Below are 258,047 nucleotides of genomic sequence, written 5' to 3'. Positions count from 1 at the left end.
TTAGTGCTCATTTTTCTCTTCTAGCCCACCTTTCAATAGTAGCTGGGATCATGCCCCTTCTACTTTTCATCTTGCATGATTTACTACTTATAAGTTTGATATTCTGGATTCTGTAAATCCTCTCACGTACAGAAGTATCTTCCTAACTGTCAGTGCCAGCTGAGCACTTTACTCTCAAGCTCTGCAGTAGTTCAAGAATTTGCATACACTGTTACCATTAATACCCTGGCAGTGCTGTCTGGTCATCTTTGCAGCTTTCTCACCAGCTATGAGCTCAGAGGAAGCTACATGTTTATGGAAGTACATTAAGGTGAACTCCGTATCAGATATTTCAGTGTAGGGAAAATCAACCAGGTACTTCAATCCCTGTTTGGTGAGAGAACTTTCCCCTTTCTGGCATGGAAAGTGAAATTCCAATGATCTGATCATGTTGCTCCAGGAAATGACTGCAGCCATTCAGGGAATGCTGTAGTTGCCTTCCATTTGTTCAAGTTTAAAGTTTCTGTTGAAGCCAATATTCCATCAGAGTAATCTCTGCAGTTTTGATTTTGAAATGTATGCTGGATGTGAGCTGTATGATTTTTTGAGTTGCTGCTTATTCAAGTTCCATTTGTACTGAGATGTGCAGGTGAAACCTTTTCCATCTTTATCAGGAATGCTGGAACATCAAAGACAAGAGCTTTCATAGCTCAACTGCAGACTGATGTCCCAAAGTATTTTCTGTATGGCAGATGCAGAGTGAGATGGCTAAGATCTGCTGATGTGAGCTCAGAGTAGTGCAACTCAGATTGGAACATAATCATCCATTAGACCCATTCTTCCATCAGGCATTGGAAGGCTTATGCTGTTTTAATTTTCCTTACTGTCCCCATCTCTGTTGTCTGTTTTTTTGGGTAAAGAGGGGGACTTTGAGCAGGAGAAGGCCAGGCTGAATTTACTTAAAGGAGCAAAATTGTTCATAAGTGTAATGACACCAAATGCTTTAAGCCCACCTACAAGTTGGCGTTTAGAAAAGGCTGATGATGTTTAATAAACTATTTTTAGACATTATCAAAGGTGTTGGAGCTGAATATTCATTCTTCAATGTGGCCAAAGGTTGTGGCTAATTGAGATGTACTTTAAAGCTTCAAATAAAAGACAAAATTAGGCAAACATCAACTCCTCGTGTCTCAGATGAGCTAACAGTTTCGCATGCAAAAGGATGTGTTAATTTTTGTGAAAAGGCAGACCAAGGGCTCTGTTGCAAGTAGATGTGTCTGTGTGTTTTGTTGCTGTGTCTGAGTAAAGACAGTTTAGAGCCATCAGGCAACATTTGCTCAGGGAAAGCAACAACAGCAACAAAAATAAGTTCTTATTCCATATTACCTGAGTTACTAAAGAAGGAAATGAACATGTTACCAGGAGTCTGAATTCTGTGGGACAACATCCTACCCAGTGTTGGGAGCTGTTATGCTGCCCAAGGAAGTAAATCACTGGCAAGCTCTGCTACCAGTGCCATAATTTGTGAAGGTTTCAAGGTTTCCCCCAACCCTTCTCTCCAAGCTGAAGAACCCAATCTCTCTCAGTTTCTTCATAGGAGAGGTGCTCCAGCATCTGATCACCTTTGTGGCCTTTTTCTGGAGTCACTCTAGGAGTTAATTCCATGCCCTTTTGCTGTGCTCAAGTCACTGATCTGGGGTTTGCATGCCCAGGAGCTCATTAACCCTCTCCTTGTGCTGTTGTGTTTGTGTTAACATTAGGGACATGCTGCTCTGGAGGAGGATGTAGGGTTAAGCTTTAGCTATGTCTGTGGCTTCATGGCGTGACTGCTTTGAAAAATAAATACTCTTCAATAATAACCCCTCTCAGTGGTTCTGTAATACTACGTGAATAAACACTGTCAAGCTTACAATATAAGTTGAAGGTAAGAAGACAGCAGGAAGAGGAAATCAAAACACTCATGTATCACTTGACAACATAATTGCAGCCATTGATGATAAACAAGGAAAGTTTATTTCTCTTGAAATACCATACTTTCAAATACCGTTGCTCTGTCATTATGTGAGACCGATAAACATTTTTGTTTGCTATTTTCACTTCATGTGGAAAAATGTGGTTTGCTCTGTTATTATTTAACAAATATTATTCTAGTAAACTGAAGAGGTGGCAAGAGCTTATGTGTAAAATTCCACCCTCCTTACTGTTTCCTTGCTGAATTCTAGACGTCCTGGAGGACTTCGATGATCCCAGAGGCCTTTGCCAACCTTGAAGACTCTGTGATTGAAAGAAAAACTGATGAGGATACAAACTGTGAGGGGGCTGATGTGCATAACCCAAACCCCAATCAGGGGCTTCCCACTGGCAGCCTGGTGCCAGCCCCATGCTTGTGAGCTCCAGCACACGGCCTCTCCTGGAATGCCAAGGTGAATACTATGCAAAGGAAGTTGCTGATCCCTCCTTGAGTGCTTCATGAAATCTGGCTAATAGAGGGGCCCAGTAACCACAGTGAGGACTGAAATGAATAAAATGTAAGAGATTCCCATTTTCTTACACAGTCTGCCATTTGTTAAAAAGTTGTACTGTTTCAAATATTATGCCAGTTGTAAACCGGTCTGTTAAGCTGTTTGTACCAAAGTTTGTACCCTCAAAAATCTCATTCCAAGTTGTATACCCCCTCTAAAACCCCGGGGCCCCCCCCTTCCGTCGGGCTAGGCTGTCGCCGTTCCCTGCCGGCTCCTCGAGCTGCCGGCCCCGCCTAATAGGAAAATCCAAGGACTTCCATGGTGCACCGCTCCAAAACCGAAGTACAGCTGCCGGCAAGCGGACCCAAAAGCCGCGACCCAGCACCAAATCCAGGTAAAAAGGGAGGCACTACAACACCGAGAAGACCCTCAGCTACCTAAAGACTGAATTCTGCTTCTGCCGCCTCGCCACGACCACAAAGGGACTGGGAAGAAGTGACACCCCTAGACCACACGAGCCCAGTTGGGTTGCCGGGAATTCCCGCGAGATCGGAGCCTCCCGACTTCTGCTGCGGCGAGAGCAAAAGGTCCGACTGACACCTGATCCTCAGCGGCGACAGGAGCGAGGGCGGCGACAGGAGCAGCGGCGGCGCAGGCGACCCCTCGAGTTCCCCCTTTAAAGAGCTGACTAATAAAGGCTTTTCAAAGGAGCAAGTCTCCTGGCCCGTTTTTAACAAGGACGGTGGTGGGGTTCATTAATTTTAGGATTGCTGTGTCTGTAGCTACGGCTGGGCTTGGGTCTTTCTTGTGATTTATGTCATTCTCCCCCTCCCTTGAGATTTTGCATGGGAATGCCTTGGTTTCATAACTGCAAACATTATTTGTATATGGTGTCTTCCAGTAATTAGCTCCTCTGCCCTTCAGTGCACAGCTAGTGCTTATTAATTGCATTAAATGAGCATCTCTCACCTGCAGTAAATTGCCCTGCTCTGTTGCACACCTTAGCATGTAGCATAGCTTAGTATGATTGATTTATTTATTTAACGTGCCTGAAGGCACTTAACAGCTGTAAGAACATGCAGGAATGCTGACCTTGAACTTGGGTCTTTATTGGTTTTGGAGACAGCATGCAGTTTCTGGGGGAGGAATTTAAGTTGATTACACGTAGCCTTAATGTTATGACGCCAGAAAAAGAATTCATTTCAATGGGTGCAGCTCTGCTGTGTCTGAAGTGTGGCAGAAAGACAGATGGCAGTTCTTCCTGAGTAATGTGCACAGCCAAGTCGTGGTGTCAGGTAGGAAGGGGGTACCTCAGGACTGGTAGTCTCCAAATTAATGCAACATGCTGACTTCCACCTCATGAAGTGCTTCAAAAACACGTGGGATGTGAACTGTAGAAGACTATCACACTGCTCCAGTCCCCTGCCCTTCTGTCAGTGCGTCTTCCTTGCATCTCTCCCCTTGTTTCACAGAAGTGTGTGTGTGCTAAGTGGGAATGTGGCACTGGGGTGGGCATCAAGAAAGATTTCCAGCAGTGCCAATGTCCATAATAATATCCTAGTTCACCCTCATTCCATTGAGGTATTCCATGTGGGGTCCCACCTTTGTGTATGGTTGATACAGAATCATTTCTTTTGGAATACAAAAGACTTGGGCTGTGGACTTGCTTTTTCATCCAAGTGGCACCCACTGCCCATGAATTGAAAATCTCTGCTTGGGAATAATTCCATTTGGGAGTTAAAGTAGTCTTCACTGTCATGGCAGTAACTTTGAACACTACAACAGAACCCAGAAGAGAAAGTCAGCTGAGAAAATTTGTGCAGTTTTTAGTGTGAACACAAAAAATGGCTTGAACTATTTGCTGTAATGTAACGAGTATATGCTGGAGATGGGACCCTCTGTCCTATGGTGCTTCCTGCTGCTTCTCAAATTTCTGTGTGTCAAATCTGGCATAAGATGTATTTATTGAAGTCAAATTAAGCACAAACCCAGATTTGGAGTTTAGGAAGAGGCAGGTTTGCAAAGGGGGGTTGTTAACAAAAAATTGACTTAAACCAACTTCATATCAATTAAGTTGAGCTGTATAATTTGCTTCACGTTCCCCTGAGTGACATAGTCTTCCAGTCAGCTAAGTCAAGATTTCATTTATCTGTTTTCATCTCCTTCCTCACTTCCTTTCTAAGTAGTAGAAAACCTTTAAAAATGTGGGTTTTTTCAGGCACTCAAAACCTTGAAGAAGGTCCCTTGGCAACCCGATGCTCTATTGAAAAGAAGAATGACTCATCGTTCCTAGGCAAGAGTAATTTTATAAAAGTTTCTTCTTTTTTTTTTTTTTTTTTTTTTCCTAAAAGATCAAGAGGAAAGATCAAGATTTCTGAATCAGAGTCTTTTCTGCACATAGCCTCTCTTGAAGTGATGTTCAGCCAATTCCAAACGTATCTTGCCTGAAATCTTTTGTTGCTCCATGCAATAGTGAACTTCCAGCACAAATTACAGTTTTGGTGCCTCAGTCCTGCTTAATATACACCTGCCCAGCACCAAGCAAAGTATGCATGAAAATTTGGCAGTGAGCAAGGAAAGATTTACTACATGGTACATATTTCAAAATCACGGTTCCTTTTTCTACAGCGAGCAAGAAAGGCATTTTTGTCCACTGATTCGTTCTCAAATTGCACCACCTCTTTCCAAAGGGAGATTTTTCTCTGGAGTTACCTATGTTCTTCCTTAGGCTAGCTTGAAATTTACCTTTATTGGAATATTTCCTTTATTTTAGAGCTGCATATGAGAACTAGCTTGATAGAAAAGAAACATTTTATTTCGTTTCCCTGATCTTTCATTTCCCTTGATCGCAAGTTGAGAGAGGAATGCTTTCCCTGTATGGCACTTAAAGAGAAAATCAATTGTTTTCTGTGAAATTGCCAGTTGGTTTCTAACCTGCTACTTCACCCCCTCAGAACAAGGGGCCATGAAATGTCCTTCGGCTCTTTGTCACACAATCTTGGACGAATGCAGCCGTGGCTGTGTGCCCAAAGGCTATCATCCTGCAGGCACAGCAAGCACCAGAGACAGAATGTTTCAAGCCTTGTTATTTGAAGCTATTGCACCCTTTAATGGTGTGGCTGGGGGAGGAATGAATCCTGCATTTATGGGTTGTGCTGAGGGCACTCACCCACTCCCATCGTACACACACCGAGAAGGCAGTTTCAGGGAGTCTTTGTCTTCTCATGCTACTGAAAAGCCAAGGAGTACTTTTGGGAGCACAGTTTGCTGAGTGCCCTGCACAATGGCTGTTAAACCCATGAAATGTTACCAGCTCTGAGTTAGCAGCTGAATAACCCAAGCGCCACAGTGTACAAACTGTGTGTGTACGTGCCTGTCCTCCAGCGCTGGCTGTATGTTATTTCTGATCAGGAGTCTCAGTGACAGCCTTTCAAGCTTCACCTGTTTACAGTTCAGTGCAACTGCTCCAGTTGGTGACACAGTCTGCACTCTTTGAAAAAACTCAAACGGAGTCCTGGAACTTCAGTGTAGACACATAACAAAAGTGTTGGTCTGCTCCCCTATTGTGCATCCCCCCAGTCAGATCTACCACGTTTACTGATGTCCAAAATATGTGCTTTGATGTGAACACAAAGCTTGCTCTTGACTGAAATGCAGACTGTATTGGAAATACCAGGTGCTGTCATCTGAAGCCAGTGCTTTAAATGGTCATCTTCAATTAATCACTTAATGAACTTTATTGCGGATGATTAAAAGTAATTACATGTTTTCAAACACAGAGAGATTTTGACAAAACAATTTCATAGTTATTAATCATCAGGTGAAAGTAATTGCTGTTTCAAAAATGTGAAAGTATCCATCTGTTAATTCACTTGTAAGATACCTAATACATTACCAGTGCCCAGTTCTTTACTTACAAAGTATTTTTCAAACCAGACTCCTACCTTTCCAAATGCTGTTTATGTGTGTTTAAATTTAGTAAGCAGTGGCTTCAAGAGAGCACAAGTCTAAGATGTCAGTATATCACAAGATTCATCCCACAGACTGTGGACTTTAAATGAAACTTGACTCAGGACAAGCGTGTGTGAGGTCCTGGAGAAGCAGGGACTGCTCTGAAAGGGCTTTGAAGGAGAAGAGAGGAAACACCTGACAGCTGAGGACTGTCACATTGTTAGAGCTGTGCTGCACCAGGGGCAGCACTTAAAAACTGATGGAGAGACGGGAATGATGAGGGAGCGAAGAGGAAGATGTGTGTAAGGAGTGTGAGCAGCCCAGCACTGCAGGCACTGAGGACTTGGTGTGGAGATGAGCAACTGAGGAAGGAGGCACTGAGGAATTTGCAGAGAAGCAGTTCTGACAGTTCTGACAGGAGAGACGTGGCTTCGTGCTGCAGGTTGGTGGGAACAAGGGAACAGGCTGCAAAACCAGGATGGATGTGGGTAGCAAACCTAGGAAGTGTTTGTAGCTAAGGACTGCATTGAAAGGATTCAACTTGGGCATCATCTGGGAGAGCAACCTGACAAAATTAGATAGATGAACTCTAAGGAGAACAAGGTTTGAGGGAGATGGGGATGATAAAATTGCTCCACACTTGGTGAGGCTGCTTTAACCCAGCTGAAAAGATAAGGGACCCTCTTGAAACGAGAAATTCAGGCACATAATCTTCAGAAGAGGAATCCAGGCACTGAATTATTTCCTGAGGAAAGTGCCTGCCGGTTGCCTGCAGCTAGGCTTTCATTCCCTGATTAAGGGCAGGATTTAAATTTAAGCCCCATCCTTAGCTGGCTTAAGTAATCCCCTGCTTGCTGTGCTTGCTGCTGTGTATGCTTGGTATCAAGAATATTTTGTAAGGGGCCAGCAGGATGTACAGACCTCACATTTTGAAATTCAAGGGCGATCTACGCTGAGGAATCTGTCAGCCTCTTCTGTCTCCTTTTATCTGTCTCTGTTTGCCTCTCTGTGGCAGTGGCTGCCAGTCTTTCAATAACAAACTTAATTACCACCAGTGACTTTGTTGGGTGTGTCGTGGCAGGTGAACTTAGTGCAACAGTCGGCAAGAAGCAGAGAAATCAGGTGCAACACTTTAGGTTGGTGGAGGAACAGAAAGTTTTGTGGAAGGAGCTGAGCAGAGAAAAGGCTTCATCCTGCATCTGGTATGTACCCAAAAGTAGCTACAGTGCAATATTGGAGGTTCACTTGGAATTTAACACGTGCTTGACAGGCTCTGTGACTGATCACATCTGTGCCTTCCTGGCAGTTCTTATCCAGCCCAGGTTGTGTTAACATCTCCAAAAAGCTGTTGACAGACAAAATTCTAAAAGGTGATAATATCTTGAAAACAGCTCAGCTTTCTTCTCTCTTCTTTTTTTTCCCCCACTCCCTTGTTTTAATATTTTTCCATTCCTTTTCCTTTTTTTTTTTTTTTTTTTTTCCTTCAGTACCTCAGTGTCTAACTGCCAGCCAGGTCAGTAATCCCTGATCAACTGTTGTCAGGCACTGCAGGTTTGGTGACAGCAGCGGTGCTTAGGCTCTGTTCTGCACATGGAATTCTAGCTTTTTTCTCCTGTGAGAAGCAGAAGATGCTTGGCTACTTCATTGCAGAACTGGATGATAGATTTTATTTCACATTAATGTAACCTGCTTGTCCTCAGCTGCCTTTTTGCCACTCCATTTTGTCCAGTTTTACTTTGTGTTTAAGATAGGAAACAGCAGGACAGGATCTGACCATTTTTGTACCTTGAGGGTTCAAGTATTTGAAAGGCAAACTTAAACTGATCAGCCTTGGAGGGTTTTTCAGACTAGAGACTGGATCTTGTAAAATCTAGCTCCAGGTTCACAAATTAAGTAACTAAACACAGACTAAAATTTACCTTTTAGGTACAATTTCTAATTTCTTACAGCATCAGTGCAAAGACACACTGTTTTAAAAAATTACTGGATATAGAAATACACATTTTTGCATGTTTTTCTGCATAGTCAGACCAAGCAAACCTGCATGAAAGGATTGAATGTGGATGTACCATCTCCACAGCAACAGTAGAGCAAAGGAAGGTGGAAGGCAGGCTTTTCTAAGGGTGCTCTTCACCTGAGAGTCTGGGATAAGTGGGGGTGACTGGGAAAGCAGTGACTGTTAGACACAGTTTGTACTGGAGGACTGCAGGACCACATGTGCTTCCAGCTCCAGAGAATGTGCTCTCCTCTCCAGCCAAACACTTTCCTGTCACCAGGAGGTGACAGCAGGGTTGTGCTTTCAACCTCAAAACTGATCCCTGGACAGCCTGGGGTGAGCCCTCCAGACACAGATGTCTCACATCCTGGAAGGGCCTCCCTGCTGTGGCACAGGAAAGCCTTTGGAGCTAAATAACATCAGACTGGCACTTGGCACTGGTGGGGTTCCACAGGGTTCCATCTTAGGCCCTGTGCTTTTCAACATCCTCATAAATCACTTGGATGCAAGGCTGGAAGGGATAATAAGTTTAGAGATGATACAAACTTGGGATGAGGTGTCAGTTTCCTTGAGGCCCTGCAGAGAGATCTTGATAAATTAGAGTTGGGCAATCACCAACTGTGTGAAGTTTACCAGGGGCCAAATTCTGCACCTGGCTCAGGGCAACCCTGGATGTACAGACAGACTGGGGGATGAGAGGCTGGAGAGAAGCACTGTGGAAAGAGACCTGGGGGTTCTGGTTGATGGCAAGTTGAATATGAGCCAGCAGTGCCCTGGCAGCCAGGAGGTCCAGGCATGTCCTGGGTACATCAGGGACAGCATGGCCAGCTGGGCAAGGGAGGGGATTGTCCCACTCTCCTCTGAGCTGGGGTGGCCTCAACTTCAAGTGCTGGGGGCAGGTTTGAGAGTCACAGTATAAAGAAGACATTAAACTATTAGAGAGTGTCCAGAGGAGGGCAACAAGGATGGTGAAGGGTCTGGAAGGGAAGCCTGGTGAGGAGTGGCTGAGGTCACTTGGTCTGTTCAACCTGGAAGAAGAGGAGACTGAGGGGTGACCTTTCCTGTGAAGGGAAGAGGAGGGGCAGACACTGATATCTTTGGTGACAGGAGCCAAGGGAATGGCCTGAAGTTGTGTCAAGGGAGGTTTAGGTTGAATATTTCAAAAAGGTTCCTCACCCAGAGGGTGTTTGGGCACTGGAACAGGCTCCCCAGGGAGGTGGTCACAGCACCAAGCCTGACAGAGTTCAAGGTCCATTTGAACAATGCTCTCAGGCATATAGTGTGACTCTTGGGGATGGCCCTGTGCAGAGCCAGAAGATAGACTAAAGATCCTTGTGGGTCCCTTCCAACTTGGCTTATTCTGTGATTCTGTAAAACAGCCAGACCTTAATGAGAGAAGAGAAGAGAAGAGAAGAGAAGAGAAGAGAAGAGAAGAGAAGAGAAGAGAAGAGAAGAGAAGAGAAGAGAAGAGAAGAGAAGAGAAGAGAAGAGAAGAGAAGAGAAGAGAAGAGAAGAGAAGAGAAGAGAAGAGAAGAGAAGAGAAGAGAGAAGAGAAGAGAAGAGAAGAGAAGAGAAGAGAAGAGAAGAGAAGAGAAAGAGAAGAGAAGAGAAGAGAAGAGAAGAGAAGAGAAGAGAAGAGAAGAGAAGAGAAGAGAAGAGAAGAGAAGAGAAGAGAAGAGAAGAGAAGAGAAGAGAAGAGAAGAGAAGAGAAGAGAAGAGAAGAGAAGAGAAGAGAAGAGAAGAGAAGAAGTTTTGCTGACAATATATTACTAACAAAAGCATGAGATGTCATGTATGGACTTTGCAGGGACAGATGCAGTTCAGCTCTCCTTTGTACGCTAAGGTAATGTTTTTTTCAAATGAGTTGCAGCGGCACAGACTGCAAAGCAACAAAGCCAAGCCAGTCCTAAGGGACTTAAAATTATTATTCAGAAAGTCAGAGCAGGCTATTCTTCAGTGCCAAAAAATTTCAGGTCATCTAATTATGGGGTGTGCACCACTGAAGTGACAGTAGGAAAACAAGTTCTTGTTGGAAAATTTTCCTCACCTCCATTTTAACCTTCAAGATGAGTTGTATATCTTACCCAGCGCTTCAGCATGTGATGATTCAGGTGGGATGTGCAGGAGCTGGTATCGGCTCTGCTGCCCCAGCAGTGATGCTGCTGCCTGTAAGACTGACTTTATGGGGAGTGCTGACAGCTCTTTCCTGAGCTCAGAGCTGTTTCCCATCCTCACAGCCCACAGATGGCCCCCCACTGCCCCATGAGTTGTCTCAAGGTTTGCTGGCACCATCTTGTTCACTGGCTCTATCAAACGAACACGTATGTGGCAATCAAGCCGCTTAGGCTGTTCCAAGACATTTCTGTGCTGCAGGTCCAGGCCAGGCTGGAGACTGGTGCTCCCTGTGAACAGAACAGCTCATCCTGCACTGCCTGTGTTTAGGAGGGCTTGTGCTGTCTGTATTCATGCCCTGGATCCAAATTCATTCAGCAGAGCAGGGAATTATGAAGTCGCTGGATTTTTGCTGAGGCCATAACAGAACCACATCACTGGAGCTACAATAGACTTAGATGCAGAGATACACTTGAGTTTTTGAAAGACCTAGAAAGCAAAACCTTTTTTTGTTTAAGTAAGCTGTTAGCAGCTTCTCACTATTTTTCCCTTTAGTTAATCTCATGTTTGCACAAACACTGAAATCCAAACAGCATATGAAGTACCTTGTTAAATGCAACTGGTATCCAATCCTAGTCCCACAGTCCCATAAGTGTCCCAGGCAAGAAAATGAGAGAGTGGGAGACAAGCTGTATTTGCAAGCATCATTACCACAACAAATCTAAACAACCAATCCATTCCTTTTCATTGCAGTTTGACCACACTTTTTTCTTTCTTATTATCTCTGTCTAATTGAGGTGCAAAACAACGTGCAGAGGGTGGCCCTCGACTTACAAGTATTCACTTTTCATACATCAGCTGTTGTTTAGGTTGTATGGGCTTCCCTTACCCTGGGATACCTCTGCCTTTCAAGCTTTTAAGCTGATTTGACCGATCTGCTCATTGTTTGTTGAGGGTCTTCTCTGGAAATCCTTATTCTGAGCCTAATATTACTGTTTGCTCTCATCAATAATTGCTGCTGCAGCGTCAATAATGACTGCAAAGTGGCCCTTTCCTTCACTGTACTTCTGGGGTGGTCTTTGCCTGGAATTTATTGTACTTCTGGGATGATATTTGCCTGGAAATGCTACAGAAGTCTGCAAGAGAGGAGCCACAGGAGCTGTGCCTCTTTGCTGGTCAGCCCCTCTCTATGGAGCTGAGTTGAACTACTGGTCAAAGAAGGACGATCCCAAAAGCTGGTGGCTCCCGTGGAAGAGCTGTGTTCTCCAGGTCCTTTGTGTTAAACCTATATGAATTCTGGAGTCGATGAAGCGAACCAACTACTGAACAACGTGAAACAGATGAAAGTAAGACCATGACTGCAATTCACATTCTGCTTGTAGTGAATTTGCAGAAAGCACCTAAATTTAGTCTCCTATATTCAGTTCTGCCTATTTTCCAACTATGGACATCTCACTAGGTGTTTAAATAACTTCGCTACTTACTTAGGTACATAAAATTTAGATGTAAGATATTTAAGGCACTCTTGAAAATGTTCCACTCTTGTTCTGGCCCTCTGTGTTGGACTTAGATCTTTGCATTCTGCTCCTCCAACTCTTGTCTGAGCTGAAATAATGTCTACAAATTGTGGCATGAGAGGTTCGGGATGGACATTAGGAAGAAATTTCTCCACACTGGAAGAGGTTACTGAGAAGCTATAGATTAAGAGTCTGGTTTAGACCAGTGTCTGATAAAGAGTCAGAGATGTGGAACTGCTGTACGTTGGCACCAGTGGTGCTCAGCCAACATTTCTGGGACTCTGAAAACTACCCTAGACTGTCTGTGTTTCAGGCAGAAAGTTGATCTTTATGGGTACAAAATGGCCAGAAACAACACAAATACTTATTCTACTATGTATTCAGAAAAGAATGAGAATTATTTTGGTTTTTAATGAAACGTACAATCAAAATCCTTGCTGTGCATTGTCCATCCCCAACAAGCCAATTTGGCTGCTCCTGGCTATAGCTGCAGCCTGACCACTCACTATGTTTCTTACTGGAGCAAGCCATGTTTTCATGTGTATAATCATGTTTTCAAGCATGAACTCAGTCTGAAAGTCAGCTTTGTTTTTGCAAATAATCTTCAGCAACACTTGATGGACCTGCCTGTTTTACTGGGTTCTGTATCCAGTTTTTCATTGGTCCTCCTGCAGCCAGGCTTTCATTGCATGAGTGAAGGGGAGCAGTGGTGCTGCTGTGAGTTCCTGCTCTGGGCAGGAGGGACATGTGTACATGTTGGGACAGCTCCTAAGGGGTTTTACACCTCTAGAATTCCCAAAGTGTATGATTGTTTGCTAGATGCCATGAGATATGTCCCTGGAAAAGTTACTGGTAATTTATAATTTCCTGTGACAGTCCCTGATAAGTTGTCACCTCTGAGCTGCCAGGTCTTGAGTTGTGTTCAGACTCCAAAAATTTTTGTTCCAAGACACTGCACCAACTTCTTCCCCCAGGGACAGCAGCTGTTTCTTCCCCTTGTGAATAGGGCCTGACAGCCTTCACAAAGAGCCCTGCTGCACTGCACAGAGTGAGGCAGGATAACAAAGCCTGGGCCACTGGGAATTGTCGGGATACACCCTTAGCTGACCAGCATTCTCCTAACTCCAGCAACATCTCCAAGTGTGTGTCCTGTGATAGAGCTTCCATTCTCAGACATTCACCTCTGGCTCTTCAGTGTAGTGTCAGAACACTGGTCCGTCATTTCTACTTTCCCTCCTCGTTCCATGTGTTTACTTCTTCCTCTCCTGATAAACCACTTCAGTTTAACATACAGAAGTTGGAGATTCCTTCTCTCTGATTTTCACCCGTAACTGGCTGTGAACTATTTATAGCATCAGTTGAAGTCCATATTTCCCCCCCTTTTATACTCACAATGAAAGCAGAGTTCAAATGCATGTCTGCATAAGAGGTGTGGGAGGCTTTGGAGAGATGAAAATAACAGGAAGGCAGCTGCTGCTTGTTGGCTCCGTTGGTGCAGCTCAGCACTCCCCTGTCTGTTGGCGGACGGATCAACTCACATTGATCAAAATACAGTTAATATTAAAAAAAGCAGATAAACCCTTCTGCCCGGGTGCTAAATTTCCATTCATTCTGCAGTTGAGCTTCCTCCACAGGCTCATCAGAAAACAGAAATCACCATTGTGCTGCTGATTGCTGGGATTCTTCTTAGAGAAGCAGAAGAGAGAGAACGCAATGTAATTTAGGCTTTACAATGTGGAGGTGCGAGGGCAGAAGTGTCAGTTGTTGCTGTGCCTGTTATTACCAAAGCCACTTTCAAAGTCTGTGTAAAAATCTGCCTTGCCAGGTGGGGGCTGGGGAGTCCTCAGTGGGGACTCTGTAAAAACCTGCCTTGAGATGCCCATCCCCACAGATTGTCTGCAGAGTCCAAAGACACAGTTGGGGTGTGAGGCTGGTTTTTGGGCTTGTGGAGCAGACTCGGGCAGCCCTGAGGGATGCTGTGGGAAAGATCCTGCAGGCTGAGTGCCCACAGTGCAACCATTGCCCTGAAACACAGCAAAATGTCATGAGCTTGTGAGGGGGCACAGGTTGCCCCATAGAAAATCTCAGCCAGCTTCAGCAGACAGTTTGTGTACTCCCACTACAGCCATAAACACTTTGGGTGGGTGTGTTTTCATCCTTGGTTGTTTGTAAAAGCCCTCTGCAATTTGGCTTCTCTGTAAATAGCAATTACTTTTAGTTCCTGATGAGAAACGTACATGATACACAGCCCTACAGGAAAATGTACTTCCTGCCAAGTCCAGATGGAGGCTTTGGAAGGGAGTTGCAGCTCCCCAGGTGTTACACAGGGCCTAAACGAAGCCCTGAGGGAACACAAAGGATTTGTGCCAGGTGGGATGGACACCTTAGGTGAAGGTGTCAGGCAGACACCTGGTGTGCCTCTGGGGAATGAAGCCTCTCCCTGGCTCTGCGCTGCTGACCCCTCCATCCATCGGCACTCCCCAGCAGTCTGACTGGACTGGGAGGTCAGCTTGGTCACTGGAGGCAGCCACACACCCCAGAGCTTCTTGATGGTTGTGTTTGCCCCAGGGAAGAGGGGCCAAAGCCTGGGGAATGTTCTACTCTTGTAGGCTTGTCCCTGAACCTCAAGCATGGAGTACAACCTCACAATGCTCAGCCATGCAGAATTATCAGCTGGGATCAAGGTAGAGTGGAGAGGAAAGGCTGGCTGTGCCTAAGGAGACATCCTGAGAGGCCACCCAGAGCTGGTGCTCTGATGTGTCCCTGTGTCATCGCTGGTGTGTGTCCTGGGTGCCATTTCACTCCGGACACTGTGTGGGCGAGATCATGGAGCTGATGGTCCCTGCTCCTCCTCTGCTCCCACACATGTATTTTTGCTGTGTCTATACTGCTGCCAGGCCTTTTATTAGCACTAGATGAGAGAGGGACATATGACTAAATGGTCTAATTTTGCATGGCATAGAAATATTGATGAGCAAGAGGCTTATCAACACATAATAAAACACCGATGATTTATGCCTCTTCATTGACCTGGAATGGTAAAATAGTGACTTCTCTATTTATTGTGCAACCTTAGATGCAACAATAGGTAATGGATTGGTAGTGAACTATGGCTGTATTTAAAGCTTGATCCTAAAAACATTTTTGCTGCATGGATTAGTTGGAAATTGCACTGCAAAGAACTTTCTGAAGAGACATCTTCAATTTTCTCTGTTGCTCTAGTCACTGCTAGTAAGTGCCCTACTTAATTATGAATGCTTCATGTTCTCACAAGGATTTCATCCTTTCCTCTTCTCCCATCAGGAGGCACCTTTTTCTGTGGATGTCTCAAGGTGCCTTAAAGGACGGAAAGCTCTGTGGGATCTTTGCAAGGTTTTGGCCAGGTTCCTTTAGGTGAGAGTGGGGTTTCAGCCATCTATCCCAAACCAGGCAAATGCCATCCTTGTGCACTGCAAATGCCTAAGAACTGTCCATTGTCAGCGGAGGGCTCCAGATGCAGATGTATCTGGACAAGTTGGCTGTGGGGTGTATGCTGCAATGAATGATGTTCCCTTCCCATATTTAACTGAGAGTTGCTTGGTATGGGGATCGATTTTACCACATCCTTCAATGGCAATTCAGTATTCAATTCAATACCTGGTGGTCAGAGCTGGAATTGGAGTCTTATTGTGACATTTGAAAAGGCTTTTGTGAAAGTGAAAACTCTTTAAATGGTGCTGGGTCACTGAGAAAGGACAGAGTTGGTGTCGGTGCAGACACAGCACTTTAAGGAGCTCAGGTGTTTCTGTATAGGCTTCTGCCCTCTTTTTTCCCCTTTTACAAATGGCATTTGATCCTGCTAATGTGGAGACAGCTGGGAAAACACAGTTGAAGGAGAGCTATAAAGATGTCTTTCCCAGATCCCTGTTGCAGGAACACATCTGTTCAGGACAGAAGTTCAGAGAAACTCACTCTGCTGAAGAGGCTCATTTAGATGAAGACAGGCCAATGCCCACTGGGCTAATGGGTTGTCTCCAAGAGAATTCTATTGTATAAGGCTGTGGTTCAAGGACCTTGTCAATCCACACAACAGCTTTGATGAAGGTAGAGTTAGTGTTTCCATCTTGTTCTCATGCATTTCATAGATTTTCTTTTTATTGGGAGGATGTAGATTTGAGGCTGTTGTGTGTCCAAGGTCCCCCATCCACCCCTACCCTCTGCAAAAAACAGAGATTATACCATTTTTCATTAAGAGTAGCAACTCTTTTTTTTTTTTTCCACAGGATTTGAGATAATTGTTTATTTCTGCTATTTCTCAACTCTCTCTGGCTAGTTTTTTCATGCATCAGTTGTTATGGTTGTATACAAAAAACATTGAGTTATGTCTGCCTCATGCTCTTGTTTTTTATTCATGTCACTAATAATGACACAGGTTCAGATCACAGCAGCTCAGCACTTAGAGTCAGCCATGTCAGATAATGTGGGCATTTTCTTCCTTTAAAAAATTACTCTTCTTTGTCCAAATTGATTGGACTAAACAAAAAAAATATTCTCTTACATCCATCAGTACCTCTGCCTTCGCTCATTAGAGTCAGTAAACACTTCCCCCTTATTCCTGGAGTCTTTGCATTAGGCCATTATAGAGAACAGGGCTTCTTGAAACTAAAGGCATTTTTCCCTTCTCATAACTTACAGCCACAAACTTCTTGGATTTGATCATCAGTTGTTTTGAAGCCAGTTCCAAGAAGAGCAGTTCCCAGATTCACACAGTTGGGTTTGGTTTGGTTTTTTGTTTGGTTGGTGGTTTTGGGGGTTTTTTTGTTTGTTTGTTTGGTTGGGTTTTTTTTAATTTCATGATGATGTATTTATCAAGACAAGGTTTGTTTTCACTCTGGAGTATGGTCACACTCCCAGCTTAAAGGCTGCCAGGATCAGCAGTGGTCCTTGTACAAGTGACCTAACTGCATGGACAGCCCACAGACCAGGTTAGAGGAAGAGAGGCTTCAGGGATAAAAATGTGTCAGAGGAGGATGTAATCATCATCCGACTGGGGTCACCAGCTGCATTGGCCCACAATATGTGAAAGGGTGATTTGCACCAGCTGATGTCAACCATGGTGGAACAAAGCCCTCCTATTTGCCTTGTTCTCCCTGGCATCCTTAACTCCCCAGACCTTCATTTGACCTAGGATATTCACAAAGTGAGATGAGTCTGAGATTCATTGTCCTCAAGGATCTGTCATGTTCTGGCTTGATAAAGAAGCACAATTATTAAGAAGGTACAAGGATGTTTTCCAGCAGTGTGTGTCTCAAAGGCCAGAAACATGGGACAAATGAAGGCAGAGCAGAGCAGAAATCCACTGAGATGCTCTGCCAGAGCTATAGGCCAGAGCAGCTCCTGTGGCAGCTCTAAGCCACAGCCAGGCTTGGCTCACACAGGACCAGAGAGGCTCGTTCAGTTCCCTCTCCACTGCCCTTGGCCACCCCTTGTGCTCGGCAGGCCCACATGAGCACATGCAGGAAATGACAGAGGACTGGCGCCGCTCACCAGCCCAGGACAGGTGTTAACAAATCCAGGCACGTTAAAGGAAGGGCTCAACATACTCCTGGGGAGCACTGCAATTTAAACGATTGCTTTTAGTTCGTCCTTTTCAGAGAGCTCAGATGGGAAGACCACCTGCCTTCCCTGGGCCATTGTGGTAAGATGGCAAACTATCTTGGAGCTCCTCCCCGCTGCAGGTGGCTGCTCAGCTGGGTCCTCCACAAGGCTTTTGATGTGTTGGGGAATCAAAGGGAGAGACACAAAGAACAGGCAGAAGTCATACATATGAATGTGCACATACATAGACAGTAACCTTTCCTCCTCTGATTACCCTGGCAATAAAAGCTTGTGACATCAATACTTTATGATTACGAACCCGTGCTGTTACCAAGAGCTGCTTTGGAATTGCAGGTGGGGAGGGAGGAATTAATCACCTTACTGTAAGATAGCTTAAATGACAGCTTAACTTCTCTAAAGTTACAGAAGTTGGAGTGAACAAACACCATACAGATAAGCCATTAGTTCTGCAGGAAGTTTCACATAAAACATAGACTTTTTATGTGGCTGCTCTTGGCTGGACATTCTGCTTCATGCAAAATAGCAGCAAAAAACACTTATATATGTTGATGTGTTCGTGTGTGTGTGTGTATGCATATGTGTGTACACACATTTGTATGTTGTATACATGTTTCATATGCATTTTACCTGCGTGTATATAAATATATATAAAATATACACCATTTTATATATATATATTTAAATATGCACACGTACAGAATGCAAAAGTGCTAGGTTGAAGTGCTGGGGTGGTTTAACACTCACAGCTATTTTTAGTTGAGTAAATAAGAGCAGGAAGCATTTCTAGTGTCTGAGTTCTTGTCAGCTGTTAAGATCTAGCCAAGAGCAAGAGGTGTGTGTAAGTTTTGAAAATAGATTAATTAATGTCATACTTTTACTCCTGAATTATGACTGATGTGGTTAATTTTTCCACTCTTCTACATTTTATGCCTTACAGCAAGATTTGTCTTCCAAAGCCTGGTGTATTTTCTGCAGCTCTGATTGTGGTGTGGAAGATCCAGTTCAGTGGATGCAGGTGCAGATGGGGCCACAAGGATCAACAGAGGGATAGAGACATCGCTGTTGATGAGAAGAAGGGACTTTTAAGGTAGAGATGCTTGTTCTCTAGCTTTTACTGCCAGAAGAAAGGAAAGAAACCTTTACCAGGAAAGAAACGTGTGCTTAAGATGGCCAGGAATAAATTTTAGCCTGAAAAAAGTGTAAAGGAGTAGACTAAAGTATTTGTCAGTTTTAACACACAGCTTTTTTAGGTTCTGAAGCCCACCTGGCCATGTGCAACACCTACCAGGGCTATGCAGTCACTTCCCAAACTGCATTCACAGCTCACCAATGCAGTATAAATGACAGAGATTTAGCATATCAAAAGGTTAAAAAGCTGAGAGGGAGATGGCTTCGTATAGAAAACATGATGAAATGATAACACAGAGCAAGCTTGTGTTTTTGGACTCTCCTAGGAAGGGAAAATATCATCAGCTCCCGAGGACATTTTGCCTTTCACTGGTTGCCCAGATGTAGAATCATACAATGTTTTGGCTCGAAAAAGACCTTAAAGATCATCTAGTTCCAATCCCTCCATCATGGACAGGAATATGTCCCACTAGACGAGGTTGCTCAAGGCCCCATCCAGCCTAGCCTTGAACACTTTTGAGGATGGAACATCCACATCTTCTCTGGGAAGAGTGTACTTTCTTTACACTGCCAAAAGAAGATGTCTTTTAAAATGCTGTGGGACATCATTTCTCTGAAGCTGGAAAATCTCTGCAAGTGATACTGTTTTACACTACAATGACACAGACTCTGAAATTCAGAAGGTTGAAAATTACTCTTTTATTTTTGGGATGTGTCTTTTTTTATATACTTTTTTACACACACCAATTTGATTGGTGAAACAAAGGCAAACTTCATCAATCACATTTGTCAGACCAGAGGGACATCAAGAAGAAGTCCTTCCTAGGAAAAGGATTGAATAACATAGTTACAGTTACAAAAACATTTCTCCTGTTTAGAGAAAATTCTCCAGGAAAAGAATTTCAGAAAACTAAAACACTTCAGGCATGGAACCAGGGCTACATGCAAGGGAAGATCTTATGTTTTAATATAGGGCATTTGATCAATTTGAAAAGGATCAAAACTGAATATCAGATGACCATTATAAAATCTCCTAAAAGTCCTTAGGAGGGTGAAACGACTGAAGGCTTTCTCACTGTGCATAAAACATCCCTGGCCTTTGTTTCAGCAGGTTCCAGGACAATTATCCTCTGCTATTAATTAGTTTGCACTAGAGGGGCTCTAAAAATCTTCCCCTGCATCAGCTGCTGAGAGAGCACAGGGTCCTTCCCTCACAGCCATGGTGCTGCTTAAACAGGCTCCTCACTTTGGGGCAGCAGTCTCTAAAGCTGGTCCCAGTCCCAGTTTGTGGTCAGCAGAGAAGTCCCTGAGCCGTGGGAAGCCAGTGGCTCACACAGGCAGGATATGCCAGTGGCGCCATCACAGGCAGCAGCCACAGAGCAAAGGGCTGCCCCAAGCACCAGGCATGCTGAGGAGGGATTCACTATAGGTCCAGATTATCTACAGGAGAAAACCTTTTCCCCTCAGTGGAAAAGAGGCCCTCTGGCACCTGGGCTGTCTGCTAACCAGTGCAATGCTCCACCGAGTGATGCTGAGAGTCCGGCCAAAGGGTTTGGAGGAGCGGGGAGCTCAGGGATTGTTGTTAGATATTGCGTGAAACTATAAATTCTACATTTCAATTAAACATCCTCATCATCATCTGCAAGAAGGAACCAATGGGGAGAGTTGCTGAGTTATGTTTAGGAAAAAAACCCCAACCTTTAAAAATACTCATTAATAACATGTTTTGTTCTAATATTTATATAAAGAATTTAACAGAATAGCTCTTGAGTAACGTGCTGTAAAGAAGCAGATAAAGAGAAAGATTTGGAGCAGCAAAGACACAAGACACATCATATTGTGCAGTATTACATTTGAATTATCTTAACCCTGGGAGAGGAAAGAGAGAAAGAACTCAAAGCAGTAGCGATAAAATATTAAAGATTTGAGAGACAGTGTTGTAGCTGCTAGTCATTGCTATCAAAAGATAGACAGTGAGCTCTGGAATAAAAAACCTGTTTGGCTGTGATGAAATTCCAGGTAATTGTCTGTCAATTTTAGCTGAGGAAATTAGCAAATGACTCAAGGGCTGCAAGCGGTGCAGAGCAGAGGGAGCCTCATCCATCATCACCAGAGCAGCCTTCACTTTCATACACTCTCTGCTGTTGTTTAACTGAAGGACCATGTGAAGTGAAATGCAAAAGGTCACACATAAAATGTTTCAGGAAGGTAAAGGTTTAACTCAAGCAGTTGCAGCCGAGTGTAATGCTAATGGTTTGAGGAAATTTTTTTGTGGCTGATGTTCAGAAAGGATTTCCTGAAAGCCTGGTCCCTGCTACAGGGCTGGAGAGGTTTGGCAGGGTGGGAGTTGCAGCCAGCCAAGCAAAAGGAGCCAGTGCAGACAAGCATCAAACAAGACTGAACTCCAGGGGGCTCAGAGGGTTGTATCCACTTCCAGAGCAAGGAGAATTAGGTACATAATTAATGGAGATGGCACCATAATCTCAGCTGTGGATTTTCTTGTATTTTAGGTGAAAAACTAAGGCCTGAACAGCCCAGCCAAATGCTTCTTACTAAGAAATATGTGGCAGGGTGGGCTGGACATGTCAGCTGGATTTTGGAAGAGAGGTGACCTGTTGTTTCGTTAAGATGCAAACCTCCACCCAGGCTAGTATGGGGAATATCCTGGACTGGAGGAGGGCAGAAAGGGATTAATAGTACCCCAAATAAAAGAATTTTATTACCTAGAGGGAGTGGAAAAAAATGTTACTACTAGACTATAGCAAGCCTTGTTGTCCCTTTATAAAACCAGTGCTGTTCTGTTGCAGTCCATTGACAAAACAGAGTGTAGGTGGACTGGTGAATCAAACCTTGTGTTTATTTGTAAAAGCAAACAAACAATAAAATATTTTCCGTGGCAAAGTAACTAATACAGATTCAATCTCTGAAACTGTGACCATCTCTGTTTGTAGGAAATATATCAGGTAGATGAAGCAAGGACCCTTTTGAACACTCACACCCTGTAAATGCAGAATAGAAAGCACCAAAATAACCGTTATTCACTTCCTCATAAAATAACAAAGTTGATATGAAATTAATGGTATTATTTGCTGCCAAAGAATTTTCCAAGTATAAATAGATAGGTAGTGAGGTAAATGCAGTCTCAGACAACATGGCAGCAACTCCTATATTGAATGGTATAGTAGTTTGACAATGTTGAAAACCTCAGTTGAAAAGAACAGTTTTTCAACTAAACCGCCTCAAGAAAAACAGCCCAAAATATGCCTCAAATTATCACCTTTTCTTACAAACTAGCAGCAATTATTCTGTTTCACACCAAGGCTGATACAGCTGTAGAGGGGATAAAAAACCTCACCAAACCTCAATCAAAAAATGTGCCAGAGACAACTCCTTTGATAACAGGCTGTTTTGCTTTTTTCCTGCTGCAAAGGATGTAAATGTTATGTTGTCTTCAGAAGTGACTGCTAAATTAACAGGAAAATGTCTGGATGCCTGTGCTTCAGCTTTCCAAATAACCTACATCCATCTTTTTTATATTTTGTCTCTTGTGTTTCTTATTTGTGCTCTTGAACTGGTAAATTTAAGAGTAATACCATCGGACCTCTGAGTAAGAAGTTTATAGATCTCTGGTAGGGAAAGAAATGTGATTATGGGAAAACCACTACTTCTCATTTCTCACAGATGATACCCTTCTTGCTCTTTTCACAGAAAACAGTTTTTGCAGTAGATCACCTTAAAGTTCCCCCAATCAGAGGTAAAGATGAAAGCACATTAGTATGAGAGCTAACAGTAGAAGCTCAAGTGTTGCATGAATCCTATTGATCCAGAATATCTAGAATGTGCTTTCTCAGTTCTCTGCCCAGAGCACAATCCACAGTTAATTCACAAAACCTCATTGATTTTCCTCTGTTCTCAGCACTCTTCAAAGACAGCGGAGAAGGTCAAGCACAGAGTAGAAGTGGGAGGCCAGGGTCAGCCTGCTGCAGAGGGAGTTGCTGAGAGTGCATTGCGTTCTCCCACCTCAGAGACGTCCTCCCTTGCTGGAAGAAGGAGACTTTCAGAGAGGCAGTGTTTAATCCCCAGGTGAGAGGCTTGGGATCCATTTGACATGGAGAACAGTAGGAGGTCAGTTCATGGTACAGGGCTGGAGGCCAGGCCCACTACCTTTGCTGGAACTGCACAGCAGCTGGCAAGGCTGGGCTGGGCTTCCCCGTCTTCTGGGACTAACACTTTGGCCAGCTGCTGTCTCCTCTCAGATATGGTTGTGGTGGCTGAATCAGGTGAAAACAGGACAAATAGTAAGTGGCAGCAAGATATGGAAGTGGTCAGTCGTGCCAGTGTGGACACCACTCAGCATCATTCAGAGTCCTCCTGTGTTCTGTATCCTCAGCCTGCAACCAACCAGTGCCACATCACTGAATTGTAGAATCATTTAATTTGGAGAAGACTTCTGAGACCATCAAGTCCAACCATTAACCCAACAGAACCAAGTCAACCACCAAACTGTGTCCCTAAGCACCACATCCACAGTCTGTTAAACAGTCCCAGGGTTGGTGAGTCAGCACTGATATGACCTCCCTTCCTGTACCCAGGGTTGCATCATTCCTTTCCAGCCCAAGTCCCAGTCTGACTTTCCAACAGCTCTCACAGTTGTCATTCCCTTTGGCCACTTGAAATAACCTCATCTCCTGCCCCTTGCAGTGGTTCCTCAGATGTTGCTCAGAGGTAAACAGTGAGAGGAAAAGCCACGGAACAAGTGTAGGTCTGAAAGATCAGGCATGGTAGAAGGTGGGAGAACAGCTCCCTTCAGAGAGACTGGAAACACCTTCTTTGATGGACGTGATCCTGCCAACCTGATTTAAGGAACCTGAGCAACACCTTTTCCCAGACCAGGGTGGCTCTTAGATAGATGTAAGTCCCAAGATATACATTACTTAGCCAAACTCAACTCTCATTCCTGGGCACACAACGCTTCCTTGGAGCTACCAACAACTCACTGCACTAGGACAGAGTGCATATGGATGCATCCAGTGGGTTGCACTCTCTTGGGATGGGCATAATTTCTTGCCACCTGCAGGTGGTGACCCGGTGATTTTTCAAAGGCAGAACATGTTATTTGGTAAATAGAGGCACAGCACTGCCGGCTGGAAGGAGCTGCTTGGAAATTACTGTAAACACAAAGTGATGAACAAGTATGAAAATGCTCAGGGAGACTCTGGGAGGAGTAAGAAATTCACACCTGACCTCATGGTGGGGGTGAGTAATTCCAGAACAGTGGGGCATGAGTCAGGTGGCAGAAGATGTACTGGACTCTTTCCAGACTCTTCTGACTCAGAATCAGCCTGCTGCTGCCCTGGGGCCATCCTTTAAAGGCCTTGTCTTTGGGCATCACTCTCCTCTGAGTGAAACAAGTCACAGTGTTTCTCTAACACTGCCAGAAATTCAAAGCAGGTACTGTAAGTCAACAAAATGCTAATTCCCCAAAGGTTAATTAAACCGAGCGGGACTTGTAGATGAAATGCCGCAGCTGACTGCTGCAATTAACTCTGGCATCATGGTTAGCATTAAGTGGCATTCCTAATGTGAAGGGGAGCTCCTCAGATGAATTATTTTGGCACTTACTCCCTTGAGGGGGGGCTCCTCAGTCATTTTGTTCTTGCCTGCCTTCAGGAGATGGAAATCAGTGACACCCAATTCCGTCAAGTGAGGGAAGAAAATGTGTTGCTTCTCTTCAACCTCTCAGAACAGGCATTGATAAACACTGAGCTATAAAGTATGAGGCTTCATTTAAAGTCAGCTTTCTAAACTAAATGCAACAGGTAAATCCTTTGTCTTATGGCCTGACTTTATGGCCCACCTTCCAGGTGAAGCTGGAGGGAGCAGACTGTGTTGGGGACTTGGAGAGGCTGAAGACAAAAGAGGCTTTGCCCAGAGCACCAGGGAACATAGAGGAGGGTGGAGGTTTTACCCTTAAGATACTGATGTTTGGTTCCAACACGGGCATTCCACGTTGTCTTCCACAGCAAAGAGCTGGAGCATGTAACTTCCTGAGCTTTGAGCTGCCCTTTGGGGGCCTGGTAAGACCAGATGAATAGCTATTGCCCCCAGGAAGTACCAATAACATTCAAAAACATCTTCCACTTACTGCCTTTTTAATATACATTTGAAATATAGAAATAAAATATTGTATAGAAATATTATATAACAGTTGCATGCAATTGCATAACAGCTGCATGCACTTACTACACTGGATGATGTGACATTTCAAAACAAAGATATAATATGGTCTTACAGGTATAACAGAAAAAAAAATTTCTCTTAAAATACAAAATTTAAACCCATGAATTCAAAACATTCCCCTCTTCTCCCTTTTTTGTTTGTTTGGTTGGTTGGGTTTTTGGGTTTTTTGTAGGATTTCCTTTTAAAATACCGGCTATGGTTGGTCTTTCAACTCAGATCACACCACTTTTTTGCCATCTGAAGATAATGGGGCTTTGGGGTTTTAAAAAAATCCACAAATTTAATAAGTAAAAAGTATGGAGCCTGTACTAAGACCTGTGCTTCAAAGAAAGACCTCTTTTCTCTAGGATGAGCAGAGAGTTTATCTGGCAGCAAGGAACATCCAGGGGCAAAAGTTTTCCCTTCCTATTTCATCACCAAACAAGCTTTTTTATAGTCTGGAGGTTTCCTTCTTCATCAGGGCTTGTCCCCTTGAAAAAGAATTCTCCATGATTCCAGTGTATGTTTTTGTGCTCTTTTTCTGGCCCTCATTCCCTTCCTTCCCAGGTGTACACTCAGATTATCCTGAGGTGCTCTTACCATGAGGGAAAGGGATGATTAGCATGGGGAAAGGGAGATGCCTGGCTGGAGGAGTGAAAATTAGGTCTTTATAACCACAAAGACAATAACACAACTCTGATTCCTCTGACTTTTAACTGGACAAAAGAAGAGCCATTTCTGTGCCTTTCACAGCCCATCAGCTCATGAAAAGCACCACAAGCTCCAAAGTCCTCAACTTTGATGCTTTTTATATAACCTCTGTGCTATGGTTTCCATGAGCAGCTATCATGGAGGTGATTAAATGGTAAAGTGAGCAGTCTTCATAAAAGTCTGATTTCCACAAATGTCATTACAATGTTCAAGACCCCTGCCTTCCCTCTGCACCAGGCCTGCTGTAGGGATCAGTGTGGAGACAGACCAGACCTCTCCAGGAACCTGTGCACCTCTTTCCTTGGATCTGAGAGACATCAGGTCACAGACTCAATAACCAGCCTCTTCTGCTAATCTCTCTCCTTCAGCACAGCTAGGCAAGGATGCAAATAAAGATGCAGCCTTCATGAGAAGGTGGCCTGAGAAAGCTGGTCCAAGCTTTCCAGTTTGTAATTAACTCTGCTCTGGTGCATGCAGCAGTTTGTTTTGCTCAGCCAAAGGCCTGGAAGGTCATGAGATATCAACAAACATCCTTCAGGGGTTTGTTTTCTGCATTAAACTTGCTCTCTGGTATCATATTTCCCTTGAATCGTATTTTCCTTTGGGCAGATCTTGTTCTGAAAAAATATGGAATTACTCCTATTTACCATGGGGAAACAGGGCAAGGGCAGGTATAGAATGTCAAAGAGATGCCATCAAACTTATTCTATGTATTTTCCCTAGAAAAAGGTAATTCAGTGTCTGCATTCCTGAATGACCTCCCAAAGACCCATAGATTTCCATTTCAGCCACCTTATGGTCACATGTCTTCCTATGGATGTGGTCTGATGTCTTTATTAGCCAAACATTCAGCTCTTGATTATGAAAGCTTAGTAAGTTTATAAATAATGTACTCTTTATTTTTAGATCTATCTATTAACACTCTACATAGCTCAAATGGCATATGGATGCCCAAGAGTACAAAACATTCACAAGCCTTATTCCTCTGCTTTTTAATAATCCCATTTCCTCCTGCTGAGACCATTTTCATCCTTGTGATTGCTTTTATGTGGCCTCATTCTCTTGCATGAAAGCAGATACCACAAACAATATTTGAGGAGGCTGAAGGACCAGTGATGTGAAAATTGCTTCAGTGTTAATTCTGTTTTCTAAATAAAGGCACATTTTTTTCCTGAACACAAGGACAAGACAGCAGAAGGTGAATGGTACTGATGCTTTTATTCTTTTGCAACAGCTTCTTCAGTATACACCTGGAGCTGCTGTGAGGAGACTGATTTTTATGTCATGAAGCTTCATGTATAGGCATTTTACCTATAGACTATTTCACCTTTCTTGATGGTGAGGAAAGAAATAATGAGTGTTTACATATATAGGGATATGAAGAGAGAGGGAGAGAGAGAAAGAGACACATGTATACATGCACTGCAAAATTAGGTCTTTTTAAAAAGCACATGGCTTTAGCCATGCTCTTGAATATATACCTTCTGTCTTTTCAGAAGAAAGGCTTGTTTTGAGCAAGAGGCATGATGTTTATCATCATCCTTCTGCCATGTGCTAATCCTATTCATATCCCCAGGTGGTGTTCCTCAGGTTATTCTTACAGTCAAGTGGCACTGACTTGCTGGTGATGCATTTCAGTGTATAGCAATGATGTCAGTGCTGTCACTCATTTTTTTTTATTATTTATTTGATATAGTATCTGTTAACATGGAAATTCTGTGTTTCTGTCCACTTGTTAAACATCTCTACTGACACCAAGTTTTCCGTGCCAGGATGCAAGATACATTTTGATAACATCTCTTTTGCATGTCATAGTCCTGATGGATGGAACAATCTCTGCATTTTGATGTGGGCAAGAAATAAATCTGCCTGGGGGGAAAGGAAACAGAAATGGGAGCTCATAACATAATGTAACACTACTGCCAAAATTCTAATGCTACTTCCCAGTGCACATGGAGATGAATTACAGGTATAATCAAAGAGTTGTGTTGTTACTTCCATAGAGTTTCAGCAATAATTTTTGAAACTTGAACAGCATTTTAAAGGATACTTGAATAAAGGTTCACAAAACTCTAACAACGTTTTGCCATTTTCCTTTAAGAGTCTCTGCAAGAACCAGTCTTGTCCATAACACACCCACAGAAGTCTACAGCTTACTAAAATCTGGGAAGGAGGAGTGTGGTGGTCCTTTTAGGTACCAGGTAAGCATCGTAACCCTCTCTTTTAGGTTACTCTGCCTCCCCTTGCCTTCTAGTTTTCTCTGTTCTTTGTTTATATTGTGACTTGGAGACACCACAGTCCTTCAGGAACAAGATTTCCATGGATACAAAGTCCCACCACCCTAGTGTGAGGTCATCAAAGAGCTTGGAATTCAGACACACAGACTGAAACTCTTGAGTTGGGTAGTACAAAGTCCTATTAGGAAAGGCAAGAATTCTTGTGGGCCCCAGAAACGGGGAAATCTCCTGGCTCCATGAAGAAGGCTTCACTCACAGTATGTTAAATCAAATGGGTTAAAATCTAGGATGAGTTAAGTCTTTGAGCTTTCTCCTTCAAGTTGTAATGTTCCTGAAATGTTGGTTTAAGAGGAAGATAGGAGTTGGAGTTCATGAGATGGGAAAAAATAGTCCCTGGGTCTTGGGGAAAGGAAATTGTGAGGAGAGGGTGAGAGGAAAAGTGAACCATACTGGAAAAGTTGCTGTGTGACATTTAAAAGCATTTCTTTGACCACTGCATCCTGATTTCTTATGGCATATTACTGTTTTCCTACAACTTCCTTGTAACTTTATTCTCTAGAGAGTCTCTAATGTTTAAAATAGTGACAGTAGGCTTGGACCTGAATGAAATTTTGCCGGCCAAGTGGTTGTGTGTTTTTTCCAACTATATTATCTGATTTACTGACAAAAAGACCTTACTTCACCTATTTGCATTACTGTTTTTTGTCTGTTTTCATGCAACCTGTAGAAAGGTAATGTTAAATTTTCTGAAGAGCTATAAAATTTGTTGGACACTCCATCAAAAGTTACCAAAAGGGGTAGAATGAGCACAACTGTGCAAGACTTCATTTTTAACCAAATAAAACCTAATTTAAATCTGGGACAGAAGCTCGCAGTTTTCTGACCCAACATATTTAATATTACAGAAGAAGAGGTGATTCCAGCTGAAACACTCCCAAAATGCTTATGTAATCTGCCAGTCCTTAGTGCATGTCACCTTGGCTCCCTCAAGTGGCTGGTCCCTGAGCGTGGACGCTTTCCTCCTGTTCCACAGCACAGCTGTGTTTGTCACAGCCCAGGGGTCTGAGCATCAGGGATCAGGCCCAGCTGAAGGGTAGGGCGTGCTTGTGTGCAGCCATGGTGTGTAAGAAGTTGGTGCTCACCATAGTCTTCTGGTCTAATCATCCAAGAAATGACTGAAGGAAGCAGGACAGTTTATGGTTTTTTTTCACGTCCCTTTTTCTCTTTCTTGACATCCTCTAGAGGACTGCTTTGGTGTTAGTACTTTTCTCTAAATTCCAAGACAGGTCCTAATGGTTTTGCTGCTGATTGTGACAAGCCTTCATTATTTATACTAGCTGAGGTCTGCTGTAAAAAAGGCTGGCTGGGGACCCTTGAGACCACATCCTGGCAGTAACCTCCTGAAGTTCAGCAAAAACAGATACAAAATCCTCTCCTTGGGACTGTCCTGAGCCTGGGACTGACTGTGAGGAGCAGCTCTGTGGTAGAGGAGCAGCAGATGAATGTGAGACATTGCAAGAAAAAAAAAAAAAAGAAAATCAAGGCACAGGCTGCAGCGAGGTGTACTTTGGATAGAGGAAGAAAAAATTCTCCATGAGAGAATGAGAGAGGTCAGGTGCTGGAGTGGTGGAGCATAGATTTTGCAGTGACTGTCTGGACAAGGCCCTGAGTGATCAGCTCTTTGACTGACTTTGGTTACCCCTGCTATGGATTAAAACAGGACCAGATGATTCCAACCAAACTTTCTGACCTCCGTTATTCTGTAATCCATGAAGCATGTACAGGGCCTGAATTTTTCTATTGTTTACTGCAGGATTGCTTCAAAAGTAGTTACAAACCTTGGTGCCGACCCTGACACCCAGCCAGCCAACAGCCAGGCTCAGCCCTGCTCTTGACCTCCCTTCCTTCTCTCTGTCATGCTGTGCAGGGAGTCAAATTTTATCATAAGTTCTTCAGGCAGGTTTTCACCAAAAATACGCCCATCGTCCAGTGGCTGAGGCCACAGAGTTTTACCTTATCATCTCATTTTAAGATTCAACTGCTTTTAGTCCCGTGGATCTTAGACTGCACTGGCCCATCAGCACTGCCCCCACTGCTCAGGCTGGCTGTGCTGTCCCCATTGCATGAGAGGCTGCCAGGGCATCGGGCACAGAGTTTCCAGGAGATGCTGCCACAGCACAAACCCCACTGGACAAACAGACAGTCCTCCAGGGATGTTTTGTCACATGAAGGGTGAGGACACAAGGTAAATCCACAAAGGCATGAGTCTAGTTTTTTGCAGGAAGTTCCAGTGAAAGAAGGTAGAGGTGAGTCACCTCTGCCCCGGTAAGCAGGAAGGCTCCTTGTGTTCCCTGGTATGCACACTTCTGGTGAGACAGACCTCTGAATTTATCTCCTTTTTAAAAGAAAACTTTCATATGTCATCTTTAATTTATTAGGTCTTTCCTCAAAGAGAGGCCTCATCCTACAGCTCCTTTTCAGCCACAATTTATCTTCTCTGTTTTAAGTTTTCCATGTCCTTACAGGTAGAGGTTTTCTGGATTTCTTCAAGGACATAGGAAGATTTCTCATCAATGCAATATGTGTTTCTTTAGTTCCATTAAATAGGAATACGGCTTCATCTGTTCGAAGATCATATGGATGGTAAGAGGAATGGGTATATAAAGCAAGGAGAAAACTGTAATACAGATGCTGAACCTGAATTTAATTTTCCCTTTTCATATCATACAATAAGACTCCCTGAGCATTTACTAATTAGCCATATTTTAAGCTAAAAACCCCCCAGCAGAGCTTATCCCTGCTCATGCAATGTCACAACAAGCTCCAGGACTTTAGCATGTGATTTTACATGTGCACAATTCCCCAAAATCTTTGTAAGAAGTGGCTTCCCACTTCATTTAGAAAACAGAGGAGATGCTTCAAGAGGTGCTGAACAACTTGTGAGTTTTATCTTCTGTCACCTTTTTTTGCTGGATGAGAACTATGTATAGACTGAAAATATGTGATGTGTTTCTTTAATCAGTGTGGGAGTTGTCCTGCTTTGCTTCAAATTCTAGTTCAAATTGGCAGTGAAATTTGAAAGCAAATATCCTGATCCTCTTCACTTCCTATGCATTGCTTTCCATCATGGCATGATTACAGAGTGCACAAATCAGAACTTTTTCAGATGAAAGTAAACTGGAAGATGTGGGGATGTCCCTAATGAATTCCAACATCTATTGATGTGACCAAACTAGAACTCTTCCAAAGTAAAGTAATCTGGCGGATGGTGCCAGCTTTGGTCCTTGGTATTTGTTCCGTCACTCTGCAGATCTACTCCTATTGCACTGAAATATGTGCTAATGTAGACATCTCTTTGTCCACTAAATTTCTCCTTTTGGTTCCTTGTGCACAGCAGGATAGCTGTGACAAGCTGGATAACATCTTCGTCAAACAGCAAAGGTGAAAGGTTTTATATAATCTTTTACCTCTCCAAGGATACACGTGTGTCATGGGTGTGAGTTTGAGAAGCCCTGCCATTGAGTCACAAGGTGCAGAAAGGACCTCTCTTGTTTTCTGAACTTCTCATAGAGGAGTCTGGGTGCAGCTGGATCCCACCTCAGCCCCAGACTTTGTCAGTGATTTAAATTACTTAATCCAGAGAGATTAAGCATGGCAAATCAGATATATTTGTATAAAGCGATTCATTTATTGTGACTAACGATTAGACAAAAATGTCTTAATTAGAATTATTTACTGCACAGCTAGAACTACTAAGTGGTCTATAGTATAGAATAGGATAGTGCACTATACCGAAGACATTATATTGAAGTAATTATATTAAAGCAAGCAAGAAACAATTTTTAAAACAGAGATCAATGTAACACACCCATACCAACGACCACGGGCTTAATCTCTTTTACCCAGCCTTGAAGGTTGTCCTTGGGGGGCATCCCTTACCCAAGGGAGGCATCTCCACACACTCCAAGAAGGAATATGTTGGAAGAGCCAAACCATATGAGAGTGGAGTGGACTTTTATAGTATAAAGTGACTGACTGCCAGACTCATATCTTTGGTTGCCTCACTATCAGGATGTTGATTTGGGGTTGGTGAGTGAGACAGGTTTCAGCATAATTCAACACCAAAAGCAGCATGATGCCATGTCTCAGCCCATCACTGCTAGCTTCCAAACCAGGAAGTTTTAGTTCTTTTGCCCCAATGCAAGGACAAAGAGTCCTGCAACAGTATGCTGATAGAGCAGTAGGATTAGAAATGCAATGAAGAAAATCAGGTCCTGCACTTTTTAAGAAATTAAGTGATAAGATGAGGATATTTTCAGACATAAATGTAGGCTCTTGTACATTTTGAGATCTCTCAAAATGGTATTATTTTGATCCATTAACTTTGGGGAGTTGCAGCATGTTTGCTGAGGACTTACACTACCAGTGACATATGTGGTATTTATAATGCTCAGCCATTTGGAATATATAAAGAAATAAAATAATTTTGCCCCAAACACTTGGCTTTGGGTTTTGGTCTCTGTCTTTAGACTTCTAAGAGGAAAAACACTGGTCAGAACCCCCTTAGTAGTCTTCCCTTGGTCTCTGTGTGCAATGCATCAAAACAGAATAATGCGTGTAAGTGCTGGGACTAGGCTTGACCACTGTAAGAAAGGTGAGGGACATTTTATTCCCAAGCCTTGGACAAGTCTGCTTGGGACAGTTCCATGCTGCAGCCTGGACTCAGGTGTCCAGCAGATTTCTGTGTACCTGCAGTGGAATGTGTGGCCCCCATCAACCAGAGTGTCCCATGAGCCTGCAAGTGCTGCAGGGAATTTTCTCCAGGCTTTGCTGTTGCAGAGGTTAATCAGACACCTGCCCAATCCCCTTCACCCTTGCTAATTAATCAGTTGAAAACCACTTTTCTATTCTCTAAGGTGTGATCAAATTTCTGTGGACACACACACTACTGACTCCCTGGAAAGACCAAAGACACTCTAATGCTGTCAGCATGATTTGACTTGCCTGGATAGGGGTTTAAGATCTTTCTTGAGAAGTTAGGAGATCATCGTGGTTATCCTGTGACAACACTTGCCCAGCCAAAGTCATTCTAAAAGGCAGCCCATGAGGAAGAGCCTGAGCACATAGCACTGAGCACTGTCATGCAGGAAAACAAATAAAATCGGATTACACATATAAAGCAGCTCAATATTACTCTTGTATTTGTCATGAGATTAAATTCCTACCATTTCTCACCCCATTTGTGTCTTTGTGGTGAGATCAAAGCAAAGATCAGCTCCCCACTCTGCCCAGAAAGTTTTACAGGGTTTTGTGTGGGAATAGGTGAATATGTATACCTTAGTTTTGTTTGAAATGCCATCTCAGTTATTTATTTCTGAATGTCTTCTTTTTTATTACATGCTCCCTATTCCAACATGAAAAGAACTAATTTACCTCTTCAGCTCATCCCCTATTCCCATCACTGTGCTGAAAGGACAACTGGTTATTCAATCATCTTGTAATGCCACCAGGCAGACCACGCTCTGCTCTGTTTTGGTGGGTCAAAAGGAATTTATTATTTTCAAAAGTGGTCGACACAAGGACGAGCAGAAGGTCACTCCAGACATTATTCCAATGCATAAAAACATGAATGCTAGAGATCCCACCAAGTCCATGAAGACCTACTGTGCAGCAGTAGCTTTTGACAGTGAAAAGAGCACAAACCAAGCAAGACCATATCTGAGAGAAATGCCTCATTTTTGACCTCCTGAAAGCTCAGTTGTGGCTTATTCCTGAAACCATTTAACTTGAGTGGGCTCCTCCATACACATCTGCAACACCTGGAATAGTTGCTGATATCAGGAGAAAAAAGGAGAGCAACAAACGTGCGAATGTGCACCCAGGATCCCAGGGGAGAGAAAGGCTGGCAGCAGAGGAGACAGTGATGAGGCGGAGGAGAGGCAAGGTCTGTTTTGGGGTGTAAGCATCCAAACCCTGTAATGCACAGCTTGGGTGGCAGCGAGGGGTGCATGGCTCTGCTGGGGGTGCCTGTCTTGTATAACATACTGAGGGTGGGATATTGGAAATGAGAGCAGAGAACTGGTCACTGTGATGACCTGAGAGGAAAAATCAAGGAGCAAAAAAAAAATAGACTTAGTAGAGCAGCCCAATGAAAGTGGAAAGCCACAGCACTGCCACTAGAGTCACACGGTACAGTTCCATGAAGCCCTGTGAGAATCAGGGTGCCCTGAGGGCTTGGGATTTGGCCAGTATTCCCTGTTAGGCTGACAGAGGTGGAATCTAGCTCCTCACAGGATGGCAGATAGCTTTGGTTTTTTTCCCCTCCATGCATGGGGTCTCCCTTGTCCCCATCCTCAAGAGACTGAAAGACAGGGACTGAGCAAAGAAGTTAAAATTGCAACAAGTGCTCCTGAGAGCAGGGCTGGAGAGAAGAGGTTGCAGGGCCAGTCAATAACAAAAAATGACTGAGAAATACTCCCTGGAAGCTGAGTAAGTCTGAATTACAAATCCTTGTTCCCCATTATAAACAAGAATATCTATGTTTCTGCTGCAAATGCAAATTCCTGAATTCAAAGAAGAAAGGAAACAGTAGATCTTTGCAACGTACCAAAACACATTTTTCTTACATCATAAATGTATGACTTTCTTCAGTGGAGTGTCAGATGGAAGCAGAGCCTGGCCTAGGCCTGGCACATATAAAAGGGCCAAGTCTCATTAAAATGCACACTGGGTACAATTGAACAACATTGATGTTAATGAATATAGCTGGGATTTTAGGTAGACTCTCTCTCCATCTGAGGAACTTGTCCTAAATTCACTGTGCACATACATCGAGTGGCTGAGGGAACCTGGGAGAAAGGCACATTGCCTTCCTGTAAAACAGTCCTGGGACTGTGCCTCATGCCTTACATGCTAAAACGTGGAGGCAGTGGGATCACAAATACCCTCCTACAACCATTTCCAGCCTCCATTAAAAGCTGAACTGTGAAAATGGAACAGTTGAGTGCAACAGCTTGAGTACAGCTCAGGGATGTTAGCATCGAGGAATGAAAAAGGAGGAGGAAATTCCCTTCATCAAAGGCTGATAAGTGTATTTTTATGAAAAGCAGATCAAGGTTGAGATGTACATAAAAGTTACATAAATGCAGAACTAGCAAACTTCCACGTGGATAAGAGGGGATAAATGCACTTTATTAGTTTCTAAAATTGGAGTAGATGAGATAAGCCTTGAAGGAAACACTCATTTAAGATTGATGTGGAGTAAGTGCAGAGAGATAGCTGTTGAAAGGACTGCCATAAACCAGTTCTCCAAGTTGTCACTCACTGACACTTCCCAGTGTTTTCTAATAAAAATAATCTGTTAAAATCTGACTCTGGAGACAGCTTGTCTTTGGCTGCCAGTGTAATTTCTCACAATTGTTTCACATAGTAAATGCTTTTGGAATAAGTCAGGGAATGTTTGAAGAAGAGACAACTTTGAGGAAGATTTTTAAGTTACTGTTATTTATATTGGCAAGGCACTTTATATTGCTTTAAAACAGAAAAAAGAGAAAAGGCTACAAGGAAATTACAACCAGCTTAGCACCAATAAAGTTGCTGATAGATAGTCCATCCACAGAGATATTCTCAGTACCTCACAGCTGTGGAGAGACATAGCCTAGTGTTTGCATGGGATTGCATTAGTCTTGGAGACAATGAAAGGGTTATAAGCCCACAGGATAAACCAACAACCAGGAACTGCAGAGTCCTGAGCAGTCCTGATGGCAACATGCTACCGAAATCCTTACTGACACAATTACTGTGGAGTTTATTACTCAGGGCAGTGAAGGCTACATCAAGCAGGAGAGGGCAGAGACCATGAGCAGCCTGGCTGACATGGAAGTAATCTCTAATTCTTCCACATTGGTCATGATTTTGACTTTTTCTAAGCCCTCTTCCTGCCTTTCTTAACCTCGAAATGATTGCCAGCAGGGTTTAACTGCTGGAGTACTTTCAGCTGTAGAACTGTGCAACAATCATCTTTACTAAAAATAAAAAAGAAATACAAATATTTTGATAAGGTTAATATAAACCACACTTCAGCTATCTGGAAACAATTCTGCTGTTTTTCACTAAGGAAAAATGCTCATCATCTATGAGAATACTATGGTCAATTCCAAATGAGGTTTTTAGGTGCTTCCACAAATGTACCATGTTGTTTGTTGCTGTAGCAGAGGACATTTAAAGAAGCTTTTAGGTGCATTTTGCTGAGGGACTTGTTCATTATGAGCCAACCTCAGCAACAGCAGGATGTGCTGATTAATGCAGCAACAGCTGCTGCTGCAGGACCAGGGAGATGTGAGGCTACTTCAGACCAATGTACACCATAAAAGCTAAAAGAAGTTAAAGGACAGCCTGGATACCCTTTGCTTGGGGATTCCCCTTGGAGAGAAGGAGGAGCTGTGTGAGTTTGCCAACAGGAATTCACTTCTATAAATTTCCAAGTGGTCTGCAGGCTTATGTTCCAATTATTATGTGGCTCTCTATGGACAGACTATGGGTACCCAGGTGGGGATCATGCACTCCTTTAAGAGGAGACATCCATGACTCCAACCCACAGCCTCTCCAGGACCTGCTTTCCCAATAATTTCTTTGTCTCAATTTGTCATGGACGTATCTTTTGCATGGACTACGTGATGTCTGCAGTGTGCTCTGTGTGGACAAAAAAGAAGCTATATAAATGCAAATTTAATGTATTCATTTATTCTATGCTGAAGGCCAGGTAAATTACACCCACAGCATTCGCCAGTCAGCTCTTAATGTCATCCACTTCAGGAACAATAACTTCCCATGGAATTTGTTAAACATGATTTTCTTTTGTTAGCCCTTGCAGACTATTTTTAATCAAATTACACTTCTCCAGGTGTTTTCCATCTGGCTGGACTCACCAGCTGCTGAATTCAAGGACCCTGACTCATTACTCCCTGCGTCATTTGCCTGACCTTGCCACGAGACCGCAGTGGCAGCGTAACAAGGTCTGTCCATCAGCGCATCCCCCACTCCTTGGGATCTCATTGCTGAGATCCCCCAGGAGCTGAATCCTTGCCCTGAGACTTTAACAATCTGCAACAAGAGCAAGTCCTTCATCACTCACTCTGGTTTTACCCAGAGTCCCCTCATTATTTCTTTTATTCCCCCTGAAAATGTAAGGCTGTCCCCAGCATTGCTCTCATTATCCCTCTGTGAACACTGGAAAAAGAACGTATTTACATTTCCTGGTGTGCTTAGTATTCCTGTCATCGCTGTCTCCCTGAGCCTGCCCTGACCTTTGCAATGACATTTTCAACAGCTCTATTCCCAACACTTTTTCTTTGCTGCTATTTCCTGTGCAATTTGGGCTTCATTCTTCCTGCTCTATTTTTGTTATTATTTTCTTCTTTGTTCTTTTATGCTGTCCTGTATAGATCCCTGGCCACAGAGATGGCCTGGTGGCCCTTTCAGACACCTGCTTGCTCTCTGCCATAAGCCTCACTGTGGTCTGTAGTGCTGCTGGGTACCGGGGACACAGAAGTTAGGGTCTGCTATGAGTGACGCTCAGCACATGGAAGGAGGTTTGATTCGTGTCACTTGGGAGAGCTTGGCTATCCCACTGCTGGGATGTATGTGCCACTGGCCTCACGCAGGGATGAGATGTCAAGAGAAAGACTAAGCTCTCAACTGCTGGCATCACTAACGCTGTTGTTTTGGCCTCAGGCTAAATCCAGCTTTGAGATCTGAGCTGTGTGCACCTGTGTCGCCTCAGCTTGTCACACCTCTGTGCTTCTGTGTTCCCAGGGCCTGCAGTGCTGCATACACTTTGGACCCCCGGGGAGCCTAAGAGATGCAGGAATACAGTTTCCTTTAGGCTATTTGGGAAAAATCATTTGCACTGGCAGTGAACCTCTGGTTTTGTTTTGAGGCTCAAACTCTCAAACCTTGTCAAGTCCTTGTACGGATTTGTCTGTTGAGTCAGTATGTGGTGGAGTCAGGCCTTCAGTTGCCATAAAGAAGTAAAGTTTCAGTGTGGGCAATGGATTTCCAGTGATTGACATTGACATAGCTGATGGTGCACAAGAAGAAAGTTTATTGTAATCCTGAGAATGAAAGATACTTCCTCTGGAAAGCAGGTAGAAAATCTACCAGTTACTTACTAGGACATCCTCATCACCACAGTTTTTCAGTCATCCCTCCTCCTTTATCTGCATAACAGAACTGATGTGGTTCAGGATGGCACCTATTCTTTTATTTTTTTCCTTTATTTATTTTTCCCTTCCTGCCTTCCTTCCTTCCTTCCTTCCTTCCTTCCTTCCTTCCTTCCTTCCTTCCTTCTTGTCTTCCTTTCTCCCTAGCAGGCATTGTTTAACCAGCAATGCTGCTGGAGAAAAATGATAACTTCAGATTCATACCCTCAGCGAGTGAGTTCCTCATGACACAGAAAGAACAAAGGTAACTCTTGCAAAAGTCTCTCCAAATCCCTGAAAGAGATGCCCTTCATCTTTGGGAGCACCTTGGGGAAGCAGCCCAAGAAAGACATACAGAACAATGTAGTTAACAGCCTCACTACAGCAAGGGGGGGACCCAGCTAAGGTTACCTTGGATAAAGCAGCACAAGGAAGAGTGAGGAGACCAGGAACAATATAATTTCGCCTAGGCAAGCAAAGGCTGTTCCATTGCTGGAAGCTGATATTATGGTAACACAGCTAAAGGGACAAGCCATTTCTCCCTAGAAACCGAACAAATTGCTTTTGGCTCCTGATGATTTTTGCAGCCTCACAGCTTATTCTCTGTTTTCAGGAATAGATGGAGTGCAACAATGCTAGTTCATACATCTGACTGCTGCTCTGGAGGTAAAGGGTTGACAGGCACAGGGATTTTGCTAAACAGTTCCTTGGAAAAGAGATGTGACAAATAGATCAAATAAATCCAACAGAGATAATGCACCCACCTAAGAGTATGGCGCCATCCTGCCCAAGCACTTTGTCTTTAATTATGTGACTGCTTCTATCTTCAGTGGGGATGCAAATCCCCCTCTGGATTAGTGAGGGAGGTTTGTGCTGGCCATGTACCTGTGTCCCCACATGGGTGCCACACACAGATCAGATACTACACACCAGCATGGTTTGGTGAGATCCCTTCAGCTTTCCATGGCACCTCCAAAAGCATGGAAATGGCATCACCATTCCCTCCAAAGCCTCCCTTATCCAGAGCTCCCTGGGGAGAAAACATTGAAGAAGTGCCTGTTGACATCTGCTCAAGCAGAGAGGGATGCTTGACAAGGCCAGCAAACAGCCTTGGGACAGGCCAGGGAGGTCTGGCCAAACAGAGGGGTGCTGGCAAAGCAAGGAGCAGCTGACAGAGTCAGGTTGCACAGGTCAGTACAGGTCTCCTGACTCAACAGAGTGAATCTTAGTTTCTTCATCTAGATTAGTGCAAGAAAGCAGAGGAAATCCTAGAAGCTGCCTCACCAAAAGAAAATACAGTAGAAATTGTTGAAGCTCTCGCTCTACTTTGAAAATAGTTGCAATAGTTACTGTTTACCTATCTTGCTAGAGATTTGTTGTCCCCTTTAAAAAAATATTCAGATATCTGTTTTTTCTTTGCAAGTGGAGAATAAACTCACAAAGTAGTAATTCTTTTCCTTGATTCTGGCTCATTCTGTTGAGTGCAGTCCTTGTTGTTGCCAGTTGAATTCTGGCAGATGCATTACACTTGGAAAGTGAGGTTTCCAGGACTGAGCAGCAGCTGAAGTTAGGAGTGTGAATACCGAGATCAGGAAGTAAATCTTTTGTAAGCTGTCACCCTTAAAGATTGTTAGTTTTTTTATGGAGCAGTGCAAGAAGCTGCAAATGTGCTGTTGTTTCCTGGAGACAACACACAGAGCACGTCCTCTGCACAACTGGCCAAATCCAAGCAGAAGGTGCTATAGGCTTGTTAAAGCTTGGGTAGATGAATTACCAGGCTTTATGGAGGTGCTTTTTCAGCTGCCCTTTCCAGTTGCCTGTTACTCAGCAACAAGAGAGCCCAGCAGCACAGCTATGGAAAGCAGACCTGCTTGCTGGGTGTGCTCAGCAATGCATTGATCTACTGTAATACGAACATGAGAACCAGGGAATACGCTGCCATCCCAAGAAAGACTGCTGAAAGAGCACTAAGTGTCTTAAAATAGAGTTTTGCTAGTTCTGGGTCATCTAGACAATGTGTGAGTGCCACACCTCTGTGGAGAAGTGAAAGTATCAGCAGTGAAGTGTAGCAATTTGCAGAGTTGCTGCAATATACCTGTGGCAAAAAGCTGCTGCATCTACAGTGTATTCATGTCAATATCTCAACAGATCCTTCCCTGGGTCTGTGACCAGTGTGGCAGTCAAGCAGTGCCAGTGCTGCTGTGCTCTCAGACTCTCCTCTCCTCTCCTCTCCTCTCCTCTCCTCTCCTCTCCTCTCCTCTCCTCTCCTCTCCTCTCCTCTCCTCTCCTCTCCTCTCCTCTCCTCTCCTCTCCTCTCCTCTCCTCTCCTCTCCTCTCCTCTCCTCTCCTCTCCTCTCCTCTCCTCTCCTCTCCTCTCCTCTCCTCTCCTCTCCTCTCCTCCTCCTCTCCTCTCCTCTCCTCTCCCCTACCCTTCCCTACCCTCCCCTACCTTATTCTATCCTACCCTAATAAAGCTGTAACCATGTTTCTTTCCAACCCTGGTTTATACTTCTCATGAAAATGAAGCAAAAGGACAATCAGCAGGAATTAGCCCGTCTCATTTCTGCAGTCTGAAACAAGAGGGGACAGTAGATAGTTTGGTGCGCTGGGCACTTGCTTTCTTGAGTCATTTTGCTTTTCTCAGAGGAAGTTATAAATCTGCTACCTCAAATCCAGGTATCCATGTGGGGAGGGATGTTTGTAGTATTTACTCTACAAAGAACCTCTTTGCTTGGGCTACCAGGAAAGAATGCCTATTGCCTTTCCCAGGACAAGAATGCTGGAGCTGAGAAGGGGCTGAAATGCCCATGGTTCAAGAAAGGGCAGATAACAGGCAAGGAGTCTGGTCCGGGCTGCCTCCAGTAGCCTGATGTACATATAGAATACAGACAACAAATGTTTGCAATGCTTAAGGTATAATTTCCAGGCAATGTTCACTCCCCACATATCCCTCTTTGATCTGGTCATCTTTATCTCTGGATTTAGGAGAGCCTCAACCTGCACTGGGAGTTAGCAACAACTTTAACTCCCAGAATCTGGTCAAGACCTTGTCTCAAGGAATAGCCATGAATTGTGGATGGACCCAGAGTTTTCAGCTTGCCTGTGGGCAGCGGGTGTATTCTGGCAAGCTAGTGTAATGTATTGTATTCTGGCCTCCACAGTGGATGCTCCATCTATTGCTTCTGTAAGGAGCCTGGGACAGTTGTAGATAGCAGCTGGTCTGAATTACTGGAACTAAGACATCAGAAGAAACACTGTCTTAATCTGAATAAGATCAGTCTAATTAGTCAATATAAATGAATTTAAGCAGAAAATTAAATGAAGTAATCAGAAAGTAATAGAACAGTATATCTAAATCTGTGGCTCTGAAATGCTTTTCAAAGTCTGAGTCGTGCCCACTGTGGAGATACTAGAGATATTGTAGTTAGCAAGGGAACTCTATCTGACAGCTTGTCAGGGGGCAGCTACTGAGAAGTCTTTCTGCTTTCACCCAGCTGAGACCCACCTGCCTCTCTCTTCAGTTCTGCTCAAGCTCACACACATCTCACTGCCCCAGCTGGGAATTGCTCTTCTCCAGAGTATCTGCATCTCTGTGGAATGACACTGTCGTGTGTTGTCACCTCTGTGTGCCCTCCCTTCCTGACACGGCTTGAGGCTTGAATGCTCCTCAGCATGTGGGCCTCTCAAGGGAGGGGACCTGCAAGCAGGGACGCTGAAGTGAAGGAGAAGGAGGAAACACTTCCTTGCACTACTGTCATTTCAGCTTCGAAAACTTCCTCTGAGTCTTAGTCTCTGGGGAATGGAGCCAATTAAACAGCAATCTGGAAAGCCAAGCAAGCATCTCCTTTCAGTGGAAGTCCTTCTCTGAGTGACAAGAGCTGAGTGGGGGAAGACTAAACAGACAGGAACAGCAGCAAGTTATTTCTAACTGAATAACTTCAGTGCTTCATATTTTAGTGCTCTGTCATTGAAATGCAATCAATTTTTCAGAAGTAAATACACTGAAACTAGACAAGACTTTGATTTCTACTTTTGCAATCAAATTTGGCAACACCTCTGAACATATTTTTCGCTGATTACCTAAAGGACACTGTAGCAGAATTCAGAAATATAGTCAGTCTGTGTCTTTTTGCTTGGAAAAGTTGGGCAGTCACTTGGTTGACACTCTCAGTGGGATATTCCTTAGGAGTACACCTCTTCAATCAACTAACATTCACCCAAGCACTTTTAGACACAGAAAAGACCCTGCTGATGAAAATAACTGCTTCTTGCTTGTGTTGCTGCATACAAAACATACCTGCAGAGCTGCCTGGGAAGTCAGAAAGGATACTACAGACTGCTACTGTGATATACAGGTTACCCTGTACAGATCCTTTTATTTCACCTACTGAGCTCTGCACCAAGTCAAGTGACTGGAACTTTGTGGCTGACACTGTTAATACTCATACCAGTGGAGGGCTAGAGCCTGTTTGCCAGGTTTTGATTTTCAGACCAGCAGAGGCCTAGAATCAATGTCTTCTCTGGTCCTGTGGTTTAACACATCAACCTGAACATGTCCGGAGAGACCTTGTCAGCTGTAGGTTTGGTTATGTGCTTTATCTCAAATTCCTTCATTACCCAGTCATGTTCTTGCCTTCTCTCCCTCCTGATGAGAGCAGTCACATTTGTCTGATTGTCCAGCCAGCACCTTTGACTTTCTCAGTTGCCAACATGCCTTTTCTGACTCCCCCGCCTCTTCAAACTTGTGCACTAATTGCTGTCATGCAATAGCAGTTCAGCGCTTCTCTAGGAGATGAGTGATGCACGTGGGCTTGCCTGTGCTGATGTATCCTGCTGGTTTGCCCTCTTGCCACATCACTTCTTGTTCATTATGGGCATTGTACCACCTGTCATTAGTTGTTTTTTCAACTCTATAACTTTGGAAATAGTTTGCTGCCAAAAAGGTACACTGTTGGTGATCCAGCCTCTGGGTAAACCAAAGCTTATTTAATGAGAATAACATCTCAGAGCACACTGTTTATCCATGGTGCCCTTTTCCTAATTTCCCTTAATTAAGGAGCTGATATTTCATCGACAAGCATTTGCTGAAGAACTTACACTGAAGCTTCACCCTCACACTGGTAAACCTAAAAACAAAGAAGTCATTCAAATAGCCTTACAGTCAGCCTGCTGCCAGATCAAGGGCTTTATTCTGAATCCAGTTCAAATTCCTCATGGTGCCAATACAATGAAAGGCACTTGGCTTATTAACATGAAAAGAATCATCCCCACTTTAGTATATCTTATTATCCTGGGAAGGGAATTCAGACAGTCTGCTCCATTATGTTTGATGGCTGATATTAAACTCATCAGACCCAGTGTAAACTCAGACACATTTAGCAATACTCAGATATTAAAGAAGGGCTGTCACTCTGAAATCTCTTATTCATATTTGATTTGCTGAGTAGGATGAGGAAAATCACTTTCTCTCCAGTGTTTTCCTGTGCCCTGCTCTGGCTGAAATCAGATGGCCCTAGTGCCAACAGCTATCAGAAACATGAGGTCAGTCAGGCACATCAGCCCCCTCTGAATTTAGAGAGGCTGGCAGGTTTATGGTATTATTGGTACCCAAAAGACTTGATTGCTGTTTTATTTGAAAGAGACCTTAAAACACTGACATACACCCACAGGGATAGCAGCACTCTCTTCTCTTTTCAGAAGTGTGTCTCTTTTTCAGGAGTCCCTACCTGGTGAAGGGTGGTATCCTCATTTACCAGGCTGGGCTTGAGGTCTACAATTCTCTTCAATGCATTTTGTCTCTTCACCTCTTTATCTTCTGCACATCTGGAGTTTCTGCCTCTCTCTTCATGTGTTCCATTCCAAGAGACAGTTTCCTAATACATCTTCACCCACAACATTCTTGGAAACATAACCATCTACTGAGCCCAGGGGTGTGCTGTGTGGTCCAGGTGGATGGAATGAAGCATTCCTTCCCATCCAGCTAACACAGACTGAGCTGTGGCACGGCCAGCAGCACTGACTGAGAAGTCACTGCTCTATCTGGACAGCCAGTACAAAGTCACAAATCCAAGGGTGAAAGCTCTTTCTGAGGATAAAACTCCCCTCACCACTAAATGAGTTTTTGCCTTGTTTTCACAATGAATGTTGAGGATGGCTGGTTTAAATGGGTGTTTAAAGGTCACATTGGGTGCATGTGGTGTGCTGCTTTCAGGCCTCTGTACCTGCAGGCTGATCAGTGCAAGGCCAGTTCCCACTGGGAGCACACACATCTACCCTGCAGGATTGCTGTTCTGGTCCTGAACCAGTCAGGAGAGAAGCAAGTCTGCCGACATACAGAACATAATTGGGACCCTCAGCCTAGCTGCTTGCTCATTAATCAAGAGTCACAACATACCTGGCTCCTTCTGCCTGCTCCCAGTCTATAATTAGCAACTCTTGCTTAGGCAGCAGCCCCAGCAAATAGCTTCCCATCTTTGGTGACAGTAACTCATACCTGAGAGAAGGATGTGACAAAGGGAAAAGGGATAAATGCCTACAATAAGGCAGAAACCATTAGCACTAAGCAACAATACTTCACATATTAGTACTAGCTCTGTCTTCGTTTGTATGAGTCTCTGGTGCCTTGTTGGAATTATGGACAGATGTTAGCAGTGGGAATGTAGGTTCCTTTTACACAATAGCACCAACTTTGAGGTTTTACCCTTTGGAAAAAAACCTGAAAACTGCTGGCCCTGGACAAGGGTGGTGGGCAGCTGTCACTGCCTGACAGCTCAGGGCTGTGATCCACCCCATCCTCACCATCTAAAACTGCATGCTTGACTGTTCTTGCTCTGTGATCCAACAAAACCACACCACCGGCATCCTTGGGGGCATATTTGTCTTGATCATCCCCTTTCACTGACTGCAATAAGACATCCTGGCAGAAACAGGATCATGTTCTGCCTTAGAGGCACTGCCAGTGTAGCATTGCCCAATGTGAGGTCCAACCATAGCACCTGAGGTTCTTACAGGTGGAGGTGGGACTGAGGCTCTGCTTCTGGCCTAAGATCCTGTTGTTACTCATCCTGACCAGGTCTCATCATCTTGAACCTAAGATGTGGTCCACGCAAGGAGATTTTTTGCTCTTCCAGTTAGTGACGGCCCAAGGAGTAATATCTTCCTGCTCCTGGGCAATTTTAAATGGGTTGGTGCTATACTGTGGGGAAATGGAAATATTCACAGGTGTGAGAATGCCACTCATTATAATTCATGGGAATTGTCATCAAATCAACACATCCTCAGGTTCTGCAAATCCCTGAATCTGTTGCTGAAAAAGTCAAATCTGTCTAGGCTTTTTGATTGCAGATGAGTATATTGAAAGTGTGCTTCTTTCTCTGAGAAATCAAAGCCTGTTTGATTGAAGCTCATTTTCACAAGATCAGCTGATGCAGCTCACACTTTAGACATTTCAAATTCTTTTTACTTTCCTAGAAAAATACATAAATCTTGAAGAAAAGTGTTTTTCTTCAAAGTCATCTGTCCAGGCTTTTAGTCTCTTAAATTTTTTCTGCCAAACTTAGATTAGATAGATGAAAAGATTGTATATTTTCTCAGATGGCCATAATGGGATGACCTTTCTCATGTTTCTTCTGAATATTAATGCAATAATAAAAAAGTAACTTGATAACAAAGAATTAGATTCATGTCCTGATAATACTAAAAATACTGTAGATTTTTTGTAAGAATAATGCCTAAATGATGCTTCCCATTTTTCTTATTGCCTTCCAGATACTTCATTTCATAGCAAGAATTCTGAAAACTTGTCCCTTCTTTTGGCAGCTGAAAAAACTTGGTTTTTATGACTTGTCTCTGTTGTTTTGCTCTGCAGAGTCTCTTCAGCCAGAAGGGTGGTTTTGTCTTGCCGTGAAGTATTGCATGATGCTCATCTTTCATTCCTAGGCAGAATCTTGTTTGTAATTATTTCAAAAACTCAAAACTAATTTAAAATGTAGGGAGCACTGTAAAGCATAAGGGAAAAGTTGAGCCCTTACAAAAGGAAAAAAAAAAAAAAAAAAAAAAAAAAAGGGATATGACAGAAATACCATTCTGGTGTCTTTTAAGAGAAGGCTGCTACTAAATACATAGAAAGTGTAATAATTGATCCAAAATGTCAGAATTATTTTAAGCTTTATATCTGTCAGAAATTTGAAGGGATAATTTTCTAAGATGTTACAGGGATGTAGACACACAGTATGCACTTAGAAGAAAGCTTCTTAGAGTCAAATGCAGAGAGGAAGAAAGAGAGGAAGAAAGAGAGAAAGAGAGGAAGAAAGAGTAAAAAAGAAAGAAAGAGAGAGAAAGAGAAAGTGAGAGAGAGAAAGAAAGAAATTAAGAAAAACAAAAAAGAAAGAAAGAAAAAGAAGGAAAGAAAGTGAAAGAAAGAGAGAAAGGAAGAAAGGAAGAAAGGAAGAAAGGAAGAGAGAAAGAGAGAAAGAGAGAAAGAGAGAAAGAGAGAAAGAAAGAAAGAAAGAAAGAATGAATGAAAGAAAGAAAGAAAGAAAGAAAGAAAGAAAGAAAGAAAGAGAGAGAAAGAAAGAATAGGAAAGAAAGAAAGGAAGAAAGAAAGGAAGAAAGAAAGGAAGAAAGAAAGACAGAAAAAGAAACAAAGAGAGAGAAAGAAAGAGAGAAAGAGAGGAAAGAAAGAAAGAAAGAGAGAAAGAGAGGAAAGAAAGAAAGAAAGAAAGAAAGAAAGGAAGAAAGAAAAGAAGAAAGGAAGGAAGAAAGAAAGAATGAAAGAAAGAAAGAAAGAAAGAAAGAAAGAAAGAGAATGATAGGGAGAAAAAGAAAGAAAGAAAAAGAAAGAAAGAAAGAATAGGTTTTCATTATGAAAGCATTTGAGTACAAAATGTTTCACTAAGAGTTACCATAAACTCCAGCAAAACAGAGGTCCAAAGAGAAGCTGCACAAGAGATACCTGTCAGATTTGTGCCTGGTGACAAAATGTCTGGCATGAAAAGAGAAAGAGAGAAACAAAAGAGCAGTATTAGAGACATTAACATGAGGCCAGAGTTTTCTTTTGGTTCAGGTTAAAATACCCCACAAATGCACACCCTTTCGAGCTGAAAAGAGTGAAATTATGGAAGTTTTTCCCCAAAACCACATTTTCTGCCATTTAACTCTTTTTATAAGAACCTAATTAATTTATATACATTTTAATTAAATTTAGCTTTTAATTCTATAAATCTATATTAATTTATTTCAGCTGATTGGACCACCAGGCTGAGACACTGTCTCAGTGGCTGGAGGTCTTTTCAGACTTCTGAAAGCATGCAGCTTCAAAGGTGGGCTTCCAGCTCTGAAGATCAGCCTCTTTTATAAGCAAAGAGTCCCTGTGCTGTGTTTTGCACTGTACAACAACCCAGTGTTCCCTGTTTCCCTGGCAATTGTGCAGCAGTGAGACTGGCATTCATACTAAGCACATGTTTAAATGCCTGATGGATTTAGGGCTCATTTGGTCTACTCTCAGTTGGGCCTTTCTGCTGTCTACTGCTCAAAGCAAGGCACATTCACTTAATGGAGTGAAAAATAATCTGAGCAGGCATCAGAAAGGGCACAGGGCTAAAGAGCAACCTCTGAAAAGCCCATCTGCACTGACCTGGTCATGTGGACTGGATTTTTCCATACAGTGGTAATTAATCAATATTTATTGATCTAATAAAGTCAATAAGTTTAATTACATCGGTGATACCAAATAATCTATTTTTATGCTACATCAGGTTGAAAACAGCTTCAATTTTTAACAGCTGTGAAAATCCAAAGTGGTGGCAGGCACACAGCAGTGCTGGTTTCTCTCATCACATTATGCTTCTGGTCTTTTCCACAAATGCCTGGGTGTCTCTTAGGTATTATATTTTAGTCATCTACCCTCATTACATGTAGTCTTTGCTCCTTTTTCATTTTCTAGCACAAAGCCAGAAAGAAGGCAATTAAAGTCCAATAATGGTGCAGTGCTTAGACACTCATTAAGTAGTCATTAGGTAGTCTGGAGACTCACTGTCTTTACAAGGGTTTGCTCTCCATGAATGTCCTCTCTGCAGTATTAGTTCAGAACAGCAGGCATGACGACATGAACGTGAATCCAGAGGGTCCTCAAGTCTCCTGGCCCACCTGGGATGCAGCAAACCCTGGGGGCTCCTCCAGCAGCACCAGGGAGATGCTCAGGCCTGGGGCTGCTCTGGCTGCCTCCAGTCCCACTGTGCCACCTGGAAGTGATTCCTGTTGTCCTCAGGCAATAGAAGGAGCATTTCAACACCCTTGCTTACTCTTGTTAGAATACCACCCCCTCCCAGAAACACAGTCCCCAGCTGCCAAGACAGTTTGTAGAAGGCCATGCATGAGTAACTGCAAAATAAGGCCTCTAGGGAGTAAGGAACATTCACTGTCAGCTTCAGGAGCCAAGCCCCTGCCAAAAGAGCATTCAAAACAAGCAGGCTTCGTTTTGAGGTGGGGAAAAAAACCACAACTCACTGGCAGAGACAGGATGGCAAAAGTATGCCACTGATTGTCAGATGCCTAAAGGCATCGATAAAATAATGCTCACACTCCGAAAGTCTCTTACAAAACAAGAGAAGCAGCCTCTCTTGATTTAAAGGATTGCCTCTGGACATTAAATAAGAGCATCTGTTCTACACATTCTGAGCACCTAGAGTTTGCTTTGCTGTCTGTCCTTGAGGATTTGGGAAGGAAAGAGGCCAAGACAAGACAACTGAGACAGTTTAAACTAGGAAGATTCCATGGCAGTCCTATGGAGAATTTCTCCAGGGCTCACTGAGAGCAAAGGGAGAAAACTCCAATGCATTATTTAAGACCACTCTCACACTGCTGACCCTTTATAGTTGCAGATCAATAGAGCAGCCTCTGCCAGAAAGAGACTTCCAAATGAAAATATCTGAAATAGAACTCATATTAGAGATGCTGAGAGGAAATAACATAGCCCAAGAGAATATCTGCATGTCATGGTACAATAAGGCAGTCCCTGAGGCATTAGCAGATGGCAATGGAGAGAGGACAGAAATTCACAGATTCTCAGCTTCTTCATAGCACTCGGTCACCCTCTAGGGCATAATGCTCTGGCACACAATCACCTCATCGACAGTCCATCACAACACACACTTCCACGACAGTCACAGAGTCATATTTCATTCAATACTGGTTTTGTGTATTAAAATCCATCTCACAACACTCCATCTTCCTTTATGCCTTGCCCTACCCCGGTACCCACAAGCCACGGCTGACTGCCTGGCACAGCATCAGGTGAGGATCAGGAGTGCTCACCTTGCTTGGCTTCCTGCTGCACTTTGCTACACAAGCTCAAGTTACTTCTCTGAACTGTCTTTCACTCATATTCCTGCTGGACAATTCAGCTGGGAGGCCTGGGATGTTGGGATTGCCTTGGAGCTCTTTTGTACAGTGCCTGGTGTGGTACCAGATCAAAACATTCAGGTTTTTTTTCTACTCATCTGTGTTTACCTGCACGTAAGAACTTTTTGGAGCAGCTGGCAGATATTTCATTTATCAAGAGAGAAAACATTTTCTTGAAGGTTTGGTGACATGCTTTGCATCAGCATATATTCATGCCCACATGTATATAAAAATGTATAGATGTAAAAATGTGTATATAAAAATACATAAATGTAGAGGGAAATGACTGATGGATAGACAGTTAATGAGAGAGTCATTCACTTCTCTATGTAGATCCATGTACATAGATAGAACATTCTCAGGCTCCCTAAGACAAACAGCAGTTTCTAAATGTTAAAATATATCAGTACATAGGACAATTAACTACTGCAAAGCAGTAATCTTCTCTTTCATTTGCCATTTTTCTTCAGAGTGATTTTTTTTAATTGCTTGCACACCACTGCTTTTGTACTTTGATTACAGCTATGCATGCAATAATAAAAATGACAACAAAGCCAAGCCCATTTCATATAAAGGATGATAATCACAGGGTGTGTATGTGAGACACATTGCAAAACATTGGAAATCCCTGGCCAGGTGTCATCAAGTGGAATGGAAAACATTTACCCAAGAGGTATACTTTTAAACCAGCTGACTAAATGTCAGTTTTTCTCAACTGCTCTTTCTGTTGGAAGTTTTCCTAAGACCTGTTTTCTGCTTTCTGACCTGACGGAGAAGTGACCAACTGCAGTGTGAGGATACTGAAAGTCAGGAGGCTGTAGTTAACCATCCATGAAAAACTGAGGACTGAAACATGTCTGCAGAGCTAACAGGGCAAATTATCTGTAAATACAAACTAACTTCCCAGCCATGATGGCCATATTCCAACACAGACAAAAGAAAACTGGACTCATAGTTCTATGGAACCAGAAGCATTTGCATGGTCTTCTCTTGCTGACATCAAGGTTTCCTGTTAGGTTTTCATTCTTAGTCTCATTTTAGATAATTCAATGGCCTTCAGAAAAGGCTAGTCTCTGTCCTTTTATTCCTCCAACCATAAAAATAGCAACAAAAGTAAGTAGGACTGGGTGTGGCAAGTATATGAGGAGAAGGTGTAAGAGGAAGGAACCTACAACCGTCTTCATCCTATTCTATCCCTTCCCCACCCTCTGTACCTGACCAGTCTGCACATAAATACATCTGCCTCTGCTGTCAACCAGCTCTTCTTATGTGCACATATCCAGCACTTCTGGATAGTTATTACCAAGGCAGTCATATTCCTGAACAAGAATAATCATCAGCCAAAGCAGCATCTGGAGACCATATTTTAATTAGACTTCTACCTACTACCAATAATCACATGCAGAAATTTTCTTCTGGACTTCTCCTTCCTGAAGAACAAGAGTATTCAGTGGAGACAGGCTAAGGAGTTTTCAGGTTAGGCTGCGTTGTGCACACATATTACAAACAAAATATGAAAGATGAATGTGCCTCTGTGCATATTGATCCTGTTTCCAAACAAATCTCCTGTTTGAGCCTTTCTTCTCTTCCCACTAAATTCCCTCAGATAACAGTGGTTGCACCTACAGGTCAGTCTGAGCTGACTTATATCAAAGATGAAAGGTCAGCCTTTGCATTATCCATATGGCCACTTTGCTGCCTCCTACCCTTTTTTTCACCTATGTATCTGTTTGATGCCCCACTGCTCTGGTTATGTGTGGACCTGGAGATCCAGCAGCAGCCGGGGTGAGCTCCTGCTGTGCTGGGTGCAATTTTGTGGTTTGCCTATGAGAGCACCTTGGAGCTGCTCATCACAGGGCAACAGTCACAAAGCCAGGTCTGTGAGTAAGGAAGGTCCTTTCCTGCAGGCAGGATTTTTCAAGCACTGGAAACCTCTATTTCATCTTGCAGAGAGGAGATTCTGATGCTTTCTAGAAACTATTTAGCAGAACAATCACCTCTAAGAAAGGATTTTCTTTTTGCTTGCTGTGAAAAATAGAATTGGTCTGCCTCCCAATCCAGCTGTCGACAAGAAACTGACAGTTGTACTTCTTATCAGAAAACTCAGATGTTATTTTTCCCTTTATAGTTCAAGCACCTTTATACCAGATTTAAGGCCTCAAAGCATTTAAAAACCACTCACCCCACTTCCTTTGTTTTCAATATCTCTTCATCAAGCAATTCATCTTGTAGCATTTTTAAGAGAGTCAATAAAAAAGGCAGCAAGGTTGCCTCATGCTTGCAAAGCTTTTGGTACAAATGCGTAGGTTAAATGGGATTTTTTATGAAGATTTATACACAGCAATCTAATGTCTTTACATTTATTTCCTCACATTTATGTCCAGCAGTTCTGTTGCTTTTTATTACTGTAGATCCATGATATCAACAATCCTCCTTCCTACCTTTTAGATTTTTGCTAATGACCACCAGCAATGGGATTTTGCAAGCTAAACAGTAATGCAAAAATTTCTGCCAAACCCATGGGATGTACTTCTGTGCTTTTACTTCAGCTCAAAGGCAAAAATTTCCTGCTGTGTTTAATATGTGTACTACATTGGCTACTTGAAAAAAACACTGAAAAACCCCACAATATAAAACAAAGTATGGTTTAAAGCATATAAGCAGTAAACCAGTAACCTCCAGATCCTCATGTGACTTGAAGGTCTTTTCCTGCAGAGAGGAGAAAGCAACTAAGTAAATGTAAAAGGCACTGTGAGTTCTTTTTCCTGTGCAACAAATGAAAGAAAATACTGCTCATCAGAGAGCAACCATTTCCCTGAAGTCGATCTGAGTGACTAAACCATGTTTTTCAGGTTTTAAAGGTTTCCCTTTAATGATCTCCCGAGTCTTTGACTGCCTTAAGGAGCCTGACCCATTCTTACCCAGGTATTTTTTCTTGCAAGCTGCATGGCAAAGCGCTTCAAGAAGACTTTGTCACTAATAAAAAAGGAATTGACTGCTTACAGAGGCCCTTTTTGAAGTTTTTGTGGTAAATCCCCTTGAACTGCAGCTGAGGTAAATGAAGGAGCGAAGATTATCTTCTTCTGACATTATTCTCCCTGTGTCAGTTACTCATTGTTTACTTTTGGACTTCATAGTCTCTGCAACATCCAAGCACTCCTCCTGTATCTCAGACTTCAGCACTTCTGTTTTAAAATTGTCTTAAGTTCTGTGCAGAAAATATGGAATCAGGCACAAATACCCAACATTGAGAAGGATGGGGAGTGTAAATCAAGAAGAAATAATTGGAAAGAGACTGAAACCTGACAAACAAATACGTTTCCCTACCTCAGTGAACATCATAGTGGACTTTAGTCTCTGGCTTGTAACACTGTGTATTCTAAATAAAAGCTGAAGCTAGAAAAAGCTGAAACATATCAGAATCTCTTACTACTTTGAGCTGGAAGTATAGCGTCACATCATCTGTAGCAGGACATGTCTTTTGCTTCCTCAGCTTATGCTGCTGCTAAAACAGATTTAGATGACTCTACTTGCCTTTTGCTTTGTTCTTAACACAAGTCATGAAGATGTATCAGTAGCACTGCTTAATTGGCCATCAGTACTGGTATACTTCACTGTAAATAACTCAGGTCAAATAGAAATGGTTTTCTGATATTCATAATATGATTTTCTTATAATTTATTTAATACAGTCCCAAAATTCTTTAAGAGTTGTGGTGAAAAAGCAAGAAGCATAAGGATTGTGATAATAGCTCAATGGCTAAAATTCATTTGGTCTACATTTCATTTTAGATTCCTTTACTAATCATGTGACTTTGTTAACCTTTAGTCTTTTATACAAATGGAGGAAGAAGCTCAAAATGCAGAATAAGGAAGGAAGAGGTAGAAGAAAAACATCAGACATGTAATCAGAGCCTACAATTGAAATCAGCAGGAGTGGGATGCATATGAAGAAGGGAGCATAAATACTAAGAAAGAACATTAACAGTAACAATGTGCAAGGCAGAAAAAAAAATCAGTTTATTGTTCCATTTTTGAAGAATGAATTCAATCCAAAGCTCTTTATACAAGTACAGTGTCTGACCAGACATACTTCTGCCATTATGAATATACACATCTATCTCTGTGTATGTAAGCACGCACATATGTATATAAATATGCATATATGCATGTATTTCCACAGTTCCTTTGAAGTTCAGATTAAAAGCAGCCCTTTTGAACAATCAATAATAACAAGACAATTAGGCTGAGTGGCCATACACATACATACATGTTTAAGAGTAAATCTGCCAAATTACAAAAATCATGGGCTTAAATATCACAAGGACCAGTTTAGCACAGAAATCAACAGCAGCTGGAGTCTAATCCTTCATCATTCCATCAGAGGCAGCTTTGCCAGTGATGCTCTGAGTGCAGGACTTGTGTCCAGCCACAGCCCAGGTCACCCTTCCTTATGCTTTAAGTGGCAGAAAAAGGGGACATGGGTACCTGTGAATCCTCCCCTCAACTGCCAGAAACATTTGCTCTTCTTCCTGCCCCTGAAACTCATGCCATATTTACCCACTTCTCACTGCAGTCTGGACTCTCAAATGGAGCTTACCTACATGTTAATGTACTACATTACCTTCAGCAGTGTCCTACAAATACCCCCTGTACTTACTTGCCAGCTTCCCCCTCGGTGCCACTTCCAGCTGTTGCTGACACACTGTTACGGCTGAAGATGTGGCTCTGAAGACTGTAGCTGTTCCTCGAAGTACAGCAGCTGATCCACTTCGAAGCAATCACTTGCTCTAGAAACCAGTTTCTCCAAAGAGCTCCTGATCTCCTCCTCACTGGCATTCTGCTGTCTGGCTTGCTTGAGGCAGCTGTACACTGCCTCGAATGCCTCCACTCCCAGCTTCCCAATGGCAGATCTGAGGATAAATATTACAGAAGAGGGCCAGTAAAAGTTATTTCATGTTATATGAACACAAGAATTAACTAGTGCAGATTTCTTCTAAATGCTGTAGGTTTGATTAAAATGATATCATGATGCACCTTGTTTATCTGACAGTAAAAGGAACTAAATTTTCCTGGCAAATTTCTCCATGGTTAGTTGCTATACAAAAAGCCCAAGAGTAAAAACGCAGCCATAGCAACATCTTAGGAAACATGGTCATCTTCATAGTTACAATCCAAAAATTCTCTTCATGCTGAGCCTGACAGACTCTTTTATTTACAAGTCTGGTAAACACACATGTATTACTGCCTCTGGATTTCATCAAAACCAAAAGAAGCAACTCCAGTCAGCAGAACACCAGTGGCATTTTATGTGAGCACACTTTATTATTCACTGCTTTATTTTAGCTTCTATCAAATACAAGAAAACCATTGTACAAGCTCAGCACGAGATAACTTGACACTTTTTTCTTTTCTACAGTGCTCTCCTTTTATCAGAACAGAGATCTGTGACTCTGTGACAAAACACACACTCACAGCATCTTAATATTGATTCATAAAAAAGACCCATTTGAAAACTGCAAGACAATGAACAGCATTTCTTCCTCCTAAAGGAAAAACATCTTTAAATTCATGTATCACAGGTAACATAATTTTTTTCACTCAGTGATGGCTTCATATTTTGATGAAAATATCAGGGTAATTTTCCTTTGGGCTATCAGAGACTGTCTGCCTGCTCTTCATGCTCCTGACACAGGATTTGGCTTCTTTTTCACTAAACCTTTACATGTTAGAGCAGTTGAGAGTCGGTTGTCTTTTAGACAAAAAGGAGGTAATTGGAAGAGAACCATGTCATGTAGTGCCTGCAGTAGGCTCTCCAGCCAGTGCCTGAGGCAGCAGGAGCTGGCACACCCGTGGCTTGTGGCTGTACCAAGGATGAACTATACAGGGGCAGAGAAGGGGATAAGAGATGTCTCCGGGTTCCAGCATTAAAGCTTACAACTTCAGTAAATGTAGGTCCAGAGGAAGCAGGCACACTTCCAGTGGCAGTTTAAATAGTTAAACCTACCTCCCAACAACAACTTCACTAACTGCAGTTGTAGTTTTTCCTGGTTTTGTATTGATTTTGCTACATGTCTAACACAGGACAAGGTCAACTCTTCTCACCCAATAGCATAATCAACCTAATGGTGTAGATCCTTTTTATCAGTGGTCATCCTGTTGTTGCTGAGGAAAGACATCATCATAGTGAAATGTCAGCCAGTAAGAGTTCCATATTATGTAAATTCCTCAATTCTTAGGAAAACATTGCAAAGAATTCTACTTTATTGCTTCTCAAACTTCCCTCATCCCATTTGCTCTTTGCTTTTCTAGTACCTTGATCATGCCCAGGTGTGATCCCCCTTCAGCTTCAGGTCACCTCTCTGCTGGCTCCTGACACAGAGGCAGATCAGGAACTTGGGGCAGAGAAATCCCAGATTCAGGATCAGAAGTCACAAGGCCAAGCTGGAATCTCTGCAGGTCCAGATCTGACTCAATACTGCTTCTAAATCTAGAATTTACCTTTCTATTTTCTACCAAGAATGTTGTTTAGGAGAAAATAAAAACTGTTGGAAATAACTAGTTCTCAGACACTGGAAGCCTAGGGATTGGATTACCACTGAAAGCTAAATAGAAATTTGTTTGACAAACAACACACATTTCTTCACAAAACATTATCAAAAATAGCACTATTTCTCTCCAACAGTTAAAAATCAATACATGAAAAGCTATCCTGAAATCATTCCTACTTCATGAGCACCTTTAATGACTCCTCTCTCCTTCTTAGACAAGTGTGTTTAATTTTTTGGCAGTCCTGTCTATTTCCAGATGAAAAATTAAGTAAACATATACCTTGGGAGAATTGTTTCTGCTAATAAATGTGACCTGCAGACTTGAATCTTCTTTGTTCAGCTTGGCGGAGCATGCAAATCAGCCGATCTGTATAACAGCTGATACAATAGAATTAAGGGGAAAATGTTCATAGGTTGAAAATTACAGAGTAGGTTACAAAAATTATAACCTGCTTTTACAAAAGAAGACATCAGGCTCTGTTTGGACTTGAGAGCTGCATTAATTTGGCTCTACTACCACATCATGCATCACAGAGGCAGAAGTGTGGGATCTCAGAGAGTAAATGTCAAAGAGGTGTCACCCAGTCAATCTATAATCCTGATGGAGGGAGAGGGGAAGGCTCTTCCAGAAAAGTGAGGTTTGTCCACTATGGCCCTGATGCTGCGCTAGGGGATATTTGTCCATCCTTGTAAAATCCTGGAGAGGCACAATTACAGATTGCTCTTTCACATGAAATATGGGACACCTGCACTAATGTTTTGAAAATAATTAAAGACTTACCACCAAATGTGCTGTGAGAACAAGTGCAGAACTCCCATTTACTGTCACATTTGGCCATCCATTTTTTCTGATTTACTGGCATTTACTTTCTTCATGCTATCCTATAGCTCACTCACCTACAAACCCACTGTGAGTCATCATCTCTTTTTCAGCCAAGACAACACGAGCAAAGGGGATACCTGACATCCAGGATTTCATTACTGTGAAAAATTGTGGGCCAGACCTCCATCCCACACTGGCCTAAATTGTTTTTCAGTGTGCTAAAATCCAAGAAATTACATCTGGCTCTACGTATCAAGGGTCCGGCTTCAGATGATATTCAGTAATATTAAATGTTGTATCTCAGCTTGTTCTTTTCTTTCTTTGTCAGAGAGTCTTAGATGGAGGGATTCACTGAGCTCAACTTCCCTCACTCCTGGCTGCAGAGAGCAGTCCTAATGCTCCAGGCAGAGGAGGCACAGGGCCAAGGGCATGCTGTGACCATCAACCCACTGGCTGCACAGCAGATATTGCTAATCTGGGGATGCTGTCACCCATGGTAGCCATGGCATGAAAAAAATGCCTGTTGTTGCCAGTTCTCATGCAGCACACAACATATGCCTGAGAAAATTAACTGCAGCAAGACCCAAAGGTATACTGATATTTGATTTGTGGATCATGATGGAGCATGGACATAAAATAGAGACTTGGTTCCATCAAGGATAAGGCACTTCTAAGTAAGCAAGACACAGTAAAGAATATCAGCAAAATCATAGGCACTGCTGGAGTTAGAGGAGAGCTAAATAGGAGCCTTGAGAACTGCAATTTTTAGACACAGGGCGTCTAAAATCATTCCAAGTCATTAAGTGGATCTGAATTTATCAGGCTATCTGGTGATTCGCAGCTGATTTTCTAGGCATCAGTGCAAAATTATTAAAATTTGACAATATAATAATGTTGTGTTCTCAACTGGCTGAGGAAGTTGTAAATCTTTCCCTAGGTGAACAAAGAATTCTCTGTTATCCCACAGGTATCCATTTTGACTGTTCTGGTACTAGTTACATATTAACCTCTCCTTTCTGGCTTGGAGATCAATTACAATACACGTGCCTTTATGCCACACTGACAAAAGCCACAAAACAAGATTAATGCTGAAGTTTGTGCTCCTCCATGGGCGTTAGCAGCCGGGTTAATATCTCTCAACAACTTGTCACGACCTGCCTTGAAGGGTAACTATGACACAAATCGGCAGCTAAGAGTTTTTTCAGCTTCTCATTTTCCAGTGTCATTTAGCACGATGGCAACTATCATTTCAAGCCATCTTGGTCTCACTGGTGCCTTCAGGGAGCTGCATGTGGTGTGTGCAAAGAGAGGCTCTGCAGAAGCCATTACTGAACACACCAGAATAGTAACACCATGGAAGTCCCTCCAGATCAGGCATCAGCAATAACATCACACCTCTGCCATAACAGGCAACAAACACACTGCTCCAAAAAACACAAAAAATTCAGTTATTTCAAAATACCAGTTACCCGTGCCCACATCGATGCAAACCTTAATAAAGAAATTTTCTGGACACTGAATACTCATTCCTCTGGGCATTTATTTATCATTTCAAATGCAGCCAGCCCACCTGCATCCACCACCAAAGAGCACATTGTAAAGTAGAGAACAAATCTGTGCTGATTTTGGCTCACGAGGCATAAAAGCAAGTGCAAGGACCTTTGAAGGAATAATTTCAGTAGATGCCTCTAAATTCTGTTCTTCCTAACTAAAGGAGCTAACCCAGTGGAGTCCAGCAGTATTACTCAGGATTCTCATCAACACATCCAACAAGGATTTGTCCCTGAATTAATGTTATTTCCAAGCATCAATTCATTAACCCCATATTTTTCTTTAAAACAGTACAATCATGCCACTTTCCAGCTAACCAGTAGTGATATGAATCTCAGTGAAAAAGATTCTTACATTTATCTCCCAAGATGACTTTGCAAAAGAACCAGGAAATTACATACCCCTTAGTCTCATACAAAATATTGTTTTCTAACTGTACCAGAAAATCTTAAGATATCTGCTACAGCATCTATGGTTCAGTAAACAAACAGGTTTCTCTCAGTCAGAACACAAAAGATCTCTGTCCTCTCGAGTTATCTTTCTGTCATTTGGTTTGCTGGCATTACTGACTATGAATGATTAAAACTTTGACACTTGAAAGAAATGGCTTAGGGTTCAAATCCTCATTTGCAGCACAACTTCTCTGTTGCTGTTTAAAGACCCCTTGAGATCTGCTAGGAGAACGGCATAAGTTCCATGATTCAGGTTTTAGGAACTCATTTTTAAAGGTAGGGCAACACTTTTCTAGTTCTGACTGCTGCTCAGTCTTGGGAATATGAAAAAATGGCCAAGTGTAAGCAAAGAGCTTATTAAAAATATATACATATATATATATATAATGGAAAGTATTATTATATAAAAGCTAGTAAGAAAAGCAATACTAATTACTAATATTAGACCCCACCTTCACCTTCAAACTGCAGTGGACTTTGACTATCCTCACGTCACTGCTCAATGAAAATTTATTCACTTGAAAACACAATGATAATTTTCCTAATTCATCCTTAATTACTTCATATATCCTGAATTAAAGCACCTTAATTTGATTGCAAACAAAACTCTCTGATGCCCTTCTTAAAAGACCTGCAAAATCTAAAGCAGGTTTAGGACATGTTTTCCCATGAGTTAAGAAGAATCTTATTATTAAAATATGTAGACACACAGGTGAAAAAATATCAACAATAATATTCTCCATGCACCTCATATTCAGAGATAAATGAATTTATAAAATAGGAATTGAAGCTGACATCTGCTCTTGGAAGAAGTGTTAATTAGAATTTAGAGCTGCTAGTTGAATTCTAGCTACTATGAATTTAGAAGATGCTTTATCATAAGAAAAGATGTGTTTCTTTTCATTTTTCCCACAGAAGGAAACAAATTACAACAAAACACAGTAATTTATATCAAACCTGAATACTGCAATTTTCAAGTCTTCCTGTTTTAAGAAACTTACTACCAATACTAAAAATAAGAGAGGAAATATATTTGCTTCTATAGAGCTATTCATCATGAGGTAGGGTGGGTGAAAATTACACTCTTTCACTGTGGCCATGAAGAATTACCTGAAACACACTTTCCTGGACTGCAGTAACTTTAGACACAGTCTGAGATTTCCTAGTCTTTCTATAATTATTTTAAACAACACTCTAATTTTTCACAGTGCCATGGCATTCAAAGAATCTTTGAAAAGTCATCAGTTTAATTTCTTCAGCATCACTGATCAAGATCAAGCAAGAATTCATGGCACACTTAACACATACCTGATGCTATTTGCTTTGTTTATCGATGCATTTTAGACAGATGTGTCTGAAGAGCAGCAGAATATACAGCTACTCCTTGAATGTGGGCATGGGAGGATACAGCAGTTACCTCTGAAAAGTCAATAATTATATGCAGATCTTGTAAGAATTTAAGAATATAACTGTATACTCCTTTGTTCAGCTGTGTGGTAATACAGAGTTAATGCTGATTTCCTTACATGGCTTAATATTGGGAGGGGGCGTCTCCTGACTTAGGATTTCATACCAAAATTACAGTTTTAAAACCAACAGCTTGCCCATCAGAGAAAGGAAAAGGTACTTATGCGTTTCAATGAAACAACCAGAGTAGTAACTATTAGTATTTTTTTTCTCAATACAAGCACTATTTTTAGCCATATTCTAATTAAGTGTTACTACTGGATGTAAACCAACGTATTTCTGAGTTAGCAATAAGTCAGTCTCATTAAAAGGCAGCCAACAAGTCAGACGCTTCAATGGAGAGATTAATATAATCAGTTGGTATGGAGATGAGCAATTCTTAATAGAAATGTCAAACACCACAGTAATTTACTCCCAAAATTTCCAGCTGGGCTTGAGCACTGCACAGGCACAGAGGGAGGTGAAGCAGTATTCTAGTTCCTGGCTATGCTGAACATCCATACAAGCTTACAGTAAAAGTAAAAATACTCTTAAACAATCTAATCAAAAAGACATTTTAAAAGCCAAAAAAGCCCCAACCACTGTGGAATGTGAGCTGTCCAATTACGGCAAATGTTTAAGTGTGTGTATATACATATACATAAAAATAGACACAACCATATACCAAAAAAGACTCTCAAACTCATTTGCATAAGATTTTATGCAAGCAGTTTTTCAAACATCAACCATTTGGGCTTAGTTCACATCTTTATCCACCCAACGGGGCCCGAAGCTTGGTGCAGTAAGTCCACAACTTCTTTCAGGTCTCTTGTCACGTCTGTAGCCCTTTAAGAAGTTCTTAGCACAAAACGACTGAGGCAAATTCAAGGAATTTTTGAAAGAATCCCCTCCCTCTTTATTTATGGCAGAGCCATACAATTCCATGATGACATTATTCTATAGAGAAAGAAAGAAAAGCAATTACCAACTATGGACAGTAGATCTATGATTTTCAGAAAGGCCTAGGAAGATTTGTGCATTCAGTTTCTTCTGGTTCTGCATCAAAATCAGGCAAGCTTCACAGAGCTGTTTAGGCATTTAAAGACATAGATAGAAATCTAGTACTTTCTTTCTCTCCTAAAAAGGAAACATTTAATATCTTTCAAAAGAGAGCTCTGGTCATTCCTGTGTCAAACCTCTTGGAAAATTTCCAACCTATATTTCTCTCAAGTAAACTTTCCAAGGTTGCAATGCTACTTCTAGTAAACACTGTCACAATTCTTCAAGTGGTTCTATATTGAAAACAGACTATATAATTAATGCTGTGTGAAAGCGTTTTCACATTTGCAAACTATTGACAAAGTCAAGGTGCTGGAAATCTGAACAGATCAATCTATGCATTATGTATGCACAGCACGAGAAACTAGGCAAGCTATGTTTTGTGTGCAAAACAAAAAGAAATATAAGTCTAATTCTCTGAATTTTTGAGTGTTTGGGGCCACTTGACATTTTGAAATGAATGAATCTATACTTAAAATTTTAGGTGTTTTGCCACTGAAATGCTATGTTCAAAGTGAATAAAAACTCTCTGTGGTGCTAAAGCAATCATAACCTTACTGTCTCCTAAAAAAAGTCCTTAAAAATTCAGAATAACAGAATGACTCATGGATCTATGACATATAGCTCACCAGAGAAGCTGAAAAAAAAATCTGTTTTCTTTACATTTCTAAGTAAATTCACAAAATATTACACATTGTTTTAAGGGTACAACCTGAGGTTCAAGTAATGACAATGCAAAATGGGCAAAAGATGAGCATCCCAAGAAAATGAATCAAAATTAAATTGTGCCCCAATACTCATTCACTCTAACTACCAAGTTTGTTCTCATTATTTATTTCAAAGTGCAAAGTAAAGCTGCTAAGAACTGCTGAAATTATGGTGTTGGCCGGTGACGTGCTCTTCCCATCCTCAGATGCAGGATGGAGAGGAGCAGCACAAAAGACAAATTGCCAACAAGGGAAGCAGCCCATTTTTGTCATGGAAACGGGAGGAGTATGGACCGTGGGGAGAAGCTGAATGAAGACCTATGGAAAATGCCTGAGGAATTAGACCACCAGCTCCAGCTTTGGCCTTGAGGGGTTACTGCTGCTTCTGCTGTAGAGGACTCCTATGCTTCTGAGCAGCAGACACTGTCTCACTCATCTTCATTTCTTCTGGGGCAGGAGAAGCCCAGGATTTATCAGCTACAACTCTCTCTTTCAGTTGCTGTCCTGGGATAGCAATGACTCCTGAGCTCACTTCTCCCTCACAGAAGCCAAGAACCAATATTCCAGCTTGGTCGCACACAGGCAGGGGTTCAATCTTTCAGCATTCCTGCTAAGTTTACTGTACTCTCACTTGCTTGTAAAGCAAACAGCAAACCCAAAATCCTTTTTTCAGATTTGGATCTGGAAGGTAATGGTGCAATTATCTTAAAATAGATTTTCAGTAAAAGAAAGAGAAACTTATGGACTAAGATGTTTGATTTGCTTCCATTATGAACTCACTTAGGCTCACTTAGCCTTTAAAAATGAGGTGTGAGAAACTGTGACAAGGAAGCTGGATATATAAATAAAATTTTGACTTAGCCCATGAGATGCAGAAAACTACAGTCATGTTATAAGATATCTTGGGATCACCAGACAGAAATTATTACCTGGAAATGGAGTGTTGGACAGAACACTGTGATGTGTCTAAGAGGAAATTCAATGCTCAAAAACATTTCAGGATCAATACCTTTAAGAGTACTCTCTATTCACCTGCAAAAAATGTGGTAGCTCAGACAGTGTCAATAAACTTCCTTACCAAGTATGTCTCTTGACTGTGAGAAGACATCTTATTCCTCAAGTATGTTTGCATCATGACACCTTCAACATGGCAGTCAATGGCAATCAGAAGGTCACTGTTAAGTTTTTAAATCAAAATCTTAAAAACAATTAACTTTTCTGTATTTGTGTCTGTTGTCTTCACTTAAGCTGCCCTCAATGACCTCAATAACAAAAACAGTTTCAGTTGGCTTAAAAGGGTCCATTCTGCATTAATTGAAATACTACATCAAGTAAACACTATCTTTACTCAAATAATTTTTTTTTAAATTGCACAAATAAACGTACAAAGTCTTTTATACTTCTGGCATTTTAGGACTACTTACCTCAAAGAACATCCAGTGCCTATTGCATGACCTCAAAATGACCTTTATTTCTGAATTTTTAAGATAAATTATGGATTTGATGGCAGCATCACAAGCACAAGAAGCATACCTACATACTCCTCATGAGTCTAAACCAATAGTATTATGAGCATTCAGAGGAGCAGAATAAAAATATCACCCAATGCCTTTTCTTCATGACTTCTGAAAGACTGCTTTACTTACACTCAGCAGGGGATGATGAAGTCTTTTGCCTGATCGTGGTATGCTGCTGTGCATAAGACTTTGGGGACTGACTAAGAGGTGCTTACTGCTGGGCTAAAGGATTTTAATTTCCTTAAAACTTGGGGCATAAAAGCCTTTTCCTTTTACTGCCATACATTTTATTGAATTCTAAAGTGTATATTAAAGTTCATGGCTATTAAAATGACTCATTGTAGATATTCATGGATATCTCCACAAAGGAGCACAGAACGATCTGTACTCAGTTTTTTTGTATGGACCTTAGGGGAAAAAATTAATAGGTGCTACTACAATTTAATCTGACAGAGGAAAATTGCTTTGGCTTGAGGAGTTGCTTCTGAAGAACAGCATGGTTCTCTTCTGAGATGCAAAGTTGGAAAGTCTCTATAGGGGAACATGAGTGGAACAGTCATTTGTCTTCATGGATCTGTCCATGAAGATGACTTGGCTCTGGACAGCACGTGGCAGTAATGCTTCTCAGCATCAGCATGCACCCAGTTACCTCGTACCATCAAGGATGAGAACCACCACGAGAATCAGATGGTGTCCAGGACAGAAAATACCAGGAAATGGCTCCTCCCATTTCCAGCATCTAACGTGATTCCTCAGTGTCAAAGCCCAATATAAGGAGTAAGAGTCTCACAGCTCCAATTTCTATATTTGGTTGATTTCTCGCTGGCAGGCAGGGCTGGGAAGGAGCAAAATGATAACCTTGGAGGGAGCTAGTTCAAAAAATGGAGATTTCTTATCAGTACTGCAGAACCCAATATCAAAATGCTTACCACTGAAATGGAAATTCTTGTGGAGACAATGAACTCTGCTTGAAAGGTAAAGTTAAAGCTCTGCTCTTATAAACTTTATAACGAATTCTGATATCAAATATAACAAACTAGAAATTGTCACTGGAGTTGATAATTTTATCATGATATTTACTGAGAGGACAGCAATTCACATTGATGCTGGATGTGATCAACTGGAACAGAGAGTGCAATGGTAACTGGAAAGAAAAAGTCGGAAATATTTAGGGGTTGTAGTGAAAAAAACTCCATTTCTTTTCACTTAAAATAGGAGACCAAGCACTCCTACCTACCACATTCAAGAATATCAGTGATTTCCTTCTTTATTCCCATAAAGATTTTTAGCACAGTTTCCCTCTCACATGAGTATCCTTGTCAAGTCCTGCATAAGAATAGAACAGAAACCTCCTAAACTGGTGCTCTGATATACAGCAAGTCAAAGTAGGCATTTAGTAATTATAATTATGCTGCAGTAATTCAAGCAATGAGCACACAACATCCTGTCAAGTGACTGCCTTGTTACAGTTGTAACAAGTTGTTTGCAAGCCAACATTATTTATGTGTCAATTGGAAATGGCAAAAAGGCACTTTTGCTGTTAGACCCAGTATTAGTTTAGATGAATCTACCATTTTATCAGAGCTACTGACACTTTCTTCCAGTAATGCCATCAGTAATGCATGGGCACAAAGTTTTTTTTATGAGCAGTTCATGACATAGGAGTCTCCCTCATCAGAATCTATTGCTCCTAACATCTGAAAATGGTGCAAATCCCAAACCTTCATAGTCCTCTTTCTAGAGTGACTTGACACCCAAACGGATTTCACTGTACCTCCACATTATCTCCTCTGCTCTGCTCTTCTCTTTTCTTTTAGGAACTCCAGCTACTCATTTTCTGTAAGACAAATCCCCCTCATTGTCTCTTTCATTAGAAGCTGTCATGTGGAAGACCACTTCCTCCCCCCCTCCAAAAGTCTGTATCTACCTGAGTGAAACTGAATAGCACAAGTCTAAATTATATTAGCCTTGCTTATGTGGCACTGTTGTGTGGATGACATTCAACAAACACATCATAGGAAGTTTGCAGAGGGATGAACAGAGAAGCTGTGGCTTTATCTGCTGATTCATATCCAGATGTGCTTCCTTCTTACCACTGAAAACCCCATTGTGCCCTGTGTACAGATTGGCCATGGGTCAGAGTTTGCAAGGATCTCCTTGACTACACACACGCTGGGTACTCTGCTCATTGACTTCTTTCTTAACACGTTACTTTTGAAGAAATTAAGTCCTTTGTCACTTTTACATATTCAGAAAATGAAAAAGTCGTGTTATGCTTTGGAAAAAGGACAATAATGTGAGTCACAACAAACCATGAAAAAATCCCATGCTTTTTCCATGAAAAAGCACTGGAAAAACAGAATTTGAAAGAAGTGATCTAATCATACTTCAGCCCTAAAAGCAATGACCATGAAGTTCAAATATTTTAAGTTTTATCCAGGAACCATGAGAACACCAGGTGAAATCTGTAAGTTTAGTGGGCATTTTAACTAAAAATCTCACCTTTTAAGTAGCTGGGACAACACAATGCATTAATTTATTTTTATAAGTAGTTTCCATGAAAAGAGGATGGAAAGCAGTACAAGTGGAAGGCTGTGAGACCTGGGACTGGTTGCACAATAAAGGCTAAGCCATGAAATGGAACTCTAGGAGCTGCTGCATTTATAAAACCAAACAACTTCTATCAGGAGTAAATGTGATTGACATTTTCCTGAAGTACATGGTGATTTGTTTTAAACAATGATTGCTATCAATGCTGTTGGAATTGTACTCATTTTCTTCAGACAGTTCACTTAAATAACTATTAGCATCTACTGTTTGAACTTATTAATATTCCAATAACATCCAGCACATTACTGGCGCTGTCCACCTACACAAGAGAAAAAAATTGCCCTTTTTAATAGAGTTTACATTCTGAGAGCAGTTGAATCTTGCAACATTGCAAAGAATATTTGAGCTCAGAAATAATCATTGCTATGATTATCAGATCAGTACCTAAATTAGGACGCAATAAATCTTGGAAGGCCAGAAATTACTGAATCAAGACAAAGGCTCAAGATACATTAACCAGTACATTCTATAAAGGCAGCACAGATCCTTGTTTTATTAAGGCACTGAAATCTTTACAAATAAAGCTGGGATTTCAGCAATGCTGAAAACAAATAGGCAGAGTTTCAAAGGGAACTGCCAATGTACATTCCTCTGTCTCATTTGAAAATCCCAGCCAACAGCAGCAAATTTGGTTGGTTTAAAACATCATATCACCATGGGAAACAAACCCACTTACTTTTCATTTCAGGTAAGAATGGAAGTGTGGGTGAGGGAGCAAACATGCTGGTAATGTGCACATCTGCAGGTGATTTATGGGCATGGGCTGTACTAATAAAGAAAGTGAAATCCAGAATGACACCGACAGCAGGGAAGAAAAAATGGATCCTGGAAGAATGTCAGTGATTGTGCAGCTTACAAGAAAACAATCAGAAGTGAGGGTCAACTTTCATCCTCTCTGGAGGCAAGTAGGCAAGTCTCTAAACACCTTACCATCCACTTCATTTTGTTGATGGGATTTTGGGGTTTTATTTGCTGTGCTTTGCAGTTTTTCAAATCCATATTCTTTGCCTGCACATTGGTAACACATAAATATGCTACTTACTCCCTCATGTGTTTCAGCTTGGTCTCAGCCATTGCACTGTTGAGAGCTCTGAATCCCCGGGGTGCCCCTGGAGACACTCTGGTGACAGTCCTCGAGCCTACAAATCAATGAACAGACACACAGCCTTATTCACCTTCGTCCCCCGAGCTCTAGTGCAGAATCAAGGGCAGTCAGAAGGAGGAAGACTATTCCTGTTTCTCACAAGGCAGTGCAACATTAATTAAAAATTAATTAGATTATTAAACGTACATTAAGGGCAATTCCTTTCTGAGGGACAAGTAGGTTTATAGCTTAAGGGCACCAGAATTGTAATAATAAGGAATACACAAGGAATTACAACAGAAAGGATAATCACTTGAGGATGTGCTGGGATGGATAAATATACAACAAAATTAAATTTGCTAAGACAATATGCATTTTCTTCCATAGTTTTTTTACTTATCTTTAAGAGCAAGAACATTCCTCCTAACAGGCAAGTCTCTCCTTGAGCTTGATCATTGCTGTAAACTGGAAGTATTTATCTCTACAGCATCAGTTTCTCCTTCAGATAAAGGTACTCTTTTTATATATGAATATAGATATATATAAACATACCTGTATATGTAAATACATATGTATGCGTAAGAAATATACATATGCACAAACACACACCCCCATTCTTTCTGTTTGCAAGGCTTGTGAGCTGTTGCAATATTTCAGGGCCTAGGGCTCACATACCAGTGAGGCACTCATCCACAGGAACCCAGAAGTGCTGAATCACAGAGCACAGCCAGGGTTATCAGCTCAAATATGCTGCAATTTCATATAGTCATCCCATCATACAAGTCTGTGGTTTTCCTAAGAAATTTATGTATTTTTGCCCTGACTGCTCCCATTGAAAGACAATTTCAAAGCCTCACTGGGAGCTAGTGGCTAAAATCTCCCCTCTTATTTCCTGATAAAATTACTTTATCGAGCAGTTCATGCTCATTTTCCTCCTGTGCTAGTCCTGTCTTTTGGCTTATGCAGTTCTTTTCTTCCCTTTTGCATACTGCTTTCATTTCTTTATAATTGGGAAAAAAGATTCTATTTCAGCTTTCAATTTGTTAAGCTGAACAAAGCAGCTCTTTTAGCTTCTTCTTGCCAATTGTTTGGCATTAGGATTTCACTTCCCAAAAGAAGAGATGTATCAGGGTGTAAATGTGTGGGCTGTGCCACACAGGACCCAAGTTCTGAACAGGCATGGGAGGGCTTTGCATAGGATTGGAACAAGCCAAAAGTCAAACACATTAACACAACATCTTGTCTAAATGAACACACACTCCCCTCCTACCAGGAGTTTTCAGTTTGGAGTCAGCTGGGGTTTGGCTTATTTGGATTGCATTAAAAGGGACCACATGCAGCCAGAGGGAGCTTGCAGCTCCCCTCCCTCTGAGGATATGAGCTGGTATAGACACTCCTAGAGAGCACCAAATGCTTCCCTGGGATGTGTAATCATGGCTCTTCCAACAGTTAAGCTCCTATGCTTTACATGATTCGAGACCCTGATCACATCCATTTGAATACTGAGATTAAAACTTTCCATTGTGAGTGACCCTAGTGAATCACTCACACTGAGTGTCTGCTGGATTCAGAAGCTTGGAAGCACAGAAGAAATGGATTCCTGATTCATTTAGCAGGATGGACAAACAATTATAAATTTTAAAACATTTTCCTAGCTTATTTTACACTAATGTCTGTGAGTTTTCTGGTTCCTAAGTACTACAACTCAGGCATAGTTAATGTAGTTTAAAAGATGAAAAATGACAAGCCCAGTTCTTACTGGCAATTATTTTACCCATTAAGGCAAAAAAGCATTTCCTGATAATTTACTATAACAGTGCACATACATATCCACATGTTTTTGCATGGTCTCTGGAAGCACTCAACTCCTTTACAGCATTGGAAAATTCATCTATCCTCAGGATAGCTCTGAGGAAACCCCAGGAGCTGTGCAAAGCAGTGCTCATGGCTTACTGGGCTGCCTGCTCCTCTCTCAGTTGGCACAGTACTAAGGTCCAGATGTAGGGCTTTGCTGCTTTGAAACCAATTAAAAATTGATGCCCCGAGCACCAGTGTGTGGAATGCTTTCAGCCACTCGATGTAATCACCATACACAGTGGTTTGGTCGCTTCTGCCCCCTCTCAATAACCTTGGCCTGTGGTTCCTTCCCCCTCGGTGTGTCCCCATGGCTTCGGGTCAATGCCCTCACCTGCCCCTGACCCTCCACTCAAGGGGAGATGGAGCGGGGTTTCCCTCTCTTGCCCTCTTCCCTCTCTCCCTCTCTCTCGTCGCCTTCTCCTCCCCCCTGGCTCGGGGTGTGGGGAGGAAATAAAATGGACTCTGGTGCTTGACCAAAGAGACTTGTGTCCTCTGTTCCCTGCCGGCGCCTGCGCCTCCCTGGACACGATGGAATACTGCTGCCACACGAAGCAACACACCAGTGGCCTAAGGAAAATATAAACCTTGCAGTCTCTTAAGAAAGAGTGCATTTAACCACAGGCACCAGATAAATTCTGTCATTACTATTATTACAGGATACATCACTGCAGTAAGAGTTCAGCATATTCTTTCTGTTTAGTGAATTCAGTATATTTATTACTACAATATTTCCTTCTCCTCTGACATTTCACTATTAAAGACATCCTTCTTGTTTGGTGTCCGGTGGGGTTTTTTAGGTTTTTGTTTGTTTGTTTGTTTCCCCTGGGATTTCTGGCTAAATAATTAATATTTTGTCTACTTTACACATTGGCAACTGGCCAATAAAAACTTTGTCTCTATGTGCAAACTCTCTATCTTCCTCTCCATTTAATATGATTTTTCTGCTACTGCAAGGCAGCACAAACTGAATATAGGATCCTGTAAAGGTGTGGTTAGTCAAAAAAGAAGTTTTCTCAGTGAAGACTGTGAAGAGCTTGATACATTGGTGCTACACCACACCTCAACAAATTTTGCTGGGGTGATTCATAACCATACCAACTTCTATATCAAAGGTATTTTCTTAGAAGCAGTTACTTGATTAATAATATATTTTGCACCCTGCTTCAGGCAGTTTATGTACCCACATATCAACACACAACAAGGAACTATGCTTCTTCAAAAAGCTAATTATTTGCATATTGTTTAATATTTAACAAAGAATTTATATGTTTATTTAACATTTAACATATATTTAACATATAACATTATTTAAAAAGATAATTATTTTCTCTTTTTTTTATCCAATATATCTTTCTTGATCCATTAAACAAAATCAAATGGAACAACAAGAACACTGACTTTTCAAAACCAGGTATTGTGGTTTCTAAATGAATTTCACTGTCTCCCAGTGTCTAACCCAGTATTGCAGAGAAAACATGGGCCAAAGGGCAAAAGATCTTTGTCCTCTCAGGTGACAGAGCTCCAGTTTGATGTTTTCATTGAGGATCTGTAGAGAAAGGAATCTATTCACAGGTGCATTATCTGGTAAGAGTTTTTATAAATTATGGTCCAAAGGCATTCCTACAAACATTTCTGCTAATGACCAAAGAATTGGTGATACGCATCTACTACATCTCTTCATAAGCCATGGTGTGTTGTGAAGCTGTTATCTCCACTGAATCACAAACTTCTGTTTGTATTTCAGATTTCCTTTCTTTAGCTTTCACTGCTACATATGAGATCCTATAATGCCTTTTTCTACAAGATATGAAAGATTAGAATCAAATGTGTTTTCCAGATTCATAAACAATACAAAGTGACTCAACTGCCCCTAACCCAATCTTCCTTAGTGCCAAACAAATTTCTTAAATTTTAAAATGAGTTTTTCAAACTCCATTATATTTTGCAGGTTTTTTTCTGGGATCTTCCCAATATTTCAGGTTTTAGAATGGCTTATCTTATTTCACTCCTCATGGACCTGTATAGCCAACACAAAAGCAATTGTGTACTACAAAAACTCTGGTACTTGGATTGATTCTGGGACCTCTTGAGGAGAAAACTCAGCTGGCTTCCAAGTCCTTTTATAAACACTGAGGTTTATACTAAACAAATTCCACCTATTGAAAAAAAAATAGTATATTATTGCATCCTTTTAATCACAGCCTTTGCTGACATATAAAAAGTTCTAGTTTTTTTTTTTATTCTTGGTTGTTCTCTAACAACCACTTGAAATGGCTCAATGTTTTTGTAATACTTTAGCAATGAAAGATGCTACAAGGAATTCTGTCCTGGCCAGATTTCTGCTTCTATTGCCCTATTATTGCCATGAAATCCATACTGTTTTAGGAGTAGCCATTATAATTCTGTTGTAGCCCTGTAACCCAGTAATATGTTATTGCCACTGCTTGCACACACCTGGAACCGAGTGTGATCTTGCCTTGTCCTGACAGAAATTTTGATTTATTTTCTTAAGCTATAGCAGCAGTACTTCTAATTACTACATAGGGGGCTGTTTTGTTTTATTTCCAATTATTCTTGTAATATATAACCTGCACTTTCAGATGCATAGTAGTATTCTGTGTAGAAAGACATATTTATAACTAACTTAATTCAATTAACGTGGAGAAGTACAGGCCTGGTTCAATAGCTGATGCCTTGAAAAGTGGGAACAAAGGATGAGGTGTAAAGGACTACAGGTCAGGGATGACGAGGAGGGAAGCTCTGGCTAGTACTGGCAATGCCATGGCTAAAACCAATGTGCTAGTGGTCAGGTAAAGAAATGCACACCTGGAAAGAGACACAACTAGCTTTAGGGTAAAAAAGACAGCAAGTATCTAACTTAAGTAAAATGCACCATATACAGAAAATGTTGATGTAATGGGAATTTGGAGCCCAGTGAAGAATATGCAAGGTATAAATTAACATTAGTAAACACATTAAAACTACCCAGCTGCAGGGGTATAGTTTGATTTTGGAAGAACTTAAAATAATGGAGGTTTTAATTTTCTCAGTGACACTGGGCATACAAAGATAAAAAGAGTCTCTTATTATCTTTGTCTCTTATTATCATCACATATATTTCTTTGGAGACAATCATACGTAATTACTGCCTTAGCTCGGAGAAAGGCTATAAGTTTCAGCACAAACTGGTTGGAGATTTTTTAGGGATAAAAGCACAATTTAATTCTTTAATATTACAATTTTTAAAAAGGCCTCTTCTTGTCCCTAATACTGAATGAAAAAGATTAAGATAAGGGAGTTTCTAATACTAAGATTGGTTTTAAAACACCACTGTTTGTCTTCAGCTAATATTCTTGTTTGTTCTCAGCAGCCTTCAAGGCAATTCCTCTCTTTAATTAAATGACAGAATATTGAAGCACAGAGCAAAATTTTGTTCTTATTTCAACTTCTGCAAACCCATTGCACACGGTGATGCTGCAAATGCATATAGTGCAGAATTTGGAGACAAGGGGTTCTCTGTAAGTGTGAATAGAAACTGGATGTAAATATTCCTTCCTTCAATCCTGAGGGTCTCCCTGACATGGGGCCCAGTAGGTGACCAGTGGCTACAAGACTGTGATGGCAACAACTTTGATTACTCCCTTTTATCCTTCTTCTTTGGTTCTTCCCATCTGTCCAGGCTCACAAGCAGGGGTGAAACAGAGCTCAGCACTGGAAGGATCTCTGGAAGGAGGACTTCCTAGGAGTCTCCTGTGTTGTGGTCTTAGATAATACCAAGTCATGTTTATCTCAAATGAACGAGTGCAAATGGAGGAGCTAAATGAGGCTGCAGTTCCCACGGGAGCCTTTGGGAACTCAGCTCACACTCAGGCTGCTGCTGGCACAGTCCCACCTGGTGGCCTCTGAGGACAGGGCCTATGGCAGACACAGTAAACTGCCTTCTTTCATATAAGTTTTCTTTTTAGCTTTTAAGTAAACCACAAGGACCTAGGTTTTCAAACTGTAAATCTATAGACAGTATTTTGCCAGAGATTTTAGGATTAAATTACAAACTTAAATTCTCACTGATTTCTTTGTACTTCTAATGAGATACTGCTACATAAATTATTATCCGAACCTTGATCATAACTTTTAAAAATTTAAATATTTCAATTATTTTTTTCTTATTGTTACCAGGATTAAAAGCTACAAAATAACTTACGCATCCTCAAATATTTTCCTCTAGAGAAAAAATGACAGTAGCCAAGTTTTTAAAAGTTTTTTTATAACATTTTATACTTCTGAGTAGCATGCTTTATGGCTTTATTATTTTCAACAAAAGCACTTAACTGCTTATGCCTTTTCTTTTGGCATTGTTATACTTCTCTGTAGTGGATTAAAGAAGTAATTTTCAAGGAGATCACATTTTTTGAGTTATTTTGTTACAAAATGTAAATAGTTGGACAGTGAGGCATACAGACTGCTAATAACTGCTGCTATCTAAAGAAGATGTATCATCTTACCCAGTGAGCTGCTATTCAGGACATTCTCCAAATACTCAACCATTGCCTCCATATCACTGTCCTGTGAATAAATTAAATAGGCATAGCATTAGTGTGAGCACAAACCTAAACACAAACACTTTGTCCCAGAGGTACGATTCCATAAACATATAGGATATCATACCAGTAAGTGTCAAGACTTGACTATAAAGAAGTTACATTTCCCAAGACATTTTCTACGTTTTCTTCTCCTAAAATATCAGGCTTTGGAATGATGTTATAACCAAACACCTATTTCAGTCAGATTCCTTGTAGAACACAAGTGTTTAGAATGACTGTGCATGGAATTTAGAGATGTATTTATGGTGGAGGGTGGTGCACAATCTCTGAAAAAATATCAGGATTTTATCATCAGTTAGTCCTGGAATATCTAAATCAATATGACATTGAAAAAGGCAAGTATATAATTTTTAACTATGCCAAAATTTTTTAATGCTTATAATAGCTGCCCACAGAAAATTAATACTTATCTTTCATGTAATTGCATCTACTTACATGTCTAGTAACAACAATTAATCGAAAAATTTTTAATTAAGAAGAGATTTTAACATTTTTATATTTCAAGTGTTCTGCTGCCAAACAGATGGCTAACAATTTTGCCATGTTATCTTTCATATGAAATGCTGTTTGTTTACACAGACTAAATTTAAAGTTCTGGCCATTAAGCAATATTTGTTGTCCAAGAAGTACATCACAAATTTATGAAAGTCCAAGAAAAACTTGGAGTCCGAATGTGTAGAAGCTGCTGCCTTATCACATGTAACAACAAGATTTTGACTATTTGAACTTGACAGTCAAAATCTTCACCTTGCCAAAAAACATGTCAAAAATACATATTGAAAAAAATAGTACTCTATGCCTATAAGACTTAATAGAATAAAAAGAAACACTATGGACTTCCACTTCTACAATGGACAATCTGTTTTATATCCTTCCGTGATCTTACTAAAATGCCCATCCTAAATTTCTCAACTTAGGAACTCCCAGTATACCTAAACAGGACAGCAATAATTGTTGGCAGTGACTTCCAGCTGGTTAGGGACCCTCTGGTGCAAGTGGGAGCTGTTATAGATTACCATAAACTAACTGTTCTTCACCCCAAGTTGTTTCATGGGCTTATATTTGAAACAGGCTTTGCTACTTTAGCTGAGGTTTGCAGGGTGGGAATCCACTTCTTGGTTGGCCATTACAGCAGGTAACCCACAAGCTCATAGGTTTGAAGGAGCCTCTTTGCCCTTTTGGAGCAGCCTGTGGGGTCCTGATTGGATCAAATCAGCACAAGAGTTTCCAGTTCTGCAGCCAGGAAATGCTAAGGAATGCATTCATTATGTTAATAGTACACAGTACATATTAAATATTGAATTAAGACTGACTTAGTATTATAGATATAATTTCTCTGTACTTCTAAAAAAAGAATCATTAGGACTTCATTAAACACGTTATTAAATCTTTTTCATTCAAAACTAAAAAGTTATATTGATTTTCTGCTAATATTACCATGTAACCATTTTTATTTTCATTATCACTGACAGTTAACCACAAATCTACAGACACATAGACAAAACATCGTAAATAACCATATACAACCCTATTGCTTTAATAAAACCTTCTAAAAAATTTAATGGGATAAAGCCAGCAATTCCCAAACCTTTGACTTTTCACAATAGGACATCATATTTACTCCAACTATAACAGCAAAGCCGATTTGCTGTAAGGCAAAATATATTTTTTCACCTCTTTCATCACTCATGTGATGAAAGGGGTGAAACTCATGTGTTTTCCCCACTTGGGTTTAGCACTGGAAGAGGATTTAGCTGTTTCATTTAATATATTTCTTTAATCTTTCTCTCTCTTTTTTTTTTTTTTCTTTTTTTTTTTTTTTCTTTTTTTTTTTTTTTTTTTGGCAGAGAAAGCAAAGCCCTACGTAATGGACAAGGGACTGTGACAGATGCCCAGAAAAGAGGTATTCCCATGCAGAACATCCAGTGTGGGTGAATGTCTGCACATTTCAGATTCAGAACAAACAACCCCATTTCTAACAGCCACAAACCATGCCAAAACATGTGTTAGAAAACCAGTGGAGCATCTTTGGGGTCACAGCACACAGAGCACTCAGAGCTGCTAGAGCTGTAATAATTTATGTCAGCCAATTGTCTGGGTTGACAATCTCAGAAGCAACTTGGACTTGGAAAATAGGAACCTACTGCATCGCAGCAATAGACTTTGTCATAATGAAGAGGGTGAATTTGTTATTATGGTCACTGAGAAAAACCACTAAGAGCATGGTGGCAAACTGCAGTAAAGAGCATTCACCAGCATCTCAGCTAAATCAAAGCCGATGCAAGCTTCATTACACACTAAGTTTTCAAGGTGAAACCTCTGTTAAGCATCACATATTAAAATGGGTTTTTAAAACAGTTTGTCATTCTCTTTCATGATTCCCCTCTAATTAGAGACTGTTTTTTCTAGAAAAAAAAACGTAGAAAAGAGCCACTGGCTTGAAGGTGTGAAGGTCTGGAAAAGCAATTGGCAAATTGCTGCTTGAAATCTGTCAATGTGCATTTCTGCCCCAAAAGAAAGGAACAAAGGACACTAAACTTCAGTGCTGGCCAATGTATCTGAAATCAGATAGGGTGTACTGAAAAGTATCAACAGGAGAAAAGAAGCCTTCTCAGCTCCTATCCTAAACCTCTAAAATTACAGTGTTTCAGTGCCTAATTCCACCTTCCTAATCAGTCTTACATCCCACACAAGGCTGCTACTTCTCAGTCTGTCTTGACATCTGTGAGAGCCTAATATAGCTTGAATAAACAGCTCATATCCCTTTCTACATCTTGCACCTTAATATGTTGTTCATAAAGATGACTTTTCTGACCCCATGCTACTGCATGAACATTGGAATTTTTTTTTTAATCCTTGTTTGAAATAATGGGGTCACCAAAGAGCACCACCAGATGCAGCATTTCTGCACTCTCTGCACAGAAGTAACTAGTAAAGCAATTTTGGGATTGGAAATTTAAGAGATTTGCAGAAATTACCTTGCAACTTACAAGCCCTTACTGTGTTGCAGTGGAATGATTTCTTTTTCAGCACACACCTCTGAAAGCTTGGTTTAAGGTATCTTTGAAGAAAGGATTTAAGAGTATGAATGTCATCATCAAAATAGGGGTTTTGGTATTAAGTAAATGACAGCAGAAGCAAACCTTTGCTATTCTGGTAGGATTTGAAGCTTATTATTAATACTGAGCATGATCCCACCTACCTCTGAGTGGGATTCATCTCACATAAACATTGATATCCAAAGGAAGGTGTTGTGTGCATGTTAATAATTGTAAATCCCTTTATAATCACCAAAGAGGGACCTCTCTGCATATTCCATCCAACATGCATTAGATGTTTACTCCCTAATAATGCTGGCTTACTTCCCCTCACAGTACTGCCTTTCTGTTTGTTGGGCTCAGACATAGATGTTCAGATTTGCACAACTATGTTCAGTGTGCTTTCACCCCAGACTCACTGCAGAATTTTTCACTTGGGAAAGCAAAACTTGCCTATTTTCACTTCCCAAGAAATAGAAAAGGTAATTGTACCAATATCCAAAACCACTCTTACTGAATATCTTAATGTGCTGGGGTCAACATAAGAAAAGCACAGGTAATTATCTTCTTTTACAGAGGAAGTCCCAAAAGGCAAATGGTCATGGGGGTGCATTCCAGTCAGTCTGTGCAGGCCAGTTCAGAGGGTCAGTGGTCTGTGTGCTGGTAAAGAAAAGCCTCAGGGCCACAGGGGCTGCACAGAGACAATGGGGTGCCAGTGGGATGGCTCTTCCAGCCCACCATGCTGGCTCTTATGGAATTTTTAGTGAGCCCAACATGAGGGACTGCTGCAGATCACATCTGAATGCCAACACCTAATTTATTCTGCATTACTGAGAAATCTATTATTGTCTTCTGCCCTTCATTAATTCTAAGCAGCAGTCTGCCTGTTCAAAAACACTATTGATTGACACTTAATGATACCATCAATGAAAGCTGAATGAAAATTTCAAAAGGCATTCTAAAAAAAGAAAAATTGTCTCTGAGTCTGATGAAAATGAGCAGTAATTTTGTTTCCAAGAGTATCTTGTGGTAGACTTTCTGGGCAATGGTTTCTTTGCATGTCTATGTTTTGTGGGTAAGCGTAAACCCAGCAAACTGAAAAAAAGTATTGTCTAAGATTATCTACTATTTTACAATTGAACAACAATTTATTTAGAACACTACTGCACAAACTGCTCCTGAATTTTAAGGCATCCTGTGCGTTTAATTTGAAAGTTAGGAGGGCATGTCTGTTTGAATGGAGCTATTTCTGAGTAAACTTCAAGTTTTACTTGTGGGACAATTTCAGGATCCCCTGATACCATGGTAGAAGTAGCATTCTGATTTCTCACACTTTATTTTTTGCCTTAAAAACTCCATCTCAAAGAAGCTATTAGTTCGATTTTTTCAAACCCCACAAGTTATTTATAATTTAGTGAAAAGTATTAGTCCACTTGGCCAGTTACCTGAAATGCAGAAGACATCACATCCTGTTCTGCAAACTTTGCACATGATCACAGAATAAAGTAACTGTTCCTAGGCAGAACCAGAATTCAGAGACACTGTAGGCCATGCTTGAAACTGGTGGCCTATGGGAGAAATTAATAGTTCCTGAATGCCTTAGGAAGATCCATTTTCAGAACTGCCTCAGGCACTTAAGTTTATTGATTTAACTGAGACTTGATCACTGGAGACGAGATTCATCTCAGCTCATTCTGATTCGATCTAAATTAGGTGCCTTTTCCAATAATCTTCAGCCTTCACACTGCAATCCCTGACTTTCCTGTGGCAGCTTCAACTGATAAAGCTACTTTAAGCCTTTCACCAATAAGTTTTCTCTTCACTGACACTTTCTGTGAGGTGGGAAAGTCTGCAGATTTGCTGATCAAGTCTTGCAGCTGTTTAGGCTCATCATTCATCACACTGTCCGAGAAAATATTCCTAATATAGAAAGGAACTAGAAGTGACTATCCTTGCCTGGGAACTAGAGCTGGAACTTTGATCTTATGCTTGAAGTATACCTTCAGCTTTAATTTAATTTAAATCGTAGCTAGCATCTGAGAGGATCCCACTCTGAGAGTTTTAGAGTCACAAGGATGTTTTCTGACAATGATCTACCTTAAGGCATCCATGGGAGTGTTATCTTTAATCTTGAAGGAATGCAAAAATCTTTCTCATCAATATCTTATAATACACATATAATTAATTCATGCTATTGATATATACACACACTCGTAACAAAAACAACAACAACAACAAAAATCAGCAATGTCAGTAGGACGAATTCTGGGAAGGAACTCAGTTTTCTCATGGAAAATGAGCATCAAGTGTATACAGTGTTCTCAAAGGTCACATATACCTGGTGATTTGTCTTAGAGAGTGTCAATGGCAATTCTGCATCTCCCTCCTCTTCACTGTCTTCTGAACAGGATTCAAACTCATCTTTATAATATTCTTCTGCAATCTCTGGATCTTCAGGGATCTCTAAAGGCAATTATGAGTTTATAGCATATATAGAGAAAAAAAAAGTATGATCTGAAAAATATATAAATAAACTTTATAGCACCAATGTTATGTCAATTGCAATGCATTCTGTAATTGAAAGCAAAGGATAGGTTCTCAGATTAAAATGTTTGTCTTTAATGAAATGATAAGCAGTGTTAAAGCTGTCTCTGGCAAAGGGCAAATACTCATCATGTGTGAATTAATGAACTTAAGGGATCTATATGGATATTGCACTGAAATCTCTAAACAATACAATAAATCAGGCTGGAAGTAACCTTATGGGATCATTTATTCAAGGCAGGGCCAGTATTGAATTGAATCCAGCTTTTGTGAGCTGAAATTATAACTCAGTTTTGTTTTCTTTAACACACATAACTTGTGGTGAATACAACTGCTAAGCTAAAATGGAAAATAATATATATCAGGTACATGTTTTAAAGATACAAGAAATTAAATCTATATATTTTTCCAAACTTTCTTGAAGCAAAACTATAATAAAATAAACTAGTATAAAGTCAAGCTACGCATACTTTGGTGTCATGCTCTCTCAATTTTTTATTACTATCACAAGTTTTAATAACAGCAGTGAGTACAATACTAATATAGCAAATGAGCCCATGAAGTACCATAATTGGTATTAAAACTCAACACATTCATCACAGCTTGAAAGATACTCCAGCCACTCTGCACTGGGTGAAATCCTTCAGCATCCCAGACTCTGTACAAAAGAATTAGTGACACAGCTTGAAGTCTGATTGCATCTCCTTCAGGGAGATATTACTACAAGAAATGTTACTTGAAGACAAAAAAATATTTAATGTTCAGCTGTCATAAATCATCATTGTCATAATTTTAACTAATGCTAGTTTCAACCACTCTCCTCAGTCTGCCCCTTTAAAGAAATAAGAACTATCTTAAATTTTACTGCATTGAAATAAATTAAATGCAAGCAATATGACATAAAAATTATTAATCAATTTTTAATTGTTTCACATGGCTACAAACCCAGAATGATTCAAACAGGGGAATGCAATTCAAATTCATTAAAACACATTTGAGTTTGGGCAGGAGCAATAATTCTAATCTTTAAGGTGAAAGAGAACTCAGGAAAAATAGTATAACTATCTGCAGCATTAGATGGTTAAGGTCTCCTGTTGAGATATAAGGTCTACTATCTATTGTCACCAAGTAATTTCAAAAGTACTTCCTTTCTTTATACACCTGATTTAGCTCCAAAATGTTGACACATTTTGATTTAGGTTTCTGGTTTAAGATATTAGTGAAAGCTGCATAAAAGCCCCATGCTCCACTGTCACAATTTTTAATCCTCATCTTTCCTGTTTCTATTTCTCACATTTCTTAGTTTGAAAAAACAAACAAACAAGCAAACCAGCAAACAACTAATCAGTACCTGAGTTTCCAGCAGAATGCCCCCAACCCCAAAACATTTTCTCACAAAGAAAGCCATTATTCAATTGCTTGAGTTCTACAAAGTGCCATTTGACAGAGAAATCCAGCACTTCATTAAAAAGGGAATCTTAAATATCATCCTTTCTATGTGGCAAGAACACTACAAAATCAAGATACATCTCCTTTTCCATGTGAGGTGATCAATTTTTCTTTCCTGCAGAGAGACTGTCATCCCAGTGATTAGCATAATTTTATTAGGTTCATCTGCATTCTGTCTATGTGCATGCAAATACATACAAAACAGCCCATTTATTATGTTGCAATACAAACATCAGGCTATGCTGGTGTTTTCTGAGTCATCTTCTCCTCCCACATTCTGCATTTGTTTCTTGCTGGACTAAAAAATGCAAGCCTCCCCTTTCCAACCAAACAAGGTACCAAAACCAGTCTTTTTACTCATAATTGTAAGTTCAAAATGTCTGCTCTGGCTACTGTAAGCTCTATACTTTGTGAGCAGCCCATGACCATACAAAACTGGAGATGACCCTGAACTATGCAGAGAGGCTGGAAGTGGCTGTATTCCACACTTCCATGCCAGATTTTGCATCCTTGTTGGAATTATTCACCTCACCATTTGTGAAATTGGTTTGACCGCTGTTTATAGATAGCCAGTTAATCTGAGCATAGTAATACAATAGTAATACAATTTGAAATGTTAGTTCAGATGCTAGAGATGCTCCAGGGTATACAAGTTTACTGGCCCCAATTCAGAAACCAATTCCAGTGGCATTTCTAAAAGAAGACAGCAAGTCCAGTGCAGGGGAATTTGGCATGTACCTAATAAAAGTTCTTAAAACTTTTTGGTTTTATGACTAGCATCTTTAAAGAAGGAGCCTTCAAAGCATTTAAACATTTATTTAAACTGTTTCCATACAACAATTCCTTGAGTCTTAGCAAAGCAGAGCCAGCTCCCAGTCCTCCAGGTATTACAGATGCACAAGACATGTCTGGTTCTCTGCAGAATTATCTGAGTACAGAAGAGCTAATTGAGCTGAGACCCAGGATCAGACAAATCTCAAGAACAGATAAAGTGGATCTGGCACAGCAGGCACCATAAGTCAACATGGCAAGATGTACCTGTGCTGGCATAGTAAAGCCCAAGCGCAGATAGCTTGAGTTGGTGTTCTCACGGTCAGGGGAGTTCACGCACCATAAGCTTCCATTTCCATGTCTGCAGTCCATCCTCAGGAAGAATATTTGTTACCTGAGTTTTCCCATAACTCCCTGTGATTTCGTATACCACTTCAATTTCCACAAACCAGGCGACAAAAGGCTGGTTACTGCCCCCATTCCTGAACATTACCAGTGAAGTTGCACACTAAGTAATGTAGCACAGAAGAAAATTATTTGGTTTGTGCTTTCAGGGAAGTATTTTTAATAAAAATCCTGGTCTTTTGGCTTGACTGTTTGACCATTGCAAAGCTTAATGGACTCCAGTGACAGGACCTTGACCCTGTCCTTTTATTTTTCCCTGAAAAATAAAATAGATATTATGCCTATTTGTGCCTGGGAGGTACTTGGGTAAAGAAGTGGTGCTAGTGAGGGCAATGCCAAGTCTACCATGTTGAAGGAAGAAACAAAAGTGCTGCTGCAGAACCCAGGTGACACTGCCTCTGTTTTGACAGCTGGACTGGCATCCAGCTGAACATCTCTGATACAGCATACTTATATTTTCCATAGGAAGCACGAGGAAGGGTCTGTAGAGCTGCTTCTGCCCCCTCAAACCTCCATATCTCTCAGCTGGTCTCTGAAAGCACCTTGTGCTTTATCCCGCTGTGCACATTGCACCAAGGCCAGTCACAATAGCATTTATTTGCTTAAAAACACTGAATTCAGAACAAACTCAGCTGTTGCTTTGGTATTGCTAGATGGTTTAGGCACAGGATTAAGACACTTGATACTTGCTATTAGGTATTCAACAGAAAACAAGCTTTAAATAAAAATTGTTCCTCTTTAGATCTCTTTCTATACAGTAACATGATGCTAATAATGGAATGAAGGGTAAAACCTCATTATCTAAAAAAAAAATAAAATCATAAAAGCATGGTTATTTCCCAAGAAGACAAGCTAAACAGAAAACAGAGGAATGTAATACTTGTAATATTTTGCTTAAATCCACCAAAAGCTTGTTTCAGGTAGCATGGTAACTCAGCAACAATTTTCTCCAAAGAGACGAAAATACTTTGATAAATATGTTTAATTTTCTTGTGCCTCAAAGTCATACTTGTCATTGCTACATTAATGTAGTATTCCCACATTCCAGAGCATGCAGAATACAATAAGTAAAGCCTTTTTTATTAAAAGAAAGGAAAAAATGTAAAAGAAAAAAAACCCAGAATGGTGTAACATATGTAAATTTTCACCATTTGTATTCACAGTAACAGAGTCACACTTGACTCTTAAGAACTATTGTACTTTTTTGATCCAAAGGCTTCATTGCCTCTCTGGAAAAAGGCAGATTTTCTCTGCTGTTGCATTCCTACTTTACAGGAAAAAATAGTTACAATTTCATGTTGTTACACTCCTCAGTCGGCACAGTATCACACAGAGGAAAGTGAGGAGCAAATCACTTAACTGCTCTGACACATACTGTCATGAGACATAATGGACTCCTAAGGTGGTGACATGAACCAGGACACCAGAAAGTGGTGTCACCACATCTCTGCTACCACAGACTGACACAGGGAACTCAGCAAACTGAGAGAGAGGGCCAGGACAAAGAGACCCATGCACTGTTCCCCTTGCAAGGCTTTGTACATGGGCCATGCTGGGCATTGAGGCAAGAGCAGGGAAAATCATTCTTCTGCCTTCTGCTTCTGTGCTGCACAGGGCTGCAAGACAGCCACAGGCAGGACCCTGGCAATAACACAAAGCTGGCCCTGATCCTTTCCTTTCTGTGGAAATGCATCAACAAAGACCAGTTAGATCCCAAATGAGCAGGTGTTACTTACTGGAGCAGATGGCACAGTGACACCCAGGCTGGGCACAGAGCTGGAGCACCTGAAGGTGCCAGAAGGGGCTGAGAGAGCAAGATCCTTCAGCCCTGAGAAGGGAAGGTGAAGGGGAAACCTTGCTGCTGTTTATGACTGTCTGATCACAGGATAAAAGGAAGATGGAGTCAGTCTCTTCAGAGAGGTGAATGGTGATAGGAAAAGAAACAACAAACATCTGGAACTCCTAAATCCCAACTTGACATTATGGAAGAAAAAAAAAAAAAAAAAAAAAAGTGATCAAACAAGAAGCTGCAAGAGCTCAATCAACCCTTGGATATGTTCAAAACTTGATCACACATCCCTTAAAAACTTGATCTGAAAAGAATGGCTTTGAGCAGGGGATTGTACTAGGCTGCCAGAGGTTCCTTCCAGCCTAAACTATTTTATAATGCTGTGGCTATTTCATTGCTCACAAACAGTTAAAAATCACCCCAAATCTATTTGTGTATGCACATATTTAACATACACACTAAACAAGCTAAGTAGAAATTTAAGAGCTGGCAAGAGGAGCTGGTGCACAGGGCTGGGCAGCACTCTTCAGAACTGTGCATCAGTTATCATAGAGGGAGAAACAGAAAGGGATTTCTGCCCTCAAGGAAGAAAACAAAGAGTTGAAGCACTGTCAGCAGGAGAGAAGTTTGAAACACAAAGATATGTTTCCCTGAGCTACATCATCTTGAACAAGGAATTCTACCACAAAGGAGATCAAGGGCTCTGTGCCCCTCTGCAGCTCAGGACAATACCCATATGAATAGAAAAAAATAAAATAAATTATTTTTAAATTTATAATCTAAGCTTACTCAGATTGGTTTGGGGGGTTGAGGTGGGGTTTTTTTTCCCTGTATAAGACAAAACCCTTCAAGTTTAAAACTTTCAGTCAAAGTGAATCACCATCCTATGGCCAGGTATAGACGATATATGCATTTTCAACTCTGAAGCTTCATTGTTCAGAAAGACAGTGGAATATTTCATCCATCTCTTCTAACTAGGCTGAAACAGACTCTCAGAACATACATTTAAGAAATGAACTAGGGGATGTACAGGACTTTTGTGCTCATGAAAGTTCTGTACAATCCTTCTGGAGAAGCACAGAAGGACTAGGAAGTTGTTAAATTAATCATCTTCTGACATGGCCATGTGCAGCTTAGACATAGAGTGAGTTCTTCTAATTGAGAACCAGAAAAATAACCAAATTTAAACATTAATATTTTGTAATTCTCCTCTTTGCATTTCAAAAAATGTAAAGAGCTTCAATTATTTTATGGGTGTCACTGAGTGAAGAACTACTTATAGTGAAATGGTTAGAAAAATAGATACAGAGGGTGTAAATCAGAGTGGCCTTATGGGAATCATCTACTACTTGATGTTAGAAGGAAAGTAGCAAGTTTCAAAGTGCTTTTATCCAAGGAAAAATGACCTCTTTTTAACCAAAATTAAACTTCTAAGAGAAATATTTAATTTGAAGGACACAGATTTTTTCCCCAAATATTCCACCTCTTAGTATTTTATCAGTAAGTACAGTGACAAAGCATGAGAGGGAAAAATAAGTTCTTAAAAGGAATGGTTAACAAAAATGAACAGCAAGAAGGAAGATTTTAATCATATTTTTCCCCAGTTTTCTGAATAGTTTGGGGTTTTTTCTTCTGATTTCCTAGTTGTCACAAATACAGAAATGGGAGCTCTGGTAGGCAGTGACGATTAAGATGAAGCCATGCTGCCTTTCAAACATGGCTTGAAGTCCAGCAAATCTAAAAATCTTCCAAAATCTTCTTAGTAATGATGGGTGAATAAAGAGAAAGAACAACATAGTGATTTAGTCAATAACAGGGAGCATTTAGTGAGTTTTGGAAGCCATTTCAGTTATGCATTAGAGTCTTCATTATTGTAAAAGTTGCCCTACTATTTACACTGCTTCAGGAACAGACCATGAGAACTAAATTGAAAGAAAAGTGACCTAATGACATCAGCTTAAAACTATCTCACTACCTGAGTTATTTTAAACTTATTTTATCGAAGTATACTTTCCAATACAAACTCAGATTTCCCCCTGAATCTGGCAGATACCAACCTTCTGACTCTTTCCCTTTCAGTCTCACAACAGTGTTGGGAAGGAAAAAGTCCACATGTTAACACAAAATCTGCCCCTTAAGAGACTTGCTTCCTTCTTCTTGAGATTTGGTTCAAGAATACCATTTTTAAGACTTAAATGGGGGATATTTTCACAACAAGAATCCACAAAAAGAGAAGAAAATTAATGGGAATGGCTCATATCCAAACATGGTGTAAGCAGTTGTGCACACAAGAGTCTGGATGTAGCAAAGATGCAAAATGCATTTAATTTGGATATAAGCAATAATATAAGTCATATGTTGAACAAGTAAGAAAAACTAGCAAATTATTGCAACCAAGCAAAAAGGTATTGAGCCCTTAAACACCTGGATGAAATTCACTTGCAAAAGCACATATTTACAAGATCACAGGGGCACACTTTGGTCTGTGAAGCAGAAAATATAGCAGGAAAATTCAAACAGGACCTTCCCTGCTGTCATCTTCTCATTCCCTCCACCCAGTTGTCTGACAGTCACATGCAGTGAATGCTAAACTGGTAGAATATAGGAATTAATTCAGCATTTACAGCTTCTTTCAGAGTAAATTCTTCCTCACTTGTTATTGCTTCCAGCTTCTTGCATCACCATATAATTTGTCTCAGTTCCCCAGAAATGCCCTCTAGTTTGATAAGAAAACCATAAAACTCCAACTGGGGCTGGACTGGGAGTCCTTTCAAAATTTTTTCAACACCATCCTGTTCATTGATGCTTTGTTTGCAAATAAAACCTGGTGCATCTTTATTTACACCAGTTTAACCTTGCATCTAAGGTGCAGTGTAAAGCTACTTTGCTCTGTAGGTAGGATAACTTGGAATAAAAGCTAGTATCTTTCTAAGGAGGATTTAAAACACTGAAATTATCTGAAAGTATCTGTTATAGGATCCAGTATGCAGTATTTTTTTGACTTATACAATCTCAGTGCATTTGCTTCTAACTGCTTCCTAAATTCACAGAATTCATTCACAGAGCTTTGTAAGTGTTTTTTAACAGAATGCTTTGGAAAGGGTGAAGGGAATTCTTATGCCATTTTTTAAAAGACTAGCCCAGAATAATTTTAACTGTAGTCATTGGCCAAGGTGAATTTTGAAGTAGACTCTCTTTATCAATGCCAAACTAAACCAGTATGAAAAATAGATTAGGAGAAGGTAGGAGCTATACAGTAGCATAATCTGCTCTCCCCACGCTTTGGAAGTGTTTGGGTTTTTTAATATAACTGCTGTGTAAAGACTTCATTCTGCAAGCTTTCCTCTGTGAACCTGCAAGAGCAAGACTTCTTGTAAGAAGTAAGCTATGAATCTTGGTGAAGCTATGAAAAGATTTTAGTAGCTAGGCATGTTGAAGAATAGATAGATTTGGAAAAGGTTTCCTGAGGAGCTTATGGCTAGGGTTCAACTCCTGCTCTCCAGAGGCAATACTTCAAGGGAAGAACTCCTTAATCAAGAACAATAATACTTTAGTCAATGATTAAAAAAAAAAATTAAAAAAAAGCATTGATTAATTTTCCAATTTCTGGATAAAACTTGCAAACTTCATTAAATCTTGATTTTGCTAAAATAAATCAGATTTAGTGTTCCTTTAATTGAATCTGGGACAAGTTGAGCTCAGTGTGAAACCAAGCAATGAAAACAAGAGACAGATGAGAAGGTCAGAGGAGCATGCTACACCCTCAGATCCTGCAAGAGTCTCAGGAGTTTGTCACCTCATGTTCCAAGGACAAGTGTAGGACTGGTAGCTGCAAATGCCAGAACTAAACCAGTGAGTTTCTCTCCACAAGCATCCCACGCGATCACTGCAGCAAGTGAGGGAATATGCCATATGATCCTGGAAGTAGGGTAACCACAAGAAAGAGGAGACCAATGGTTAACCACAGCAGAACTCACAGCAATGCTTTCCTCTTAATTGAGACAAGATTTCCTGGTTACAAAGGATAATGTAGCAAGAATAATGCAGAAAGGTTCTTAATATCACTTATTCTAAGTACTATTCTGCTTTATTTTGACTTGCCAGACTGAAAAACAAGACAAGACTTGTTTTTCCTTAGAGCCTTGGAGCACTGTGATAACTTGTATGGTCATCTTTTAGAGTGTTATTCAGTTATTTGGTGCATTTTACAGGCATCAAAATAAAGGTGTGTGTACATAGATGTGGGAAGAACTGCTCAGAAATATTACAGGTTTTTAACTTTCCTAAATTAACAAAATACTTTGAAAATCCTTCAACACAGCTTGTAAAAATAACAGGCTAGAAAAAAGCACAGTATTTTATATTGAGTGAACATTTCTTATTTGAGGGCCAACTGAACTTTGCCCACTTGAAATTCAAAGCAATATATCCATAACTTAAAATTAGCCATGGAGACATAGGAATAATGTACACAATTACTGTAACACACTTAGCTATTTTGAAACTGTAATAAAATCAGAGGTTTGCCAGGTGTAATGTATTGCAAGATATTAAGCTAAGGAATTTAGCAAGTTATCATCTTTTCAGTATACAGAAATAAAAAGCAATATAATACAGATCAGAGAGATCATATAATATGTCCCTTTATTCATATAGCTTTAATTGGTTGCATTATTTTTCTGTACAAAGAATTTAAATACTACAAGTATTTAACTGAAGCTATTCTCCTCTTTTAACTTGACCCCCTTCCCACACAAAAATATGTCTATTAACTGCAGTAGCAGTTTATGCAGAGCTGAGTGTCTTACAAAAATGGATGTGAACACTCTGGAAGCCTCAGCTGGCAATCCAAAAATGCAGAATGTAATATTTTATTAGTGCCCCTTATGTCTAATGCTGATTTGCTTTGGCTTTCTTTCATTCCAGGCAATGAAGTGATACAATGAGGACAAGCCCTTAATAATATAGATAAATATATAAATTTTAATACCTTTTAAAAAAATCCTCTGCACCCTTGTTTACTATGTCTCACCAACCGTGAAATTGATACGAATATAAAGTGGCAATTTTAGCCATGAATGCCAGTGCATGGCTTTATGTTTTCATGCCTGTTAGAGTGTGGCTTGTTGAATTCAACATTCCTTATGGTTTCTGTAAATGGTCTGGTAGTGAAGATAGCTTTGTATCCGGTTTATCTTTCAACTGTGTACACTGATCCAAACCAGAATCAACAATGACACTAAGGAAATGGTAGAATTGTAGCATCTATAATTGCACTGAACTACCTAGAAGCACTTTTAGATACAGCTTATGATTTTGTGGCCAATTTCAAGGCAAGCTTTGCTATAGAAATTGTATCAGAAACCCTGAACCTTTAGCCATTACTGTTATATAACAAGATTATGCCTTGCTCCTCATGCTATTTTCACCTGCAAAGACTGAGCTCCTCTACCTAGAGGATTTTCTATCTAGTAAACTAAGAAATTTCTGATATTTCACACTACTTTCCCACACATGTGGGTACACTGCATGGTCTGATACAGACTTCTCTGGATTTTTTACAGTAAGTCCCCATAAGCAGTGTTTCCTAATTCACTCAATATCCTGCAAATACAGGCAAGTCGAAAGGAATCAAGAGGTACAAAGAATTGAGCGGAACTATGCTGTAAAATCTGGCTTTATTAGAAGACATTGCAACCAAGGTGAAACTACCTGCATTCAGAATTAATGTGATGCAGTGAGAAATCTGCCATTACTTAGCTCAGTGTGTAGTAGCACCCACAAAAAAGCTGAAGTGGTCTATCAGTGGAAAATCTAGGGCAAAGATGACTTTCTGCACCCTAAAATGTCAATATCCAGTTCTCTGGTAAAGCGAATATCTGCTTCTCTGGTTATTGTTTTTTTATCAGAAAAGTGGATGACAAGCTCTGTCAGGTAAATTAGAAGATGAAGAAGAATTATAATGCTGTATTAGGAAGCAATGCACTACTTTTGTCATGGTTCCAGTAGCTTTTCAGAGGAAGGCCACATCATTACCATTAAACATGTAATGAACCTGCCCAGCTGGATTTGCATTGTTCTAACTGGCAAAGGAGGACACTGACCATATTTGTCCATAACAACAAGGCTGGGCTGTAGGTCATGGATGGTCCTATTATCTTGTTGATAATTTTTGCTTATGTTTTGTAAAATGAATGATTTTATTCCAGCTGCAGTCATTATTATTAGTGAAAATGAGCAGTTTATTATGCAGAGTTCTTTTTCACAGCTTTGTTGGTTTTTTTCTATTAGATGAACTGACCTCTGGTTGCCAGCACTACAATATAATTTGCCTCACCAGTATTTTAACAAACACACTGTTGAAAGGTAAGTACATGCACTGAAAATGCAGTAATCTCCAGAAAAATTTACTTTGGCCTATCTGTCTTAGACCAAATGGAGATAGCTTCTATAAAAAATTGGTCAAGAGACGGGGTGGGGGTGGAGGTGGAGGGTGTGTGTGGATGTGGGTGGGTGTGTGATGTTAAGCCATTTATTACTAGGTGGCTTTTCTTTTTGATGATAACAAGAGAAGATGAATAATTTACTTAGTAGGTAACCCTCAGCAAGAACAGGAAATATAGGTACATGTTTATCCTGACACATTTTGCATTGCTCATTCCTGCGTCATTGCCATGACTTGCAAAATATGCTTTTTAACATTCAGAAATAATTAAACAATAAAATGAACTGGAGCAATGAAGCAGAAAACAAAACATCCAAATCAAAATATAAAGGGAATTCAGTTATTAATCATTAACTATGGATGCTAATCTTTAGCTATTTTATTTTACACTGCTCATTGAAAACAAATGACGTGCACAGATCTACACATATATATATGTTCAACACAAAAATATTTTAATTTAATACTGACAGTGGCTCAGTGTTTCTGTGTACTATCTCTATACAAATCTTATTTCAGCTCTTTTTGTCTCTTGCTTGTACTTGGAGAAACTGAAGATGGAAGACATACAAAGATATCTACAGTAACCCAAAATTGTTCCTAGTAGTACAATATATTAACTCCTCCATCCACCATAGAGTTAAATTATTTGTATGATGACAATTCCACAAATTCATGGATGCATACGACAGAGATATCAACATTTTTCAACTAATATTAAACACAACTATAAAATATCTTTCCATAAATATCTCATTAGCAAAATACAAGTTTTGTTTCCTATTAACGAATCTAAAAAACCTAATGCAGACTAAAGCTATTACATAAAAGACTTGCAAATGAGCAAAAATACTTTTTTCTTCTATTTTCAAAGTCTTAGTATTCTAAGGAACATGTTAGTGGCCTAACTAGCTGAAACAATATAGTAAGAACATTTACTGTTCCAATGATACAATCAACATACTTCAGTTACTTAATATGGCTAACAGCAATCATAGAAGTAATTTTTTTCTAGCTCTTTCTTAGCCCCTCAATTGCCTGTCTTTTTACAAATGAGAATATTTGTTTACTTTAGACAGTATGGTTAAAGATGCAAAACTGTTCAAAAACTTATTACAGCAACTTCAGAGAAATAGAAATTTAAAGTGCATTTTTAAAACTTCACTACTGCAAGTAATGTTACCCTGCCCACCTCTCTGATAATCTTCAGTGTGGAGAAAAGTAATAGCCAAAGCAAAAGAATCCTTTGTTCTAATAAGCATGCCAGCTGGAGAGACCAAGTCCCAGAACCAGGATAATACAAGAACAAATACTAGATGACCCTGAGAAGTAGAATAATGGAAAATGAGGAAACTCAAAGAAACAGAGTTGTGAGTTCAAAAATTAGGGCATTGAAACAAAAATTATCTATTATAAATTCTGAGGGAATAGCTAGGAAGCATCTTAAGGAAAGAATAAGGACAGAATGTCCCGGTATGTTAAAAGTGAACAGCGCTAAATATATGAATGATATAGAAGTGCTTTAGGGAGGTTTATACACAGGAGGAGGGAAGTACTTAAACTGCTAGGCAATAAAGCAATGCATCTTAAAAATGCTAAAAAAACAGTATTTACATTGCCTGAAGCATTTCTCTTTAGGAATAAGAATCAGATCATTTCTTTAAGTTCTCAAGAACTTGTACCTGTTGTAAGCAGTCTTGAGAAAGTTTCTCTGTACTTCAATGAGCTCATCTCCACATCAAAACCACAGGGTCCACTCACATCTTTCATTTTCCAGGAAACAAATGTGAGTGAAGACTAACAAATTGGTCAGCTATAGGTGATTTCAAAGAACTCTTTCAGATGTCTCTCAAGTGCACAAGACTACTAGTTAGAATAAAAAGTGTTCAGAATGTCATTGCTGATTACATAAAACAAACATGGAGAGAAGCTTAAACTTCCCAGGGAAGTCTATAGCAGTTGAATGCTTTTGTCATTGCTAAAACTTGTCCACTGTAAAGTCCAAAACCACAAACTGCCTTAGTGGGGGTTTTTTATCTACACTGCCTTATTTTTTCCAAATTTCAGTTAATTGTAACTACCACTACTACATCTGACTCATGGTGCCACAGAAGTCAAAACTACTTACTAAAGCTAAACTTTAAGCTTTGTATTTGACAGCTTCCACAATGACATACAACTGTGATTCATAATGGTTTAGACAATTTTCACTGAAAGAGGACTGCAAGTTGTTTTATCTTCTATTCCTTTCCTTAATCCTTTAATACCTTGGTCTTTCGATACTCCAAACCCTTCTCTTGAGCTCATGTTGCAAATTTTATAAGAACTGCAGGTTATGAGCCACAGATACTCTGACCTTTCCTCCATACCTGCTGGGTCTGGGGTACTATCCCTCGCTGTTCCTCACCAGTTTTTCTTGAAATTATTTTTTTAGGTCTGCCCTAATAATTTAAAAAGTTGCTCCTGCCTTTTCTCTCCTTCCTAAACTCTTTTTAGTTATTAGTTGTGACAAGGGAACTTGTTAGTCTGGTTTTCACATGCTAACTTCTTCTGTTAACATAGTAAAGGTCAGCAAGATTAATTAACATGAAAGACAACTTGCTAAAACCATTTTATAGCCTTGCTTCTAGCTTTTTTCTTTCATTATTGTATAGCCATGGATCAAGAATGAAGTTCTGTTGGAAAATCAATAGCTGGAACTGTTTCTACATTTTCAAATACAAAGGTGCAATTAATAACTTAATAATTAGACATGTAGGATATGCATCGTTGCACTGAAATGCTTAAAGAAAAGAGGAGGCTGAATACTGAATAGAGTAAGAACAAGCTTTGACATCAGCTTCAGGAATAACAAGGTATTCACAAAGCAAAGAAGAGAAACCATATAATTTCTCTTGCCTATCCATAACTCCTTCTTGTCATGAACCCACCACTCCTCCATCAGAGATTCTGGCACAAGCAATTAAACATGCATTCAGTTTTGTACAATGGACTGACCCAGCTTTTGCATCACAGATATAAATGCATCTCATTTCCATCATTATAGTTACACAGCTTAATGACCTCTAAAGGCAGAAAAATCTGTTTCTTTCCTTCCAAGCATGTTGTTCTGTTTCTGTTTAGCAGTCTTTGTATGCTTCTCCCAGTCCATCTCTCACCCACGTTTACTGCTTTCTCTCAGTCCTCCCTTTGCACGTTTCCCCACCCTCCCCGCAGGATGTATTTCTAGCAGCTGGGTTCTCTCCTACACAGGTCATCTCTCCTCATGCTGTGGAACAGCAAGCCAACCACGCAGGCACAGATGAGGGTACATTGAAAGAAAAAAAGTGCCATTTGCTATTAAAACCCCCCCAAAACACCTCCACCACAAGTGAACTGATTCTGATGCCTTTAATTTAATGACCTATACTTTCACAGATGTACGTAAACCAACACTATTAGAGAAAAGTAGTGCTCTTACTTTAAAGTATATTGATGCATATTTGTAAGAGTCTAATCTAATTAAAAATTTTTCACCATAATAGTGCTCACACAATGATTTTTAAATATTTAAGAGTAAGACATCACTCCAGAACATTGTAGACAAAACCATACAAATGTTAATTTAAAAATATTCTCCTCATTAAACTCAAGATTTCCACAGTTTGACCCTTTTCAAAAAGCTTGACTATTTTTTTGTCTATAACAGAAAAATACATGTTATATAGTACTTCATATTCTTTAGACAATAGCTAAGTATTTGTGGACAATATAGATAAGCAGAGTTTAAAGAGATTCCATCTGCTTCTCTCATTGTTAAAGATAAAGAAAATGGCATCGAAGTGTACCAAAGGTGTAAACACTTTGAATTCTTGTACTCCCTTTTTCACTGGAGACATAAGTTAGGGAATGCTTATCTAATGCCAGTCATTTCATATGTGGAAAGTTTAAGCTATTTCCTTCTAATTCAGCATCTCCTTTGAAGGAAGTACATTCACCTCTATCTCTGCTGACAGGTCACTCAAACTTTGGGAACACAGATCTCCTGCCACATAATCTTCCTATACATTGCTGTACACACATTCACCCAGATTAATTTCCTTCTCTCTTCTCTATTTTTTGACAACTTTACAAATCTGACCACTTTTTAAACTGCAGTTTCCCTACCGCATATGAACTACAAGGGAAGAATCTTTTCTCATGATAGGAATTTTCATTTTAACATCAGACTTTGAATTCTTACCGTGGTCTGGAAGTTCAGACATGCTAAGCTCACTTGATCCCTTCCCTCTGGGTTCATCATTTCCTGTGCACACACAGTTGCCTGTAGTGCCCGGCTGAGAATGAATGAGGTGGTTTGAAGTCTGCCCATCAGATTCCTTAGTCAAACAATGAAGCAGCATGGAGAAACAGGAACAGAGCTTTCAGTAGGATCACAACACAATGGTTGCCCTGATCCACACAATTCCTGGGACTTGTATTAGGCAAATACTAAAATAAAATCCTAACATTTTTGTAAATGATCAGTAGCGACTCAGCCATAAGAAGCCGGTTTAATATATTGTTTTTTCTCTAGACACAATGGAAAATGGAAACCAGAGGACATGCAAAAGAAAAGATAGAGTACAAAGCAGACAAAAAATTATTTCTGTGATGTGTTCACCACCTATTTCCAAACTGACCCTTTTCTTTCTAAAATAGGATGTGGTGCTAGAATTGAACTGGCTCGTCTTCTGTTGCAAATAGCTTAAAAGCAAAGGACAACTTATTCTGGGAGTCATTCCAAGAATTCATTCTTACTAGAAAGTCAGTTGAAGTGTTAATATTCTTAACCTAATGAAAAGAACCCACAGCCATGCCAAATTAAAATGCTTAAAGGATTATAATTCTAAACACCTTGAAAAGAAATGTATTTTTAACTCTGATGCCATATAGTCAGTAAAAACATTTCAGAGAGCAGATTTAGGTTTAAGGGCAAATTTAAAAAGGGTAACCTGAAAAAATAAAACTGCAATGAATATAGAGCTTGTTGAACCATATCTGAATAACTGAATATACTTTGCCTCATCACAGATCAACAGGTTCTGCTAAGCAGTCCAGATTTTGATACATTTTCCAGTTACTAGTCTCAGAACAAGCCAGTGCCTCTAGTGGTAAAGAAACCATGCAGGAAACAGAAAAGTGTTATACACTGGGTGCACATAAATGAGATCTCAAAAAAACAGCCCATACTTACATGTAGGACATTGACATTCAGCTGCTGAAAATTACGGGACCTGAATTCTTGCATTCTTTTGATGTTTTCTTGATATTTTTCTTCTGCCAGTTGCCTGTAAATACAGAACACATCAGAGCATGCACAAAGGGATCTTCTAAAAGCAGACATGGAAAAAACAAATTCCATACTGAGATTTTCATGTTACCAACAATGCATGGCATCTACTCAGGCTTTAATGAATGCAAAAAGAGATTACAGACCTTATTTCCAAACCCCATAATATTTTGCTTTCACAACTTGCATAACATAATTAAGAAATAGCAAATTATTACTCCCAGTCTTTTCTAGTTCTTCCAAAGGTATTAAATACTTTGAGTTTTATTCCACCACATAGTGCAGGGACCTTTCAGCTGTAGACAGGCACGCAACATCTCTGTGCTATGAACTCTTCCTCTGGAGGACAGGTGGTAACTGTGGGTTTTTTGTGTGGAACCACTTAAGAGAGGTGCTGCATTAAGCAGTTTTTCCAGCTTCCATTAAGATATTCCCTTCCCGCCCATCTCTAGATTTGCACTGCTAGAAGCCAATTGCCAGTCTGAGAAGGTATCATTTTTGCATTGTTTCCAACATCTTCAGCCAGAGTCAGCTGACAATGATCTAGAGCTCAATGTTGATTTGTTTTAAAGATTCATGACTGAGAATGAGGTCTGAATATCAATGTTGCCTTCATATTACAAAACAAATATATTTCATTTTGGCTTTGGGGGAAAGAAAAAATGAGAAAATGTCATCAGAAAACATCAAAATGAAAGAAAGCACTGAAAATGAAAACCAAACTAGAAAAATCCTGCAATTAGTATAATTTACTAATCTCCATTCATTTTTAAAAAGTGAAAGAGACAGACTTCCTGTTTACAAATTTCATATTAGGATAAGAATTGGCCTACCATATTACTGAAAGCACCATGCAGAAGAGGTTCTAAATTTAATACTTTTTACATCAGTTCAAGGAGATGGTGTTTTTAAATTTTTTCAATTTATGCAGCAAATGCCAGTCAGGCACAAGTACTCTTCAGACATGTTTTCCAAAAGGACATGAAGGTCTTAGCTCTTTGCTTCAAATGTGTCATCAAAACAGAATATTCTGTTATTTATTAAAAAAAAAACAACCAAACAAGCAAAACCTTCCAGTTGTTTCTCATATTCCATCAGAAACCGTACCTAATCTCTTCCAAAACATTTTATTATGTCTCACTTAATAAAAAAACCTATAAATCACAAAGCCTTTACAACACAACCATCTTTGATCCTTTGACAAGACTATATATCCTCTGAGCTATTAACTTCTATTGGAAAACCTCTGAGACCAAAACAATTGACAAAACCTGGATTGTAACTAAATGTCCAGCTACTCAGACCAGGCAATTCTTAACATAACCAGTCATTTTAAAAAGTCTCCTATTGTAACACATCTGAAAATCTCTCATATACTTATTTAATCATAACCACAGTACTCAAAGCACCAGTTTGGGGTGAACGTTCTAATTTTTTTTCCTACATAAATAATTACTGTGATTTATTGTCATCCAAAGTCCTCACTGACTTTGAGTAGCTGAAGACTCATACTGTTTTTATTTCTCCAGTGACAATTCCATTCTCCAATTAGACTGCTGGGTGGCAAAAATTGAATGGTTAGGGGACAACTCACTTCAACTTCTTTGCTTTCTCATCTGCAGCATTTAACTTCCTCAGCCGCATTCGTTCCCGTGGTGTCATTTTCTGTACTTCAGAAAGTTCCTGAAGAGTTTGCAAATGAACCTTCTTCTGCCTGAAATTGAATGCAAGCAAACCCATCTTCATAAAAAAATTTAAATTTTCAGTATTTTGGCTGGATATTGAAACACAGTGACATTTCAAATGGCATAATTAGAAAGTCTCTGGAAGTATAGCAGACTAACTAGACTTTAATTTGGAAAGCAAATGCCTGTTTAAATTGAAATATTTATACTTGGATTTGTGAAGAAGGTGAATTATTTCAGGTGAGGATGGAAAAAGGTAGATTTGTCTCCTTAAAAGAATAAATATTGAAGCACAGCAAAATATTTACCCTGTGGGGCTTCATTATTGGGCATATTCCAAGTACAAAGGCAGTCTGTAAATGAGAGCCATAATACCACTTGTACATTTTACATTGATTGTTACAAGCTGTCCAGAATAACAGAGAATACTTATGTGTCTTTAATGACAGGTACAATTATCATGTTGTCGTCTTGGATTTCTGGTCCTAATCAAATAATAAGAGTTCACAGGTAAAATGGTCTCCACAGACCATCTCTGAAAGCTGAGCATGAATTATTGAGTTATGCATTTCAGCTGTATTTATCAACAGAGGAGATTCCTAAAGAGAGCAATATTAGTCCTTTATCAGAAAAAGGATACCAATCTCCGATTTTTATCTCACATCCTACACTAATTAAAATTAAACCCCAGTTTGAAATGCCTTAGCAGTCTCCTTTCACTTACACAAAATATATATCTATTATGTCATGCATTTATAATACCAAGTATTCATTTCAAATTACTGGTTTTGCTCTTATGAGATAAATTCACTTCTGATAATCTAAGAGGCCGGGTCTGTAACCATACAAATTGTAACACTCCTTCTGGACTATCATTCTGAAATCAGAATTTTAATAAATGAGCAGAGAAGATTCATTATGTTTTTCAAATAGTGCAAAGATATGAATATTAGTGTGAAATATGAAAGATTAAGGACAAAGACAAGAAGAGTTCAATTATTCATAAGAATGGAACTAACTCTTCAAGTATGAATAATGTAGACATATTTCTTGTCTCCTGTAAAAAACCTCTAATTTAAATTAAAAGAATCTCATGGGGGAAAAAAAAGGCAATTTTTCATTCAAGTTGAAACTGAACTTGTACAGCCTTATACTTTCTTAAATATTTAAAATTTATTACTTGAATGGGAATAGATTAAAATAAGCCATCAGAGGCCTTTACTAGAAGAAACTAGAGTCAACTTCTTTTCTTTGTATGGCAAAAAGAATTCCTGGTGAGAAAAAAGTAAAGATAAATATAAAGTAGCAATGGTTGAGGAGAACACCACGGCAAGCAACTGCTTGTACATTCACTGGGACTAGAGTATTGCTGCAAAACAGCAGATATGAGGAATTCACTATGTTTAGCTTCCTCCTCCCCTTTTCTGCTCTCTGTCTTTTTTCAGGTATTTTCAGTTTATTTTGCCTATCTCTTTAGATCTGAGATTGTACAAATTCTTTGGCATTTTGGTTACCAGTGACAATACAGGCAGCTAATGTTCTCATAAGTAGAAGGAGAGTCACTGTAAGATTATGACTTCTTGCATATTCCAAACACTTGGGCAAAAATAATCACACTATAGCACAAGTAAGGATAAGTTACAGTAAAGCTTCTCATAGGATTCTTTTCTTTAATTGATGCCCTGAATTCTAAAACCTCAAGGTAAATTGCCATTCATTGCTTCACGATTTATAGGAACCCTGGACCTCTGCACAGAAGCAGACCTTCTATTTCCTTCTAACAATAGTATAAGCGCATGATGTTTGTAGTTAGAACTACTTGCTCTTCCTCCTTAACACTATAAACTTGATTTTGAAAAAGTATACTTAAAGATTCTAGGATATACATAAATGTGCTTCCCACATGCTACCTCTGCAAGAAAATGAAGTCCATTTGGAAGGTGATGGGACTCAATACATTATAGCTAATGATAATGGATCAGGTATAAAATACAGAATATATTAAAAAAGAAAAAAAAAGGTTTTATCAGTCTCTTCTAGAAGCATGAGGATATTTGAAGTCTGGATATATATTCTGCAAGTAACAATACTGCTTCTCCAAAGTGGATACAACGGCTTTGGTGCATATAGATAACCTGAAATCTTGTGCCCACAAGATAAAGGCAAGAATTAAAAGTTTCTTGAAGATTTTCATACTCTATGTTTCAACAAGCATTAAATACTGAATATAATTCAGATAGAGTTGGCACAATATCTAGGAAACATTTCAGTGCCCCAACCCTATTTACAGTAAGGAACACCACAGTAGTTACCTATATTTAATTTTAAAAGAAAGGAATCCTCTCAAAGTTAATTGAAGTAACTTGAATATATATATTCATTGTTTCATTTTACATCAAGGCTTGCAAAGTTCAATGAAGTATTTATACCAAACATACGTATTCATATCAAAATGGAAAACTTTGTTCTCACAAAAGGACAGAGACTCATCTGTCAACAAGAGACACTAAGGACAGAAGTGTTGAGTAGAAACCCAACCACAATCTGTAGAGACGAGAGCCTACAGATACACTGACAGCAGTTAAGCTGGGTTAAATGATGTATAAAAGGTTTTACCATGCTGAATTCAATGTCTGTCTTCCTACTACTGACAGCAAACTACACTTTGTTTGGAAAGGTGGTCACCTCTTCTGAAGAGAGGCTTGCAAGCTGCAGAATTGGCAGCATCTGCAAAGTGATCACAGCTGCAAAACTGTGGGTCCTGTACAACAGCAAAGGTCACAAAAAACAAAGGTGAAAGTCCTATAGACTCAAAGGCACTACCGGTTCTGCATTGTTTTAATCTTCATTGTTGTTACCTAATAATTCAAAACAAATATCAGAGCGCTGTTAAAATCTTGACAGTTATTTAGAGGAAACAAGAAACAGGGATGTTCATTGCTTCCTCACAGGATCACAAACTTCAGTTTTTGCTCTTGTTAGCTCTCAACAGAACAAAACCTGTACAGAAAACTCAGGGATGGGGAGCAAAGGGGAAGGCAAGTTGCCCATGAAACTTCAGAGCTAATTTACAAAGGCAAAATTAAAATGCCCATGCTGGAATTTGCTTAAAACATTGCAGCATTGTAATGTAATGCAATTAATTAAATCAATATATTATTCAGTGCCTAAGAGAGAGATCATGTGTGAAGACGCTGCTGATGTAAGAGCCAAGAAACATTGCTACTCTTGATTTCTCACTGTAGCTGCAAGATAAAAATGACAGTATCCCACAGAGGTATTAGATGAATATTAGTCTAAGTGTATATGCCTTAAGTTTTGTGTCATTTAAAAAACATAGCTTTCACATTCAATTTTTAGTAGGTACAGAAACAGCAGCACTATAAATGATGATGACCTAACTAAAGTGACAGCTTAAACTTCCAAAATTTAAAGACAAAGGTCATGATTTATATACCATTTGGCACTAAATTAACATAAACATATACTGCACATTCATGCCCAATTTACAAAGTCACGTAATAAAAATATTTCATCTGAAAATCTTTTTTTTAGTCCCTAAATGAATTGTGCATCTCCCTAATGTGGTTGCACTCTTGTATTTCAGGGGAATAGGTTTGTCTACACATAAAGCACTATGAGATTGACACAAGTGTCAATGATGTTATTTGGCAACACTGTAATTTCATGTACTACTGCCCATAAAACTGTTAAAAAATACTTACACAGCACCAAAAATGGGAGCAGTTTCTTTCTGCCAGTTAAGTGCCTTGTCTTTCACAGTCACGTTTGTGAACTTGTACTGTGTTTTCTGCAAGGGAATAAAACACAAGGAATATCAAAACTTGATGATAAAGTTGTCCAGTGTATTCAGCTATTACCCAATACTATCCTGATATAAAAACTGACCAAGCAGTTTCCTTCCCCACCTTCTCAGAAAGCCAAGTAATGCAGGCACTGAAGCCTGGGCAAAAGGAGAAAAAGGCATTAGTTTTCATTAAAACTATGACTAACCAGAACAGTTTAGAGATATATGTACCGAGGCCCAAGTGATCTACAATTGTTATGCAAAAATGTATTTTTCTTATTGCTCATAACATTTAAGAGGGGATACATTCAGCCTGTCAAGTGATGAGGACTTCATTCCTCAGTCATATTTGTACTATAGCTCTGAAAGTCCCCCAGATTAATGCTCCCATCAACAGCCATCAAATTATTTTTTCTCAGCATGTTCTCCCTGCCTCCATTTTGCTTTTGCAAAATATGTACTCAAATGGCAAGTGTATAGCTACTGCTTTTTCTTACATACCTTTAGTTGCTCATCAATATAAGAGGATTTTAGGATCTCTGCTGCAGCTGGTCTCAATGAGGGATTCTTACTTAACATGCTGAAACATTAGAAACCAAAACTAATAATTAAGCAATTGTCTAAACTTACTGAAAAACCTGCTAAACAAGAAAATAACATACCTGCATAGCACAGCATTCAGTCTGCTTGGATATCTATCAGGAAGAGAAGGTGTTTCACCTTCCACAATTTTTAACACAACAGACAAAAAATTCTGTCCAGTAAAAGCATGGTTCATACAGCACATCTCATACAAAATGCATCCCAGAGACCTGGAAAAATAAACAAATAGGAATAGTATGTATTATTCACCAGTCCTAATGGCCATCATAAAAGATCACCAAGTTGAACATTTTAAAATAAACACTCTCGTAATAATTTTATATAATGACTATTCTTAAGAGTTTGCACTTCAGCTGAGTTCTGTCTGATGAAAATTTTTAAAAAAATATGGGAGTCGAGTTTTGCAGGCCTTGGAGGATGTTCAGCTTTTTCTCCAGTCAGGGGTGGTGACTTGATCAATGATTGACTTGATCAAGATCATAGAAAATGCAGGTGAGAGCCAGACACAGGCTGAGGCTCATCTAAGAAACCAGCTTAAATATCTTTGCATTTTACTGTGGTATTTATAATTTAATCTGTGATTCCAGCAGAAGTAAGAAAATAAAGCATAATTCTAAGAAATATGTATGGGTGAATGGCTTTCAGGAAAGATGCATAAAAATCTTTGAAAGCAAATAATGAATAAAGTTTCAATTACCATTTTGCTTAAAGAGCAATTTTTTTGGTCCATTTGGCAATAAAAGAACAAGAGCAAATAATTTTAAAGCTAAAACCCTGGCTCTACCAGCAGTACAAATACAGAAGAGTGAGAATGGGGAGAACTCCACTCACTGGTACTTTTCAATCAAGTATGTGAAAACCATAAGCAGAGCATTTTTGCTAAGAACTAGCTAAAGAACAACCACTGAGGTAAATAAATAGCTGCCTAGGTTTTTTAAAGATTTAACTGTCAAACAGCTTTCAACCTTTCAAAATCAGTAAACAGTAAGACACAGATGATAATCTGTATTTATGATGCATGTTCAGACTCTGAAACAAGAAAATTACTTCATGAGAAAATACTTAAAGCAAAAAGAACAACAACAAAAAAAAAAATAAAAAAAAACCTACACACACTGCATCTGAAAGCATCAAATAAAAATGGAAATCAGCCAGAGAGAAGAAAAAAAAGAAGGAAAATCCCAACCTGACAGACTGTACTATTACTTATTTTTGCAGAATCAATCTGTTTTGGAAGCTGCTTGATTCTGGCAGCTTGAAATTGTTTAATGAGCCATTAGGAACATGGGATTTGACACATCAGGGAAGCTGATTTATTCATCTAGTTTAGTACTCTGACTACACCTGAGGTGGAGGAAGATGAAAAGAATGCCCAGGGCATTCTGCTGCAGCCAGGACTGTGAACAGGCTACCCAGGGAAAATCCCATCTGTCCCATGAAAGAAAAACACAGGGCAAAAAAGTAAAGAAAAATTAAGGGAAAAGAATAAAGTTTCTTTATGCAGGATCAAAATCTTTGAAATTAAATAAATATCTCCTAAGCTGAGAAATGCTGCCCTGGGTTCCTAAACAAGGCTATTTCTTCCCAAGAGAGCTGCTGAGCTGCACACACCCAAAGAAGTAACAGACAAGCTTTTGGCTCAAAACTGCATTTCTCAGTTGTGTTTCTACATTTCTGGCCTAAGCACCTTGTGAGGAGCAGGAGAAAATTTCTTCCCAATTCCTGTAAGCAATCCACACATGATCCAAACATATAATTTAGTTACTTTTATAATCTTAGCCTGCATAAGTGCCAGTATATAAAATCCTAAAGTGGTCATTAAACCAGCCAGCCAGCACATTTGATTTGACAACTCCTACATTCACAAATAGGTTTGACAAAGTTCCTGAACAGCATATAATGTCAGCAAAATTGTGGCATGACCAGTTCATGTTGAAGCTACTTATGCTCCATTACACCATAAAATGGAGCATCTGGACAGGCTTCAGTGTGTTCTCCCCAGTCTCATCTGACAGACCTCTAACTTCTCCCTCTTAGGAGAAACTACCCTGAGATTTTTGGTGTTGCTTACATATATACTGTCATCCTTCTAACATCTTCTGATCATTTGTAAAAAATATTACAGTTCTTCAAAGGTCATAAGATCCAAGTTAGCTTTAAATTCAACTTCAGAAGTCAGATAATGTAAATGCATATAACTTTATGACTTATATCTCTCAGTCTGATCATATCAGAAGGTCTTAAGACTTTGTTGGCTTCAGAGATTGTAAGGAATAGGTCTCTGAATTTAATTTCCACAATACTCACTCATCAACCCATAAATGAGAACTCTCTGCTGCTGTCTTCCCCACCCCCATCCCCTCAGCTTTCACACTGCTTCATTTTTTGACTGTTAATATTAAAGAAAAAGACAAAGTGGGGGAAAACCACTGACAAGCAAGCATGATAAATGAAAGCCCCGAGATCTGTGGTTTGGGCAGCCCAGTTTACCCAAACACAACAGATACACCATCTGTCGGATCCATAGGGGGAAACACCTATGGGCAGAGGCGGCAGTGAACTGCCAAACTGAAATCAACTCTCTGAAGAAGCTCCTTGTCTCAAAGGAGGAAACCCCAGACTGTGTCACCTGCTAAGGTTTTCTTTCATGACCTGGCCAGTCCAGGCTCAGGGTTGCTGAGGAAAACATGTGAGCCAACTTTAATTTGCCTCCTGTGAATTTGGATTTGACATAAAGCATGGAATGGCAGAGAACTCCAGTCCTGACATTTCAATGAAGAAAAACAAATTCTGCCACTTCTCTGAGCTCAACAGCAGAACTTCCATAGGGAAAAACTGTAAAGCATGAAGTTTTTCCCCATCTATTGACCTTGGGCTATAAAGGGCAATACTTGCACCAGTTTCTGCACTGTGAACATTCAAGCCAGTTTTGAAAAGCCAGTTGCAAAATGTTTCAGTGAAAAGTACAGTGTCTCTTTAGAGCACATCAGCAATGCAGCATAAATAAGGTCCTTCCAATGAACTGAACTGAGCAGTGAGCAGATCATGATAACAAGGTGAGATAGCACTAATTGTCTTTACCAGAAATTATTTTAGGTTATCTTATGTTTTACGTGGGAACACTTGTAAGTCTGAATTTTTGTGTGTGAATTTTTGAGTCTTGCAAGAGATCAGAAAGACAAGTCTGAAGAGAGAATGTCACTTCAGCTACACATCAAAGACTTGGGCAACTCCTTGAAATTCCTCAGGGATCAACAAACAGTGCTGTTTAACATCTCTATCAGCAACATGGACAGAGGGACTGAGCATATCCTCAGCAAGTTTGCTGACAAGCTGTGTGGCATGGTTGACACGCTGGAAGGAAGGGCTGTCATCTAGAGGGACCTTGGCAGACTTGAGAGGTGGGCTTGTGCCAGCCTTATGGAGTACAAGGCAAATTGCAAGGTCCTGCACTTAGGTCACAAATACAGACTGGGAAGAGAATGGCTTGAAAGCAGGCCTGAGGAGAAGGAGTTGGGGGATGTTGCTTGATGAAAAGCTCAACATGACTTGGCAACGTGTGCTGACAGCCCAGAAAGCCAACCACATGCTGGGCTGCATCAGAAGCAGTGTGACCAGCTGAGGCTGAGGAAGGAAACTCTTCCCTCTACTCCACTATTCTGAGACCTCACTTGGAGTACTGCATCCAGCTCTGGGCCCTCAAGATGAGAAGGATGCAGACCTGTTGAGGCAAGTTCAGAGGACGTACACAAAGATGATCTGAGGGCTGGAACACCCTTGTGGAGACAGGCTGAGAGAGTTGGGGTTGTTCAGCCTGGAGAAGAGAAGGCTCCAGGGAGAGTTTTGAGCATTTTCCAGCACATAAAGTGAGAGAGAGCCAGAGAGAGACTTTTTACAAAGATGTGTAATGATAAGACACAAGGGGTAACAACTTCAAACTGAGAAAGAGTTCAAGGCCAGACTGGATGGGGCTTTGAGCAACCTCATCTCCTGGAAGGTGTCCTTGCCCACAGCAGGGGGGTTGGAACGAGATGATCTTTAAGGGTCTTTCCAACCCAAACCATTCTGAGTCTGATTCTTCCTGAGGAACCATACTTCTTGCACAGTGGCCCAAGGACTTAACCTCATCTAGAGCCTCCAGGGTGGGCTCCCCTGTATGCTCAGTGTCCTCTTGTCTTTTGGCCTCTGTTAAAGGGGGAGAGTGAAAAAAAATCAAATAGAATCATTATTAAAAGATCAAAAGATGACAGTATCAATCAAACACATGAGTCCTGATCAGAAGAGTTTCCTGGCTCAAAAAAAGATGTTTGTGGGCTGGGGAAGTACTGAATCAGGGCACACCTCCTCCTTAGTGCTGCTGCAGTGAGGGACAAGAAGCTCCTGTGAAAGGCAGTTTCAACCTCAGGTCAGTGCCCTTGGTAATCCTTTGGAAAGATCACAAAAGGCAGAAAGTATAGCAGAAAGCTGGTAGCTACTGAGTTTGGGATGGGGGGCTTTTTTTCCTGTGTTTTTGTAAATTTTGAAAGGGTGATCCACACATGATTTATAAAAGTATTGGACCAAACTCTGCTTCTGCTTACTCTATACAGCTTCAATGACCTATATGGATTGACACTAGAAACCACAAATAGAACTTAAACATGTATTTTACTTTCTATTTGCACTGCAGTAAAAGAGATTATTCCTTACAGTAGAAGAGCACAAAATGCTGGCTTCCCTGTCTGTTCATTTGTTTTGACATCTTTTGAAATCTTCTCCCAATACATTTTTATTGATCACATGTACTAACTGATCTATGCTACAAATGAACAAGAGAGAATCTGACATCAAATCCATAGCAGTCAGCTACACAGGCCATGAGATGAGATTCCTGACATATCCATTGACTGGGCTGAATATGTCAACTGTGAAAAAAGGTTCCTGCCATTTGAAAATACAGATCTCCACTTTTAGAATTATATCCTGCAGCCACAAGTATATTTTGAAAAGGCAGAACTGAGATAAAGCTAGAGTAAATTATCAAGCAATCAAACTATATTCCAGGGGCCAAATGTTTTACAAAGGAACTTTCCTGCTTTGAAATATTTATAAAAAATTCGTCTTCTGAAATACATATCTACAGAAAAAAAAAAAAAAAAACCAACAAAAAACAACTAAGCACCTCATAAAAGAAACAAAGCTACTTAAATAAAATAGTATGACAAAATTTTAAAATTCAACACTTTTAACTATAATCTTGAAACATGAGATGCTTTAGGACACCCATATAAACAAGCCAGATATTTTTGCCATTCCAAAAAAAACCTTTCTTCATTTTAGCTTGGAAGAGTACCTGCACACATAGAAGTTTCCTAAAGTCTTTAAACAGACCTCAGCTCCTAAACTTGATCCTTTAATCATCACCTCAGAAGTCGTAATCTCAAGAATTTGTTCCATGGAAATGCAGAACTGACACTTTTCTACCTTTGAGCCTCTTCTAAAACAGAGGGCCTTTTTGTTTCTGTTCTAACTCCACAGCTATTCTCATTTCCAGCTCCACTTCCAAATACTTTCTTGCTTTTAACATTTGCCAATGTTTTTAAATTTAGTTCCTGCGAAGGTCCTTCTATCCTCTCAGCCAGAATCACTCTTTCCTCATCCACCTAAAGTTTCACAGAAAGTTGCTTCTTTCAATTCAGCTATCTCAATACAAGAAAAAAAGAGGTTACCCCCTTCCTAGAAAAACCTGAACTGTGTCTGCAGTCATTGTGTTAAGAAGCATGTAGTTGGCTTTTATTCTGGGTTATCTGAGACTTTAAAGGAGAATAAGATTCAGGTCCAGTCTCTGATGTGATACACGAAGTGCAAGGCTCAGATTGCAACATTTGATTCTAATGTCCTGAAATAGTTTTAGTGGAGATTAATGCCTAATCCAACCAAAACAGCATTATGACTACTCACCAAATGTCAGATTTTGTATTGTATCCCTGGTGCTTTAGTACTTCTGGACTCATGTAGTATGGTGTCCCAGTAAAAGTAGTTGCAAGATCACATGAACCCATCAAAAGACAAGAAACTCCAAAGTCTCCTAAAAATATCAGTAGGAACAATAATCTATTAATGTAAACATATATATATTCATATAAACTTTTTTCTTTATTGTCAGACATGATAAAGTGACTGTACATCCAGAAAATTCTGCTAGTATTTTAAAAAAATGTGGAAAACTATTTTCTGTAATTCTTCAAAATAAAGACACCACAAAAGCATAATATCAGAGAGTGAGGTGGATTTGAAGAGGCTTCACAAGGTCATCTAATTCAAACTCCTGACTCAAAGTTAAATGGGGCTGCTCAGATCCAGGTCCAGCCAAGCTTGAAGCATCCTCAAAGCTAGAGATTTCACTGCCTCTCCTCCATCTGTCAAATAAATGTCTACAAATCAAAATGCTATTTCAGACATGATTTTCTTTAAATCTCCTTATTGACAAAATGTCTGCCGGACTGTTCTCTCACATGAAAATATATTTTTAAGAAGTATGGAAATCTCACCAATTTTAAGAAGACTATCTTTCAAAAATATATTCTTGGCTTTCAAATCCCTGTGAAGTATCCGTCTGGAATAGAAAAGGAAATACAGTCTCATCCAACTGGAAGCATTCAGAGTCATGCATTAAGTATTTCAGGTATTTAACTTCAGCCCTTTTCAGAAAGGCCAGCCAACCACTGCTACAATCTAATTCTGCCAGTGACAATCCACGGACAATGGCATTAAGGAGCTTCACAGAGATGCATTCATAGGCACCCACATGCAGGGTGAGAGCCTAAGCAGGATAATAAAAATATACCTGGGGATCCCAGCTTAAGAATACAGGTACAGACAGCATGAGCTGCAGAAGACAGGAGAAAGGCAAGTCTTCCTATCTGACTTGCCTTAAAAGCATTACATCTTATTTTCTGCCAGGAGAATGAGATACCTCACAAGAGAATAACAGATGAGAGAAACAGCAATAAGAGCTTCTTTCTCAAAGCTAAGGGAAGACTCCTACAGAGCAAAAGTATTACTTCAAAGACAAATATGTATATAGCCTAAGCTAGTAGTTCAATTTTTTACAGTAACAGTGTTGAAGATGAAAGAACTTTACAAAGACAAAGATGAAAAGGAAAAAGAACTGAACAATTAGCTTTTAGAGACTTATTTTTCCATCAGTGTTTGACAAAAAACCCATTATAAGCTACACACCATGTAAGGATACACAGAACCTTCTTAATTTCTGTAAATCTTACATGTGTGACAGTAATTCTGCAGCCCCTTAGGAAAACAAAGTATCTCTGCGGTACACAAAACGTATTCTCAATTAATTCTTGTCAATAACCTTGTTTTTGCCCGTAACCTCACCTAAACTAGAATTCATCCACTTTTGAAATGATTACTAACACACAGGATTAGTCATCAGCTCTGTTCAGGAGGAGGTTAGAATAGCATTTGTTACATACTGGCTACAGAAACTGTATTCGCTAATGCAAATACAGTAGTCATTCAGCCATTTAGATGATGTAAAGAAAGAAACTGATGCTTTTAGATTTTTGAGGGCAGAAAAAACAAGTATAATACTCAATTCAATTTTTTGAGCAATCCCCAAGTATTATCTCAATATTGTCTTATGAAAGTCCTAGGCATTGACACAATGAAATTATTTCCAAAAGAGTTTTTAGATTAGGATTAGAAAATACGCATTCTATAGCACAATTTAAATACCCAGTTTTTTCCACAACTCATTTGAAAAAACATTTTGCAAGAAGAAAAAAAGTATGCAATTCAGTATACTCACTTCACAAATGGAAAAAAACCACAAAAAATAATACTAGAATTCATTGTCGTCTGTAGATAGACTGGGCATGAAAAAGAAACATTTCTATTTCTATGGGTCAAGGAAAAGAGTTCTTCATATTTCTTAAAGCAATCTTTTTTCACTTCTTTTTCTTCCAATTTTTTTGTCCTGAAAGTAGTGCTTTACTTTCATTAGAAAAGGTTTGCACATGGGAAAAATGAAACTTTCATTCAATATGCCTCCACCCATGTTTATAAAATATTGCTTATAAATAATTTGTTCTCTATTTGACAACTTCTGTGAGCAATACACATACACTCATACAATACATTAGTAAGGAAATTAAACTAAGGTGATATTTGTTATTCTTTCATAAGTATATATATATATGTCTGTATATACACACACACTTTTACAGAAATCTTGCTGTGTTAATTGAGACTCATAAGGACTTTTCTCACCATTCATCACACAGATCCTTTGAAAGAACTTGCTTTCACTGATTTAAATTATTCTTGCACATTGTTGCTGAGAATTGGTGGATTTCAACCTTCTTTTAATAGTACTCCTTTGTAGAAATAGAACCACAGAATTTCTGAACCTGAAACTTTTCTGAATATCTCTTATTTTAACAACAGGTATATTGAAGTAGAAAAACGATCCAGAAAGCTTTCAGTGGCATATTATTTGAAAAGGAGATTAAAAAAAGATGTTTGGGTCACATTGGTTTGAGCTACAATGTAATGCTACTGTAATCTTGCAACATATTGATGACAATTTTATGTATTTTATTTGTATTGCCAATAATTATAAAATGCTTTCATATTTAAATATGACAAAGAAATATTTGGGGTGATTATTTTCAGCTTTCCATGATGATATCTCTCACTGTTATGCACCTTACTCTGCTATGTCTGAAGACAAACAAGGCACCAGTTGAAATCTTACCTGAAAAGAATTTTCTAATACTAGTAAGATAATAATATCAAGCCTGCACTGTGAATCCAGGTAGACAGCAATTTTTTTATTGTAGGAAAGCACCTATAAAGGCAGCATTAATTAACTGAGCTCCAGCAAAACTTTACTTGATGGACAGTGAAGCAGTTATTGAGTAGTTATTTTGGGTAGAAATTAACACTTGAGGACAATTTCAAATTTAGGCTGTAAATATACCCATATCTGTGTTCTGTAGAGTATCTGCCTGCTGGCTCCTAGTCACAAAAGAACAGGACAAGCCCTGAGCAGAGGGCAGCCTCCTTGAATGAAGCTTCGCCTGCAACAGATTGAGCTGCAAGTAAAGCTGAGGGAAGTTGAAGTTAATCACTGCCGTGAAATCATGTACAATTAATTTCTCTTTCCTCTATCTGAAGAACTCTGCAGAAGAGTGAGAGGTTCTGTGTAAGTCTGAACCCTGTATTCTCTGCTGTTTGCATACAGAGTAACCTTATAAAAATCTGTGTTCATAAATTCTTCATAAAGATTAGCAAAATGATGGGTAACATAACAGTCACCCTTACTCAAATTGAGGTTAAATTAATCAATGGCCTCATTGCCTGGTTGCTGTGGGATTAATTCTGTGCACTGACATGCAATGGCCTATGTGTACTATGACAGACTACAGGATGGTTTCATGCTAAAGGCCTCCATAAAGATAACACCACTGAATTGTTTGATATAAAGAAAGGGAGAAATAAAATAAAGAGGGAAAGACAGATAGGAATTGAATCAGTTTAATTCTTGACATTTTTGTTTTCAAGTTTCAAATTTTTAAAAAAATTAGATCAAGTTTCCAGCATAAGAGGTTTCAAAAAGTGTAGAAGTTCAACTGAAGTTGTGCAAGAAAGACAAGTGAATAGTCTATGTTTAAAACCATAAATAACAATTTTTGCTGCCCTGGAAAAGAAAAAAAACAACTTCCATCCACAGCAGCTGAGTTTTCTTAGGAATGGCATGGGGAAGGACCAACACACAGGCTGTAAACAGTTCAGGCTTCTAATTCTAGGGAAAAGCTTTCTTTGCATTAGAACATAATTCAAACATATTACAACTTTTTTCAATGGCAGTAGAGAAGAAATCATGCATGACTCCTCTGTATAGGAAAAGAGGGATGTTATTATGTTTTAGTATTTCAAATTTCTGTTGGTAGTTTTAAATTCTTTTAAGCCTAACCTTTTCCATTTAAGCTATTGTTTGATTCTATACCAATGAGAAAAAGGTTGTATTTCATAATGTACATACAGCCAAATAACACAAAATACAAATAAATATATACATATTAAAACTGTCAAGTTATTTGTAAGTGTCTGGAGAGGTACTATTGGCTATGATTGAAAAGGAGAAAATAAAATCCTGTTTGGGAAATCCAATTGCTTTAATTGGAGAATTAAATGACTTCTCAGGAAATCAAATTTCATATACATATTTACCAAATAAAGTTTATTTTTAGGATCTTATTTGACTTTAAAGATTTGTTTTAGAACAAGTAGAAGATAAGAAAAATAGAAGAGATGAAAGAAGCATAAGAAAATATAGAAAATGAAAGACAAAAAGAGTAACTCACAAAATAAAGTAGTTCAGTTGAAAGGGGCTTACAGTGACCATCAGCCCAAATGCAACATTTATATTATTATGCTGCATTATTCTGCATAATGCATCTTCTAAGCACATACATTAATGAAAGGATTTCACCAAAGGGGGACATTCCAGGGCACCAAAATTTTTAATGGTAAGTTGTTTAATTGAAGTTCAAGAGAGTAAAAAACCCAAATCACACTGATAGTTTAGTTAAACTGTTAGGATTTTTATTTCCATTTCCCTCTGTCCTTTTGGCCTGAGGTGAATCCTGAGGAGCACAGCACCCCAAGAGAGTCCTCTTTGTGTCCTCCCATCACTGGCAGGGCAGCATTTCATGTACAAGCCCTAGAAAAATTGGCACTTAGGAACAAAAATGCGCTTGCATCTCGAGCAGCAATTCACTCTGCCCTTTTCCCTCTACAGTCTGACACTGGCAAAAACTCATTAGGCATCCATCAGTTTAGGTCAAACACATCCCACACGCTTAGTTTCAGTTCAACTCGGGAACGGTTGCTCTTGACGACAGGTGACCTCTCTACCCACTGCTTGGTTGTGCCTAAAATTCAGGCAATTGAAGCCTGAATTTGCCCAAGCCCTGCAAAGGATGATGCAGAAATGTACCAGGCAGGAATTGTACATGTCCAGCACATTGGCAATAAGGGAAATCTTTCCATCACTGCACTCAGCCTGCCTAAATCACACTGCAGGCAAGAGCTATGCTCATGGAGATGACCAGGTTGGTATTCATCCATATACACTACCCCTGCCCCAACCAGGATTGATCTCCTCATATCTGGATGACCTGCAGCATTTTTTTAAGTTGATCTTTGATGTGCTGTTAAAAATGACATTTCTTTTCAAAGAATGCATGTATGCAACTCTACTGATTTTACTGGGAGTCCATCAAGCATATATATTGGATGCTTCACATTAAATATGTGCAGGACATGCTTCTTGACTCCCCTTTAAAAAGATGACTTTGTTTTAACCTTTCAATCCATTTTCTTTTAACAATATTGAACTATTTCTACTGGGCTCCATTTTCCATTTGGCACTGAAAAAAGATGTGCCTAATGCTGGAAGACAATTATTGCTCTGCTAAAAGATGTAATGCACAATGTTCCTGTGGGGTAGATAATAAATTATACTTGAGGATATCTGACATAAATTAACTACAATGGTTTGGTGAACAGAACTTTCATTTCTGTTTGAATACCTCCAACTAGTCAGTAAGTCCATTCACTCCCCTCCCATGCTGAATGCTCTCATATCAAATGACTGTACCTTTCATGCATATAGTTGACTCCGAGTAACAACTGTATAAACCAGTCTATTACTTGACTTTGAGTGAACATCTTCCCAGAATCTTTGTACTCTTGAATTTTAAAATCTAGATCTCCACCCTGAAAAATATCACAACATATTTGTACATTTAAAGTAAGTTTTCAAAATGCTATCTCCTTCATCATAGTACAGGACCCAATTTCCTTAGGCCTTCAGGCATCCCATCATGTAGGTCTGTAAAATCAACATATGCACGCGATTTCTGAACTCCCAGCACCAAACAAATACACAAGTGAGGATCAAAATGGTATCAACCAGTCTGGCTTTGTAGTTTTCTCTTTGTATTACACAAGATCATCAAAATTTCCAACTGTTCTTCCTTCATGTCACCCAACTTCAGCATCTGAGCTGGTCACCCCAAACCTTTTTGTCAACACAAAGGAACACGCGCCTGTTTTGTGCAACTATCCCTGTCATCTAGTTGTCTACATTTCGAAGGGATGGATCATGCTGTAGAAATAGTTCCTCTGCCAAAATTTATGATGAGGGCCTACACTGACTGGCTATGATATAGACACTTAGGTAAGTAAAATTAATCTGCCTCAGTCCGAATAAGTTAATAAATTTGAGAAAAGCATTTTCACTCCAGTCAAACATTGCACATTCAAGTGACTCTCATTTATTTTGTTATAATAACCATGACAGCATCAAAGAAAGCATGTTGTTCTCTTAAGAATTAAAATGCTATTTCATAATTATGATACTTTGCCCTCTTTCAAAATTTTGCCAGAACATTTAAAGCCTGAAGAATACATGGCATCTGTTATAGAAAGCCTCAAGAATACGTAGCATGTGTTATTGTGATACTTCATTAAAACAACAATTGATCTTGAAGTAGCACTAGGAATGTAACAATAGGACAACACAGCATGGAGTGCCAATAAATCAGAAAATATATCCAGAAAAAGAGTACTTGAAAACTGCAAGCCAGATATTTGAAAATGCCAGTTGTACAATAAGACAATGAAAGAAGATTTTGAGACTTCCAGGAAACCCATTCTTTTTGCTCAGAAATATACAGATGGTTGTCAGCTGATTGTTTAGCCAGTTTATAAATAAAAATTAATTTTGTCTACAAGAATGCACACACATTAATGTTAAGCAATGTGTTGAGGTAGTTAACCCCAGAGCAAAGGGTCTATGAGTTTGATTACATTCTAGTGACTAATTACCTTACACCAGGACAGTTTATTAGCTATAAATCATTACTTTTACATTATACATTCTACATAAAATCAGAAGTTTTCTGTGCCATATACAATAAACTGTTTTTCCTGCACAACTGTACCGGTACCATCATTTCCCTCTATCATCCCTTTATTCCTTTGCACTGTTGACTCTCACCATTTTATGGTGTCTTCAGCATTTCTTGTTTTTCTGTTCCAAACACCACCGTGCTTCATAGTGCTGCTACAAAATAAGCAGATTCTGTCCTTTGCAGATCTATATATTTATGTGCTTCTGATATGGGTTTACAGTAATTTCTATGGCCTTTCTGGTTCTAAGTTACAAAATTCCAAAGCGTGTGTTAAAACAAAGCCAATCTGTTTTGTCATCTATCAAAAGTGTGTTCTCTGATAATGTCCTGCCATTTTTTAATTGAAATGTCTGAATCATCTCATACACTAGGGAAGGGAATATGGGTTCAGCTCTCCATCTGCTGCCCTACTGTAGCCCAGAGAGAAGCTCTTCTGGGAACTTGGAACTCTCAGCAGCTGCTTCCCCTTTGCAATTCCAAATGTTCAGCAGCTTCCCCCTGGTTGCTTGCAGTAGAGAAGAGGAAGGAAAGAAAAATTGTTGCTGGGTACTCCATTGCATGGCAGCCAGATGGGCTGTGACCAAGTCTACTCATGCACCTTGAAAACAATGAGTCATTATTACAAAATAAACTGTTTCAGTCAGATGCCCCAGACCATCCAGAGCCCAGGACTGAGGGAGTGCTCAAACATGTGTCAGCTTGCTGCTGGCCTCAAGGGACTGTGTACTACCCAGGTGAGGCCAGCTGTACAAAAGGCTCCAGTCCCTGTTTCTCCCTGTCCCAACGTGTCCCCTCTCACAATAACACATTGCCATATAAAACACAAAGAAAAGTAAGTGCAGCAGCAACAGAGTTATGGCAGCGAATACTGCGAAGCTTAGGGACAATTCCTGGAAAAGGTCTAAGAAGAACAAAAGTAGTTGAATAATGCACTACACGTGCCCTCATATAACTGCATAAGTTTTTACCTTCAACCAGGGAAGAGTGGTCTCAATGTCCTACAATTAATTTACCCTTGATTTTGTGTTGAAAAAAATGAAAACAAAAACACATCATAAAAGATTCGCTGAAATACTGCTGCTGTGAAACTCTAAAAAACCCAATTTCACATTTTGGAAGATCAATCTAATGAAGTTCATAAGGAATTCAACAATTTAACAAATTAAGTGCATATGGAGTTTCCAAGCTGCAGTTTCTATTTAAATATCAGAATAACAAACACATCAGTAAATTATTTAAAACAGTTTAGCATCTAGAGCTGATAACGTGAACAGGCATTGACTGCTTTAGTTATTCCTTTTGCTCAGATTTCCTTAGCATATGTGTACTCACATCACAGCTGAGACCACAGTCAAGAGACATAAATAATTGTCTGAGGGAAAGTACAACAAGTTCTGCCTTATAATACATTAAAACAATGCAATTTTTAAAGTAACTCCTTTGTAAAAACTGTATTTTATTGAAGTCAAATTTGTACGACAAAATGAAATCTAAGGTTCATTAAGGCTTTTTGTTTTGAAATCAGTCTTAGCTGACAATGTTTGTGCTACCCATAAGATTCTGATTTGGGGGAAGTGTCTAAGAAGCTCAACAAGTAAGATCAAAACAGAACAAATACACTTTTCTGTAATTTTGATATAATTCAGTTGTAGTAGAAGATGTCAAGCTGAGCCATGGAGACCAACGTTCTCTGTTTTTCTTTCACAGGACAAGGTATGGCATGGGGCAGCTGTGCTGGAGGCTCACTCTGTGCTACTCACGCCAGAATGAACAAAGCACTGTGGCTAATGAATAAGTCACAGTACTTTGGAGAAAACAGAATAGAGCTCAGGGGGGTAGTTCCGTTTCCATGCCAACTTAATGTGTGCTCTTTGTTTTGAGTCTGCCCAAGAGTAGCAATTACTGCCAATCTGGTAATTATTCTATGCATGAGAAACTGAACATACTAGACTTCCAAGCAAGGATCAGGTAGCACTATATTTTTCTCATTCTCAATTCATCCATGGTTTAAACAGGCATCTTTTAGGTCAAAATACCCAAATCCCACCACATACAAAAATATAATATCCAACCAAAATAGAAAAGAAACTTTATAGCGCTGTGTGCAATTTTGCTTTGTACTTTTCCTTGTCTGAACATTCAATGAAATATATTGTAAAGGCTTAAATGCAACAGTACCAGAGAACACATATTTTTGGAAAAAGTCAGAAGGACATCCTGGATCAAGTATCACCCTGACCTCCCTTAGCAGACTCAGAACTGAAAAGATTCAGTGCATAGCCAATGAATCCATTTCCTCTTCCTTCACCTGCCTTGCTGTAATACATTCTCACCTGTTTGAGGATGTGACTCCCAGATCTTAGGGTAACTCTAGGGTAACTACCAAAACATATTTATGCAGAGTAGCTTATATTGCCTGCATAAAAAACCCCAAAGCTCCAAGGAGTGATGCTTGTGATTACTCTGCTATCATGCTCTTTCCTATGCATATACAACTTTATGCCAATGAACAAAAAAAGAAAAAAAATAGTAAAAAGCAGTGGATCTTTTATCTAAAAAGACATTATAGTGCTGCTGAAATAGGCTCCTTTATTCCTACATGTTTAACTGATCTGCTATTGGGCCACTTTGTAGTGCTAGTAGAGAGAAAATTATGAGTGCATGAGAATAGCTGGAGAATTAGAATAATCATTCAGTCCTGAGCTCTGGATTTCCTCTAAGAGTTGACAATGTTCTCAAACCCCAGCTGTCAGACATTCAGGGAATGGAACAAAAAGCTTCTGCATGGGTGTTAAATAGTATGTGAACAAATACTCAGATTGTATCATAGAACTGAACATTTCAGATTTAATTTTTAAATATCCCAGCAATAAATATACATTTAACTGTCATCAAAGAAAGCTTCCAAGGAAGAAATAAATTACAGGAATAGTATTTGTTTAATTATTCCCATGAAAGGTAAATTCTTGAAGATGTGTGATTAGTTAAGTCAAATCTGATTTGTATACAGGTAATCCAGTAGTCTAAGTTGATTATCTTCCAAAGAATTTCACCATGTCTAGCAGAGCACAACTGAGGAGTTTGATTCACAGTTTGATAAAAAGATCACTTTATGTATGACAGATTTTTTTTGAAAGTGCACATCTATATTTAATACAAAATAGGCACTTGTTTTATATAAACTACTAAACAACTGGCTTAAAATCTTATTTGGAAGCTTTAAAACAGATTCCAGTAATATGTTCTTAAACCAAATGCTAGAGTCAAAAAATTCATGGTAACTATACTGTAAAACATCCTGCTTTAATATTTGTTGTATCCACTTTACTCTGGTCTTAGACTCACACAGATTTTCATTTTATAAAGCAAATGTTGCTGCCAACTCATCATCCATGTCACCAGGCTTAAGCTTCTTGTAATCATCTCCAAATCACAAGTGAGTTTTCCCTTCCCCATTTATATCGTGCCTCCATGCCCACAATCTCACCCTCTCTCACCTATCAGTAGCACATCAGACAAATGGTACAATATTCCTGAGTTCTTCCACAGACCTGGCAGTTGTCTGCATTAAAGTCTTTCCTGTAGCACTTGTAACACCAAATGAACTTGCACTTAAAATTATCTATTTCTGCTTCTGTGGTTTATTTGTCTATGAGTCTCACATGAGCAGGTAACATCCCTTGTCTGAAAGGAACACACCTAACAAGTAGCAGGTGATGCCACAAGCAGCAAATAAAGGCTAAAATTCAAACTAAAACATTTTGTAAAATGGCTTCTAAGAAGACCTTATTTTAATACACACATTTTTTCAAATTTCTTCAGTCTCACCTCACAATACTCAGTGATAATGCAGAAACTATCTCGCTCCACAAAGCTTGCATAAAATTTGACAATGGATGGATGGTCTAATTTGGAAAGTAGTTGTGCTTCCAGATTTGCTTCAACTGTTTCATTAGGCTTTAGGTTTCCAACAGAGATTTCCTTTAGGACCTTTCTAGAGGGAAAAAAAAAAAGAAATCCTTCTATTAATAAAACTAGAAAAATATAAAGATATATAACATTCAAAATACCTTCAAAATTTCCTTAAATGCGAAATAGTTACATTGACCAACGATTGGCAACATGAAATGATGAGGCAAATACGGGTAAACAATGAGAATACATTAAAAAATCAAACAAATATGCTAGTTACCATATAAATTAAGTAACATACTAAAAATACTGTTTTGAAATATTTCTCCCACTAATTACCTACTGTACTGTTTTCTTTAGAACGTGTTTTCAGTGCTATGTATTACTGCATAATAACAAACATAAACAAAAAATCAAATCTAAGTGATTTCAAACCCACTCAGAGCATATGGTCAAGATTCATATATGAAATAAGGAGAAGCAAGAAACTGCATTTGCAGCTTCTGCCCAAGTCTCTCCATGGTGGATTTCCTCAAACTTTTGAATACATGGAGGGCAAGTTTCAGACTGAAGGGAAGCTTCCACAGTGCTTTTAGTAATTTCCCCATTCAATAGAGCATGGTTGTAAAGTTACAGTAGTTAAATATGATAGTGATAAAACTACAATAATTCACCCTATCTAAGGGGCGGGGGGGAAGCTGTTTTTCTTTATGAGAAATATTTTTCCTAAGTCTGAGCAATCCGTTTCTGACTAGCAATGTTTGAATTTTCATATAAACTTGCCTAATCCCCATCAGGAACCGTGATGAAAAACACATGCCCTTTGATCTGTTCCCATCTCTGCAGACAAGCTTCATGGAACACAGACATGCAATACCCACTGTCATCTCTTCATCTTCAGTTGACGTGGGTCATTACCCCTTCCTTCATAAAAATCATGTCACAGAACTGACAAACAGGATGAGTCCTTGTTAAAGACCACTTAACACAAGTTTCTTGCATACCCAAGACAGCAATAAAAGCCTGATGTGTTGATGTGTACAGATAGCTTATCATCTTAGTCACTCAGTGATCTTAATGCTGTCATCAGCTGTCAGACAAGATGACAGGTGTTTTTCTTATTTAAATCAATTCCCAGAAGAAGAAATCACGAAAATACACTTTGTGTAAATAAGATATTGGCTTTCTGCAACATAATTCTAATTCATACCCACAGCTGGAAGGCATTTGCTTCTAGAAAGAAAACGTTTGGATGCAACTGAGATTAGGCATAACTGCATGCCTCTGGTATATGTGTGTATTGTGTCTATATGTAGATGAGGTTTGATTTTACTGCATTAAATATAAAGAACCTAACTAGACTTCATACTTTCTGCAAAGCTTTTGATAATATTTCAGTAATTACACTTAAAAATTTAAGATATGTACAAAAAACCCCTCTGCCTTAATTAAGTATTGACAGAGAAATTATGTCAGACACTCAAAAGCCCCACAGAGAAAACAGAGGTCTCCAGACCTGAAGTAGCTCTTTTCTGTTAACTTTAGAAGAAAAAAAAAAAAAAAAAAAAAAAAAGAAAATAAAAGTCTGCAGCCAGAAATTCATCCGTATAAATTAACTATACTTTTTAATACATGAAACACCTAAAGCGTGCTTAAAGTCACCCTACCCCATTTCAGCATTTACACAAGTAAATTCTACCTGAACAGACAACTAAAATGGGCACATTCTGTGCTTTATACAGCTCCTAAAATAACTCAAATTTGGCACCCCTGGTGATGTCAAATAGGATGATAGATCCACAAATAAAAGCTTAGTAACCATAAGAAAACAATAAACCTTTCTTAGCTAAGCCATCCTGACTGCATCTCCTCTCTACCAATGAAATCTAGCTCTGTATTTTGAAGGACACAATACATTTCTGTTTCTATGAGCCAACCTGCATTTTATGGTTGGGTAATAATAAAGACTGAGACATCACTGCTCACAAGTCAGACATGGTACCTGTAGATCGTCTGCTGAAAAACTGCCTGCATCGTGTTACTTAACTATTTTTGTAAACTGTTTGAAGTATTTTGAACAAACAGTTTGAAGAGTGTTACATTCTGGATTTTGGGAATAATACACTCTCTTGTTCAGATTTTACCAAGACTCCATCTGGAGTATACAGAGCCACCTGAAAGTCAGGTTTTTTCAAAAAATCGGCCCCTATATTTTCTGCCACTTAGGTTCAAGTATTAAGCAGGATTTATAGGGTCTAAAGCTGTTTGCATGAATTAAGAACTCTCAGATTTATCACATGAACAAAGAAAATAGAGATTTTGGTGGCATATATAGAAAACCAAGAAAAACCACAAAAATGTGGATATCCTCCAAATACAATACTTAACTACCATTTCTGATAGAATGCTAAATGACATATACTAATTTAAATTTCAATATTATTACAGATTTGGCTTAGTGTAGAATATAACACATAAGCAGATCATAGAATTGTTTAGGTTGGAAATGACCTTTAAGATCAAGTCCAACCTCAAACCTCACACTGCCAATTCCACCACTAGACCACGTATCTAAAGATAAGACAAAGTGTCAATGAACACACAATCAGAAAACTTTATTACAGAAGCACTAGCAGATATCTTAAATACAGAACAACGGCTTCTGTATTTTAACTATTGTGGAAAAAGCCTTACAATTCAATCAATAATGGAAACACACTTTAAACTTTTTTTCTTGAACTGACCACAATTGAAAGAGTCTTGTAAAAGCATTCATATCTGAATAGTAAAAAAATTCAACTGTCATCATGTACATCTATCCAGAGGAAGCTGGGTCTGGGACAGGTAACAACATCCATCTCTTCAGGGTGGGAAAATAACATGAGAGATGAGCCCACTCCCACTTTCCAAAATACAGAAATCAACGTCCCATCCTCCGCAGTGCCCACGGCTCAACACACCCACAACCCTTCCCTGGGAACACCTGATTTTCATTAGCAAAACCTTGCTGGCTTGTGTTGTCACACTTTGAAAAACAGCCAAGCATTGGGCCTGAAAGTGCAATAATGGGGAGCAAGTGGGGCTAAACAGAGCAAGAGAAAAACAAACACGAAGGTGGAACCTGCCAGAATTCAGTCACACAGTGGGAATCCCTTTTTGAGCTTTACTAGTAACTGACAATACACCACAGCAGTGTTTATTTCAGGCTATTTGTACAGATCTAAAATTGAATGTTTTACAACCCATCTGGTATTTGTTTACGTAGGTGACATACTTTATTGTTATATAATTTGGTTGATTGGACCAGATGCAATTCTTAAAAGGCAGTGTTTCTCAAAATGCACCCATTTATTGAGCAAACTGCAATAGGAATTATTGCCTAGGTAAATTTGCTTGCTGACAAGGAAGTAAAAGAAATATCACTCTTTTAATGTCGGGAATAAATAGCTCTGATAAAATAACAGGAAAATTATGATCTAGGAATATATGATCAAGAGTTGAAGCTTTTAATTTAACAGAAACTTCATTTTACACAGGTAATTTTTCAGTTAACTGCAGTTAATTAAAATTTCATTTAGGTTTTGAGTTGACACTATGGAGAATTGCAGCATAACCCGTAACTGCGTGGTGTATTTCTATCCATGCTGACCTTTGCACGACTACCACTTCACCCTGCTAACTCTCCAGTACAAGGACCAGGTGCAATTCTGTAAAAATACATCACATCTTACTGGGTCTGTAACTGGATCTGAAATTGGTCACAAACAACAAAATTAAAGGAGTGCCTCTCTAATTAATGATGCCTTCTATTCTACTTATCAAATGGCCAACAGAGAAGTCACAGAAGGCAAATGGAGACCAAAATGAAGAAGAGGTGACAAACTTCATGCAGAAGTTTGCATAAAGTTTCCACACTATTAAAACTGCCAGGGAAATTTGGTAATAAAGGCAACATGTGCCTACAGACAGGGTGAACTCACTCACCATCACTACTTCTTTTCTATAGTTGACAGCTTAGCAACAAAAATTCAAATAGGCATTCTTTACATTTTATCCATCGTATTTGGAACACAAATGTCTGCATGGTCAGGTAACTTAAAGACATGCATCCATCTGTTAGAGAAAGAGGAAGCTGGTGAAACCATGAAGTATAATAAAGCAGAATACACAAATCAGTCCTACCTAGAAGAATTCTTGGTTTTAGCTAAGGAAAGAAATACAGTAAATTAAGAGCACTTGATTTCTATGGAAAAATCAAGAGGATTACCACACTTCCAGTGAAAACCAAACAAGTGCTGTGTGATATGCCTCCTTACATATGCATACTTACTCATTATCCAAAGCATTTCAGACCCAAGTAGTACTACATAACTTCTAAAATTGAATCTTGGCTTCCCATGCCCACTGTGGATTTATTAGCAAGCCATAACCCCTTTTCAATACCAAGTACCACTGCATAGCTTCTTAAATCTAATGCTGCACTTCTTTTGTCATTCCCCTGGACATAATTGACTTCCTTGTAATGCCAGAACAGCCATCAGCAACAAGTTTTTTATGTTCTCCAAAACATCCTATTCACACAGTTCATGAACATTCACAGACACTGAGAACTAATCCTTGACTTAACCACTATGAATTCAATCTCTATATGAGCACTGTAATATCTGCAAATGGATTAAATATAATTTCATTTTTTGAATAAGCACTTTAACTAATTTATAACCTTGCTTTAGTATCTTTGAATGGCAATGAGATTTCTTAAATTTGCAAGTGAAATGGATGATTCACTTTCCATTTCCATCAGCAAGTCACAATTATACCACTTACAAATATTTTTCAAGATGCCAAATTTTCAAATGCTCTAACATATGCACTAACACTGAACAGGCCAACTCATGATGAAAACAATTTATGCTTATTTGAAAATTAACAGTCCCTTACTAATACCCCCAAAATATAGAATATATTTTCTGGAAAGAGAAGACTGCTGAAAGAACTTAGTCTGAAGGAATACAGCTTATATAATTTTCTTCTGCACTGAGCAAACTGTCATTTATACAAAGGGGCATAACTCAAATTATTTTTGGTCAACCATATGTGCCAATTTTGGAAAAAATCAGTAATAATAAAGCAAAGCAGGGCAATTGTGTTATCTTCCACAGAACTGAATAAGTAACTAAATGAAATTATTTATTTAGATATACAAATGCATTCACTGGGATAATTCTTTGGCATACTTTGGGTAGTCATCTACATTGATTAAAAGTGGCAGAATAAAAGTAGGCATTGATTAATAAAGGATGTATTTTTCTCTAAAGCTATATTTTTGAAACTAGAACTTTTTTCCTAGAGAAAGGTGGAAAAATAAAATGTAAATACATTTATAGTGCATTCATATGTTTCAGCTCTAAATCAAATACTAATAGACTGTGTCTGAACAGAAGAAATTTGTGTATTAACAGAAAAATTACTAAAAATGGTGATGAGATACTGACTAATACCTGTGAATGTACTTATATTTAGCAATACTTTATGGTTACATGTTGCATTATCCCCCTCTACTGTTCATTTAATCCTTTTCCTACAGCCCAGTCTTTCTTAAGAATGCAATTAAGCACCATGCTGTTCCTAACGTAAATGGGATTTTTTGAGAAATACAACAGGGACTAAATAATTGTTTTGTTCTCTGCATCTTTGAAGACTTTCATCACACAACAAATCTTCTAAACCAGCACTGCGATTTCATTACACAGACAATATACTTTACAATAATTGCTCTCTGCTAATTAACATCCACTTTCAAACAAGAGGAAACACCATTACAGAACTCAAGACTGAATGCAGCATTTTGTCTTCAAGCTTTTTAATATGATTAAACATCTCACAATTGCCATACTATAACACTTCAACTAGTAGCCTTGGGCTAGAGCATCTGTCAAAAAAAAATTTTCCTTCTGTAGGAATTAGTTTGAATTTTTTAATTAGTTGCAATTAGAAATTTTGAAGAAAGACCTTCATATCATGATCTATATTCATCAGTTCACAGAAAAACAGACTATTTTGAATACTGTTATTCAAACAGTTTGAGTTGTGAAGGGAAATTACATACTAAAAATTGCTGTAAGAATGCATTCCATAAAAACTCAACTAAAACACTTAATGCAAAATTTAATTGGTTCTCTTCTGAATTTAAATATATTTGTAAGCAGAATTATGTTCCTTTCACTGTTGCAAGGATATTTATGTCAACAGTATTGTCCCTCCAGTGGAACTAATTCCCAAAAGTAATTTAAACTGTAATTGCTGCACCTCTAATGAGAAAATTCACTCTCTCTACACATCTCTTTCCATCAGGCATCTCCTTCAATGTTTATTTCTGATATGCATTCAAGTATCTATACTGCCAAAAAACTAAAGTTAAAAAAAAAAAAAAAGAGAAAAAAATAAAAGAGAGAGGAGTGTAGAAAAAGATAAAAGCTTGGTTTATAGCTTTATAAAAGCACGTTATGAGATAGTCCACAATCAAAGGCAAAGGGAATCAAGAAATGCTGGGAAAATTAATTGCATATAACATCCATTGTTGAATAAAAATCTTTTCATACTTTTAAGCCCTCTTGAGTATGATTCTCTGATCTTAACAATTAGTGAAACACGTGAAGTTCAAAACTTAAGCAACTACCCAGCAACATTAAAATGTTTCAGAAGGGCGCACAGTGGATGTAAGGGATACAATGAACTAGGAATTAGTTACTTGTAAGTCATATAAGCACCAAAACAAAACAGAAAAAAAAAAAAAAAAAAGGGGGGAGGAAAGTGCAGTGACTGTCCAGCAAATCCAGAATTTCTTCCACTCACTGCAGCAGTTTTATCAATACAATGTACTCAATGCAACAAAACACTGGAGGCTCATTCTGCATGGAAGAAGGTCAAACCATCCCGATGCAGACTTAAGAGGGTCATGCCAACAAGGGTAGTCCATAAGAGGATACAGTAGACAGGCATATTCATTCCCCATTTCCTTACTAAAGCTTACAAATGCATGAGAACTAGTTTCAGGAAAGTGAATGAGACAGAAGCGATCTCAAGGTGTTTGCTCAGTTACAAAATCATTAAATTCTGTTGCTGCCATGCACCTCAAGGAAAGGTAATTCACCAGTAATGCCTTAAGCACAACTCTCCACCCAATGCTGAAAATGTTACTTGTAAACAAGTCTCAAAACCATGAACTCAACCACCAGCACTGCTCACTGCCTGCATGTCAGACCAGAATGTGATGAGTGCTGCAGCACCGAGCTCCTGGGAGCTTGGCTCTGTGGGGGACAAGATTTATTGTGAACCCAAGTAGTGTTTTCTTTAATGCATGCTGCCTCCCACTTACATTGTTAAAGATCTAGTTAGAATCCTCCCCAGTCAAATGGACAAGTCCCACCAATAACGAAAAAGTAGGCTACTTAGCTTAAAAAAGGTGTATTAAAAGGAGAGCAGTTAAAAAAAAAAAAAAAGAACAAGAACCAAAACAACAAAAAAGAAAAACCAATAATGATACCACCAAAGCTCATAAAGGTGACTGAGCAGATGTAAAAGTTGTATCAGACAGAACTGTGGAGGATTTCAGACATTTGTGTTACACAAGCTGAACAAAAGGTCTTGACATGTCCTAGTATGGATCTTTTGCTTCCAAAGAAGCCACAGAATGTTGGAGTTAATGCTTTCGATTGTGAGGAAACTAGGAAATTTAACACAGTAATTGCCTGTGCAAAGGACTGCAGTGTGGCTGTGACTTTAAATTGCCAAATCCATTACATCAGCATGGGGAGGGTGAAATCTTACATCTTGTGCCTCAATGCCAAGCTACCCTGCAGCACTCCTAGAGCCTAAATTTTCTTACATTGAGCTGGAGGGGCCTTAGTGCTCCATGCTGTGCTGAAAGAAAAGCTGGGCACTGACAGGGATGCAGGAAGTAGGGACTAAAGCACCTTCCCATGTGGTTTCCAGTGAAATCTGCTTTGGGTGAGTCCGAGGTTATCAAACTTGTCTTTGAATCAGGATCGTACTGGCCTGCACTAGAAATGATCTGAAAGCATTGGGGTCATAACTGGGACTGCCTGCTAAACTTGAAGCAAAACATTTACAGTTTCACTCCCTGGCAACCTCCATTGCAGGTGTACTCTGAACAAAAGCCTGAGAGCATCAGCCACCCTTACAGAGGCTCTGCAAGGAAATTGCTTGGACACAGCTCCAGGCCTTGACTCCTGTAACATTGCTCACAGAAGGTGAAAGTCATGCTTGGCCACTCAAGTGGAAAGCTCATGAAACCTCACTTCTCAAACTGCTCGAGCTAAATCCACAAGGTCAATGCTTTTATTTGAGCCAAGCATGACCATACCCAGTCAGCAGTAGCTGAGCCTTACATGAAAAAGCATAGGTACATGTGACTGAACCAAGCAAAAGATGGTTCACTAAGAAAAGCTTATTTAAAAATAAGACACAATCAGGAAGGTCCAACAGCAAATGCACCTTTGATCAGTTTTCAAGGCGATTGTGAATATTCTTTCACAAATCTAAAATGCCCTAATAATTTCCAGTTTTAATTCCTAGTTTTTATTATTAAATGAAGAAGAAGAAAGGAAAGGAGTGTAATTAGATGAATATTCACACAACAACTGGCAGGGAGTAATTTTTTTCAGTTTTAATCAATTCAGCATCAAATGACCATTCCCTTGGAATATCTTCAGAGAAACAAACAGGCAGCAAACACAAGGATTTGACAACACAGCAATCTGCTGACTGTCACTTGGATATTCATAAGGAACAAATCTCTTCCACCTTTAGATTTTATACCATTTGTTATAAGAAGTCATAAATAATTGAAAGTCACATGATAAATTATTCAGCTAAGCGCACAGTTTCCAAGGAATCCTAGCATGAGTCTGGATTAAAGCTATAATGCAAGTCAGATGCAGAAGCTGAGCTGACACCCCACAGTTACCCCACAGTGGAGCAGTCCAGGGAGTTTGGCACTTGTCAGCGTGTCCTTTCCACCACAGGGACACGTAAATACCTTGTGAATATTTATGAACTAGAAGTCCCTATTGCCTACTGCGTACTTCAGCTGTGCGCCCATACATGGTTATGAATCAGTGATACTTAACCCAGAGCTTCCCTTGGCACAATTGATTAGGACATTCATTTTCTCTAAGTGATGGCACTGTCCTTCAAGACTACTGCTGAACTTATCTCTGCTGTAAAAGACTTTGTCTTTAACCATAATTACCTGTTATCATCAACTGAGAAGATATTCAGCAGGACTAGCATAGAAGTGACTGCAGGAATATTACTCAGTTGTAAAAATGCTGGTACAATCCTGCTACCTTCTTTATAACAAACCAAATTATCTGCTTTGGGTAGGTCTAGGTCCATAATGTCCAGGAACAAATAAATATCAAATAATCCACAAACTAAGACATCCTGTGTAAAATTAGAACTAAGAAGCTTGCTTTTTGTCTCTTGTGCTCAACTGACTTTAGGGTCTAAGATATGAATTCTGATTCTAGTTTACTCCAAAAGAAGGGGGAAATTGATAATCTCTCTCCTGTATAGATTGTTTAGTCCATGAGAAACTTTATTCATAGTGAAGAATATCCCAGGTTCTGACCTTTCTATGAGGGCATTCTTTTTGTTCTCTTTGCTGCTTTCAAATAAATTGCAGGGACTTCTATCTGAGATATTTAACCCTCTGTCCTACTCAATGAGAACCATACAACAGGATCAAAAGTTCCTGCACCAGAAATTTAAAAAAAAACCTCCAACCCCCAAAGAAACAAAAAAACACAAACAATCCCCCCCACCCAGTTAGGAAGTTAAAGGAACAGGCAAGGAATGTGTTGTACAATGCAATACTTAAGAGGGACTTATAGTAAGGGACCTCCATATGCTACTGTACTTGTGGTACTTCATAACCTTACAGTTTACAGAGTAGGTAAGTCAACCACATCATACTGATCTAGTATGATCTGAGAAAGTCAATAATCCTGATTCCATCCATACAAAGAACTGGAGAGAAGCATGAAGCTGGCATGTACTTCTTAGAAAGGCAGGCACTGCTGGCCTGAGCAGCCCTGAAGGTTTTATGTGAAATAAACCTGTTAGTTTGAGGTATGCCCCAAATTTTCAACAATCTCTCCTTCCTGGCTGGAGCAACTCTGTGCATAACACTTCACTCACTACATGTATGATCCTTGAGAGGTAACAAAATACAAGGCACAATCTAAAATTGTTTCTAGAATCATGCAGCAGTTTTGCTGGGCATACTTGAAATAACACAATAACCACTGCTAGTCTCTGCATTAACTCATTCTATAGACATCACACTGATGGAAAATTGAGAAAGATATCACTAAACAGCTTCTGTATCAATATGTAACTTTTCTTGGGAATTTGTATTCCTATAGTTACTTTTTTTTAATAGTGCTTTAGACTATAGCAGTGCTCACGAAATTATCTTTGGCTGAGTTTACATTGTACATAACATTTGTCTCAGCATGTTCTAGATCAGACAGAATGACACAGAATCACAAGGTTGGAAGAGACCTTCAAGATCATTGAGCCCAACAAATGCCCTAACACCTCAACTAAACCATGGCCCCAAATGCTACATCCAGTCTTTTTTTAAACATGTCCAGGTATGGTGACTCCACCACCTCCCTGGGCAGACCATTCCAGTACTTTATCACTCTTTCAATAAAAAGTTTTTCCTAATATCCAACCTATATTTCCCTTGGTGCAGCTTAAGACTGTGTCCTCTCGTTCTGTCAGATCATCTCTGAAAAAATAAAAAAAGAATTCTAATTCTACTGAGGTCACAGCTGTGTTGTTTGCAGGTTTTTTTCTGTCAAAGTGCCTTCAGAGTGGTATTAAGATCTTTCTTTTCAACCACATACGTTTTCATTCAAATATATATATAACATAAGCAGCAACCAGTACGGTTCCATATGAGATTATCTGAAAGCAGTATTGAGAATGTGACTTCTAGCATATTTTACCACCTTAAGAAACCAGTATTTCTAAATCCTACACACCATATCATTATGCTACCTGTGTTTTCATGCTCAGCTGGGACAGTACTTTTGTCCTCTACTAGCATGTAAGTGTAGAAATTTGTGGGGGAATCGCCTCGTCGATTCACGGTTGAGGCGTGGAAGGAATGAACTGTGATAGACGAGCACCCCCTCGTGATGGAAGCCTTAAACACAGCATTGCACATCTTCGAGCACTTGGGCTGGTTAAATACCGGTGTATTTCTATTGTACTGCGGTCACAAAAACTGACCGATAAAAAAATGTAAAATAAACCCAAAAATATGTCATTTGATATTCAGTCTCTGTCCTGAAGATAGCAGAGAACACACTCAGGCTCATCCCTAACAAAACGCAGGCATGAAATGCTGCAGGCAGTAAATGCTGTAAAGGCAGTAAAGGCAGCCACTCAGAATCCTAAGAAAAAGAAAGTAACCACTTAAAAGCTTAAGGCATGTTCCTTGCTTATGAGGTTCGGCAGGTTGTGCTATAGCAGCAAATGTCTGATTTCACTATACTGTTAATATTCTAAGAATGAGTTTAGTAACAGCTGAATTCTGTAGCATCTTAGAAGCTCAGGTAGTTCCTGTCACCCCGTGTGCATGATAGACTATCTTAACATAAAAGTAAAATGAAATATATTCTTTATTGGCATTAATGAAATATTTCATTAAAGAACTTTTTTTTTATTTGAGAAACATGTAGCTAAGGGTATGGACAGTCAAAACTGCTTAAACCATGTGAAAAAAGCTAAGAGCTTAGTGGACCTTAATCCTAATGCAAGGGCTTCAGAAGCTGTAAACTGGTGTAGAAAGAAAACAATTGACAGAATTATGTCTTGGTTGCATGCTTATTAAAGCCAATATTGCCAATAATGTGTGGCCATAAGTAGCAAAAATGAGGCAAAAATGAATCAAAAAAAGATCTTTAATCATGTAAGTGCTCATTAATGTGTCCATCAATAAGAACAAATAGATCCCTTATTTAAAGGAATTACGTATTTTTGGCTGAGGAGTAACTTGATTAGATGTTTCTGACTTTAGACAAAGAGCCTTACAAATATTTTTGGATAAAACAAAAATATTTAAATTGCACTTGGTGAAGTATCAAGGTAGATAAACACGGTTCTACACAACAGGAAGTCCAGCCACAAACCCAACATCAAACCCACAGGAATGTCAACACTGAAAATGTTTTTTTGTCATTGTGGCTTCAGAATCCCAAAGGGTCTGTCAGTAAAACTTACGAGACTTGTCTGAAATTCAGGCAAGCTAAAACACAATCAAGATTTTCTGGCAATTAAAAAAAACCCCAAACCTTCTACAGCAAATAAAAAGGTGTTTACTGGAATTCCTGTAACTCTTCCTTCTCAGGTTTCATTTAGACAACTTGGTTATAAAAATTAGGTCATCAGTACTGTACAGGTTTTTTTGAGACCCTTCCGACAATCTGAGTCTTTACAGTAATATAGAATCAATTCCTGAAGGCATCCAATTTAGTGTTATCAAAAAAAGTCTGCTTCTACCTTACATCCTCACTAAAGTTACACAGTTAAGGTTGCAGCATAACACCAAACTGAGAGATGAAAAACAAATACCAAGAAAATATCTACAGTGCAAGAAATACGTTCCTAACGTTTTTGTTTAAAGCATGTGAAGGGTTTACTTACAATTCTTCTCCTCGTTTTGCTTTTCTGTCATTAACCAAATACACACTTCCAAAGCTTCCATTGCCAAGCTTCCTCTGTATAGTGTATCTTCTTGCAATCACAGCGTCTGAGCAAGCAGAATTAAATCTGGGAACAGTGACATGCTTAGCAGTTTCTTGAAATCTCAGCATTTCTCTTTGTAGCAAAAACTACACTAATTTCTCTCAAGGATGTAGCTTTCAAATCCTTTTATTCTTCCATGGATGTTCACAGAGATCACTTGAAACAGAAAAATATTGATTTGTCAATGTATTATTCTTATTAAACCTCTCATTTAATTCTGTGGCAGTGTTTACAATACCCAGCTTGCAGCAAACACAAATTAAGTGGACTCATTAGCTGCTAAACTGTGGGCAGCAGACTTGATAAACAAACTCCAGATAACATAGATATGACATAGTCAGTCTTCCTCTAAACCAACTTTAAATTTATTCACTGAACTGATAGCACAGTTGCCCTAGATATGGCACTCTTCCTCACCACTTGTCTTTATCCCACCACATTACCTGACACCAAAAATATCTGCATTTCAGGATATTTATTTCAAGATTTTTGTACATATTGAAGCATAACCTCCACCCAAAATGTGAGTTCTCTCCCATCTCTGTTTTCTCTGCTCTTTCATTTACCCTTCAAATTTTACCATCTGTTCCAGTGCTGACCTCACAGCTTCACTGTGACTCATGACTACTGTTTTCTGCAAAATAGTTTCACAGAAAATCTGCAAGACTTTCAATAAAACCCGACTCTCAACCTAAAGTTCATTTCTTCTTCCCTGTGTCCTTTCATGACTCACCTTTCCAACCTTTCCAACAAGTTAGCTTTGGTCTAACTGAGGTCCTAATTCTGCAAACTTAAGGACAGCAAAGGCCAAGCTCTAACATTTCTATGGTTTTCAATAGCTCAACATGAGTTTAGAGTAACATTGTTTACTCAACCTTCCTCATTCCAAATGAAAAAGGAGAGGTGTTTCACTGCACATAATAAAACAATATTGCTGTCATTATTTTGTCTTTATGTAATGCTACATGCATCCTTTTGCTGGAAGATCCTTTGGAGCAAGTAAAGGTCTTGCAGGATCAGTGCTACTGTTGTCACCATCCACCAGCACTGCAGAGCAGCAGGCCCACACTGGCCTTGTTCACCACATCATTTCAAGGCCAAGGCAAGCACATAAACAGGATTTTCACTGTTGAGGTGGTGGTTTTGGAAGAGCAAAGACAAATGGCCTAATTTTAAAAGCTGTACAACTTTAGGTTCCAAATCACTGGTCTCTCTTCCAAATGAATGCAGAGCCTAAATTAAGATTACAGATTTGTATCTTGCAACAACAAACTCTGTGTGTGTGTGTGTGTGTGTGTGTGTGTGTGTGTGTGTGTGTGTGTGTGTAGGCACAAGGACCTATTTTCATACCCATCTGCTGAACTGCTGCCACACCATACCAAAAAGACTGACATTGCACTGTCGCCACGTTATGAAACACAGATAAACTTCAGTTACTAAAAGACATCTTAATAATACAAATCCTGCATGTTTTTTTTTTAATTACACCACTCTTAATACTGTTTCTTTATTCTCTTTCAGTAACATTGACAAAAATTTTGAAACACCAATGCTAAGGAAAGAATGTCAGCTAGAAGATTATTTCTCTGCAACTCCAAATCTTTCTGAAGGAGCCCAAATGGATCATGTTGAGGCGTAGAGGAGGGGACAGCAGGAAGATGAACTCCATAAAATATTATATTGCCAATTGTAGAAAGTTTATGTGATTTTCATTTACTGTTCTATTCCCCTAATTGCTGTTTTATGCATGCCTTCATAAATTCCTTAAGAAACTTAGAAAAACTGCTGAGCTATCTATACCTATTGTTTTTCTTTCTGAAGTCACTTTACACAGCTCACCTTCAAATTTTCGTACTTAGTTGGGCCTAGGAATGTATGACCACAAAACCATGCTCAAGTAGCTCACCGAGTTGAATTTCTGTGCTTTATTTCTAATAATGCCTCCCACCTTTTACCCTCTATGCTTCAAGTTCCCTCCCTATATAATAATAGTAATAATTATCATGTAACTCTGTGAAATGCTTTAGGTGTCTACTGCTGAAGAGTGTTAGAAGGCAGGGACCAGCAATTGCCATTGTGGCATTAATGGCACAAAAGATGTGGATTGCTGAGCACTGCATCTGGAAGAAATGCCTCTTAAGAGCCAATAGACCTTAAAGATTGACTCAGCCATGAGACTGATGGATTCTTCAAGAAGTATATGAACCACATCCCCTCCTACCTCACTCAAACCTTTAGCCCAACCTTCCTTGTGTTCCTTTCCTACCAGTGTCCATCTCCCAATGAGCAGGTGTTTCCCAAGCAGCATCAACTACTCCATAAGAGTTCAGAACAACTAGATATCAATCAAGATATCAAGATATCTAATAGATAGCAATCAAGTCTCTATCTCTCTTTTCCTAAAAAATCTCAATATACCCTATCCAGGATCTTTGGTAAGGAGTTTCCTTTGTCCCATCCACCATTCCCAAGTCCCATCCCAGAGCCAGGCAGCCTGCTGATGCCAATGAAACTAATAGAATTACATTGTCTGGATCACTATTTTTTAATATTTTCTTCCTTGCCTAGAGTTAGATCTTCCTTTCTATATTGAAAACTAAAGGAAAGTTGCTGGTTAGGGTTTCATAGTTTCACCTACACATGCTAAGTGCAAACCACCTTTTGTAGTTTCTGTGAGAAAGACTAACCTTCAGGTTTCTTTAGCAACAGCTAAGACACTGACATTTTCTGCTTCCAAGATAATCTCTTCTTTGCCAAAAGAGGCCATTTTCCAATTGTATCAGCTTTTCTTTTTATTCCTTAAGAACCATTGTGTTACATTAACATTTGCCACCCTGCAGCACAAATTCTAAAGTCTTTACATTTAGCTTTAAATATCTTCAAGATTTACTACTTGATTTTTTTCCTGTCGATGACTTCAGTGGCCCTCTCCTTTAAATGTTTAGAGATGCTGTCCTTGTTCTTTCCTTCATGGAAAAAATAAATAAAAAAAAATAAATAAAATTAACTTTTTAACACTGGCTCCATTATTATTTTCTGTAACATATTTATAAACTTACCCAAGGCTAAAGTGACATCATCTCACTTAGCTCAGTTTTTCACCGTTCCTAGAGAAATGATAACTAAATTTTATTATTAGTGCTGGAAGAAAAGGAGCTTGAGGGTGATGGTAAAGCAGGGTTAAATGTACTCGACTATTAAATTTAGTATCTCCCTGACGCGCATTCGGGAAGCCGAGATCCCCTAGGATAACCTCAGCGATGTTACCTTGTTACAAGACTGTGTCAGGCTCAAAACACAAGGTAGCACCCACACTCCGGCACAGCAAGGGGCGAGGGCGGCGTCCCGTTCCTCACTCCTCCGGGACAGCGGGACTCCCCGGGAGCCGGGGGTGCCTCACGACCCGCCGCCTCCTGCCGCTCCAGCGCCCGTCCCGACGGCGGGGCTGCGGTGCCCCGTGTGTCCCGTGTGCCCCGTGTGCCCCGTGTGCCCCGTGTGCCCCGTGTGCCCCGGGGCTGGCGGCGCTCCCGCGCTGCTGGCGGCCCCGTCGCCAGGAGACGGCGGGCGGGCGGAGCGAGAGGAAGCGGAGCCGGGATGGGAGGGCTCGGCGTGTCACTGCCGGCGCTGCTTCCGGAGCCATGGGCGTGCAGGGCCTCACGGGCTTCGTGGAGGAGCGCGGGGTGTTCTTCACCGAGCTGCGGGTGCGGGACACCAAGCTGGTCATCGACGGCAGCAGCCTCTACCACCGGCTCTGCCTCGCCCCCGACGCCGACTTCCGACGCGGCGGCGACTACGGCGCCTTCGCCGCGGCCGTGCGCGGCTTCTTCGGCGCCCTGCGGGCCTGCGGCGTCGCGCCCTTCGTGGTGCTGGACGGCGGGCGCGGCGCCGAGGACAGGAAGCTGCCCACGCTGCGGGGCCGCGCCGCCGAGCAGCTGCGGGCGGCCCACGGGCTGTCCCGCGGCGCCGGCGGCTGCCTGGTGCCGCTGCTGACCCGCGAGGCCTTCGTGCAGGCGCTGGGCCGGCTCGGCGTGCCCTTCGTGCAGTGCTTCGCCGAGGCCGACCGGGAGATCGCCGGGCTGGCCAACCTCTGGGGCTGCCCCGTCCTCTCCCTCGACAGCGACTTCTTCGTGTTTGACCTGGCGGGCGGGTACTGCCCGCTGTCCCACTTCCAGTGGCAGGGCGTGCGCGCCGCCGCCGGCCCGCAGGGATGCTACGTGCCCGCCCGCTGCTTCTCCGCCGAGAGGTTCTGCGGGCACTTCGGGCGCCTGAGCAAGGCGCTGCTCCCGCTCTTCGCCGTCATGAACGGGAACGACTACGTCGGCCTGGAAGCGCTGGAGGCGTTCTTCAGCAAGGTGCGCCTGCCGAGGGGCTGCGCGGCCGGGAGGGGCGGGAGGCACCTCCGCCTGCAGGGGCTGCTCAAGTGGCTGGCGCAGTTTGCGGAGCCCGCCGAGGCCCTGGACAACGTGCTGAAATACCTCAAGAAACACCAGAGGGAAGAAATACGGGAACTCCTGTGCACTTCAATGGAGGATTATGCTCCGTCTGAGGTGAATCTTGAGGACTTCTTTCAGAATGGGAGCTATGAGTGCGAGGCTGCCAGGAAAGCAGACGTACCACAGTGGGTACTCGATGCTTTGGCGAAAGGTAAGCTGGCCCCGTTCGTCATCAATGCCCTGATACTTAGAAGTACCTTCCTCCGCGTTCAGGTGGAGAACATGCAGAGACCCAGTGCTCATAGCACAGCTTTGCCCATCCGACAAGTTATCTATGGACTGCTTCTGAGAGTATCTCACAGTACTGAAGATGCTTCCCCAAGTAAGCAGACCAACGAGCTGCCCACTGTATGTGAATTTGACAGATGCCAAAAGACACTTCAAAAAACGTTTGTTCAAGCAGCAAGCCTGCCTCCAGATTTTTGTGATGATCGTTTTCCTTTGGACAAGTTAATGGAGGTAAATGGTTGTCACTGTTAACAGATCAGGGTTAACAGTGTTTCAGAGTGACACAAAAATAGCTGGGACTCACGTTTGCCATGTGGCCACTGAATGTGATGTCTGAACTAAGGCACCTCAGTAAGTAACTACTTAACACAGAAGTATCTATGATATTTTAAGAAGCTACATCAGGTTGTCTTCATCCTTCCTGCCCCCTCCAAGTGTACCAAGACAAATTATATGAGAAGTTCTAGTGTGTGTACATGTAACACTCCCTGAATTTTCCATTGGAAGCCCTTATTTCATCCTGTGTATTTGGTTACACTAATACTTGCTTTTTATGGGAAGGAAATCAGTTTCATGTAGTTTAGGGAAGTCAGATTTTAACACTACAAGACCTAATTTGTATTTGATCAAGCTGTGGAATGTTTCAGAGCAGTGCTCTGAAACAAAATCTGACCCATGCCTTTTTACTAGAAGTCATTATTTCACGTGTGAATGTTGCAGCTGCCCAGCAGTTTTATCTGCCCCAGGTGTACTCCTGCTAACGTGGAACCTCTGATGCTTGCCAGACAGAGCAGAACAACACCTGAACATCACAGGAAAGTTGTGCTAGGTTCCTTCCAGTCACCATTACACAGAAGTAGCACTTCTGTGTAAATTCTAGTGATTAAGACTGTAACTCTTGCCATAATGGGAAGTGATCTGCCATTCTCGATGTTGTGTAGCTGAGGTTTCGTATGCAGAAATTTCTGCAACGTCCAGAAATACAAACCGTGTGTTTTAATTCCGCGTTAAGGCACATGCTCTATCCATTCTGGCGTTCAGATTGACTGTTAACACATCTCTGTGTGTGGGCAGTGCTGAGTGTTTTTATCACTGGCTGGTGGCTCCTTTGTAAAGGAACCAAGTCTATCACTACTACACCCATTAAATGCTACAGATAGCTGTGGGTCCAAAGTACAGGTTATTTTACATAGGTTATTGGCACGCACTTTTTAAACAATACACAACACTTAAGAGTTTGAAAATACAAGTTTCATGTTAAGAGACATTAATGACACCTTACTTCAACCTTGGTGTGTGTGCTGTTTGAGGAATTTAAGCTTTGCTACTACAAGAGTATTCCTTAGTGAATACATGGGAATTAGCAGTTGAACAGAAGGTTAGATGAAGAAATGTTGTTCGGCATTTCAAATGATCCAGCAAAACTGACTTCAGTTTCTCTTCTGCTGTGGGAGTGTCTGCCTAAGAGTAGGCAAAACAATCCTAATCAAGGTTTACAAAGCACTTGGATTGCAGCTGAACAGCCTGTTGCAATTCTGCATGCATGAAGTTATGGACAAAATTTGTAACACCACTTTCTGGAAGTTACATGGCTCAGCAAAAAGGGAACATGTGCTAGGAATTAATTACTTATTTGCTACTTTTATCTTTCTATCTGACGTTCGACTGTGTCATTTTTTAAGTTTTAAGCAACATTTAAAACAATATTTCCTGTTCAGAATATGAAACTTAAATAATTTTTTTTTATCAAAAACCTAAAGTGGTAACTAATTTGCCCAGGAACTTACTGGCCTTTTAGAAATTGCTCACAAAAGATCAAGTCTCTTACCTCCAATTTTTAAATCTATTTTCAGGTGCCCACATCATGCCGTCAGATGCTTTTGCTGGAGACTCTGGGAGTGAAAATGAGTTTCCTAGAACCTTTCCCAAGCCATTTACAACTCCCTGTTGCTGTAACGTGTTACTGGACACGTCATTCAGAACCAAAAGTTAAGCTGAACCAATTAAAGGCTCTGCTTCTAATGATAGTTTCTGGAGAACTGCAGAGGATAACCAATGATCCAGGTATGTCTCCAAAGAACACAGCTCTAGGTGCTCAGCTACTACAAAAATCCAGACCATAATTCATTTTTCCACACTTACAGTGAGTTGTCCAAATTTAGAGGGGTTAGCCTTGATTTACACTATATCCTGAGGTGTCACACTCCCTGCATTGATGTGCACAAAGAAAAAGTGCTAACCATCAATTTAACATTTTATATAGGTAAAACAGTGCTCTACTACATTGTAAAGCATTAATTTGCATGTATAAGTACTTTCTTTAGGATCAAGATATTAATTCAGATATAAAAGCTACAAAAAATAAGCTTAACATACTCAGGCATCAAGAAAACTACTGTTGAAGCATTGTGATATATTTTTTAGGGTTTTTCTAAAATCATTTGTACTTAAAAATGCAAGTTCCCCAGGCACACTTTTTCTGCTTATTCATTGCATATTTGAAAGTATTAAATAATCACATAAATTGCTTCAGTAATATTTATACCTGTTAGGGTTATGGGCATTTCCTCCAGGAGTCCTTCATTTGATGGCAAGGACAATGCATGCTGGGGTTATACAGTTTCTTTAGATTCTGGTTTATAGAAACCAGACTGACAAGGTTTCCAAGTGGGGTGTACTGAGGTGGAAAGCTTGTTTGGATATGATCACACAGAATCAGTTAGGTTGGAAAGGACCTCTGAGATCAGAGAGTCCAATCCATGACTGAACAAAATGCATCCTTGTCAACCAGACCACAGCACTGAGTGCCACATCCAGTCTGTCCTTAAATACCTCCAGGAACAGTGACTCCACCACCTCCTTGGGCAGCCCATTGCAGTGTCTAATTACCCTTTCTCTGAGGAAATTCCTCCTCATGTCCAAGCTAAACTTCCCCTGGTACAACTTAAGGCCATTTCTCCTTGCCCTATCAATTATGATCTGGGAAAAGAGACCACCCCACCTGGCTACTTCCTCCTTTCACCCTCCTTTTGTACTGTTCACAGCAGAAATTTATTTCCAAGTTTTGGGTTCTTTTTATAACCTAGATCCCACAGTTCTACCTGCTGAAGATGACAACATTGCATATAACGAATTTCTAAAATGGAAGGAAAAGAAATTGGAAAATAACGACTTTGATTTAGATGCTGCGCACAGTTTTTGCCAGTGGCAGTGCTGTCTTCAAATGGGATTGTATCTGAACCAGCTACTTGGTACTCCTCTCTCTGAGCCAGACCTAAGTAGGTAAGATTTTTCCAGAGATCTGCTTTCCACACAAGCCCCTGATGGAAAGTGTTAACATTTCATTTTCTCTGTCAAACTCCTTTGTCCAGTACTTTCAGTAGAACTTCCTTCTTTAAAGAAATTATAAAGACAAATACTCTTAGCATAGGAGTTTACTGTTGGATACTGTATGTTTTTTGTCATCAAGGAACATGGTTCTGTACCTGTCCTGTTGAGGTGCAATTCTAAATGCAGATTCTCTCCTTCTTTTGAGCAGGCTTTACACTGGGACCCTTGTGCACAGACTGTATCAAGAGCTTAAATCAGCACCTTCAGTGGAAAATCTGTTTATCTCATCTCCAAAAATGGCTCAGCTATATCTGGTTTTGTTAAATACAGTGGAGTCAATGGTATCTCCAGACTTCTTTCAGAAGATGACCAAGACCAGATCAGAGTCCTGCAAAAAGAGGAAAGCATCTAATAAGAAGAAAACAGCCATCCGATGTGCTGTGCCAGAAACTCAGCATTTATGCAATGTTAATAGGTTTGCATCACTGGAAGTGGATGACTGAAAGCATTATTCTTGGAATAACTTCTAATGCCATGCTGATGAAAGAAGTAACATTTAAAAATGTGACTGTATTGGAACTGTTTTCACACAAGTTCCTGATTCAGTCTTTACCAAAAACTTTGCTTCAGGGGATTTCTTTTTTCTTTACCTTTTTGTAACTTATATTTGTATAAAAGAAATGCTGTCTAAAAGTTGTGGTGTTTTGGGTTTTTTTTAGGGTATCAGTCTAATTGAAAATGAGAGCAAAGTTGTTCAGCATTTCAAAGGAGGACTATTTTAGAGGAACTATTTTCATGAACATTTATAGTTTGCTCTGCCTCATCTCCCTGAACACTTAATTTACAAAAAAATACAACTTTAAAGTTGTATTTGAGGAACACAGTGGTCACGGTCTAACAGTTAAGATTAAAAAAGAAATTGACAGGTTTAAAAATACTGTAAAATCAGTCATTACTGGTGGATTACTTTTACTCACAGAGAGACGTAGCTTTGCTCAGTGACAACTGAGTAAGTTGTGCTTGCAGCCTTACAGGTTTTGTCAATGCTCAGGGAGAAACCAGATTTTATTTCTCCCTTTCCCCCTGTGATGTATTTAAAGAAAGTTGCATGCACACACAAAGCCATCACATGGGAGCAAGTTTCTACAGGTTTGCTAATTCTCTGTAGTTCTCACAGAAATTGTGTGCAAGCCTCTGCTATTAAGCTGTTGTCTCTTACTCTTTCTACAATGGCTATATTAAAAACCAGAACTGTTTTGACTTCCTCTAGGTTGCCCTAATTACTTGACAAACCCTTGCTATCAACATGGTAATACTGAAAACCAATTTTTTTTTTTTTAATCCTACATCATCTGTTTCTCAGTGCTTTGCATTAGCAAACTTTCCAGCATAATTAGTCAATTTATATAAATGCTTTTCTTATGAAACTTCTGTTTTTCCCCCATGTAAAATATAGCTACATTTGGGATTTTTCTTCTCAAGAATCCCCATACCTTTTCTTGCATTTAGGAAAATCATGACTTTTAGCTCTAATAATCAAAGTTTCTCCCATAACTTAACTGAATTCAAGCTTGATTCCTGCATTGTGCGCTCAAGTTTTCAGTCCTGCTTATGCTCCCTTATTAGCTCTGTTCCCATGGAAGTAACTCACCATATCTTAGGGTTTAGAGGAAAGATCTCCTATACTGTACAGCTGAGTGTTGATACTGCCCAAATATAGTCAATGAGAAAAGAATAGATCTGTAAGATGTTACATTAAAGAGAAAACTAGTTTCAAGATACAGCCTGTCCTAGCAGATTGTTACTTTTTTCCCCCAGTACAAAAGCTGCTACTTACTGAACTACCAGCAGATGGCACGGGCACCCAAACACACCACAAGCCAGAACCTCACAACCCATTTCTCCATAGGTTTCTATGTACAGCAGCCTACAGCATCACATTTCCATCAGATGACTTTTAAATAAAAGTTGAAAGGGTTTACCGATTTTACTAACTAAAAAGGAAATTCTTAATTGTCCAAATTATCCTCTTCTCCATTATGATCCCATATGTTTTATTTTACCAAGCTTGTAATTCCATGGAGTTTTTAATCATCAGAAATAGTCACATGCAAAATAAGTCTTAAGTATAAAAATAAAGGGCTGTTTGATTCCACTTGGTTAGTGCTGGTGAGAAGAGAGATCTTCATTTACTCTGAATCCCTTATCAGAAAACTGCTGGAGATTGCAAAAATTCTTGAGGCTCAATAAGAAGTCGTACTTTCAATTAGATCATTCAGAAGACTGGATAAGGTCAAATATTCCACATCGGGATAAAAACACTGCTGTGACCACATGGCATTTTGAGAATACCTTTGTGAAAGCAGATTAAATTATTAAGAATTACTGTAGTGAAAGTATATTCTCAATGCAGAATTCAGCTGTTCTTTATTGCTGATGAAATGATACACACTCATTGCAAAACCCAGTCCTGTAGGCTGAGAAAAATAATTACTCATTCTAGAGTTACCATGTAGAATTTAAAGTGTTAAGAGTTTCCTTTTTGACTCATTATAGGTTTTCTGTCTTCTTTGTAGGAATTTTTTTTAGAGAGGGTCTTTACTTATTAAAACCAAAATTCTTTATTCCATGCTTCAGTAGAAGCAAGTAAATTCCTTGGTTGTTACTTATGTCCACCCCATAAGAAATGCCTCTTAGTTTTTATGGAAAGTTCCCACTATTGATTCAACTGCTCTTCTCAAGCCTGTTGTAAAGTGGTAATGAATCATAAGATGAGCCAAAGTAATGAAAATGGAATTCAGTCCAGGCATTTTTTATATATATAATGACATTGAACTAGATTTATTACTTGTTAGTATTTTGCCTTTCATTAGAAAACACAGCATTAAAACTTTGGGCAAATTCAAGTGAACTACATTGAACTAAGACCACCCTGCAATAAGGCAAAGTTGTCCTTAAGAGACTGAAATTTTATTTGTCTAGAACGACATACCTTACTCAGAAAGTGAGACTTGTGCTGGGAAAGGGGCACTTAGTAACATTTGTTCAAAGACTTGGCAATGACTTCCAAGCTAAGACAAGAATCTAGCATTCATCTGTACTTACCTAGATTTCTGGGACTCCAAGACCAAGAGCAGAGCACAAAGCAGTCAAATCCCAGTGGAAGAATATCAACCACAAGTTAAGACTAATGTGAAAGGTATAGTGGCTGTCCCTTCCCAAAATCAAGGTTTGTTCAAGATTCTTCATCAGCATGCACTGTCAGCTTTTAGTATCTGTCTTTATTAAAGAACACTGAGGATTTTATAATGTTCTGAAATTGTATTGAAATACTGAACACACTACAATACTGAACAGCTAGAGCCCCACTTGTCAAACACAGTATTTGTTCAACAACTGTCAAATTTGTCCAACTTCTAAAAGGCAGAACTGCTCCACGTAAGAAACTTTTGCTTGGAAGACATGGGAGTATTTCTGTAAGAAGTCATGTTGTTAAGGCACTCCCAGCTCAGTGGTAGCAACCCCAGCAAGAGATGAGGGCCAGGTACTGGAGGATCTTTGTCTTTACACAACCACATTTCCAGCACATTGGTAGTCCAGATATTATGGGCATATTGAGGGTCAGGGAGAGCCATGGATGAATTGCATGTATAAAGCAGACTTAACGTGCACTCATGCCATGTCTGCAGCCCATTTCCTGGCAAAGTCTAGGAATCCTACAGGCAAAAAGAAGAAAACAATTCCAGTAACACTAGCAGAGAAATTCATACTGCACTTTCAAGTATGGCATGTGGGGCAAGTCACAATGGCAAGTGTAGAAATATCTCAGTGTCTGTTCATGACAGTTCCTCCTCAAATGACAGGATGACAACTGTGTCAGCATGGGCCTCTGCCACATTTTCAGGCTACAGTGAGGAGAGATGCACATGCACAAGTTTACAAGGGAAAGAGGTACCACCATGCCTTTGACTCCCCACAGAGATCTTTAGACATCCTCTTTTCAAGATTCTTTAGGTGATAGTTCCTTGCATTTCCTGAAAGGATGATGAGAAGACACTGATGACACTCTCTTCTCTGATGAGATGACACTGATGACAACAGGACAAGACTATTTTGAGGAAAAACATTACTTCCAATTAATGAATATTAGAGTATTCAGACATTGCAATATATTAAAAATACTTTTACAATGTCAAAACAAATTTATTATAATGCCTTTCTAGCTCAAAATGTAAATCTGTGGGTTAAAATTCAAAGTTACCCTACCAGGAAAAAGAGGTTGTTTTTATGAACAGGAAGGAAGGAAGTAAAATGAAGCTTCTTTGAGAGAGGGATGGGGTTATTTTTCCCAGTGAGGATTACTGCATCAATTTTCTAATTCAGTACACTACAAACAATTTCCATAACTACTGTCTTATAATGACTCAAGTGATCTAACAGTCACAAGCTAAAGTAAATATGGAACAAGACATGAAACAGAGCCTGTATCTGCAATCAAACAAGCTCATTCATTTGATATAAATGCCAGTTTCTTTTAAAACAAAGAGACGATACACTTATAAGAAAAGCAAACATTTACTTCAAATTGCAGTATAGGCTTTTCAATCACAGAAAAAGAAAAGAAAAACAGTGATCCGACAGCGGTCACATCCTGTGCAAAAAAAACCAAACGGGATACAAAAAAACTGTAGCACAAGGTACTTGAGCTGCTTACACATTGCAGGATAAAGTAAATAAATACAGTAGCTAGAATATGGCACTCTTGTGACAGACTCTAAACCCAGTGGAATGCCTCTGAAATATTTTTATCCTTGTATTAGTAGCAAAGTCCCACCACCATAAAAGTAGAATAGTACAATGCTTTAAATAAAAACAAACTAAAATATTTATATCTAAGAGAAGGATTTTACACAGTTATACCTTTTAAGTGCAGAAAATGGGACTTGGGCTTAGATCTTTCTTTAAATTAATCCCTGCCCCCTCCCCCCCACAATACCATTCAATCTTAAAAGTAAATTTATGTTTGAGGAAAAATGTTACCAAAGTTGCATAATTTCATTTTTTACTTCCACAGCTGGAAGTTAAATTCTAAACAGTCTTGAAACATTAAGTTCGTCATTAGCCAGTGAAACAAAGGACTTGTCAAAAGCCCTCAGGATCTCTTTATCCTCCAGATATTGTTTTGCTTTCTCCAACATCTTTAGACAGCAATCGCTAAGTTTGCAAACACAAGAATGCAATATGCATCATACATCAAGAAAAGACGAAGTTGATGAAGAAGAACTTCCACGTTTCTGGATCTTTTCCTTGCTTCTTTCAAACTTCTTTATTAGCTCAGTCACTATGCACACAGAGGAAGTGAGTCCCAGAAGAAACAGTAAATCTGGAAGAGATAATTAGACTTCTTCAAAATTGCTATATAAGGCTGAGGCTTACAAAAACAACAAGACTTACAAGACTTTCAAATTTCCTCCCAGTCACTGGGAAAGTTCAGGAGAAATTAATTTTTTGCAGGACCAGAAGATTAACATGCATGGTTTATGCACAAATCATAACTACACACAAGATATTAAAAGCTTTTAAAATATTTCATAAACTTTTTCACTAAAAGAATTAATTCTGAAAAATTAATATTAATATAATCAGAAATCATGCTACAATAAATAAATGTATTTCATTACAATCACTTAACTCCAAAAACCCACAGAAGTAATATATCTAAGTCTTAATGAGGCCAATGGCATTATGTTTTTATAGCTTCTTTAAATCCTCCTGTTTATTTACCCTATGACAATGCAATCAATATTAAAGGATCATGATTTCTAAATAAGGTGTTTATATTTAGAGGAAAAACTTGTGAAACGACTAAATTAATAGTGCTGAGAAAACTACAAAGTCAACAATTTTGCCTGCAAAAAAAATTATATTAAAATCTCCCAAATAAGTAAGCACCTTTATAGAAATTTAAGAACACACTGATCAGTTATGTACCACATGAATTTAAATCATGCTTCCCAAAGAAAACATCTAGAACATTTCAAAAAACTAAAAATCAAATCAATGAAATAAACAAAACACCCAAAAAACCCTATCCACAAAACAAGAAGTATCAGCAGGCTTTGTATTCCTGTTGTATGCAAACAGCCAGAAAGTGCTCTTACAGAACCACCACTCACCACATTTATAAATTAATCCTTAATGCACAGTTTTGAAAAGGGAATTGTTCTTACCCAAGACACTCAGGCTCTCTGTTTGGAAAACCTTCTGAAGTGGAGGAAAGTAAATGACCAATAACTGCCCCATTATAGATCCAAGGACAGCATAGCAGAACATTTTGTTACTGCAAAGTCCAATCTCAAACACAGATTTTGTCTGAAAAAAAAATATGTTACAATGTACATGTAATCCTAATTATCTAGACAAGAAACTACAGTTTCTTTGCATTGAGACTTTTAGAAAAAATGTAAAATACTACCATTGACCTCTTAGATAATCCAGAACAAGTTACTGAACAGGCTAATTGCATTTTCTCCCTGGCAAATACAGTACAAGTCTTGTCTTCATAGTCAACAACTTGCATATTAAGATCACTATTCCACAGCTACAGTTCATCAGAAAAAGGTTACCTCTACACTATTTCACTACAGATAAGACTGTAAATTACAATAAATGTAGTAATGTATACTATCACAAAATTTCAGACTTGCTTCCTTCAAATGAAAAAATACACACAGATAAAAAAAACACCACAGTTTCAGAAATTTTCCTTGGACTACAGAGTTAGGATTACAATAAATAAAAGCCAAAGCCTTCAAGAAATTTCACATTCTGGTAATGCTGCTGAACTTACAGAATTTCCAGGAAGATAAAAAACCAACCAAGTATACACAGCAATACAAAGGACCATCACACTTCACTCTTATTAACAACTTTCTTGCTTTTGTCAGGACATCACCATGTAAACAAATTAATTAACTTATCTGCAATTTAAGAAATCCTACCTAGTAAATATATGAAACTCTGAGCTTAATAGCAGATGTGAAGTATATCTACAGGAAAACACTTGAAACAAACACAGCAAGATCTTCCCTCAAAGAAAACTCCTAATATTGTGTTAATACTGTGTAAATGGATAATATGAATCACTTACCTGAGATCTAGAACTCAAAGCATTGAACATATCAAAAAATACAAAACACGTGAAGGTCATGGTTGTATCTCGTGGTGTTATTACGTTGTCTCTCAACTGCCGACAAAATAAAATGAAATGGCTTTAGCATGCTTTAAACCCTCTACAATTAAACAAAATCATTACAATAATTCTACAATTAGTTTTACTAGTTAAGAAATGAAAGCAAAAGTAACTTCTTTGCCCCAAGCTGATTTATTAAATCACAAAGCAAATATTACATACCTGTAACCTCTAAAAATTTGTAATTCCAAGCTGTGATAAAATGAATCATCCTGACTAGGATTTATTCAAGCATGTGGAATAGCAGGAATTCTATGATGCGCTACCAAATGCTCACACAACATTTTTCTCTACTAGGAAAAAGTCAAATGGCTTTCATAATAATCTGGTTAGAAGATTTACATAATTACTTTCTATGGGCAAAATTTCTAAAGTAGATCTGGAATCTGAAAAGGTCTATGTCAAAACAGAGATTGGGGAATAAAACTGTATTTCACATTTCAACAAGTATTTTGAAAATCTTCCTCTCTACTCTGCTAGTACTAAATAAGCATGGCCAAAACTCACAACTAAATTAATATTAACTCTGAATTCCAGCTGCTGGTATAAAAAGGACTTCTTTTAAATTAGGCTGTTACTGTTTTAAGTTTTGTACTTTTTTCATACCTCTCTCCAGAAGACGAATAGTGTTCCACAGACAATAATTATTGATGAAACCAGGATTTTAACAATTAGGTTTTTAGTCAGAATGCTGTCCTTCAGATTTCTTGGAGGTTTTCGAATAATATCCTTATCCACAGGCTCCACCCCAAGGCTTACAATTGAAAGAACATTTTACATTTTTATCATCATAAAATTAATTCACCACTTTTAACTTAAGGATTAGATTTTCTGAGTAGAAAAAGGAGGATTTGATGCTTGTTCCTCACCATCTCTCCCTCCCACCATCTACTTGCAGTGAAAAGGGTCAGAGGAAGAACCCACAGGGAAGCCAGAACTCTGCATTCAAGTATCATGGGCATATCCATGGATCTCTAGGTATCCTTGCTGCCCCCATACAATTAAGATACAAAAGCAAACTAAATAAAATTAACACAGAAACATACCGCAAACATTGAAGTTCACACAGAAAGCTCACACAGAATCACAAGGTTGGAAGAGACCTTCAAGATCACTGAGCCCAACAAATGCCCTAACACCTCAACTAAACTGCAGCACCAAGTGCCACATCCACTCTTTTTTTAAACACATCTAGGGATGGTGACTCCACCACCTCCCTGGGCAGACCATTCCAGTATTTTATCACTCTTTCCATAAAAAACTTTTTCCTAATATCCAACCTATATTTCCCTTGGTGCAGCTTAAGACTGTGTCCTCTCATTCTTGGCAGTTGCTGCCTAGAGAAAGAGACCAACCTCCACCTGACTACAGCCACCTTTCAGGGAGTTGTAGAGAGATGTGAAACATCTCACTGAAGTTTATCACTTCACAGTTTCCTTTATGAGCGAAATAAAAGAACTAGAGAACCTAACAGAGTTGAGAGTAATTACTTACCTTTGAGCTGGAGGTCCATCCATAATAATATTGATCCATAAGATCTGCATGGCATTGAGAGGATTAGGAAAGTTCATTAATGTAGCCAGTGAGATTAAAGTCAGTGCTGCTATACTCCTGTTGAAAGAATCCATTTTTATAACTGTCAGCATGGAACATTTCTGAAGATCCACTGATAACTGCTTTGTAATCAATACTTCCAATGTTCAAGAGTAGATACAGATTTTGACAGTGTGAATCATGACTGACATTAACTCAAACTTTAATGGTAGAGCATGAAATTCTTTAGGATACTCATTCTGACACAGTCCATATTTAAAACAGCATTGTTTCTGGCAATAAAAAGGCAGCAAATTTGTGCTTTAAAGCCTCACAAACTTTTAGGTAGCATTTCAGAGTTATCACTCACCATCACTTAAGTTGATTTTTTTATGGGGAAATGGGTCCTATACTTTTTCTGTGCCAAAAGTGGAACTTCTAAACATGGTTTTGAAAAACAAACTGCTTTTCCACTCCTGACATAAACAAACTCGCTCTGTGCACCTGTCACTGGTTTGCCTGGTCAGACAAGGCAAGGTACTACTCAAGCTCCCTAAAAATACCCACAACCACACCTCCTTACTAGCAAGATGAGAAGGCCAGGCCAAAGACTGAAAAACAGATTATCTGGCTGCAAGCTCAGCATTAAAAACTTCTGTACACAAGTATGCACTAATTGCTCTCGGTGCAAGATTAAGTGGTTTCATAACCAAGAAGAAGAGAACAATTATATTAATTCCAAATTTAGCACTGTACTGAACTCTATTATGCTCTCCCTGCAAAGAGGGACAGAAAAAAACCAAAGGGTAACTGATTAATCAAAAACAGGTAAGCACACTTTGCTAGAACATCTATGCTTCGTTATTTTTCAGCAGCAGATTTCCAGTCTAGTCTTAGTAAGACTGAAAGGTAGGACTGAAAGTATATGTCACTTCTTACAGTGTACATGCAAGTAAACAAATTGGTAATTTCTGACTTTTGTTGGGTTGGGAGGTTTTGCTAATAATTTTTTTATTATTCTGGGGTTTTTTTGGGGTGGTATTTATTGTTGGTAGGTTGGGGTTTTTGGGAGGCTTTTTTGGGGTTGTTTTACTTGAGGTTTTAGGTTTGGTTTTGGTTTTTTTTTTTTTTTTTTTCCAACTCTGCAAATTTCAGAGACACTGAAATGTCATGAAGGCTTCAAAAAAGTACATGAACAACGTGGTGAAAAGAAAAACCATATACCTGAATCCAGAGCTGATAGGATAAACTCACAAAGAAACTGAAACTAAGGCTTAATAAACTCTTGTCCCCTTGTCTTACATACACATTATATAGCTAGCACATGAAACCTTATGTGCAAGAAAAGGAATTCAGCTTCATATAGTTAGCTCATTCCACAAACCTCCTGATTTCCTAGTTTCCTCCATTTGAATACATGTTCTGGTTAAGGAGGGGCTGATTACAAGCTTCTCATTTAAACAGGGACCCAAAGGCAGCTAAGTTGTTTCTCATTATCCCTTCAGTAGCTGACTTTATGCATCTCAACAGGGTGAACCGTGACAAAGTTACATCTCTGTTTATTGCACTATCTTCTGGGTTTTCAAAAATAAAACAAGCCACCAAACACAAAAGAGTGAAAACTCAAAAGCACAGTATATCAGCATCCAACATGAAATTTACAGTAATAACATGAATTTATGCATCTGCTTCATGCTTTGATTCATTCATAAGAAACTTCTTATACTGATGGCTTTTCAAACTTACGTGCTCAGTTGAAATCTAACAAAATTCTTTATATTATTATAAATTCCTTTACCCTCTTCAATTGCAGACCTGCAATTAAAAACAAAGATTACATTACTAGACAAATGAATCTACTGCAAAGAAAAGCTTAATACAAACCAAAAAAGCTATTCATTTAGGCATCAATAAAACCAGCCAGAAACAAACAGAGTTGAGGTTCTTTTAACTTGGGCAGTCATTGTTTTTCAATTTGACTATAAGAACTATTCTGTGCTTGTGAATAATCACAAGTTATTTTTCCAGATGCTTAACTTTCAAAATGTAATCATTAGTAAGATCTCCTCTATGTTCAAAATTCACTACCATAAGAGCTTCTAAATTAAGTTGGATAGTTAAAAAAAACCAAAACCACAAAACGCAAAAAGCCAACTAACACCCCTTTTTAAAAAAATATGGCATTAGAGGACCATGTCATTCCTATGCCAGAATGAAATAGGTACAGACCATCTTCACAACCCCTAGCATATGTCACAACTTGCCTATCACATTATCACAATTACTGCAGTGAGAAAGGATTTCTGACACCCAAATCAAGCATTCTTTGCTGCAAATAAAACTCATTTTTTCTTCCATTCTCCCCATAATTAAACAGCATTCCTTTGGTAACTTAAAGCCTGGGGAAAAGATGTAAAACAACGCAAATTCATACTTCTTTTTTTCCTTAGCATTCACCACTCTTCTCTCTCCTACTGAGGATTCTCCTGATGAAGTAAGCAAAATTGGATAACACATTCCAGCAAAAACCTCACCAAGCCCATGTAAAGTACTTACTACAGATGTCCTTCCTATGTACTCTTCTGACTATGTTAAAATGATTCCCTTCTCTGCTATGTTTTTGCATAACAGCATATTTCTGTTGGCTGAATTAGTGTGACAACCTCAGATCATCCTCTGACATAGTGCTACATAGGTAGATTTTCTTATACTGTCCTTCTCCATTTCACTTCTTCCCAAGTGTTAAGTGCCATACTTTGGAACTGCAGTGTTCTGAGATTGATGCATAATTTCAAAATGAAGGCTATTTCACCAGACAGCAGGTCAGCTCTGTCAACAATCACTACCTTCAAAAGTCAGACAAATTAAAGTCAAAATAGGATAAGTTTAGCTAAGCTCTTTTTGAAATGCACCAACCAAAAAAACCCAAACAAGTACAAACAGCTAGTTACCAGATGCTAATAACCTATTTTCGCCTGTGATATCTAGATAGTTTATATTTTTTTCCTTTTCTGAAATCACTATATTTAAGAGCTGAAAACAAACAGAGAAGTACATAATTTTTTTAAATCTTGTGTGGAATGCTCTGTCATTTTTTCATTAGTTATATACTTCTGAAGTAAGATATTGAATGAAATCCACTAACCACTAATAGACTCACTATTTCACCTCAGTTATGCTTCTAACCACACTAATACTCCTGACTGAGCAGAAAACTCATTTACAGCTGCTACACTTACAAGTTCCGGGCAACTTCTACTGGTTTTAACCCAGGCAACATCTCATAAAAGCTATACAGTACAAGACATGTACATAAAGGCCACCTACATTATTGTCTGAAAATCATCATCCACGAGGATCATATCTGCTGCCTCTTTACAAACATCTGTTCCAGTTTGTCCCATGGCTACACCAATATCTGCAGCCTTCAGAGCAACAGCATCATTCACTCCATCTCCTGTCATAGCCACTACGGCACCGTTATTTTGCAGGGACTAAAGAGAGGGAAAAGAGCTTAAATCAGGGATTGAAATAACCCGTCCTATAAAATTATTCTAGATACAAGGTTTGTGTCATTGCTCCCCCTCCCCCATTTCTTACAATTGCATTGTAATGTCCTAAAGAAAAAAGCGGCTGGTTCTGTTCTAAATAAATTTATGCAACATTTTGGGTTAAACTTCAGTTCATATATTCGGACAGCCTAAGTTTTATAGCTAGGGTATATAAAAATTTCCTTTAGGGGAAAGAAAAAAAACTCCAGAGAAAGGTAGAAGATATTATATTTACATATTATCATTATCACCTTCTTATAAGTCTTGCATTTATCCCCATGGTCTCAGTGTTTTGACTTCTCCTTATTGTTACTTTTCTGATTGCTCCAATTGTTAAACTGAGTATGCCCCTCTTTGCTACTTTCTTTTGTTAACTTCTGAATAGAGGCATTGCCAAAGACATGGCCTGAAATTCATTCTCTTTTATCTCATCTGACAAGTATCAGAAATACGGCTCTTTCAAATTCCTGGTCAATTCAACTGCAACCTGACACAAAACCTCAATCAATCCCCAGCTGCTACACAGAAAAAACAGAATGTTATCTATCTATTCCTTGTGGGCACTATGCATTTTTCTAGGTAATATTTTCAAGTACACTTCACTGTCAAATCAGATGAATTTTTGATTTTATCTTGACACACATTACACTTTAAGTAAAGGCAGTACAGGCAACACTCATAGCAACAGTCCAGCATTTGAGCCTCTGTAATACATACCTTTATAATTTTCAATTTATGTCGAGGACTGGCTCTGTAGAACACTGCAACCTATTAAAAGAATAATGAAGCAATGGTGAAAACTTCAGAAATTTAAAGAACTGCATTGGATTCTATTAAGGCAGAGGTTAAAAAATACAATCAAAGGCCAACTGTATTCTTGTTAGCTCTTAAGCCGAAGCACCAGTGAGCTGTGTTTTTAATTGGGTGAAATCATTAATTTCAGAGAAGATTCAAAGTTTGTTCTAGGAAACAAAGTTAGTGCTACTTATTTATTTCAAGAGAGAATGTGCAATTCAAATGCCTTCTAAAAGAATGAAGCAACTGAGGTATAATGGCTTGCTGCTGGTCTTCCTGACTAAAATCATGTAGGCAATTGTGATGCTGACTCTACAATCAACATCCTTTTTCTTTGAGAGTACACGTGACAAGCTACTCAGCATATTTCAATTTTCCTAGTTTATAGCGTATTACTAACAACTGAAGTTTTAAAGCTAATTAAAAATTCTGACTTGGAAGGACCGATTTTCAGATTTCTCTTGGTCTCTGGACTTCTCTGTAAATTGAAATTTAAGCACGTGGAATTTAGTTTCCACAATCTCCATACAGTTAGCAATTTTCCTTTTCAAGAAGCCTGACAAAAACCTAGATTCCTTAACCACCACTTTAGACTGTATACAGCTATCAATCTCATTGGTTGATTTAAATTAATTCCTAATAAGATTTTAAACAAACACCTAGAAAAGCAATTGGGTCAAAGGTCAAAACTGTGTAAGTAAATTTGTATCTATTTCATTTTTTTAATATGGACAGCCCTTAAGAAGAAGTATTACCAAATAAACCAAAAATTACTATTTGCCACACAATTCTTTCTTTTTCTCAGTTTCTGTGAGTCACTAAGAAAAGACAGAAAGCTGACATGCACATTTCTTGATTGCAAATATTGGCGTTTGGTTTGCTTATACCAGGCTCAAGCATGCTGCAGTCTAATTTTGCAGTCCTTTGCAAACAGAGCAGCATTTTGATGCATGAATTTTGCAACACAGCCAAAACTGAATCTCTATTGCATTTGATTACATGTTCACATTTTTAACTTTGACATTGGTTAATCCATTTAGTTATTTAAATAACTAGAAAGTATTAAGCGGTAACTTAATAAATAGACCCTTTAAAAATTCCCAACTAGTGACCTCAGATCCATCAAAATCATTAAAAGCCCAGACAAGTTCTCCTATGAATTGCAAAAGAATTGACTGTCTGAACATGCAGACTCTAACATTATATAAATGAACTGAGTTGCTCAGAAATAAAATGGCCTAATAATATAAAAAGATGATGTTCACTAAGAAGTGGCAAAATAAAAGTTAAGGATTAAAAAACCCTGAATCATGAAAAGAGACAGAAGTAATAAATACCCTAAAAAGAAAACTCTGTAAGTTGAAAAGAAATAGATTTTCATATTGATCATATGTCAGAACATTATTTGTAATTCAGAAATTACATTTTAGCTTGCCACAGAAAAAAAGCATTTCTCAATATGTAAATGTATTCTTTGCCACATTTCAGTAAACACTATACCAAAACAAACCTTTGGTGTTATTTGAGAAAGCTGCTGAATATCCAAATCATCTATCTCTTCTCCAGAGATTGCCTGTGAATTTTTGGAATACAATCCTAGACGACTAGCTGTAAAAAAGTCATAAAAATTTATTATAATAATTTACCCTTTTAAGACATAAAGTACCCATTTTTTTAATCCTAATATTTTCTGCAGCACTTCATATTTAAAATAGCTGGAGCAGTACATCTTACTATGTTATTGATTCGTATGTTGGAGTAAATTAGATGAACTCTTGAGTAACAACAACATGCTACAAAGTCTATCCTAAACCAGATATTATTTGCTTAGTCCTTTTTAGGTCTAAAGGTCTGTAGTTGATTCTGTCAGGTGCCATATAAACAAATAGAGGAGTTCAATCCTCTGAAAGAATTTACAGTTCAAAAAAAAACATGACAGAAAATGAAAAATAACAAGAGAGAGGCAAGGGAAAGAAAAAAAGAACCTCTGATAAAATATTCTGATTTGGGAGTATATTTTTCATGTACCCATTCAACTGGTCATTATCCTGTTTATAAAGAATTCATATTCCAACTAAAGTGCTTGTTCTTTAAAGCACTGTATTGTCTGAAGTTGTTAAACAGTTTGTTTAAATATTTATTAATACCACTTAAGTTTCAAACTTAGTTGTACAGACAACTGTACTGTACTGGGCAGCACTGAAGTGCCATCCATCATTACTCCTTGTCACTGGCCATTTTAGTTTATCCCTGTTGTCAGAGACATCACTCCAAAGTTGAAGGTAAGCAGGGTGGTGGTGCTGATGTAACAGTAAGAACCAGAAATCAAGCATATGTAATAAGAAAACACCATAAAAAATACAGTTTCAAACAGCCGAAGTCATATATTAATCAAATTAGAAAAAACACTGTTCAAGCTGAAACCAAAGTATCACTTCAGGCTAGAGTCCTGGGTTTTTTGGGTGTTTCTCCCTGCTAATTCCACTGCAACATATATTAACCCAAAATACAGAACTCACAAACATTAAAGACTTAATACCCATACTTTGTAACAATCAACTAAGCAGAAGACAAGGAAATATGAAAGGAAATTAACCATTCTTACCAATGGCAACTGCAGTTTCCTGTGAATCTCCAGTAACCATTTTTATTGCAACTCCTGAGGTGATAAGTGTAGTAACAGCTTCTTTTACACCAGTCCGTGGGGGATCGATTATTCCCACAAGCCCCAAAAAAGTCAGCTGTCCTAACTCAGGACCAGAAGCTAAGGCCAGAACTTTAGGAAGAAAAAGAAATAAAAATGTTACAATTTGAAATTATTTTTACATCAGCATTTAAAACAACTGTTTCAGCCTAAATGGCCAGCATAAAGCAAAGGGCTGAAATTGATGTTTTCCTTTTTTTAAACCTTGGTAGTAGCAATGCTGAGCATTCACAATAATCTACTTTTGTACACTCTTGTCCTCTAAAGAATTTCTTGCCAAACAGCCAGGTTTAAAGATAACTTTCCTATTTATTCTCATCCGAAAGTGTTTATATTTTGACTGTGTGGAAAGAGAACCACATCTAGCTTTCTCTGTGCATTTCTTTTATGCATTAGGATGAAAGAGAGGATCAGTTAAAGTATTTATTTTCTGCTTTGTTGGGGTTTTTTTACCTTTTGAGAAGCAGACTTCATTGAGTACGTGCTGAATATTTTCTGGAATGTGTTTTAAAGTAGGATTCTAATTCAAATATATTTAAATATCATTAGAGTTGTAAGGGAAAAGCAAGTTTGCTTTTTTCAAAACATTACCCTTGATTTTTTTGTTTGACAGACAGAACAAATGACTGCTCAAATAAAACAGCAAAAAAATACCACTCCTAGCATATCCTCTCAGCTTCCAATAATTTGCATCTTATGAATTTCCTGAGCCACAGAGTATCTCTCCCTTTAAAACAAAATAATAAAAAATAATTTAAAAGCTGTGCATGGACTTAACAGCCTAGAGATCTCTTTAGAGGGGCCAAAGAAAGCCATATATAACCCTGACCCATAATCAACTCCTGTCAATCATCTTGTGAAAAATACTTTGTTTTATCTAAAGTTCTCCACAGCTTGTTAACACAGAAGGTAATTCTAAATGGCATTTCCTGACCTGCAATCAGTTGTCCTAGCCTAACGCATGAAGGTGACAGCAGCCAAAGTAATGGACAAATAAACACATTCATATATTAAAAAAAAAAAAAAAAAATCCACAGGCATCTATAATAAGGTATGGAAGCCATTAGGTAGCAATGTACTACTCAGTTATGGTCACATGCAAGAGATGACAGGAAGCAACAGTAACCTTTCTCACCCTCTGTACTTTAATCTTGTTACTATATAGGCCTGAAAACTAAACAACACAGTGGGACTTACTGAACAAAAAACCCCCAACCAACCAACCAAGAAGATCCTGTGTTTTGTTGTTGCTGGTTTAGGGTTCTTTTTCTTTTTTTAACAACAAGTGTTGCCATTTAAATGAAATTGTTATTTTGACAGACTGAAACAGCCTTCCTTACCTCTAAGCCCTGCAGAACCCATAGACATCTTTTCTTGCTGGTATTGCTCTCTCTGTTGCTGCACCAGGGGTAGGCTCTGTCCCTTACAGTTATATGATGTACAGTATCTAATGACTTGTTCATAAGCACCTTTCATAAAGCAAACTTCAGGTTTGTCCTAGAAGAAAAAAGAGCTGTTGTGTGCACATGTGTGTATGCATAACTGCACCTACACAAGTACATACACACATGGATACATAAGAATGACAGATGCGTACTTTTGTTAAAATATCTTAAGAACATAATGCAAATCCAAACATAAAAATCTTTTCATTTGAGTGTCTCTAGACAATGTATGTTCAAGAGTGGTAAAGTCAAACAAGCCAAGCTAATAATCAATATCTCATCTCAGTAGGCATCAGACAGAGGCAGTGCAAGTCACAGTTTACAGACTAAGAGCCAATGCAAAGGACAGAAATTCAACCCACACAGGACATTACACCTGAAAGACCTTAAGCTGCACAGGTCATTAAACATTCCCTCCATTCTTGTACAAGGCCTAATAACTCTAATACTTTCCAGATAGCCATCTAGCCCTGATTCGATGATATCATGGGACTGAGAGTCCACCAACTACCTCAAACATTAACTCCAACTTAATTCCTTCCCTTCCCCCCCTTTCCATTAAGAACTGCTGCCTCAGCTAAGTTTCCAATCACTGCTTACTCATCTGCTCTCCAGTTGAACTAAAAAACTCTTTTTTAATATATCTATTTTCTTCCTGCTAAGTTATTTATATGCACAGCAGTCACGTTACCTCAATCTTTCATGATAGGCTTAACTGATGAGAGTTCCAAGTTTCTAAATCCACTGTATTTTCTTAGTCTTCAAATAATTTATGTTCCCTTTAAATCAGTTATCAATTTTCCAACATTTGTTTAAAATTGCTGATTCCAAAACACGGACACAGTGAGTCTTCATATGGATTAAAATCTTATGCAAATTTCTGCTCACCATTCTATACACAGATATGGATAATCAACATATAGGTATATATATAGAGATATATAGCTAAAACGAGTCAAATGCTTTCTTTCCAAAGCAAAGATTTTACAGTGATACTAGAACACTATCAGCAAGCCTGGTTTTGGTCTGAAGTACTGGAAGCTTTTTCATAAATTCAATGTAAGGTCTGCTGTTGAACATATTGTCTAGAAGGTTCCAGACTGGCAGTAATTATGTCAATACTTGTAACAAAAACATTCACATGGATCTAAATGAAACATGAATGGACATATGTCTTTGAAAGTACCAGAAGACAAGAAAAGGGGTTAAAGAGTGGGTTGTATTGATAATCCATGACAGTGACGACATCAGTAAAATTTGCCAACACTGGGGATGTGATCTCTGCATCAAAACCAGAAACCCTGGTTTCATTTGTGCTTTCAAACAAATGAAATTTTACTATTGAACATCAATGCATATTCTTGCTCTTAATTCATTATGTAACTATGCAGCACTGGAACAGCAGAGGATTGGCAGAATTGCTCCAGATGCTTGAGAAGGAAGAAGAAGGAAGGAAAAATAGCTAAGTATATAGCCAAGGTGTCAGATTTCAAAATACTTAAAATAATTTCCCAGGATGTCCTTTATCGAAATTATTTCTTGTGATTCCTTTTCTCTATTTCAGAACTTGAAACTAAAGCTGCATCTATTATCAAACCATATTTCTAGGACTGTGCACTACTCCCAGGCTTTCAAAACTTCTGAAGCAAAAAATGAAGATATTATACAAGGTAGATAACCATTCTACAAGAGCCAGTGTTCATGGAAACAGTGAAGTTTACCTGCTGCGTTCTGTGAATGCATTTTACAGCCATCCATTTTTGTTCTGAGCTGAAGGGATATTCAGCCTTCCTTATGTAGTCTTCCTGGACTCCATCTAAACCCATCTGTATAAAACAGAAGTACAACCGCAATGTCAGGACCTTTTCTTTTCAAATAGTCGTTGAAACACCTTAGTTAGCAAACATCACTTCATTAAAGAACAATTTCATCTCCAAAGTTGCCTTTTGAGCACACTGTTCCAATTTAGATAGACTTCTTGACAAACTAGCACTGAAAACACCTAGAAGCTTCTTTCAGGCTTCAGCGTGAGCCTTGCTACACTTCTCAGTAGCTGTAATGGGTGTGTAAAAAATCACACAAAAAACCAACAACCCCCTTCCCTCCCCAAAAGAAAAAAAACCCAAACACTTCAGCACAGTGTCCACAATTCAAAAGCCCTTAACTTTTGAGGCATTATAAATTCTGCAGTCACAATACACCAGTTATCAACTTCCCTCTCCTACTGATGTGAAACTGGAAAAGAGATTGCACAGTCAATATTCAACAAGCAAATCAGTTTGTGGCAGGTTAAAAGACAGTACTAAGTGCAAGAAGATGAAAATAGAGATTTTACTTCACTCGTAAATATTTTTTTCTGATCCTTCAGAACGCCCAAGATTTACAAGAAAGAAACATAGGAGATGAGCAGTTGCAATACAAATCTAGGAGATCCAAAAGAGAAGAAAATGAGAAAAACAAAGCCACAACTTATTTCTACACATTTCCCACCTGCCATGAATCCAAAAAACACCATCAAGTACACACCTTCATAGCAAGTGCAATTAAAGCCCCTTCTGTTGGCTTCCCCATCAATGTGTTGTTTCTAATCAAGGCATCATTGCACACACAACCAGCCTAGAAGATGAGGAAGGAAAGGGGAGAAAACAGAGCACAAAGTAAATGCCACACAAAACTCTCATCATCAGTTAAAACTCACCTTTCTTTGCCAAGATCTTACCTCCACAATCTTGCTAATGGATGGGTTGTTATAACCATGAATAACTTCACCATCGAGCATCACTTCTCCAAACCTGTTATAACCTACTCCAGTAACCTGCAAGGCAAGCAGCCAGAGGCAACACGGAATGTAGTGTTCACCAGGTTTATAATAAATTACAGAAGAATTTCAAAAGGCCATTCTTAATGGCTGCTTTTACTCAGTGTGCATGAATAATTCTTTCTCAGCTTCTAATGCAGCAACACTGAATTCAATAAAATATATTAGAGACAAATTTCTTTAAACAGCATCAATTCTTGTACCTTAGCATAAATAAATGTAGTATGTTGTTTCCTTACAGTATTAGGCATGCTTTCTTTTTTCTTCCTTCTTTTGCTTTCTAATTTTTTCTCCTATTTGTCTTTACCCTGATTAATAATGCAAATCTCCTGCAGGGGAATGGAATTACAAAGCAGACTCCTACTTCCATCAAATTATATACATTAAAAAAAAAAAAAAAAACAAAAAAAAAAAACACCAAAAAAACCCCCCAAAAAACCCAATCCAAAAACAACCTCTGTTGTTCAACCACAGTTGAACAGCCTCTCAATTTCAGTTTAGACCTCAGAAAGGTGTTAGAATCAGTAAAACTGTATTTTTAGTGCATAAAACCAGGCATCATACTAAGATCCTAAAAAAGGCTTACTATCTACTATATTAGCATTAACAGCTAATATGTTTCACAGTCATTTTAAGTTCTCTTTTCATTAGGAAAAAAGAAAATTATTTGACCCAGAAGCAACTCTGCTTAGTAGAAGTATTCATATAGACTTCTAGCAGTAAAAAAACAAATATGAGGATATACAAGAAAATATAGGTAAATAATAGGAAGCAATGTGAAAAAATGCCAGTATTTTTGCTTACAGAATAAAATTACAAGACCATCTATTAACTCTATTGTGGAAACAAAAGCCTGATTCTCAAAAGGAGTTTGAGAATTTAAGAACTTGATTAAAACATTCCTATGAACCCACATCCAGTTCCACACCTCACTGCTTTTCCATTCCTGCTGCTTTTGCTTCTCTTTTGTGGATTTACACCATTGGTCTTTCCAGGAACTCCCTAATCTCAACAATCACTGACTCATGTCCTGCTCCTACTTGCAAGTCCATCCATTATAAAAAAGCAACAATGACAGTGCATATTCAGTAATGAACAGTTCACACAATGAACTGTCTTTTAGGCAAAGAGTTGGATATCTCCACCTTAAATGTTTGGAACATATAAATTTTATGGGGTTTTCTTTGTCCCTGAAACAGCAAAATAACCTCAACTTTCTGTACTGAAGAAAAGCACAATCTCTCATCTTAGTATCTCAGTATCTCTTAGTGTGTGTGCCATACAGTCACCAAAAGTTTGAAGAACTTAACATCTAGAAAAAAAATGGTTCTGTAAGCGGAGAAGGCTTGACTAACACAGCTCAAAGGCTGCCTACTAAATAAACTGAAGGACAGGATGTGACGGAGGGTCACACTTGCGGCTGCTGTTAGGAGCACGAAAGGACGAAGCAGGCAGCAGGAGGTTAAGCAGGAAAGCTTCTACTTTATTTTTCTGACTCCATATCTATACAAATTTACAGACAGGCCAAGATTGGCTACAGAGGTAGCCACCTCTTTGATTTTGTTGGTGAACATCACCATCATCTATCTTTCTCCTCCCAGAGGAAAAGAATGTAAACGAGATTATTTTCTAAAAACATACATAGTTTACTTGAAGCTGCGTGAGAACAAAATGCAAACAGTGAAAAGCAGGCAAACTTGAGGCAACAACAGGAGTTCAGTGCAACAAATTCGTGCTTTCTTAACTGATGCTTTACCTGCAGTATAGTCCAGCATGTTTCAGCTGATACACACAATGAAATAAAAAGGCAAATTCAAATCTAAGTGTCACACTACATACCTCAGCATGCTGCCCATCAGAAGTAAAAATATGGGTAACAGTCATTTCATTCTTTGTCAGAGTTCCAGTTTTATCTGAACAAATAACATTGCAACAACCTGAAACAACAAATTAACGTAAATAAGACAATTCTTGTTTAGAACAATCTGAGTAACTAAAAAAGAGAAAAGTATGTAAGCTGAGCAAAGTTCTAGAAATATTGCAGCTGTCTGTGAATAAAAACAAGTGGGAAACAGTAAATTTTCAACTACTAATGAATAATTGCACACGGTTCTTTAAGAGTTTGTCCAATTAAAAAAAAAAAAAAAAAAAAAAAAAAAAAACTCCAAACTAATTTAAATCACAAATTCACAACTTATACAAAATATGTCCACTCACTACCTCACCTTTTTTTCATTTTGCTGTACCTCAAGCTACATAGCTACTTTACTGAAATCTCAGTTGTGATTCCTGGTGAGGAGAAAAACTAAGAGCCTGCTTTACAGAAGTTGTTCTTCTTTCTTAAAAAGTACAACGTGTATTTAACACTAGCCATGATATTTGTGTCACACAAGTGTTACACTAGGAAGTCACAAGCGTGACTTACTAAAAAACCTGCAAAATTTAATAAGCTTGAAAAGATTATAAAAATGTGAGATTTGCATATGCCTTTTTAACTCCAGAACAGAGATTCTGAAACACTGCAGCATATTAACATTTCTGGACACGACAGCAGGAACTGTTCAAACAACAAAAAACCTTGTAACACTAATGAAACTCTGTTGGAGGCATGTAAAAAAAAATCCCAATCTTCAAATTGCAAAAAGGAATTCAGATGCAGCAGAATTATTTAACTCAGTATTTCTATTTCTTTTCCATGTTCTGTGCTTTACATTACTCAACCTGCATACAGAACTTCTTTGAGCTTTAAAGTTTTTAAATTATCCTACATTTTAATGTAACATCCTGAAGGTGCATACTGATTACAAAGCTTTTTCTAATATTCAAATATGGATTTGTTTTTAACTGTAAATATCACTTCTAAATTTACACCAAAGAGTTTTAATTAAAAAAAACATTTCACAAATCTTATTTAACAAGAACATCTTACAGGAAACAATCAGTTTAGTGTATTGCTAGCATGCTATTAACTGGCAGATTCTGTATTTCAGTTCAAAGAAAGTAGTTAGAATGCCCACAGAAACATCTCCCTGACTTGCTCCAGTGTATCCCACATTCAGTTCAGGAATGTTTTAAAGATGCCACCACACCGCTAGCAAAATAAGAAAACCTGCTTTGTTTTCCTCATTAGTCACTAATATTTCCTAAAATTTACATCACAAACACTATCTCTAAGTTAGTCTAATCATACCTAAAGTTTCAACAATAGGCAGCTTTTTTACAATAGCCCGTTTCTTCACCATTCTCATCACACCAAGGGCCAATGTCACCGTTACCACAATTGGGAGTCCTTCAGGGATTGCAGCTACAGCCAAACTGTAAGGAAAGTAAACACACAGATCTGTTTTCAAATGTCATACAGGGATACACAGTAGTGATGAATTCACAGTTCAGAACATTGTTTCTGTAGCTGACTGGTCAATGAGATTAAAACAGAAAGGAAGGAGTTGCCATGTGATTCTAGTTGTATAGCATTCATTATAAGAAATCTGCTGAAGACAGCAACAAATGAAATAAATTAGATCATTTCTACTCATTATTTATGCAAAAGTATGAAGAAATGTAGGGGAGAGGGAGAAATCAATTGTACATCTGTTTTGCCTACACAAAACACTAATTAGGGCTGCACAAAGCAGCCCAGATTGTGAAGAATAAGTGTAGTCAGCACTAAACAGAACTGGGAAATGCCACCACTGATCCACAATTGCTACTGCTAGATCATGATGTGGCAGCAAATTAAGTGAAGGGAATGGCCTTGAAGGTCATTAAAAAAACAAACAAATAAAGAACTTGATGACAGCATAAACAAGATCACAACTCATCAGGCAATGCTCAAAGATGCAGTTCCTGGGTTTCTTTTCTCCCCTCCACAAATCTGTAATGCTTCAGAGTCTGACCCTGTCACATAAAGAAACCCTTCTGCCTTATGCACTGCCCATGTAATCAGCAACCCAATAAAATTTTCTAGAAGTATGGAGTTAGACCATCTAAATTCAGTGCTGTTCTCAGCAAACACACTGGGATTAAGTTTGCATAATATAATAGAAGATGAGTTATTGAACTACATGACACAAAGCTTACAATAACTTAGTTTTGTCATATGCCTTGTAAAATTACAGCTACTTTATTTACTCAGCAACAAAAATTCAAACTGTACAACTCTACTGCCTGTTTGCAGATGTTCCACAAGACACTCAGAAATCACCACATGAATGTAAAGTTTAAGAGACTGACAGCAACACACTACTGCACCATTAAAAATATGTATGAACTTGCTTTTCTATTTTCATTTTGAATTACTTACATGAAGTTAAGAGCAGTGTATGCAAGCACATTACAAAATAGATCACTAGCTTTCAAACACTTGCTGTAATGCATGATCTACATTATTTCATAACATAAATCTTACCTCACACCAATTGTGAACATATCAAGGATATGCTTTCCTTGCAACCAGCCAACTAGCATAATAACTCCTATAAAGAAAACATTCAAGGGGATAAATGTAAAACCGGCATGTACTGTAGCCTCATGAAGACAAGAAAAAACCCTCAAATAACCAGAACAAAGCTTACCAATTGTGCTACCTATAAAAATTTATTATTTATTTCACTGTCATGATTCCATTAGTATGGCAAAGATGAAGAAAGTATCAGCCAGTCAAGCTGCCTAATCACATTTCTAAGTGAGGTACTCACTTATGCACACCTTGAATCAGAATCCAAGACACATTGCAATTTAAAAGGAAGGATTCAAAGGACAAGAAGTCAGTAAAGTACATTTACTTGCAGGAAGAAGCAAGTAAACACCCTTATGATTAGAGTTATGTCACATTATGCAATTTTCAGATGACTAGACACATGAACTCAAAGCGACCAACGAAATCAGGAGCCAAAAGAGTCTTCCATTTCCCAGGCCTAGACACTAGTTTCCATTAGCTAATCTTTTGCAATTATTCTACATAAAATGTCTTACCTATTATACCAAAGGAGTACAAGGAAAGCTGTTTCCCCAAGAGATCCATGCTCTTCTGCAGAGGTGTCTTTGGAGCCTTGATGAATGGCAAACAAGCAGCAGTTAACAAATGGACTGCATCACATTTTACTTCACAGATGCAAAATTCAAGACAGTCAGTGAATAAGATGCAGTTATACCCTATATTTCCATACATTTACTTTAGGAAAAGTGACAGTTCTTTCAGAGAATTCAATGCGATTCAAAAATACTTCAATTAAATGAAATATTTATTAGAAGTATTCTTCTAGGGCTTTGTGACATCGGCAACAAATCAAATATAAAATGTCTTATCAAAAACGTCATTAAAAAAACAAAACATGCCAACTACAAGCCACCACACTTCCTCCAAGACCAAAAAAGCTCTGGGTAGCAAGAATAAAACTGATTTTCAGAACAGAGGCATTAGAGCCCTGGAAGGCCATTTATATTTCAGAAGGAATGTTTTTAATCATCTACAGAAAATTCAATTTACCAAAAGAAAAAGCTATGTAAATATTTAGACAGGTGCAGAGCATTATTTTCACAGTTAGTATCTTTAAGTCAGCTATGGATATTTTGTTGCACTGCATTCAATTACTACTTCCATGTCCAAGAGCTAAGATTCGCTTCACTAGAGGAAAATACTGAAAGCAATGTATGCTTAACTAAGTTCCTACAGAATAAATTAGAAGTTTTAATGAACGAAATACACACTTTCAAACTATGTCTTTGCTTCTAAATACCTTCTCTTACCTCTTCTGCTTGCATCATTTTGAAAACCTCCCCAAATTCAGAGTTTTCTCCTGTTCCAATAACTATCCCCTAAAAAAACCAAAAAACAACAAAAAGACAAATCAAATCTTAAGTTTTAATGTCACTGGCCATTTTTGACAGTTTTGACTCAAATCATGGGAAAATGCCATTTAGCCAAATAAAAATTTTAACTTGATTTACAGAATTAGTTCCTGTCACAAGTAGGGAATTTTTCCTAAAAACCTTCTGCCTCAGTGAAACAAATTGCTTCTCTGTGCATTGCTGAAGTACTTATTAACTAACAGTAGCAATACTCAAATTGGTAACACCTAACACTAGTCAGAACTGTATTTTCTTTTACACAATTTCAAGCATGTGCCTGTAGCTCTAGAAGGAAAACACCACAACCAAGACAGAGGAGTTTCACATCATCTGCTCCCTATGAATTTGAGCTCTCATGGCCATAGTTTTCTTATTGAACTAGTGTATGAAAAAACACCAGTGAGAAAAGCTCTGCAAAGTATCACACTAATCACCTGGAGGTAAACTTAAAAAATAAGAACTGCCTTCAAATAGTTGAAGCAGGGAACATATTATCTCTCAATAATGATTTTACCTTTGCTTTTCCACATCTGACCAATGTCCCCATGAAAGCAATATTGCTCCTAGTAGTAAGGTCTCCATTGGTTGCTGCTGGCTGAGGAGCTGTAGATTTAGAGCAAGGAGCTGTCTCACCTGTGAGACTGGACTCATCAATAGAAAGGTCCACAGCCTTTGAAAACAAAATAGGCAAAAAGCACGACAATATTTTGTAAGTATTTCAAATTGTAAAGGTAAGTTTCACAATTCTCACCATTAAAATATAACCAATTTATTCATATGATAGAGACAAGTCAATATTTTAAGGATCAACAAACCAACAAGCACTTCCACAAAGCTCTCACCAGAGTCAAAGATGGAAGATGAAGATGCCACTTTGCTACTGTTCAAATTTAGCCATGAGCTCTGAAATATTTATCACCATCAGCAAAAGGAATTGTGTTTTAAGTCTACACTGCTATAGGTATGCTATAGGTATGCTAGTTTTTGATTTAATATGCTGGCTTTAGACAAGATGATCAGAAAATCTGATGGACCACTCATTAACATACAGAAAACCTAGGCCAGAAAAGATCTGTAAATTCATTTTGAAAATCAAGATTGACCCCATAAAATCAGACCAGTGAAGAAAGTTTTCACTTACACAAATCCCATCCCAAAGCAAATAGTGCCTAGTTACCACTTCTACTGTTTTCTAGGACAGCATCAATGAGAATATGCAGAACAAATCTAGTTCTTTCTCAGAAAGATGATCTCCATGTAATTTCTTTTTAAACCCCACCACCCTGCAGCAATGCCCAGTAGACACAAGAGGAAAATAAGATGGTCTTAGTTCCAAATGACATGCAAGAGTAGTTTACGACGGAAAAATTCTCGTCTAGTGAAGGGCTGCAGACAGCTGAGTAACTTCTAATTCCATTTCTGCTTTCCTTTGCAAGAGGCCTGAGCATGCTGCTATCATAACATGGTATCAGATATGAGCAAGAAAGTAGGTGCTGCTGCAACAGCAGTTTCATAACAATGCAGACTACACAATTGCCAAGCCAAGCAGAATGTTTGCAGTCATAAAAAATGAACCCACTCAAGTACCAACCACACCACAGAGGCTAACAACACAATCCAAACAAATTTGTCAAGAAACTAGTTAATTTAGAATTTGTCTATGAAATGAACACTGATTAATTAATTATCAACTGTGGATAACCTGCATTACAGATTTTTATATCCAGACACTACTTCAACAGGATAGATAGCCCAGGTACTGAGCAAACTGAGGATGCCCAGACTGATAGAAAAATGACATTATTCAACTAAAACCACCAAAATATGACAGAAAAAAATATATATACACACATTTCACTTCATTTTTAGAGAATGTTTAAGTACTGCTATAGTGCAATTCCTTCAACTCAAGCACTTCCAGCAGTGCTAATACCACAAATGAAGTATTCAGTAAACTAGAAGATATAAACACACACACTGGTGAAAAAGCATCAGAGAGGAAAGATTAACCAGCACAATTTCACAAGATTTTCTGGTATTCCACGACTGGAGAACAGTGGAACTACAGCTTAAAATGTAATGCAAATAAAGAGTGAAAACCACCTTCAACCAGATGCCAAAATATTTTAGCATTCAGACTGAAAACAATGTGTTTACAACATATTTAACATTGGGGAGGGGAGAGGAAATAGCATTTTCAAGAATGCATTATACATAAAATTGAAAAATTTTCTTCTCCTTCTCCTAGGTAGAAACCACACACATTGTTTAAGAATGTATGTGACATTTTGAAAGTAATTATTTCAAATTTTCTGTCAAGATAGTTGCGAATTTCAAACAGAACCACTTACTGCACTTCAGTATTCAGTGGCTACCTTCCCCTCTGTCCCACAAAAAGTAAAGTTATAAAATATTAAATCCAAGTTAGGTATATACCTCAAATAATCGTAGATCAGCTGGGACTCTGTCTCCCACTGACAGGCAGACTGTATCACCTGGCACTAAATCTCTTGCAAGTGTGTGTTCCACCCGACCTTCTCGCACACTGCAGGCACAAAGAGCAGTACGAGTAACTTCTTCTGGCATTTGGGCTGAGAAAAGCATTCACACCATTGATTGCACATTGTAATGCTACACATTTCAGCAAAATATTTCAAATTTGCTGCTTCTTCCTGAGAGCCTACACATCAGTAACATCATTGGAAGGGCTCAGAGACAATTACACAGTGTAGCTTTTTAGGCTCATAAAACAATCTTTAAAATGAGCAAAAGCAAAGTGTGTTCTGTGTCAGCATAAAAACTTGATACAAAGGAACTAAGTTCAGTAAAATCTTTCCCATTCACTCATTTCAGATTAAACTTCTTATGATTTACTTTAGTACTCAAAGAACAAAACTACATACCAGTGGCATTCTGGAGGCACTAGTTTACTAAGCTCTTCAAGAGATTTTTCTGATCTGTACTCCTGCAGAGACATTTTATTAAAAATAAAGCAGATCGCAGTTTTAAACAGTGAAAACTTACATAACATGAAATACAGCTACTGAAATTTATTTCATTAATAAAGTTGCATTTAATAATATTCCAAACAGGCAAGAGATTATTTTCAACAGTTCTGTATTAGATAGGTTAAAAAGCAAATATGGTCCAAGCACTGAAAAAATTAACAGATTTGCCTACTTGTATTTCTGAAAAAATAGCAGAGGTGCTTTCCATTTTCCTACAGTCTTTGTAATACTTACTGAAATGCTTCTAAACTCAGGGATCAGATACATTATCGAATGCTACAGTTTAGCAAATTAGTACCAAAAATACTGCGTTCATGCTCTTAGGCCCGGGAGAACCAAGGTAACACAACTCATCTTTAACTCGATAAACAGGTTACAAAATTAAGGTAATTAAAGATATAAAGCACAAACACACAAAGTAATTCTGGTTTAGGTACACCCTGACTGAAGCTGTGCATTTATAGAATGAAAACAACCTTTTTATGACTTGAGAAACAAAGACCATTTTTTTTTCTATTTCTGCACAAAACTAAAGCAAGAGTTACATTTTCAAATTCTAAGAAGTTACCTGTTTAAGTACTTCTACACTGTTCATCACAAGAGCTTCCTTACAAGTGCTCTTATTGCTGAGTATAATACTGATACAGGTGCATAAATGTCAACATGGTTAAAGCAGGACAAATCCTGCACTTTAGAAAAGGCAAGGACTTGCATGAAAGCACATTACTCAACCACTCACATCACAATGCACCAAGATAACTACTTCAGTCTTTTTAATAAAAGAGTTTACATAAAAGCAATGATCTTATTTGGACAACAGCTCTCTTACCTGAACGAAGGCAACTGTAACAACAATGACTATTGCCTGCAAGAGAACACAAGTGGATGAGACAAGAGCATTCCAAATGACCATGAAAGTAAGCAATCATACTTGATTTTGCTCAGTCATAGTTGTTACTACATATTAACAAGATTATTTGGAAACAAATTCATATTCTCATGCTTAAAATCACTTGGTATCCCTAAAGTCTGTCATAAAAGCAATGCCATTATCAATTTGCACCTGCCTCAGTGATATCCAAGAATGCAATAACCTGCTTTTACTGAAAATAAGACTAGTAACTAGATAGCAAACTTGAAAAACTGCCTCTGCTCCCTGTTTCTAAATAGTGAATAAGAGAGAGCAACAGAAAGAGACCCATGACATAAACAGAAAAACTGACTGGTGTCTTCTGTGACCAGAACAAAGGTGTGGTAACCGCTACAGGGCATCACAGATGTGGTTTCATTCAAATACCAAGATAACACAAAGACTATAGATAAGAAGAGGCAGCAAGCTGAAGAACCTGTCTGGAGCCATCAAACATCCTAGCAAGAACAAGAGGAGGATGAGCCTCAGAAACTCTGTCCAAGGCACTCACAGGGTGAAACAGGACACTGGGAACAACCCAAACAGACAGTATGTCAGAGATCCCAAACAAAAAAGCTAAAAAAATATTGCTCATTAGGAAGAACCCAAGGTAAGTACTAAGGCCTCAAGAACAGCCTTCATAGTCCCCGCTATCATATACAATTCTGATTGCAACGCTTCAACATCAACATTACAGGGCTTCTAAGTACATGATGGGAAAGCAAGCAAATGAAAGAAATCTATTCCAGGAAACAACAAAGATGAGTTTGTTGCAAAGCAAGTCTCATCTTCTCCTTCAATACACTCTCAAATTGAGTTTTGCTACATTAACTGAATTTGTTGCTCAACCTGAGTTGTTACAATGATTTCTTCCAGAACCCTAACACAGCCATCATTAATTAAGCCTTTCAAGTACACACAGCAACTACTAAAAATAACCAAGATATTACCATTTTGCAAGTGAAAAACCAATCTCTTGAACTCTTAAGTAAATCCACATAAATCCACCTTATTTGTGCTAGTAAAATTAGCCTCACCAACTAAATATGAGGAAATAACTATATATATTTCACTTTTCCATGGAAAATGGTCTGAATTCCTGGCCTCACATCAGTCCCTCGGCTTGTGTCTGTGTGTAATGGCTTGCATTAAGAAGCCAAATGGAAAATATCTAATAATTTTATTTTTCTTTCAATCTTCATCAGTTCCCAGTCCAGATCAAGAAGTCTTACATTTGTAGCAGCAGAGCTAAAAGTATGGCAGAAGCAGCTTAAGACAGCAGAGTGGCCAAAAGTAATAAATGTCATTGATCTTTAGTAGCAAATGAGTTTTGTTGCCAAGGCTCTGAGCACAAATGCATAGTCATAGAAAAATTGCACTATCATCTGAAAATAAAGTAAAACAAATATTCACTCAGTCATAAAGTGGGAATTATTCATAATAACAAGACTAAATGATACAAGTTAGTCAGAAGTTAGACAAAACCCACAGCTGATAACTTTAAATCAACCACACTTTTTCTTTAATATACTTCTACCAATGTCCACAAGGCTATTAAAAGATTTCTTCCCAGGCTGCAACAAATAATGCAGAAATTACTGCTCTCTTGCACTAATTGTCTTGCTCAAGAGGGTTAAGAAATAGAATTAAGGGCACTAACCAAGTGGAAAAAACATGAAATAATTCAACTTTCAGCCACAATAATTAAATATATTTCATAATACAACGAATTACCTACATTCAACTTAGGAACACAATAAACTATCCCAAACTAACACTACACTCAAATTCAGAACCGCAAGTTTTATCTTTAAGAGGCCACATAGTTTATCTTTTAAAGGCAACTATTCTTTATAAAAAATTAGAGGGGTTAGAAGCAAAGTCACTCCAGTTACCCTGTGTTACGTACAAAAGTCAACAGAGAAAGTGCAGAGGTAAGACAAAACAGAAAAAAAACACCAACTAGAACGTGCCTCTAGTCATACAGAAATCATGATTTTCAGTCACCACCTCTCACCCCTAAAAGGTCAAAGGGATTACAGTTTTCTCCTCTGTGCCAATTGCAGTGACAAACAGTTTTGAGTACTATATTTGGCTCACTAGTTTAGCACCCTATCTAACTGCAACCTTCTACAAAAATTTCTTATTTCAGCTTCTATCTTTCTTCTAGATTTCTAGACAGTTCAGGTTTTACTTCTTCATGTTCTAAAAGATTACATCTTTCAAGTAAATTCACAGAAGGTTTATGTTGGCTTCAATTTGAAATTAAAGCATAATTTAAGATTAAAATTAAACAGAATATGGCAAAAATTGCTTCTCTGAACAAATGCCTAAAGACAGGCATTTTAACCAACAGAAAAGATGCAAGAAGCAGCCATAAAATTATTCATGGATGTATTTTGATATGTATTGCTGCTATCAATCAAGGAAAAAAAAAAAAAAAAAAAAAAAAAAAAAAACCGAAATCCAGTCACAAACTAAACGGATTTAATGATAAACACACAAATCCAACTCAGCAACTGCAATCAAGTGATCTCACCCCACACTGGCATTCACATGATGCTGAACACACATGTGGTCACACATTCCCAAGTACTCCCAACTAAGACAGAATTTTAGTTGCTTACCACAGTAATACTGACAGCATCATCAAACTGATGCATTACAACACTGATGACTGCAGATGCCAGGAGAAGCATAATAAGGGGATTTTTAAACTGAAATGAAACAGAAGAGTAATTCAGCCACACTCTTGACAGAAAGGCCATTTTACCTACCCCTCAAAGCATACCAGATCTATTTTTGAAACATATTATTCTATTATTAAAATATTTATAACCTACCAGTGCAAAGAAAAGAGAACTCTACAGTTCAGATACTTACTCGAGGCATTTTCTTTTAAATATCAAAGACCTTGAATAGACTGTATTCAGTAAGAAACAGGCAGAAAATGTTTCTTACATTTCTTGATTCACATTTTAAATGCAAAAAGAATAATCTCCTATAACTGTTTATACTGTATTTAAACATACAAAAAGAAGCTGAAACACATTGAAAATGTCTTTGAGGTAAAAGACTGATTCTGTTTCAGCCACTGATTATTATTAAGGTAGGAAAATATTTCTTAACTTTCAATTCGTGATTTCCTGTTTTATAAGACAAAAGATTTCCTTTTAGATCACATGATTACCCCAGATCTTTAAGGCTAAAAAAATAAAGGATCTTGCTTCTATGACAGCTTGTTGCTAATTTGGTGATTTTTTTGAGAAATACTACAAAAAAACAACATTACTACAATTCAGTTGAAGAACATTCCAAAAGCAGATCTGATAAGCACACTCAAAGCAAGTATGAATCTTAATAAATCCCATCTAAAACAGGCCTGGGCAACATGCCTTAGAAGTGTTCTGATGTATCTGAGGAATTGACCCTACACATTTGAAAATAAAGCATTAATGCCAGAGGACAGCCAGGATGGGATGCGTTCCCACCACTACCATCATCAGAGCACTGAATGCATTTTTAATCTCCCCCAAGAAACACAAAATCAACCACAGAGTGTAACTTCAGGGCTGCACTGCTGCACAGCCAAGGTGCAGAAAGCACTGACCAAAATATTTAACATTACAAATTCATTGGAAGAATCATCTGGTAAATATCTTGTACAGCTAGGAGATGGGATGGGTGGGAGAAAGTAGTGACACTTTCACATCAGATATGTATATATGTATTTGAGATATATCACACTAAGACAAAAATTCACACTTGACTCTTGCCAATTCTGCTCAACATCAGAATCAAGGCTGGTCCCACCTCCACCCTCAGATAAAAGGAAGCTGCTTTGCTTTTTGAAATTTCCTATCAAGTTATTAATATTTCAAATTCCACTTAAATATTTACCAATGGTCATATGCATTGTTCTTTGACCTTAGTACAATTCCAGGTTTGACTACAGGGAGGTTTATTCTACTTTTCTAGCCCTCAGGCTAGTTATGAATGGCACACTTTGGATAGCTGTGAACATATATTTAAGAACAAATTACAATCAAAACACTATGATGCTTATAGGTATATGCCTAAATAAAAGCTTTTTCAATAGGTACAATAGATATAAATTATACAAGCTGTAGTTTTCCACTCTACTAGATTTTTCCCACTTTGATCAAAATATGTTCATGTACACAAAAGCCAAGCAAAAAATAACGAACAAAACTATTGGAAGGTATTAAAACCAAAAAGAAGAAAGGACAAAAAATCTTCACCTGGGATATATATTTTTTCCACAGTGGTTCATCTTCACTAATATCAAATTCATTCCATCCATGGAATGCCCGTCTATGACAAACTTCACAGTTTTTTAAGCCATTCTGAAGATTAGCCTATTAGAATATGCAAAGAATAAAACAGTCAGCAATTACACTGAGAAGCTACTGTAAATTCTCACACCCAAATCCACGGACTTAGATTATACAAATTTGGGCAACATCAGAAAGACAAGCTTGGTACTAATGTTTGTATGACAATAAAAGCTAACTAACTTCTCTGTTTGGCACTATACAAGGGATTCAATCAAAAATTCACAGAACAACCACAGAAGCAGATGTTTCACATCTCTAAATGACTGCTGACCTTCCCTGCAAAAAACTCTACAATAAACCAAACTGTGGGCATCCTTCAGACTCTTGAGGGTTATGTCAGGAGTTCAGTGACTCAGCCAAATGACAGCAATAGCTTCAAAATCTCGAGATGTCAGTGACCAACATTTATCATGGTGTACTCCAAAAGCAGTCAAGCATACAGAAAATGAAAAAGGACCATCTATCATGAAAATTAACCCAGATTGAATGGTTCATAAATCTGTCAATGAGTAGCTTTCTCAGGCCTGTTTCTCCACTTAAGACGGAGGCTACCAAAATAAATAAAGAACATTAAAGACTCCTTAGAGAAATGGAAGCAATAAAAAAAGAAAAAACCCAGGACAGACTTTTATGGCAAGATTGACTCTAGGATTTTTATTAAAGAATTGCAATTTTCAGAGCAGACAAATCCAAACATTTTCAAGTTGAATCTCACTCCCCCTGCAATTGCCTAGGTTGTTTTTTTTTTAATATTAAGAGATTAGAGCATTTCTAGTAACAATTTAAAAATCAACTTGCTTTTAGAAGCAGGCAATAGTTAACATCAAGCTGCATGATAACACATCAACTTTCAATTACAAGATCTGTCCTTAAGAAATATCAAACGTATTGTTTGCTAACATCAGTACATTCTTTAGATATGAAAAAATTACTTACTTGCAGAATACTTGCTACTTCATCAACTGGCAATTCACTTGCTTTTTTTGAAGACAGTACAGGAATCATTGTCTCATTGTCACCATCAGGGATTTTTTGAAGACGTGCAACCTAGAAACAAAACAGAATTCTGAAGGGAAGGAGAGTGCTAATGTCTTATTTTCAACAACACATGCCAGAGCAATTAAGTTTTAATGCCATTCAAAGGCAGTTCTTTATAAGCATTGCACTTAAATAATCTACAATTCAGCTCCATTTTCATGCAGTTATCACCTGCAATAATAAAACACAGGACATGCAAGTGAAAGCACTAATTTCTGTAATGATGTGTTCAGTGATGGCAAAGATCCTAACAGCAAAGTCACTTAATAATCCTTTAGCTCATAATCATTAATATCTAGTCAAAAAGTCACTTCAAATAAATTTCACTCCCTGCTCCTGTTTTCTAGTCATTAATGAAAGTGCTCAAAGCATGCCTATTTACATTTTCTTGTACATAAAGGAGAAACACCAGTAAGAAAATCTCAAACAAGAGTACAGATGCAAGTGAAGCCATAAAACTTGACTACAGCACAAAAGCTTCAAATCAATACTATAAAAAGTAATGTTTTCAGTAATTTTAGGAAGCTAAAATTTTGTGAACTGCGGAAGAGCGTAATAGCAACATTGATTGCATAGGTCAGCATCGCTTTGATACTTAATGAAACTTCAGAGTTTCTGATTTTTGTTTATGTGAGAAGCTGGAGTGATACTCTTTTTGTCCTACTGACTGTCTCACTGCACCCACAATTAATACTTCATGCTGCACACACAGCCCCCCACCATTAACTGGAAGACCTAACATGCAAACATGCAGACCACAGAAATGGCTTTCACATTATACTTGCACAGAATTTCAACTGGCTGGTTTATGCTTTAGGAAATAATTACTGTATTGTAATTACTGCACTGTATATATCTCCTCTGTGGGTGCTGATAATTAAAATACAAGTACCTAAACATGACAACACATTAAAAGATTCCAGCATTTTATGCCCCAAAAAAGGCATGGCAATCTTAATTTTCTATATTGCATGCTACTGGCCATGTACTCTAATATTGGAGCTCATTTTCTTTGTAGCTACCAAACACCAGTTTAGAACAGAAAACCATTAAGCCTGAGTGCTGTTCCAAAACAAGCCCACCAACATACAACTTTGACCAAGATGACTCCACACTCTCAACAAAAATGCTGAGCAACCATGCCTTTCCAATATGGGCAGGCAGAAATGAACTGACAGCCATTACAGATTTCAGTACTGAGAAAAATCTTTTCCCCTGCAGCATCTGACATCACTGCTAAACACAAACAACAACACCAAAAAAGGATACATAAGTGGTCATTTCCCTAATATTATCAATTAGGACTTCAGGAAGTCTAATAGCATGGTTTTTTAAGATTTTAAGAATTTAAGAATCCTTAAACAGAAACGTTGAGGTTCTTTCAGAGACCAGATTTGTTTTCCAAATAAATCTTCATTAGTACAGAACTACAGTGCGACAACAAAGCTTATTTTGACAACCTTTTTGTGACAGACTAAAAAAAAAAGTAATTTTGCATGTATTTCATTCATATTACCTCCCACTTTTATGAAGAATGCTGTACAGTATGTGATGAAAAAAATCTAGAGAAAATCTGATACAGAATCAGAAAGATAAAGGCTCAGAAAGTCTTTTTTTTAATAACCAGCTCCTTTCACCAGAGCAGAATTACACATTTTACAATACTTCGGGATGAATCCTCATCTAATTTCTAAAAACCCTCTACAATCTTGGTAGATTAAACTACACTTGTAGTTCAAAAAAGAACAGCTTCAAATATCTAACACTGCCACAAATTAAAATTCAATTGCTTAGCCAAGGGGAAATCAATCACTGTTCCCCTCACAAAATACAAAGTGGGTTACACCAACAGATTTAGGTCCAAAAAACAGCTGTGCTTCCTATCTCCTGGACCACAATAACTGTATTCAAGCAAATGATTTTCCTTTTACTGTGCATCTTTTACCTCCACAAAACTAGCAAAATTACTTATTCAATACTGCTGGCAAGTGCTCTCTACAGTCCTTTGCACTGCTGCCCACCAGAGATCTGGGCCTCCGCAACACCTTTTAAGGTATCCAACAGAAGCTATTCCCAGAACCACAGTGCTCTGTACTAAAGGAGACAACCCACATAGAGCAAAATTTCTTTCCATCCCATGCTGCAATTGATTTTCCATCATTCATCGGCTGATACCTTAAAATAGTTCAGTATTTCATTGCAGGCCAAGTTTTTATTACAGATAAAGAAAACGCGGGCTGGGAAATTATATTGGCCAACATCAGGTATTAGATAGGCAGAACACACATCATCACTGAAGCTTCTATGTCTACAGCTTTCCATTCCTCACTTGCAACTAATTCCACCAAGGAACAAAGCAGCAGGGTGCTAACTAACAAAAATAAATCACTGCCTCAGGAAGGGCTTTTCTTGGACCACTTCCAAGGTACATACCATCATTTCTAGGCCAAGAAATATGCATCAATCATACGACCATGGAACTGTGACCAAAGGATGTTTATCAAAATTAATACAAATTTGCCTGGAAGGCTTAAACTATCCAGAAATTTAGAGTTCCCTTCTGTTTTTTCTGAAGAAGAATCTAGTTAACAGCAATGCGTTACTGTTTCTCCTCCCTCATAAGATACAAGCGCTTACCTAACTTCCTTCTACCGTGACCAATATGAAGCACCAACAGCTTACTTCTACCACTGCTTTTCTCGGCTCAGCAGGATGAGTCCATTATCCATCAGTAGGGCTCATTGACAGCAATTAAGTTTCATAATTATTTTGAAGGGGAATTTTAGCTCTTCTTGCTCAGAGAATGTGACTGGAAAGACCCACATTCACTGAGAGCAGTCTAAAAATTTAGAACACTCTCATAGCAAAATCTATTTTTAGACAAACTGGTGACCAAAACACTTCAGCTAATTAGCCAATATAAAGCCCTGCAAATGTTACATAAAGCTTCTCAACTGACCTACAAGTATGAAATACAAACATAGAAGAGAAAGACACCTATAGAGAACAGAGAAGTGAAAAAAACCTCCGGATGGTGACAAAAAAATGAAATTTAAGTTGAGGTACTGAAAGAAATTCTGATTCTTTGAGACACCTTCTGAATCTTCAGGTCCATCTGAACAGCTCACCAAATCTGTCTGAAGCTGTCCCATCAATCCCTGTAAAACTGAGCCCCTTTCAAGCCAATTCAAGTAGTACAAAGACCTTTCAACTTGTTTGCAATGATCCGTCCGTAAGATTATTACTGTGCGAGCAGTCAGTGACCCACATTCAGGTCCGTGATCATCACGGATACCATGTGATTGTTACTGAGCCGTGCTGCGTCTGATCGATAGCACAATTAATGAATGTCCACAGAATCAATGTGTAACTAATCAATGGGCATTTCATGTTAAGTATATGTACAGTATGCTGTCTTTCCCACTTGAAATACTAGGTGTACCTTGCTCAGGAACTGCAGTTTTATTAACGAGGTAAGGATATTAGAGCACACTATCCATGGGACACTTCAAAGCTCTCATTCCAGACCCAACTACCAGTGACAGATGACTGTACTGTAAGTAAAGCCCCATACAAATGAACAATGAGCAAACAAGATCTACAGTGTGCCAGGCCCTGACCAGAGATCCTTCCAAAGCTGTCATCTCAGAATTCCCAGCATCAGAAAGGAAGTATTATTTTATACCTTGGTATTGTCTTTTCTCAGTTATTAGTAGTGATCTGTCTTTCAAGTGTTCATGCCTTTCTTTACTGGGATGCCAAAAGAATAAGGATTTCCTCGCCCACTGTAAGAATAAGGTTTCATTTTTTATCTACCTTCCCCACACTGATAAAAACAGTAGTGTTCAACATAATAAAAGGTATTCCACTGAACGCCAAACTGAAACGTACAAGCTTCCCATTTCCTGAACTTTCTATATGACCAAACCTTGTGTGATATACACTGAAAGGTTTAAAAAGCTCAGATCCTAAAATGCATGCTCTTCTCCATGTCTGTACAATTCAAAGCCAGGATAACAGGAGCACAGCGGCAACAGAGGCACCCATGCATACAGAAAGATACCCAAATACCAAGTGCCTACCTCTTCTGCACTGCCTGGAACCCTGAAAGCACACAGAACTGGAGCTCAACTAGATGTCAATGAGCACAGAGGTCTGACTCTCCCTGTGAATGCAGACTTTGGACACAGTTCCCACTAGGTAAAGACTCTTGGCTGCAAAAGGCATCTTTAAGGAAAAGACTACCCAGAATATAAGTAATCCTTTTTTTCTGTCACTTCCATCAGATATGAAGAATCACTGCAAAACCCTCTCATGCTGATTAGGACATTGTGGCTAGAGTCCAATTTTTAACTGTCTTCTTTAAAGCGTAACTAGCTTACCTATCTTAAGCATCATCAAGCTCTCTATTTCAATATTGCTCAGCATCACAACTGTGATTCCACAGAGTCACTAGCTAGCAATGACCTTAAAAATACCTATCTCACTATGTTTATGCCATCTTTCCCTCCTCCTTTTGTCTAGAAGAAAAGTGCTTCTGGAACCTCAATACAAATCTCAGCCACAGAACCACGGCCAAGTGATGACAAGACACAAAAAGCCAAGCACACACACCAAAAAAAAAGGGCATTAGGCACACTTAATAGTCACAGCAAATCCTAGACCAACTGTATAGCCAGAAGCAAACCCCGAAAGCAACAGCAGGTTTCCAAGAGTGGAAGTAAGGGAGACAAGCACACAAAGAGCCCCCAGACCATTCTGAAACCAGCAATACTAAACATGTGACTATGACACAATTTTATCTGTGAGATTTCAGCACATTTTAACAGGAGTTAAATTCCAGAGAAATTAACCAGTTATGGTAGCAGAAGAAGCAGGCAGAAGCAGCTGAGTGTGGCAAATAGAAACTTAATAAAATAAATAAAACCTGGTGCAATCAGGTTCACAAACTAAAAATGCAGTCAAGCCACAACTTTACCTTAAATGAACTCTGATTTTTACTGTCTTCTTGGCTTTTGAACTAAGTTATCCATACTTCAATTACATGCATAAAGTTGAAAGTTATATCAAGAAAGGCGTTATCTTTACAGACTGCAGTGATACAGTTGTTTGTACTTTACATGCGATTAAATCAAGAAGATCAACTGTGATTGACCAGCAACTTCTCAGACGAGCCTCAAACTCCTGTAAATTTAGATATGATAGATACTGACCAATAAAATCCTGTACCAGGCTTTAGGAGATGAGCAAGGGTGAAGCACCCATGAAGGCCCAGGAAATAACACAGGGTGTGACAAACCACAGCTGCTCCAAAGAGGCTGACTTGACCTCTACGCAGTGGGACTGGAGGGTGGCCTCTGCTTTGGATAAACACCTCAGCCAGCTGAGTTGATCAACTGGTGGTGTGAATGTTTCTCCCCATTTCACCAAAAGAATGCTAATGTTGGAGTTTGCTTCCCCCCTATGCTGGTCAGGCTCACCATGCTCAGTGACCACATGCACTGAACCACTGACAAAATTTCAGGAGCACCTTGTGGGGTCTCAACCCACAGGATCCTTTCTGGTGATGAGGGATGCCCAGCATGACAATGGTGCAGATATAGAGACAGGAAACATGAATTGCATTGGTATTGTGAATGAACTGTGTATTGAGATTTCTACATTTTGCCGATTACAAACTATACTTACAAAATACACTGAAAACATAATACGAATGTGTCCTTCTGCTAAATAAAAAAACCCACATAACATCAAGTATCTTCAAGCACACACATTTGACACGACAGAAGCAATTAGGCTGGAAAAGACCTCTGAGATCAGGGCCTAACCTATGACCAAACACCACCATGGTGACTAGACCATGGCACTGAGTCTCCTTACACACCTCCAGGGACAGTGACTCCACCACCTCCCTGGGCAGCCCATTCCAGTGTGTAATCACCCTTTCTGTGAAGAAGTTCCTCCTAATGTATGACCTGAACCTCCCTTGGGCATTACTTGAGGACATGTCCTCTTGTCCTGTCCTGAGTTGCCTGGGAGAAGATACCAACCCACACCTGGCTACAACCTCCTTTCAGGTAGTTCTAGAGGGCAATAAGGTCTCCCCTGAGCCTCCTTTTCTCCAGGCTAAACTCCAGCTCCCTCAGATACTCCTCAAAGGACTTGTGCTTCAGACCTTCACAAGTTTTGTTGCCCTAATATTCAGTGCTGCACCCTCCTTATGCAGTTATCTAAAAGAACATGGTCAGAGAGCATTGAACTCTGAAACATAACTCTGTGGGAAATAAGGCTTTTAGAACAAGAAGGGCCAACACTTACTCAACACAAATAGCCACGACCAATTAGCAAAAATATTTCACTTGCACTGCAAAGAGCTGTCCCTTCCCACCCCACAAAAGACTGAAGTCTGCAAACTAATAAGCCACTTGTTTTCTACCAGGCACTGTTTGCTCAGAAAAACAAATACTTCTTGAAGGCTTTGAAGTTACTGTCTACTGCCTTTTTTTGAATGTACTCCTCTGGAAAAGTGTGATGATTTTTCACTTCTGGAGAAACAGCTGCAGCAACCCTGTATTCTAACAGTCAAAAAAAATTTGTTCCTATTCAACAGTATTTTAGTTTAAAACATTTACCAGGAGCCCCGACATCAAAGGAAGTTCACATAGAAAAGTTCTGACTCTAAAAAAGCCAGAAGAAAAGAAAGCCACTAATTTGTATTAATGAGTACTCCTTGCAGAGTAATTTTATCCTGGGAGGTCACAGTTTCAGCCCCTTGCTATTGTGTGCCATTTCATAACACTTAACAGAAAAAGGGCAAGACACCATCCATTAACCAAAGAAATATAAACACCCAAATTACAAGAACAACCTGCTCTGTAAGCCTGAAAAAAATCCCTGCCTTATATTCCAGTACCACTTTCAGCAGTGCTTAGGACTTTCACCGTGGCCATGAGACAACCATAATACAGAACCCTACTCTTTGATACACAGCCCTTTGGCACTTCTGACCAAATAAGAAACAGAAATTGAATACTGGCACTGACCATTTTAAATCTCAAGCTTGTCCTACCTTAAAAGTTGTAAAATATTTAAGTGACCTATCCCCAACCCCATCTACTTCAGGCAGTGTAATAAGGACTAAGATGCTCCATTTAACATCCAATTTATTAACTCTACAATAGTCTATAAAGCTCCAGAACTATTCTCCAGTTCTAAAAATACTTTCCAAGAACACTCTCTGAGAAACATGGCTCCACAACTGGAATACATTTTGCTCTTTCAGGATGTTTCCCGATGTCTTCTTTAATTTAAAAAACAGAAAGTAGGACATTTAGTTCAACTGAGGCTAGCAGCAAAGAGTAAAGATGGGCACTTTGATGTAATCATAGTATACACCATGTGATTATCTTGCAAACCTTGTGAGTGACAACTGCCTACTCCCTAGCTAGAGAAAACATTTCACAAAAATAATCATACCTTAACCTGACTGCAGTGCTGTGGACTGTCAGATGGCAAAACAATCCAACTAAATCTCCAACACCACTTTATTTTCCTTTAGCTTATTTAATGTAGAATACAGGAAAAACTTAAGAATGCCAAACACATTTCCCATTTCATTTCTACAAAAGATTTACCATTTAGAGTACTTATGCATACTATGGAGGATGTACTATGATGAGTTTAAAGCCTCATTGCTGTAAGCCTGGAGATGGTATCAGCTATACCAAGAAGGCACTGACAAACTCATCAGACCTATCTATAGTTGGCTGGCAAAAATATTAGGTTTTCAGTCTTCCTGTTCAAAAAAGCTCCTTGAACACTAGGAAAGTCTGTTTGGACATTTCTTACATTTGTCATTACTTATTAATCAGAAGAACAAAAAGATAAACAATCCTAAGTACACACTAAAATGATCAAATCAATGCTAGTGCCTCAATGAAAGCAAAGCTTATCAGTTCAGAAACCCATCGACCAAGGAAGATCACACTGCTGGCCCTGCCTTGTTTGACTCTAAATAGCTCCTGCTTGAGCTTAAATCCTGATTCACAGGAAGCCCTGCAGAAGTTAAAGGCCAAAAAACTTTGGGCCTAAGTATCAGTCATCCACCTTGCCAGAGAGTCACTAAATTTCTGGAAGAGAACATTTAAGCCTAGAAATAAGATCATATGGCTGCTCTCCAACAGCCTGCTTGTATCTCATAACACTTGGAAGTGCTGAGCTTCTCTGAATCAAGGATGGCACCTGAATGGCAAACGCTAAAATGAAGAACTTTATCACCCTGTGATATCCATGACATGCAGAATTTAGTAGCCATATAATGGTATTAAGCAAAAACACCAATAGAAACATTCTCTCAGTATTTGTTTAAAATTACAAAGTTCAAGACCCCATAGTTAATTATATCTTTGACAGCTATGCAGTCTCTTCATAATGCAACAAAATAAATTTCTACGTAAAAAAATACTGAACTTACTGTTTCCAAGAGTTCTCAGGACCAAGCTAGTGTCAGTGTCAATTTAAATGCAAACACAACTCACAGCATAATTACTCTATTTATAGCAATAAATTTTCTTATGACTAGTATCAAGAAAGCAGCAACACTGTATTCATAATGCTGCCTTTTTTTTTTTTTTGTGAATTATGTATGCAGAAAAAAGTGCTGCAGAAAATTTATGATTTACAAATATTTCAAAAGCCTTTGTAAAAGATTCTGTAGATGGCACCTGTTAACCCATTATCCATTTTATCCTTTCTAGTTGTTTGGAGCAGAATGTTTCCAAAACAAATAACTAGAAACAGACGCTTGTCCCAAATTTATACCTTGTAACTTTATCATTCCTTTTAGCTTCTACAAACCACACTGCAAATGTCAATTTTATCACCCCATGCCAATTAGCTATCATCTGAACTCTTTCAACATATCAAAGGCAGCTCTCACAACTAAAAATCTACTTATTAACTTATGCCACTCTTGCAAAATTCCACCATGGTCTGTGGGTGAATTGATACTGAATGAAGCCATGATTATGTAAGGAACTGAGTCAAGGTAACAGGTCTCACTCCTCTGTCCATCAACATGACCTGAACATCTCATGAACCCATTCAATTTTCTAACTCAACAGAAAGCTGCCCAACAAGGGCAAAGAGAAGAATGGGCTGGGCTAACCTTCTGCCAAGCCTGCAAGCCAGACAAGTCCAACAACCACGAGAGTCAACACAACATCAGCACAGGAACACAGCTCAGAAGCAGGATCTTTTTTCAACAATAAGGAGGCCCTTTTATTCAGTCCTACAGAAAAGCACCACAAGATGCTCAAATCACTGCTTATTTGTAACTCTTCACTACAAAAGCACAAGCAAAAATGTTTGTTTCTCTTTGGTTGAATTTTGTCTACATTTTCCTTACAGTAATGCCTCTCCTGCCCCACTAGGAGATTATGCCATAGACTCTCCAAGAAAAAAAGTTTCAGAGGGAGCAGAATAACTAAACATACATTCTGCAACATCTGAACTCAAACTGACAACATCTTAAATCACTTCTAGGTTATTATACATTAACATTTCCAAGTTACCTGCATAGGGAAAGAAAAGGCTAAAATTATCTAATGCTCCATCAACCAGACAGATCAAAAGATTACTCTGACTCTCCATTTAAAAAGGAAATACATGTTTCTAATGCAAGCCTGAGCTATATTAACTTAGCAGTTATTTAAGTTATCAAAGTACTGTTTACATATAGGAATAGAATTGGTCTTGAGTGAAGACTCCCACTTTTTTTTAAAAAAAGGTAAGAAAAATTCTCTTCTCCCATCTTAACCTCCAAGTTCAAAAGATGTAACTTCTGCCAACATAAGTGTGAAGTATTAGTTTCTAGCTTTCTACAAGCTGTAGATAGTAAAAAACTGTAATCAATGAATATCAAATTCCTTGTTTCACCCACTAATGTCTTAAGAAATCATCTAAATTCCAAAAGGAACTTCAACTGTTGTGATAACACCAAGTCCATTTCAGAAACTCCAACATTTTTCATCCCAAATTTCAATCTGATTATTTTAGATATTACTTAACGAACAACTGATGATGACACTCTGGAACCATTTAGTTTGTTTCCAAGCCACTGCTGCCGCAGGCATCCCTTCCCCCTCTGCTGTCTGTTGCATGTACACAAGCTCCACCCCTTTGTTAGTACTTAGGGCTGCCTAATCTATGATGAGCCCGTCCAGGGTGCTAAAACTTACTGCCCCCAAAACCCCAAATCTATTCACTCATCTTCAATCTTATAGTTTAGCAACTGCGTCCATTGTCATCACTTTAAAAAAACCCACCAAAACAAAAAACCACCACCTGTGAAACTCACTAGGAAATTCAACTGCACTTCAAGCATGAGACAAACAGAATTACTAATTTGTCAGGATTTTATGAAGAACTGAAGTATCTTTTTCTAAGAAACAAAAGTCTTCACTTGCATCTCCCTATTCATCCAATCATTAAAATTATCCTGAAATTACTACAGCCTATAGGCTGAAGTTGACCATCATCTTTGAAGATTAGCTGAAATTAACTAGGACTCAAAACAATGAGGATTAAGGAGGATTTCTGAATCACCATATGATGTTTTATTACATGCAGCAAGTCTGGTCTGAGTTTTTGTACCAACCTTCCACAGGATTTTGGGAAACCTTTTTTGGAGGAAAACGTTACTTTGACCTCTCTCATTCTGGTCTTAATGAGATGAAAACAAATACTACCTAAGGCCTTGGTAACAAAGCAGTACTGCTACTTAACAATTTGTATTTGCCATCATGGTCTGACCTCAAAGAAGCTCAAAATCTATGAGATCTAAATTGTGTGTTTTATTTTTCTACTAAAAGGCAGACTTCTACAAGACAATTCCCATTCAAGCAAGCAGCCTAAGTCACAATCTAAAATACATTGGTAAGAGGAAGAAAAAAAATTTAAGACTACAGTACAGAAAATTACTTCAGATGACCCACAAGCACCAGTGGAGAGATCCAAAAATTACAAAATTATGTTTTGTCCATGCAAGATTTTCTTAACTGCCTACAGTTTAAGAAAAAGCCCCTACAGAAAGAAGTCACAAAATTCCATCGTTCCAAATGGAAATACAAACATCATTCCTCTAGATCATAGTTGTATGATCACACAGAAGTCTTTCTATGATGGGAAATTCTCTCTTCCTCATTACCATGAGAAACATGAATTTCTGCGGAAGTTCAATCAATACAACACAAGAAACAGGAACCACAAAGTCTCAGGATAAAACATTAACTAGCCTGGACATAAACACATAATACTGCTTATGAGTACTGAATTTACACAGAAAAGCATCAGTTTTCCTAACCATCTCATCATTTCCCCATATTGAATATTCATTGAAATATAGGACAGGAAAAAACCTCACAATGTGCCATATCTTCATATATCCAAACCTAAGAGACTTTGCAAACACATACTTGAGGGGAGAAAAAAGAAAAAAGCTTAAAAATATTCTAAATGCAAATCTTTGTTCTACAAGATTACAAAGATTATTCAGCTGTCACCAGGAAAAAATACATTAAGGAACATCCAGAGTGCTGAAAAGTTCCAATATGAAAGCTGTTGGTGTCTAGCTGCCTCAAAATGTCACACTGACAGAAAAAGAGCTCAGAAATACCCAGAACACCGAAACAGACAGTACACAGTTGTAAATATCCATGCCCATCTGGAGACTCAATTAATTATGAGATGGAGGGATATAAGAGCAGAAATAGTAGAGAAGAAGTAATTCATGTGTTCAGAGAACCACTTCAGTCCTTTTATCATACATAATTTTCTCCTACCCCCATAAGATTACCCCATTTTGAAAACCCTCAATAAGCCACAGCCTTTATTTCTGCCCTTGAACTATGCATCTGATCATATTTTAAAGTATTTTCTCCTAGCTAAAGCTTTTTTTTTTTATATAATTTCTATCATACAAATACTGCTGGTTTTTATGCAAAATTTATTTATTTCATAAGAAATGTCATCTTTGTGCATTTGGAAGAATAGAGCAGAGCCACACTATCACACACAACTGGAATGTAAACTACATCTGTGATATACTATTTATTTGCTAGCAGAACTGTAAGGCGTTAAAAGTCTTTCTGCCATTTGGGTTTTGGCACACAGATACTTTTTTTCCCTTAAGTGTAATTCTATTCAGTGGTATTATCTCTGCTTGCCTTCCCCTGCTCCTGGGCGTTGCCCATTCAAAACCCTTTTACTTGTAACAGTGACTGCAATGCAAAGGCACTGACCCCACTTCTGTCAGCCATCCCGCCTCTAAAAACAAAGATCAATCATCTAGAGGTGCTCCGTGCACTTCAAAATTCCTGCTACCTACAAGGTCCACGCTCTTCTTTACAAGTATCCAGCTGGAGGCATGATCAACAGATTTTAAAATATTCTAAACATGATTTTAAAGTTAGAAGAAAGTTCTGAAATGCCAGATGACAGCAAACCACAGTTTTTTTTCAACTTGGATGGGACTTCAAAACTACCACAACTTTCAGTCATTCACGACAACCACATTTCAAAACAGAAAAATATCCAACCATAAAAAATAACTTATGTCTACTAATCAATCTCAATTCAGTTATTCATTCAAGTCAAACAATTAAAAACCACTCCTCTTCTGAAACAGGGGTGGGAGGAAAAGGAACACCTAACATGTCATGTAACAACCTAGAGCAAAGAAATCCAGCAGCCACCTAAACCACCACCCATTTTCAAGGAATAGTGATGGCAAAAGGCAAGGGGGGGAAGGTATCAATGCTTCTTTTCTTAAAATATATAGCAATAAAAATAATAAATTTCAGAGAATTTCAACATATAGAGTCAAACAGAAAGAGAAACAAACATAAAGTCACTGTCACAATGCAAAGGGGCTTGCAAGGTTCCCAGAGCATAAACGGAAGGCCAACAGGAAAAAAAATGAAGTAATTCCCCAGATTAAGTAATTTCCAAACTAGATACGAAGGGGAAAGCAAAATAGAGCAACTTCTTTCAGTACTCAAAACTTCAGCATCATTTTTAAATTAAATACTGTCCAAGAGGGCAAATCTGAGTAATTTTCAAGAACATATAAATACACTAAATATTTCAAAGTGAAATGCAACTAATGCTTCTCAATTTCCCCCGAAATACAAATTTAAGAGAGTCATATAATCTAAGCAAATACCGAGCAACAAATGCTAAGAAGCTTCTGTCTAAATAAAATAATTTTATTCCAAAAACACGGAGCACTGAAATGCACAATAGATGCTACGAATATCTGTCAAGAGAGAATAAAATCGGTCTGACAATTAGTTCAACAAGCAGCAGGGCAAATAAAGAAAAACGATGATGCTACAAATCTTGAAACCTCGATATGCAGATCGAAGTCCCTACCACAAGATTAACACACGAGAGCAACCCTGCGAACCCCTGGAACGGTAAAACATACACACGCACCAGTTAGGAGTTGTCACCAAATTGCATGCAAAAATCCTCTTAGCTCCAATGAAGTCAGTGACTCTGATGAGACCTTTACCTTCATTTTCCATCGAAATTGTACTTGAGTCGATAGTTACAAAAGTCTTTAGCAACAGCAGCGCTGGAGCAGGAGCGGAAAGGTGAAGACAGAAATGCCCCAAGATCCCAGGCAATCACAGAGCTCCCTTTGCCCCCACCTGCAGCAACATCTGCAAGAGAAACCAACGCTAAAAGAGGAAAAATTATTTTTTAAAAAATCCAAAATTTATAAAAAAAGTATAGGCTGCCCAGCGCAGAGCAGCACACGCACACAGAGGGAGCCCGCACAGCTGTGAGAGACCACCGAGGATGAGGATTAGGATTAGCCGCCCAGCAGCTCCAGCAACACGGAGGAGCAGCGCCGCCGCTTCCCCCTCGCCACCAGCCTCCAACAGCCTCGTCCCACCCGGGGAGGGGCGTTCGCTCCTAAAAATAAACCCTCACCCCAAGTAACCCCCCCTTCCCCGCTCTGCCCGCGCCCCGCATCCTCGGCGCCAGGCGGGAGACAGAGGAGCGGCAAAGGGAAGCGCTGCCTGCCCGAAGCGACGCCAGCCCGCAGCCCCCTGGGCCCCGCCCGCGGCGCGGCGCAGGCCGCGGGGCAGCGGGGGAGGCGGCTGGGCAGCGCTCAGAGGCGCAAGCGGCGGCTCCGGCACGGCCACCGCCCCGGCCCCGCCGCCCGGCCGCGCCTCTCACCTCGGAGCGCCGGGGCGGCGCGGCCGCATCCCCGCTCCGCTCACTTCCGCGGGCAGAGGCGGCGGACGGGGCGGGGCGCCGCGGCGGAAGGGCGGGCGGAGCCCACACACACACACGCCCGCGCCCCCGCCGGCAGCGCTCGCTCCGCGCCGTGCCGGCCCCCGGTGCCCCCGCACGGCGGAGCGGCTTCACCCGCAGCGCCGGGCAGCTCCGCGGGCTGCGGGAGCCGAGCCGCGCCGCGGCTGAAAATAAACGCGTGTGAGCGCCCAGCCCCCGCCCGGTGCCCGCCTCGGCCCCCGCCCGGGCGGCAGCCGCCCGGCGCCGCGAGAAGGCGGATCCGGGAGCGGCGTTGAGCGGCCGGCGCGGGGAGCGAGCAGCGCCGCGCTGTGCTGAGGGCCCGGCCCGTGCCCTCGGCCCCGCCGGCCCGGCGCCAGCGCCCGCAGCCAAACCCGGCCCTCCTGGCGTGGGAAAACAACGCCGTCATTCCCGCTCGCCTCACAGCGCTGCTCTGCTGCCCTCCCATGAAAACCGGGGTCACGCACATGGAATAGAATCAGAATCGTCAAGGCTGGGAAAGACCTTTAAGGTGATAAAGCTCATCTGTGCACCCAGCACTACCACTGAGTTCCCTAAACCATAACACCCAGCGCCAAATCCCGGCGCCTCTTGAACACCTGCAGAGATGGTGACTCCACCACCTCCCTTGGCAGCCTGTTCCAATGCCTGATCACCCTAAAAGTGATTTTTTTCCCCCTCTAATAATGGGAATCTTCCCAATGGCATCTTAAGGCATTAGGTAGCTCCTAATGTTAGAGTTACAATACAGCCAAGCTAGGCTGGCAGCCCTGGTTGGTTTTGCGGCACCACGTTATCATGTTCTTGTACATGTTAGCAGGGAAAAAAATCGACTCAATACAAAAACTTAAAACACATCAGGTAACTACATTTAAAGGTAGGTTTTAGCTACCATTTATGGAACCACCAACCCTAATAACTAGTTGAATTCTCGGGGGGGGGGGGGGGGGGAATGCTTTACCAACTCAATTATGTTCACTTAGACACCAAAGGAATATTATTTGAAACTATAGTTGCAATGCTGAGCTCTTCAGCTGGGGAAGTTTAAAAGTAAAAATAATTTCCTCTGAGATGATTAATTTTAATTTCAAGTGTGATGTACACTACTAGCAAGAGCAAAATAACTTTCAACTTCCAAGGTCGGAATCTAATGAAGACGTGCTAATTGCAGGCTTTACATCCCATTTCTAAAGAAGCAGTGACAACATGGTCTGAAAAAAGCACTTGCATTGACATCGCATGATTAACAACCTGTCGCCTTGGTTTTGTTTTTCTTAAGCAACAGAAGAAACCAAACTCAGTCTTTGTCAGTTCATAAGCAGCATTTAACAGAACTGAATTTTAACATTTCAAATGAATCTCTCAACCCATAATAGCATGCCTCTTGAAGCTAAAGACCATCCTTGCTTCTTTTGAAGCTTTTGGAGGTAACTTTGAGTTCTGATGTAATATAGATTCATCAATATATTTTGAGAAGTGAAGAAGAGTTAGAAGAGTTGTCCTAAAGGAAAGGCTCGGGATATTTGCATTCAGGAAATTAAGATAACAACAGGCAAGTTAGTAGTTTGAGATTAACTATTACACAATTTTTGACCTGTCCCATGTACTTGCCATGTTACCTGAGTCTCTCCGTGGTTACTCCATGAAGTATCCCACTACAAGTAGCAGTGACTGTCCTCCAAGGCAGCGCTTATGTTAACTTGTATGTAAGCAAACTACGAACCCTTCCAAGGTACACATGACACACTCACAGTTATAATGCCACAGTTTCAACACAAAACTGATGCACCCAATGAGAAAAACATTTAGTTGCTTTGCTAAAGCAGGTTGGTCTTGCTTTCAATATCATATTCTATCATGAAATATTAAAAACTTCGGTAAATATTTCATGGAGAAAAAAACAAAGCATGTAGGTCCTAATACTGTTTACATCCACAACACGTTTGGGCTTCTTTAGATTGTGAAAAGTTTTGGGGAGAAGAGTGGGAGTTCCTGAACATTACTGAGATTATTCACAATTGAGACCTAAATATCTGGGAAAAAGTCTGCATACTAAGAAACATTCTGTGTTCACCTATCTCACAAGAAGAGAAGTCAAAAGCAAGTCCTTATCCATAGCAACAACTAAAAAAGTTGTGTCTTGAAGGCTTAATCTCTTTCACATCATGTACATCTGCCAATATTACAGCCTGTAATGCTACCAGGCAGCTGGGAAGTGCCACTTCAGCATTATACAAGGACTATATCCATCCTTGAAAATTATAGTATGGTTTCTGCCATGTTCGACACGTTGCAAACAGTGACCGTTTGATAAACAGCTCAAAGTATTTTATTTACAGCTGCTGGTAAATGTTGTTTCTTCAAAAATCCCATCCTTAATCTGAGCTTGATTCACAAGAGTATTAGGACAGCCTTAATATCTTCAGGAAGTCTCATTGAAGTGTGTGGCAAAGGCATTATTTGGCAAACCAAAGCACATTATTAAAATATGATTGTAGAGATAAGTCTACAATTGAAAAAAAAGGCTTTACTTACAGTAACCTGTCATAGCCAGTTGCACTCACAAATTACAATAATATTTGCTTTACCTCTTTTAATCTTGAAAAAAATCTTGCAATTAAATGCTCCTCTGAATTTCCAGTGAGCAAACATGTCTAGCCCAAAGAGAATAATTCCAGTGAAAATACGTATACAAACCAGAAAAACATACACAAACAGTCTTTAAATGTCACAGTTAGAATCTCCTTTTGTGAAAGAGATATGCAACACTGATAAGTTTGGGAGGGAAAAGGACTGAACACTGGTGGTTGTTAGCATTTTCTCTTTCTAGTTCACAGTCCTGAAAATACTTCATAAAAACAAGCAAACCTTCTGGAAATAGGTTTACATTCAGTAGGGAAGAGTTCCATGAGCATTCAATGGCAACTAAAGCAGCGCCCTGCCCGAGGCATTCTCCTTACCTTGCTGTATTACCGGGTTTTAATGCCACACAGCACCCCTTTAGTGTTCTGCATCAATAGAAAAGAGTTCCTGCCACCCAGCCACCACCACCCCATCCCCAGTTTTTCGTTGCCTTTCTATTTCTTCAGAAGAATTAAAGGCCTTTGGAAAGCTTGGAAAAATTAAAAATTAGTAAATATGTCACAGTCTAAGAAGTACCAACAAACAGTTGGAAGCGAAAAAGGGAGAATTCACTCTTAATGGCATTAAACAGATAGGCCTTAACCTGCAGCTTGTTTATATGCAAGCTGAACTACAAGTTTGGTTTAGTCTTTGGGATCTCAATCAATTTAACTTCATCTCAATGGCTCCCCATGTGCTACACCATTATCAAAAGCAGTAAAATGTATTTTAAACATAACAAGGATAACTATAACTGCATGGTTCACAGATTAGAGATTTATTATAGAGAATTCTGTTGAAGTCACTTTTCAGACCATGACAGCACATGAAATACTTGTTGCTCTGAAGTGAGCTTCCAGATTCTTTTAAAGTATTGTTTTATAGTATCCTTCACAAGATGAATTTGTTTAAAGTCTGTCAGTGTTGAGTAATGCTACTGAAATCTATTACAAATTTTGTTAATCTCATAAGAATTCATTTATACATTATAACAAGAGTTGATCTTCTGAACCATATCATGGATAATATTTTAATATGGACAAAGCTTTCTATAGCATTTCAGTTTGGGTCAGAAAGGGTTGGTGTATGATCCTTCTGTCAAAACAGACTTCTCTGCTGCTTGCTTGCTTTGCTTTAGGTATAACTTAAACAGCCCTCAATACACTGAGCACAAATTAGCTTTCATGGAAGAAAAAACCTGATTTTTGGTAAGACAGACGTTGATTTAATCACATTTTTTTGTTGTCTTTCATCTGGAAGTCAAAAACTCACCAGTGCTTTTACAGCCCTCCACAAGGTTCTTGTATGACTGGAGTCAGGACAGGGGAGGAATGATACTGGAACTTCTCATTTACATGTTTTAAATGGCACGCCATTTATAAAGCCTGTGTTGCAAATTTCATCTCCACATCCTTTCCATCCATGCTGTTCAACGGATAGCAGATAGAAGCAATCACCTCATCTCCATATCAAATTCTCCAGAGGAAAACCCAAGGCAAACCCACCCAAAGTTCAAATGTTTTTGTGTATGTCTGCATGTGTGTGTGTGTGTGTGTGTGTGTATAAAATCAGTTCAAGTTTAAAAGAAGAAAAATTATACATTTTTCCCAGAGGAAATAAGTGCTCATTTAATTTTATAATTCTGAGAATGTTAAGATGTAAGGAACATAACTACATTTTCAAATTACCTTGGCTCAGCCCTGTCTTGACACTCTGCAATTATGCTAATTAAGGAACTTTGGTTTATGGGAGTCTTAAATTATATTTCACTGATTTTTAAAACACTTGAATTTAACCATGTCATCCCATCCCTAGGCAGCACCCCTACCAATATTCTACACTCAGAGGTGTGCAGCCCCACAGCAGTTTAAGTTGACATAAAATCAGGCTTCTGTGATTGCCCTTCTGCTGGTGTCAAGTTCTGCACTGGCCTTGACATTCTCCTCTCTTGATAACCCATCTCAGGAGGACTGATCTGGCCAAAAAGAAAGCCTGCCTCAAAAAAGGCTCTACTACTGAACTCTCAGAAGTAGTGGAGGAAGGCAGTGTACAGCAGTGACAGGACTAAAATCTTTAATCAGTTTGAACTGTTGTGACTGTATACCCGGAGCGTTCAAGAAAATCAGGTTGAATCTATCCTTCAGGGAAAGACAAAGTTAATTCATTTTCTGACCATAGCACTCAACTTATCTCAAACCCACATATCATCTTCCATACTTTTCTTCTTCAGTACCTTCCATCTCATGCACATATTCAGTATTCTCACCTGCTATTTTCTTCCTTCAGCTGCACTATTTTGAAATAGTTAAAAATACTAATTGCACATTTTCCAGAGAGGTTTCCCTTCCCTTTATTTAGGACTCACAGAGCTCTTCAGCTGTTTCTATTTTCTCCTCAGTGACTATTTTAAAAGCTAACTACTCCAGTAAAGTTTCACTGCTAATGTGGAAGCTCTCACAAGTGCCTCTGTCCTATCTACTGGAGGCTTCACATTTCCAGAGACATTTTGTGAAGTAAAGATCTAGTTTCACATTGCCTGTAAAAGACAGCCAAGAAACATGTGCTCTATAATTGGAATATGCTGTGAAGCAAGTTACTGTTGGAAGTCTTGGCTGAGGCAGGAAAAATGCCTTGTTAGGATGTCTGCTACAGGACAAAGACTCCACTCCTTTGCATTGCCAGCTGCAGCTGCCATCATGTTGTAGCCTGAATACAGCAGAAGGTGGAAAAGTCTTCCCTAGTAAAGGTTTATCTCTTTCTGAGGAATGACTGAAATTTATTGCATGGCAAAGAAGGCACCCCATTTACTTTAAAATTATTTCAGTTACATTATAGCAAGCTGTGGTGGAGAATAAAGACATTTCAACAATGAAACTATAAACAGCAAATAAAAACCAGCAATAGCAAAGTACTTTCATTTGAATTGATTCAAGGCTAATGTGCCAAGAATTTCAGGAATGCTGCATATATTACAGACATGTAAGTTTGCCAAGACTCTCTTGGAAATTCTTCTTCAAGACTATGGATGAGAGCAAAACAGGGCAAAGGTAATACTCAGTGAGGAGCTGGCAGTTAATAAACAGATGTTTACATAGTTACACAATTTCAGCTTCTGGCAAGAATATGATGATTTGTTTGATAACACACTTAAGCATACTATGTTGGGCTGTGAAATATTATTCAGAGTCAGAGCCAAAAAATGTTATCAAGTGAAAGCATGTGGCAGCTTTTCAGGTTGGGAGGAATTCGTTACAAACTTTCATTTTACAGGACAGCACCTGTATATACCTTTTTATTTTTAGTATTACAACAATTTTCATGTAAATGGAGTCAAATATACAGAGGATTTTTTCCTCCCTTATGTCTTGAAAAGAGCAGTCTGAGGTCACATTTTTAAAGCTGGTAAAGGTGACTGATAAAAGCAATTAAGATAGGGTGCTTCTATTGCAACTACCTGCTCTATCATAAAGACCCCTAACTTTATGACAGTCCCAACTGATGAATTGAAAGACTAAATCTGTATTCAGATGCTTTCTTAGTCAAAGTTAACAATAAGGTTGCAGGGGGAGGAATAAAAACTGCACACACAGGTTGTGTAACATTTAGGAACTTAGTAAAGTACACTTAGAAAAAATACCCAAATTTAACAAGGTTGTTCTAACCTATCCAGCCACACAAACTTGTATGAGGACAAAGCGGAGGTGGGAGCAAGTGCCCGGGAGTGTTTCCATACCCCACTGCTAGTGAATATCAAACTTCAGCCCAAGAGAATTAAAAAACAAGCACACATTTCACAGAAGGCTCCTGTCTGCCTTGAAAATAGGTGCTAAAATATTACCCGGCAACATCACCGTCTTTAGTAGCCTGACTCTGAATAATAGATCACATATTCAGTTCATGCATCACCAACGGTTGGGTACAGCCCCAGCTGAAAGTGACAGGAGTGGATATGGGAGGGACAAAGCCCACATCTATATCATATAAATTGGGAGAGCATATTCTAGCAGCCTGTCGCAATGGGAAGGTTTAAAGGGCCCTGAGGTGCCCCTCTGTCTCCCAGTAATTCAGCAGCTAACGTCAGCTGCGTTCTGTGCATCTGCAACCAGCCAAGATGCACCAGAGGAGGATTTAATTTAAAAAGAGTTGAAACTCGTATCGTAGGCCCTCCTCCCAACCATCTGGCTAGTGGGGACATTCAGTACAATTCAGCATGACAACTGCCTATTCAGAAGGAAGGAAAAAACCCAACATTTCTCATTCAGGAAAAAAATTAGGCAGTTCCCATTCCATCTTTAAGGGCCTCCAGCCTAATCCAGATCTGTTGAGGAGTTCTGAGGATACAACTCTATAAATAGATTACAGAAACTGGTAGTGAAAAATCAGCAAAAATCTTGTTTCCTATTTGAAGTTCAGCTTTAAGTAAACTTTAACCCTGAATTTCCTATATACCATTTAAAACTTGACCAGAATGTTTTGATATCTAATGGGAGGCATGGTTTCTATACTACTTTTATCATATGTCATATAATAAACTTAAGGTCAGAAGATTATCTTAGGTCATATTAAGATACTGTTATGAGAACATATCTATCACATCACATTAAATATACTGCATGTTTTATATTTATATGAATCCTATTATATCTATGATTTACTTAATCCTAAATCTGCCTGTCATTAGTTTATCTATTATTATGTTATGCCTAATAATAAACCTATCCAGCCATCTATCTGTGACTTATTTAATATGAAGAAATAAAAAGATACCAAGATGTAAATGTTTCTGATTCATCAGTCATTCACTTGTGGAAAATCATCCATCCAGGGAAAAAACAAAGCAATTGTTGGAAGCCTCTGACACTGTAGTAGCAACATGGATTAATCAGAAATCTCTTACGTGTGTTTGCATTGAGAACCAAAATCTTGATTTTGCTTCTCTTGGAGTTGCAAAACAGGACTCCTGGAGGATTTTCTTCATTAGGTGCAGATTTTAGTAAGCCAGGTGCTTTTAAGAATTCATCTTTCATGTCTCCCACAATATTCACTCCAAATTGTTTTGCCTTTTTGAAAACTTGATCTTTGGTTGTTTAGAGCCTCAGATCTTCAACATTTATGTACAGTGAGGCTGTTTTTCACTTCCAGGAACAGATTATAAAAGATGTAGAATAAACTAACCTTGGTGTTGCATTTTTCCTGTTTATTAAGTCTGTTTTATCTGAAATCATAGCCTCACTGCAATATCTAAAGAGAGAGAGCTAGGTTTGAATAAATTAAGCTTTGCATCAATTCAGCTGTTACATCCTGCAAAGTGTAATCAAGATACTGCTCCTAGGGTCAAAACATAAAGAATGCCGAACTGTAGCAGAGAAACTGAAAATTGGAGAGGAAAAATAAAGTCCATTTTCAGACTCGCCAAAACCTCTAAAACAGCATTTTCTTTTGCAGTTTGTAGCAAAAGGAATACCCCCATTCCCTCCACCAAGCCCTAGGCCACCTAAAGAAGTACATCCATGCTGAAGAAAAAAGCAAATTATTTCATTTTTGCAATTCTGCACACAATGGTCTCTGATCCCAATGGGAACTTCTTAGCAAATATTCTCTGATGAGTTTCAGATTTATTGTAGGTATGCAAGCTTCATAAGCACTTGTCTTTAAACAGAACCCTTTTTTATTTCCTTTTTTTTTTTTAATATATTTAAATGATTTTTAAGTATCCTAGTCACTGGTGACAGTAATTCCAAGCAACCTTTTAAAATAGCTGTGGCATGACATCCTGTCCTTCCATGTGAAATTAGCCCAGCCCAAACACAGAGCCTTTTGCAGCACTGTGATTGAAGGAGCAGCAACATGAAATTTGGTCAGGTTTAAAAGTTTCCAGCAGCAATGCCAGCACTTCTGAGTCCTATATGTAAAATGGTTGCAAATATTTTTATTTTAGCCCTCAGTAAAAATGCCATGTGTTACTATGAAAGACAACCACTATTAGTAAGATTGCTTTTACTAATTCAGGTTCCCTGCTTTGTCTTCAGGGCTGGGCATAGGCTGTACGTGCTTATAACAAACTTCCTGTGGATGCAAAGCAAATATCATAAAGAGGCTTGACATGGCATGAATGCCAGAGGAAGGTTTACAACCCAAAGCCTGATGCCTGTAACACTGCTGTGTTTAAGCTTTTGTAGTTCCTGGGCTTTAATATTGTATTATTTGATATTACAGGCTGGCTTGTGGAACAGTGCCATTATATCAAAGAATTTTGCCTATGCTGAAAAAAGCTTCTAATCCCTTTAGTTGAATAGAAAATCTGGAAGGCATGAACCTCAAAACTTGAATAGAAAGGCCAAATGAAATTTCTCTGAATCGAAATCAGAATTTGAAAGGGCAATTAATTTTTTTAATGGTTGTGATTGACAATCCTGGAATTTCAAACACTCAAAAGCATTTTCACCTAGCCCTTTTTAATGCCTCTTGAGCCGTTTCTGCTCTGATTTTTTAAAAATATGGTTAGAAAGTAGCACTGTTACCATTCTGTCTAATTTCCTGGGAAAAAATGTAAATAAATATATCTGTTACTGAGTGCACGTGAGCACAGTACTTCTTAACTGTATCATACGTTCGCTACATCTGATGGTGCAAGAAGCTAATTTAACAGGGCACAGCTGAGGAAATTCAGTTAAGAAAGCAGGAACCAAGCATCTGTTTTGACTGTCTCAGACCTTTAAATGCTCCCTAAGCTTTGTTTCTTTGTTAGTTCCTTGCCTTTCCACTACATTAGAAATGCTAACATGAAGACTCCAAAAATTTAATCTAATCCATCTGTATCTGGCAGACATATTCTTATATGAAAAAGAGAGGAAACAGTGGGATAGGACAGATCTTTTTGTGAGTTATGAATAATTTGTTTCATTCGTAATCAAATAAAGCTTCAGTAATTGAATATATCTTAGTTTTCAAATTTTTTCTCTTGGTTTTTAATCCTTGACATACTTGTGTTTACATGCACTGTTCTACCAGTTATTTAAATAAAGCTGTAAAAGTTGAGCTTAAGGATTAAAGAGAGAATAAGCTTTCTACTGCACAGGCTATTCTGTTAAGGTTTTTCATTTCACTAGATTTGAGGAGTGGCAGACAGCCTGCCCCACTCCCGTCCCTTCCCAAGCAACAGCTGTCAGCAGCAACCCGTCAGTCTTCATACTGGCCTAAGTGAAGAATTGCCAAAACACAGAATGGTTTGGGTTGGAAGGGACCCTAAACATCATTTAGTTCCAACCTCCCTGCCATGGGTGGGGACACCTTTCACTAGACCAGGTTGCTCTGAGCTCCATCTAATCTGGCCATATCTGATTGATGTGATATCTGTGTTAAAAAAACCTGCCTAAATGAACAACACTATTTCAGGAAATGTACTACAACCCTATTTAAAATGTCAGTGATGTAAGATTTCTTCAGAAGATCATCTCAATCTCAGACTCCAAAAATAAATTAGCATTGACCATTTAGATTCATATGTTTTCAACATATTACAATAAGCATTTGAATAAACCATTAGGCAAGAGCTGCCATGGTCCATCAGCAGCTAGATAAGTTCTATGATTTCTGTTTGGAAAACAGCTCTTTTTGCTTTTGTGAAACAGGCAGAAGCTCAGTGCCTTATGACTAGGATCCTTGCTTAGCCTAGAGGTTTCTTCAAGTCGTTTTTATTAGTTGCTGGTATCTTATGGCAACACCAAAACCTCCTCACCTTAAAATGTGTCTGTAAAGATAGACATAGCATATGCTTGAAAACTTTTCTGGTCATGTCTGACAAAAAGCAGTGGAGACCCAGCCTATAACTGAAATATAAGATGGAGATTCAACAAAGATGTTTATCTGAAGAGGCAAAACATTCAAGCTTTGATGCCACTGATCATAATTCAAGTAGAAAATCTGCTTTGGGTAAATAACAAAGAATCTACACATCATTGGATAACTTCATACAGTCCTGACAGGACTTTCTGTATGACTACAGGAGAAAGTCTAGCACAAAGCCAAATCAGACCAAATGGGGATTTGTTCTGATGCAGTCTCTCAAATATTGATCTAAGTGAGCTTAGGAGAAGCTAATGTGACAAGGAAGATACCTGAGCTGCCAATCTCTATCAGAAGATTTAGAGTGTTCCAAATGAATTTGTGAACTGCAAGGAACAGTTAGATCATAGTAATTGTTCTGACACAATAGATTTAAGTATAAAATATTAAACAACATAATATCCATCAGACCCAGAGAATCAAAGTATTTTAGATTCTGGAGATACCACATCCCAGGGATATGCAGCACTCGGGGCTTTTTATGCTTCAGAACACAAATAAGAGATATGAGGGAAAATGTTTCATTAGAAAAATTAGTCAAGCCTCTGTTTAACCACAAAAATCAGAGTGCCTTAGTCATTCAAAGCAAGCACCATTTTTAAAGTGTCATCTCAAATTTTACATATACATTAGTTTTTACATACCAAAAAGTAAAAATATCACTGCTCTTAAGCAAAATTAATTAGACATGATAAAGCCATTACAATGAACTTTTAAGGAAAAGTTATAGCTTTACAGATTTCTTAGCTGTCCTAGCAGAGAAATACTATGTCATTTGTAATACCCATGTATTTCATAGGCAACTTACACTCTAAACCTGAGGCACCTACACCAAATGTATCTTTAGATACAGAAATCTTTAGAAAAGCAAAACAAAGCCAGAGTGCCTCTCTCTTTCCTTCCTTCTTTTTTGTAAGCTAGCAGTAGCACTTGAACTATCACAGCCATAATAAAAGCATTATCACTGTTACAACACTAGCAACCACAGATGCCATCTCTCCTGAGAGAGACAGGTCTCCACACTAAGAGACAACCTCACTTCTAGCTAGAGGTTAACTTGTGTGGAATGGGAGGTATTGTTCATCTCAGAGCAGAGATCAAGTGCCAGCTATTTCAGCAAAAGCTGCCAGATCTTTTAGTGGATAAAGTCATGTCCTGTTCAGACCCTTTAGCTGCTCCTCAGTATTTCTTCCCCGGGCTAACTAACTAGATGTCTGAAGTCTTTCCCTCTTGGAAGAGATCATTCTTGCAAAAGTCTTAGATTGTCACATGAAATATGTATTTCAAAATGCCTGTAGTTCTGTAATTTCAGGGACTGTGTGTGAAGCATATATAAGATTCAGTTACATTAATGTTGCTTGGAATACAACAACTACATTTAGAGACAAAGTTGAACTGTGCCAATTTGATTCAACTAATGTAGATTTTAAAGATGTAAGGAACTATTTCTTTATTTCAGCCTGACTGTATATGTAACAGAACTTCCACCTCTAAACTGTGCACAAGGACTATAACCTCTATTTCATCTGTATGAAGTCTTTTATAAGAATTTTTAACCACAATTTCAGAGTATGGGCTGACGAGATAAATTATTCCAGATATTAAATACAGATTGAAAGTTGGTGCCATATATCCTATTTGCATGCAGCCTGTAAGCTTTTCTCTCCTTGATTAAAGACCCATCCTTTGTGAACACTGTCTTCCTCAAAGATAGTGTTATATCCTCGTTATTTTGAGATAAGACCTTGACTTGAACAGAGTTGCCATTTTTGAGGAAAACTAAAGATTAGGCAAAAGAACAATGCACTAAACAAGCAAGCACCTGATAAGCTTTGTTAGGAGAACATCCTCACAAGAGGATCTGTCCCCTGTTCCTACTCATACCTTAGAAGGACCTGCAAATCCTGCCCATCACAGTTAGAACAGAGATTTGAAGGAAAGACTGTTTAATACCACTCAGCACAGACTCTATTTTCCAACTCTACTCTCAATTCAATCACTGCTTTTTAAATTAATTTGATTTGTAAACTTGGGAAAGGCAAATATGTTTTAATGGCAATAGCTCTCTCATGAATAGGGGAATGTCCTGCCTGTTCTCCAGCAGTCTGGTATCCTCTGGTTGACTGAGTTGGAAACTGACTGAGCTGCAGCAATCAGCCACTACCAGGGATCAGAGTCAAGGATATTCTCAATTGTGCTCTCCAGGGTAGGCTTTGGGAATTATTATTTTGAATACTTGAGAGGTGCAAACACTGATGGGAGCTTTTCCAGTACACGAAGTTCTGCTGATTATTCTCCCCTGCGTGATCTCTTTGATGTAATGCTGCTCTTAAAGTCAGTTTTAATAGGATGCCTCCCCTCTTACCAACCAGCCTCATTTTCATTAAGTGTGTGGGTGTTTCACATCTTTGAGACTCTCTATCCATGAGTTCTGCAGTTACTGGGGGAAGGGGACAGATACAACTCACTTCCTTCAGAAAAGAGGCTAAAAAGGGTTCTGCCAAAGCAGCTGTGTTAATTGTTAAAGAAACATACTCTCAATGCCAAGCACAATGTACAAATCACTCTGTGCTGCCTCAGTTCTGAACTCCCAAAGCTCATTTGGTGGGTTCCCTAAAGGACAAAGCCCCATCTGTTAATTCTCCTGTATGGAACCTCATTGATGGCATCACTCTTATGCATGAGCTAACAGCTAGAGAAATTATTTTAGCATTCATCTTGTGGCTGGTGTGTAGCTGAGAAATAATCCTAAACAAGCATTGGCTGGAAAGGATGCAAGACATGTCTATTTACTGCTGGGATTCAGGAGGAAAGATAGTGGTTTCTCAGAACAAAATGATGGTTCTTCCATTTCCTTTAGCATTGGTCACAAACTCTTTGGAAACTGTGAATGAAAAAAACATCCTGTAATTTCTTCCAGAAAAAAGATTTTATCTGGGTCCAGCTGGAATTTTCAGCAGGAAGTCTAAGCTTTATGCCTGTGTTATGGAAAGAGGTAACCTTACAATACTCTTGAAAACTAATTTCCTCAAATGTTAATGAGATATACTGTAACTAGCAACAAAGGCAAAAGAAAATCATTTCTTGCTTTGCCAAATGGATTGAAAAATTACTTCAAGGAAAGGAGATAATCCTGCCAGCATAAACACCATTAAATAAGCCACATACATGCCTTCTATTGTTTTTTATCTAAGCAGAGAGGCCGCTTAAACATGTTGAAATAATAGGCCTTTTATGTTTGACAAGAAAATAAGTGGCATGTTTCATTTCCTTACTCAGACTGAATTAATATTAGAAACCTCATACCTTCCAAGAACTTAATCATAATAGTTTTAATGGAAAAATTCAATGTATGGAGTTAGATAAGAATTGCTCTTAAAAAGTACATATTCCCCTAAGAAAGAACTATAGAGGTCTAGATAAAAGCCTCATTTAGCCAGAATTACCTCCTAAACTCAACTATGCTGTTAAAATGTCACTTGCTCTCAAACAAACTATACCATGTAGCCACAGAACACATTTTCACACCATTTCTATAGGGCTTGTTTAAAAGCTTTCAGATTTCTTTGCTTTAAAACATTCAAGTTTGAATTAAAAATAAGCAAAAAATCTTAAATAATTCCATTATCAAAGATCATAAATAATTCCATTATTGGATCATACTCATACTCCCTGAAGTCCATGCTCCTGGGCCTTGTGTGTTCAGTAAGGAATGATTCCATAAGGTGATCTAAGGAAGAAAACATTTAATACACTGGCAGTACTGAAATAGTTTTCTTAAACTGTATTGTATACCTGAAACAAGCAAGTTTATCCTTCTTAGTATAAGTCTGGATGTTCTTATCTATATGCATGTCCTTCTTATAATCTGTTTATGTCTTGGACTTCATGAAAATCCGTGGTATTTTCCAGAATCTATCTTTTCTGAACAGTACACATGTATTTCCTTTCTTTAGTTTTTACTGAAATACTTGATGTCTAACGCTCTTACTGATGATCAGTTTCTAAGCAACTCGTAAACAAGATTTTTTTAGTTGTCAGTTTCCAGAGGAAATTGCAAGTCATTAAAGTAAGCATGCAAAGCTAAGCTCAGATTGTAACCATTACACTTATTTTAATGTTGTATTTCATTTAAGATGTTTGATCAGAGAACAAGTCTCCCAGGATGCATAACTTTTCTGGAACATCAGAGTGAACAGCAGTTCTTCAACAAGCCTCATTACATTCAGTGCACAATATCAAGCAATGTAAAGAGAATGAATAGTAGCACCACATTCAGTTCATTTTATATCGATAAAGCTTTGTGTCTCAGGACTAACATGCTAATAACCACATCAATGCTTGTTTTGATTAAATGGATTTCTTCCAGCAGTGGAAGCAACAGTGCCAGAACTATATTGCACTAAGGATATTCATATGCTTATGCAAGCGGAATGATTAAATTTAGCATCCTGTTACAGGTTGCTCTCTAATTCAATCTCTAATTCTTTCATTCAATTCCACCAATGAATGTTTAAGTTACAGTTTAACTGGCCTGTGCGTCCTCTGAAGTTCAGCTGTCAGGACAAATCTTGAACGACTCAAAAGCTGTTAGCCAACTTGCCCTGCATGCATCCTTTGCTTGTGATTTTTGCCTCTGTGACTGTACATCAGACACAATCTATCAGAGCAGAACATGACAATAGCACAGTTAGAATGTGCTAAGCTCTCTGGAACTGTAATGCCCACTGAGATCAGAAAAGGGTGAATAGTGAGAAAACAACAAAAACCTAAAAAAAAAAAAAAAAAAAAAGGCATTTATCTACTGATACACTTATTAAAAGACATTCAGTCAGTGTTAAGCAAACCATCCCAAGGACTTACCCTGCTGAATAAAAGAATGTGATCCCCAGAAATAAAAAGCTTATTTTCAACACCATGCAGGGCAGCCTCCAGAGTAAAACTGCACTCTGTGTTTGTAGAGTCAAAGCAGCAAGTGTTACTATGTGGTGAGTATCAGCCCTGCCAACATCTGACAAACCCAAGGAGAATGAACGCGATGTTTCTTTAAGCATGTAGTGCTTGAGTTGTCAGCCATTGTAAAAACATTAGGAGCAAGAAAGAAAATAATGAACATTACTGTACCAAAACAGGAAAAGCAGATTTCCCTCCCACCCACCCCCTGCCAGTTACAGCCCTGGTCCTTTTATTTTTTTTCCAAAATATATCACGGCAAAGGAATGTGTCTTTCTTTGCCTGATGACCTCTGATTTGGAGAAGTATGCTATTCAGCATCATTTAGCACAAAGAGAACAAAGAAGTTTAACTGTTTCAAAGGAATGCAGAATTTCAGTCCTTGTTACAGAGTTCTTCTGAATGCTCATCACACAGCTTAATATCCAGCACATATTGGATGAAAAGGAACAGTAACTCATCAGAGACGGCCTCATTCCAGACTCACTCCTTCTCCCCCCACCCATGTTAAACAGCTTCCATTTCCTTGTGAAACAGCAACAGCTTCAGATTACAGTTCAGTTCTCCTAAGGATATTCCTCTTGCATTTAAGTCGAGAAATCACGATCTACCAAAACATTTGAGAAATCAGGTTACAAGCCCTACTGCCAAGAATGCAACCTTTTATTTAACACAGATTTACATGACAAAGGGCCCAAGTACTGACCAGTGCCTACACCTGATCTCAGAAGAATGAAAATCTCTTAGCAAAGATAAAGCCCTTTCAGAACAGAGAACAGCATAACATAAAGCCTATGGCTAAGAGAAAGTTAAGAGAGGGAAACTCTGGTTTATTTTTTATTTATTTTATATATCTATTTAGAAATTAATTTGTCAAATATACTCCTCTTAGCATAACAAGTAGATTCAAGACTATTTTGAATATGAGGAAGTTTAAGAATTTTTTTACACAGCTAGTATGGAGATGAATGGTTCAAGATGAACTGGAATTACACTGAAAACAACTCATGACAGCAGTGAAATATGGGCTTCTGTGATCTTCAAGAGGCAGATAATGACTGCTTAAAGCTTCATGGTCTCAGACCCCTATCACTTTAAGTGTCCAGTAATTTCCTCAGAATCAAAAATTATTTGTTCTCAGAGCAAATTTTTTCAAATTCACAATGCTCTCATAAAATCCTAAATAGAACCACTACTCACAGGTACTGACACTTAGAAGAGAGTGCAGCTAAAATTGTGATCCTCCCCTTTAAGATATAGCTAGGTCACCCCCAGGGTTACAACTGAAGTAGTTATTTTCTTAATTTGCTTTTACCTTTTCTTGATTCCTCTTGGTTTTCACTGTCGATATAAGTTTCCAAATTGCATGGATAGGAAGCTTTATAAAACAGGAGAAGACAGACTTAGGCAGCAGATTATCCATAATTTAGGTAATTTCTCTTACTGCTTCCCTGTCTGGAGTTCCGAATGCATGTTTTTTGCCTCTTCCCAAAGACTCGTAGTCCTCGACTGTTGCACAATCCTTTTCTGCAGAGCAACTGGTGAAAATCAAAACATCAAATGCAGAGCCTCCAACAAATGACTAGTGTTACAGTGCCACAAGGGCAGTGTGAGCTGCAAGAACTGAGGGGCAGTTCTATCAAATGCAAATCATTTCCCTGGCATCCTGCTCAAACAGCTCTACTTCTGGTAAGAACATTCTGCTGCAAAAATCAAATAACAGTAACTGGGTCCTGATTTTGCCTACCCCTCCTAATGCTTGATGCCTCTTAAAGCTTGTTCAGCTGCAGTAAAGAGGTTAGAAAACTGCTGTGTCCAGCACATTCACCCCTCCTCCTCAAGCTGTATTTCACCGACTGCACTGTCTGGTTTCACTTTTGTTTCACAGACAATCCTGTTATGTGGATTTCAGTCAGATTAATGCTTTCTTTCATTCCCCGCTTTCTAAACTGGAACTGCAAGGCACCAGTTACAGAGCATAACACTGCAAGCTCAGATAAAGCTTAGCTTGCAACTGGGGGCTTTGCCTTGAATCTTACCCGCAAACTCATTTCAAGTCATTACGTTTGTCTTTATGACTCCTTCTCTACTTTGCACCTTTGATCAACAGTCAAGTATTTGTCTGGCTTTTGTAGTGGATGGAAAAGCAGCAAAGCATGCTTCCATCAATTATCATCTTAAGTTCCAGAGTTATGGAAGTTTGGGTGCATGTTTCCCTCTCTCTTTTGTTGTTGTTGACCTTCTATGCAGAGAAGTCACAGAGCTGGGTTCTTATTACAGTAAAGCAATTCAGTCCTCGCTACAACTCCACAGCCATTAACTCCAAGTTTTTTAAGTCTTTCCTAAGGTTTGTTTCCATGCATAATAAATTATTTTAAGGTCATTCCCTACCCAGGCCATTCTATGATTCTATTATTTAGAGCTTCAGGCTAATACTACAGAATTTATCCTGAAGCTATTAAATACAGCTGCTAAAGACTAACCAGCCAGAGAATGTTATGTGCCTCCTGCACATCAACATTTGTGGGAGGCAAAAGAAATAAGTTCTTTACCTTGTCAGCACAGTTTGTGGAAAGTGATCCATATGCTAGGGAAATAATACTGCTTTGCAGGACTCATCTCCCATTCCTCCTTTCTAGGTCTCTCAGCTACAAAAAAAAAAAAAATCTTTCAATGGATTCAGGAAAGAATCCAAGACAGATTTACATGTTTGTTTTCAGTGTTAGCTCATCCCACACTACTTGCACATATCCCTCCCTTCAGGTTTGATGCTTGACACAGGCAACCATTCTGACATTTCATGCTTGGAAATGTGCCTTCAACAAATCCTTTTTGTGTTCCTAAATGACTGTTTGGCTGCTTATACTTCAGCCCATCTGTTTGGATGGCACCAAGCCTGCTTACAAGGTGATCTTCCTGTTTCGCTTCCTATCGAGAAATGCCAGCCAATTTTGGGCTCTCGGCACAATACCTCTCCTGCCCTCACTTTGGTACAAAGCCCTGCTGAGTCAGAAACGTTGTTCCTGTGCTTTATAAAATTTGTTGGCACTTGTGTGACTCCGACCACCTGAGCAGCAGAGGAAGAAAACTGGAGCTGTCAGCGCTGTAAATTGCAAAGTACACTCGTTACTGTGAAGCCAGGGGGATGTTAGGAAGATCAGTGACACATTCTAGCACGGGAATTTTAATTGCTCTGCAAAGCAGAGCACCACAAGCAGAAGGAGAAGAATAGTAAAAGCAAAACCACAAGCCAGGCATAAAAGAGTCAAGCAGAGGAAAACACTGAGCTCCACTTTGCTGTGGTGGACATATACTTGGACATATTTGTTTTGTATAACCTCAGACTTTTACCTAAAATCACAGTGTTATGTTGATGCCATTCCCTGCAAAATCAGACCAGGCTGAAGATGCTTCTTTGTGAAGTTCTGAAGTGCATGACCAAGCTGTTTCAGAGGAATGGAGCACTGTAGGCTTGTTTCAGGTTTCAGGTTGGCCTAACACAGTGTTTCATCAGGCACTTGCACCCCTTCTATGCTGCATGTAGGTGCTTAAGGAGCACAAAGGGGGATATCAGCAGTAATCCAGATGGATGGAGCCTCAGGAGTGTAGGACAACATCACCTGGTTGAGCAAATCACCTTGGCCTTGGCAAATATCAGAATTCTACATTTCCTTGATTAGCACCTAAAGTCTTTATTGAAACAGAGAGAAATATTCTTAACTAGGAAATACTTACACTGTCAAGAGTAAGCCAATGGGTACATATCACAAATGTTCTTCCTCTCTCCACCCTGTTTAAGAAAAGCAGTAATGAGCCAAGGAAAGCAAAGACAAGCTTTCAACATACAATATCAGCTGTCAGAATGTTTTAGTTTAAGGGTTTTAGTGAAAAAGTCTCCCTTCTCTGGTGTAAAATAATGTGACAAAATTTCCAAACATGAGTTCTGACACCTCAAAGAACAGTTTCTTTTTGTGCCCTGTGCTTTTATTAAAGAAATCCCCTCACTTCTCATGCCATGCTGTGTTTAAAAGAAAATGGAAGAAATTTAAACATTTTGACTCTACCTAGGAATGGATCAAATTTATACTAAAATAATGATCTATTATTTGCTCAGAAAACAGCAAACAACAGAGACTAAACTCCTCGGTTCTGGCCTGAACAACTATCCAGTATCAACAAGAATAGCACTAACCTATTTGTTCATCTAATTCTTGTGGTATCAGTCAAGGTAAATAGAGCATCTCTCACATAGCACTTAGACAACCCCTGCCCTGTATTACAAGCCTCTCCAATGACAGTAATAAAATATATCGCTAGCAGCCAAAATCCACACACAGCATCCAGATCCTGTGTAAAAGTAGCAAATAATTCTTTTCACTGAGGGAAATAAACCAACAAAAATGCACCAAAATGGAGATATGTATGCATCTACACAGGTATATGTGTATATCCATAGAGATGCAGGTACCATATATATACACAATGCCCCCACCCTGAAAACACATTTAAGGAGCTGATGAAAAACCACAGACTTTATCCTAGTACTGAGTACAAACTGCTGGCAGCAGGCAAGGCAGCCAAGTCAAATTCTTGTTCATTGTGAGCTGTTTAATAGTATTCTGAAATCTTGGCACCTCAGCCACAGCCGTTTACCTTCTAAATTCATTGCAGAGCTCCTCTATCCCAAGGAAGCCATTGCATTTGGGTCCTTGAAGCATGTCCTATATGTATAAAGGGAGTGTTGCATTTGGCTTTCTGTGCTGTCAGAATAAGAATTTGCTTCTTTCCCCATCTCCCCCACTTCATTGCTTTGATATACAATACTAACTCCAGCAGAGCTGTTAGTCCAACATTTTCAACTAATCCAATTTTCTGTATTTTTGAGCAGGATTTATTAGTTCAGTTCTAGTTAAAATTTGATCCAGGTTTTTTTTGTTTTATTTTTGTTTTTTTGTTTTTTTCTTTGAACGATACAAACTCGTTGATATGCACCACTAATTTAGATTTTCTAGGATTTTAATGCTTCAAGTATAGTTTTATGTCCAGTTACATTCTCCCGAGTCCAAAAAGGACATGATTATACTGGAGCATGTCCAGAAAAGAGCCATGAAGATAATTAAGGGACTGGAATATCTGTTATGGGAGGAGAAACTTAGAGAGCATAGACTGTTTAGTCTAGAGAATGGCAGACTCAGGGAGATTTTCTTAATATGCATAAATACCTGAGAGGCTGAAATGAAGGAGGAGGAACGTGACTTCTCAGCAGTGCCCTGTGAAAGGACTGATAGAAACTGAAATGCAGGAAGTGCCACCTAAATGTAATTATTTGTTTATGAAACCACTGATACAGTGATGAAGCATTGAAACCTGCTGCTAAAAAGGTTGTGAAGCCTTCAACGTTGGACATGTTCAAAGCCTTGCTATCAGTCCTGAGCAGTCTGCTCTTTCTGACTTTGCTTTGAGCGTGGTATTGTACTGCATGATCTCCAAAGGGTCCCTTCCAACCTCAGCCATTCTGTAATTCTGTGCAATTATAAGCTGTTACTATAAAAAACATCTAAGGATATGCAAATGGCATCATTAATTCTGTGAAAAAGTAAGTGCTTTTTAAAGAAAGAAGACATGGTTAAAGAAATGTTGCCAGTAAACTGATTCCCAAATATATAGATTCATTGCTGGTGCAGTGCCAAAAAATATTTCATTTTATTGCAAGAAAATTTGCCTGCGTTTCCAGAACACTTCTCTAAATATAATACAGCACTCTTGTGTAGAGGCATTCCCACAGGCATCAAATAGCTACATATAATACAAGTTTGGTTGCCAACAGCTTGCTTGAAATTGTTGGACCAAAAAACTGGTCTATAATTCCTCCTAGATGCTGAAGTATTTTCAGACTTTTTTCTACCTCTCCCAAACATGCATGAAGCAGTTTGCTTCCCCCTTTTCTTCCTTATTTCCCAAGAATACAAAGTCATGAAGAACAACTGGCTGCAGCCAGTTCTGCTGTACCAGGGCTTCAATCTAGATAATGTCACTCCTAGAAAAGAGAAATCCCAGCTGTAAAATAAAGCCCAAAACCCAGCATCCATTTCTCAAAACTTCTTTCCTTGGATATGCTCTTCAGGTTCACCCAATATTACCTGCCCAGTCAGAAGATAATGTTAAATATTCAGTTTTGTAGGAACAGGAGGGAACAGGTTGATAAGATGGTAGACAGAAGCTGAGACTTCAATGCCTATGTCCTGCTGCATTTTTATTGACCAAAGCAGTTTCCTTCCTTTGCATTGTGCCAAGTGAAGGAATGCATCAGAAGTCAATGGATCATAATCAGTGTGTGATCAGGTCACATGGCTGAGAGGCAGCTGTCAGTGGAACACACTGTGTTCATGTGCCTCCCACAGGCCACGTACACAAATCTATCAGCCCAGCACTGCTTTCAGAAACTTAATTAATTTAATAGCCAACCTTGGGGTCATAATCAAAGAGTTAATTTCACATGGATAAGAGGTTGAAGTTTTACACTCATATTACCTCACTAGAAACAGAGAATAGATATTCTTATAGCCACTGTCCTAGAAACGACCTACCTTTTACTCTCTGCACAGCCAGGAAAGCTATTTGTCTTTTTAAAACTCCATGGTATTGGGATTTGGGCCCCATTTGTTACCCACTCTCCTAGTTCTTCACATTAATGAGCTCTAATCAGCAGCCTTCCATTTCATGAAGTGTCACCCTCTAGTGCATTGTTTAAATTTATCTAAATTAAAATCACACCCTATTTAAAATTTGCCTCTTGCTCTAAAATCTCTTGATCAATCATTCTGTAGTTTCAGCCTAGCCTCTACAAATTTGATCAATGCGTGCTTCATTTTGTCTTCCAGATTGTTTAATAGAAACCTTAATTAGTGCTTTCATTAATTAATACCAGACTCGATACTGATTCAGAGATATCCCATTTGATGGCTCCCTCACCACTGGTGTTTCATTGTTAATTATCCTGACATTGTAGCCCAGGCAATTCTGTATTCACGTTACAGGTTTATGAAGCCGAGAAGGGCTTTTCTCCTGCGGAATTCTTCCTGAAGGAGCTTCCCACACATAGCAACAAGAAGCCATGGTAGAGGTAGATAACAGAAATCCACTGTGCTTTCGTTTGTCTACTAAACACATAATATACTGCAGCTTATTAACTTAGTCTGAACAAAAAAGTTCAACTAATTATTCACACATATCTCAAAGGAGCATGAAAACCTCCTTCTCACTGCGCTGATGGACTGTGGGTTAGTTTTAGGATGCTTCACAGAGCAGTGGGGCTAGAAAGTCCAGGCAGAAGTTCACTGCTTGTGAACCTGGCAGCCAGCTGAGCTTTTTCTCACCTCTAACCCTTTCATCCCAGGTTTAACTCATTACATCACCAGTCTCATCTGTCTAGCCCAGTTAGTCTTCCTATAGCACTGTTACTATCCCCAGGTTTGCCTTCAAACACTCGAAAGCAGAGAGCAGCCCATTCAAAACCCCACTAAGCTCCTAGCCAGCAGAAAGTGCCTGAAGCGTGGAAGTAGGGCACCTTTATTTGTTAGGGTTCCTTTTTTCAGACACACAACTCTTCCAGCTCCAAAGAGGACTCATCTGAACAGTTTCCATATCTTACTCAGAAGAGCCCTAAGCAAAAGCACTTCCCCTGGAAGTTTGCCTGAAGTGAAGAACACTTACAGTACAGTCCAGGTTCTAAACAAGTGCACTTATATAAGGCAGAATAAGAGACACACAAGGTCAGATTACTAAGAAAACCTTCTCCTATTCAAGTACAAGCTGTACAGAAATCACATCCTAGACACCAAGGACTAGATCTGCAGGTGTACTTAAGGGATACAAGACTCATACTTGCTAAGAGCCCCATAATAGACTGTAGGAAAACGGGAAAGTCTTTCTCAAACTGAGCCTGATTCTAGCAATTCACCTTTAAACACTTAGTGTTAGCTTTTCAAAACATTCCCCTCATTAGACTAGGGAAAGAGAACATGGAAATTCAACATGCATTCTGCCAGATTTGGTATACAGCTTTCTCCTTGAAATTAGGGAGTCTCTTCACTCAAGTGAAAGTAACCCCTTCTAGCACTTTAACTTTACTCCTCAAACTTGTTGCATGATTTCTTCTGCTATATTTTCTTGTGAAAAGAAGAATGTGTTTCTTCTTTATAACTATGCAAAACCTTTTTTGTTTCTGAATGTACCTACCATTCTCAAGACAATTCAACAATTGAGAAATAAAAATATCTCACCTTTTTTCCCCCATCTTCTCATGGTCTGTAATTCTTTTCCAAGACCCTTCCAAATGTTCTCCTAGGAACATTTCTCTTATATGAATGCTACACCCCACAGAGGAGGAAAGGAAAAAGATTGTAATATTGGCTTTATAAGAGCTCATTTTAGGTTCCCTTTCTCTCACTTATAAGCACCTACCCTAGTATATGAGTTAAGGAGATTACTGCTAGATAATTCTAGATTTTTCTTCTTGTCTATGTTATGATCTCAGATTTGAGGCATGTGAGTTAAGCAAGCAAGGAGAGGAGATGGTGTGAGTGCATGAAATGTGCCTTATCCTACAGTGAATCCTGCCACTGACAGGATGTAAAGGATCTAATTGAAAGCTAGTGGAGAGTAAGGACCAATTGCTGAGCACCTGAAACTGCAGGTGGAATTAATAATTTAGCTGCTTAGCATCAACTGAAAAAAACCCATATCCTACTTTATGAAAGATTCCATTTTAAAATATCTCTCAGGGCAGTTCATTTATCTATTGATCAGATCAAAAGAAGAATGTGTTGGAAACCTACATACAGCTAAAAGGAAGAACCAGCATGATAGTTTAGAATGAAAGCTTGCCCAACAGGCTCTGAGTTTTGTGTTGTAAATTGGCAAACATCTGACTTGAAGAATGGTATTTTAAAGTAAAAAGACATTCAGAAAATTGATTCTGAAAAATTATGTCTGGTTTAGACTTTATCTGTTTATATATCAAAGGACACTCTTCCTTGTAGCTACATGTCAATCTTTTCTTTCTGTCTTGTACACACTTCAGAAATTATTTTAGGATTGAATTATCTGTCAGTTTTGGATAGCCTGGATCTCTAGTCCAGAGCATATACATCACTTTAAAGACATCAAGAAGAAGCTATTGCTCACATTATGCACAGATGATCAAAAAAGTATGCCTAGAGAATAATAGAGGGCTGTATTATTTTCTGTTTTACAAATGAAGGATGTGACTAAGTGAGAGCACCCATAGCCAGATGTATCATCATCTCACAAAATCTAGCTGCAGAAATGAAAAGTCATGAGACTGACAGTGGTCATGAATAGTCCTACAAAAGCTTTTATATGAAGGACTGAAAAGATGCAAACTGTTTAGAGCTGGCAGGGGACAGACACAGAGGGAAATGAAAGACTGTGGAAGAACTAGGTACAGCACATCTGAAACACAGGAAGGAAGTCTGGTTTTTTAAAATAGATTTTCTTTTGAATAAAATAGGAAGTGATTAAAATGTGGAATTTTTTTTCCTGCTTGTCATCTCAGGGGTCAAATATCACTCAGATTCAAAGGAATATTGAACACATAAGTATATAATGGGAGCATTCATTAGAATGGATGCAGGCTGGGATATCAAACTGTATGCTTCAGGGCAAAGGTCCCTCATCAACTCTAAGAAATTAGAAACCAGACTTTCATGAACAGTTATTCTGGCAGGCAGGGAAAGAATTGTTAATTCATTTATAATGCCTTTGACCTAAAACAAAGGGGAAGATATAGATTCTAAGAAGAAATGAAACTGAATTAGTAAACAGACAAATTAATCAACATGTAGTGACTTAGAAAGAAAATCTCCAACTTACTCCTTAGAAAAAAATGAAAGAGATGAAACATCAGTTAATCAACCAGAGAGAAACAACTCGAGGTTCTGAGGTTAGGCTCAGTGAGGTGGAACTGTGAAAAGACAGGAAAAGTGCTCCAAATGTTTGAGTAAAAGAGCACCACATTTATAGAGCGGGTGAAACAGAAATGTGACATATTGAAGAGATGAATAAATGGATTTTTCATCAAAACAAAAATCACAGAGCAGATGCAATATTAAACATTTAAAAGTTTTGTTAATATAAGTTGATGGTTTACCAGGGAGGCAATTTGTCAAAATGATTTGCTGTATGTACTTTTTCATCCTGAGCTTGAACATGGTTTAATTCTAGCTGAGGCAGGAGGTAGCAGAAATTCTCATTCCCCAGCAGACTGAAACTTGTTGACAGGAAAGGGTCATGAAACCTGAATTATGTGTTTTGTGCACAGAAATGATGATCTGTCAGGGCTGTTTGACACCGGCTTCCTCTGCCAATGAATTCTCAAGGAAAGAATGCAGGAAGAGAAAACCTGCAACCAATTTTCTGTCTCATGAGGCAAATTAGATGAACAATTCCAGTTGCAGAGTTTGCTGTGTTATAAACTTCTCTCAACTCTGAACACAGCCTATGCCAATACACAATCTCTTGGTAGCTGGAGTGATCTTCATTATCCTAGCTTGTGACTACAAGTGAGCAACAAGCCATGTTTCAGCCCAGGCCATTTTATTATCTTTGTCTGTTTGAAGTCAAAAGGACCCACTGACAAACTTCTAGAAACCCCAGGCAAAGCATGTCTGGGTCACCTTACAATTATTACTGAAGTTCATTGAGCAGCATTGCCCATAAATATCCTTAACCTTTGTGTTTAACATGGTAACCTTCAAACTTATAAATTTTTATAGGAGAATCGCTGTAAAGATGTAATTGAATTATAAGATCACAGTGATGCATGATCAAGCATATTGTCAGACCTATTACTTTTTCTCTGTTGGGACCACATGTGCTAGATTCACTTGACAAAAGACAAGCAGGCAGTGATTGGGATGTATGACAGCTGGAGGGTGCCCATGCCCCACAGCTAAAGGTGCATAAAAACCAGAGGTGAACAAAACATCAACCTTTCATCACCTACAATGGATCACAGACTAGGTCAACGACTTGGTCATGGCACCCAGAGTGGCTACTGGTGTGGCACAGCAAGGGAGGGAGTTCCCAAGGTAAGAGGTGGGTAGCTGTGAGCCACAGGGGATGGCCCCACCAGCCAGGGCTCATCCCACTGCCCTCATGGAGGGAGCAGGGCAGGCTGGAAGGGGGCAGCCAGGCACAGCAAGTCCATGAGGAGGTAGGTCTGGGGTCAGGCTGGGAAACCACGTCATGGATCAAGGGCAGTCCGTCAGAAAGGTCCACAGCCAAGCATGGGCATGGCTGTGCAGTGCAGACAGGCTGGGGCACAAGGAGCCAGAGCCTAAGCTTAAAACCAGATCCTGCATGAAGGGCAGGTGAGGAGAGACCTCACTGAGTCCTACCAGCTTTCTCCCTAAGACCAGCAGCTGTATCACAGGGCATTAGACTGGCCTGAGCCCTGGCAATCAAACCCCAGGAGGGGCAGGGGGTGCCCTCAGCGCCCTGAGATGAGATAGAGAATGTCCTCATCCATTTCTGCCAAGCAGAAGGAGCGCTACTGTGGTCTTGTACCTCAAGTTACAGTTCTAGGGTTTTGCAGGTCTCACCCTTTGCCAGAAGTGCTTCACAAAAGCAGCCATACCCACTCAGAGGATGTGTCCCCTGAGAGCTGCTTCCTGCAAGGGCTTTTAGCAGATGCACACACAACTGCCTTGAGAGCAGAGCAGGCACACAGCACTGCTTCCCCCAGGTACTTTTGTCAGCTTCCAGCAATCTCCAGGTCATGGAGTTCCTGCATCAGGGGGGAGTCCTTAGATATGGCAGCCCAGAATAATTTTTCCTGCATTAATTTCTCTAATTCCTCCAAGAGCCCATACAAACTACTGGTGCCTACAACATGCTGTAGCAGTGAGCTCCCCTTCTTATCATTCCTCTGGCTGTCGAATTCCTTTATGAATCACTCTAAAAAGCAGAAACTATAAATTTGTGTAGCTAAATTACTGCTGAATTCTTACCAGTAACTGAGAACAGTCCTTGGTCTAGAAGTATCAGTTGCTTTGAATCATTTGATAGTACCATGCTCACATGCAAATATAAAATTTTGGGCTTAGAAATATTAGGAAAACTACTATTGGGAAAAAATGATACAGTGTGTTTTCACTTACGTAAAATCTGGCAGCCAAAATGTTGAGCAGATTAAAAAAGGAAAATAAGGGGCATGTTAGTAAAAAATTTATTGCATAGAGACACCTCCAGAGACTACAAGAGCAGAGCAATCATAGTGTCAGCGCCATTTATCACCAAGAGAAGACTCAGTGTTCCCACTGTAACCTTGTGTTTCTATGGAGAACGCCTTCTTTGGCTTTCTCCCCATTTTGATAGATACAATACACCAAATATGCTCAAATGCTGTTTCCAGACACAGTCAAGGTTCCATGATAGAGAAACAGTGCACAGTTTGTCAGTCAGCAAAGAAAATTATCTTACAGTCACTGTATTTGAGATATTCAGTGCAGCATATAACTGGGAAATGGTCGCTAACTCTATGGGTTATGGGGAAATTTGAAAAATAACACTGCAGAGCTGGGACGGATCAAGACATCAGTAGAATGCTATAATCCTCTGATGCTGTCAAACACAGGGACTTTTCCCCATGTCTCTGCAATGAGAATGTGCAGTGGGAGGAGGATGCTCTGCTATTATACCTTAGTTGCATTGCCTTTAGAAGTGCAGCAAACCCTGTAACACCAAGAAAAAATATTCAGGGGTGGAGCAAGAGAGCTTGTTGGCAAAGTTAGCTGGGAGTAAATGCCACAAGGCCCAGCTTAAGGTGGAACATGCTGTGCACTCCCAGCCTACCCCGAGCTTCTCAAAGCACCTCTAGGCTGTTGCTGCTTTCCAGTAACAGCTAATCTTGTAAGAGATGATACCCACTTCCCTATCTGATGCAGAAAGCTGATGCCAGGTACTCTGCTGGCTTTAAAACACTGAAGAAAAAGGAAGACTCCATTTTCTTCATGATTCCATTTCAGGTGTTTTCTGTCAAGAGTCATCTTGAGGGCTTCCTGTACACAGAACATTGCTCTTGAGCTTTTGGGCTGCTATGGTTTTTGAGTGGGAAAATGAAGAGTTGCATTCCAAACTCTCAGGGGATCATTTCAAGACGGTTTCTAGTGGAGTTAGTGGAGTGAAAACTGGAGCAAGCAGGGCATCTCACCCCTCTCTTCCCCCATTTTTCTATTTAAAACCCATCTTTAGCACATGGGTCATTCAGTTTGCCTATAGATGCTTACAGTGCATGTGTAAGACATTACTATTCTTCTTTCATTTGTTTTTCCGTGGCATTCCATGAAATAACATGATGCCATTACCCTGGGATTTACTACTGTTCTGTTTTGCTTCTCATATCTCTCCGTTCCAGAGCGTAGGAAGCTGACCTCCTGCTCTGTTGTCTCAATGCAATTTCCCTTATCACCTCCTGGGATATCTTCTTCGTAAGCCTTGGACTCTGCTTTAAATAACAATCTTCACACTGACTTTACAAAAAGTACACTGTACTCCCCGCTGTCAATGCAATGATAGATTCTGTAAATAAATAGATTATGACACAAATCACAAAATAAAATTATTAACAGTGCCAGAAAATAACATTTGTATAGACTGTCAATTAACCAGCTGGGAAGCCTGCATATAGGAAACATCTGCATTTATTTCTACTGTATCAGTGTTTCATTCCACAGTTCTGGCTTATTTAATTCCCTTGATGAAATGAGTGCACAGAGTGGCTATTAATGGAAATAAAATAAATTTACTGTGTGAGATAGGAGAAGATTGTATAGATAGAAAAAAGCACTTTTTGGGGAAAGGAAAGCAGCATTTGTATCTGGGGTTTTTTTGCCTAAGATAGAGTGTTTGTGCATAATTTATCTGATGCATTTGCAAGGAGCTGTCTACTCACGAGATACGAATCTCAGGCAGCTAAAACCACAGGCCAAATCTCGCTCAAGGGTAAGAGGATCTTTAAGTCCCAGTACCCAGTCAGCCTCATCATGGCCACTGTGATGAAATGAACACAGTGTTCTGTAAAGTGGATTTTGTCACCACTGATTCATTGCATAGTGATGATGGAACAGTCATATACAAACACTCTTTCTGCCCATTGCCCCAGATTCCAGCTTTTAACTATGAAAGGTAACTGAGCTGCAAAATTACCTCATGTATTTTGTCCAGTGGTGGTCACATACATACAGGTCACATGTAAGTGACATAGAAGTAGACATATAGGTAACATAAGGAGAGTTTACCACATGCATTTTCTGAGAAAAGCATGAAAACCAAGCCTTACTTCCATTCTTAGATTCCGCTAAGAATCCTCTCTAGCAAAAGCAGAAGGGACACTAGAAGGGAAAAGAGGCATGTTACAACAGCATGGCAATTGTTACATCTTTGCTGAAAATAAAGGGCTTTTCTTTCTACTGTTCCTGCACATCCAGCAATGGCTGGACTCGATCTTAAGGGTCTTTTCCAACTTAAAAAATTCTGTGCAAATCCAGGGTACCTCCAATAATGTTGTGAGGGATGCCATTTATGAACATGGCCATAAATTCACTGGAAAGCACTTGTCACTCTTGAAATATTATTTTCTAAGTCACAAAACTCCAATAAAAAAGTAAATTACAATATTATCCTTTTCATCCCTCAAAAGCATATGTATTTCCAGAACTGAAGCACTCCTCAGCACCTTTAAAGTTCAAAAATTGCCAGAATGAACAGCAATTAGCATGACTCCCGTGGTCTTTCAGCCAAAGGACAATTCAAATGGTCTACCCTAAATATAATTTACTCAAGAGCACAATTGTCCCACTGAGCCACTTCTGTCAGGTAAACACAGCGAACGAAGACTATCCTAGGTGTTTATTCATATGTCATGAATAAGCATTGTCAACAGAGTAATTTTGACCAAAATGAAAAACAGAAATTCCCAGGCACTAGAAAAATAATTTCCTAGGTAAATCATGGCCATACAGTCTCTACTGTCAAGGAAGTCACTCTGATTTATATTTCTTCCTCTTCAGCATAAAATTCTGATTGTACTGAAAATGATGTAAATACTCTTATCAATTTTACAAGAGAAGGTTTTTAACACAGTCTCTTTAAAGGAATAGTGCCAGGAATTAGTCAGGAATACTATTCACAAAGTTACAGCCTTCCCTTGTGGCTTGCAGATGGGTGGGAAGTGTTTTACCCTCATTTCACCTGCAATCCCCACTAGCTGTGAGTCAGAGTTTCCATCTGGAGCAGCTGAGCCATTGATATAAATTAGCAAATCACAAAATTCATCCCAGCATTAGAAGAGGGGTCTTTTTCCACTGAAATGAGTTGCCTTCTAATTTCATACCAGATGGTGGGACAAGGTCAGACCCCTTATCACTTGTGTAACTGCTCCTGAATTAGTCCATCTTCTCAAACTCTCTGACCAATTTAAAGCATTAACCTTCCACTAGGCATGAGAAGGGACAGGATGGGCATACCAATTTCAGTATGTGTCATGGCAAGTTCCCTTGAGGGCTTTATCAGCTATTTGTTAATAGTTGAGGAAAAGGTTGATAAAAACAGCTGTACAGAAAGATTAAATATATTTCCCATGTTGACATTTATACTGACTCTGAGTTCACAAACACCTCATAAAGTATTAGTTGTAAGGCAGCATGTATCAAGGCTGTTTTTTAAAGCAATTACACTTAATTTGTCAATCAGAACCTTCATCAGAAATAAAATAGGTAGAAGCAAACGAGAATTTATAGACAAATCCCTTGGCTCAAAATTTGTTTTTACAAACATTACACACAGCTACGACAAGAAAGGTCACTGAAATAATGAAATTTGAATGAACAGGCTGCAGACAGCAGCAGTAAACATTTCTGTTTGCCCTAGTAGCTTAACGGTGTAAACAGAGCAGTGGAATGCAGGGGAAGGTTTTGAATTCTCACTCCTATTGCTCAGAAGTGAAAGGTGCAAGCTGGGTGCCAAGGAACAACTAACTACTCGCAAACAACTATATATCAAAGGGCTGTAGAGCAAATGGATAGAAAGGACCTGTAGAAGTTTCCTAGCTGAGTGCTTCTCAACAGCTTTTTACCACTGTCTCATCATATCTCAGATGGCACATTTTCCAAACAATTTTAAATCCCTTAATGTTAGTGAGATATACAGCCAAATACAAGCAAAAAAAATTAATAAAAAGGGTAGTATAAAAAAATGAAAGCATGAATGATCCCATTTCAATATACATGTTGTTTAGTTACGGAAGAAAACAATCATGACAAAACAAGTAAGATAAATCTTTCTTTGCATAAATTTTGGCTTGTTCTTCAACTAGTAAAGGCTGAGAAACATCGACATAGACTGTTGCTGAGTCCTAAATTTTGTGTGCACTATTCCTCACTGTGCTTGTTTACTCTGTAACCGAAGACTGTCAGGGACAAAAATTATCCACATTTCTTCAGTGATATGCAGACCAATCTAGTGGTCAGTTCAGCTGACTGAGTAATCTGTTGGTCAAAATGTGACCCCTGTGATTCATTCATCCTGCAATTTCTTGAGAAGATGAAAACAAGGATGTTGTCAAAATTAGCTGTGAAGTTCTTGGTTGTGAAGTTCAGGTATGTGTGTTTGAACAGAGGCTGGGAAGAGGCACGATCAGAGAAGATTCTTCCTTCTGGAATTCATTCTTCCTTTCTAACACACTCCTGGTGCTTTGATTGAAGCATAGAGTTAAAGATAGAATTTATCGGAATAGTTTTGAAATATATGTTTGTTCAATTTGTGCAGATGAATATGAATTAATAATACTTTAATATGCTTCAGCACTAAGGGAATCTTAAGATTCTTTACTCAAAGTTTCTCTGTATGTAGGTAAGAACCAATTTTTACTCTTTGTTTTGTATAAAAAGTAAGATAATTTTCTCTCAGTTTAGCTTACATTATAAGAAAGATAATCAAATGGCTAGTAATTAGGAAATTTAAGAGGCAGATTATCAGATGTGTAAAACATTTTTTCAAATAATCCACTGAAACACCCTTCATTGCAATGCTTCAAGGCCTAACTACATGTTGCTCTACATTCTATGTAACCTTAGTTAGTGAACCTCAATTAACCAAAAATCCTTCTTAAGCAAACAGTTTAAAATCCTGAGATTCTGATTAATTATACTGGAAATTCTCTCAAGCATTAAATCACTCGGTTATCTGAAATAGTTCTTTGCCATTTTCTGCATACAGGTAATCAAGCATATGACACAGCACAGATGTCAGCTTGTTATTTTACCTAGTAACTCCAGAAATGAGCACTAAATTGGAAGGAATACTTTAGCACAATTATCTAAAGTTATAGATAAAGTGAACAGATTTTCTATTTTCAAGACCTTGCAGCTCCTAATGATGGTTTTAAATTATTCCTTACTCCTTATGAGAAATGTCTGGCCTACAGAGTTATCATGTTAGCCTTGACACCGTGGGCTAATTAGATGTTAAGCATAACAGCTCAAAAAGGAAAAAGCCTTCTCCCAACATCAATTCTTAAGAGGATCATTTGAAGAATATGTATGACAAACTGTTCCTGTGCAGGGTGCACAGAGGAAGCCCAAGAAACACCAGCACTGCAGATAATTTACATTCAGCAAGAGAGCCAAGCACTGTGGAGATCAGGACTCTGCCAAAGCCTGAGCTGCAATGGTCATGTGTCTCTTTTAGAGAGACACCTGTGTCAAACAGCAGTCCTCAGGGGCCAGGACCATTCTGTTGACTTAGCTGAAAATGGAATCTTCCCTGTCCCAGGAGAGGCTGGTGTGAAGCCACTTGTCTGCCTGCTCTTCTGAAAAGCAACTACAAATTCCTTCTCTTAGCTATTGCTCAGGTTTCTTTTTTTTTTATCAGGATTATGTTATTTGTACACAAGCACTGGTATAGAAAAAGCTTTTAACCAGGACATCTCCATGGATGCTAATTTAGCACAATTACACTTAATGACAGTGAAACTGCTTAACAGGGTTATATTCATTGAGTGATAAAGAAATGAAGTATCTCAAGCTCTTAAATCCGTGTGAAATGCCAAGCTTCCATCACAGGGATTCCAGTCATAATAACGAAATAAATACCAAAGGCAAAGTAAATGCTGTAAGTAATCTCCTTATTGCTGTAGTTTTACTTTGATGGCTACTTTGTGCCATGGCAAGTCTTTTCAGATGCATTTTTGTGCCTCTTTATCAGGGTAACTGTTTAATTTAGTTGGCTGTCTACCAGTTCAGAGGATTCTGCTGAATTAACACTCAGATTTGTTTAACTTTAGCTAATCAGATGTGCATTTGTGATGTTCCTGCAGGTCTTTCAGTAAGCTTATGTGTTGAAGAGTACAGGTTGGTGCAATGAAGATGTGTTGTAGATATTATACATTCCCTCGGGTACCAGAGTGTTTTTCTTCCTTTTATATTTCATATAAGTTTTACAAATCGCTATTGGAAGAAATCTATGTTTTGCTTACAGTAAATAATTATATATCTATGAACTGGATGTGTAGATTAAGAACAAGAAAATATGAAATTAAGAAAAGAAGTCCACAATAAATAAGGGAAAAGTGGCTAAATCACTATTAAAATTGCCTAGCAGCTAGGATAGCTGTTTTTTCCAGTGATACACCACCAATCCAAATCACTCTAGAATTAAGGGCACAAACTCAATTTCCATTTAGCCCTGCAGGTTATCTGCCACAGAAACCTGAGGAATAGATGTCTATTGGAGAGGGGCGAAGAAAAGAAAGGAGAATAAATTACTTCTAGAAAGGAATTAATGAATATTTAATGATAGCTTTACTTTCAGCAGCCCACATGCAATTTCAAGACCTAAAACCAAACTTGGCTGTTCGTGTGAAGATTTTTAGGGCGTGAAAGAACAGGATGGTTTTCATCTTTTCTGAAACACCTACACCTGCCCCAGGGCACTCAGGACCCTGGATCTTGTACTGGAAGGATGAGGAGAGTGTTTACTGTTACAGCCAAAGATTAAGTGGCCATTGTGGAAGAGAACCCTGACTGTCATTGTCCCCCATCTCCACATCCACCCTCCCCACGCTCACTATTGCACCAGAAAAAAGGCATGGACATGAATCCTTTCCGGCCAAGTTTTCTCCCCTGCCTTAGCAATCCTCTGTTTCTGTGAAAGTATGTTTCAGATAACAAAAAGGATTGAGAGAAAGGAGTACACCACCTGTTTTCTGCTTCTTGAACTTTGGAATTCTTTTATTCTTCCATGATAGATATTTTGGTTTCCTCTCTTTGCCCACTAACCTCTTGCAGTGAGAATATGGAATTTCCTTCATACACAGGAACATTAGGCATTTTTGGGAGTAAACAAACAGGCTCAGCTCTTCATCACTCAATGAGGCTTTTAAGGTACCACTGTCTTCATCAGATAACTGCCTGTTATTGTTTACATCACAGAAATATTTTTTGAAGCATGTCAAGGCTAGAAAGTAACCAGCTTTAGCAACAAAGACATACTTGTGTGTGTTACTGTCTTCAGAGGAGGAATAGGATTATTTCCTGGCCTAGGAGTTGTCTGCATGCTCTTTGTACCTTCTGTCTTTCTTCCCTTGTTTTGCCATGGCTTCTTTATGACCCATCTTGAACCAGACTGTAGCTGAGAAGAAATTTGTTCCTTGGGACATCAGCTCCAGGAGCTGTAAAAATGTAAGAGCACTGCTGGAAATGTCTCACTTTCTGAAACACATAACAAACTGTATGCATTAATTGAGTAAAACAAAAAGATTCCAACCTTCCTGTAGTGGTAGAACATGGGGCAATGGTGAAAGAGGGATGATTTAGATTGGATATAAGGAAGGCATTGTTCATTATGAGGATGGTGGGGCACTGAGAAATGTTTCTGAGGGAAGTTGTGGATGCCTCATCACTGGAAATGCTCAAGGCCATGTTGGATGGGCTCTGGGCAATCTGGTTTGATGAAAGGTGTCCTTGTCCATGGCAGAGGGTTGGACTAGATGATCTTTAAATGTTTCTTTCAACAAGATGTTCTGTGATTCTTGTCATTCAAATCATATTTCAGAATACTTCCAGTATGGAAATGCCCCAAGAAGCAGAGGACCATGACTTTTCTAATACAAAATCATGTAAATTTGCTAGTAAAATAGGAAGGCTGTGTACAAAAGATCAGCATGGAATCTTAATATAAACTATATAGGATCTCCTGTATATTTTCTTTCCTGAGTTTCTGATCTCTCTGCCAAGCTGTTAATAATGTAAAGGATCTCAAAAGATGAACATGGTTCAGGTTATTTGCAGTAAGAAAAAATGATTTATAATTTGCAAGGTGATCTATCAAATAAGATGTCAAATCACAGGTGGTTTTGTCCATACTGACAGGCTGCTGAATGTATATACACCAGTTTCATGCTTCAGTTTATCCTGATTCAATTTCATTCATAATTGACAACTGCATTTGCCTTTTTATATTTGCAATAAAATACCATGCAAACAAAATTTGTGAGTATACGTGCAGCAAAACTTCTATCAACTGGCTGCCAGATTTGGAATCAATTCACTGATTAGTTTGAGAGTGATTAATGTGAGTGCTTAATTTAAATCCCTGATTTAAAAACATTTATGGAAAGAGAACTGACAGCCTAAACAGCACTTCAAAGTGCTGCAACAGTTCCTTCCATGGTTTCTGCATTTGTGAAGTGTGGGGGTAAGTTTTTGCTCAGGTAAAACGTGCCATAAGGTGATGATGTTCAGATGCCAAATTTTTCAGCCCTTCTTGCAATAGGAAATGATAACTGTTTGCAGATTTTCTGAGGAAAAGCTGGAAGAAAATCCACTTATTTTTAAAACTGAAAGGAACACGAAGCAATGGCTGCATAGGGTACTAGGGTTAAATATTTCATTATACCTACACTTGGAATTTCACTCTGTTTTATGTACTCTACTTTCAGCTAGGACATGACAAGTAAAATTGAATTTTGGGCTTAGAAAATAAAACAAGTCCATGTAGAGAGTCTGACAGTTTCCTGGTGTAACTATTAATTCAGCTAGAAGCTTTTCTCAACACTGTCATGTCAGCTGTCCTTCTCTGCAGATTTCTGTCCTATATGGATGGGGAACCCACAGTCCAGGTCCAGCCATGGCTTTCCCAGCTGTCTGCTGTGCAGTTCTCCAGGAGCACTGCAGAAGGGATCCAATGTAATGAACATATCAGCGGCCAAATGTGAGGGCTGACACTGGAAAAGAGGGGGTCTTGAGACTAGGCCTAGTTTTGAAAGACATTATGAAGAAAAGAAGTCATAACATCAAAAAATGCTCTCTTGGATAGACTATGAAGGAAAGAACCCTGGAAGATCAAGTAAATTCAATTATTTCTTTTTATTAGGATACAGCTGCATGCTCCTTCTTGAACAGATTGAATACATCTTTGCCTGAACACATCTTCTTGCATCTTTGAACTCATCCAGTTTTGGTTGTTTGGCATTAGATACTGTCTTCTGAGCCTTCTAAGGCTCTTCCTTTCTCAAAGTCAAAATCACAGCAGTATTTTAATAGCTAAAATTAATTACTGAACACTCTCATATCTTAATTTATGTACATACAGAATCATTGATTAGTTCATGTTTTCATCTGTTTAAATCCGCTTGGGCACAGTGGAAGCAGACAGATTTCAATGGGAAACTAGAAATGTGCCCAACTGCATTACGGATTTTTTCCCCTCTCTAGCTCCTTTCTGAAAGATTCACTGGTTAAACCCAACGTGTGCAGTACTGTCTACTAACATTACTGTTTTGCCCAGGCAGAATTCCCAGATATTTGGAAGGTGCGCAGTTCAGAACTGATGTTCTCCTTGGCAACTTCACTTTTGTGAACTACTTTTGCAGCCTATAGCAAATTCCCTTCTATTTCTTACGGGTATATGCAACATGAATAACAGTACAAATTTGTTGTGCTGCTCTGCCTGTACCTGTCTAGGTAAGAAAATAAAATTGCCACTTTGTCTTATTCACTACTTCAGGCTGCTAATAAAAATGAAAAATCACAGTAACCACCCACCATGGTTAGAAGAGATTTTCATTGTTTTATAGCAGTCAAGCAACACAGAGCTGACCTAAAGTGCTCAACACTGACATGGATTATATTCAAATTAAAAATTGATGGGAGAAGCCCTCCAGACCTCACCATTAGTTCTTCCAAGGCAGCTCCCCTTCATTTTGGAGTGAATTGAACCCTATGGACTTGGTATGTAGAATCAGGGAGAATGAATTCTGGTCCTTTATTACCTTCTGCCAATGGAAAAAAAAATATTCATACTTGACGATCAGGCACACTCAATAGTGCAATTTTTTTGGACTTACTCACTGTTCTTCAAGAACACAAAATGCACAGGTTCTTTTCCTTTCACAAAAAAAAAAAAATTGCTCTGCAAAAAGTTTTTCTTCATCTTCTGGAATAAGCTCATGGCAATCTATCTTAATTTAAACTGTAAGGGATCTGTCTTGGGTCCTGGAATAGACTCTGGTTCCTTTTAAAACTGGGAAATAGCTTCTAAATACATTGAGCTGCTTTTTAGAATTTATGAAGTAGAACACAAATCTAAGAGCTGGCAACATTTAGTGGTAATGAGGCAATTCTTACATGAGAGAGTTCATTACAGGATCAGCTCATGTTATTTTCCAGCAGCTGGAAAACAGAATCTTTCACAGGCTGGGAAAGACAAATCTCACTTTAAAATTATCTTCTGTATAACCTAATACACAATTAGTATAAGATGGAAGCATAGCAGAATTCATCCTGCTGCTTCTAATGCAATGGGCTTTTCACTGAAGGAAGAAATTATGTTTTCCTTGTACAGTGCTATTTTGCCACCTGACCAGCAGCACATGGTGCAGAGTGGATATTGGCTGTGCTTTGCTCCTCTCCAAATGTTTCAAGAATATCAACATTGCTCTTGTATGAGGCAGAACCTGCCCCTGTAGTCAAAAAGCACAAAGACAAGGAGCATGCCTGACTCTGTGGTGCAGAGTAGAGGAATTTCCTTACACAAGCACATTTCTTAATAACCTGCCATAACACTCCTAGTGGTCTGTCCTACTGTATTTTTGCCATCAGATGGCTTCACAGCAGAAGTATGGCCCAAGAGGAGCATGAAGTCTCCTCCCAGTCTCAGAGATGGAGCAAGTTTGCTAGCACTGAGAGAAGAAGATGCAATTCCTACCCACCAGTTCAGTCTTACTATTATTTCACCCCTCAGTTTTTGACCAGGACAACTTGCAGTAATGCTGTTATGCTGTTTTTCAAAGTGACTGTATTATTGGCCAGCCAGTGGATACTACTACAGGAGAAAAATCCAGCTGCTTAGCTCCTCTTTTTTTTTTTTTTTCCTTTTTTTCTGATGGTCTGCAGTGTGCATGCTGAGAGATTCTCTAAATGACCCAGGGCTGCAAACACAATCACTCCAAAATGGGAAATATGGGAAATATTTTCCCTCTAAGTTGCAGTCTGGTGCTGTTCAAAGTATTTTCAAAAGATGCTAAGACAACTATTTCACTCCACCTGCTATCCCCAAGTGTCCCCAAGTTTAAAAGATGCTTAAATCAGTTGAAAACAATAGGGCAACAAAACATCCCACTCATCCTTTTCAAACGCTGCAGAAGCCCAGAGGACAGCTAGAACTTAATCTCTCAAAAAGAATCCAGTCACTCCAAGTCAGCTGCAATTCCTCACCAGTTATTGAGCTGGCCCCCACACTCTGGACTGGTGCAGAAGAGGGTGGTGGAGCACAAGGACAAAAGACAAGTGCTTCCCCAGCACTCCACTCCCCAGCCGGCTGAGGCAGCTGGCTGTCATCACTATTTCTCTCCTCCCCAGGCAGGCATTATGCCTTAGGAGTGAGGCCACAGAAAACACAGTTAGGGAATCAGGATGGGTTGGGGAAAGGACGAAGATGGACTGAAACCTATGAGGATTTTTAAAAGAAGAGCATCTATAAGAAGCTTATTTTCTTGCAGAGGCTTGCAAACCTTACATTAGCAGCCTGACTGAAGTCAACAGATAGGCAGGCTGGGCACAAAGAGCAGTGTGAGTCAATGCCAGCAGTTATCACCATAATTCTTTGTCTCGGAAAGAAATTAATTATAGAGAATTACACAAGTTAGGCAATAAGCAATATTTTTTTAAACATGTGGATTGCAGTGGCAAAACTCTTGACTGGAGTGTAGAGAAATCACAAAGTGCAAGTTAGACTGCTAAACCAAGATAATTTTTTGCTTTAGACAGAAGATGCAAAAACAGAAGCCAAAAACAACAGAAAAAAACCAAACCCACTAAAAAAAAGCTGGCAGAAAAAGAACCAGGTATCTCAGCTACAAAGAAGGCCAAACTGTGAGCTAGAAACAGATTGCCAAAGAAAGATACCCAAGCAAGTCAGCCAAGTATTTATTTTGATTTATATCAATGCTTGGCCCAAAGCCCCACTTTAAAATATACTACTTGAACAGTAAGAATATGAGTGAAATTGCGACTTCAGCTTCATATTAATTTTACAGTGACTTAAAGTTATTGCTGACCTTTAAAGAGCAACTACTAATGATTTGAATTTCTGAGACAAGTGAATAAGCTCTGAATGAGAAGAGAGAAAGAGAGAAATAGAGAGAAATAAAATATACTCCAATAAACCAATAGCAGTAGCTTTCCTGGTAAGAGTTTTTTGTTTTTGAGTAAAAGAGGCTGCAGTTCTTGGCCTTCAGCTCATCCAGGATGTATAGCTTTGCAGCAAGTTCCTGGATGAATTTTTGCCTCCCTCTACAAGAATTGAAACTAGCTGGTAGTAGCAATTTCTGTCCTGAAATCCAATCTATAGTTCTAAGAGACTGTCATGTTGTCATGGCTCAGCAAGACCCAAAAACAATTTCACTGTTGCTTGCAAACAGATTGATATGGCTGAAAGTCAGGGTATGCTCTTCTAAGCTGGAGAAGATGTAATTTAACACTCTCAGACCAAATTTTACCCTAATTATAGGCAACAGAGAACTTTGCAGTGAAGTCAGTGGGCAGAAATCAGGCCTCTTACTGTAGGCTGACAGACAAATAACAATCTGCTACACAGCAGAATGTGATTTACACTGCATGCTAAAAAATGAGTTTAAATAGCTCTATAATATCAGGGATTCTTCAGAAATGGAGGACCAGTGGATTAAGATGCATAAAATGACAATGCATTGATATGAAAAAGCCAAGATCATTTGGCGAACACCCTCTTACTCCTAGATGCATTAGAGATGCATTTCTTGAACCAGTGAACAGACAACAGCACGAAGGAGTAAAGCCTGAAAAGGAAGCAGGAGAAGGAAGTTCTCCAAAGATTAATCTGCTATTATATTTTTAAGACCCCTTTGTTATCACCAGCTTAATTATAACTGGATTTGCCTTGCTTTTTCTTACTCTCTCACAGTAGCCAGAACTGGCAGCAACACTGCAATCCTTCAAGTAAGTGCTGATAAAAGGAAAATCCACAGGGAAGTCGTGGATTTCCTGTGTGGAAGCCTGTGTGTGGCTTTCCAGGCACTTTGCGTGCAAGGAGTGAAGCCGTGGTTAATTACCTGCCCCCAGCCACTTCTTAAAAACTGAAGAGCTTTTCTTTGTATGGCTACAGTAGCCATGGCAGCTGCTCATTTATTAGTTGCAGCACACATTAGAACAGGCTGGGTAACAAGATTGTGTGCAAGGTGAAGATGGCAAATATCTATTTAAAAAATTAAAAAAAAAAAAAAGAAAAAAAAAAGCCAATAATTTGTTCACTGAGAGCAGGTAATGGAGGTGTCAATCAAAACCCGAAACTGTCACGCATTTCACCATTAGGGAAGAATGACTAACAACTGAATATTGCACTGAAGTACATAATTATGTTCTGATCTCACTAAGCCTGGCATCTGATAATAGATCCTTCAGTAAAGATGGGCCTTAGTCCATCATTTTTGTCTCAAATTTGAAAAAATCTTTGACAACATTAGTTGTATTCAGACCAGGATTTGGAGCTGAACAATCTGACTGCAGCAAGACTGCAATCTAGCAGTGAATTTCCCTGCTATTTTACAGTTTCAGTGGGAAGGGTAAGAGTGGAGAAGAAAGGGCACTGTTTGATATCGCAGTATAAACATCACTTCTCTCTCTGCCAGAAAGTTGCCACTGAAAGAATAAGGTGCAACCGTTTTTAATGCTGTATGTCCACATGAGGAGATCATGAAAAGCAGCAATTCTGTTCTCAGTCCTTTCTCCCATGGACAAACCCAGTATCACTGTGGTTGCTCTCACATATGGTCCTGGAGGGCAATAATACTCAGTTATGGGGCTGACCATAACTATTTCACTGTCCTCTCACCTGACATTCCCAGAACTAACACCACTGACCAGCCAGGTATTCCCAACCCTGCATCACCTCCCCAGATGCTGCCATTCCAATACTCCTGTCAGTTGTGTGCCAGAGAAACCTTAACACCTGACTTTTCTCAGCAAGCTTTCTCCTAAGTGCACCTGTTCCCAAAGAGCTCAGTCTCACATCATCATCTCTCTTGCAAGGGAGGAATCGCTTCTAATTTCATCCAGATTTCACTGCAACTAGCACATGCTAGCTGTTTTTTGTTGGGAAATTTAATATTCAACCCCAGTTCTATGCTCTCTTTTCCCTGTACAATTCCAGCAAATGAGGACATGCATTTGCAACATGATACTCAGCCTTTTGTCAGCAGATGCTTTGAACAGTCTCCTCTATGTCTTGGTAAAATTATTTCTTACTGAGACAGGAACAAGTGGGGCATGGGAAACCAAAGCCCTGGAAATGATGAGTTATAATTGTTTAGGGAAGGCAACTGATTTCCACAAAACCTGCCTATCTAAAACATGTTTCCAAAATGTGCTGACCACTCTGTTAGACCCTCCCAAATTCTCATCAGCACACAAAATAAACAGCTGAAACACACAAACCTCTCAGCTTCCAGCAGGGACCTGCTTCCTTGGAAACACTTGGCATTTCTGTGGGGTCACAGCTAAGACCAAGTCTGAATCTGGCACAGAGCAGCTCATTTAGCACAGGGCTGGTACCTTTACTGAAGAACATGCTAAATCTGTGTCTAAGAGCACAGTTTGGGATTTGTACCCTGGATTTCAAAGGAAGACTAAATAGTCACTTTACAAAATTAGATTAAATTAATTATCAAATAAAGATGCACAAAACAAAAGTAAAATAAAATAATTTTAAAATTAAAATAAAATAATTTAATTAAATATACAAGGTGTTTGGCATTGGAGCTTAGGTTAACTGAACTAAGATATATGACAATAAGAAGCATGAGGTGTTTGGCACTGCAGCTGACTTAGTCCAATAAAAGATGACAATTAGCTAACTTGTAGCTAATACAGAAGAGCCATTTCTGAGTCTCAGGCAGAGGAATCAAACGTAGGAAAGGAGAAATATACACAGTTTAGTTCATGAGATTAAAGAATTACCCAAATTTCATTTGAAGCTAAAAACAGAGCAACATTTTCCTCAGTGAATCTCCACAGTCCTGTAAAAGAAAAAAAAGCAAAGCATTCTTCCTGCTCCACTCCCCCTACAAGGAGGTGGTTACAAGAACTATCCACAGCTTGCAGGTATGTTTAAGGCTTAGGTTTTTATGTAATGGAACTCGCCTCTACAATTTCCATCTTTTGATTTTTAATTCCCAAAGTCAAGAGTAGCTGCAGACACAGAAGAAAACTGCTCCAGTATAACCTAATGGTGGGCATGTGTGCTAGTGCAATTTAACTTGCTGTGTGGCAGAAATACTGAACTTGGTTTGAATGAAACATTAATGGAAGATTGTGTACGAAAGTATCACACATGACTGGATGCTTCTGAGTACATGGTGTGGGAGTGCAAGGGACTGACATCTACAACACAATGTGTTAGTGACTGAAATCAACTTTGTTTAAAATAAATACCATTTTCCCCTTCCATATGGTCTCTTGCTGAGTTTTATGAAATTAATTTTGTACATGCTGGTTTGATAGAAGGATCCAGGAGCAAGTGATTCTCATTACAAAACAATTAGCACATGACTACAGAACAAATCTGTCAATACATCAGTCTGGAGACTAAACTTGAGGCAGTTCTCCTACCTCAGGTACTTTTAAAGAAAGTATTCTATAAATCATTTCTCTCACCCATTTAAGTCCCTGGGATCAATGCCATATTGCATGCAGTGAAGTCTTGCTAAATCAGCAGGACAGACTGTCACAAGATGTGATAGCACAGAATGGTGCTGCAGAATGTTTTAAAATGTACAAACACACTAATCAGGGGTGATATGCACAGATCTTGATTCCCTTGGCAAATTAGTAATTAAAAAAGCACCATTCCTAGAAAGTCAACTGACATATTAATGAACCATTTCGAAAGCAAAAAATTACCCAAAATGCTGGCATAGGGAATCATAAGAAACATACAAATTTGAGCATTTCAGAAGCTTTGTTCTTATTTCAAGATGGTTTAGATGGAAGATTCATTATATCTCCTTTCTTCTTTCAAAGCAGGTTTGGTTTCACACAACATAAATATTTCCACAAGGCCTGGAATGAGTAGATAGGGATAAATTCTTTGAACTGGGGCAAGAGCATTCGAGATCCATAGGATGCACCACTGAGCCCAGGCAGTTTCCACACAATTTCCAGTCCTCATCCATGATTTAAAGGAGATTTCTGATATGGCAATGCTCTTTGCTTTTCTGTTTCTAAGCTGAGCTCTGCAGTAGCATCAGAGTTCTGACATTTTCAGGAAATTATGAAAGGCACTGCATTTGCATAGGATGTTTGCTTTAGAAGGGAAACAGATTTGGGAGACAAGAAAAAAGATGACAATGTATTTGGCAGCTTATATAATTTGTTAACTTCAGCATGATCAACAGCTAAAACTAAGTGTGTATTTTTACTTCTTGTATACTTCTGAATAAATGCTGACCAAAGATGCCACAGTGAAATGATAAGTTTTCCTTCCTATTTGTTTTTGATTGGAAGAGCACCTAAACAGTGTATGATGTAGGATGAAGAGAAGTTGAAAGAGAAGAGCATATACACAATTCACTCTTTTTTTCCATTTTATTGCTCTGAAGCCATAAATGCACCTCCTCCATTTGTTGTGGCCAATTTAGCTAAACTTCAAATAAAGAGCCAAATAAATGAAGACCTGTTGTATCTCTCTCAGCACCTGTGCCCACACACACTGTACACCTGGCAGTACTGTGGAGGCTGTCACCCTGACACGGATGGCTGAAAAACTGGCTTGAAGTGTGACTCTAGCCCATCACAACCTTGGGCACAGGCAATAAACATGTCTTAGCTCAGAGACAGCAGCTGACAGCCCAGCTCTGAGCAAAATCTGCCTGTGGCAGCTACAAAGAGCCCTGACTATGAAAAAGCCCTGTCTTCTTTTGGAAAGGGAACCCACCTCCTATGATCAAAGGCTGGAGAGCACAGGTAAGCTGCAGGGGCTGACAGATACAACTGAAAAAAACCCTTTCCACTTTAAATATATTTACTTTTTCCATTAGAGAGAGAAACACCTATGTAACTGTTCTGCAGAGAAGTCCATGGAGATTTTTTGATTATCCTTTTAGTGACTTACAAGACATCCAACATCCAATTTAGCCAGACTTTTAGCAGCCACTCAGTTGTCTCCTTACACAGCTTTCTCCACTCATGTTATGCCCTAAAACAAGGGAATGAAGTTTTAGGTGATTAGGAAAGATCATACCAGGGTACCATTAGCATACTGTCTGTTTCAAAGTCAAAAAGGAAGCACAATAGTCACCACTCCACATTCCCTTCCCTACCCACTATGACAGGAGTTAAACAGTGATCTTTACAGTGTTACAGCATGAAGCAAACCTGTGAAGAGCAGGAAAACCAGAGCAGAAAACTGAGTTATGTGTCTTCTCTTCCAAACTCCCCTGGCACTTGATGCTTACCCTACCTGCCCTCCAGATAAAGGTCTTGTGAATGGAAGTTATGCCCAGATCATGGGATTCCAAAGGGAAGAAATGGCATGACAGTCATGACCCTAGAAGGAACTGTGCCTAAGCACCAGTCTAATGCCAGAAGGTTCCCTACTTCTCACTCTCTTCACCTTGATCCTAGTCCTAACCTAACCCTAGGCTGGGGCTAAGACTTCTGCCCTGCGACAGGCTAACTCTCCAGGTGTCCATTACTGACGTCCTGCTGGCAAGAAACCCTCACCAGGACAACTCCAACCACTTGGAAGACTGCATGATTAAGTGACTTCACACAAGGCTGGTGGCAATCTTATATTTAGGAAAGTTTTGAGTATACAGGCACTGGTCTGTGAGAAATAAATACCACATCTTTAGTAATGCATCACAGGTAGCAAAGAAAGAACATGGCAAAGGGAAAAGGCAAAGGGAAGAATGAACAAACTGCCCTGAGCTTCTCCTTGTTCTCAAGCGCTTTCAGATCAAACTGTGAGAAAAGCAATAATTTTGTTTGCCACAAAATGCCTCTTCCCTCATATTTCAGATACACCAAGCATTGTCAGAAAAGATCTAGAAGTGAAGCCACCTGAAGAACCCTACAGGCACCCGGTGCTAAGCACCAGGAGAGGGAAGCACGGCAGTTCTTCTCCTGTTTGCTGGGAGAAGGTCCTGAGTGATGCTCCTGAGGCCCGTCCCAGCAGAATCCCCATCTCCTGCAGGCACCTTCCGACCGCACTGCTCGAGCTGGCTCAGCACCCGGCTCACAGGAGACGCTGCACCCCCACGGCTCTTCCTTAACATGGCTAAACAAATAGAAGAAAACAACTTAACGCCGGCCTGAACACATCACATATACGCTACCGCCCTAGCCTCTTCCCATTGCAGAGCAGAAAGAAACCCTTCCAGAGAACGGAGCCAGAGGGAAAAATAAAAGTTCCTCAGGAAGCCACGAGGCCAGGCGGCGAGAGGAGGCGGGCCGGTGCCGCGGCGGAGGCAGCACGGCGGACGGCCGGGGACAGCCCGGGCGCCGCGGGCCGGCCGCAGGATGTGAGCTCACGGCGCCGCCCCTTCCCCGCCCGCCCGGCGGTGCCGGTTCCGCCGCCCCGAGTCCCGCCTCGCTCCCTCTCGCCGCCTCCGGGGCCGGGGGTCCCGGCTCCGCCAGGGCCGGTGAGTGCTGCGGGGGGCCCCGCGCCCCTGGGGCCGGGCCTGGGCGGCGGCGGCGGCCGGGCCCGCTCGGGGCGGGGAGCGCGGCCCGCGGGCCCGGGCAGCGGGGCGGACCCGGGGCTGCGTGAGATCCGCGCTGTGTTTGTCCGCAGGCAGACGCGGGACGGCCCCGGCGCGGTGCCCTCGGCCGCAGGAGGTGTCGCCATGGGGAACCAGCTGGCCGGCATCGCCCCCTCGCAGATCCTCTCGGTGGACAGCTACTTCTCGGACATCCACGACTTCGAGTACGACAAGAGCCTGGGCAGCACCCGCTTCTTCAAGGTGGCCCGAGCCAAGCACCGGGAGGGGCTGGTGGTCGTGAAGGTATTTGCCATTCAGGATCCCACCTTACCCCTGACGAGCTACAAGCAGGAGCTGGAGGAGCTGAAGATAAGGTTACACTCGGCACAGAACTGCCTCCCCTTCCAGAAAGCCACCCTGTCCGAGAAGGCCGCCATGCTTTTCAGACAGTACGTACGGGACAACCTTTATGACCGAATTAGTACCAGGCCATTCCTGAACAACATTGAGAAAAGGTGGATCGCTTTCCAGATCCTCACTGCGGTGGACCAAGCGCACAAATCTGGAGTCCGCCATGGTGATATTAAAACAGAGAACATCATGGTCACCAGCTGGAACTGGGTTCTTCTAACTGACTTTGCCAGTTTTAAACCAACTTACCTTCCTGAAGACAATCCTGCTGACTTCAATTATTTCTTTGACACATCCCGGAGGAGAACGTGTTACATCGCTCCCGAGCGCTTTGTCGATGGCAGCATGTTTGCCACGGAGCTGGAAAACATGCGAGACCCTTCCACTCCTTTGGTAGACTTGGCAAATAGCAATCAGCGAACAAGAGGGGAGTTAAAACGTGCAATGGATATCTTTTCTGCAGGTACTTGCAGCTATCAGGTGTTGTTTCTGACTAATGCAGTGGAGAACAGCTTAACAGGGTTTTTTTGATTACTTTTCTGTTTTTTTTTTTACAGCGGGCTTGGAGAAGACCATGTTAAAAACTTAGGTATTTTAAGCATAAAGACCCAAACCTTTTTCATTCTCAGAAAAATACAAAGATAACTTACTAAGCTACATAATTTAAGTGTATCACTATTATCTGAGGAGAGAAATCACAAAGTATTCTGTTATGGCTCAACTATGCTCCAGGAAAGGGGTGGTTCTTCAAGGCACAGTCCATCATCTCTTGGCAGAGAAGCATGTGCCTCATGGGGCCTGAGAGGAGAAACCAGTCAGTGGTCCAGTTTGGGGGGGACTGACACTGCTTTCAGGGTAATTTGGCAATACTGGCTCTAGAAACCCTTTCCCATTTTGTTTTCCCCACAGGCACAAAGTGGGAGCAAGGTGCTCACTCACAAATACTTGTTGGAGTTTGACTGCGGTAGACTGCCTTGAGTCTTGGCCTTGTCTCGAAAGTCATGAGTTTAGCCTATGGGGGTTTTTTTGGGTTTTCTGTCTCCTTAAAGTGGTTGAAAATATTAATTTCAGGGAAATGGTTACTTCATTTTACAAGTTGCCTTTATGGCCAAACTTCCAGGACACTCCACTCATATAAAGCAGACTATTGGGAGCAAACTGCAGGAGCAGGTTCTTTACAGAGAGAACTTTCTTTGTCATGTACACAACACTGGGTGTCTGGTTTTGGCAGTCATGTGTGAGTGAATATATGCTGTCTCCCAGCATCTGACATGGGAGCAGAACTTATTTCTTTACCTTCTGTAAAAGGGCTGCTTAATTTTGACCTACTACCCGATCCGTGCTGACTTACCACACTCTTCTTCCACATGACAGTGATGTGGGTTCCTTTTCTAGTGATGGATTTTTCAACTGGCAGGTGGCTGGAGTCACTGCGTCATGTTTTGTAATTGCAAACTCCTCTGCTGTTGACATGCTTGGAGTAAATTACTTGGAGCATATTTCAGGGATCAAGTATAAAAGCCAGGTTTTGGAGCTTGAGATATTATCTCCTTTCTGCAAATTAATTTGGCAACTCATTTGCCTTATTTTTAATTGAGCAAAGACTTGTTTAGGGTTTGTTCTTGTCTGGATATAGAAAACAAAGTTCAAATGTCTGTTTATAATCTTCTGACATCTTTGACTTCTTTTTTTCTTTCTGTCTCAGGCTGTGTAATAGCAGAGCTCTTCACAGAAGGTGTACCCTTGTTTGATCTATCTCAGCTTTTGGCTTATAGAAATGGCCTCTTTTCCCCTGATCAAGTCCTAAAAAAAATTGAAGACCACAGCATCAGAGAACTGGTAAGGATGGACTACAGAATTAGAACTATCTATGTGTTCTGTTTGTAGTTCATTTCACCTACTTTGGTGACTGCTTATTGTTTGGGTTTGAGTTTTGATGTTTTTGTGTTACAAATGTCTAAACCTTTGATCTTTCTCTCCCACTCCCTCCTACTCCCCAAGGTCACTCAGATGATCCATCGAGAGCCAGATAAACGTTTAGCAGCTGAAGATTATTTGAAGCAGCAACGTAACAATGCATTTCCTGAAATATTTTACACTTTCCTTCAGCCTTACATGGCCCAGTTTGCCAAGGAGACGTTTGTGTCGGCAGATGAGCGTATATTGGTCATACGTAAGGATCTGGACAACATCATTCACAATCTCTGTGGGCACGATCGCACAGAGAAGGCCGAGGGAGAGACAAAAGAGAATGGGCTGGTTATTCTAGTGTCTGTGATAACTTCCTGTTTACAGACTCTCAAGTACTGTGATTCAAAACTTGCTGCTTTGGAGCTGATTCTTCATTTAGCACCAAGATTAAGTGTAGAGATTCTTCTGGATCGTATTACTCCTTATCTGTTACATTTCAGCAATGACTCTGTGCCCAGGGTGAGGGCAGAATCTGTGAGGACACTAACTAAAGTTCTCGCTCTTGTCAAAGAGGTGCCACGCAATGATATTAACATTTACCCAGAATACATTCTGCCAGGCATTGCACACTTGGCCCAGGATGAAGCTACCATCGTCAGACTTGCATATGCTGGTAAGAGGACATCCAGTCAAAAGTCCAAATCGTGAGCTTTTCTGTATTCTCTTAACTGTTTCTGTCAATAAAACTCACCAGAAGTCTCAGAATTGACTGCAGGTAATGACACCCGTACTCACATTTCATTAGCCCTGTTTCCCTAAAATGGTCTGATAGAACTGAATAAATACAAAACTAACTTAAAGCATCAGTGTGTTGCTGGGCTGCAGAGCTGTTTTCCAACAAAATGAAATTTGATATGCAGGGGCTGAAATTAGATTATTTGCTCTGTAATAGACTGGCTTATACTGTAACAGATGTTTTCTTTAGATGTTATTCGTATATGTGAGTTCTGCACAGTTCAGGAAGAAGTTTTGTAGTAATGCCTATGTTTGTTATTTGCTATGTACCCTTATTTGCTATGACTAGTACATTTTCAGGTGTGTTGTTTTAGTTTTGGAGTTTTATTTTTTTAGTTATAAATGCAGTTTTCAGTAGAAAATGTCTCAGGTTGTATTTTTCTTCTGTTTACTAAGTAAATTGATAAAACTACTTGCTGAAGACTTTGTACACCTAATGAATAGAACCAATTGCTTGTGGTCACCGTGATCAATTTAAATTTCAAATACATCAATATATTTAAAGGTAGTCTAACTGAGTTAACTTCTGTTGCTATAGTACACTTTTGGAAGTGGTCAGGCTGGTAACTTAAGAGGATTTTGTCTGGATTGTGGTCAGGCTCCATTGGCAAGTTACTGTTGTTTTGGATGACACTCAGAACGGCTGCTTAAGTGGGACTTCTGCCTTGATGTTACTGTTGCTGTGCCAGTAGTGGCCTGACCCATATAATGCAGCCTGAGCTGCTTCAGCAGCTTCCAAATGGTGCAGAACTGTGCCAAATCGTCTGGGTAGATACTGACAAATGTTCTAAAAGTGGATTCCAGGGTAACAAGTTGTTATTCTCTAGGATACATGTCCTCGTGTGGTGGGTTGGTGTTATTTTGTTGCAGTCTACTATGTGGCAATGTTAGGTAATTCAGGCTATTTGGCATTTGTGTTCTGTCAAATTATTTAGTCCCTAAACTGAGATTAAGCCTCATTTAGGGCTAATTCTAGAAGAATTAAATTAGCCTTCGTTGCGCCTAATATCATTAGGATTTTTCCACTTGTTTACATGACAAAAATAATGTGTGATTTGATGTACTTAGTAGCTTTGCTGGGAGTCAACAGAAGTGAGTTGACCAGAGCATCCTGTGTAGTTTCAGTCCTGTTTGCTCACTGTGACTGGTGCTATTGGTGGCTATAATCTTTCTTCAGGGGGATCATCAGAATGATGTAAATTGGCAAAGTAGAACAATTCTTAACCTAAATCTTTTCCTTTGCAGAAAACATAGCATTATTGGCAGAAACAGCTCTGAGATTTCTGGAGTTAGTACAGCTGAAAAATCTGAATATGGAAAATGAACCAAATAGTGAAGAAACGGATGAAGCATCTCACCCTAGTGATAACTATGACACAGGTAATGCCACTTTTTGCCTGCTTATAATAGCAAATCACGGGCCAAAGCTTCTAGGTAGCACTGATCTATCTCATCTCTCAGAGCTTAGCCTTCCTATTAAATGAGAAGAATGTTTTGCTTGACCAGTATCAAAGTGTGGGTGTTACAGCTTCATGCAGGGACAGACATCTCTTCTGCTCTGAATGTTGTGAGAGACACAAGAGTGTATAAATTAGCATGCTCCTCCTCTACAGAGGTCCTCAAGGTATTTGGCTGTGATGCTGGCTGCCTGGTTGCATATCCAGCTTCACTTCCCGCTTGTCTCATAAACAAGTTAGCTGCAAAAATACACCTGTGTTCCAAATACTGCTTCTGTTGGAGTGGGAAGGAGCTTTGGAAAACCTGTCAAATTCTAGCATAGTCTGCATTTTTCAGTCATTCTTCCTTTTCTGTCCCTGTGCCTCCCAATTCTTGTCTGGCAAAACTAAATGTGTGGATGCCATTTGGCAGTAACATTACTGTAACTTTGTGTTATAACTAGCACAGAGAATGAGTTAAAATCCTAAGGATGGATCTTCTTTTCCTTTCCCTTGAGAAAGGCACACGGTAATAAGTGACACTGTGTGTCATTTGCAGTGCCTTGTAGTGTTGCGTAAGTTCCCGGAATAATGCTGGGCAAGTCTTCCTAGCTGGGAAGGGTTTGTGGTTAAAAACAGTAATTTCTCTTATGGGCTAAGTAGATCAATCTGTGACTAATCAGAGGTGGTAAACATCCTGCACATATTCTGTTTTGGGGAAAAGGCAATTATCTCTTAACTAGTTGCAGGACTTTAAAATAAAACAGCAATGAATCTACTAAAACCAAATATAAAAGATCCTCTTCAAGTTCCTTCATGTAAGGCATGAGGTACCCAGAATTGCTGAGAAGTGAGAGAGGAAGCTTCTCACTCATATGAGCTGTGTTTCTAAGAAATGCTATCCCCTATCCCTTGAGATACCTTGGTGATGAAGGAAGTAACAAGGAAGAAAGAAGCTTGAGTAGTTCTGTTCTTTTCACCCTTTTAGGAATTAAACATGAGAAATTTGAACCCAGGAGGCAGATTTTTCATGTGACTGATAGACAGGGTCATGATAGAAAGCAAATTAGCTCGACTTTTCACTGCAGGCAAATAATAATCACTCCTCAAAACTGGTGCAGCAGTAGCTGAAATTTTTGTGTTGCTTGTTTGAGATCCTGCCTTGTAGTTTTCAATAGTATGCAGTGCATTAGCAGTCTCTTATTTCCATTTAATAGGATTTTTTTAATTGTGTCATGAAGTAGAAGCCATAGGCAAGGTCATCTTCAAATTTTTCATCAGTATTGTTAGGTTAACTACAGAAAGCTAATGAAACTGGAAGCACTCTCTTTTTCAAGTGTTCTTATATTCCACTCTGTATGCTTCATGAAGTAAATTTATCTACCTAACTAAAAACATACTCTTGATCTGTTGTCAGTTCACAACTTTTGAAATTCATAGTCAAATAAACATATCAAACCAAAGTTGCCTCAAAGCATTTTGTTTCCTGTGGTAACGTTTCTTGTGCTTACTCATTCTGATGCTTCTTCACATCTGCAAATCACTTATATGTATAAAATAAACAGAATCGTCTTAGTGGAAGTTGCAACAAGTTTAGAATAAATTGATCTGGGTAAAAATGTCTCTCCTTTCTCTACAATTTGGTTTTGTCACCACCCCATGCTTAGCCTGAAGTCTTTGGTAAGACTTGAGAGAGCCCTTGTTGGAGCTGCTGAGGTTCTGTTGCATAGCCAATTTTACCAAGTGAGGCACTGTTCAGGATGACCTGTCACTGTGACTCCTTTAGCAGCAGGTGGTACACATGCACACACTGTTTCTCCTCAGCCAAAACGTTCATCCTACTGTTCCTTGCAGAATTGCAAGCCTTGCATGAAATGGTCCAGCAGAAAGTTGTGACTTTGCTAAGTGACCCAGAGAATATTGTGAAACAAACACTGATGGAAAATGGAATAACACGTCTGTGTGTCTTTTTTGGACGTCAAAAAGCCAATGATGTTCTTCTGTCTCACATGATCACTTTCTTAAATGACAAGAATGACTGGCATCTTCGAGGGGCTTTCTTTGACAGCATTGTTGGTAAGTGTTTGGTTTTGGCCAAACAGAGTAGAAAGAAAATAATGTAAATAAATTAACAGTTTCCAGGATATGAAAAAATAAGTCATATAAAGGTCTTTTGTTATAAAGATTTCTAGAATTTATAAGAAAAGAGTTTTCTGAATTATTGGGTGGAAATGTTTCTTTAGGGAATGAAGACGAAGCAATGTAGGTATAAATGTTTACTTCTTTTAGTCCAAATCTTCAATACAAATGAGACTGAGGCATTTAAGTCTAGGGTAGGTTAACATTAAAAAATTGGAATTTAAATTTTTTTTCTTTAAGTCTCTGCTACAGCCACTAACTTAAAAAGCTAAGTTATGGCAAGTGATTGCTACGATTTCTGCAATCTCTGTAGTAGATCATCACTTCACATGTGCACATGGTCCCATTCACTTCAGTAGATCTGTTCATATGATGAAAACTAGGCATTGGTATATGCTAAAGTTATAACTGGAAAAGGTTTTTTAGTGCCTTAAAACCTCACCTGAAGATTCCTGTCACTTTAAAATACTTCAAAACAATTAAAAAAATCTTACAATATGACATCAGCTTTTAAGTATAACTAATGCTCCATATCTGTTGGAAATCCACATGAGCACTGCTGAGAGTCAGTGCTCAGAATTTGTGGGTCAAGAAAACTTTCCCAACTGTAGTTCTTGGGAGCAAAAATGGTGCTTCAGATGCATGGCAAGAAAAACAATCATGATCAAACTTTCAGTGGGGCCATTATAATGGCTACATATTCCATTGTGACTGGAAGCTACAAAATGCTGTGCTGGCAAACTGCCAAGAGGTGATATTGATAACTTATAAGAAATTGTTTAGAAGGAGCAATGGAGCAGCCAAAGCACAGGTCAGAGTGTCCTGACTTCTTGAAAAAGATATGGAGAGACATGTGAGGCAATTAAAAGTGAAGACATGTAACATGTATTTTAACTCCTCTCCCAGTATCCATTCAAAACATCCACAGAATAATTCAGATTAAGTTCTAAAGTTATGGGGTTTTTTACTTCAAAAAGTAAGTGTGGCTGTGAGCAGATACCCTTCTGTAGCACTGGCACTGAGGGGATTTCTCTTACCTATGCTATTTCTCTCTTTTTCCTCCCTTTTAGGAAAGGGTTGCAAAGTCCAACATTAAGACATGAACAAGTATATTGATTCAAATCATTACCTTATTAGAGTAGAAGTGATAAAGTTATTTTAGGTTTACTCTTAATTCTGATAGGAAGACACAGCGTTTTCTGGTGTTTATCAATTTGTTTTGGATTTTTATGTGATATTTTTATGTTTCAGGTGTTGCTGCTTATGTTGGCTGGCAAAGCTCATCAATACTTAAACCTCTGCTTCAGCAAGGTCTCAGTGATGCTGAAGAATTTGTCATTTATAAAGCCCTCAATGCTCTTACTTGTATGTGCCAGCTGGGGCTCTTGCAAAAGCCCCATATTTATGAGTTTGCTTGTGATATCGGTAAGTTGGAATATTGGAGGATACCCTGTTTTCCTAGTAAGGAGCTGGTACTGCATAAGGCTACAGTGTCAGCTTAGCTGTCCAGAATAGAAACCTGTAGTTCTGTTTTAGAATCTAAACAATAATTGTGGTGAGGATCTACTGTTTGTTAAACCATGTTAGTGCTCAGGACTCTAAAATAATAGTTTTGGTGGAACAAACTGGAAGCATCTTCTCAGATTTTATATAGCCCAGCAGCAAAAAACACTCACACAAAAACTTTCTGCCTTAAGATTTTTCCTTGGTCTACATGACAACCTGCTGTAAAGAAAAAATCCTGGTTACTTCTGGCAGTCCATCAGGCACATAACTTGCAAACACTTACACATTAGCTTTTGAAGGTGAGAGAATTCAGACAATCATGATCCTTTCTTATTCTAACACCATAAAAACCCATTAACTCAATACACCCTTGGTTACAGAGCTAGTCTCCTTCCTGATCAGGCTTGTCAATTTAATTTAGATGTGCCCAAGATTTAACAGCTATTTATGAAAAAAAAAATACTAAATGATCTTTTGAGATGTAGTCTGCTTCTTCTTAATGTTATAGTTTTTCAAATGCACTCAGAATTTGGGGCACATGATCTGTGATTATGTCTCATGACTAGATACAGTGCCCTGACAACAACTTCTTAAAGCCCACATAATTAGGGGGACTTCTGACTCTCATAATCTTAGAGTGTAAGTAATGACTCTTCAAGGAAGAGAGGAAAATCAGAAAGGAATCAAGTGTTTACTTAAAAAAATAATAAATCACCGGTTTTAGGATTCACTCTAATTCTTAGAATGTGGTTGAGATTTATTTTTAGATTAGTCTCCATTGCAAATCTGTAGTTGACAATTAGGGATTGAAATTAACAAATAAGGAAAATATGCTTTTTGGCAAGAGCAAGGAAATGGAGCAGCATGAGCACAGTGTAATCCATGAAATAATTTCCTCCGTATGAATGTTTTAACCTTGGTGCTCTGGAGGAGAGAAGGCTCGGTTTGGGAGTAGTCCCATTATAAGGAAATTACATCACAGGTTGCCATATGCAGGATGATCTCCTCTATCCTATATGAATGATAGATTTTAACAGCCTATTCTTCTTTCAGCACCATTCCTGTGTCACCCTAATCTTTGGATATGTTATGGGGCAGTTGGATTTATCACTGTGGTGGCACAGTATTTGAATATTGCTGATGTCTACTGCAAGCTAATGCCATACCTCCATCCTTTTATCACACAACCAATAATACAGGTAATACTTCCAATAATATTAATGGGAATATGTCTAGACTGGCCATGATTCTTAAGTTTGTCTTAGCCTGGCTATAAGGACTATATATACTTTTTTTTTTCAATTAAGATTACAGACAATTATAGATTTTTGATCTCTGCTGGCAGATTTACAGAATGGCCATTGCTTTCCATGTTTTAAAGACTTGTTTCAAATTTGTTACAAAATGCAAAACATTTTACAAAGCCTGAAATCAACAGGTATGTTTTTCATTCAAGCCTTTTCTGCCTGGTTTAGTCGAACTCTTGCAATATTGTGATAGTTTATTGGAGTCTAAAAGGCATGAAAAGCTGGCTGTGAAACAAGTGGGTTTATGTTCTATGCTTTCATCTAAATGACCAGTCTGTTAAGTAGTGATTACCGTGCTTGTGATTTCACCAGCATCACTCCTGTGTTTCAGTGCTTTGCCAAGGATTGGGCACAATGCTCAGCATGGATGAATTAAGTCATTTACTATCAGTGCATGTCCAGGAATGACCTGCATGATGTTGTTGGTAGTATGATCATATAGCCATTTTTGCATACAGCTTCAGGACCTGTAGACTGCACCTCTCAGGTGTTTTAATAGATAAGAAATGATTGCAGTATGTACATTGAGAAATGCATCCTGTGTTTAACATTTTGTTGTAAACCTTGCAGATGGAAACTTCACTATAATAACATTTTTCCTTGTTTACATGTTCTCTGTATTGTGCTTTAGGCATTGATTGATAAATTTGTCCTGTTCATTTCCTGTGCCATATTAGTATATAAATCTCTTCTTCATCTTAGTATATAAATCTTTCCTTTGCTGTGCAGCACTATATTTAGCAAGGAAGTAGTGGGTAACATTAAGTTGGATTGTAATATTAAGTCCCCACTCTGGACTCATTCAGAGTTGTTTTTCATATAGACAGCAAGCTATGAGAAGCACTTTATAGGAAAGAGGGAAAGAGAATGGAGAAAAGCTGACATGACCAACACAGATCTTATTTTCAAGAAAGTAGACAAGTTGAATCTAGGTAATATGCACAAGTTACATGGATATCATCATGTTGACTGGTCTGTTGTTTTGAATTGCAGGTAGACAAAGAAATAGTCCTGTTAAGTGTACTTAAGGAGCCTGTCAGCCGTTCCATATTTGATTATGTCTTAAGATCAAAGGATATCACAAGCCTCTTCCGACACCTTCACTTGCGTCAAAAGAAGAGGACTGGAGTTCTCTCTGAGTGCCCACCCCCAGAGGATCCTGCCATTGCACAGCTGTTGAAGAAGCTTCTTTCACAAGTAATTGGATTTTATTTGTAGTTTAGAAGTCAGACTTGGGACTCTTGGGCTCTGTACACTTCCACAAACCCTGACCTTGCAGTTACTGCTGTGAAGGACTCCCAGTTCTGATCCTCCAAGCCGTTAACTTCATTGATTTCAGTATATGTTTGTGGGACAAGTTGTTCAGAACTTAAAGATTTTTAAAAGATCTGCCAGATACAGAGACACACAAATACCACCTAAGTCTTTAAAAAATGGCTGTAGGTCTTAAATTTCCAATGCATCCATGATGTGGCAGCATTACAGAGCATTGCTGGATTAAGTGCATTGTGCTGGATAAAGGAGTATGTATTTGTCAAAGTGCTAGACAAGTGTGCCAAAAACAAATGGAGCTGGAAGGTCTTGAGGCTTATGTGTGAAGACAGGAACATAAAGAATCACCCACCCAAAGTAGTGAGAACTGGGAAGAGAAAGGACTGTAGCTGTGTGGGGTTTTTTCCCCCCATGGCTTGGGGGCTGTAAGCATGGTCTAGGTGGCAGCTAAGTAGATTGCACCAGACAGTGATCCAGCATTAAATTCTGTTCTGCCCTTTCACTTTTCCTTGCCCCATTCCTCAGGAGGAAAGATATTCTTACACTGCAGTGGCTTACCTTATGTTTTGTATGAGCAATGGACCAATGCTTTGAATTCTGGGGATGTGCTCTTCTGCACTTCTGAGGCAGTCATTAATTTTACTGCTTCTTAAATCTTCATGCCTTGATGCATGTTATTGTTAAAAGAGAGTAATATTACCTTTTCTTTTATTCTGTAGGGGATGACTGAGGAGGAAGAAGACAAACTGTTAGCACTGAAGGACTTTATGTTAAAATCTAATAAAGCTAAAGCCAATATTGTGGATCAGAGCCACCTGCATGACAGCAGTCACAAAGGGGTGATTGACTTGTCAGCTCTGGGAATAACTGGGAGACAAGTGGATCTTGTTAAAACAAAGCAGGATTCTGATGACAAACGTGGTTAGTATATTTTGTGATCTATATAGTTGAAGTATAGCCTTCCTTTCAGGGTGTTCTCAGTAAATCAGCCTACATGACTACCATCATCCTCACTGAGTTTGCAATAGGAAAATTACTGCTTCTGTTTGAAATGTGAGATGGCGAAATGTTCTTTGATCATCGAAAATTTTGGATTATTTTTTTCCCCTGTGAATATTTTAAATTATTTTGACTGCATGTGCAGTTGTTCAGCTGGTTGTGACAAACAGGACTCTAGTGATTCATGGCAACAGTGTAAATGTTGAAGGCTATAGATCTGCTCTGTTTCCTCTCAACAAGTGCTAAACTCTTTAACTGTGAAAATCCTGGGTGTTTTCTTGAGGTAGCCTGAAGAAAACTGAAAATTCCTCAGGCTGGCATTGAGGAGTTGTCAATTGTTGCTCACCCAAGTACATGCTTTTTGGCCCTAGGGTTCCTCAGCTTCTCATCCACTCCTATTTTACTTTTTTTCACCTGCTCCTCTTTCAGCTCAGAAAACCTCTTACCGTTCCTTGTTCAGATTGAAACCCACTTGCTGCTAACTATTCCAGTTCTCTGTAGCCTCAAAATTCTTCTTTAGCAGACAGCTTGAGCTTCCTCTTTAGTCTCTCAAGCTTGTAATTCCCTCCCGTATTACATCACTGGTAGGTTCTGTGTTTTTACATATAAAAATACAGAAATGTCTGTAAAGCCTATAGCTATTAACATCTTATTTCCAGAATTAGGGTGTTTTGCATATAATTGGAAAGTACAGAAGTATAGGATTTTTCATTTTTTGCATCCTTGAATCATGAGTCAACCTGATTTAAAACTTAGTGTAAATGAAGTCTATACTTGAACAGGAAGTTGAAGTGTTGACTTTACTTCAGCCAAAGCTGTTACCCTTGAAGTCTTCATGCCTTTAATTTTTCTTCACTGACTTTTTCCAAATTTAATTTGTCCCACATTTTTCTTTTTCTGTCTACATTTCTAAGTCACTCTAAAAAGGAATGCTGAAAATAAATAAATTTCCTATTTAAAGATATAACATACTTGAATCTACAGCTGACATTGCAATTATGATGGAAAACTGATTAGTATTTGACACTAACAATGATTTGCCTACTGTGCTGTTACAAATTTATTCCTGATGTCCCTGTTCATTGCAGGGTGGTAGGACTAAATGACCCAAACCCTTCCATGATTCTATAAGAAAAAATTATCATATGGTGGAGTCTAATCCTGCAGCCTTCTAGACGTAAGCTTTCCCTCTAGTGAAGTGGTTTATTACATGAGTCAGCTATAGGATCAAGAAAATGTGAACACGTGGCAGGTGCTTTGGTTTCCCTCATAAATGCCTGTTAGCTGAAATCCACAACATAGCAGTAGGCTTTTCTCTGTACATAAATAACAATCTGGCATGTAAACATTAGATTTCTGTGCAGTCTTAAAGTAATCACTAGCCTGAATGACATGGTAATGTTGGGGGGTGTGGGTTTTTTTCTTCTCCTCCCACCTCCTCCTTCCCTCCCTCCCTCCCTTCAAACTACTTATAGCTAGAAAGCACGTAAAGCAAGATTCAAATGTAAATGAAGAATGGAAAAGCATGTTTGGGTCCCTGGAACCAACAAACATCTCCCAGCCAATATCCAAAGGACATGGGCAAGCTACTGATCCTGAAGCCATCCAAGCTGGGAAACCACTTCGTTCAGAGTCCTCCGCTGGCATTTGTGCCACTTTGTCATCCTCCCCACAGGTATATTTGAAAAATACTAGGTTTTCATCTTAAACTGAAATGATTTAATTGCTTTAAAGTGGGACTACAGGGATATGATGTTCTTGTTTTGTTTGGGGTTTTTGTGACACTGGCCATGCTATTGGCTGGTGTCTTCTTCAGCAGAGTTGCTGACTTTCAAGTTACTATTTTTTAAAATAGGAACTGAGAGATGACTGAAGTAAGTTTAGTCCCTTGAACAGAAGAGCATCATTAACAAATAGATGCTTTGCACAAAGAAATGGACTTTGTGAATTAGACAATTATAATGTAAACTTCTCTGGCAGGGAAGACTTTTCCTCAAATTGCATGCCCTGATACATGTTGTGAGAAAGAGATATCATGGCTTGGAAATCACAGCAGAGTTTAGACATTCTGTAGCTGTAATACTTAGTACTGGCTAGAGAAGGATAGGCTGCAAACTCTGCAGGCCATGGAGGCATCTCTTGACACTGCACACTCTTTTTGTTTGGCTTCTAGTTGGAGATTAACCTCTGCCAGCTTTAAATGAGTGTGTCTACCCTGAACTATAAGGGAAACACTTCACACTTTGGTTTTTAAAGCCCAGTGTAAACAAATTTGAGAGCTAACCTTTATTTCTCTTAGTCTTGAGAGCAATAACTGCCTCTATAATCACATTAATAGATGTGCACAGCACATTACATTTTCTTTAGACAGATTACAGAACAGAGTAGGCAAACAGGGTAGAATAAGAGAATGCTAATCTTTTATATAAATAACGATTTTCACTATTTTTAATTGTCTTCATGCAAGCATTAATTTTTAATGCTAAATCATTGCTAATTGATTCAATAAGAAAGACTTTTTTTTCCATTTTTATTCACTGTGTATGACCCAGAAATCTTATGAGGGGGATCTATCTGTGTTTGGAATGTAAGGCATATATTTTTAAGGAGCTGATTTCTTACAGGCATCCGATGGGGCAGTTGTCCAGCCCAGGAAACCGACCCTGCAATCCCTGAGCAGCACAATGTCCCCATCTGCACACCAGCTGCGCATCACCACCTGCAAAACTGAGCTGCAGCAGCTGATCCAGCAGAAGAGAGAGCAGTGTAATGCAGAGAGACTTGCCAAACAGATGATGGAGAATGCTGAGTGGGAGAGCAAGCCCCCGCCTCCAGGTACATCACAGGCCACTGAGGTTATTAGATAAAAAATTATATATATGTGTGTGTGTGTGTATAATTTGAGTCAAGATATCATCCTTTCATGGAAAAAAATGCAAAGGATGAGGAAAAGAGGGAATTCTTAGTTAAGAAAATGTGTTTCCTGTGCAGAACATCTATGACCTAGTGTCTAATTTAGAATTGAGCAAGTAGGCTCTTGCCTTTAATATTTAAAATGTCTTAACACTGTTTTCAGTGCTGTCTGTGCTTTGCAGTTGTAATGACTGTATCCTGATATAGCTGTTAGTGGATGGATCTAGGGGAATTTGCATGTTCCTAACTAGGTTGTGGTTTTGCTTTCCCTGTAGGCTGGCGTCCCAAAGGGCTGTTGGTAGCTCACCTTCATGAACACAAGTCTGCGGTGAATCGCATCCGGGTCTCGGATGAACACTCCATTTTTGCTACTTGCTCAAATGATGGCACAGTGAAGGTCTGGAACAGCCAAAAAATGGAAGGAAAAACCACTACAACCAGGTAGCTTAAAAACCTCTGGTATTTGAGGCTTCAATTTTAGACTGAAAAAAAAAAAGAAGAGTAGAGCAGGGAGCAAAATATGAATCACTTGTGGGGGTACTGGAAATATCAGTAAGAAGATATATTTGTGTTCCTTTTGTCTTGCATCTATAATATTAGATTGCTATTTCAATTAGTTAATAAAAGAAAAAATGCAAAGAGACTGCTTTTTAGCCATAATAATTACAGGCTTTTTGATTTCATTTTTGTACATATATAAATGTATTCTGGTGTTGTTGTTTAAAGCCAACACTGGATTTTTCTTCTTTCTCATTTTGGAACAGCTAGAAAATGTTATTTTCAGAGCTCTCTCAAGAGCCATTGGTTTTAAGTAGGTGTTTAAGAGAAGTAATTTTTCAAGTGCCATAAAAAACAACCTCTTTCTTTCTCTCCCTGTATTTCTCTCTGTACTGTTTAGATCAATTTTGACATACTCTCGCATTGGAGGACATGTAAAGACACTTACATTTTGCCAAGGCTCACATTACTTAGCTATAGCTTCAGACAATGGTGCCATCCAGCTTCTTGGTATTGAAGCCTCAAAGCTCCCTAAATCTCCTAAAATTCATCCAATACAAAGCAGGTATGTACTTAAAGCATTTAAATCTCACCACACACAGAGCTCAAGCTGTTAGTGTATTCTTCAGATAGATCCATAAATTTGCTCTAGGCTTCCTGCTGGGTGAGCCCAGACTGTACTGGAAGGCTGTAATGTTCTTATCCTTCTTCATAAAGAAGGGTTGAAAGGGAACTGTGCAGAGCTGACCATTCTTAGCTATAGGATATTTGTACTTCCTGTGTCACTGAACACATTATGAGCTTGAAACAGCCATTCTGAATAGTTCTCAGTTGTTTTATTTATGTACTGGGATTGGTTAGTTCCTTTGTTACAATCTTAATACTTATGAAGTGGTTTTGAAGGTACTTTTGGAGGTCATTAGATAAATGTTTACAGATCTACAGCATGTGATGTGGCCTCAGACCTGCAATTTTCCTCCCAGGCTCATAATAAGGTGGTGGAGATATGGGTAATGGGATACTATTTAAGGGAGTCTTTGAGCTTGGTTTAGCTCTTTCTTACCTCCATATGAGCAGTGTTTGAGTATTTGTCACTGAAGCTGCAGCCTAATCTTTCAGTTTAAGTGCGAGGTATGTCCAGGCCTCAGAAAGTACTCACAGTACTGCTGGTGGGGTCTCAAAAGTGTGGAGCAGAGAGGGAGAATCACATCCCAAATCCCACAGTTTTGTTTCTACTGTTGTGGGTGGCTTTTTTGGCTATGAGCACCCATTGCTGCATCATGCTGAGCTTCTCATCAGCCAACATCCCCAAGTGTTTCTGCTCAGGGCTGCTTTCAGTGTATTTTCAACCCAGCCTGTATTTGTGCTTGGGATTGCCCTGACCCAGGGCACAGAGCTGTGTTTCTGTTTGCAAAGGGCTGCTGACAGCCTTGCAGGACCCATCAGCAGAGAGATTGGAGAAAGCATAAGCATCCATTGTACTAAAATCAGAAAGCTGTTTCTGGCAGGTGCCTTGGGAAGTGACACAAAGAGGAAAAAGCTGCTCAGCATAGGCTGTGGGAAGGAGTCTTAAACTTGGAGGGAGTCATACCTGTGTCTAAATTAGTTTATTCTTTAAACCCAGGTCATTAGATCTGAAGGATGATGGCTGTGTGGTAGATATGCATCACTTCAATTCAGGAGCCCAGTCAGTACTGGCTTATGGAACAGTTAATGGATCTCTGGTTGGATGGGATTTGCGATCCAGCAGCAATGCTTGGACACTGAAACACGATTTGAAGTTAGGCCTCATAACTTCATTTGCTGTGGACATACACCAGTGCTGGCTGTGTATTGGTAAGCCTGTATTTCTTGTTAGTTTCTCTCTCTTTCCTGCCCTCCTCTTCCTTAAGGTTTTCTCTTACAGTAACTACAGCTCAAGCTTTTGCTTGACCTGATTTTGCTAGCATATGCTTTTCTCAAACAAGAGGAGAGAAATATCTTCTCATCTATTTTGGGGAAGCATTCTGCCAGCTAAGGCTGAAGGCCTTGAGGCTGAAGGCCATCTCCCTAGGAACAGAGCACAAAGATAAGGACAAAACTTCATATATTTATCCTTCTGACTAAGGGGAGCTTTTTCTCTCCAGGAACGAGCAATGGTACCATGGCATGCTGGGACATGAGGTTTCAGTTACCCATCTCCAGCCACTTTCATCCTTCCAAGGCCCGGATCAGACGCCTGCTCATGCATCCTGTCTATCAGTCCTGGGTAATTGCAGGTAAAAGATGTCTTAAACTTACCTCACAACTGCTAGAAGTTGTGATTAAAGCAGCTTTTCTTTCAGCTTCTGCTTTAAGCCCTGGTGGGGAGTTGAAAAGAAAAAAAGTAGGGTTTAGCCATTGTCAAAATGATAGCCTTTACAGTTCTCATCTTCTGAGCATTGCAACTCTCATGAGGGGCCCTCCCTGTGTGTTGTCTACCCCATCCCTTTTTAAGGACAAAATGTTACAAAATATTAAATTCAAACTCATGACATTCATTGAAGCTGATGGAAAATCTGTCACCACCTTCTGTATAGCAGAGACTGATTTCCAATCCCCCCTTCTAATCTAAGCCAGCTGTATCATGGGTTAGAACTTTTGGAAATCTCCAAGATTCCTCATCCGATATGCTTACAGCTGCTTCATCCTCACTGCATGCGGCACTGTCATAGACTTTTATATGTTTGTGTCAGGAACACTTTCTGAAATGGACAATAAACTAATCCTACAATAATTAAATTTATCAAGTTGATGTAAAATGAGAGTAATTTGAGTTTCATATTTTGCTTACTTCTTAGGCTTCACTTCCTATTTTGAGTTATTAACCACCCTGGGAGGTAAAACAAATTTCTTGAAAAAACATATGAATAAAGCAAGTTTCACTGTGCTTTTTAGTTTGTTTCTTTCCTGCGAAAGACTAATGAATGACAAAGTTGATAATTTTGGATTATTATTAAAAAGTCCTTGCCTAGTCCAACTAGGTTGCTGGCAGGCTTATAAGCATACCTTGAAGAGAATTCTTTACCTGTCCACATGAGTGTGGAACTTCACTTGACTATGCTGAACAAGCCATCTATCCTTCTCAAAGAAGGCTGAGAAGATTTTTGGGGAGGAAACTAAAAGTTTTATACATTTTAAAAAGGGTTGGGAATTAAATCAGGTTTCCTTTAAACTCTTTTAAATCAGGCACTTTTAATTATAGTCAAGCTGCTTTCAAGCAGTGAAACTAAAGTACTAAAGCAAGACTAACACAAATGCTGCAGAGAGCAAACGGAGCGTATCTATGTCATACCCTCTATGTGATGTCAGTAGAGCAAACAGCAAGAGCCAACCAACCTGTTTTGTACTTTTTGCACTGGCTTTATCTTTCCTGTAGCTGTTCAAGGCAACAATGAAGTCTCCATGTGGGATATGGAAACTGGTGATCGACGCTTCACTCTGTGGGCCAGCAGTGCACCACCTCTTTCAGAACTGCAGGTCTGGTCTCTTTCTTTTCCAGTTTCTGTTGTATAGCCAGGGTTAGAACAACCTTAGACTCCATGCTGTGCATTGGTACAGAACTTGCCCTGGGATTCATTTTGGCACCATAACTGTTTTACTTGTCAGAATTAAATCACCTTTGTAAAACAGCAGTGTAACCTGAATCTTCACTGGTAACTTCCACTGTCTATGGAATGTACTTGTAACACTCACTTGTTATACCCACTCAAGGTCTTAGAAAAGCAGTGAGCTGGTCAAGCTTGTAAAGATTATGAGAAAGCCAAAATTCATGGTGTGGCATCTTGTACTTATTTTTTACTTACTGTTCCTGTGGCTATGCATACTTCTGTAAGCATCTGCTCTTTTACACATTCTTTCTGCAATGTAATACCACTACTACACTTAATTGCTAGTTAAAAGCATGAAATGGCTCTTCTTCAAGGACTTAATTGGGAAAGGAGCAATCTGGAATATCATTCACAAATGCATAGACAAAAATTAACACAGCTGCTTCTATAAATGCTGTAAATGCATATCTGGAATCTACTTAAACCTAGATTTGTATGTCTACAAGGACTGCAGGTTGAGTTCATTCCAATTCTGCCCTTTTTTACACTGGGAGCTCCATGATCTAAGATAGTTTTCTGTTGTAGTTTCTGTTTTCAGATAACGTATCTGTCCTGTAATGCCTTCATAGCCTAAAAATTTAAGCATCCATGTGCTTTTCGGTAGGATTTGCCTGCCTGATTCTTATAAAAATAATGTCTCGTCATTGAGAATGTCAATTGCTATAATTTCCAAGGTTCAAAAAGAAAAAAAAGAGGATTAGAGAGGGTTAACTCTGTTGCATTGCTCAGTAAAGTGTAAGGGAGCAATGTACATTAATATATTAAGATGTGGCCCATTAAAGTGACTTGGCATTTGCCAGAAAGATTTGGAACAACTGGGTGGATGAATGTGGCAAGGAATGCATTCCTTTTCTGAATCATGGTGACAGCTATTGCTGATAAGTTATTTTTATATATCCTTTTTTCCTGCTAGCCTTCTCCTCACAGCATCCATGGAATATACTGTAGTCCAGCTTCTGGTAATCCCATATTACTGACAGCGGGCTCAGACATGAAAATAAGGTAATCAAACTAAGATACTTTCTTGTTTGTCAACCTCCCCTCCACCCCTACTGGTGTACTAAATTTTACCAAGTGTTGCCTGAGTAATCTCTAAGAAGCCAAAACAATAATAGTGAATATGTGTTCATTAATAAACATCAGTGAGCTGAGGAAATTGTTCTCAGCAAAAGGACTGCAGAACTTGGTGCTTCTCTGGAACACAATGTGTACTTTGAAACACAGTGTGTATACTTCTATAAAATTCTTCATGGGCTCCATAACAAAACCAAAAAAATAACTCATGTGTGAGCTTGATATGTGTGTAGATTTCTCTGCATCACTCCCTTCCACTAAGTGTAGAAAGCAGATAGCATTTGTGCCCATTCATTTTCATCATAAGAGCAAGGCCACTCTTAAGCAGCTGTTTTAAGCTGATGAAATTGAACATCTCACCTTGATTCTGTTTCTTCATGTTTAGGTTTTGGGATCTAGCCTACCCTGAGAGATCATATGTTGTTGCTGGAAGTTCTAATTGTCCATCTGTTTCCTACTACAGGAAGATAATTGAGGGCACAGAGGTGGTTCAGGTATTTTGCTTTGTTTGATAGACTCCTATTCTGTTTGATTTTGGATGGCTTTATGGATTATATTCATTGCATGATGTCTTTAATTATAACTCACTCACTCATACTTTTTGTGGATGGTGTCAGCATTGCATTTTTGGGCAGTTGGGAAGAAGTTACTTGAAAAGAAAAACATAATTTGTTTTTGACAGAATTGGACCACCAAGTACTATTTACATGCAGAAGCCACAGTCATATGTTTCTTTTGGGACATTGAAATTTAGACTTCTAACACTTCTGGCTTTGATCAGTGTTTGGAATATCTTTTGAGTAGAGTCGTTTGAGCAAGGCAATGTGAGATGAACTGGTACCAGGATAATAGCAGTATTGGCATGCTGAAGTTTTTGTTACATCCTTCAGAGTGACTTTGGGAACTGGCAGTGTTGCGAGTTGTTAAATAGCACAATGTTTTGTTTCAGTTCAACAAATTGAGTGCTACTTCAAAGGTGACTAAAACAAGTCAGTAGGAGTCTACCCAATACACTGGGTTTTTTAGTGTTTCTTCTCAAACTTCTAAATTACATTCATGCTATTGAAGCAGTTTTGATAAAAGCTTTGGGAAGCCAAAATGTATGCTTTCCTATAACTTTTTTTTCCCCTATTGGAATATCAAATCTTAGTGTCATTGAAATAAATATGAAAAAAAAACCCATTTTTTACCTAATCAAAGAGCTATAATGTCAGTTCAGATTAAGACTTAGGCTGTGTGTAATGAAAAGAAACGAAACAAGGAGTAATCCTGAGAAAACTGTCAAAGGGTGTGAGGTTGTATGGTTGGGCATTTTTGCTTGATTGTTTTTTTGGTGGAAGAGGTTTTGTGGTCTTCTTACATTGACAACCTAATACAGATAACAGTGTCTCTTTGCAAACCCTTCTGTAAATAGTATTTCTCACTTTGTTTTTATACAGGAAATTCAGAACAAGCAAAAGCTGGGGCCCACTGATGAGACCCCTCGGAAGGGTCCAGAGTCTCTGCCAGTCGGGCATCATGATATTATCACAGATATCGCGACTTTCCAGACCACACAAGGGTTTATAGTAACTGCCTCAAGGGATGGGATTGTTAAAGTGTGGAAATAAAAATTGTACTAATATATAGTATGTAAATATTTGTAATAAAGAAATAGTGTTATAATGAAGTTTTCAAGGACTGTTTCCAGTTAATGGAATGGAATGGACTTTAAAAACTATACAAGTGATGATAAAATCAGTTACCTGTATCCTCCCACCCTGTTGGCATTTCCTAATCACTTCTTATATTAAAGCTTTTTGGTACCCATAGCATTTCCTTGAAATATCAGGGAAACTATGAAGACACTTAGCTTGGTTTTGACTACATTGTTCTTCAAGAACCTTTCAGAAAATTATTTGAGGATGTCCCACATGACACATTGTGCACAAAGCAAAGAGCTAGTGTCTAACTGCTCCTGTGTTGAATCTGAGAAAGTAAATAAGAACCAGTGCACTGATGTCTCTGTACATTCTAATAACTGTAATAAAGTCCACTTGACCTTCCCTGTTTGGTACTTGGGTTTCTTTACATCCGTGGTTCCACTGCAGTGATTCCACAGTCTCAGCTGCTAGAGCCATTGGGCTGTTAATTGTCATTTGAGATTAGCTTAGCGTTGTGTCAATCCTCAGCTGTCCTTTGACAGTTGTGTCCTTGATCCTCAACTGTGCCTTGCATCCAGCTTGCTTTAAACTTGAGTCTAAGGCTGAGATCTGCTGTCCTGGGAACCTAAAGCAGCATCAGTGGGATGGTGTTCTCCATCATTCAGTATGGATGTCAAAAATAGCCAAAGCATGGCTTTCAGCAAGAAGTACTTTTTCATCATGGAATGCTCATGTGGGAGTTCTAAATGTCAGACAGGTGCAGTAAATGTTCTTACCACTCTTTCACTA

General features: G+C 39.2%; 4 protein-coding genes across 8 annotated transcripts; 2 read left to right on the top strand and 2 right to left on the bottom strand.

The window, feature by feature from the left end:
• Positions 1-53,511: 53,511 nt before the first annotated feature.
• NEK11 (NIMA related kinase 11) lies at positions 53,512-131,426 on the bottom strand. Its single transcript, XM_066320740.1, has 15 exons — positions 131,257-131,426; positions 118,429-118,594; positions 113,283-113,401; positions 108,145-108,209; positions 107,555-107,681; positions 101,674-101,823; positions 101,513-101,591; positions 100,929-101,014; positions 97,113-97,232; positions 95,423-95,516; positions 94,430-94,565; positions 79,143-79,267; positions 73,668-73,728; positions 67,267-67,363; positions 53,512-54,421 (listed from the first exon to the last, which is right to left on the bottom strand). The coding sequence occupies exons 1-15, from the start codon at positions 131,424-131,426 to the stop codon at positions 54,217-54,219; spliced, it is 1,800 nt and encodes a 599-aa protein (XP_066176837.1). The 3' UTR covers positions 53,512-54,216.
• Positions 131,427-134,931: 3,505 nt separating this feature from the next.
• On the top strand, positions 134,932-140,102 carry ASTE1 (asteroid homolog 1). The gene is made up of 4 exons (XM_066320732.1): positions 134,932-136,310; positions 137,933-138,143; positions 139,166-139,361; positions 139,618-140,102. Exons 1-4 carry the CDS (start codon positions 134,997-134,999, stop codon positions 139,910-139,912), a joined length of 2,016 nt encoding a protein of 671 aa, XP_066176829.1. The 5' UTR covers positions 134,932-134,996; the 3' UTR covers positions 139,913-140,102.
• A 3,863-nt stretch (positions 140,103-143,965) lies between these two features.
• Positions 143,966-189,028, bottom strand: ATP2C1 (ATPase secretory pathway Ca2+ transporting 1). Of its 5 annotated transcripts, none has more exons than XM_066320694.1 (28): positions 188,919-189,028; positions 188,245-188,413; positions 174,570-174,680; positions 173,538-173,654; positions 171,903-171,992; positions 169,195-169,230; positions 168,261-168,322; positions 167,794-167,902; positions 165,872-166,027; positions 165,256-165,324; positions 164,482-164,557; positions 163,916-163,982; positions 162,698-162,822; positions 161,347-161,444; positions 159,409-159,504; positions 159,216-159,305; positions 158,411-158,515; positions 156,585-156,741; positions 155,146-155,316; positions 154,051-154,148; positions 152,463-152,513; positions 151,522-151,688; positions 149,941-150,009; positions 148,156-148,272; positions 147,268-147,415; positions 146,560-146,655; positions 145,640-145,781; positions 143,966-144,792 (listed from the first exon to the last, which is right to left on the bottom strand). In XM_066320694.1, exons 2-28 carry the CDS (start codon positions 188,248-188,250, stop codon positions 144,656-144,658), a joined length of 2,766 nt encoding a protein of 921 aa, XP_066176791.1. In that variant the 5' UTR covers positions 188,251-188,413; positions 188,919-189,028; the 3' UTR covers positions 143,966-144,655. The 5 variants fall into 5 exon arrangements, with proteins under 5 accessions (XP_066176791.1, XP_066176800.1, XP_066176808.1 ...); XM_066320703.1 differs by having other exon boundaries at positions 188,245-188,395; positions 188,919-188,970; XM_066320711.1 differs by lacking the exon at positions 188,919-189,028 and adding an exon at positions 188,497-188,648 and having other exon boundaries at positions 188,245-188,395.
• Positions 189,029-235,588: 46,560 nt separating this feature from the next.
• PIK3R4 (phosphoinositide-3-kinase regulatory subunit 4) lies at positions 235,589-257,660 on the top strand. Its single transcript, XM_066320754.1, has 20 exons — positions 235,589-235,668; positions 235,818-236,599; positions 237,842-237,975; positions 238,138-238,720; positions 240,088-240,222; positions 242,133-242,354; positions 243,669-243,842; positions 244,977-245,122; positions 246,224-246,427; positions 247,222-247,423; positions 248,977-249,176; positions 250,126-250,336; positions 250,690-250,855; positions 251,313-251,477; positions 252,537-252,748; positions 253,039-253,170; positions 254,310-254,410; positions 255,455-255,543; positions 256,001-256,109; positions 257,055-257,660. The coding sequence occupies exons 2-20, from the start codon at positions 235,870-235,872 to the stop codon at positions 257,223-257,225; spliced, it is 4,086 nt and encodes a 1,361-aa protein (XP_066176851.1). The 5' UTR covers positions 235,589-235,668; positions 235,818-235,869; the 3' UTR covers positions 257,226-257,660.
• The last annotated feature ends 387 nt before the right edge of the window (positions 257,661-258,047 follow it).

This window comes from Sylvia atricapilla, chromosome 1, assembly GCF_009819655.1.
Source record: "Sylvia atricapilla isolate bSylAtr1 chromosome 1, bSylAtr1.pri, whole genome shotgun sequence".
Taxonomy (NCBI): domain Eukaryota; kingdom Metazoa; phylum Chordata; class Aves; order Passeriformes; family Sylviidae; genus Sylvia; species Sylvia atricapilla.
Note: the sequence above shows the minus strand (reverse complement) of the source record. Positions and strands in the feature narration are given on the sequence as shown.

Bases quoted from the DNA above. Each gene is read 5' to 3' on its own strand.
- NEK11 (XM_066320740.1), bottom strand. From the start codon at position 131,426: ATGCTGAGATTTCAAGAAACTGCTAAGCATGTCACTGTTCCCAGATTT. The intron at 95,517-97,112 runs GTGAGTTGTCCC...CTGTATTTACAG, and splicing joins GAGAAAGCAAAGAAGTTGAA to GCAACTGGCAGAAGAAAAAT. The intron at 67,364-73,667 runs GTAAGATGATAC...ATTGATTTGTAG, and splicing joins CCTGAATAGCAGCTCACTGG to GCTCGAGGACTGTCACCAGA.
- ASTE1 (XM_066320732.1), top strand. From the start codon at position 134,997: ATGGGCGTGCAGGGCCTCACGGGCTTCGTGGAGGAGCGCGGGGTGTTC. The intron at 136,311-137,932 runs GTAAATGGTTGT...ATCTATTTTCAG, and splicing joins CTTTGGACAAGTTAATGGAG to GTGCCCACATCATGCCGTCA. The intron at 138,144-139,165 runs GTATGTCTCCAA...TTTATAACCTAG, and splicing joins GAGGATAACCAATGATCCAG to ATCCCACAGTTCTACCTGCT.
- ATP2C1 (XM_066320694.1), bottom strand. The intron at 168,323-169,194 runs GTAAGAGAGCTG...ATGTCTCTGCAG, and splicing joins TTACAGTTGCCTTCGTTCAG to GAGTACAGATCAGAAAAATC. The intron at 163,983-164,481 runs GTAAGACATTTT...TTTTCTTTATAG, and splicing joins GTACTCCTTTGGTATAATAG to GAGTTATTATGCTAGTTGGC.
- PIK3R4 (XM_066320754.1), top strand. From the start codon at position 235,870: ATGGGGAACCAGCTGGCCGGCATCGCCCCCTCGCAGATCCTCTCGGTG. The intron at 249,177-250,125 runs GTATATTTGAAA...GATTTCTTACAG, and splicing joins CTTTGTCATCCTCCCCACAG to GCATCCGATGGGGCAGTTGT. The intron at 250,856-251,312 runs GTAGCTTAAAAA...TGTACTGTTTAG, and splicing joins GGAAAAACCACTACAACCAG to ATCAATTTTGACATACTCTC.